General features: G+C 36.1%; 8 protein-coding genes across 9 annotated transcripts; 6 read left to right on the top strand and 2 right to left on the bottom strand.

Annotated features, from left to right (window-relative positions):
* The first annotated feature begins 84,205 nt into the window (after positions 1-84,205).
* LOC106139972 (protein O-mannosyl-transferase TMTC1) lies at positions 84,206-192,509 on the top strand. The gene is made up of 14 exons (XM_060944701.1): positions 84,206-84,865; positions 127,971-128,148; positions 179,660-179,733; positions 182,102-182,236; positions 183,270-183,446; positions 184,600-184,786; positions 186,166-186,287; positions 186,537-186,698; positions 187,697-187,810; positions 188,358-188,501; positions 189,084-189,283; positions 189,851-190,013; positions 190,503-190,629; positions 191,463-192,509. Exons 1-14 carry the CDS (start codon positions 84,567-84,569, stop codon positions 191,796-191,798), a joined length of 2,418 nt encoding a protein of 805 aa, XP_060800684.1. The 5' UTR covers positions 84,206-84,566; the 3' UTR covers positions 191,799-192,509.
* A 5,032-nt stretch (positions 192,510-197,541) lies between these two features.
* LOC106139976 (histidine-rich glycoprotein) lies at positions 197,542-205,728 on the top strand. 2 transcript variants are annotated; one of them, XM_013341490.2, is made up of 4 exons: positions 197,542-198,615; positions 199,228-199,447; positions 201,853-202,045; positions 204,017-205,728. In XM_013341490.2, exons 1-4 carry the CDS (start codon positions 197,755-197,757, stop codon positions 204,156-204,158), a joined length of 1,416 nt encoding a protein of 471 aa, XP_013196944.2. In that variant the 5' UTR covers positions 197,542-197,754; the 3' UTR covers positions 204,159-205,728. The 2 variants fall into 2 exon arrangements, with proteins under 2 accessions (XP_013196944.2, XP_060800795.1); XM_060944812.1 differs by having other exon boundaries at positions 197,543-198,165; positions 204,017-205,724.
* Positions 205,729-206,542: 814 nt separating this feature from the next.
* On the bottom strand, positions 206,543-210,083 carry LOC106139968 (uncharacterized). Its single transcript, XM_013341483.2, has 5 exons — positions 209,949-210,083; positions 209,149-209,320; positions 208,554-208,774; positions 207,464-207,594; positions 206,543-206,726 (listed from the first exon to the last, which is right to left on the bottom strand). Exons 1-5 carry the CDS (start codon positions 210,081-210,083, stop codon positions 206,543-206,545), a joined length of 843 nt encoding a protein of 280 aa, XP_013196937.1.
* A 620-nt stretch (positions 210,084-210,703) lies between these two features.
* On the top strand, positions 210,704-215,441 carry LOC106139969 (uncharacterized). The gene is made up of 5 exons (XM_013341484.2): positions 210,704-210,895; positions 212,747-212,924; positions 213,151-213,371; positions 213,727-213,857; positions 215,222-215,441. Exons 1-5 carry the CDS (start codon positions 210,758-210,760, stop codon positions 215,439-215,441), a joined length of 888 nt encoding a protein of 295 aa, XP_013196938.2. The 5' UTR covers positions 210,704-210,757.
* LOC132901828 (uncharacterized) lies at positions 211,425-212,390 on the top strand. Its single transcript, XM_060944588.1, has one exon. The coding sequence runs from the start codon at positions 211,425-211,427 to the stop codon at positions 212,388-212,390; it is 966 nt and encodes a 321-aa protein (XP_060800571.1).
* A 5,277-nt stretch (positions 215,442-220,718) lies between the features above and the next one.
* Positions 220,719-223,223, top strand: LOC106139970 (uncharacterized). The gene is made up of 4 exons (XM_013341485.2): positions 220,719-220,856; positions 221,896-222,106; positions 222,404-222,488; positions 223,118-223,223. The coding sequence occupies exons 1-4, from the start codon at positions 220,719-220,721 to the stop codon at positions 223,221-223,223; spliced, it is 540 nt and encodes a 179-aa protein (XP_013196939.1).
* A 1,472-nt stretch (positions 223,224-224,695) lies between these two features.
* LOC106139975 (uncharacterized) lies at positions 224,696-225,592 on the top strand. The gene is made up of 2 exons (XM_013341489.2): positions 224,696-224,896; positions 224,973-225,592. Exons 1-2 carry the CDS (start codon positions 224,833-224,835, stop codon positions 225,305-225,307), a joined length of 399 nt encoding a protein of 132 aa, XP_013196943.1. The 5' UTR covers positions 224,696-224,832; the 3' UTR covers positions 225,308-225,592.
* Positions 225,593-229,312: 3,720 nt separating this feature from the next.
* On the bottom strand, positions 229,313-234,309 carry LOC106139973 (protein ARV1). Its single transcript, XM_060944656.1, has 7 exons — positions 234,113-234,309; positions 233,645-233,764; positions 232,963-233,087; positions 232,354-232,481; positions 231,510-231,581; positions 230,551-230,718; positions 229,313-229,843 (listed from the first exon to the last, which is right to left on the bottom strand). Exons 1-7 carry the CDS (start codon positions 234,209-234,211, stop codon positions 229,731-229,733), a joined length of 825 nt encoding a protein of 274 aa, XP_060800639.1. The 5' UTR covers positions 234,212-234,309; the 3' UTR covers positions 229,313-229,730.
* Between the last annotated feature and the right edge of the window lie 54,049 nt (positions 234,310-288,358).

Raw genomic sequence — 288,358 nt, 5'->3', positions numbered from 1 at the left:
CTGAAATTCGTTAATTTGTAAAGCTCAATTTTTTGATATTTTATCCGTAATAATACACAAACTCGCGTTACTCATTGCCAGACACGTACTATGGTTGCAACCCCTTGCCAGACACCCCTAAACTATAATATTTTGTAACTCTACTTACGTCATTTTGTAAAATCTGAATTTAATACATATTTTTTGGGGAATTATTCAAACAAAGTTTCTGAAGTAGCCAGACAGTTTTGAAGGTTCTATTATCCTGCCAGACGCATTGGAGTGAGCAAAAGATGCAAGAGTGCGGAGTATATGTAGTAACTGGAGCGAGTGGGACAGAGTGTTCGGTTTCTTGCGACGATTCATTGCGCATCAGCTGTCGTTTATTTTAGGGATGTGACCTGATGAATCAATCCTCAAAAATTCTATATTTTTCCAAAATGTTTTTTTCACTGTAAGTATAAATCAAATTCATAAAAAACAAGACAAATGTTAGAATTAACGATCTTTTTATCAAATTCTTTTAACAAATCAGGTAGAAAACAAAACATTTATTTTCAAATCTTTTTTAATCAAAAACAATAAGATAATTTGACTTAAAGTTCCCAATGATTAATACCTTACCTTTTTAAAAACAACAATCTACCGGGATCCAAGCGGTTCCGCTCATCATTTGCTATGTTTCCAGCAACTGAAAACAGGCGCTCACAAGGAACGGATGATGCCACAATAGTCATATACGTCATGGCTATTGATGGTTTTTTAGCTCGTGCCAGTAATGTATAGGATCATATTTCAGGTCCACGACTGCCTGTGATAAATAATGTTTAAGTTCGTCATTTAAACCCTAAGTTTCCTGTGCAAGTGCATTATACATAGAAAGTTGCTTTTTGACAAGCAACTTGTGGAAATCCCATATTCCTTTATTCAAAGTAATAGATTAATTTCTGTTGTCTGTGGTTGCTAAGTATGTTTGGGATGTAAATTAAACAATTTTAAACCATAACGATATGTATGTTAAGCTTAAAATCGAGTTTTAAGTTGTCTCGGACGGTCGGCCCACATGTGCGCCACAGCAGATTACGGTGGTGGCGCATATAGGTTAAAGAATATGATTATAATTTATAAACGTAACAAGTTTATTGATGAGAAGTGAGGCGAAGGAGACTACACATACAGCCATCTTGCGAGGTTTTGAGTAATCAACCGGCAGCACTCTTGTAATACGGCCCTTCAATTAATTGTATGGTTTAAACCAAAACAGAAAAAATCGTATCTCGATTTTAGAATGTCTGAGATCGATTCACGAGATCGATTTAATGTATACGATCGATTAAAAAGATCGATTTTTTCGCTCCAAATAATCGATTTTTCGATTAATCGATCTTAGATCGCCATCCCTAGTTTATTTTGTATTGTTCAACGGACGGTTATATACGCATAGTAAACTGTCCCACTCGCTCCAGTTACTACATATACTCCGCACTCTTGCATCTTTTGCTCACTCCAATGCGTCTGGCAGGATAATAGAACCTTCAAAAATGTCTGGCTACTTCAGAAACTTTGTTTGAATAATTCCCCAAAAAATATGTATTAAATTCAGATTTTACAAAATGACGTAAGTAGAGTTACAAAATATTATAGTTTAGGGATGTCTGGCAAGGGGTTGCAACCATAGTACGTGTCTGGCAATGAGTAACGCGAGTTTGTGTATTATTACGGATAAAATATCAAAAAATTGAGCTTTACAAATTAACGAACTTCAGGTTGAAAAAAGTATACCTTTATTACCTGCTACCTGCCAAAGCAACCACTGCCTGAGTACCATAGGTGGGGATCGTTCCTACCTGTACTAGAGGCATATTTACAGAAACTTTCAGCTTTTACAAAATAAGGTATGTCTGGCGTTCACGGGCTCTTGGGCTATATCTATTATTTGGACAATTTGTGACAGTTTAAGATTTAGATCGAAGATTGCTACAACTTTAGTGCTATACAAAACTTAAATTCACTAAATTTAATAATGTTTTTAATTAATTAATTTTATATCACGTCTTTATTCCCTTAAGTTAGTCTTGAAAAGACAGAAATGCTTTCATAAACTCAATCGTATGTATTTCACACTAGAGGCCGCCCGCGACTCCGCCCGCATGGAAACTCTATCAATCCCGCGGGATCTCCAGATGAAAGTCTATATGTTATTCTGGGTCTTCAGCTACCTACATACCAAATTTCATCGTAATCGGTTCAGTAGTTTTTGCGTGAAAGAGTAACAAACATGCATACTGACATACTCACAAACTTTCGCATTTATAATACTCGTATTGGGTAGTGGGATTTTACTCATTTATTTACGTTACCAACATTCATGTTTTGTCCAGTCTAAATACGATGTCTATTAACTAAGTGGTCAATGTTAACACAGCAATCGCGTGACCAGAACAAGTTGTGCAAATTAATGAGAACTGACACTACGCACGGGTACTTGCGGGACACTGTCACGGTCAAGTGTTTGGTTTACACAAACTTTACGTATACATACATGCATACATATATATGGTCACGTCTATATCCCTTGCGGTATAGACATCTGCTTCTTCCATTCATCTCTTTCCTCTGTTATTTTTTTTACTTGTTGGTATTTTGTTACGTTAACTTTTATTCTATTATTATGTTATTTTTATTTCTTATTGTTATTTTCTTTTCAGCATAATTAATTAAATTGTTAAAAAATATTATTGGGGATGTTTCATAATTACTGAAGATTTTTCAATGACTAAATGTTTATGCTTGATTTATCGTAATCATGTATTGTCTATTAGCTAAACAGTCAATGGTACTAGAGCAAGATCCCAGAGCCGTAAGACACAACTTATTTTCTAAAGAATGGATCTTTCGATTCTCAGTAGTCTTTCATGTACTTTTAATACCTGCATGTTTGTGAGACTTGCCCGGTGACACCTGCGCAGGTACCAGGCGAGAAAGGTAACTAAAAATCACAGTTACTTAACTTAAATTTTTATGACTGATTTTTATATATATTTTATAGACTATTACTCTGAAGTCATATCAGAGAAGTCAGACGCTTTCCATGCGCCAAAACTTTTGTCAGACGCTTTAAAGCTCTATCAAAAAAAAATTAACTTAATTTATTTTTAAATGTCTGACTTTTATATATGTTATTCAGATAACTATTACAAAGTTGTATTAAATCAGTCAGACAGTTTGTAATGACCAAACACCCCTTAAACACAAGAATTACTCAGCCTCGAGTATGAGCACGATAGCACAATGCGCATGCGCGTCAGAGTAAAATATCTAATATTTGAAAAGTACTTACTGTTTTCAATTCATATTTTTGCATATCTATTCAAATACGATGAAATTTATAATTAAAATAATAATTAATCATTTTTAAAATAATATAATATATTGCATATAAATAGGGGAAAATGAATTTTTTTGTAGCAATAGCCTTTCAAAAAGAATGATTTTTATTTTATTTAAAAAAATATATCTATTATAATAATTTCAATAAAAAAATAATTAATTATGATTAATCAATTGAATAATTATTTTATTGTCTCTTTATCATCTTCATCATCAAAATAATCATTTGAATTTTCATCATTTATTAAATCTCTATACTGTCCACTCAAGTCATCGTCCTCATCATCAGTTAGATTGTCGTTGCTGGCAGAATTTTCCGTAAAAATAAAATCATAAACAATTAAAAAATAGTATAGTAATAGTAAACCTATAACATATAAATATAAGTGAAAGGCGACTAAGGGATAGGCTTACAAACTTGGGATTCTTTTTTAGGCGATGGGCGAGCAACCTATCACTATTTGAATCTCAATTCTATCATTAAGCCAAATAGCTGAACGTGGCCATTTAGTCTTTTCAAGACTGTTGGCTCTGTCTACCCCGCAAGAGATATAGACGTGACCATATGTATGTAGTCTACTTTAATTTCGACACCACCGCAACGGCTTCAATGGTCCAGTGGTTAGCGCGTGAGACTGTGAAGTTGGCGGTCCGAGTTCGAGTCCCAACAATAACAAGATATATATTAATTTTTATTAAAAATGTTTTTTTTTGTGTTTTTTGAGTATTTATTAAAAAAACTGAAAATCAAAATACTACATATAATCATACGGTAAAAATATTTTGTCTGTACATTTAATATTTTGACTGAAACAAATAGAGAATTTTTTTTTACATTTTTTGTCTGTCTATCTGTATCAGACTGTATGATTAAGATTCAACTCGAACTTTACGCGGACGACGTCGCGGGCAACAGCTAGTATGCAATATATTATATTATTTTAAAAATGATTAATTATTATTTTAATTATAAATTTCATCGTATTTGAATAGATATGCAAAAATATGAAATTGAAAACAGTAAGTACTTTTCAAATATTAGATATTTTACTCTGACGCGCATGCGCATTGTGCTATCGTGCTCATACTCGAGGCTGAGTAATTCTTGTGTTTAAGGGGTGTTTGGTCATTACAAACTGTCTGACTGATTTAATACAACTTTGTAATAGTTATCTGAATAACATATATAAAAGTCAGACATTTAAAAATAAATTAAGTTAATTTTTTTTTTGATAGAGCTTTAAAGCGTCTGACAAAAGTTTTGGCGCATGGAAAGCGTCTGACTTCTCTGATATGACTTCAGAGTAATAGTCTATAAAATATATATAAAAATCAGTCATAAAAATTTAAGTTAAGTAACTGTGATTTTTAGTTACCTTTCTCGCCTGGTACCTGCGCAGGTGTCACCGGGCAAGTCTCACAAACATGCAGGTATTAAAAGTACATGAAAGACTACTGAGAATCGAAAGATCCATTCTTTAGAAAATAAGTTGTGTCTTACGGCTCTGGGATCTTGGACTATACAGCTTAGCGTGACAATCGCGTGCTACAATCTAACTGTGCAAATTACCGTGACACCTGTTAACACGCTCTGCTGTCCCGCACAACGGTACATTTAGTTTTAAATCATTATAGAAAATAGATTATTATATGTGTTGTATATGTTGGAGTGCCGGCATTTTAGAAAAGAACCACTCCATATCTTTCCTATGGATGGCGTAAAAGGCGACTAAGAGATAAAATTGGGATTCCTCTTGTAGGCGATGAGCTAACAACCAGTCGCTATTTGAATCTCAATTTCATCATAAAGCCAGACAGCGAACGTGGCCTCTCAGTCTTTTCAACAATGTTGACTCTGTACACCTCGCGAGCGATATAGACGTGACTATATTTTGGTCATTCTCAACAGCTAAGGGTAGTGTGAACCTACTTACGAGTATTTCCTTATTGCTTGCCTATGACGGTACAAGGTCCCGGGTTCAAAATTCGGACGGGGCATAATGAAGAAATAATATTTTCTGATTCTGTGAATTTCGGATTCTAAACGTCATTATGTTTCTAAAACTTTCTGCACCTTTGGTGCGATAGCTTCTAAAAATAGCCATCAACTTTCTAACGGCAATAGCAGAAATGTAAGTCTTAGGTAATGTCATTCGCGCCTTAAAAAAAAATAGAAAAGATAAAAATATCTTTTACTTGTTATTCTCTACGTAATTGATTCAATTCTGCTTATTTCATAAAAGAAGACTTAACTATGATTAATAGCTATACTTCTTACGATCGCATCAAACAAGCGTTTTCCAATTAGAACTACTCGTTTAAGGATTCCGAGTAAACTTGTTCAGTATTTCATTATTTTCAGTCAGCTTTGTATTACCTGCTACTCATTAATTCATTCAAATAATCTTTAATATCCTTTGCGCGGTAGACAGAGCCAGCAGTCTTGGAAGACTGATAAGGCTACGTTTAGCTGTTAAGCTTTATGATATAATTGAAATTCAAATAGTGACAGGATGCTAGCTCATCGCCTAAAAGATGAATCCCAAGTTTGTAAGCCTATCCCTTATTCGTCTGTTACTACATCCATGGGGAAGAAATGGAGTTGTTCTATTCTTTTTTATATTTGTGCCGGGAATCATGTTTATCTTACGTGAGGTGATGATGATGATGATAATCACAGGGCTCGAAGACGGTTGGAATATTATGGCATTGAAATTTAGAGAGTGATCTTGAAATATTCCTTTAGCTGTGGAACATACATACATACATATGATCACGTCTATATCCCTAGCGGGGTAGACAGAGCCACCAGTCTTGAAAAGACTGATAGGCCACGCTCAGCTGTTTGGCTTAGTGATGGAATTGAGATTCAAATAGTGACAGGTTGCTAGCCCATCGCCTAAAAGAGGAATCCCAAGTTTATTAGCCTATCCCTTAGTCGCCTTTTACGACATCCGTGGGAAAGAGATGGAGTGGTCCTATTCTTTTTTGTAATGGTGCCGGGAACCACACGGCAGACTGCTGTGGAAACTATAATTTATTGTCGCCTTACTTTACCTGCACCGTTGTAAAGACAAGGACATCATTCTTGGAAATACTTTTTGGAATCTCAACTTTATTATACGAAACTAGCTATGCCCGCGACTTCGTCCGCGATGAATAGTTGTTTTGGGCATCTTGAAGCTCTCAAGGATGAATAATTTCCCCCGTTTTATTCACATTTTTCATTATTTCTTCGTTCCTAATAGTTGCAGCGTGATGTCACTTAGCCTTAAGCCTTCCTCGATAAATGGTCTATTCAACACAAAAAGAATTTTTCAATTCCAACCAGTAGTTCCTGAGATTAGCGCGTACAAACTAACAAACTCTTTATCTTTATTATATTAGTATAGATAGTATAGACTAGCTGTGCCCGCGACTTCGTCCGCGCAGAATAGTTATTTTGGGCATCATTGAAGCCCATCAAGGATGAATAATTTTCCCCGTTTTTTTTTCACATTTTCCATTATTTCTTCGCTCCTAATAGTTGCACGTAATGTCATTCAGCCTAAACAATTTTCAATTCGAACCAGTAGTTCCTGAGATTAGCGCGTTCAAACAAACAAACTCTTCAGCTGTATAATATTAGTATAGATGAGAGCCATTACATGTTAGAGTAAAGAGCATAGGTATATAAAGTTCCAATTTCCAATCAGCCACGCCATTTTGCCTGTCACTCGCCCCCACTCGCCCCCACTCGCCGGTGAGAGGCCCCGCGCAGAGTGCATTTAGGTGTACCCTCCCATTGTCCCCCAGAACGGATGATGACGACGATGACTGACATTCGTTTGTTGATTCATCTTTGTGTGGTAATGACCAGAGATCGGATATTCGGAAGCATTTTACCTACCTAAAGTTGGGGTGTTGGGTTGGTATGGAACGTACTTCTGTAAAAAAAAAAATCACGCTGTATAATTCTGGATTCCCGGTAGGTAGGTTAATTTTTTTAATAAATATGATCAACCATCACTTATGTTTATAAAGGTCATCATACCTTATATACGATAAGTTTAAATTTTTTGTTTAATAATAAAATATTTCCGGGATTCAAAATAATTCGAATCCCGGAAGCAAGAAGCCGCCTCCATACTTTCTTAGCCAAAATATTGGTTGAGGTAAATATGCATCCGATTATCCGATCTCTAGTAATGAGTCATGATTTGTGATGCGATGCTGGTGTACTGTATTTATGTGGTAACGGTTATACAATTTTGACGGCCTCTGTGGCGCAGCGGTAGTGCGCTTGTCTGTGACACCGGAGGTCCTGAGTTTGAATCCCGACCAGGGGATGATGAGAAACGAACTTTCTCTGATTGGCCTGGTTTTTGGATGTTTATCTTTATGAGTTTTTTTAAATTTATAAATTTAAAATGTATGTAGAATCTGTAAATATAATTATTTCATTTGCAGGTCATCAAAATAGGTGAAGCAGTTATTGAGCTATTCAAATTTTCGCAAAAAAAGTGTTCTTACTTGGCCTACCCTCGAATGTTTAGGGTAAGGTTAATCAAATCTCGTAGTGTAGTCATAAAAAAGAACGAGTACCTACCTATAACGGAGAAACAGTTGTATAATTTAATTTTCAGTTGCGACCAAAAGTAGGTATAATAACTTGATGTAAACTTAATCTATAATCGCTATTATAGCTTTCTATGAAAAGGATTTTCATAATCTTATCTGACGAAAATAGACAATGGATAGTCACGTAGGGCTCAACTCGCTAACCCTCCAATCAAAGCCCACGTAAAGGACTTAATTAAAAAACAATCATTTTCATCTCTGGAAAACATACTTTATTCATACTACAATCTGGGGCGTAATTTTAATAACAAAACAGCTGTAATCTCAACACGACGTGTCGCATGATCTCAAATTACACGAGCTTACATTGTAATTAATTGTTAACACCACATTCTGAAGTCGCCGCGTCAAAGGCTTAAGCGGGGTTGTACGAAGTAAGGTATCAATTTTAAATAGAGACTTAGCGTGGAATTATTAGTCAGTATCTCGCGTGAGACGGGTTATGTGTGCAATGGGATTTTAATTTAAAAGGTTCTTCTATGTTTTGGGATGAATGTTTTTACATACATATATAAATCACGCCTGTTTCCCGGAGGGGTAGGCAGAGGTTACAAATTTTCTACTTGCCACGAACCCTGCATACATCCTTCGCTTCATTCATAACTATCTTCATGCAGGCTCGTCGGTTTCGGGTACTCTTGACCTGACCTTTTGCTAGAACGTCTTCGATTTGATCAAGGTACGTTCGTCTAGGCCTTCCCACTCCAACAGTCCCATTCACACTTCCTTGAAAGTTTGTAAAAGTGAATAAACGGAAGAAAATACTTGACAATTATACATACATACATAAATATAATCACGTCAATATGTATGGGTAGACAGAGCCAATAGTTTTTAAAAATATTTATTGTATTGTATATGTTCTTTTACGACAAAAAGTCTATTGAAAATCTCGCTTCGATCCAACGGTAGACAGATACTACATCTTTTAACTTGTCACGACCCCTACATACTTGCATTCAAAGCTCTCTTAGTTCAAACCTGGTATATTCAGGATACCTTTTTAAGTACGTATATTTATATATTTTTTTATTTGATAAAAAAAATAATAGCCCTTACCTTAACCTTATTTGTACAAAGTTCTTCATCATTTTTTGAGTCTCACAGGTCATATAAAATGCTTGTGTTAAGCATAACGCCTTGCTTGGCTCGTTACAGAGCTAAGGGTGACGATTTATACCGTGAGAGCCCTCTGCGGCGCCCAAGTGTGGCTTGTTAGGAACTGCGCGAGAGTGTTCAACGCGACACGTAATTGCACGCGTGTTAAGTTTCAAGGAGCTTTGTATGTGGTGGTGAAGTTGGTTATATTTTACTAGACTTTCGCCCAAGACTCGCTCGCGTGGGAGTCTCTTTATTTCAGTTTCTGCGGGAATTTCGGGAAATCGTATCTTAGTGCACCTCAGGACCACTGCCTGCCTTTCAAATTCTAGACTCGGCTTTTAGTAATACACACAAGCGGTGAGTAATACACAACTAAAAGACGCGAATAGGATTTTGTTGGGAGTCAAGAAAGGGTGCGCTGTTAGAGAGCAAACGCGCTTCGAACATGATTCTGCGACGATAACCTGAAGGTTGGTAGAACTATGGGTGTTGGTGGAACAGATGTTCATAAAATCTTGCCTGTTCAAGCACTTTTGATATATATATATATATAAAGTCATAGTTATGTTTGTAATCTATTATATGTAAATATATTAAGTAACCTATTATTCATATTTATATTATTATTTCTTTTACAGTTGTCGCACCACCCGTACATCCATCTCAGTTTGGTCCAAAGGTTCGACTGGCAGAGAATGCCTTGTGGCATTAAGTTTACATGTTGTACATTTTACGTGCATATAAATTAAATAAATAAATAAGAGATTAATTACTGTATTACCTAGATGAACGTATCTTGATCAAATTAAGGACGTCCTGGTAAAGGGTCAGGTCAAAAGTACCCGAAACCGCCGAGCTTGCATGAAGAGAGTTATGAATGTGGATGAAGCGAAGGAAATATGCAAAGATCGTGGCAAGTGGAAAGAGGTAGCCTCTGCCTACCCCTCCGGGAAAGAGGCGTGATTTTATGTATGTATGTATTTGTTTGACTGTACGGATATCAGCTGACTAAAGATGGTTAAATATACTTTTTTTTTTTTTAAACACAGATTGAGTTAGCCTCGAAGTAAGTTCGAAACTTGTGTTACGAGATACTAACTCAACGGTACTATATTTTATAATAAATACTTATATAGATAAACATCCAAGACCCAAACCAATCAGAGAAAGTTCGTTTCTCATCATGCCCTGACCGGGATTCGAACCCGGGACCTCCGGTGTCACAGACAAGCGTATTACCGCTGCGCCACAGAGGCCGTCATACTATTTCTAAATACTGCAGATATTGAACGTGCACTTTCTTTCTTGCTCTGTGCTTTTAGCAGCATATGCTGAGTACTGCACAAAATATTAAGTACGTGAACACACGCAACCACTCGTCATCGAGTATCGGTAGTTCGGTACATATCGAGTTCGCGAATTCTAATTAATTAAGGGCACGTTAACAGAAATATTTAAAGTCAAACATGTATGCCAATAATTCAATTTTAGAGTGAGTTCAGAAAAATAACACCCGAATTCGACAAAATTTTTGTTACATACATAAAATCACGCCTCTTTCCCGGAAAAGTAGGCAGAGACTACATTTTCTATTATTCGCGCTATATAATTAACCCCTGCATACTTCTTATTCTACATTTACACTCATCATTTTCTTTATGCAAGCTCGTCGGCTTAGAGAAATCTTGACCTGGCTTGGTGGCTGAGGGCAATCTTGACCTGGCTTGTCGGCTTAGGGCAATCTTGACCTGGGTTGTCAGCTTACGGCAATCTTGACCTGGCTTGTTGGCTTAGGGATATGTTGACCTGGATTGTCGGCTTAAGGCAATCTTGACCAAGCTTGTCAGGGTAATCTTGACCTGGCTTGTCGGCTTAGGGCAATCTTGACCTGATTTGTCGGTTTTTGGCAAATTATATCTGGCCTTTGCCAGGTCGTCCTTAGGGTAAGTTTGCCTACCATCGCTTTCTAGTATTAAATTAATTAATTAACGAGTAACACACTGCAAATACGGTATTCAATAGTAAGTCCACTTAAATCCTAAATCATCTCTGATTTCAACACTAAGTTTGGACTATCTCCCAAACAGCGGAGTCCCAAAGCGGATTTACATATAAATAGCTGATGCAAATCTGCAAGAGTGCCCGTCCGTCTGTCTGTATTAGTTTAGACAAGCAGTTCCAAATGGATGTCGAGGGCCATTGTCCGTAAGAAGTAAACTTCGATTGGTCTAATGCAACTTTTTCAACAGATTTCGCAGCTATTCTTGAGTTTGAATTGAATAAGTCAATTAGAAGCCACTGTGGTTACATAAGGCCGTGTGGTTTCCGGCACTTTAGAATAGGACCAATACCTCTCTTTCGCGTGGTTGTTGTAAAAGGCGAGTAAGGGTTAGGCTTACAAACTTGGGATTCTTTTTTAATCGATGACCTAGCAACTGAATCTCAATTCTATCATTAAGCCAAACAGCTGAACGTGGCCGACCAGTCTTGCCAAGACTGTTGACTCTGTCTACCCCACAAGGGATATAGACGTCACCATATGTATGTACCTATGTATGTGTGCATGACCATATGTAATATAGATTAATTTATTAAAAGAGAATTTAATGAGCCTTAAGATTAAATCCAATGATCGTTGTATGATGGGTGCAGTGAAGGGTCATATTGTTAAAACAGTTTGAGAGATATAGTATCATATTTATATGGCATAGTATGCTGGCATTATAACGACATGCGCTGCTCTGTGCTCCGGTGTCTGGCGTGGAGGGCCCTCCACGCCAAAAGTTCTTTTCTCATCATGATTCGAACCCGGGACCTCCGGTGTCACAGATAAGCGTATTACCGCTGCGCCACAGAGGCCGTCAAATATACGTATATAGTCATAGTTATGTTTGTAATCTATTATGTTTAAGTGTATTAAGTAAACTATTATTCATATTTATATTATTATTTCTTTTACTACCCGTACATCCATCTCAGTTTGGTCCAAAGGTTCGACTGGCAGAGGATGCCTTGTGGCATTCAGTCCACCTGTTGTACATTTTACGAGCATAAAGTTTAAATAAATAAATAAGAGATTAATTCCTGTTATTATTACTATGTCACATATTTATGTGACATAGTATGCGGGCATTATAACGACATGCGCTGCTCTGTGCTCCGGTGTCTGGCGTGAAGGGCCCTCGAAGCCGCTGCAATCTTGTTACACAGAGTGCTATTGGACGTTCATAACAAGTATAATGTGAAAAAGTACCTGGTTGACCGAGCTTTGCTCGGTTTTTTGTTTTTGGTAGAACGTGTTTTAATATTAGTCAAGTTTTGCAAACATCTACTTTAGCAGGACGAGCGGAAACTGGATTATTTTTATAATGGTTTTTTTGAAATGATTCATCACTGTGTAAAGTTTGAGAAACACATGTGGGACTTGGGAACCGAGCTTTTCTCGAACCTAGGACCTTGATAAATCGATTCCTTGAGCCGAAAAGCCCCTAATCTGTAACTTTCATGAAAATCGTTGGAGCCGTTTCCGAGATCCTGTTTATATATATACAAGAACTGCTCGTTTAAATATATTAGATTATATTTTTGAAACAGAATTTACGGGTAAATGATATTCGAAAACACGGATATTTTGGAGATTAGATAATTATTCTAATGATGTTAACACAATAGGGTTTTGGCTGAAAATCAGTGCTGAACGTGTTCAGAGTATCACTGAGCTAGGATCCATTACGACATTCAAATATTGTAGTTTGTATGTGTGTATGTTTGTGTGCATTCTGTGATGTCACAACAAATTATATTTCTTTCTTTCTATTTCTTTCTGTGTGCCGTGTGGTTACCGGCACCAATAGAAAAAGAATAGGACCACTCCATCTCTTTCCCATGGATGTCGTAAAAGGCAACTAAGGGGTAGGCTTATAAACTTGGGATTCTTCTTTTAGGCGATGGGCTAGCAACCTGTCACTATTTTAATCTCAATTCTATCTTTAAACCAAGTAGCTGAACGTGGCCTATCAGTCTTTTCAAGACTGTTGGTTCTGTCTACCCCGCAAGGTATATAAAGGTGACTATATGTATGTATGATTCTACTAATAGGCTTCTTATGAGACTTAAGTTAATTCTTTTCAGTTTTCCCAAATATAATTTTCTATTTCTGCTAGGTATACTATTTTTACTTCAAACTCGTATTAAAATCTTGATTATAATTATATTATATACTAGAGGCCGCCCGCGACTTCGTCCGCATGGAAACCCTATCAATACCGCGGGAACTCTGGGATAAAAAGTAGCCTATGTGTTATTCTGGGTCTTCAGCTACCTACATACCAAATTTCATGGTAATCGGTTCAGTAGTTTTTGCGTGAAAGAGTAACAAACATCCATACAAACTTTCGCCTTTATAATGGTAGTAGGATGTATGAATTCTATTATATAATTACTATGGTTAAAGAATTATTTATATTCTCATAAACAAATTCAATTATAATGAGAACTTACAAATTAATGACGGACGCGTACATATTAGCTTTAGTACTTGACAAGGAAATCAAAAGAAAAATATAACTACGTCGTGTGGTTTAGCTTTTACGTGTTAATTATTAAGTATCAGAATTATTACTGTATTGAACACAAGTTTCTGAGTATGAAAGCTGAACTTTACGAAACTAAAATAAAAAGTAGTTTCTTGTAGGGATCCGGCGAGTACGACGGAGTTTAATAACTTAACTTTATGTGGTAGAAAAAGCTTTTTCTTGATCCAAATGATTCAAAGGCAAGGTGTATATTGGAAGAGCTGACAACAAACATCCATACCTAATCCATACATATAATAAAACTGTAACTGAACATTGTCTGTACATTGAAGATATTTAAGAAAAAATATTATAAGGGGTCTTTTTAGGGTCAAAAGAAGCCAAAACAATTTTTTTTTGAATTTTTGTCTGTCTGTCTGTCTGTCTGTCCGTCTGTCTGTCTGTATTTTTGTACGCGCATCACGCAAAATCTACCGAACGGATCTGAACGAAATTCGGCACATATATAGTTAGTAACCTGGATTAGAATATAGGCTACTTTTTATCCTGAAATTCTATCCCAAGGGGATGAAATAGGGGGTGCAAAATTGTATGGAACTTCGTTATTTTTGAATCGATATAAAAAGCTATAAATATTTAATTATCATATTTATTATGATTAAAATAAAAAAATAGCATTTTATTGATTAAATTCATTATGCTTTGTTTATTTATTTAGTTCCCGTGGTTTAGATATTTATTTTTTGCCCACCCGATACGAGATGGCGCCTCATGAGAATTTAAGAAATAACACAACTGTAGCCGCTGGCAAAATTTTTAATTAATTATATAATTAAAACTTCTTTTATTCATTGATTTAGTTTCGCCAGCACTTACCGTTTCACCACATCTTTGAGAAGAATTTTTTTTTATGTAGGTAGTTTGACGCGCCCCGCATCGGCGACGGTTGCCATGCTCCTCAAGATTAGCAGGAATAACACACATGTAGTAACGCCAGTACTTACCATTTCACCATTGATTTAGTTCCCGTGGTTTAGATATTAATTTTTTGAACATCCGATACGAGATGGCGCCACGAGAATTTAAGAAATAACGCGATTGTAGCCGCTGGCAAAATTAGATAGTACCGATGCTTGCAGCATCGGTACTTATTCGGTAGAGTTCCTTAATTCACTTTCGGCATCTGGACTGCCCGCGCATACAATTGCACTAAAAGTAGACATTCCATTTTGTAATGAGACTGCCTTAAAGTGGTGTCGCTTCATAACATTATAATAGAAGCTAAAATTCTTACTGGTTGTGCAGCTGGTGAAATTGTTTTTATACCGCGCATTCCCCTCATTCCCAACAACTTTCTATTTCAATTTAAGCGTGTACAGTTTCCAATGGCTATATGTTTCGCGATGACAATTAACAAATCACAAGGTCAAACACTTGGAGCAGCCGGAGTCGACCTCAGGACGATTTGCTTCTCACACGGACAGCTCTACGTCGCTTGCTCGCGGGTCACCAGCTGTGACAGTTAATTTGTGATGTCTCCAATGGGCAAGACAGCAAATGTTGTAAACAAAGAGATAGGTACTTTAACTTTCCATTATTATAATTTCCTTTTTTTGTCTTTAGAATTTATTCGTTTTTTAACAGCTGCGCTTCCGAGCTTTGCTTTTGTAAGAAAAATAAACTATGTTCTATTCCAGGCATTATTCTTCCCGTGTACGTAAGTTTCATCAAAATCCATCCAATAGAATTTGCGTGATTGAATAGCATCCTCAAATAAGCACTCACGTAGGTACATCAATTTTTTTGCATAATCTATACTAATATTATAAAGATGAAGAGTTTGTTTGTTTGAACGCGCTAATCTTAGGAACTACTGATTCGAAATGAAAAATTATTTTTGCGTTGAATAGACCATTTATCGAGGAAGGTTTTAGGCTATATAACATCACGCTCCAACTTTAACGAGAAAACAAAAAATGGACTATGTGAAAAAAACGGGGAAAATTATTCATCCTTGAGGGCTTCAATGATGCTCAAAATAACAATTTCACGCGGACGAAGTCGCGGGCACAGCTAGTAATAATATTAAAATAGCGAAAGTAAGTTAGTTTGTTGTAAAGTTAGTCTTATAGTGCCGTGTGGTTCCCGGCACCAATACAAAAAAGAATTAGGACCACTCCATCTCTTTCCCATGGATGTCGTAAAAGCCGACTAAGGGGTAGGCTTATAAACTTGGGATTCTTCTTTTAGGCGATGGGCTAGCAACCTGTCACTATTTGAATCTCAATCTTATCTTAAAGCCAAATAGCTGAACGTGGACTATCAGTCTTTACAAGACTGTAGGCTCTGTCTACCCCGCAAGGGATATAGACGTGATTATATGTATGTATGTATGTATGTTAGTCTTATATAATTACTAGAGGCCGCCCGCGACTTCGTCCGTGGAATTATTCCCGCGGGAACTCCAGGATAAAAAGTAGCCTATATGTTATTCTGGGTCTTCAGCTACCTACATACCAAATTTCGTCGTAATCGGTTCAGTTGTTTTTGCGTCAAAGAGTAACAAACATCCATACTGACATACTCATAAACTTTCGCATTTATAATACTAGAGGCCGCCCGCGACTTCGTCCGCATGGAAACCCTATCAATCCCGCGGGAACTCTGGGATAAAAAGTAGCCTATGTGTTATTCTGAGTCTTCAGCTACCTACATACCAAATTTCATGGTAATCGGTTCAGTAGTTTTTGCGTGAAAGAGTAACAAACATCCATACATCCATACAAACTTTCGCCTTTATAATAGTAGTAGGATTAGTATAGATTATGGTAGCCGCACTGAAACTTTTTTTCAAAACTTACATACATGCATAAAATCACGCCTTTTTCCCGGAGGGGTAGGCAGAGACTATACCTTTCCACTTGCCATGATCATCTGTTCTCTAAAGCATTTTAAAATTTCCCTGCATTCCTGATTAAATTCCAGGATATTAAAAAATAAACGAAAACCCTTATCCAGTCTAGCATTCACAAAGCGAGGCGACAGTTACAGCGAACACTCCCGAAATTTCTGAAAAATTCTCACACGCCATATTCCCGAAGCGGAGTAAAAAAAAAAAAACTAAATTGGGTGCGATGTCATTTTAAGCGGCGAATTAAATACTTTTATAACGTGGAGTGGCGTAACTTTTGATAGAAAAAGTTGCGGGTAGTCGTAAACACAATTAGGGTTGGCGCACTCGATTGGCCGGAAACTTCTGGAGAATTCCGCCGTTCTCTTTAGCGGCAACCCTGATACCTTTATTAATCAAAAACTCAATTAAATACCTCTTTGTGATAGCGCTCTTTGTATTTTTATTTATGTTTAAGAAAGTGTTTGAAGGCGCTGTTATAAGATTAGGCGATGCCCTAATTTACATTTTAGGGAAGCCGGAGTGAGATGATTTATGGGCACGATTAACTCGGTCCGCGGCGAGTTTCGAAACTCTAATGCATTTCCGTTCCGCGGCGAAGTTTCTAGATCTTTTTATATGAGATAGAGAGGCGAAGAAAATGTAATTGTGATTAGTTATGATGTGCTATGTCATCAGTTATGTAATCTACCGACATTCATGTTATTTTTAAAGACATCTACACTATAATCAGTATAGGCATTAACTAGGTTCTTATTCGGGAATTATGCTATTTAAACGTAGTTTAGAAAGTTCATTTTTCCTCTTGGCATAGCCCCGGTTGCATCCTCACCTATCTGGAGAGGAGCCCAGGGTATGCCTATGACCATGGATCCTGGATTGGGTGAGTCAGGTTTTTACACGAAGCGACACTCATCTGACCTCCGCAACTTTTGCAGGTAAACCTAACCCATATTTGATCCATGGTAACACCATCCAGTTTAGAAAGTTCATTTTTCATACTTAATTATTTCTCATAAATAGTTATTTCTCATACTTAGACAATTCTCATAAATAGCGGAATAAATAAATTATCATAGGATACAAATTTTAATATAGGACAGGACATAGCTATGTACAAAATACCAGAAATTTTTAATTTCGAATTTCAGTGTTTTTTTTTTTTACTTTGTGTTGGTATGTAAATCATTTGAATAGGTATTTATGTAACAATTGAACTAACACTTGCAACAAAATACTTTACATATTAAAAAATAAAGAAATATGTTCACCAAAATAGACATTGTAACAATTCAATCAAAATGTACAACAAAAATAAACAAAATATTTTGGCATATCACAGCTGAGCAGGCAACGCTAACGCTCAAAGCAAATTTTGATAATAAAAATCAAGTTACCAAGCTCACTGGGTGCGGTGCCCGCTAAATTGATCCCGGACTGAGCCCCGATTATTCCAAACTAAATTTTAGGACAGGTCAAGAGTTGCCCGTGAAAAAAGGAAGGTTCTTTTTAGTTATTTTTATATTACATACGTATGTAGCGGGAGCGATGCAAACTCGACCGCCACCAAAGGGAAAATCTTCCGCCAGGCTAGGTGTTATGCCTGTGGAACCGCGCGACAGACGATGTTGTGTCGGAGGTTTTATATATGCTCCAATCCATGAAATCTTTGAAATCGCCATTTAAATTCTTCGCTGCTATTGGTTGAGCGCGTCAATTTCTACGCGACGATTGACAGTAGTTGTTTGATTGGATGTTGTGACGAGTGGCGTAGAGATGTCGCCGCACATACATAAAACACGCCTGTTTCCGGGAGGGTTAGAGACTTCATATTCCCACTTGCCACGTTCCCTTCATATTTTTTCAGCTTAAGTTGGTTGGTTGGTTTCAGAATGCTAAAATACGATAAATAGAAATAGTCCTGATGTTTGAAAAAACAGATAGACAGACAAAATAATTTAAATACTTCGGTTTCTGTCTACTTTAGCGAACCCCTTTTTTTAACATACGGAATTAAACTTTCTAAAAGGTGTAAAAGGTAAGGGATAGGCTAAAGAACTTGGGATTCGTCTTATAGGCGATGGGCTAGACACCAGTCACTATTTAATCTCAATTTCATTATGAAGCCATACAGGCTAACGTGGCCTTTCGGTCTTTTTAAGACAGTCGACTATGTCTAGCCTGCAAGGGATATATGTATATGTATGTGATAATATATATATGTACGTATGAACCTTTCTACAAATTAATTATATGTATAGATTATGCTTTTACATACATACATATGGTCACGTCTATATCCCTTGCGGGGTAGACTGAGCCAACAGTCTTGAAAAGACTGAATGGCCACGTTCAGCTATTTGGCTTAATGATAGAATTGAGATTCAAATAGTGACAGGTTGCTAGCCCATCGCCTAGAAAAGCATCCTAAGTTTGTAAGCCTATCCCTTAGTCGCCTTTTACGACATCCATTGGGGAAGAGATGGAGTGGTTCTATTCTTTTTTGTATTGGTGCCGGGAACCACACGGCACGAATGCTTTTGAAAGGATTTTTTCAATTAATTGTGAACCCTGTTAAGGTAAGGTTCCTATGAAGGTATGTCGGTCAGATGGCCAGGGTATTAGAGGGAAAATTAAAAATTCCTCTAGCCAATATTCCTAAGAAGTTTTATCGGATCAGCTTTATAAAAGAAATAAGTATTTCTCCAAGGAATATGGAGTTCAATATTACTTTAAGATTATTATATTACCTTGTCCTTTGGCATTAATAAAAATATAATAAATATGTAAAGGCAAAGACTACATTTTTCAGACAAGCCTAAAGCAATTTTGGAAAATGATATGCTTTCATTAGAATAGATTTATTTTCAAAATTGGATACAAGGTATCACTTATTGACGTCACATAACTTAAATCTAATTATAACTGCTACCGCTTCCAAAGCGCATGTGTAGAAGAAGCGGCGGAACAAACTACACTGCAGCATTTTCATCAACGTCAATTTACAAATAAAGATCTCTTAAATCTAAATCGTGGACGAATGCACATTATCTACATTAAAAATATTAAAACATATAGTCACGTCCATATTAGTTGCGGGGTAGACAGAGCCGACAGTCTTGAAAATACTGAAAGGACACATTCTGCTGTATGGCTGAATGATAGAATAGAGATTCAAATAGTAATGCTTTAATTATAGGCGAATATTTTATTTTTCTATTTATAGGAAAATCTTCCTTTTCTGACAATGACAGACCGACAGACAATGTATAAATAAATATAAATAGGTATATACAGGATAAATTATACAGATAACCTCGAAGTAAGTTCGAAACTTGTGTAACGATGTGTATGTAAGTTAGAACCTACAGTCAAAACCGCTGGGACTAGACATATGAAATTTGTATGGTCCAGAAGCTACTAAAAGAATTAATTTTTCAGGATTTCAATTGACAGGATTTCACGCTTTAGGCGGGCCGAGCAGCATGCGTTCTTATATACATACATGGCCACGTCTATGTCCCTTGCGATGTAGACAGAACCAACAGTCTTGAAAAGACTGAATGGCCACGTTCAGCTATTTTGCTTAATGATAGAATTGAGATTCAAATAGTGACAGGTTGCTAGCACATCGCCTAAAAAATAATCCCAAGTTTGTACCCTATCCCTTAGTCGCCTTTTACGACATCCATGGGAAAGAGATTGGAGTGGTCCTATTATTTTTTGTATTGGTGCCGGGAACCACACGGCAATATGCCAATATTGCACAAACGTTTATTGCAAAATCGGTTCTTTTATATATATTTTGATCAATAAATTGATAACACGTGTGTCGTACTGATTTGATATCGTTCTCTGATCCTGCGTCGGGCCGCGTATTAACTGAACCCTTCATTTAAATCGAGTTTTACTCGTAATCAATTATCGGCCCGAGCCGTGCCTGAAAGGTTTTGCGGTCGGATTATGCGTGACGTGTGAAAAATTGTCCATTTGAACGGATTTCAAATATAGGTACCAATAAAACATTCTTCACTTGTGTTTTACTGGGTGCGATGCGTAGCATTGCATTTGTAAAACTACCTACATCTTATGGATGTTCAACGATGAGTGCCAGTGTACGTTCAAACCTACATATTATGGTTTTTGTTACACTGTAGCAGTTAAATGTATGTAATGTAAAAATATCTAAGTTTAATAATAATAAATAAATAAAAATAAATATAAAAAAGAATAGAACCACTCCATCTCTTTCCCATGGATGTCGTAAAAGGCGACTAAAGGATAGGCTTACAAACTTGGGATTCATTTCTTTTTAGGCAATGTGTTAGCAACCTATGTAAATAGCTGAACGTGGCCATTCATTCTTTTCAAGACTGTTGGCTATGTCTACCCCGCAAGGGATAAAGACGTGACCATATGTATGTATGTATGTTCAAATATGGGATCATTTTGTACGAATACTACTAGGATTCTGTTATTAGGCTGTAAGGTTAAGATTACAGATTTATATTTCGTTACGAAATTATGATAAGAAAGAGGAGCCTGCGGTATGTCGATCATGGTTATGACTCCTATTATAATTTATCTTCCCCCCCCCCCCCCCCTCCCCTTTCTTCCCCCTTCCTTTCATCGAACTCACAAACAAATTTAAATAAATAATAAATCATTATCAGTATACCGCGGATGGAATACGCGCGTATCGATTCGGAAACTTTATTAATTTACTTGTGAACGTCTATTTTGAAGCTGCCATTATGTATAATAGGTATATGTGGTTGTATGTCAGTATCACGGAGAACTTCGTAAAGACATGACATGACTCGTCGTGCACAAAGTTTGTTCCTATTACTTAACTCAATCGTGTTCTATTTATGTTACAATACTTTGTTACTTGAGCGATTCCCGTAGGTCATTTTTGGATTATGTTGTTTTGCGTTAAGTGTTGTTTTTGAAAGTTGACGTAAGTTTTAGTAAATTATTGCATTGCTTTGACTTTAATACGAGTAGTAGCAATCGTTTACTCCAAAATTTGTTATTACCTTGAAATAACTTTACTCTGTCTTTTTTCAGTACTTCTTAGTCCAAATTACGTATTTTAAGCTGCTACGTAATTTAAATTTCAATTTGACGGAATGAATTTTCCCTCACTGTCTCTGTTGGGGAAAAGAACAGATTTTGCGTTTTTAATTTTACCAAAATCGCCAACGCCATGTACATTTAGGCCTCCTGTATTTGCGCGGGTGAAATTTTATTTTCCCCGCGGAGAGGGCAAATCTTATTTTTTGTTTGGCCAGCCTGCGCACACGTTATGAAATTTTTCATTAAGCGCAGTGTCAACTAGCCGGGTTTAACGTCTCGTAACATCGTTAGCGGGGTTTTCATTAGCGACGCCCTATCTCGACAACGTAGTACATTGAATACAGAAGGCGATGTTGATTTTCTTCTATCCAAATTTTTATAATGTGAATCACATTTTAATGGGCTATTGTTATTTATTATTTTTATTTATTAATTTATGTAAATTAAGGAAAAAATAAGAATAGATCATAAACTGAAGAGAAATTTAGTACAAGGGCACTACTAATTTCCAGAGAAATTTCTTCTAGAAGGCCCACGATAGGAAAATGTTAATGTAAATACAGTAGGCAATGTTGCACGCACTCAAATTCGAATTATATGAGTATCGATTTAAATCCCTTTCAATGTGAAATTACATGCTATCGGACGGTCTTCATAGTAATCGTGTGACTCACGGCCTTTTCAAATTGTATATCTTTCGTTTTGCAACTTTAACACTTTCAAGACTTTCGTAAATATCACAGACATTATAAGATAATCAATCGTTGGTAATTGAAAAAAATAATGATTTAAAGGTTATGATTTGGTACAGATAAAGAAAACTATAATAATGTTAATGCTGTAATTATAATTTCAATCCTGTCCAATTAATTTATTTTGCCCTTGTTAATTGAAACTCTGTCCTTATAATATTAATCATTCCTCTCAACGCAGCTTTCTGATATGTCTTTTATACTGTGGCGCCCCTCTACCCCTGCACCGGACACTTTATCGTTATTATTTATCCCGCGCGGGGTATTGCTTTGTGTAATTTGGGCGTCACTACGTGAGTGTGATTACAATTTCTAACGAAGTACCAACTCCCAAAAAAATTCAACAGAATTTTAGGTTAACGCAGGAGATAGAATAATGAGAAAACAAAAGATTGATAACTAAAAAACATAATAAAAGATGTAACTAATCTTTTATCGAAGGCGGAGCTGAAGACAAAAGGTAATACCTATAGTTGTATGTATAAAAATAAATATATCCAAAAATAATTACATGATACTAATGAAATTTTGCAATATTACAACTCACATATAGCGTTCAAATCAACCCCTAAAATTGTAAACGGACATAATTTTCGAATGCCAACAATATAAATCAGCTGAATTAGCCAACAGTACTATGAGACTATGCAATTTTGTATTAATTACAATATCAAACGGAGCATAGCGAATAAACGCTAATCACAATTTTCGGAATACAATTAAGTGGGCAATTTTCAAAGCTCAATTATAATGTTGCATGTAAAAGCGATTACCTGGTTCATACTAGCTGGAACTCAGCAATTGAACACGGTGCAAGGCATTGAAATAATAAAATTTACATTTAAAATAAATCCTTTCCATCCTTTTTTTGTGCCGTGTGGTTCCCGGCACCAATAGAAAATAGAATATGACTCCTCCAAATCATTCCCGTAGATGTCGTAAAAGGCGACTAAGGGATAGGCTTATAATCTTAGGATTATTCTTTTAGGCGATGGGCTAGCACTAGCAACCTGTCACTATATGAATCTCAATTGTATCATTAAGCCAAACAGCTGAACGTGGCCTATCAGTCTTTTCAAGACAGTTGGTTCTGTCTTCCCAGCAAGGGATATAGACGTGATTATATGTATGTATTATTTTTTTTAGAGCTCTGGTGGTCGAATGGTTATGGCACCTAAAAAATCAAAAGCGTGACGCGCAGGTTCGAATCCTTATGTGGCTATAATGTACGAGTAGCTTCACGTCCTAATGAAAAAAAAACATCACGAGAAAACTTGCACATTCAGGCGCCTGGATGTGGAACCATGATCTAATATAACTTAATGCTTCCTCTGCAATGCAAAGTTTACGGAAGTCAGTCAAGACTTTTTTTTTAATAAATATATACGGGATATATTACACAGATCGAGATAGCCTTGAAGTAAGTTCGAGACTTGTGTTACGAGATACTAACTCAACGATACTATATTTTATAATAAATACTTATATAGATAAACATCCAAGACCCCGGCCAATCAGAAAAAGTCCTTTTTTCATCATATCCTGGCCGGGATTCGAACCCAGGACCTCCGGTGTCACAGACAAGCATACTACTGCTGCGCCACAGAGGCCGTCAAATGTTTTATGTGGGAACCTGACCCGATCCTGGACCGCTGACCGTGGTCTTCACTCCAAAGAATTAAGGATGAAACTGCGACTAAAACCATGAAGAAGAATTGATTGATTGGATTCTCTTATCGTTATTCTTAGTATTCCTTATTGATGTATTCAAACGGGACTTAATGCGAACATACATACCATTTTTTCCTGACGTTTCGACCGGGTTGAACCGACCATGATCATGCAAAAAATGGTTTTAAAGGTTGTAAAAATGGGTTCTTGTCAGCGCATGTCAACTGATTTAAAACAATAACATATAAATACGTCTATATCCCTTGCGGGGTGAACGGAGCCAACAGTCATGAAAAGACTGAAATGCCACGTTTAGCTGTTTGGCTTAATGATACAATTGAGATTCAAATAGTGACAAGTTGCTAGTTCATTGCTTGAAAGAGGAACTCCAAGTAAATAAACGTATCCTTTAGTGGCCTCTAGCGATATCCATGGGACAGAAATGTGTGCTCCGTATCTTTTTTCTTTTGGTGCCGGTAACTACACGGCACTGATTCAAAGACGATATCAGAAACAAACTTAAAAAAGAATGTATTTTTTTTAAAGTCGTCTCTAACATTGGAACCAGTATGTTAGACTGGCTTAATATAATCTGCCAGGGTTTCACAACTATTTCAAAGATCTACATAAAACACACGTCTTTACACCTCAAATCTGTACCCGACTTTTTTGAAAGGCCACAAAATACCTTCCGCATTATATCGGGGATATATGGCAAGAAAGAAATCTCCACGGAGTCGTAAACCGTTCCGTTTTACGAGCCCGGAGAGACCTGCTTAGCAATAATTACGTTCCTGTATTCAATCACTGGGCTTAGGATAAGCCGTTTCGGTGCAATGGTGCTTTGTGATATTATTTTTTATACTAGCTACCTGCCCCGGCTTGCTTTGGAGGCAAATATAATGACTAAGTATTACCTAGACGAATGTATCTTGGTCAAATTAAGGACGTCCTGGTAAAGGGTCAGGTCAAAAGCACCCGAAACCGCCGAGCTTGTATGAAGAGAGTTATGAATGTGGATGAAGCGAAGGAAGTATGCAAGGATCGTGGCAAGTGGAAAGAGGTAGTCTTTGCCTACCCTTCCGGGAAAGTGGCGTGATTTTATGTATGTATGTAAGTATTTGAAGAGTGTTGCGTGTTCAAACCATTAAGGTGTCTGATTGAAACGTGTGATGCAAATGCACAGTCTCAAATTCTTCCTTAGGGATGTACCACATCTAATACTCTTTTCTCATTATATTAGTTTGAGGGCTTACCCCTGCATTTATGATGAAAGAAAACTCGAAACCTGATTAAGTTCCCCTGCGAAAGTTGAGGAGAAATATCTTTGAATCACCTTATAAAGTAGCTTTCACATTAGATATGATTTTTTACGAGGCAAGCTGTCTCCGTTGCTACCTTGCTATACTAACACATTGATGTTACACGATAGAGAAGTTTCTTTTCAGTAAATAACTCAATATAAAGATCTGAGAGACCTTCGGCATTCCTTCGCAAATCCAATTTGCACGGCCACTGTTACCTTCAAAAAAGTCCAACACTGACATACTAACCTTAGTTATCAGCTGATATCCCATTGCCCATTCTGTGGTCACGCGCATGCGTCCCCCGCTGCGGGAGTGATACGGCTGTGAGCCTGCAGTACGTACTCCATCGTCAGCGAGGTTAGCAGCTCCCTGTTCCGACGGAGTTCGAAAAAATCGGAATTTTTAATTTCGTGTTTTGACAGTGGTTACGGTTAGTGGTGTGGACTTTGGGAGTTTTTGTGCCGTAAATCAGGTGAGTTGGAAGTTTCACTTTTAGTTTGTTTAAAATTTTTGAATGTTTGTTTGTTTGTTGTGTATTTTTTGTGGATTTTCGCGGCATACGAAACTATGTGTAATATTTTTTTGGGATTAATGGAAGAGGAATAAAATATTTTTTTTGACATTAAAAGATGAACGTGAGAGTCTTCTCCTTCGTTTTATGGGCAACGATTTTATACAGATTTTTTTTGTACAGTCAGCTCAGAAATTAATAAATGAGAATTTAATTCAAAAATGTATCTGAAATTACTTGTACAATTATAAACGTGTTCCATATGTAGTCTCGACAAGACTTGAACACCAGATTCGGCCGGATGACTTAATGATGGAATTGAGATTGATTGGAAGGAAGCGACTGATTTCTGGCCTATCATTTAGAGTTTTATAAAACTCAATCAAAAGGAAGACTCGTACATTTACCTATACATTCTAGAACCATTTATTTTGAAAATTATTTTTGCCCTAAATTATAATTTTATTCAACTAAATAAAAAAAGCAGTTTAAAAATATTTACTTTTGTTTCTTTATCATCGGATCCTAAGGCTCTATGGTTAAGAAATTCAATCTCTTTCGAGCCAAATATCAGTTTCTGTAAAGGAAAACTAATAAATCCAAGGTCGTCGTTTCAGCAAAATATCAGGTGTTGAAAGGGTAGGCTTTCGGTAAAGTAACAATATGGAGGCGGCACGCAACGGTAAACCTTTCGTGGGTTTTGGTTCAAGTCTCAATTATTTGATATTTGTGGAAATTCGCCTCATTAGGCACCAAATTAACGATAATATTAATTGGTGAGAATTAAATTCCCGTCGTTGTGAAGGCTGGTTGGTAAACATGCTAACCGTACGGTGTTCATGATGTGTACATTATAGAGAAAGGATTTCAAATTTTTGTGTTTAACGAATAAATTCCAAAACTTCTGCATTGATTTTTATGAAAATTTGTACAAGGAGAGATTATTTCCATGCCTTACGTTGTTAATATTAGCACAGTGTTGGACTAAGGCCTCCCCAGAAATGGTGGGATTTTACCCATAGTCATCATCACTGGGCTGGCGGGTCGGTGACTGATAATAACTCATCGTATAATAAACGTCAGCTTCTTTTCCTTAAAATACATACATACATATGGTCATGTCTATATCCCTTGTGGGGATGACAGAGCCAACAGTCTTGTAAAAACTGATCGTCCACGTTATGCTATTTGGCTTAATGAGAGAATTGAGATTCAAATAGTGACAGGTTGCTAGCCCATCGTCTAAAAAAGGAATCCCAAAATTTTAATGTTTGAATGTAAAATGTACACGCTCGTTTTCGTTTTAACTTTTTCACTCCTGAGTATTGCAATAAATTTCTTTTGACTTTCCACTTTTGTTCTATTAAATCCATCTTGATTTTATTGTTGTAATTTAAATCACATCATATTTTATCAATAAAAAAATAAATAAATTTATTAGGTAAAGGTTTTCTCTTTTTTGTATACAGTTTAGTATTAGTAAATAAAATAAAAAGTCACTTATCTATTCACCCCGTTGAAAAAGATAGTGTATTTTTGTAAACACACACACATGTTATTTTCTTCTGATAAAATAAAACCATTTAGTTCTTCATTAGCGAAATGTAATCCGCCATGTGCAGGGTAGATAAACTTCAACATATAATTGGTTTGACTTGAAACTACAAATTATAATTTTTTTATTTATTGCAAAGACAAGTATTACAAATCAATGTAGTTGATTAGAGCCTTCTTTTAAGCTTTACACCTCTGCCAGAAACCTCGCTATTTCCTTAGAACTTAAAAACTTGAATAAAAAAAAAACTTTATATATATTAATGAGAAAGCTTTAAGAGCTAATAATCTGTGTAGACTTAAAATCTCCGAGTACAGTCACCGGCTAATAAAAATCCTGCTTCATATTACGACCTCCAATTACGACCGAAGGATAAAGAAGAAAGGAATACTTCATTAAAAAGATAAAACAAATTCCGTCCACGATTTTCTCAAAACATTTTACACATCTAATCGAGTCAGCGTTCCTCCTAAACTCGATTACAAAGGCGTTTGACTCGGAAAAATTATTCTCAGTAAATTGTTGGCGATTATCAAAGACGCGTTACGATTAAGTTTTCTTGCTGTTAACTCAAACTTAGATTGCCTTCATAGAGTAATTTATGAAGGCCTTTTACGCTTTGGTATAAGAAAATTTATGCCACAACTTTGATAAAAAACATAATCAAAACTAGATAAAGTTCCGCTAGGGTTACGAAAGTCAGGCAGTTACTTCTTCCTAAAGTGGAATACTTAAAACCGGGACAAAAGCTATTTATTTTGTAAGCCTATCCTTTAGTCGCTTTTTACAACATCTATGGGAAGGAGATGAAGTGATTACCTATTATTTTTTCTATTGTTGACGGGAACCACACGGCACACGATTGTTTAGCCTACGAATAAGTTTTGGTCATCGAGCTACAAAACTTTCATCAATGAATGATACAATACATCGATTGAAAATAGCAGTCTGGTCAGTTGTGGCAATGAATGCTTTGTCGTCAATTCTGCTGAGCATCTGAGGGCGTATAATTAACAAAATAAATCGCAAAGGACGCAATTTAAAGACGTCCTGGTAAAGGGTCAGGTCAAAAGTACCCGAAACCGTCGAGCTTGCATGAAGAGAGTTATGAATGTGGATGAAGCGAAGGAAATATGCAGAGATCGTGGCAAGTGGAAATAGGTAGTCTCTGCCTACCCCTCTGGGAAAGAGGCGTGATTTTATGTAAATCGCAAACCGGAGCCAAATTCAACGCTCACTCTTCACTTGATCCCTGCGTCTTGGCCTGCCCTTTCCAAAGTTGATAATGATGAATAACACGAAGGAGGCACGTTTTAAAGTCGGTTCATAACCACGCACAATAATTGAGCTTATGTATGTAAATGAGGGTTTCACCAGGCATTACCCGGGACAGAAGGAATCCCGTTTGTTTGAGTGCTGGCGGCACACGATGCCTATTTTAATTGCTTCTGCCTGACACAATGCGAGTTAGTTACGTGGGTGTGATGTTACAGAGAATATACTATTGTTAATTTCTTACTTAGACGGCCTGTGTGGCGTAATGTAGTATCCTTAACTTTGTGACTTGGGATTCTTTTTTAGGCGATGGGCTAGCAACCTGTCACTAGTTGAATATCAATTCTATCGTTAAACCAAACAGCTGAACGTGGCCATTCAGTCTTTTCAAGACTGCTACCCCTACAGGCTCTGTCTACCCCGCAAGGGAAATCCCTTGCTGGGTAGACAGAGCCTGTAACGTCTATATAGACGTGACCATATGTATGTATGTATGTTGACTTTGTGGCGTAAGGTTCCAAAGTAGATATGGTCCTGTAGCGGGAGCGATGATTCGGCTCGACCTTCAACTAAGGGAAGATCTTCTAGGCTAGGTGTTATGCCTGGGGAACCGCGGCTCCGATGAGGTTGTGTCGCAGGTTATACATAGGTATATTGCTTTAATCCGTGAAAAATTTTGTTTGCGCGATTTAGTCTTTTCGCTGCTTTTGACTGATAGCGTCGCGAGATTTTGTTTTTGTGACTTGAGGCGAATAGATGGCATACAGTCCTATTAGAGTTCCTTCTCGAAGATTGCGCAAATAAGTTGAATGTGTTTCAAGTTTCATTCGAATAAACTATTATTCTATTCTATTCCAGGACTATTGTATAGAATGTACTACTATATAAATTAATAATTATTAATCAAGTGTATTTAATCTCTTACGTTATTTAATGGCTGTCTGACAGAAAATGTGCTCCTGAACACAGAGATAAGAAATTTGGTAAGAATATTCTTTGAATAGTGTTAGGGAGCACTAAAATACCATGAAATTTACACAGGAACTGTCTTTAAACAAGATTTTTCAAGAAACTTACGCTTAGCTACGAGTATCATCTAGGATATTAATAAAACAATGGACCATTAACGGTGAGATCTCACACAATTTGCGACCACAATTACAGGTACAAATTCCTAATAGACCGGCCAAGTTTAACATCCGAAGTTTGTATCAAGTCGTCGTCAAACGTAACAACCAGGCATTACACTAAACGACCGGACCGTTAAATAATTCGCAAGTGCTTCAACATTTAATGCGGGCCCGTCGATGTTCCGGCGACAATCCGATTAGACGGTTTGTGGCCCGATACAAATTAGGACTGTCGTCTGTTGCTGGGAAAAGATACGCTATTAAATTTACAAATATACATACATGCATAAATATGGTCACGTCTCTATCCCTTGCGGGGTAGACAGAGCCTTGAAAAGACTGAATGGCCGCGTTCAGCTATTTGGCTTAATAATAGAATTGAGATTCAAATAGTGACAAGTTGCTAGCCCATCGCCTGAAAAGAATGCAAGTTTGTAAGCCTATCTCTTAGTCGCCTTTTACGACATCCATGGGAAAGAGATGGAGTGGTCCTATTCTTTTTTGTATTGGTGCCGGGAACCACACGGCACTCAAAAACTAAAAACTCTCTGACCTTTTTCAAGATGGCATTCAGTTTTCTATCCACGTATTTATGTTTATGTTACGAAATTATTTCATGTATTTTCCGTTGGGGTTTTTCCTGAGATTCGAGAGCAGTCGAGAGGGTTTTAAGATTTTCATAAATTCTATTAAAAGGTTATGTCAATATTGCGGCAAGGTACCTATGGATAACAATTTCCCTTTAGGTATAAATTTTTCTTCCTCTAATCTTCTTCTTCTTAATCCCAGCTGCATCCTCACACTCTGGAGAGGAGCCTGGGGTATGCCTTTGACCATGGACCCTGGATTGGGTGAGTCAGGTTTTCACATGAAACGACTCCCATCTGACATCCGCAACCTTTGCAGGGGAACCTAACCCGTATTGGATCGATCATGGTTACATATGCATGCACTTTCCAATGTGCAGATTTCTCCACGACATTTTTCCTCACCGAAAAAGCTTGGACTAGTATTTAAACTAATTTATATAAATCGAAAATAGTAATTGGTACATGGTCGAAGCGGAATTGGTATTACTCTGTGCGTCACGCATTTTAACCGGGCATAAAGTATAATGTGTTATTAAAAAAACAAAAAGAGAGGAAATGTATCTTTCAGGTAAGCTCTCCTGCTTAAGAGATATTTTATTACCAGCTGTGCCCGTGACTTCGGCCGCGTGGTATAGTTATTTTAGGCATCATTGCAATGTGATGTTGTAAAGCCTAAAGCCATCCTCGATAAATGGTCTTTTCAACACAAAAAGAATTTTTCAATTCAAACTACAAGTTCCTGAGATTAGCGCGTTCAAACAAACAAACAAACTCATCAGATTTATAATATTAGTATAGATTATTGCATAATATTTCATTATTGACTATCTAACCACGTATTTTTTCAAACCATAATCTTTTAATTTGATACCATAGATTTATCACAAACTTCGTTTAGTTTGTTCATTTGGTTTCCATTTCCATTTGCTGGTGCAGCAACTCTTTCCACATTTCGCTTATCAAGTTTCTAAAATCTTTTTGGGTGGATTCAGGATCGGAAATAATGTTCTTATCATTAAATAACGCTTTTACAATTAAAAAGAACTACAATTTATTACAACAAAAACTGTCATTGCATGTGATCTGAGCATCGAAATAAATAGGCATCTAAAGATATTTTTTTTTAATTTTCATATTATTTTTAGCGATCACAACAAGAATTTTCATAAACAAAACATTATTTTTCTTCGCAATTTCGCCATATAATTATTACATTCATACATATAATCATATCTATATCTATCCCTTGCGGGGAAGACAGAGCCAACAGTCTTGAAAATACTGACAGGCCACGTTCAGCTGTTTGGCTTACTGATAGTATTGAGATTCAAATAGTGACAGGTTGCTTGTTCATTACCTTAAAGATCAACCCCAAGTATATAAGCCTATATATATATAAGCCTATCCCTTAGTGACTTTTAACGACATCCATGGGAAAGAGATGGAGTGGTCCTATTATTTTTTCTTTAGGTGCCGGGAACCACACGGCACTTATACATAATTATTATATGGAAATATCTTCGTTTTCATTGTTAAGTATTACGATTGGTTTTTTTGTTCGCGTATTTATTATGATTCCAATGATTAAGCCCGCGGTCCCGGGTTCCGACTTAGATTTCCCGCGGGACGCGCTGTCACTATCCCGTGTCGAGGCATTGTTAATCCTACAGTCTGATTTATTGAAATATTTCAATGTATCATTCTTATTAAGTAGTACCTATCTAATACCACAGATTAAGTTTAACATTCATGACGACTTTATCCCTTAGTCTTACTTAGTCAACATAGTCTCTATAGATGAGTGGAGTAATAGGCGATTGATTGATTTCAAATAGTAACAAGTTCCATCGCCTAAATGAAGAATTCGTGCCGTGTGGTTCCCGGCGCCAATAAAAATAAAGAATAGGACCACTCTCTATCTATCCCATTGATATTGTAAAAGGCCTCTTGGCTCTGTCTACTTCGTAAGGGTAAAAGACATGGTTAGATATATGTCTGAATTTTAAACGCGCGAAAGGAAAGTTTTTTTTTTATATTATGATCTAGTAAATTGAAACGTTATGTTACAATGTTTTCAGACAATAAAAAAAAAATAACGATGCCGCGAAATGTTAATAACAAAAGCTTTTTGTGTCTTGGCCTTTCCCAGCTCGTGTGTTCCCACGGGAATATTATTTTGTGTGCTCTGCATTCTTCGCGAAATTAATGAAAACACAGAAATGAAACTGCTACATAAACATTAATTACTCTTCAATAACGCATTGATTTATAATTTTATTTTTGTTAATTATATCGGTGTACCTACGAGTATTTTAATCTACGTGAAATAAAATAAAATATATTAATTTCATCATGCGTTAATTGATTGAATGAACAAGGCGTTTTGTCTTTCATCCCTTTCTAACTATGGTTAGCTTCCAGAGTTACATAAAATAGACATTGTCTTGTCAACGATCATGGTCGCTTCGTGTAATGACATTGACATTCCACCCATTAAATAATCTTCTTTCTAGGCCATGATGATTAAACCGGCTCTAAAGCCAGGAGGAAGAAGGAAAAGAATATGATCATTTTATATAAAAAGTTGATGAAATAAATGTTATTAAAATAAATTAAAAAAGTTCCTTGACGTTAACAGTGTTCGGGTTTTATTAGCCGTAAAATAATAGTATTCTTTCCTTCCTGTTATGTGAAATGTAATAACATTATGTAAAATCTCGTATCAAAGTACATTTTTTTGAAATTTCGACAATTTCCTGGCGTATATCTTGGTTGCATCTATCCTGGTTCTTTTTATAATCCAGCACCCGTGGCATGGTACTCGTGACGCCGTGTAAATCGCGCGATAAACTAAGTATATATAGCTGTTTCGCTTTTTATTATACCGTGAAACGGGACGGCGATAGTTTTTGGCGGGACAAAATGGCGTCGGATGTGCCATGCCACGGGAGCAGGAGTGGATCCGCTGTGTGTGAATAAGTTTGCTTACAATTTGGCTTTTTAGAAAAAATCTTAAACTGTTTAGTTTAGAATAATAATTACACTATCATTTTCTTCACTTTCAGACCAGCATGAAATATCTTTTTTTAAACAATTAATACTATTAAAAAATATCATCACAACAATTATAACAATTAAATGATTATATTTAAAATTATCATGTAATGAAAAGTATTCGGTGTCTAGAAGTTGACTGAAACTATATTATAGGCGACCGCTTCTAACATAGATCTTTCATGAAATCATCCTGCATTCTTAGAGGCGTAGACAGACTCTATATTTTACACTTAACCATTATCATTGCATATTTCATTCGTTTCATTCACATTCATAATGCAAACTCAGCGGCTTAAGATTCTCTTGACTTGACCATTTACTAGGTCATAGGGTATATGACTTAGCAAATGGTCAGACCTGACATAGAAATCATATACAATGCCTTCATACATGATTTAAAAGTAATAATATTATTTTCCACATGAATATTGTTTTAGTCAAAAATATAAAAAAAAATTGTATTGTACATAACAATTGTACTCATATTTACAAAAAGGTTTAAATTAAATACACATCATAATAGCTATTCTGATACGATTTCTGTCAAACCTTCATCATTCCAGTTTTGAATCTGTCAAAACTCATCTGGTAATTAGGCATACATTCCATTTATTGGGTAGTAACAGTGCGAGCGCGGGTTTGCTTGCATATTTGATGGGAGACGTGTACTCGGGTCGAATGAGGGCTGCCGTTGAATAAGATATGAGAAGTGCCCTTAGAGTATCGTTACGTAGCCGGAGGTATGACGTGTAACGATTCTGTGGAATAGAGTAATGTTTGCGTGTAAACTTGTTGGAATTTTTTTTTGTGTACAAATGATGTAGGTATACCTTTTTTCTGACTGATAAAAATATACACTATGCCGATTTTTAAGAACGACTATAATAGGCGAATTTTTTTAACGATATTTAAGAAGGGTTTAGGTATACACCCGATCCAGCAAGTAGTTGCCAGGGGATAGCGAGCTGCTCAACTTTGTGGGCGCTGTAGTATTCCAAATGCCCGGGGCTCTTTTATAGGGCCCTTTCATAGGGTTTTTATGGGGCTCTTTTATAGGGCTCTTTTATAGGGTTCTTTTATAGGGCTCTTTTATAGGGCTCTTTTATAGGGCTCTTTTATAGGGTTCTTTTATAGGGCTCTTTTATAGGGCTCTTTTATAGGGCTCTTTTATATGGCTCTTTTATAGGGCTCTTTTATAGGGCTCTTTTATAGGGCTCTTTTATAGGGCTCTTTTAAAGGGCTCCTTGGCTGTGAAGAGCGGCGCAGGACAAACCGAAGCGGCTACATCACATCATTTTACCAAACCACTCCGGTGGCCCGCCTCGTAATCTAAATCACCCTGACGAATTCCAAAAGGATACCATTCACCTTGATCTGAAAGAGACTAGAACCCGGGACTTCAGTTTTGTATGGCCACTACACTTCAGACTTTTAGGTACCACGTGATGAGAACAGCACACTACAAGCTATAAACTCGGTTATGATATCACCCTGCTTTGCGGTAAATTAATAGATGGTACGATACAGGGCTCCAAGTTTCATTTGTCATGGCCTTATTTTAATTTTGTTACCGGTCTAATAAGCTAATTAACGTAAAATTTGGGAATTTTAGGTATGTGTATTATTTAGGACGTTCTGGTGAAAGGTCGGGTAAAGAGCTACACTCGAAGCCGAGCTTGCATGAAGATAGTTATGAATGTGGATGAAGCGAAATAAGTATGCAAAGATCGTGGTATACATACATATAATCACGTCTATATCCCTTGCGGGGTAGACAGAGCCAACAATCTTGAAAAGACTGATAGGTCACGTTCAGCTGTTTGGCTTTATGATAGAATTGAGATTCAAATTGTGACAGGTTGCTAGCCCATCGCCTAAAAGAAGAATCCCAAGTTAATAAGCCTATCTCTGAGTCGCCTTTTACGATATCCATGGGAACGAGATGTAGTGGTGCTATGTTTTTTTAATTGGTGCCGGGATCCACACGGCACACGGAACGAATCGTGGCAAGTGGAAAGATTTATCTTAAGTGGTAATACGGATATACGGAATTCATACTCGTAGGTACATACGAGTAGATACTATGTTACATATAAATAGATAATAAATAATATACTCGTAGTTGCATATAATTATTATAACAATAATAATAAATAGGAAGTATGCAGAGATCGTGGCAAGTGGAAAGAAGTAGTCTCTGCCTACCCCTCCGGGAAAGAGGCGTGATTTTATGTATGTATGTAGTTGCATAGTAACACGTAACCCTTTCCTTATAGTTTTAAAGTAATTGCTTAAAACCGCTATGAGAAACCGTTCGTGTAGGCAATTTCTTACAAGACCTAAGGCCCAGTTAGCCGTCGCCCAACTTTGCGGTAACGTAGTTTGAATTAATAGATTTAACGGTTAGCTCGCTCTGACCTTATCGCACGTGGAATTGTCAAACAATTGAAACTTTAACTTAATTGGATTATAGTTACGGTTCTGAAGTTCAGATTTATACAGGGTGACATTTTAAACAACTGCATCCTTTTAAACATAGGCCATGCATCTGAGCCATTTGGGCCTATTTTTATTTAAATTAAACGTCATCATTTGCACATTTAAAAAACCCTCAAAACTATGTCACACGCTTTATTAAAGACCAATACTACAAAAAGAAATTAAAACTAAACATGTAAATTGACCTCTGAATCTTACGCGTCGCTTTTCCGCCTGCCGGGGTGATATGACGTATTTAGGATCGTGGATTTTGATACTTTTATTTTTTTCGTACTTTTTGAAATATGAACAGATATTTTTCTTTTAACGTTTTTAAATATCCTTTAGATGAGTACACTTAACAGTTAAATTTATGCAGTTGAATTAAAAGTCACCCTGTATATTACTAGCTGTTCCCGCGACTTGTTTGGTTATAGTTATTTTGGGCATCAATGAAGGCCTCAAGGATGAATAATTTTCCCCGATTTTTTCACATTCTCCTTTATTTCTTCGCTCCTAATAGTTGCAGCGTGATGTTATATAGCCTTAAGTCTACCTCGATAAATAGTCTATTCAACACAAAAAGAACTTTTCAATTCGAACCAGCAGTTCCTGAGATTAGCGTGCGAGATATACGAGTATGTAGATGTGATTACATGTATGTATGTATAATAAACTTTATATTCACGCCCAAAGTTACGCTTTATAAAGCCGAGTATAAACGAAATCGGTCAACATTCGATTGTTTCAGAAGACTATGCTGACTGTGGAATCCTCAGGCTGTGACAGTTAATGACATGCAACTGGTATAATTAAGCATTAATAACTATCCTACTACTATTATAAAGGCGAAAGTTTGTATGGATGTTTGTTACTCTTTCACACAAAAACTACTGAACCGATTACCATGAAATTTGGTATGTAGGTAGCTGAAGACCCAGAATAACACATAGGCTACTTTTTATCCCAGAGTTCCCGCGGGATTGATAGGGTTTCCGTGCGGACGAAGTCGCGGGCGGCCTCTAGTAAATTATAACGTGGAGACAGTTCACTCATCAATGCCGTTACTGTAAATACACTAATGAACATTGAAACGTGTACCATAACTGGGAATTCGTGTATTACGTCAATTTGCGTCATGTCAGCGTTGGGGCCTGAATTATTGAGCGGGTAATTAAATTCCGGATATTGTACTGTCTAAGGTATCTCGAAGTCAAAGTAGAGAAATCACAGAAGTTATCTGTGTTGGCTATTATTAGCTATTATAGTAGGGTGATATATAGAGAGATAATGATATTACATACATACATACATATATAAATATATACGGGACAAATTACATTGATTGAGTTAGCCTCGAAGTAAGTTCGAGACTTGTGTTACAAGATACTAACTCAACGATACTATATTTTATAATAAATACTTATATAGATAAACATCCAAGACCCAGGCCAATCGTAGAAAGTTCGTTTCTCATCATGCCCTGGCCGGGATTTGAATCCGGGACCCCCGGTGTCACAGACAAGCGCACTACCGCTGCGCCACAGAGGCCGTCAAGTGATCACGTCTTTATCCCTTACGGGGAAGATAGAGCCAACAGTTTTGAAAAGACTGATTAGCCACTTCCGTCTGTTAAGCTTAATGATAGAATCTAATTGATAGTCTGGCATGACGTGTTCTAATGTTTTCTACATATGACAAAAGGTGATGGTATTTACAAATGAAACCTTCTTCGTCCGAAACCAGACGGTATTTGACCGAAAAAAATATTTTATAAAAGAAATCATCAATGTAGGATAGTATTTGTTAACAACAGACAATGGAAAAAATATGTAGTCTCTGCCTACCCCTCCGGAAAGAGACGTACATATAGATGTTAACAACAGTCTTCCATAAAGAATACAGTTGGTCAGATCTGTAAATTCTTTAATTTGTAGCGTTATAATGTCCATTCATCTGCACTGCACTGTACAGTGTATTGTTTGATTTAGAATCAGTTCACTGATAATATTACATCTCAGTTGTATGTTTCCCCGTATGGGAAAACATATTATATGTGGTAGATGGACCTAAAGCTCCGCTTAAAGGTAATTGAAAATGGACGAAATGCTAGAAAAAAAAGTATTTAAATTTTTGCCATGTGACGTGAATTTGATGTTATGGGTATTTATTTAAAGAATACATACATATTATACATATATATGGTCACATCTATATCCCTTGCGGGGTAGACAGAGCCAACAGTCTTGAAAAGACTGAATAGCCACGTTCAGCTATTTGGCTTTATGATATAATTGAGATTCAAACAGTGACAGGTTGCTAGCCCATCGCCTAAAGAAGAATCGCAAGTTTATAGGCCTTTACATCTTAACCAAGTTAGTAACCATAGAGTTTAATATAATCTGTGGCGTGAACCACGAACTGTGGGACACTAACGTAATGCTTGTTGCGAGTTAGAGGGAAGTTAAGAGTTTGTTCGTGTACAGAGTAAGGCACTGTTAGCCCGCAAAACATTATAACGTTTGGTGAAACTATAATATTAACAATGACAAGAATTGATTTAGTAAATAAAGAATTCATTACAGGAATGCCATTAAGGAAAAGAAACAGTTTAAGTTATTACTACATACATACATAAAATCACGCCTATTTCCCGGAGGGATAGGCAGAGACTACCTCTTTCCACTTGCCACGATATCTGCATACTTCCTTCGCTTCATCCACATTCATAACTCTCTTCATGCAAGCTCGGCCGGCGGTTTCGGGTACTTTTGACCTGACCCTTTACCAGGACGTCCTTAATTTGATCAAGATACGTTCGTCTAGGTCTTCCCACTCCGACCTATATAATATTAAAAATGACAAGAATTGATGTAGTAAATAAAGAATTCATTACAGGAATGCCACTAAGGAAAAAAAAAACATTTTAAGTTATTTCTACGTACAAATATATACCACGTTTTTAATTTAAACGGTTAGGAAGAGCCTACATCTATACACTTGTCACAATCTCTGCATAATTTCCATAATCATTACTTCCTGATCATGGCAGGAGAAAATATGTAGTCTCTTCCTATCCCGCTAGGATAAATATGTGATGTCTTATTGTATGTAGTTATAACATTTTACTTCTGACGAAGAGCAATTTTAATCATAATCACTTATTCCTTGAATAATTCGTAGCATTGTCGTAATAACAAAGTGATTTATACATTCTCTCATTCCTCTGTGGCGCAGCGGTAGTACGCTTGTCTGTGACACCGGAGGTCCCGGGTTCGAATCCCGGTCAGGGCATGATGAGAAAAGAACTTTTTCTGATTGGCCTGGGTCTTCGATGTTTATACATACATACATATCATCACGTCTATATCCCTTACGGGGTAGACAGAGCCAACAGTCTTGAAAATAATGTTTATCTAAATAAGTATTTATTATAAAATATAGTATCGTTGAGTTAGTATCTCGTAACACAAGTCTCGAACTTACTTCGAGGCTAACTCAATCTGTGTAATTCGTCCCGTATATATTTATTTATTATTTATTTAAAAATCTCGTCGTCTAAAATTAATATTACTTACCTATATCAATAAAAAAAATGTCAAATGTCAATTAAATGTGTCAATGAATGTTCATAGGAATATTCCTATGAACATTCAATGACACTATATTTTAATTCGATGAAAAATTTAAATCATATCTTCATATTAGGAAAAATCTTCTTCTCTTCGGAATCTTCATTTAGTTTAGTAATATTAAGTCGATTTGGTTTGCGAGACAGGCTAATATTGCATTAATTATTTCAAAGAGGCTTTATGAAATTCCTATACTTCCTCTGTTTGACACCTAATAATTAATTATTTGAGAGCAAACTTCGTTGGTTTCAAGTTTATTAAACAAGTTTATACATAAAGTACATTATATGATACCACATCGGCATTAATTTTAAAGAAAATTCAAATTATCTGTAGCTATTTTTGTATGTAAGGAAATGCCCAACCGACACAGTATGATCTTTTTCCTCCTGACGTTAATAAATAAAAAATAATAAAATTAAATGCATTTATTTGAAATGAATAGGATTCTTACAGTCGACTTAAAATAAAACAATTTTTTAAATTACACAGATTGAGTTGGCCTCAAAGTAAGTTCGAAATATGTATGATTTGGTAAGTGAGGTTTTTACCTTTAGGTGAGTTTGTTACCGTCTTCTGCACTGACGCCTTGGAAGCGGCAGTAAACTTAGTTTTAAGTAATTCATTTGACGTCAACCAATGTTGTTAAACCATACGTTTTGACAATTATTAAGCGATATGAAGTATCCTATAATAATGAATAAAAATTTTGAATTTGAATTTGAATACCCATAGCCTGAATGTGCAGGTTTCGTTAGAACTTCGGCACTCAAACTAATATTATAACTCAGAAGAGTCATCGAACCTGTGCCTTTATTGTACACTCGTCGACGTCCGCAACTCCGTTTGCGTGTTATTGGAAATACGAAGGTTAAGGTTATTAAAATATTCAAATTTTAAATATTACAGAGTAGGTGGCCCCTTTGGCTTCTATATCACATGATCCGGATCTTCCATTTTTTTTTTCGCCAATATTAAAATGCTTATGAGGTTAAACAACTTTTGTCAAGACGTCATTTCGATATTTCCTTTAGTTCAGCTGAGTTGTTATGGTTCGATATCGGTTGTACCAGATTCCAAATAAATTATACTCTATATGTTGGCCAGGCATAAGAGCTTATACAACAAAAAAGTTTCATTCAAATCCGTTCAGCCGTTCCGGATATTAGCGTGTACAAAGAAACATACAAATAGACTTTATCTTTCAAATTCATGCTCAGTTACAAATTTTTTTATATCGTTATAAATTTTTTTTTTTTAAATATACTCAATGTATATACAAAAAATTTTTACCGTTTTATTATATGTATTGATGATTTTCACCGTCAGTCAGGTTATCGACTCGTCCAATCTAACAAGAACCTAACACAAGGCAGTCGCTCGGTGACCACAGATCATTGTAACATGATTCGAAACGACCGAGATAAAATAAGTACCTTTAGGTACATTACATGCGCATTTAAGACCTGTATCTATACTTATATTATAAAGCTGAAGAGTTTGTTTGTTTGAACGCGCTAATCTCAGGAAATACTGGTTCGAATTGAAAAAATATTTTTGTGTTGAATAGATTATTTATCGAGGAAGGCCTTGGGCTATATAACATCACGCTGCAACTATTAAGAGCGAAGAAATAATGGAGAATGTGAAAATAACGGGAAAAATTATTCACCCTTGAGGGCTTCAATGATGCCCAGCTCAGCGAGTTATTTTATAAAAACACAAGTAGTTTTAACAAGTCCTGAATTATTGGATCAATTCCATTTCCATCTTCGGGAAGCACCAGGAAAATCTACCTAGACTAGTTCTCGCCTAACTAGGATCGATGAGACCAATCTATTCCCCGCCACAATATCGGACTGGGCCATTTTGTTACACAAAATAGTCGATCTATCCTGAAGGAACGGTGGTCATATTACTTTTATTGTGGACTCGCAATCGATGACACGAAGTGCTATCAAAGTGCCGCTATTTATATACAAACATATATATAATCACGTCTATATCCCTTGCGCGGGTTCGACAGTGTTAAAAAGACTGATAGGCCATGTTCAGCTGGTAGAATTGAGATTCAAATAGTGACAGGTTGCAATTCTATCGCCTAAAAGAAGAGTCTCAAGTTTATAAGCCTATCCCTTAGTCGCCTTTTACGACATCCATGGGAAAGAGACGGAGAGGTCCTATTCTTTTTTCTAATGGTGCCGGGTACCGCACGGCATTTATATAGAGTCATCATTTGTTGAGTTTTATTATGGGTTAGTTTAAAATAGAGTAGATATAAAATTATATATCAACTAGAGGCCGCCCGCGTTTCGTCCGCATGGAAACCCTATCAATCCCGCGGGAACTCCGGGATAAAAATTAGCCTATATATCTTCAGCTAACTATATACCAAATTTTATCGTAATCGGTTCAGTAGTTTTTGCGTGAAAGAGTAACAAACATCCATACTGACATCCTGACATGCTCACAAACTTTCGCATTTATAATATTAGTAGGATCTACAGCTATGTTTGTCTTTTTTATATAGGTACTAGTTGATGTCCACTGTCCACACAAAGATTTTTTGTTTAGGTGACCATTTCTATATTTTGCATAGTTTAACTGATCAGAAAATACTTATCAGACTGAACAATTTTTTTCAGGCGTCATTTCTATATTTGTTACTATTTAGCTTGGACATCATGATTCTTCATTAGCTGTTCCAGTTTTCTAAATAATTCTCACATGAGCGGATAATGAAATGTTTCGTTTAAATGCCGTGTGGTTCCCGGCACCAATACAAAAAATAATAGGACCACTACATCTCTTTCCCACGGATGTCGTAAAAGGCGACTAAGGGATAGGCGTAAGCCTATCTATATTTAAAGTTTGTAAAAACTTGGGATTCTTTTTTAGGCGATGGGCTAGCAACCTGTCACTATTTGAATCTCAATTCTATCAATAAGCCAAATAGCTGAACGAGGCCAGTTTTTCAAGACTCTTGGCTCTGTCTACCCCGCAAGGGATATAGACGTGACCATATGTATGTACGTTTCGTTTAAATCTATGTCTACGGTTAAAGTACCGTATTTAAGATTCATTTAACTTTGTCACCAAACACCTATCTCTAATGAAACCCGTCCGTATTTAAAAGCATTCCAAATTTGGCAGGGCGTTCACCCGCGCCCGACAAAGGGCTCAGTTTTACCACAAACTATGTACGTATGTGCAAATACTTGGGATTCTTCTCAATAGGCGATTTGCTAGCAACCTGTCACTATTTGAATCTCAATTCCATCATTGTGTCATTCAACTGAGCTGAACGTTACCTTTCAGTCTTCTCAAGACTGTTGGCTCTGTCTAACCCGAAAGAGATATAGACTTGATTAAATGTATGTATGTGCCGGCATAAATAGAACAAATAATAGGACCATCTCTTTCCCATGGATGTCGTAAAAGGCGACTATGGTTTAGGTTAAAAAACTTGGGATTCTTCTTTTAGGCGGCTGGTTAGTAATCTATCACATCAAATGCATCTTAATTCTATCAGTAAACCAAGCAGCTGAACGTGGCCTATCATTCTTTCCAAGACTGATACTCTGTCTGCCTTGCAAAAGATATAGACGTGACCATATATATGTATGTCGTTATAAATCTGTTATAGTATGAATGAAGTGTAAACCAGGTCTATTAACGAGCGAAATTAGAAGCCCTAAATGAATACCAAATAGCAATCTTCGCATATCTAAAAGCCCAATCTTCAATATTCGTCGCCTCCATTTTGGCGGGCGTTCATCCGTGGCGGCATGGGTCCCGGCTTGACCACAAACTACATATGTGCAAATAAACGCTCTTCCACAGGATTTATCCCGTCTATAAAGCGGGGGTGTCGTACACCGCAATTCTTGCAGATAAAACATACAAATTCGAGACCTAAATCTTTGGTGTTAGCGTTGATAACTTATTGAATAGATATAATGAAATTATTGCATGTTGAGGGTATGATGTAGCAGAGTTTAAGAGAAATCCATGAATAAACTTAAGAGTTTATTCATGTATCTTAATAAAAGTACACAAGATATGGAATAGCCACGTTTAACTTAATTACACTAAATTTATATTTATAAAATGTAACTTTTTTTTTCTTTTTTTTTTTACAAATTACACGGAATGAGTTAGCCTCAACAGCAAACTGCCTCAATTCTATCATTAAGTCAGATAGCTAAACGTGGCCGCATAAAGTACATAGACGTGTCTATATACATGTATGTATGATTTATGAGGCATAAATTAATTCTTTGCAGTTTTCTCAAGTAAAATTTTCTATTTTTTCTATCTACATTATCTTTACCTCAAACTCGATTCTAAGAACATAAAACATACAAATTCCGTCTTAATGTTCCCAGTGCATTCCCAGGGGAAGCAACATGTGATGAAGTAAATTGAGGCGAGGCATAGAATTTTATAGTGACGGCGCGGGACAAAGTGGCGGGTTTATTACGTTTTAACTTCGCTTAGGATGGCTTCTCTCCTCTACATCCTTATGTTATCCCGCGGGGAATAAGGGAATTTCTGTTATTTTGAGATATATGTATATTTGCAGGGCCAAGTGTATATTTTGGCAGGGGAATTAAGACGTTGTGGTGAACGTATATTTTCGTTTTGACTTCATTATTGATTATTGTGCACGTGTCTTAATATTTTTGGGTGTACTGGCTCTAAAAAAAAAAGGTCAAGAAAGACTTCTTGACCTTTTTTTTTATTTATTTATTTAAAATTAATTGCACAAAATACAAATGTATAGCACAATTGGCGGACTTAATGCTAGAAGCATTATCTACAACTTTATTATTTCATTATTTTTTTGTTATTCAAGGAGAAATAATTTTCACGGATGACCACCCGGGCCTTCCGGGAAAGTGTGGTATTCTCCTGGCACCTATTGTGTCAGACTACCCACTAAAACCCCTCCCTGCGCCCGTCTTGCCATTTTGAGGCCATCATGGGTTCACAGGCCACCATAATGTCCTCTGCAGACACTCTTGACCTGACCTCTATCGGATGTGAAGAACGTCCCCGTTCCGATCAGAGTACGTTCATCGTTCATCTAAATCTTTTTTTTTTGTTATGGAACAAATTACAGAGATTAAGTTGGCCTCGAAGTAAGTTCGGGACTTGTGTTACGAGATACTAGCTCAACGATACTATATTTAAAAACAAAACTTAATAGTTGAACATCCAATACCCAGGCCAATCATAGAAAGTTCGATTCTCATCATGCTCTGGCCGGGATTCGAACCCGGGGGTTGCGACCGCGCCACAGAGGCAGTCAAAATCACTGTTTAGGCTAATGTGTCCTTAAAACAATTAAAGTACTAAGAATCACTTTACGTACTTTCAGTATTATATTTGGCGTAACATAACAACAAATTTCTTACCAGTAAATTTTCAGAAGCGAGAGAAGTCAAGACATTTAACTCCAAGTAGGTATTGAGTGAGCCAAACATTGTTGAGTAGAGCGTATTCAATCTCTTTGAATTTTGTATAATCCGATGTATATTATCCGGGGAGTTTGCATTGTGAGTTTTTAATATATCATTATTTGGAAGATATCTCCTTTTAATATCAGCCGGGTACTCAAGGCTTTTATATTTCAGCGTTATTACATATGGACTGAAATTACATATGTGATGTGAATGGAAAAAGTGGAATCCATGTTTTTATACTAATATCGTGAATGTGAAAATTTGTCTGTCTTGCTCTATTACGTTTTAACAGTTTGACTAACTAAATAGATTTTTATGAATATTTGCACGATTTTGGTTAATAATCTAAAGATCAAAAATCATAATGGTCATTTTTGTCTAACGACGACACGGCAAAGAAATCTCTTCGATCTCATTCTCATCGAGAAATTTCAATAATCAATTGTGATTATGTTAAACTATTGCATTAAAAGAACAAAATTAACTGTTTTGTAGCAACATTTGTGCATAAGGAATGACACTTTCTATTTTTTTTTTATTATCTATGAATAAAAAAAAATAAAAAAAACTTTCTGTTCATTTCCGGTTCATGTTGTTATATTAAAACACTAGCGACCCGCCCCGGCTTCGCACGGGTGCAAAATTATAAATGTTATTATACATAAAAACCTTCCTCTTGAATCACTCTACCTGTTACAAAAAACCGCATCAAATACCGTTGCGTAATTTTAAAGATTTAAGCATACAGACAAACAGACTAAAATAGCGACTTTGTTTTATACTATGTAGTGATATTCATTAATGAACAGTAATTATGACAAAATATGATGTCAAAAACCTATTTCACACGGCCTCGTTATAAATCTGTCATAGTATGAATAAAGTCTAAACCAGGTCCATTCACGAGCGAAATTAGAAGCCCTAAATTGATTATGCGCTCGTAAAACGGTAAATATTTGAATAGGGCGATCGCGTGCGAGTAATGACTTTCATAGAAAACATTGCAGCCGAACCAAAACTAAATTATGCCGACAAAGCTTTGTGTTTCCCTTGTAAATTAGTGTGATTTCCTATGGTAAAAGTATATCACTTCAATTCGATTGTGAAGTGATTTCACTACTTCAAATCCATCCATCCATATAATCACGTCTTTACCCTTTTTGCGGGATAGACAGAGCCCACAGAAGAACAATAATTTAATAAACAGTGTGTCAAATATCTTCATTTCTACTTTGTATTGAGAAGTCACAGTGTAGAAGGGAAAGGTGTAAATTGAAAATGATGTACCGCGTGCTCGGTAGCTGAAAATATTAACATTTCAACAAACTACAATGTCTAAGAATTGACATTGTAGAATATTTATAAATCAGATTTTAAAGAAGGCCAGTGTAGCTTACATACATATAATGGCGTCTATATTCCTTGCTGGTAATCAGACTTGACTATCTTGAAAATGCTGATAGGCCACGTTCGGCTGTTTGGCTTAATGATAGAATTGAGATTCAAATAGTGACATGTTGCTAGTCCATCGCCTAAAAGAAGACTCCCAAGTTTATAAGCCATTCCTTTAGTCGCCTTTTAAGACATCCACGGGATGAAGTCGTCCTACGTACCTTGCACATTTATTAATCACATTTTAAAGAAGATCAATGTAGCTTAACTGGTAATAATGAAAAATATGTGTGTCATCACTTGCATAAGTTTGCATAAGGAGGACTGACACGGGACTATAATTCCTTCCCCTTAAGAGCCCGTGGGGTTACTCGCATTATTTGTCAGAGTAATCCCGTTGACCTGCCTCATTACCCGGCTATACGTCTAAGTCACCCCGGCCTCTTGTATTGATTGATATCGCATACAAAACTGGTACATACTATATCTATATAATTGTAGCATTACCCATAGTTTCGATCGTATGTAATAGCTCAGTTCGCTCGCTAGTTCTACATTCATTCATGTATTTTAATGTAGACAATGTGCATTCGTCCATGATTTAGATTTAAGAGATCTATATTTGTATATTGACGTCCGATGAAAATGCTGCAGTGTAGTTTGTTCCGCCGCTTCTTCTACACGTGCGCTTTGGAAGCGGTAGTAGTTATAATTAGAGTTAAGTGATGTGACGTCAATAAGTGATACCTTGTATCCAATTTTGAAATTAAATCTATTCTATTCTATTCTCAAATTCGATGAAAAAGTGAATTCTGAGAATGAATTCACGCCCTGGGATTTCGGGAAACTCAAAAAGTGATTTTTTTTGAAACTCAGGATTTGAACTCGTTCATCACGCTTTTACTATTCGTGTTTGACCTTAAAAAAATAAATTACTTTGTTTATATTAGTTTGTTTTCCAATTTCAGGTAAGATTTCCCAGTTTCAGCGTTACAGAGTCATGGAGGTAAGTCGGGAGTTTTCATGAGTCGCCTGATGTATGTATATGGTTCTTAAGTGATAGATCAGACATTCTTGTCAACAGCATCCCAATTTGACGGAGGTGTAATGAGAGTGGATTCCGCCTCCGTAGTAAGCACGCGTGATGTCGTTAGGATTATATCGCTCAAAAAAACTATCGCTGCTCCGCTTTTTATTATGACGTGATAGCGATAGTTTTTCGCGCGATAAAAACGGCGTCGCGCGTGCCATGCGGCGGGCAAGTAACAAAGGTAAATTTTTGTTTTGACAAAATTCCACAAAAAGAATAGAATAGAATTGATTTATTTTCAAAATTGGATACAAGGTATCACTTGTTGATGTCACATCACTTAAATCTAATTATAACTACTACCGCTTCCAAAGCGTATGTGTAGAAGTAGCGGCGGAACAAACTACACTGCAGCATTTTTACCGGACGTCAGTTTACAAGTAAACATCACTTACATCTAAATCGTGGATGAACGCACATTGTCTACATTAAAAAACATGAATGAATGTAAAACTAATTATTTCAATACGAATATTTAGTTTTTTTTGTCAAAAACTCAATGATTGTTAATTCATCGCTGAATTCAGAAGCGGTTTGAAACTCAATGAATTAGCACCGCTGGATTCAAACATGAATATTTACTGCTCTGAGAGCCCGGACTTTAAGTTCTCCCGGAAATAGACTTCGCCGCAAAACGAGACTTTTGTTGATTATAACTCTTGCTCCCAAAGTTTTGCACAATGTTGTGCAAATTTTGGAATTATTTGGTAATGACGGGCGGCGTTTAATACAAAATGAAGCACGGTACAGCATTTTGAGGGGTTTGATAGAATGATGTGCCGTGTGGTTCCCGGCACCAAGCAAAGAAAGAATCGGACCACTCCATCTTTCTCCCACGGATGTGTTAAATGCGACTAAAGGATAGGCTTGTAAACTTGGGATTTTCTTTTTAGGCGATGGGCTAGCACCTGTCACCATTTCAATCTCAATTATATTATTGTTCCGAACAGCTGAACGTCTACCCCGCAAGGGATATAGACGTAATAAGGTCAGGTTTACCTGTAAAGGTTGCGGAGGTCAGATGAGAGTCACTTCGTGTAGGTATAAAGACGACAGCTTCGTGTAAAACCTGACTCACTTAATCCAGGATCCATGGTAAAAGGCATACCCCGGGCTCCTCTCTAGAGCGATAAGGATGCAACCGGGACTAAATCCAGGAAGACATACACACAAATCACCTCTTTCCCAGAGGAATAGGCAGAGAAAAAATCTCCTCATGCAAGGTCGGTCTGCCCTTTCAAAGGATTCCTACATGTGATTATATTCCTATATTTTTACTCGGTATTAAAGCACACAAATAAAACAAATAAACAAACTAGCTTATATATAACTTCTTAATAATTTTGCAAGGAAATAAGTCCCATTCAGTTGTAAATAAATAAATTACATGCGATTCCAATTTATCATAATAAAAGGGCTTTGATACGAAGAAACATTCGGAATCCCGCTAACTCGCGATTCTTAAGGAATATTCCCGTATTTTTTCTTTAGATATTACCTTAAATAAATGATGGATTGTTATATGATATTTTACATCGACTGAATTTCTGTACTGGAGTTAAGTATATTCACGATTTATATTTATAAGATCTACATTTGTAAATTGACGTCCGATGAAAATGCCGCAGTGTAGTTTGTTCCGCCGCTTCTTCTACACATGTGCTTTGGAAGCGGTAGTAGTTGTAATTAGATTTAAGTGATGTGACGTCGATTAGTGATACCTTGTATCCAATTTTGAAAATAAATCTACTCTATCCTATTGTTTCTTTTTCTACGTAAAAATTGGAGCATAAATTTTCTAGGGTTGATTTAAAGTAAATCTAATAAAGCTGTTTAATGTATTTAAATACAAACGTACAAACTTAAAGTCACATCTTTATCCCTTGCGGAGTAGACAGAGCCAACAGTCTCGAAAAGACTGAAGGGCACGTTCAGCTGCTTGGCTTACTGATAAAATTGAAATTCAAATAGTGACAGGTTGATAGCCTATCGACTAAAAGAAAAATCCCAAGTTCAGTTTTGGTTTGGTAACGTAATTACTCGCACGATTGTATTCAAAATTGTATACTCAATTCATTGTTCACAGCTAATTTTCTGTTAATTACAACTGAACGTGAATGGGCTTTAGGAATTGTCCCGTGATAATTCCCAAAGCCTATTGAATCATGCTCCTATTTACATCAAATTTTGTTTAACAAGAAGATTAAAGTTATTATTATTTATTAAATAACATATTGGATTGAACATGAAGCAAAATGTTTGTTTTAAACCAACCGTGTTCAACATTTATTTATGAATACATTATGAAATAGGAAATATTAATTTTAGTTGATGTTGTCTAGATAATTAATATGGTAGTAAAATTTGAACGAAACTTACAGTAATATTGTGACGTACATACATATATAAAAGAGGACATTGCCTGACTAACTGACTAACATATCCACGTAGAGTCTCGAAATTTTAATTTTTCCATGTAAGTGCCTTGTGTGGTCGAGGGGCGCACTATTAAAAAAGAATCTCCCGAAATTATCGAGACTTTCCTAACTTTAGTTGGAAATAGATGAACTTACTAATATGTATCTAAGATTTTCATAAAATGGCAACACAGGCTTTACATTTTAAAAAAAATACTAAAACAAAATGGAATGATAGATAGTAGAAAATTTCCGATGACATTTTGAAGTCTTAATACTCTATGGGTCCTGATAAATCTGATAAGTAATAATTTAAATTCAAATAGCGAATTTCAGCACCGTTCCCTTAAGTCGATCTCTCAGAAAAAGAAATATTTACTTTAGTTTGTAATCACGAAGTCCATTAAATTGCTTTTCCTTTTAAATCTAATGAAACATTTCAATCGTAGCTCTCTAATCCAATATTTTCCATTACAATCAAGCGCGATGGATTGTGAGACGAGCGATCTCAAAATATTATTCCGGACTTGTACCGGAGACCTTTGTGTTAGGGCGGATTTATGTTGGCAAGCGGTAGCGGAATATAAACTCCTATAGGAACACAACTCCGCCAATTCGAACACATGGTTCGGATTACAGATTGAGTTAGCCTTGATGTAAGTTGAAGACTTGTGTTACGAGATGCTTACTCAAGTATAGGAAAGGTAGGTATTTTTAATAATAAATACTTATATAGATAAACATTCAAGACCCAAAACAATCAGAGAAAGTTTGTTTCTCATCGGTTTTATCTTACTCCTTTTCGTCAAAATTCCAACTCTTACTTAATTCGTCTATCGGCGTTGCCCATAATGCTTTGTCCTCAGTGCATTCATAGCTATCGACTTAAAGTTATACATTAAGGAGATACGTATTTGCGAAACACACACTTGTTTCATTGTTTACTTAGACATTTACATATAAAGACTATAGAAATTTGAATAATGCACACACTCATATATTGTCACATAACATAATTGTGGTTTTAACGGATGTATATTCAATAGTCACATATTTAAAATTTATTTATTAATTATTACTAAATTATATACAGGAGCATTTAATACAGTGATTGTAGTACAAAGGTAATTTATATGTATTTTAATAGAAATCTCTAGAAGACTCATGAGAGGAGAAATGGATATTGGAGCAGTATTAACGTTGAACTGAATAATATTGCAGTGCTAGATGTTATTATATACCTACATTGCTAACTCGTTAGTAAAACAATTAATAGTTTGTTAATAAATAGCCGTGCCGTGTGGTTCCCGGCACCAACAGAAAAAAGAATAGAACTACTCCATCTCTTTCCCATGGATGTCGTAAAAGGCGACAAAGGGATCGGCTTACAAACTGGGATTGGGGAACTTGGGATTCTTCTTTTAAGCGATAGTCTAGCATCCTGTCACTATTTGAATCTCAATTCTAACATTAGGGCAAACAGCTGAACGTGGCTTTTCAGTCTTTTCAAAACTGTTGGCTCTATCTACCCCGCAAGGGATATAGACGTGATGATATGTATGTATGTATGTATGTTTTAATAGCATCAGAAGCTCGTTTTGGTTTCCCATAACCACAGTCTAAAACTGCGCTCAAGAGCGGTTTCTTGAGGACTCCACGGAATTGAGTAGAAACTTTAGTCCTCAAGCCAAGGGCTGGACAAACTCCAGCCCCGAAGAATGAACGCGCGACGCCATTTTGCGCAAAAATCTATCGCTGTTTCGCTTTTTATTGTGACGTGAAAAGGGGACAGCTATAGTTCGTCGCGCGATAAAAACAGCATCGCGCGTGCCATTCAGTTATCTGTTAAGCTGGAACTAATTACCTTTTTAGATTTTTTCTTATGACAACTGCCCAAAAATTTTACATTACGAACCTTATGTGTAGCAAAACAAAAAGTTCGTCTTTTTCTAAGGATTCAAAATTATTACTACCTACGATCCATAATTAAAATAATAAATCAAATCTCAAGTCTTTCATTAAGCCTAACAGTTGAACGTGGCCTGTCAGTCTTACAAGACTGCTTACTCGGTCTACCTCGCAAGGGATATAGACGTGATTATTTGAATAAAAAATAAATTAAATAGCCATTATAGCTAATTAAAACAAGATTTAGATTTTAATTTTGTATCAAAGTTTTTTTCTCGAAATGGTCCTAGATATATCACGTCGAGATCCGATGATTGGAACAAAAATGATATGCAGTCGGTTAATATGTGTCGTTTAAAAAAATCTATTAAATCATACTCAATTCCCCAGCTTGTTTAAAATGTAACTCAAATATCTTTCCAAAAATAACTAATTGAAAAGCAATTAAATACTGAGGTTTCCTTCGTTACCCATCGCAGTTATTTAATTAAGGTTCATTTGACTTAGTTATTATTTAATTTTCTTGTGTTAGTAAAATATATTTAGCACAGTTTTTAAGCACTAAAACGCTTGTGGAGATTCTGTGAAAAGTTTGTAATATCTATACTGCACTGAAAATTAAATACTTACTTGAGATTGTGAGATTGTGAAATTGAGATTCAAATAGTGGCAGGTTGCTAGCCCATCGCCTAAAAGAAGGATCCCAAGTTGTACCAAAAGTCAGAAGGATGAGGAGTGGTCCTATTCGAAAGTGCAAGGAACCGCACGGTTATTAAAATTTCTTTAGAATAGAATAGAAAACAATAGATTTATTTTCAAAATTGGATACAAGGTATCACTTGTTGACGTCACATCACTTAAATCTAATTATAACTACTACCGCTTCCAAAGCGCATCTGTAGAAGAAGCGGCGGAACAAACTACACTGCAACATTTTCACCGGATATCAATTTACAAATATAGATGTCTTACATATAAATCGTGGACGAATTCACATTGTTTACATAAAAAAACATGAATGAATGAAGAACTAATAAGAGGGGTAGACCTAGGCAACAAATATCCTATGCCACAATCCCTGCATTCTCGCTCAATCCACATTCATAACTCTTCATGCAAGCTCGTCGGTTACTTGACCGTTTCAACGAGTGCCCATTTCGGTAATTGAATTAAGCTATCATCTTGATAAATTCGAGAAATAATCTCGTCATAACTCATCGAGTGACTTATAAGGGTGTGGTCAGAATGGCGGAGGGACGAAGAATTCGACGCTTTAAGGCCGGATTATCATCAATGGCGGAGATTGCCCAGATTCATGGGTTAATGGGCTATATTATAATGGGTTGAGGAAGATTATGGAGTTTTTTTTTTGGTCTTGATATTATTTCCATTGATAAATCCATACTAACAATATGGACGCGAAAGTCATTTGCTTTTAATGCTGTGAGCCGAAGCCGCTAGGCCAATTTTAATGAAATTTTGTTTGAATGTAAAAACCGAGCTAATTTTTACAGGTTTTTCCCGCGGTAAAGAAGTCACGCGTAGAATTTTATGTAATAAAAAATAATACAACAATAAAGAGGTATCTACAAGTTGTACCAGTTAAATTTAAATCCGTTCAATATATTCCTGATTTCCATATTTCTGGCTCTTTTCATACTCGACAGTTTAAAACACAGTTTTTCGTTCGGAGATAAGGAATATACGAAAAAATACGTAATACATTTATAGGAAAAACCACGGTCGAATTGAGAACGTTATCGTTTTTTGAAGTCGGTTAAAAATATAGCTGAACGTGGCCTTCCAAGTTTTTTCGAGGATCTGGGCTCAGACTACCCCGTAAAGATTAAAGATCAACGAATTAAAATAGGATGTTACGTCAGACATTGTTTAAAAAAGCGTATTATTAAGAAATATCAGTTCATTGTAGTTCATACCCTAATTATTGATCTTAATTGTATTGTCGAACTACCATTATTAGTTACTAGCTGTGCCCGCGACTTCGTCCGCATAGAATAGTTATTATGGGCATCATTGAAGCCCTCAAGGATGAATAATTTTCTCCGTTTTTTTCACATATTCCATTATTTTTTTGCTCCTTATAGTTGCAGCGTGATGTTTTATAGCTTAAAGCCTTTCTCGATAAATGGTCTATTCAACGCAAAAAGAATTTTTCAAATCGAACCAGTATTTCCTGAGATCAGCGCGTTCAAACAAACAAACAAATTAACTCTTCCACTTTATAATATAAGTATAGATTATAGTTCAGTGATATAATCAAGCACAAACCAAGATCAGCTTTAATATTGGTCCTTATCGAGCCAAAAAACATGACGCGATGTTAAAGCTGATTAACCATCGGGTCATGTTTTTCCCGGAACGCTGTAAGTTTACCTCTCGCTCATCGCTCCCTCAGGACTCCTGGAACGCCACTATTCCCGACCATTGCAAATTGGTTGGTTAAACTTAACGGGCTAGACAGGATGATCAGAAAAGAGTTATAAATGTGAACGAAGAACGAAGACGTATGCAGCGATAGTTTCAAATCGAAAGTTGTAGTGCCGTGTGGTTCCCGGTACCAATACAAAAAAGAATAGGACCACTCCATCTATTTCCCATGGATGTCGTAAAAGGCGACTAAGGGATAGGCTTACAAACTTGAGATTCTTTTTTTTAGGCGATAGGCTAGCAACTTGTCACTATTCGAATCTCAATTCTATCTTAAAGCCAAATAGCTGAACGTGGCCTATCAGTCCGCTCAGGACTGTTGGCTCTGTCTACCCCGCAAGGGTTATAGACGTGATTATATATATGTATATGTACGAAAGTTGTAGTCTCTGCCTAACTACCATTAAACGGCCTTTGTGGCGCAGCGGTAGTACGCTTGTATGTGACACCGGAGGTCTCGGGTTCGAATCCCGGCCAGGGCATGATGAGAAAAGATCTTTTTCTGATTGGCCTGGGTCTTGGATGTTTATCTAAATAAGTACTTATTAAAAATATAGTATCATTGAGTTAGTATCTCGTAAAACAAGTCTAGAACTTACTTCGAGGCTAACTCAAACTGTGTTATTTGTCAAAAAAAAAAAACTATCTGGGAGAGAGGCGTGAATGTATGTATGTATGTTTTTTCCGGAACGCTGTAAGTTTACCTCCCGCTCATAGCTCCCTCAGGACTCCCGAAAACGCCACTATTCCCGACCACCGCAAATTGGTTGGGGAGATACGTCATGCTCGCCTTGATTAAATGTTCCGCCGCGTTAAATTATGTTATTTTTGCACGTTCTCGGTTTTAAGGGATGACTCGGGTTTTTTATAAGTGAGGCTATTAAATCTTGTTTTTGTTTTTCTAAACAATTAATATAAACTCGAGAACTGTTTATCTGAGTAACCTTAAGAGATGTAAGTTTGATTTTTAGAATACCTACTGTTTGTGGATGAAATGTTTGTTAAAGTATAGAATGTATAGAAGTAAGCGTAAGCGTTGATAGCGTCAGTGGTTGAATCGGTAAGGTTAGAATGCGTGATGCGCGGAAAGGCACAGGTTCAAATCCTACCTCAGCCATGTACCAATAACTCTTTTCAAAGTTATGCACATTACATACATACATACATATAATCACGTCTATATCCCTTGCGGGGTAGACAGAGCCAACAGTCTTGTAAAGACTGATAGGCCACGTACAGCTATTTTATACGGCTTTATGATAGAATTCAAAGTTATGCACATTAGTTTGAATACTAACCGATGCTCTTACGTTGAGGAAAGACATGGCGAGGAAACCTGCATATTCAGGCAACTGGATGTGCCTGAATTCTAATACGGGTTAAGATTACCTGTTAATGTTGCAGAGGTCAGATGGGAGTCGCTTCGTATCTTAAACCTGACTTACTCAATCCAGGATCCATGGTCAAAGGCATACCCCGGGCTCGTCTCCAGAGAGGCGAGGATGCAGCCGGAATAAAAGCTTAAGGACTAAATAAATTTTTTTTTGTGGTCCAATTTACTTTTGTTCTAAGGGATTGATACTTATTTTAAGCGGGGTAGACAGTGACAATAATACAAGACTTAAAGCTTCGCTCCTCCATGATGGCTATAAAATAAATCCATTGAACCAAAAGGGAAATATGAAGTGGCTTTATACATGAATAATCTTTAGTAAAACGTATTCAAAGAGAAAAGGGGTATGACATAGCATTAAGAGTATAATAGAACCTTACATTGGGTAGCACAATGAAGGACTTGGGACTAATTTATAAGCTGTAGTTATATCGAGCCTTCTTGGGCTTATAATAGGAACGGCCAATATGTGGATAGTAATATAGGCAGGAGATTCAGAGCTTGCCTGGAGATACAGCTTTATTTATATAATTCTATGTTTAGCCGGGGAATTTGCTTCCGTGAGAATTTCAGATTTGCCTTAAGTGCTGTGTTTATTTTCTTAGGAGAAACTTCCTTTATTTTAGAAGCTAATGGTTATGTAATTTATTGACAACTACAAAAAGTAAAAATCAAAAAACAAATCTACTTTTGTTATAAATGCTGCAGTGCAGTTTGTTACAGCTTCTTCTTCACTGGCGCTTTAGAAGCGGCAGTAAACTTAGATTTAATTAATTTATTTGACGTCAACCAATGTTGTGAAACCAATAGTTATGACATTAGGTGATGATGAAATGTTCTATAACAATGAATAAAATATTTATATTTGAATATTAGTATATATTTTTAAGAGCACCTAATGTTTACACAATAGTAGCGTAGGGCTTAATGTGGGCCATCTAAAAAAGTCTAACTTAAAAGTTAACTTACTTAAATAATAAAACTTTCTCACTCTCTTTGGAGGAAATCCCTGGCAGCAACGGAAAAAAACATTCAATAATAAAAAAAAGTGAAAATACAGCAATAAAACAAAGACAAAATAAAATCAACCAACATTTTTATCCAAATTTTATTCTGAATTCGAATTACAAATTATCATTCCTATTTCAAAAGTTGAAAACGCATTGGTTTTTACGGCAGGAATTGCCAATGCGTCATTGTGAATCCCCCAAATTGGCCAATTAGAGTGCTGGTCGATTTCATACGTCTATGATACCGTAATAAAGGCTGTAAACTTTAATGCCCGCATTACGGCGAATCGCGAGTGAATTATTTGTGATGTGACGGCGACGGGCTATTGTTTGATCTTGTTATTCTAGTTTTAGAATCGCTTTATTGAAACTTACCTTTATAAATACAAAAAAAGAAAACAAAAATTTTATTCGTTATTATAGGATATTTCAATATCACTTAATAATTGTCATAACATCTTGGTTTCGCAATATTGGTTGACGTCAAATAAATAACTTAAAACTAAGTTAATTGCCGCTTCCAAAGCGTCAGTGCAGAATAAGCGGTAACAAACTGCACTGCTGCATTTTCTTCAACAAAGTCCACATCACAATGTGAAAAAAATGATGAAAATTTTTAAACTTATCTTCACAATTATAAAATATATTATCAAAATCTCATTGAAGTAATTGGTCACGTTTTTGTAGGAGGTCTCACCGTAGTCACTTCTTATAATCACATTTCATATTCACTCTTCAATAGTGGTCATAGGCTTACTAAGTTTTTGATTGTCGGCCCCTTTTAGTTGAAAGGCAATAATGGAATTAAGATTGTAAGAGCTAGCCGCTAAAAACAAAAATCCCAAGTTTATACGTTTTGCTACTTGACTTAAAATGTACAATTTAACCAGGAGAGAAGCAGTAACTTACTATAATTTTTTTTATGAAGTTATTTTTACATTTTTATTACTTTTCATTTTAATCTAACAAAAATTATTTGTTCTGCGTTCAGTAGACTAAGTTGTTGGCACTAAACAAGACACCATTAGTTGCGACTAAACATCAATATCATTTCAGAATTGGCACCGGTCCTCGCCACTAGTGCTGTAGTAAATATCGATAAATTTAGAAGCGATAAAATACTTACATTACGTACTTGAAATAAAATATACGTACATATGTAAATGATGTCTTTATCCCATTTGGGGTAGATAGAGCCGGTCGATCTGAAAAGACTAAAACTAATATGCAAATGGTTAGCAATTAAAATTATAAATTGTTAAGATTTTAAACTAATCCGATTATTGCTGTAAAAATATTTAATTAACTGTTATTTGATTACATTATTTATTTGCTATTTTCAAAAAGTTAACAGCGAATGACAATAGCATTAACTTCACATAGGTTTAAAGCTACATAAAGTTGTAAATAAATAATAAAAATATTAACTTATTGACATGAGAGTTTTTAGACGACGTACTAAGTACCTACTTGTTAATGTGACAAAATCATTAAGTCACTTAGCTCATCGCCTAAAGTCTTTTGGCTACTGTCAGTCAGCCTTCCCGAAAAATGCAAGACATGCCTCTTAAGTGAAACATTCGGTTTATGTAATCGAATATGTCTATTCAATTTAGTCGCATATAGTTCACGTTGTCAGTTCTTAGAACTTGATCTACCTATGCTATAGACATAATCCCTCAGAGACTTGTTGCCTGGGGCTCGAGAGCTGCATGAATGAAAGCAAGTTGACTAAGCAAATATACATGTAATGCGTCGGATACGTATTTAGATTCTCTTATCAATAATTATGTACTTTTGTGTTACTGAATAACTGAACTGAAAGACATCGTGTAACCGGGGCTAAGAACTATTGACAGATACGTAGAAAAATTGTACTATTACCAATACTTAAAATACAATTGTTTTTCCCCCTCTTAATAGTACTATTATTTCTAGAAATTACAACATTAAAATAAGTATTACGTCACAGTTATCGATAAAATATGCATAAGCACGCGACACTATGCGGTGTGACCCAAATTACGTTCGCGCGGTATTTCACGGGAGTTCGCGACGGGCCGAGCGGGAAGATTCCCAGTATTTCGGAATTTAGTTGCTCGTGCAAACTTTTACATCATTGTAACTAAGTTTTTATTGGCAGAAGCAGATTTTGATATGTTTAAAAAAAAGCTGGGGAGGATTATTTAAAAAAAAAAATCGTAGGTGACTTTAATTTTTTTTAAGGATAGTTTTAGTTAGTTAGGTAACTTTTCATTTGCGAACAAGTGAATTGATTGTTTGTAGGAACCACAGAGTTGTTGAATTTATTGCCTGGTTTTAATAAAAATTGTGGCTTTTTATCACTTGAATCATGTTTTACATTAGTTTTAAACATTAAATATACTATAACACGATGTTTTAAAAAAGTAATTTTTGATCATATAATGGTACATTTAAACTTATGTGAAACAAAAATAAAAATTGAATTTAATAGCGGGTCAACTAAAGCACCCTTAGAGTTTAAGTACGACTTTCGTTTCATGAAACACACACGGGCTTTTCATGCGAAATGACGAATATTTTATCGATCGCACTAATTATGGCTTATCCATCATATCGATATATAAAATAGCAGCACTATAAAGATATTGAAACAAAATAATGACATCGTAAATATATATGTATCGTAAAAAAATAACGAGCAACCAAAATATCGCGATGGCAAAGGTTTATGTTATCTACAAAAATCGGCAAGTGTGTGCCGACCATGAGCAATACGAACTTCCATATTGCATTGCATTTGATCAAAGTCTCTATTTTTTCAAAATTTTTCTCAATAAAAAAGAAACATTATGATCAACCATTATTGGTGTTGACATTTTGCATTGTTAATTATATTTCTTCTGTTGTCATTAAGTATAGGACCCTTACTTTAAAACATATATATGTGAATCCTTATAAATTACATCACAAACAAGCGTAAGTCTCGGGAGCGTCCACACATCTCTGAAATGAATCCCATGGCCCGCCTGTGACCAATTGTTCTGTAGTAGGTAGATAAGCTTTTAACACAAAGCGTGATCTTCGCATAGGGTTTGCGCATGCGCAGTTTCCTCACGACATTTTTTGCTCACCGAAAAATTATCTGAATTTAATCTCTCCATCTCCAGATGAACGTGGCCTTTCAGACCTTTTTGAAGACCGTTGTCCGTTGAACGTCTATAACGTAAGGGGCATAGTCGTAATAAATGTATGTATATACTAGAGGCCGCCCGCGACTTCGTCCGCATGGAAACCCTAACAATCTCGCGAGAACTCCGGAATAAAAAGTAGCCTATATGTCATTCTGGGTCTTCAGCTACCTACATACCAAATTTCATCGTAATCGGTTCAGTAGTTATTGCGTGAAAGAGTAACAAACATCCATACTAACATCCTGACATACTCATAAACTTTCGCATTTATAATATGAGTAGGATGTTAAAAGCGTATGTATGTTAAAATTGGTGACACTATCAATGCCTAAACTGGGTAGGTCATACAATTAGGGGAAGAGGTAAATGGTCGAAAACCGTAATGCACTGGAACCCCAGAAGCCTATCAAGAAAAAGAGCTAGGCCCTACAAAAGGTGGGTGGATGAAATGAAAGAGGTTGCAAGTGCAACCTGGTCAGCAAAAGCATGTAACAGAGAGACTTGGAGGAGGTTGGAGGAGGCCTTGTTCATAGAACAGATGGACACACAACCTATAATTTATTGAATATCATGTAAAAACGAATAAAAGCTATTGTAATGTAATCTCAATTCTATCATTAAGCCAAATAGCTGAACGTGGCCATTCAGTCTTTTCCAGACTGTTGGCTCTGTTTACCCCGCAAGGGATATAGACGTGACCATATGTATTATTGCTTTTATGTTAAAAGCATCGGTTTATAAGTTAGTGGAGATCAAAATCGGTCATTTACCTGGTTTTTGAGAAACTTAAATAAAACTAAATAAAACTTATTAATGAAAACTAAAAGATAAAACTACAAATAAACCTAAATTTAAAACTAACATTTATTTACAAAAATGCAACTCTCAGCAGATCGGAGTCTTGAGGTAAAGTGTTCAGAAGGCTGGCAGTATTGCCACGTTGAATGGCAATGCTTATCTTTTGAGCGAAATAAAGACTAGCCTTCTTGTCACGAGTAACTTCGACGGCTCAAATAAGCATCGGTTAGAATCCTACTTATACTATTCCTTGTTATATGCAGAGATCGTGGCAAGTGGAAAGAGGAAGTATCTGCCTACCCCTCCGGGAAAGAGGCGTGATTTTATGTATGTATGTACTATTTCTTGTAGATAACGGAACCCTAAAAATAGGCTCTTATTGAAATCGATCTAGACCAAGTTGATTTACTGAAGGCATAAAAAAATTTAGGTTGGCGGGTGATTGGATTTTTTGCTTATAAATTGGTTGATTTAAAACGATTTGAGACAAACGAATGTAAACGTTAGTCTATCTAGTGTAATGAGTTTTCATCAAAATATCGATAAATATTTTACTAAACCCTTTTTTTTAATATGGCTTGATTAGATCTTCGAGGTCCAATGTATACGAGTAAAATAACATCGGTTACGGGTGTAACAATTTCTCAAAATCTATGTTTTTCAAATACTTTTTTAAGTTATTAGGTGCGCACGAAAATACTCAATAGATAGTTTTATGATTTACTGGAGGCCGCCCGCGACTTCGTCCGCGTGGAATCAATTCCACGGGAACTCCGGGATAAAAAGTAGCCTATATGTTATTCTGGGTCTTCAGCTACCTACATACCAAATTTCATCGTAATCAGTTAAGTAGTTATTGCGTGAAAGAGTAACAAACATCCATCCAGACATACTCACAACTTTCACATCTTTATATTTGTAGGTTTATTTTCACACCTACTTTTACTCGTAAACCGTTTCATTTTCAACTTTGATTATACTCCACTCATCTTTATTTTTACACGGTTATAACAATACGCTTTTCCAATGACCAGAATCATGAAATATGAGGATATAGAGATAACAATCGAACGCTAATTCCGGGAATCGAACCCCATATCTGCTGGTCCGATCTGCCCTCTAATTGTGTAATTCTGGACTTTATGGGCTTTCAATTTGTCAAATTGTGGCCTGTATCAGAAAAGTATAAAATTGGAACGAGCATATTTTTTAAATAGGCGATGGGCTAGCAACCTTTCACTATTTGAATCTCAATCCTATCTTAAAGCCAAATAGCTGAACGTGGCCTATCAGTCTTTACAAGACTGTAGGCTCTGTCTACCCCGCAAGGGATATAGACGTGATTATATGTATGTATCTTTTTTAAACACATAAATTCACCCCTCTTTCTCGGAAGGGTAGACAGAGATTAAATCTTTCCACTTGCCACTTTCCTTTTTTCTGACGTACACTTCTTTCGCTTCAGGGACATTCATAAGTTTATTCATGCAAATGAATGCGAATTAAGCGCCATCTATACGAGCGAATTTAATTTTTACCAAAATAAAAATAACCCGGCAGTGCCGTGTGGTTCCCGGCACCAGTACAAAAAAGAATAGGACCACTCCATCTCTTTCCCATGGATGTCGTAAAAGACACCTAAGGGATAGGCTTACAAACTTGGGATTCTTTTTTAGGCGATGGGCTAGCAACCTGTCACTATTTGAATCTCAATTCTATCATTAAGCCAAATAGCAGAGCGTGGCCTATCAGTCTTTTCAAGACTGTTGGCTCTGTCTACCCCACAAGGGATATAGACGTGACCATATGTATGTATGTATAAAAATAACCTCCAGACTCTTAATACGCAATATTTCAAAACATTAGTTCAGCAGATAAAGCGTGAATTAACCTTACCTACCTGATACTCTTGAGAATCTGATTAAAACAAAAAAATATAAGTTTGTTTAATCGTTTGTGACCTATTCACGCTTTATCTGCTGAACTAATGTTTTGAAATATTGCGTATTAAGAGTCTGGAGGTTATTTTTATACATACATTTTTAATATGAACTTTATAATATTTCACAAGAGGCCAATTCAATCCCTTTTTCTTAAGAGATCGAATGGACCTCTTGTAAAAGAGAAGTCTTGCCATGCAGATGATAAAACTCAAACAAGAAAAGACATTATTTAGTTAAGATCTATCTTCATAGTTCAAAATTTATACTGTAACAGAAGTTAATTACGTATTGTTAATTATCTTTTTCATTCACAAAAAAGCATAATTGTATAACTTCCTTATTTCCTAAACTTAGCTAAAACAGTAAATCACACAGAAATAACCTTTACAAGTGAATATACTATACAATCTGGAGTAATATAATACGCCTGACGTTTGATACCCGAAATCTTCTGTTGGTTTAGGATGTCAGTAAGCTAGATTACACACTTTGTGGATTAGTGAGGGCGGGTAGTTAGTTATATTAAACTAGAATATGCCCGCGACTCTGCATGTGTAGGAATTTCTGAAAATCCTACCTCTGTGCTTGACTTTATAGGGACACTTACATGCTAAAGTTCAAATCTCTACACCGAGCGATTTGGGTTATGAGTTGGTTGAGTCAGTCAGTTAATTTTTTTTTAATTCATATGATAACGTCTATATTTTCATTCATATGCTCACGTCTATATCCCTTGCGGGGTAGACAGAGCGAGCAGGCTTGAAAGCGAGTTATGAATGTGGATGAAGCGAAAGAAGTATGCAGAGATCGTGACAAGTGGAAAGATATAGTCTACTTTTAGTTTCGGGTGCATCCTCACCTTTCTGGAGAGGAACCCGGGATGTGCCTTTGACCATGGATCCTGGATTAGGTGAGTCAGGTTATTACACGAACGAATCCACTCTGACCTCCGCAACCTTTGCAGGTAAACATAACCCGTATTGGATCCATGGTTACACATTCAGTTGCCTTAATGAAAGGTTTCCTCACGATGTTTTCTCTTACTGTAAGACATCATCATTTTTATTAACACTTACATTAATTTTAATTAACCTTCCTATACCCGCGCGGTTGTCTGTGAGACCGACAGAATGATTTTTCGATTTTAAATAAAGAACGAATAATGCTAGTTTAATGAACTTTCTAGTACTTGCCTAATTTGATACAAACTTGAAATTAACGTGATGTGTGACCTTGAGTGGGGGCCACATTTGGGTGAACTGAGCATCATTCGGTGCCAGAGACCGGCGCGGGTACACGTGTTATTATTTTTGGTGAGTAATATTTTTTATTTTTCATGATTTTCGTAGATTTATTTTATAGTTTGCATATTTTTTGTAAAGAAGTTTACTCGTATACATTTTTACCTTAATTTTATTATGATATTTCAGAGTAATTATGCTATATATAGTCTGCTATATATATGGTCATAAAGGCAACTGTGCTTAGGTTTCGTACGTCCCAAAAAAGAATAAAAACGTTTCACTCTTGCCCATGTATCTATTGTATATGTATCCTGTATGCATGATGATGAAAAAATCAACGAAGTGACTGGTAAGCCTGAAATTACAAAACAAAGGGAGGCGTTGATACCATTGACAAAATGTGTGAAACCTATAATGTCGCTAAAAATACTAATAGGTGGCCTATGGTGGTTTTTATAGCTTGATGGATGTTGCATGAATTAATACATATATTATATTTTCACAAAATAATCCTAACAAAAAAAATTGAAAGAAGAATTTTTCTGGAAAAGCTGTTGTATGAACTCATTGACGCGCAGTTGAGGAGACGGGCGGGAACTACTTCTTTACCGAGAACGATACGACAAAGGTGTGCTGAAATCTGCAAACTAGACGGTCCAGAATCATCAGGTACCACTAACAACTTAGGCCAAGGTCGTTGTAGCTTTTGTAATTGGAAAAAAAACCGTAAAACGCGTTACAACTGCCTTACTTGCAAAAAATATTTTTGTTTGGAACACACGGTTATGGTTTGCTCTTATTGCTACAGTAATGAATCTCAAGAGTATTAGATTTTATTTTATTATTCCTAGTTCTGTTATCTAGAAGATTTACGAAGATCTTTATGTTATGTTGAAGAAGAATTTTAATTTTGGTTCATTTTATCTTAGTTTGTAAGAATAACTAATGTTTTTCAATGGCTGTTTCTGAAGACTGTGCAACAATAATAAATGCAAATAATTGTAAAAAAAATGGTTTAATTTATTAAACATATCCCTAACTTTAAATGCAATATAAGTTTCCAATAGGTTTTCCCAAAAAAATCAAAGTTATGGATTTTAAGGTTTCGGTCCGTTACACCGTGCGCGGGTACAGGTGTTACACTATTTAGCGCGGGTACAGGAAGGTTAAAAACGTCGACGAGTCACGTATTCATAGCTAAATACGCTACGGCGTAGACGTTCGTAGACTGTCTACGGCCGTAGGCTTGCTACGACAACATTTCATTTTACGCAAGTAGGAAACGTCATCTTAAAATCTTATTATTCGATGCCCGAACGACAGAAATAATGACATTAATCTCTCAAAGCCTTATTATCCCTTTTCGTCATAATCATATATTATATGGAAAAAAGAAACAAAAAAGAAAAGTTGTTCTCCATAATTCAGACATAGAATTAAGAGGGTATAGAAGTGCAGTCGATACAGGTTGAGTTATTATCAAGAACCTGTGTACCCCTCTAGAATAAATCTTCTCATTGTATTTGTCCACAATTTTATGTGCATAAAGTTTAAATTAATTAATAAATATATCCCTTGCGGGGAAGACAGAGCCAACAGTCTTGAAAAAACTGAAAGGCCACATTTAGCTGTTTGGCTTAATATTGTAATTAAGATTTAAAAAATGTCAGGTCAATCTTTCCCTTAGTCGTCTTTTACGACATCCATGGGGAAGATATGGAGTGAACTTATTGAAAGTGTGTGAAACCACGCGGCTTTCTATAATTCTGTATCTTCGTTATTTTAGTCGCCGCGGGAAGAAATAAATTTCATTAAGACTTCGACTGCGGCTGGTATCTTTGCCTATCTTTGTACAGACTCCGAATTAATTTCTTTTAATTACGACCCTCGTAATTAATATAGGCGTAATTCTTTATTTTTTCAAGACTTCAATTTGGTTTTGATTATACCCAGTAATTAGATTTGGAGCCGTTGTTTTTGTGGTATAAGGTTTGGTAATAACATAGTAATTCATTATTCAAGATCATTTTTTGCAAGCGTCTTTGTAATCCTACTAATATTATAAATGCGAAAGTTTGTATGTCAGGATGTCAGTATGGATGTTTGTTACTTTTTCACGCAAAAACTACTAAACCGATTACGATGAAATTTGGTAAGTAGTAAGCTGAAAACCCAGAATAACATATAAGCTACTTTTTATCCCGGCGTTCCTGCGGGATTGATAGGGTTTCCATGCGGACGAAGTTGCGGGCGGCCTCTAGTACCTAAATAATATAAACGCTTTTTAAAAAAAGTATTTTTAAAGACTTAATTTTTTTTTTTATTTAATAAACATGCCTGAGGTTCTGAAGTGCATAAGTTAGGTGTTTACACGATGTTACTCCTGTCTGATCATCGTAACCTTGGATCATGGTTACACATCAATTCCTGATCAATTTATATATAAAAACATCCGTTACTGACTAACTCACTGACCGACAAGACATAGCCAAATATAGGGGTTCGAAATTTAGCGTGTTTTTTAAGTGGTCAGTGGGTGCCTTCATAGAAGATTTTCCGAAACTCCGATAGCGGACGAAGTCACGGGCTTCCACTAGTTATAAAAATAACCACTGTTATTATCAAAACAATTTCAGCGCTTGTAAATATTGATACAATTGCCGTGTGGTTCCCGGCACGAATATAAAAAAGAATAGGACCACTCCATCTCTTTCCCATGGATGTCGTAAAAGGCGACTAAGGGGTAGGCTTATAAACTTGGGATTCTTCTTTTAGGCGATGGGCTAGCAACCTGTCAGTATTTGAATCTCAATTCCATCTTAAAGCAAAACAGCTGAACGTGGCCTATTAGTCTTTACAAGACTTTTGGCTCTGTCTACCCCGCAAGGGATATAGACGTGATTATATGTATGTATGTATGTAAATATATATGTACTATAATATACAAAGAAATAAAACTTATGAACATAAAACAACTTTACAAATATCACATGCATACTGATGCGCAAAAATTCTCAACAGGACCATTCACACATCTAAACATTTCACACAAATAAAACATGTAACTAAACGCTCGACACGCCGTGCTAGTTTTCTCACAACCAAAAGTCCGTACAAACTATGGTAAGCGAATGTTTATCTTTGAAGGAGCACAATTATTTAACAAACTATGCCAAGATATTAAAAAAATTGTTTAATTAAATTTATTTAAAACAAAGCTTTCTGAACACATTTATAAAAATATGTAATTAAGTACTTAATTTAAGTTAATGAACCAATGACTTGCGCAATTTCACCTCAATAGTCTTTTTTTGTGATAATATTCGTATATATACCCAGTGGCAGTGCAAACGATAAAACTTATTTTAAATATATTGTAGATTCTCAGCTAAGTAACTATGTATGTCTTATTGAGAAAAAATAAAGATCTTTGAACTTAAATATATATGTATGTATCGCCACATAAACGCGTTTCTTCACTTACATTTGTAACGAAAATAACGTGTTAGCCAAGTTATCCGATCCCCTGGGGCCCGCCGGGAATAAACCCGGGAATCCCCGACAAAAGCGTACGTTTATGAATCGAGAACGGAATTAAGTGGGTGTTATGGTTTTCGTAACGTTTTTAAGGCTCATTTTACGGTTATTCCGCGGAACAATATTTTTGTGTGGTTGAAATTTTTTTTATGCATAGTTTTGCTACTTAGAAATCATAATTTCTCGACCATTTACGAGTGAGATCTTATGTGACGCCTTTTACGACATCCATGGGAAAGAGATGGAATCGTCCTATTCTCTTTTGTATTGGTGCCGGGAGCCACACGGCATTTATGTCTCTAAATATCATTAAATATAAGTAACATTTAGTAATATGACGTTTCTTTTTCACAAAATTTCCTGATTTACTTATCACCTTTCCAACTGCGCATACTTCTTATAGTTTCAAATACAACATGCCATTTCTATTGTTTCATATCATTTGTAATTCTGTACTACACAAGTGTGGCTATAATAGGTGGTGATTTAGAGAGGGCCGAGGACATTTCTGTGTCTAATTGATCGAGTTGGGCATGGCCGGGGAATCGGAACTGATCATCATGCGGACATACACCTCGTAGGTATTACGTCATGCAATTATTGGATTAAGTCCGTGTAATTATCTAGGAATCACCCTGGACTGTCAGAGTTATTATGTAATTCTTATCGGTAGGTGTTGAAAGGAAACATACATACGTATAATTGCGATCATATCTTTTGCTGCGTTTTCTTTTTTGGATAGAGAGAGCCAACAGTCTTGAAAATACTGATAGAACACGTTCAGCTGTTTAGTTAAATGATAGAATTGAGATCCAAATAGTGACACGTTGAATAGACCATCGCCTTAAAGACGCCTGGACTTGTTTGATGTAAATTGTAAGTAGTAAGTCTGATAGTAAAACAGGCAACGAAAGATTTAACTTTAAATTTGATGTCGCCTATTGACCATAATTAATTTGACCTGGCTGCCTTGATATAAAATGCATTGACATTAGCTATTTCATATTCTGACTACCTATTTATACCTGACCTGTTTCTAAACATAGAACACCAATTGACTATTTGAGAATGGTTTGTTTGTTTTTAATATCTTTATTGCACAGAAATTTACACAGTTACAATACTTTGCGACATTTTTTTTTATCATCGATGTATAACATTTTTGTAATATCTTGTATATAAACCCATTGTAAGCTTTAACGTTGCATATTATTTATCACAATTTATTTTCCTATAAATCTTATACACATAAATTCTCATGTCACAATGTTCGTTCCCGTACTCCTTCGTATCGGCTTGACCGAATCTCATGAAATTTTGTGAGCACATTGAGTAGGTTTGAGAATCGGTCAACATCTATTTTTCATACCCCTCAGTGATAAGGGATGTCCACCCTTAACATTTTTATAACTAGAAATCACTTAAAAACTTATACGAAAAAACAACGTTTGCCGGGACAGCTAGTAGTACATAAGAATCATTGAACAGAAACAAAATTCGAAGCCTGCAAAAACAAAACAAAGCAGAATAGTGAAATAAATACTCAAAGCCAGTATCATTGACATCGAGAGCTCGTTGGAAGTGCATAAAATGTACTTTTGCAATTCAAACTTCTCATATCGGTTTACGGACGAATGCGCTGGCTACTGAGCGGGGGATGGCGTGAGCGACAAGCGGAAGCGTTTTTATCTTTGCAAAAGCATATATGTTTGTGCAAACTGACATGTACACACTTTATGTTTGAAACTAAAATAAATAAATAAATATATAGGTGACAAATTACACAGATAAAGGACAAAACTGACGAGAATACGTAATTTAGAAATAAGCACAGACGTTATTTAGAATTAAACTTTTTTTTTGTGTTATTAGGTATTCATTTTGTTAAGACTTCTTTGCGGGGGCTGTTTAAGGGTTATTATTAAGACTTATTTATTTTGAGAATAGGTACCAAATATAGCAAACTGAGAACTTTTATCACATTTACACAAAATTTTAACTACACTTATTAAAAACTAAAACTAAATAAATGAAACTAATCTTAATAGGTACTAATTATTAACTATGTTTAAAAATAACTTACTATGAAATACGCATTGAGGGAAAGAAACACAATTAACTTTTTAAATAAATTTCAAAAACTCGCATATCTTCCAACTTGCGCCAACGCAGTCTCGTATGACTTTCTGATACACTGAGCACCGCGCGAATATTTGTGTTAGCCTCATGTAAAACTACACCGCTTTACTGACCGAGTGTTCCGCCCCATTCCTTAGTCCGCTTTGACACAAAGGCGTGAATTTATCACACGAGTAATGTACAATCGACCGCAAAAGTGAAAACTTGTTTTTTGATATTCTTCTGGCTTTCATCACTCTATAGAGGAGCCCGGGGTATGCCTTTGACCATGGATCCTGGATTGGGTGAGTCAGGTTTTTACATGAAGCGACTCCCGCCCGTCTGACCTCCGCAACCTTTGCAGGAGGACCTAACCCGTATTGGATCGATCAAGGTTACACATTCATTTGCCTGAATGTGCAGGTTTCCTCACGATGTTTTCCCTCGCCGTAAAAGCATCGGTTAGTATTCAAACTAATGTCAATTTATTATGTTTATTATCAAAGAGATTAATTTCTTTGACTTGAACCTGGAACCCAAAGGCGTTTCTCATTCAACACTGGTTCTCAATGTCCCCGATTACACACTTCAATATGGAAGTTGAAGCAAGTACTTTTGTCGTCGAATGTACTGTAAATGTAGCACAAAGAATACGTATTCAGATAAGAATAACCTTTGAAATATTGCAATGAATATTCTACGGTTGCAAACTATTTTCTTGCAAGCCTTTCTTATTTGCCTCATTTTATTGCAGAAGATGTTGTTCCTATTGCAGTTTTCAATCTTGCATCAGTTTCTCATGAATTTTATGCAATGGTTTTGTAAAACTTTGCAAAATCTATATAGAAATAGACACTGAGAGTGACTTACTAATATACTAAAACCGCTGAGTCTAGAGATTTGAAATTCACCATGAACATTTTTATTATGATGGGATTTCTAGAGATTTCCACTTGTACGGAAATTAACTCCGCGTTGTGATAAGTGTGTAGCGGGAGCGATGATTCGGCTCGACCGCCACCAAAGGGAAGATCTTCCGCCAGGCTAGGTGTTATGCCTGGGGAACCGCGGCTCCGACGATGTTGTGTCGGAGGTTGTATATATAGCTCCAATCCATGAAATCTTTGAAATCGCGATTTGGGTTCTTCGCTGCTATTGGCTGAGCGCGTCGATTTCTTCGAGATGATTGACAGCTGTTGTGTGATTTGATGTTTGTGACGAATGGCGTAGAGATGTCGCCACAGTACTCCCCCCCAAGACCGGAGGTCTGAAGTCTTGATCTTGCTGTGCAATCTGTGCTTCAGTTGTAGCTTGCAAGTGCCAGTTGTCTTCCAGTGAGTCGGAAGTTGCTCGAAGTCCTAGTGAGTCAGGAGTGAGCCGTTGCGTTGCTCGTAGTCTGCGGTGAGTCGAGACAGTAGAGAGCGAAGTCGACTTGTTGGCGCCGGTAGAAGTCGTGCAGAGCTGCCACGCTGGAGAGAAGAGCGGCCGTCGAAGAGATCCAGGCGTGGGCTGCGGTCGATGCGTCGGTCGCTGAAGTCGATGAGAGTGAGTGCGGGTGGAGACAGGACCAGGAAGCTCGGTGAGTCGGCTGCGATGGACCTGCTGCGATACCCAGTTGCTGGCTTGCTGTGAGACTGCTTGCAGAGTGAGGAGTGATGCTGAGGATTGGAGTTAATGATGATGGAGAAGGTTGCTTCCAATCACGTTGGGGTCACCAATGTAGCGGGAGCGATGATTCGGCTCGACCGCCACCAAAGGGAAGATCTTCCGCCAGGCTAGGTGTTATGCCTGGGGAACCGCGGCTCCGACGATGTTGTGTCGGAGGTTGTATATATAGCTCCAATCCATGAAATCTTTGAAATCGCGATTTGGGTTCTTCGCTGCTATTGGCTGAGCGCGTCGATTTCTTCGAGATGATTGACAGCTGTTGTGTGATTTGATGTTTGTGACGAATGGCGTAGAGATGTCGCCACAAGTGTAAAGGTATGAGTTTCTTAATCCTTCTGTCGGCTTTTACGCTATTGGCTGCTCTGCTATCGTCATTATCTGAACAATTGTATTTAAATATATTTATATATATCTAGTGAAGTTTAGAAGGGAAAGATTATTGATTTGGTATAACAGTATATATGTACATACACATAATCACGTTTATATCCCTTGCGGGGTAGACAGACTTCAAGAAACTGAAAGGCCGCGTTAAGATGTATGGCTAAATGATGGAATTGAGATTCCAATAGTGACAGGTTGCTAGCCTATTACAAGAATCCCAAGTTAATTAGACTTTCCGTTTGTCGCCTTTTACGACATCCATGGGAAATATTATGCAGCGGTCCTATAACTGTACATATAAATAACAATATTATCAAATCACTTTCTAAATTCGCTTTTAGATCTATCTGCCAAACTATTCTAGTGTTCTAGCATGACCTTAATTAATTTGACCTGGCTGCCTAGATATAAAATGCATTGACATAAGCTATTTCATAGTATGACTACCTATTTATACCTGACCTGTTTCCAAACATAGAGCACCAATTGACTGTTTAAGAATGATTTGTTTGCTTGTAATATCTTTATTACACAGAAATGTACCGAGTTACAATATATATATACGGGACAAATTACACAGATTGAGTTAGCCTCGAAGTAAGTTCGAGACTTGTGTTACGAGATACTAACCCGACGATACTATATTTTTTAATAAATACTTATATAGATAAACATCTAAGACCCAAGCCATTCAGAAAAAGTTATTTTCTCATCAGACCCTTTAGCAGTGCATGCAGTTATAAAAAAATAATTCATATGCAATGGCACTTATCCCATAAAAGGATAAATCTCTACCAGTCTACCGGCAAACAATAAAGGAACTAGATAATTAAGTAAATAAGCGGCAAGTCGCTTTGTTATAAGCAAAAATAATATACTAACATAAATACAAATTATAAACATATACCTAACATACATAAGCTTAGATAATTTGTCTGGCGTTGTATTTGTCTTAATTTGAGACGTGTAAAACCCTGACTCACTTAATCCAGGATCCATGGTCAAAGGCACACCCCGGGCTCCTCTCCAGAGTGATGAGGATGCAACCGGGACTAAAGTCAGGAGGAAGAGAAAGAATTTGCCTGACGTTCGGTCTAGATATGGTTTTTTTTTTTAAAATAAATAACTATGTTTCAGTGTTGTTTAATTTTACAGAAAAGTTATTTTCCTATCATTTGCTTATTAAAAGTCGTAGATGTAGCGTTGAAGAAATTAACAACATTTCGTCGAACGGTATCGAAGTCTCCGCTAAATTACTAAAATTATCGTCTATATAATCACTACGTACCTAGTATAAAGCAAAGTCGCTTCCTACAACCCTGTATGTTTGTATGTATCCTTAGATATTTGAAAGTACACAACAAATTTTGATGCAGTTCTTTTTATTATTGTAGTGATTCATGAGGAAGGCTAATATGTACCCGTGCGAAGCCGGGGCGGGTCACTAGTTAACTATACTTAACACATACTCCAAATTAGTGAAGTGAACTTATCTTAATTAAGCATCCCATGAAAAAACACAGCTTTAATGTTTTCCTTTTATTCATTGTCTTTGCTTTTTTGTTTTTTTTTTACCTTCACATTTTACACAGATTTTTCCTTATCGCTAAATTAATTAAAACTCAATTGATTCAAAAAGTGCCTACGGAGTGAAGCGGATACGGTAGGTACAGGATAATTTGTAATAATAGAGATGTACCGAAAAGGGACAGGAATCGTCCGGGACACATTTATTCCGGGTCAAAAAAATGCGTCGCAGAACACGGGTTTTTGCCGAAACCCGGGTGTAAAGTGGGCTGAAGATATTTCGAATGTAATTTCTTTTTGTATACAATTTGTGACATTATCCTGTCTGATCTGATAATGGATATACCTAAATATACCCGTATGGTATGGTAATATTAAAAAAAAAAGTGTAAATCTTTACCAGCCCTGTGCATTGTTTTTGACGAGTAAAAAATTTAAAATTCGTGTCAGGACACATGACCTAATGTCACTGTCATCAGATTTCAGAATAGAAAAACTGTCAATGGGTTAACAGTTTCAATTCAATCACATTCCACAGACATAAACAACTCATTAATAAAGTTTTTAGGTTACATATTAATTTATATTAACTGATTGTGTATGATTGTGAGAGACTGGTGTCTGAGCTAAGTAACACTTGTATCTCAGTACACCGAATTCTCTCCACATGGTATTAAACCCTTCTTAGTTTTTTTTTTTATAAACAAAAAGGTTGAAAAAGTACCAATCTTTTTACGACCCAACATCGAATCATACCAACTGATGCGAGAAGCCATATTGGATATGTATCGCGAACGACAAGTGTCGCGTGTACTTGGCACGTGATCAATCAGGGCGGTAGACAGCGCGGATGTAATGCGACATCTTCACTTAACTTGGATGGCGGATTTCGAAATAAAAGTGTGTAAATTTGTTTAATTGACATATCGCATAAAATATGATAATAGAACATACATACATACACATACATACATATGGTCACGTCTATATTCCTTGCGGGGTAGACAGAACCAACCGTCTTGAAAAGACTGAATGGCCACGGTCAGCTATTGGGCTTAATGGTAGAATTGAGATTCAAATAGTGACAGGTTGCTAGTCCATCGCCTAAAAAAGAATCCCAAGTTTGTAAGCCTGTCCCTTAGATAATAGAACTAAATTTGATATTACCTATACGGATTATAATCGAAATTGTATGTGTTAGCTAAATTTTCCTTGCACAGATTGTAAGATCCGATCAAGGACAGAGATATAAACTTGGGATTATTCTTTCAGGCTAAGTAAAAATTAATACGTTGCGCTTGTAAATATTTCATTGTCATTAGTCTTAGATCGACTTAGTTGCAAAAAATATCGTTTACAAAATGTCCTCTAGTCATAAAACATTTTTCTCAATAAGTCCATCACGCGACATTTCGCGACAGGGACTTGCAATAGTAGTTCATTCTTTTCATTTAATTTTATTCAAAATTTCTAAGCCACCAATACAACAAATAATAAGACCACTCCATATCATTTCCAAGGATGTTGTAAAAGGCCACTAAGGGATAGGCTTACAAACTCGCGATTCTTTTTTAGGCGATAGGCTAGCAACCTGTAACTATCTGAATCTCAATTCTGTCAATAAGCCAAATAGCTGAATGTGGCCTGTTAGTCTTTTCAAGATTGTTGGCTCTGTCCACCCCACAAGGGATATAAACGTGACCGTATATATGTCATTCCATATCCAATCATATATGAATCTCCTCAGCTTGAGACATTAATTCTATATGTACCGGAAATGACACATGTCAGCAGTAGTCGGCGCCTGATCCGTCAAGCGGATTTGACAGCGCGGATCTAACGAGTATTGACATCTTTACTTATTGCATTAACATGTAGTAACTAGTGATTTTTCCCGCGAATTTGCTAGTGTGTAATTTTCTACATTTCTCTCTATGACCTATCAAATATGAATCTCCTCAGCTTGAGACATTAATTCTATATGTACCGGAAATGATACATGTCAGCGGTAGTCGGTGCCTGATCCATCAAGCGGATTTGACAGCGCGGATCTAACGAGTATTGACATCTTACTTATGGCATTAACATGTTGTAGCAGTAACTAGTGCTTTTTGTTTTTTTCTACATTTCCATCTACAACCAATGAAATCTCCTCAGCTTGACACATTAATTCGATATGTACCGTAAATAGGAATGTCAGTGGTAAGTAGTCGGCGCCTGATCCATCAAGCGGATTTGACAGCGCGGATCTAACGTATATTGACATCTTTACTTATTGCATTAACATGTAGTAACTAGTGCTGTTTCCCGCGAATTTGTTCCTGTGTAATTTTCTACATTTCTCTCTTTAACCTATCAAATATGAATCTCCTCAGCTTGAGACATTAATTCGATATGTACCGTAAATAGGAATGTCAGTGGTAAGTAGTCGGCGCCTGATCCATCAAGCGGATTTGACAGCGCGGATCTAACGTATATTGACATCTTTACTTATTGCATTAACATGTAGTAACTAGTGCTGTTTCCCGCGAATTTGTTCCTGTGTAATTTTCTACATTTCTCTCTTTAACCTATCAAATATGAATCTCCTCAGCTTGAGACATTAATTCGATATGTACCGGAAATAGGAATGTCAGTGGTAGTCGCCGCCTGATCCATCAAGCGGATTTGACAGCGCGGATCTAACGTTTATTGACATCTTTACTTATTGCATTAACAAGTAGTAACTAGTGCTTAGTCCCGCGAATTTGTTCTTGAGTAATTTTATACATTTCTCTCTATAACGTATCAAATATGAATCTCCTCAGCCTGAGACATTAATTCGATATGTACCAGAAATAGAAAATGTCAATGGTAGTCGGCGCCTGATCCATCAAGCGGATTTGACAGCGCGGATCTAACGTGTATTGACATCTTTACTTATTGCATTAACATGTAGTAACTAGTGCTTTTTCCCGCGAATTTGCTCGAGTGTAATTTTCTACATTAGTAGTAGGTCGGTGCCCGATCCATCAAGCGGATTTGATAGCGCGGATCTAACGTGTATCTTGACTTATTGCATTAACATGTTGTAGCTAGCTGTAAAATTGGCTAGCAACATTTCACAACGAGTATTTCAATCTCAATTCTATCATAAGGCCAAACAACTGGTGGCTTATCAGTATTTCAAGACTGTAGGCTCTGTCTACGTTGCAAGGGATATAGACGTGACGACTCATACGTTTTATTTCTTCATTCAGTTTGTCTTATTGCTTCGTTATATTGGCATTCGTGATTACAATAATTACATTCGGAGTCATTACATTATTTCGAATTCTGTATTCGCAATATATTTCACGTGTAATAACGTGGCCCACTCAGTCTTTATAACGGGAACTTAATGAAGACGGAATGCACACGGCATACCGTCTTTGTTCTATTTAATTCGTACACGATTTTATTTATTTTTATTTGAATTGAACTAGCTTTTATCCACAGCTTTGTCCGCCTGAGTTTAGCGCCATTTACAAAATAACGACGAATTAAAATAAAATGCCATCTAACAAAAAAGCGCCACCTACAAAGAATTCAGGTTTTTCGCAAATCTCATGGAAAATTCATTTTTCTATTTCTACCGAGATGAAAGGTCTGGACTCTTTATTACATACGTGAATTTTTCAACGAGATTAATTCAGCAGATAACCCGTGAAGAGGTTACAAATAAATAATCTTACTTTCGAATTCATAATATTAGTTGGAACTGGAATTGTAATAAGCGCATAAGTAAAATTTTATTTCTTATTTTTTCTTGCCAATTTCTAAGTTAAAAGTTTTCAAAAAATATATTAGTAGGCTTACTTTCCTTGACTATTTTACGTTACCTTCATAATTTCGCAAATTCCATGCAGTTTTTACACAAAAAAAAAAACGATTCGCTACTCATGTACCTAGTCATATCTTCGACCAATCATCTAAATGATTATTTAATTTATCCCAACACATTTCCTCCCAATGAACGTTACTCCGCACTCATTCCAAACCCAGGGCAGAGTTAGCAAGTAATATAAGAGACATATTTCACGGGCCGACCCCCGGGAGGACAAACTTCGCCCGTCCTTGCGGCGCAGAACGGGGATTTTTCCAAACTTTCCACATTATCTTGATAAGCGATATTTAAAAACAATTTGTGCCTCCGCGGAGTTGGGTGAAGGTGTGCTTGTTATATATTTGTTTGGTCAGGTCTAAAGTACCCGAAACCGACGAGCTTGCATGAAAAGAGTTATGAATTTGGATGAAGCGAAGGAAGTATGCAGAGATCGTGGCAAGTGGAAAGATGTAGTCTCTGCCTACCCCTCCGGGAATGAGGTGTGATTTTATGTATGTATGTATTTTTTTGACTGTACGGATATAAGCTGACTAAGACGGTATTACATCATATGGTAACCACACGGCACATAATAAAAAAACAAACACATGTTTTTTTCAATTCACCTTTACTAACACGACCTTCCACAGTCCGTATTCGCAAAATTTGAATGATTACATTCGTTATTACTATAATCCTTGCCATATCTATTAGTCCGGCACTCGCCCACAGAATTCGCTAATCAATCACACTGGATCCAATATTTGTCCGACCGATATTAATGGCGCGTTCACACGTATTACTGTGAGAAACTACTCATTTTGGTAGATGAATTACATTGAACTGTCTCTCTAAATCACACTAATATTTAATGTCAAAGTTTGTGAGTACTATACTTTAGTTAGATAATCTTTCTCGGAAAATTTACTGAACGGATTTAGATGCAATTTCACTTTACACGTACTTTGGTTAGGTTGGAAAAGTGTGGATCTATGTTTTGTAGCAATTTTTTTTGTAGTTTCTCTATTTCTCTTATTTGCAAATTCCTAGTTGCACCTTCCACCACAGTGCTTCAGGGCCTGGGGTCCGCTCTCCCACATTTATCTTTCAACTTTTTATCTTAATCACGATTCATCATCTTTTAACTTTTTTTAAATTTTTGTACTATATTTTTTAACTTAAGCATCTTAGAAACATTTTTTTGAAATTTTTGTACTATATTTTTTTACTTGAGCATCTTTAAACATTTTTTTGAAATTTTTGTACTACTATATTTTTTAATGAATTTAATACCTTATCAAGTACATAACAATCACTTGATGCCGCTAATCCTAAAATAATAATAACTATAGATATAATTTTTTCATCTTGGTTATTGTTCTAAGGTATTTTTGTTTAATCTTATACACGACGTTGATGATGATTTACATACATACATAAAATACCTCTTTCCACTTGCCACGATCTCTGCATACTTCCTTCGCTTCATCCCCATTCATAACTCTTTTCACACAAGCTCGGCGGTTTCGGGTACTTTTGATTTATTAACACATTTTTTTTATTTCAAATATAGGTATTGAAAGTTTATGAGTATGATGAGAATTCGAATTGCATTTTTATTACTTGGCACATAAATTAGGTGGATAACAATGTCTCTTCAGTTTTCAGACTATTATATCAACCATGCCGTGCCATGAGGTTCCCGGCACCAATACAAAAAGGAATAGGACCACTCCATCTCTTTCCCATGGATGTCGTAAAAGGCGACTAAGGGATAGGCTTACAAACTTGGGATTCTTTTTTAGGCGATGGGCTAGCAACCTGTCATAAGTTGAATCTCAATTCTATCGTTAAGCCAAATAGCTGAACGTGGCCATTCAGTCTTTTTAAGACTGTTGGCTCTGTCTACTCCGCAAGGGATATAGACGTGATTATATATATATTATGTATGTATGTATGTATATCAACCATCAGTTTGCTCCTATCAACGGGTACCACAATAGTATCAATGACATGTTAAACCAATCAATCATGCAGTGGTAATCCAATTCGTCCGGACCTCGATTAATGGCGCCCATGAATCGTGTTGTGAATGTCATCGTGAGATCAACTAGTGGCCGTTGTAGTTGTTAAACTGTTATAATTTTACATACATACATACAGTCACGTCTATATACCTTGCGGGGAAGACAGAGTCAACAGTCTTGAAAAACTTGTAATAATTTTATATATATACATACAGTCACGTCTATATCCCTTGCGGGGTAGACAGAGCCGACAGTCTTGAAAAACTGAAAGGCCGCGTCCAGCTATTTGGCTTAGTGATAGAATTGAGATTCAAACAGTGACAGGTTGCTAGCCCATCGCTTAAATGAAGAATCCCAAGTTTATAAGCTTGTCCCTTAATTCTACGAAATAATATAGAAGGATAGATAATTAATACAAACATAATAATCTACACGTTAATCCTCTTTGGGGTAGATAGAGCCAATTGTCTTGGAATAGTGTAAGACCACGTTTTTTTTTTAAACCAATTGAGATTCAAATAATGTAGGTACATACTATATATTGCGCATGGTATATTTTGCTACCTGGCCATCATGGAAGCTTGCACAAGATGAATGTGTGCATATTCCCTTGGTCGACTTTTACGATATCTAAAGGAAAGGATGCCGTGTGGTTCCTGGCACCAAGAAAAAAAAAGAATAGGACCACTCCATCCCTTTCACATGGATGTCGTTAAAGTCGACTAACGGATAGGTAGGCTGAACGTGGCCTATAAGTATTTTCAAAACTGTTGGCTCTGTCTACCCCGCAAGGGATATAGACGTGATTATATGTATGTATGAGAAAGGAATGGGCTGGGCCTTTTCTAATGTGTCGTAAAACCGCACGGCATAATTCAGTTGTTTAATCGATCGGAAACATTTTCCCGTGTGTTTCACGCTCATTATAAATGCTAATGATATTCTACCTTTATTCACCTCCTACGAAAGACTGAATTAAAGGCTCAATAGCTTAATGCCATTTCAGATTTGCGTAGTCTGGTCGGGCTTTGGAGCTCTTTACTGAATGAAGCTTAGCGATTTAATGGCTAATTTTAATCTCCATTCACAATTGAAATATTACTCAATTTATATTAAATGATCTGAAATTATGAATGTGGATGAAAAGAGATAAGATGTAAGAATTCTGGCAAGTGGAGAGATGTGGTCTCTGCCTACATACTCGTATGTGTATGTGACGTCAATAAGTGATACCTTGTATCCAATTTTCATATATATGGAACTAGGAAACAGCCGAGACTGGTGGCTCTGTCTAACCCACGAGGGATATACTATACATGACTATGTGTATTTATGTTAATAATGTTTATTTTACCAGACGTGATTATACAATTAATGATATTATCTCGTCTACATTTCAGATCTAGGTTTGGATGATTGTGAAGTTGACGTTATTGAAGAAAATGCTGCAGTGCAGTTTGTTAACGCTTCTTCTGCACTGACGCCTTGGAAGCGGCAATAAACGTAGTTTTAAGTAATATACGAGGTGTGTTCAAAAAGTATCGCGAATTTTGTGTTTTTTCAAAAATTATTTATTTATTCATGAATATTTATTTTGTCCCCTTCAAAGTAATCCCCATGAGATATTATACACTTGTGCCAACGGTTTTTCCAATCTTCGAAGCACTTCAAAAAATCATTTTTTTTTATCTTGTTCAGCTCCTCCTTCGATGCCGTCTTTATCTCGTCAAGCGTAGCGTAACGTCGTCCTTTCATGGGCCTCTTCAGTTTAGGGAACAAGAAAAAGTCACAGGGGGCCAGATCTGGGGAATACGGTGGCTGCGGCATCATTAGTGTGTTGTTTTTGGCCAAAAAGTCGCGCACAAGCAACGATGTGTTTTTGGTCGCAATTGAGCAATTTTGGTACGAATTTCGCGGCGACCCGTCTCATGCCCAAATCATTGATAAAAATCAAATGGCACGAGCCAATCGATATGTTTAGGTCCTCAGCAACTTCTCTAACGGTGATTCGACGATTGGCCAATACCATTTTCTCCACTTCATTAATTTTTTCGTCTGTTGTTGAAGTGCTCGGGCGTCCGGCACGCTCTTCGTCGTTCACATCTTCTCGGCCTTCTGAGAACATTTTGTACCACCGATAAACGTTGCTTCGGTCTAAGGTAGCTTCTCCGTATGCCACAGTCAACATTCGGAATGCATCCGCGCACTTAATTTCGTTTTTCACACAAAATTTGATACAGGTTCTTTGATCCATTTTTTTGAATAGGTAAAAATCGAAGACGATCCAAAACACGTGCAAGCAAAGCAGCTGTCAACAATTAAGTGAACATTCAAAATGAACGAGCTTGTCGGCATAAGTGAGAGACATGAGTACCAACATAACGCCACAAAAAAATCGAAATTCGAATATACGTAACCCGCGAAAATTCAAAATTCGCGATACTTTTTGAACACACCTCGTATTTGACGTCGACCAATTATTTAGTGAACATTTATAAATTTCAATGTACATACATACATAAAATCACGCCTCTTTCCCGGAGTGGTAGGCAGAGACTACCTCTTTCCACTTGCCACGATCTCTGCATATTGCCTTCGCTTCATCCACATTCATAACTCTCTTCATGCAAGCTCGGCGGTTTCGGGTACTTTTGACCTGACCCTTTACCAGGACGTCCTTAATTAATGTTTATGTTTTCAATGTATATTTATGTATTTATTTTTAAAGAGACGATGAAATAAGTAAACAGCGAGCATCTGTGGTCGAATTGGTAATATGCCCGGTTAAAATGCGTGATGCGTAGAAAGGCACAGGTTCAAATCCCATCTCGCCCATGTACCAATGACTATTATTAAGGTATGTAAATTAGTTTGAACACCAACTGATGCTCTTACGGTAAGGAAAAACATCGTAAGGAAACCTGCACATTCAGGCAACTGGATGTGTAACCATGGATCCAATACGGATTAGGTTTACCTGCAAAGGTTGCGGAGTTCAGATGGGAGTCGCTTCATGTGAAAACCTGACTCACCCAATCCAGGATCCATGGTCAAAGGCATACTGCGTGCTCCTCTCCAGAGCATTGAGGATGCAACCGGGACTAAAGAAAGGAGGAAGAACATAAAATAAGCAAACATTTCCTTTGGTGCCGTGTGGATCCCGACACTTATAAAAAAAGAATAGGACCACTCCATCTCGTTCCCATGGATGTCGCAAAGGGCGACTAAGATATAGGCTTATAAACTTGGGATTCATCTTTTAGGCGATGGGCTAGCAACCTGTCACTATTTGAATCTCAATTCTATCATTAAGCCAAAGAGCTGAACGTAGCTTATCAGTCTTTTCAAGACTGTTGGCTCTGTCTACTCCACAAGGGATATAGACGTGATTATATGTATGTATGTATTTCTTTTGGTGTCGGATGAACAAGAAAATCGCTACGCAGTAAAAAATGATGTTTTGTCTGTGTTTTTGCACTATCAATCAGCTTCCCCGGTGGAGGCCCTTTCGGCTATTACTCTTATTCCCAAAGAGTGACGGTTGTAGGCAATTAGCTAGTTTCCGGTACTGCTTTCTTGTAAAAAGTGGAGGAATTATGTGTGTATTTTTCCAAATAGGGAAAGGCTTACAAACTTGGGATGCTTTTTTTTAGGCGATGGGCTAGCAACCTGTCACTATTTGAATTTCAATTTTATCATGTAGCCCAATAGCTGAGAACGTGGCCTATCGGTCTATTCAAGACTGTTGGCTCTGTCTACCCCGCAAGGGATATAGACGTGACTATATACATATATGTTTTACCTTTTACAACATCCACGGGAAAGATATGGAGTGGTTCTATTCTTAAGTGCCGGGAACCACACGGATTATCATATTTTTTACCAATAAATAATTAATGTTAAATAATGAAGTGTTTGGTGAATCGAATCTTCAGTAAATAAATCTCCATTAATATTGGTTGAATATTAATTTGGCGTGGTCTTGCCAAATTGAAACGTAATTATGAATGATTCGAACTATTGCAATGTTCTTGTTCACTCCATAAAGCTTAGTGCATACTATCAACATGAACTTTGGTTTATTTGAGACGATGTTCTACTCATTTGATTCCTAATACATTTTATGATTAAGTATTACTTAAATGTAATAATTACACGGAATTAAAAATACTATGAACAGATGGACAGATTTTTAAGTATCATCAAAATCAAAAAAGAACAAATATGGAATTGAAATTTATTTATTTAAATAAATAAATTTCAAATATGGAATTAAAAAAAATATATTTAATGAGAGGAAAAGCGCATGTTACAATGTTGAATGAATATACGAGTAATTTAAAATAACTCACTGAACTTATACACTCTATGTATAAGTTCAGTGAGTTATTTAACAAAGTGCAGTTTCAATTTCTATCAAAACAAGTTCAATTTTAACAGAACAGTTACGTATAAAACGTTATTTCTTTTATTAATCATTGTACTATTGTGTTCTATAGCTTGTACACGCCTTACTATGAGTTATCGACGCTGTACATTTCGGCTCCATTGTAGTCGGGACTCGTCCGGAAATGCGGATTAGACCGCGCCTGTTAAATACCGACCACGTTACAAATTGCTAACCAATCCAGATATTAATCCTCCTTGTTGAATTATCCAAATATTATAAACATCTTATATTTGAATAGAAACAGCCTAGTTTTGTCATATTGGTGTTGATATGATCTGGTTTCTATTCCTTACGGGGAAGACGGAGCCAACAGTCATTTGCATAGGCTATGACCACGTTCAGTTGTATGGCATAACGATGGAATTGAGATTCAAATAGTGAAAGGTAGCTAGCCCATCGTCTAAAAGAAGAATCTCAAGTTTATTCGCTTGACTTGATAATCTGCACGAGAGAGAAACAGTTGGTATAATATATATTATATAGTACACAAACACACAACATATATATATATATATATATTGTTGTTATTGTTTGAAGTTGTTGGGTCATGGTTTTAAAGTAGAATAGAATAGATTTATTTTCAAAATTGGATACAAGGTATCAGGAGTGGGTGAGTCAGATGATTACACAAATTGACACAACTTATTTCCACTTATCCAATCTACCCTTTTATTACTGTGCGTAATAATTTAAATTGTGTTTTCTTTTATTCCAGATTTTCATACAATGTAATGACGAAAATGTTATTCACACATACTTCTATTTTTGTTACAGGCCCCGTTTACCGCGCACAACGTTTACGGAATCGGGAACGAGAAAAGAAAAGGTCGCAGCACTTTATACCCGGCTCCCCGCCATCGCTTACCCGGACCACTCATGAATATGACATCAGGCGGTCGGCGCTGACCCACGATGTTGATTTATGCCTCAGTGATCCATCACCCGGCCCGGATACCCGGACTTACAAACAGACCACTTTCCCCTGATAGAACAACCGATAAAGCCTTTTGCGAAACTCTTTCGATTGACTATGCATGAAGTTGACAAACGCGGGTAACGCGTTCTAATAAATACGTCGGTTACCGGTTTCGAAATTCAAATTCGGAAAAGTTTCAGTTATAAATAATAGATGGCGTTGTAGCTAAATAAAAATGAGACGAAGACCGTTACCTCCCGTACGTGAAGAGGTTCCAAATTCGAAATCTTGGAGGAGTGTGTGTGAAAATGAATGGGTGGTGTACACTCTAGTCGCGTGTGTTGGCGGTTTAAGTTACGCGAATAGTTTGAACGGGGAATTCGTCCATGATGATATTCCGGCAATAGTGTCGAATAGGGATGTGAACGGTGGTAATTCTGTGGTGCAAGTGTTTAAAAATGACTTTTGGGGGACGCCAATGTCCGACCCTGGAAGTCATAAGTCGTACAGGCCGCTTACTACGTTATCGTTCAGGTGAGTGATGTTATGATTTCTTATATACTTAATTAACTATTTTTCAATTCGCGGCAGACATATTTATTGTTGCATCTAACTAGTTTCATAAATTGACAGTGATATACAAATGAAAAACTGGATAAATTTACATTACCAATCAGTCTTTGCGCGACTGTTGGCTCTGTCTATCCCGTAAGGGATAAAGACGTGATTATATGTAATGAATGTATGTTAGAAATTTGTTTAACATTTTTATAAAATTCTGAAATTAAAGCTCATTACTAGTAAGTTTTAACAATGATGTTAAAAATTGACAAATGTATTACATTGAAATTATGCTGAATACTTTTTAAACTGAATCGGTTAAAAGCAAACTGTATAAAGATTTAATTGGTAAGTCCAAGACAGAGCTTTCTTTAAAATTACTTTAAAAATTACTCGGGTCATGAACTGTAGTCGTAAAAAAACACTTAGAGTGAAAGCGAATTCTACATTACTCGTTTTGAGTGCATTGTTTTAAGAAGAAATAATTAAGAATTAGAAAGAAATAGATATTACAAACAAACGGCCAAAGATATTGTGACTTTATATATAAATTGTAGTACGCTCCTAAGATATTTTATAAATTAACATTTCTTTTTTCTGAAAAACAAAGTGTACCTTCTCATCTGAATCGTCTAGATTACCTAACTATATATATATTCGCATTAGCAAAACCATTTCTTGCAACCGCGAAAAACATCAGTAAAATATCGTTTTTATCGCGCGAAAAACTATCGCTGTCTCGTTTCATATTATAATAAAAAGCGAAACAGCGATAGTTCCTACTACGGAAGCAGACATCTAAGATTATCCATATGTTAATATAAATACATAAAATCACGCCCCTTTCCCGGAGGGGTAGGCAGAGACTTCATTTTTCCACATGCCACGATCGCTTCATACTTCCTTCGCTTCATCTACATTTATAACTCTCTTCATGCAAGCTTGGCGGATTCGGGTACTCTTGTCCTTGTTAATATAAATAAACATTATATGGGCTATCAACCTATCTGAATAATAAGAATCTCAATTCCATCATTTAATGTAATCTTCTGCAGAAAAGATATCCATCAAGCAGAATGTGGTCTTTCAGTCTTTTTGAGATTGTTAGCTCTGTCCGCCTCGTAAGGGGTAAATACGGGGGAGTAGACATATATGTGTAGGTACATACATATAGTCATGACTATATCCCTTGCGGGATAGACAGAGCCAACAGTCTTGAAGACTGAAGACGTTCGGCTGTATGGCTTTATGATGGAATTGAAATTCAAATAGTGGCAGGAGGAAACGTCATCCATGGGCTAAGTATATAGTGATTGTATTCTAAAATGCCAGAAATCACACGACACACATTATATGTTCCAAGCCTCAATATTGATAATCCACACTACCATAATGTCGATAATGGATATTTTTTTATTCATCAACATGAACAGACGTAAACAAAAACGGGAAAATGATGAATGATGGATTTGGTTTTCCGAAAATCATATCATATTCGGGCGCCGTCCGTCCTTTTTGTCCAGTCACCGTCATTACGAGCTTCGAGTGCGGACATCCATCATTACATCCGTCTTGTTCTAAGGACAACGTGCCGATAAAATGTCTAATAATAACATAGTATTATTCACACTCATTATTTTTTAAAGATATTGGAAATCAATCTTCTTGAAATAGTGTAGTTTGTATGGCAGCTACCTTAATTTTTGCGTTTATGAATATGATTTCTACATAAAAGTTATTCCATATTTTGAAATTTTTAAATAAACTTTACCATCGTTCTTTGAATGAATATATAACATCATAATTAAAAAAGTGCCGTGTGGGTCCTAGGTTCGAGAAAAGCTCGGTTCCCAAGATATATAAATATTTTAAAAACCGCGTTTTAAGAAACTATATCAGCGCCATCTCTGGTAGACCGAGCAAAGCTCGGTCAACCGGGTACTTAATACTAATAGTATTAAATTTAACTATTTGAATGTCAATTCTATCATTAAGCCAAACAGCTGTATGTGGTCTGAGTATCAGTTTTTTCAAGACTGTTGGCTCTGTCTGCCCAGCAAGGAACCAAGTGTTCAACGTGTAAAATATATAAATATGTCTATATATGTCGGCCTCTGTGGTGCAGCAGTATATATATGCTTGTTTGTGACACCCCGGTGTGGGTTCGAATCCCGGTCGGGGCATGATGAGAAACGAACTTTGTGTGATTGGTCTTGGATGTTTATCTATCTAAGTATTTATTATTAAATATAGTATCGTTCAGTTAGTATCTCGTAACGCAAGTCTCGAACTTACATCGAGGCTAACTCAATCTGTGTAATTTGTCCCGTATATATTTATTTTATTTATTTACACACACAACTTGAAAAATAAAATTCCACGCGATGAAACCTTAGAATTTACTGCAATCGTTTTATTCTATTTGCGAATACATTGCACTTCGCATTTGCAAGATGAGCGCAGTCTCGAAAGACGTAGAAGACCATCTGTGTAAACGGCGGAGATCTCGCCAAATGAACACTCGTTTATTTAATGTCGGTTACATTTGTTGAGCGGACATTGTATTCAATGAATATATATAAAGTGTATACCTACATATTTATGAGTGCCGTGGGCATCAAATAGAAAAAAGAATAGGACAACTCCATCTCTTTTTCCATCAATGTCGTAAAGCGACTAAGGGATAGGCTTGTTAACTTGAGATTCTTCTTTTAGGTGATGGCTAGCAACCTGTGACTATTTGAATCTCAATTCTGTTATTAAGCCAAACAGCGGAACGTGGCCCAACAGTTATTTCTGACTATTGTCTTTGTCTACCCCACAAGGGATATAGACGTGATAAATTGTATGTTTGTATGTATGAATGTATAAAGTGTCGGAGAAGATTATGTGAATATAAGAAATCATTCGGTATATAAATAAAAAAAGCAATAACTTAAAAACAGGTCTAACACTATTATCAAATTTTCCAAGATTACTTTTCTTTATCAGGTATATGTAATGATTAATAAGCTTATCCCCTAGTCTTCTTTTACGACATCCATGGGAAATAAAAGAAATCGTCCTATTCTTTTTTTTATTGGTGCCGGGAACCACACGGCAAACTTTTCAAAATATTCGAACCCGCGACCATAAAAAGATCGTGGTGATATAAATATCTTCAGACTACTTAGTAAATAGAGTCAGTTTTGATTTAATAATCACAAGGATGACTCATGATCAATTTTATATTCAAAGTAGGAACATTTCTTTTCATCATCAAAGTGAATTATCAAAGAATTTGATTACGCAAAAGAGCCTTATCAATTTGCGATAGAAGACAATTTAAATAAGATTCAGATGTTTTTTCAGAAGCTCGTTTATTGAACGGACTGAGATAACAAGCTGTTCTATAAAAAGTCAAGAATGAATTATGTACGTAACTTGAGTAGGATTACCAAAGGGAAATGATAATAGGATGTCATTCACATACATTTAGATCATACCTTGTTCCAAAGGTAAGGTAAATAAGTAGATATGGCAAATTAACATGGTTGACTGAAGGTAATTTTTGTGGGGTTTTATCTGACTCCAATCTTATTCGGTATTTTTGTTTTATTTTATTTTATATATTTAGATGACCAAAAGCAACATTTATGATCATAAGCTTTTAAAATATACATTTAAGAGCCAATTGAAAAAAAAACATTGAATTTTATTCAATATTTGATAAGCATTTAGTCTTGGATCTCACCTGAGTGAGTGAAGATGAAGGTGATGATGTTACATGCATATCCAAGAGATACTCATTTATTGTACTTTTGAATGTCGGGAATATAGACGCAGGCAGTATATCTACAACTTAGCCATTCTAAACAAAAATGAGCTTTTGAAACGTTTAGTTCCACTATTTGGTATCAGCTCTCGTGTGTTTTGTGCCAAATGGGAATTGCCTTTTTATAATTGATTTTAATATTTCAAACTTTATAACCATTCCCTCGGAATGCTTAATCTAGGTTGCATTTCTTCAGTCATTTTGTTTCTAATAGAAAAATTTTACTTTGGAGCTAGCTCAATCTGTGTATTTTTTTTCTGTACATAAATTATTTGTTTTAATTTAAACGTGTTTTATACTTTCTGTGATCTATAACGTACATTTACCGCGTCGACTGCGATCTTTATCATTATGATGAACCGACGTAATGATTTATAAAGATCATTACACTGATAATCATCATACGTAATTATTATGAGAACATCAAAGCTTTGTCATTATATTGGGGCTTTAAATAATGGTTACTTTGAAAAAGCCAATATTAAGCCATTCGGTTAAATGTAATACGTATTTTTTCTAGTCTTTTCGAAACTGTCTATCCCATAAAGGTACTGGACGTGAATTATGACTCAGCCGGTTGGAACGGGTGTTTAACAGGATTTATATTACACATATAATCACGACTATATCCCTTGCAGGGTAGACCGAACTAACAGTCTTGAAAAGACTGATAGGCAATGTTCAGCTGTTTAGCTTTATGATAGAATTGAGATTCAAATAGTGACAGGTTGCCAGCCCATCAGCTTGAAAAGAATCCCAAGTTTGTAAGCCTATCCCTTAGTCACCTTTCACGACATCCATGGGAAAGAGATGGAGTGGTCCTATTCTTTTTTGTAATGGTGCCGGGAACCACACGGCACGGCTGTTTAACAGGATTAATATTACACATTCATACATATTATCATGACTAAGTCCCTTGCAGGGTAGACAAAGCCAACAGTCTAAAAAAGACTGATATGCCACGTTTAGCTGTTTGGCTTAGTGATAGAAACGTGTTTTAAATAGTGACACGTTGCTAGCTCATCGCCTACAAGAGGAATCCCAACTAAATAAACCTTTTCCGTGAGTTCTATTCAGCGTTAAATCCAGTGATTACAAAAACGCAACCTTATATAACGAAATCGGTTAATATTTACCGTTATACGTCTGCGCTCCAGAATAAGGATTTTGTAAGTGTATTGTGACCATAGTTGAAGTGTTAATTTTATTATATATAATTTAATTTTAACCGCACTATCTAACAAAGAAATGGGATCCTAAAACTTGACAAACTGGAACAAAAGAGGGAACAAAAGACGACTTACACGGCAATTGCCATCAATTCAACACGAAAAGTGTGAATAGGCCGCAAACTAGTGCGGAAGTAGCCCGCAGGAGCCGAGACAATGGGTGTCGGAAAACTCGCAGACGTAATGAACGACCAAGGGATGAGTGGCTGGAAACGCCTGTGTAAATTAAAAGCTCTGATGGATGGCCGAGCAAGGGTGTTTATGAAATTTGATTGTTTCGCGACTGCATAAGTTTGATAAAGTCAATTGACAAAATTATAAAAAGAGTTTTATTTATTTTTGTGATAAAAAAAAGACTTATAAATAAAAATTTTATTGAAGTGACTGTAAAACTCAATCAATGGTAAGACTTATAATGTAGGTATGTAGGCTCTATCTACTCCGCGAGGGACAAACACGTGTCATGTGTATGTACCAATTTTATTTTATCTTCTAATATAACATAACGAATGACAGTAATCCTTGTGTTATGTATGAGTCCTCAAATGACCGTGGATATTTTCCCAGCGATCCCATACTGAGAGCTACGAATAAAATGGATGAAGTTTCATATTATAAATAAATAAATAATAAATATATACCTACGGGACAAATTACACAGATTGAGTCAGCCTCGAAGTAAGTTCGAAACTTGTGTTACGAGATAGTGACTCAACGATACTATTTTTTATAATAAATACTTCGATAAATAAACATCCAACACCCAGACTAACCAGAGAATTGGTTTTTAATTCGTTTCTCATCATGCCCTGACCGGGATTTGAACCCGGGACCTCCGGTGTCACAGACAAGCGTATTACCGCTGCGCCACAGAGGCCGTATATTTTAGAAAAAATTGTTTTTGTTATCATTATTTGTGAAATCTAAAACACATCTATCAATTTTATAATCTCACTAGCCGCCCGCCACGGCTTCACTCGTTACATATTATACTTTTCTCTTGGTAATTTGTCATAGTCGCTGTAAAGGTGATAGTCTGAGGGAAATACTTAATACATATTTAACTTAGTAGGGTGGACTAGGGGTGATTACAGAGAATTCCTTGTGGGTCGACTTAGTAATACATACATAAAATAACGTCTATATCCCTTGCGGAGTAACTGAAGATTTTACAAACAAACACTACAAACAAATAATCAAAGTTACGAACTTTGCCTGTAGGTATATAATATAGCGACCCGCCCCGGCTTCGCACGAGTAGAATTTATACATATAAACCTTCCTCCTGAATCACTCTATCTATTAAAAAAACAGTATTAAAATCCGTAGTTTTAAAGATATAAGCATACATACAGACATATCTACAGACAGACGCGGGAAGCGACATTGATTTATACTGTGTAGTGATCAGTATAGATAAATACAAAGCAGTATAATTACATCTGGATAACTATGATTTTAAGGGGAATGTAAGTTTTAGACAACATAGATAAATTTCTTGTTTGAAATATTCTTTTGATTTTCTCAGTATCAAAATATGTACACAATCAAATAAAGATAAATAATATTGCAGATACTTCTTAGAGTATTTTCCTTCATACATACATATAATCACATCTATGTCCCTTACTGGGTAGACAGAACCAACAGTATTGAAAGACCGATAAGCCGCGTTCAGCTGTTTAGCTTGATGATAGACTTAAGATTCAAATAGTGACAGGTTGCTAGCCCGTCGCCTAAAAGAAGAATCCTATGTAAAAAAGCCTATTCCTTAGTCACCATTTACGATTTCCTTCAAATTAATAATATTTTTAAATCTCAAATTGATACGAATGTGTCTATGAAGCTTTAAACGGAACGCTCCATTACGTTTCTAGCTCCTTCATCCTCCGTTCATAATCCACCGTCAGTCGCAACATATGTATAAGTACCACGATACACAGAAACAAGAAATATTGAATCGGCCCCGGATACTTCCATTATTAAGTTCCAAAATGTAGGGTTAGGGTTGAACACGGCCTGAAAACAAAAGACGCCGCTGACGTTCAAAGTGAATAGTATAAATGTAGAAAAGCAGACCCTGCCCCGAGCCACTAGGTTGGATAGTTCTGTCGTTCGCTGTCGTACTGAGCAGACGTATACAACTATTTTACAAAAATATATTGAAAAGTGTTATTCAATTTTAATACTCAAGCTATAATAATTAGGACACGAAGCCGCGCAACGCCCACACCCGCCCGCCTGCGTCCCGTGGAACAGGTACGGTTGTTATTTTCTAACTCGCTCGCACAACGCGTTTTATCGCTGCACCGTTGGTTGGCGACAAGGCAAAAAAAATGAGCGTCCAGAGATCACCAATCGGAGGTTCGTCATCACAACCGGATTTATCTAAGATAAGTGACTCGAGTTCTGATTTATCATCTGTCACATATAGGAAACGAAAAGCACCGTATAATAATGAGTGCTCCTGTCCTGACACTCTAAGAGATATGAGAAATGAAATATCACGTATCAGTTCTTTATTAGAAAAATATGTTGGGTCCAACGAGCAGATCTTGAAAACAATGCAAGAGAATATTTCCGACATAAAGGAGCAGATAGCTGACCTAAAATCATCAAACGAGCGATCGCTTAACGCAATGCAAATCAAAATGGAATCCCTGGAATCAGATATAAACATGCTGAAAGTTGCTTCGACGACTACTCCGCTCAGTGTGGAAAATAAGCTTTCTCTCGGTGAGGAAGTCATACAGGAGATGCAGAACCGCAAGAATAGAGAGAAAAATATTGTCCTTTTCGGCGTACCTGAACAAATTTCGTCAACCACGGAGGAAAGTCTAATAAAGGATGAAGCTGTTGTCCTTAGCACTATCTCCATGATAAGTTCAGACATACCAAAACCATCCAAAGTTTTTAGGATCGGCAAACCGCGCCCAGGGAAAAACCGCAGTATTAAAGTATGTTTTGAAACACCAGAACCTGCAAAACAACTGCTCCGCAACAGAAGTAAACTCAGAGATGGAGTTAAAATGTTTTCGGATCAAACACCATCGCAACAAAATTACATGAAAAATCTTAAAGAAGAGCTTAGGCGACGTCAAGATAAAGGCGAGACGGATCTTACTATCAAATATATTAATGGAACTCCATCAATTCTAAAAAACTCAAAAAACTTCAATCGTTGAGCACAACAAGCTGCACCCACACCGAGAGTATCAATACATACGAACTGCTAGATAATTATCAGAATTTTCCTAACAATAAATCACGCTTTTCTTTCCTATATCTTAACGCCCGAAGTATAAGAACTGAAGGAAAATTTGACGAGCTCAAATGTATGCTTCGAGCAATACCAAACAAAGTTCATATCATTCTAATAACTGAGACTTGGATTCGCAATGAGGAGGAAGCACTACGATTTCAACTACCAAATTATTTTCACTATTATAACTACAGAACAGATTATGAAGGAGGAGGAGTATCCGCATATGTCCATAATAATCTGAAACATAATTTATCCGAGTCATTATATATTGGAGGCAACAATTACTTGTGGATACAACTAGAGAATTACGGACTAGAAGTAGGAGTGGTCTACAACCCAGGAGACACAAACTTCAAACAATTTCTTCAGGTGTATGAATCACAATTAGAACATCGAAAAAGAGCAATTGTCTTCGGCGATTACAATATTGATTTACTCACGAAAGATTCTAAGACCAGACAATACAATCAACTTCTGAAACAAACAGGATACTCAATTCTTAATAAAATTAACAAAAAATATTATACCAGGCCGGGAGCAACCAAAAACTCTCTTTTGGACCATGTGAGCACAAATCTGAAGAAAGATAGCTTTCATGTGATAACTGTAGACTCGTCTCTTTCTGACCACAGACAATTATACGTGGAAATAAAAAAGATAAAACCACCACCAAAAGTATACAATAGATATGAAGCTATAGATTATAAGAAACTATATGAATCCGTAGAAAGGTTTGTATCACAGAAACCTAATATTAATTTCACAAGTCTAGAAAAACAAATTAATAAGTGTACGGAAGAGAGTAAAATATTTAAGACCAAAATCATTAACGAACCTCAAAAAGACTGGATAAACAGGAATATAATAGAGGTAATCACTGAAAGAAACATGATATGGGCAGAATTAAACAACAATCCAGACAATGAAGACCTAAGAGAAAAGTTTGACAGAAAGAAAAATGAAGTAAAAAACCTAATCCGAGATGTTAAGAAGTCGTTCTACTCTAAGGAATTTAAAAATTACATTGGACAGCCAAAGAAAATGTGGAATCTACTAAATGCTCTAACTAACAACAAAATGAAACAAAAACGCGCTCCTTCAAAACTCTCTGTCGGCTCCAGCCAAATAACAGACCTCAATGAGATATGTAACGTATTTAATAATTTTTTTGCTACTATTGGATCATATCTCGCGAATGAAATTCCAAAAAAATTCCATGACAATTACACTCATGCACTACCAAAAAGAACTACTTCTTATCAACAAATGAATAACTTCGAACCTTGTACCGAGGAAGAAATTCTTGAAATTATCAACAATCTTGATCATAATACCAGTACAGGTTTAGATGGCATTAGTACCAAAACAATTAAATGTATAAAAAATTTAATAATAAGTCAATTATCTGAATGTATTAACAAACTTTTACAAAAGGGGTTATTTCCAGACTCCCTTAAAATTGCAAAAATTACACCTATCTACAAATCAGGACCCAAAACGGAACCCGGTAACTATCGACCAATTTCAGTTTTGCCGATAATATCAAAAATTCTGGAAAAGGTTTTGCATACACGCCTTCAGAACTACTTGGACTCTAATAATTTCTTCTTTGACCGTCAGTACGGATTTAGACCTAAAAGTAACACAACAACAGCAGCAATTGATCTTATAACTAAAATTAAAAATAATATAGATAAAAAAAATATTGTACTAGGAGTTTTCATCGACTTAAAAAAGGCTTTCGACACTGTCAGTCATAAACTACTTTTAAAAAAGCTAGAAGCTGCGGGAATCTCTGATAAAGCTCTTAAAATGTTTGAGTCCTACCTCACAAATAGAGTGCAGGTAGTAAAATTAGATGGTAAATTCCAAAGCGACCCACAATCCATATCCTGTGGGATTCCACAAGGATCAATTTTAGGGCCACTGCTCTTCTTAGTCTATATCAATAATATGAAGGATTTAGACTTGAAGGGCCATATCACACTCTATGCCGACGATACATGTCTTTTTTATTTTGGCTCATCAATTCACAATTTAGTTTCTCAAGCTCAAAACGATCTCGAAACTCTCTATAGTTGGTTTCAATATAACTTGCTAACAATAAATATTCCTAAAACTAATTATATACTTTTTAAAGCAAAAAATAAACCAGTTCCTAATCACATACCATTAACATTGAATAATACACCTCTGCAAGAGAAAACCCATGAAAAATATCTCGGCCTTCACATTGACACATATCTAACATGGAAAGTCCACATAAAAAAGATAAAAACTAAATTAATATCATTATTGGCCTGTCTCAGGAATAGCGTTCGCTTTATTCCATACGACTTGCGTCTAACAGTCTATAATGCATTAGTAAAACCGCATTTAATATACCTTATTGAAATTTGGGGAAGTGCTGCTAAAACCATTTTACGCGAATTACAAATTGTACAAAATAAAATAATAAAAACATTATTCAGTTACAATTTTCGAACTCCATCTGCAGATATATTTAGCAAAACTAAATTAATGAGCATAAAACAATTATATGTTTATAACATTTGCATATTTATCCGCAAAACGGTAAATAAAACGGTCCGTACCGACCTACAATTCATAAAGCAGAAAAAGGTTGCGCGCATCTGCACTCGACGCGCGAGCTTCATTGTTGTTCCAAGGTCGCGCACTAAGCATGGATCGACAGCGATAACAGTTGAAGGAGCGCGTCTTTTTAATAAACTACCCTCTCTTATAAAATCTATCGATTCACTCGCCGTATTTAAAAAAAAACTTGCCAAACATATAGCCACAAATGTCCCTATTAAAGTGTAAAACTAGTTTGGGTGCGAGCTGTTGTGCTTGGTAACTTAGTGGTGGGTTTGTGGTTGTGGTTTGTTGTTGTTTTATTTAATTATTTTTTAATTATTTTTTTTTTTGATCTAACTTTTAAATATGTATGCTTTTGTTTTATTATGTGGCCTTTCAGGGCAGCGAACGAGCATCTGTAATGTTATTGTAAATAGTAATTTGGGTTCTCATGTAAGTGACGTCTTGTTTTAATGAGAATAAATGTCTTTAAACCTAACTGGGAATGCGCAGAGATGACAGACAGAGCGTAATACATACATATCTAATCATTATGCTATACAGCTGAACGTGGTCTTTTCAAAATGCCTTGTCTTCTGTGTGTAGTATGTATATACATACATATAATCACGCCTATATTCCTTGCGGGGTAGACGGAGCCAACAGTCTTGAAATGACTGATAGGCCTCGTTCAGCTGTTTCTCTTAATGATGGAATTGAGATAAAAATAGTGACAGGTTGCTGGCCCATCGCCTAAAAGAAGAATCCCAAGTAATTATATAAGCCTATCCCTTAGCCGCCTTTTACGACATCCATGGGAACGAGATGGAGTGGTTCTATTCCTTTTTTATTTGGTGCCGGGAACCACACGGCAGTATAGTGTAGTATGTAGGTATGCGTTATACCGTATCGTTATGAGAGACTAAATGAGTACAATTGAAAGCCATACAGCTGATATGGCTTTTCAGTTTTTCGAGACTGTTGAGTCTGTCGACCCAGGATTTAGACGTGACTTTATAATCTATACTAATATTATAAAGCTAAAGAGTTTGTTTGTTTGAACGCGCTAATCTCAGGAACTACTGGTTCGAATTAAAAAATTATTTCTGTGATGAATAGACCATTTATCGAGGAAGGCTTTTAGGCTACATCACGCTACAACTATAAGGAACGAAGAAATAATGGCAAATGTGAAAAGAAAGCGGGGGAAATTATTCACATTTGAGGGCTTTCATGCCCAAAATAACTGTTCCACGCGGACGGAGTCGCGGGCAAAGCTAGTACATACATAATATCTTATCATTATGCTTTAAAGCTCAACGTGGTCTTTTTAAAATGCCTTGTCTTCTGTGTGTAATGTTGCGACGTGAAAGAAGATGTAGTTACAGAATAGAAAAAGGTATGCTAAGATGGTTTGGTCATGTGGAGAGGATGAATGAAAGCAGGTGGACTAAGCAGATATACAAGGAGAGCGTGGAGGGAAAGGTCGGAGTGGGTAGGTCTAGACGAACGTATCATGATGATAATAAGGACGTCCTGGCAAAGGGTCAGGTCAAGAGTGCCCGAAACCGCCGAGCTTGCATGAAGGGAGTTATGAATGTGGATGAAGCGAAGGGAAGTATGCAGAGATCGTGGCAAGTGGAAAGATGTAGTCTCTGCTTTCGGAAAAGAGGCGTGATTTTATGTATGTACTAGAGGCCGCCCGCGACTTCGTCCGCATGGAAACCCTATCAATCCCGCGGGAACTCTGGGATAAATAGTAGCCTATGTGTTATTCTGGGTCTTCAGCTACCTACATACCAAATTTCATGGTAATCGGTTCAGTAGTTTTTGCGTGAAAGAGTAACAAACATCCATACATCCATACAAACTTTCGCCTTCATAATTTCGCCTTTATAATAGTAGTAGGATGTGTGAGTTAGAATAGCAACCCTATTGGAAGAGAGATCGCGTGCAATGCCTTATTACTGCATTGCGATATCCGCCGGCATAATTTGAGTTGGCGTACAAATCTTTTGGCGGAACACGCTAAAAGGCGTTTACACATCAAAGCGTGTTATTAAAAGTAATCATTTCTAATAATTGGAATTCTTAGCTTTGTGAAATACTGTTATTAAAATCATATTTATCGTGATACAATTATGTGAGAGTTATGTGCATACATACGTTTAATCACGTCTATATCCCCTCCGGGATAGACAGAGTGAAAAGTCTTGATAAAAAACTGAAAGGTCACGTTCAGCTTTATGGCTTAATGATGGATTGAGATTCGAAAAGTGACAGGTTGCTAGCCCATCGCCTAAAAGAAGAAAGCAAAGTTTAATAACCGTTCCTTTTGTTGCTTTTTACGACAATCGCGAGTCTTTCCCATCAATGCCGTACAAAAGATGGAGTGACTTATGATTAAAAATTGCCTAATATTTAAATGCCTTAGTCCATATGTCAACGCCCGACAAAATATTAAACTTTGTTATTGGCTCATAATTCGAATAATACACAAAATTCGAATAAGATTAATAATCAATTTTGTGTAATGGAGCTCTCTAATATTATTGTAGGGAGGATATTGAAGGGCATTCAAGTGAAATAACTTGATCTTATTAAGGAATTCGGGAGCGTCTTTTGCGCAAGAAAACAAAATCCGAAAATTGTTTACACATTCCTGGAATAACTGGAATTATTATAATGGGAATGATCTTTATATCATAAAACTGGCTTTCGCCCGCGACTTCATTATTTATCGCAAGTAAGTGCCGTGTGGTTCCCGGCACCAATACAAAAAAGAAAAGGACCACTCCATCTCTTCCCCATGGATGTCGTAAAAGGCGACTAAGGGATAGGCTTACCAACTTGGGATTCTTTTTTAGGCGATGAGCGAGCAACCTATCACTATTTGAATCTCAATTCTATCATTAAGCCAAATAGCTGAACGTGGCCATTCAGTCTTTTCAAGACTGTTGGCTCTGTCTACCCCGCAAGGGAAATAGATGTGACCATATGTATGTATGTATGTATGTCAAATTCCATTTAATCCATTCAATGCTTTGTGTTGGAAGATAAGTCAGTCACCTTTTTCTTAATATAAACAGAATCTGTTTATTAATTCCTAGAATTAAACAAGCCAGAGGGTCGTATCCATTCAAAGTAGACTAAATAAAAAAAACTCAAGATCTCATTAAGATAATTCCTGGAATATAGAAGTGTCATACTGTTACTATTTTTAAGAGATTCTAAGGTTCCGTAGTAACAATAATGAAAGATATTTTTAGTAAATTGGGCCGTAATCAAAGTAGGTATCCGATTTTGAACTACGGAATTTTTATACTTAACAAATATTTGTTTACTATCAAGTAAGGGATAGGCTTATAAACTTGGGATTCTTTTTTAGGCGATGGGCTAGCAACTTGTCACTATTAGAATCTCAATTCAATCATAAAGCCGAATAGCTGAACGTGGCTGTGGCACTGTCTACCCAACAAGGGATATAGACGTGACCATATGTATGTATGTATCAAGCAAGTAGAACAATGACCGGTGTAACTTAATTTCTAACCTAAAAAAAAATTTTACCGCGTTTTTAAAAGAATCCACAGAAATGACATCAAACAGGTTGTAAATACCAAAAAGAAAAAGATCCTTGTGGCAAATAAAATGCCTCAGTATTTCCGGCAATTATTCCACGTAAAATATGATCGGCCACCGCTCCTGCTGCGAACAATTTTTCACTTCCATTTTTCCATTTTTTTTTTTTGTTTGTTTTGTTTATAAACACGACTCGGCGCCATGTTTTTCCCTTTTCAAACAAAATGTGTCGCTCTGAGAATGCGGTTTTGAACAACAAACGTCGGTTTTTGTGGAATTAAAAAAAAACAGGGTTTTTCTTTATTTGTTTATGGGCCGTGGGTGTGCGAAATAAGCTTTAGTGATATACAAAATTTTACAAGAAAAAGAACTTTGAATGATTGGTCAAGATAAAGAAATACTACCAGTTGCATTTAAAGATAAATAATTCATTCATACATAAATATGGTCACGTCTATATCCCTTGCGGGGCAGACAGAGCCAATAGTCTTCAAAAGACTGAATGGCCACGTTCAGCTATTTGGCTTAATGATAGAATTGAGATTCAAATAGTGACAGGTGGCTAGCCCATCGCCTAAAAAAGAGTCCCAAGTTTGTAAGCCTATCCCTTAGTCGCCTTTTACGACATCCATGGGAAAGAGATGGAGTGGTCCTATTATTTTTTGTATTGGTGCCGGGAATCACACGGCACAGCATAATACATTCATAACATACATATAAGCCTTGTGGCTCCCGGCACCAATAAAAAGAAGAATACGACCCGGAGTCGTCCATCTCGTTCCCATGGATGTCGTAAAAAGCGACTTAAAGACACTTGGAATTCTTATTGTAGGCGATAGGCTAGCATCCCGTCATTATTTGACTCTCAATCTTTCATTATCATGCAGCCGTTCAGTCTTTGTGAGATCGTAGCTCTGTCTTCCCCGTTAGGTATAAAGACGTGATTATATTTATGTGTATGTATACATGAGCCAAAGCTAGTGATAAAGCTACATTGTACCGATAAAGAAGAAGATTCTTCTTTTTTACTGCGATGGGCTAGCAACCTGTCACCACTTTAATCTTAATTCAATCATCAAGTCAAGCCAATAGCTGAACATGGCCTATCAGTCTTTTCAAAACTGTTGGCTCTGTCTACCCCGTTAGGTATATAGACGTGACTGTAAGCAATAAAGAGCTCCTGCGACGAAGCAACAATATATCACTGTTAACTCTGACAGATTATATTCATTACAGCTAAACCAGCTTAAAGGTAAAATATTCTTAAGATAATAGACTTTATGAAGCTTATCGGCGAATAAGTCGAGCCTTGAACAAAAGGAAGAATGAACTCATTAGTGAAGTTAACCTGACGTCTCTTAGCTTTTGTAACGTTGAGGCAAGATTACATTAGATTGTTATTGGACTTAAAAAAGAGATAATAACTCACATGTATCACTTACGGTGTGAAAGATCACACTGAGCTGGATATAAGTTTTGACAATTATTAAGCGATATGAAGTTTCCTATAATAATGAATAAAAATTTGGATTTTTTTTAAGTTTTGAATTAAAGAGTTGAAAAAATTACATGATATTAATGTTGTCCATCATATGTACAATTAATTACCAAATTTTTGATATATTAAATTATTTTCACAGTTTCAAGTGAAAAATGTTTACACCCGTCTTACGTTGTATGCGTTTATGTGTCTTGCTTATATGCGTACAGTCAAAAAAAATGTAAATAACATACATACATACATACATAAAATCACGCCTCTTTCCCGGAGGGGTAGGCAGAGACTACCTCTTTCCACTTGCCACGATCTCTGCATACTTCTTTCGCTTCGTCCACATTCATAACTCTCTTCATACAAGCTCGGCGGATTCGGGTACTTTTGACCTGACCCTTTAACAGGACGTCCTTAATTTGATCAAGATACGTTCGTCTAGGTCTTCCCACTCCGACCTTTCCCTCCACACTCTCCTTGTATATCTGCTTAGTCAACCTGCTTTCATTCATCCTCTCCACATGACCGAACCATCTTAACATACCCTTTTCTATTCCTGTAACTACATCTTCTTTCACATCACAACATTCCCTTATCACGCTGTTCCTTATCCTGTCACTCAATTTCACACCCATCATACTCCTTAACGCTCTCATTTCCACTGCATTTATTCTGCTTTCATGCTTCTTTTGCCATACCCAACTTTCACTCCCATACATTAATGTCGGGACCAACACGCCCCTGTGCACAGCCAGTCGAGCCTTTTTGGATAGTTTCTGACTGCTCATAAAGGCATGCAAAGCTCCATTCACCATGTTCCCCGCGTTCACTCTCCTTTCAATATCACTATCATACTTGCCATCTGATGTAAACTTTGATCCTAGATATACAAACTCTTTCACTTGCTCCACTTTTTCTCCTCCAATCAAAAAATGTAAATAATTAAACTAAAAATTCAATAATAAATCAATAAAAAATTATGCATTTATAGTATCATATAAAAAGAAACTTAAAAACGCCAGATATATAGATACATAATAATATTTTTTATTAGTCGTAGTCATTATATAAATTTTTACTACAGTGTGAGTGTGTGTGTGTATTAAATTAATAATGAATTTGTAGCGGAAAGTAATTTCAATATTTGATTTTAATGTAATTATTTATTCTAACTAATTTTGTCTAAAATTTACCGTATTTAGCAAATAAATAATTCATGATTTAGTATTAAATTTCTATTAATATCTGTTTTTGGTTTGATAAAAAAAAAACAAATTTACAAAAACAATTAATAAAAAACTGATACTAAAAAGTTGATATATACTTCAGATTACAGGCCTTTTCTTATGACCCCATAAACACACCAAAAATTGCCGTACCTCCCTTAAAAAAGGACGCATTCTTCATCCAAGATAAGAAAAAAAAAACCAAAAAAAATATATTTAATTTCCTTTAAAAATTACAGCCATAAACGTGTGTGAGGTGTCGCGAGCGTGACACCCGATTTCCCTCAGGAAATAGAATTTTCAGCCGGCTGACAGGCGGGCCGATACGTGATAACGTGTATCAGTATTGATTGCTTTAACTATTCAAAGATTGAGCTGGTGGCACGCGAGTTTACATACATACATATGTAACGTCTTTATTTCTTACAGGGTAGACACACAGGTAGGTGTGCTGCGTGGTTCCCGGCACCAATACAAAAAAGAATAGGGCCACTCCATCTCTTTCCCATGGATGACGTAAAAGGCGTCTAAGGGATAGGCTTACAAAACTTGGGATTCTTTTTTAGGCGATGGGCTAGCAACCTGTCACTATTTAAATCTCAATTCTATCATTAAGCCAAATAGCTGAACGTGGCCATTCAATCTTTCAAGACTGTTGGCTCTGTCGATCCCGCTAGGGATATAGACGTGACCATATGTATGTATGTAGCACACAGCCAATAGTCTCAAATAAACTGAAAGGCCACATTCAGCTCAATAGCTTAATGGTGGGATTGAGATTCAAAACAGGTTGCTAGCCCATCGCCTGGAATTATCATTTAAGAAAAAGAATATCTCTAGTGTTAAAAATATGTGAGTGTGTTGTAGGAATAAAAATTAAGTGAACTCACGTGATATAATAATCATAAAATACGTGATATAATAAACGAAGGTAAAACTCTGAATATTTTATCAAAAAAGGAACATGGTGGCAGCATTTAAACTGCATACTATTAATAACCATAATATTCATACAGTATTTGGCAAACCATCGAATTTTTAAAAATCCTCTTACAGTTAAAAACTGCACATTTATCTTTCACAAAGTGTGGGATGAAAAACACGAAAATAGTAACTCAGATGCGGGATAGTCAATATCGAAATTTTCGTGCGTGGCTGAATGCAGGAGCCAGGCTTTCACGCCGGGAACCAAAACCTCTGCCACCTGCCACGGGGTGAAACGGCACATGTTCGGGCCGTAACGATAGCGGATTTTTGGTATCTGCAAATTTATTTTATATATATATTATATTATATTATTTGAATCTCAATTCTATCTCAAAGCCAAATAGCTGAACGTGGCCTATCAGTCTTTACAAGACTGTTGGCTCTGTCTACCGCGCAAAGGATATAGACGTGATTATATATATGTACATATATATGTATGTAATTTCTTATGTAATAGTTTCGTGGCTCCAAAAGCTGTCGGGACGCCACAGAATGCCTGCGCTCGCACGTAAATAAGTTGGAGTTCGCCCAACTTCCCGCTTCGCCCGCTACACTTTATTTATTTAGACTCCGATATACTTTCGGCTGCTCCGAGTTTTATTCACACTGTATATTATGTTACGTAATGTTTAGCGTGGAACTTAGATGTCGTAGACATTTTGAAAAATTGAATCCGACTGGGTTAAGAAATACAAAAGAAATAAATATAAAATAAATTTTAAAACAAACTTCTAAAAATAAACACAAACCAAACAAACTACAAATAAACACAAATTACAAAAAAATCATGATTGTTCATATGATACTTTAGATATAATGTTTTTCTTTTTGTGAAAATAAATATTAAGCTGTATTGTCTGATCCAAGTTCTTGACCTCTTTCGTAAAACGTTTTTAATTTCTTTTTCTGTCCAATGTATTTGAAATACTTGTGTTATTTTCTTTTCAATAAAAAAATATACTTTTACTTGCCACTAACTTTGTTAATATGTGATTTATTAATGGAATTTGATTGATTTAATAAATAATATGTTAAAAAAACCTGTTGAAAGAAATAATTTTAATATTACAATAATGTGCCGTGCAGTTCCCGGCACCAATAGAAAAAAGAATAGGACTATTCCATTTCTTTCCCACGGATGTCCTAAAAGGCGATTAAGGGATTGGTTTATAAACTTGAGATTCTTCTTTTAGGCGATGGGCTAGCAACCTGTCACTATTTTAATCTCAATTCTATCAATAAGCCAAACAGCTGAACGTGGCCTTTCAGTTTTTTCAAGACCGTTGGCTCTGTCTACCTCGCAAGGGATATAGACGAGATGATATGTTTATATGTTACAATAATATTAATAGTACAATTTATATAAATTATTATAATCGTAAACTACGGCTAACAATGGTATAAAGCTTTCTATCAAGTGCTATAATACGATTTTTTATCGTCAATGTTAGCAGCCCATTACACGCTCAACACATCGTGAAATCACCAAAACTCCCTACAACTAAACGTCAGATTTCGCAATAGCCAAATCTTACAAAGTTAAATGGGCCGTATGTCCCCGAAACAGCATCTTATTCCCGCTATTCCCACATTCCCGCCCTCGAAATTGACGCAACACTTGAGCGGGTGACAAATGACGCGTGCTCCGTGTCAAACGTGTCATTATCAGAATTACTTAACGCAAACAAGTGTGAGGCTTTGTGTTATGAGGCCGATGTCATACTCTGTCATAAGCAGTTACTGACTAACAGTTTATGAACAAAGTAAATAACGCAGATAATGTAAAACTAGAAGATAATGTTTATATTATAATATTAGTAAATTATGATTAAGAATAAAGAACAAAGAAATTCGATTTATAGGTTAAATAAAATTAAAATACTAAAAGATCTTTTTCATTACTTTGATTACCTAGTATTTTTTGTCTGATTCGTAATACCTATGTTGAATAGCAGACTCTTAGAACATCGATGCGACTTGTGTTGATTTAAATTTATTTAAATGAATCTTCAATAGTCTAAACTAGCTCATCAGAAACATGAAAAAGAACAAATATTCCACCAAAGGTGACCAGAACTATTCATGAGTTGTAACTGATTGCAAACTTACGCATTATACTATTCGAATTAAAACTACCCACTAGCGGGTTACGTGTGCGTTTAATACTCTTACCTGTATTATTTATAAATAGTATTCACGAGTTAATGTCAAATTCCAATTAATCAAATTAATAACCTCGTTGCCATGCCTAAAATTGAGGCATCAATTTTTATACTAAACACGAGAGTGCTCATTCAATCCCCACTTTTAATTAAACGTATTAATCAAGCGTCCGCAAGGCCCCGCTTTTCCCGCGTCACCCCACTTGCCCTGTGCGCCCCGGTTCGCGCGTCAATGACATGACGGGTCGACTTTGCTACATATGGAGTGGTATTTATTATATTTTTTATTTTATTCTGTGTAATAGGAAGTGCCGTGTGGTTCCCGGCACCAATACAAAAAAGAATAGGACCACTCCATCTCTTTCCCATGGATGTCGTAAAAAGCGATAAGGGATAGGCTTACAAATTTGGGGATTCTTTTTTTAGGGCGATGGGCTAGCAATCTGTCACTATTTGGATCTCAATACTATCAATACGCCAAATAGCTGAACGTGGCCTATCAGTCTTTTCAGGACTGTTGGCTCTGTCTACCCCACAAGGGATTTAGACGTGACCATATGTATGTATGTATGAAATAGGATAGAGCTAATTTGAGCGAGCACAAATTTAAGGGGGAGGAATAACGTCTTGTGGACCCCTACACTTTAAGTTAACTCGATGTGTAATATGTCACAAGCTGCGTAAAGATTGTCGATGGTATGAAGACAGCTTGATAAAGTTATTAACTTATTTTTTACTGCAAAATTGTGTGGTAAAAAAAAGAAATATAGTTGGACCCTGGGCACCTTTTCAGAGAGGTGAGAAAACCGCGATTCGCCCGGCGTATGACGAAAAACATATTATGCTAACATTAATATTCATTTCAGATCAAACGTTCTTATCAGGCACGAAGCCAGTCGATATGCGTGCAATGACGAAATTAATATCACTCAGACATTGAACCGATTTACAAGATGGAGTCAACATTTATATTGCGGTGTATTTGCCCAAGGCCGTATAAATAATTCCTACATGAAAGCTCTGATAAATATTGCTTGAAATTCGGAAAAGTAGAAAATATTAAATATCCTCTTTTGGAGAATACGTGATATAGAATTCTGTGTGAACTGATTTCGGCAGTTCTTCTATAGAGACGTCTTTCTTTGATCTTTTGACGTCGCTCACGTAAGTACCCAAGTTGGGAGTTCTTTCTTTGTCAGTCAGTATATTAGTAAGGTACTTTGAAAGCAGAAATTGAGTATATTATTAGATAAATTTGAGTCTGGGTATTTTTGTGATGATAAGACTAGGTAAACGTTTTGTATTAGTATCAAATACATATTATAGTGACGTCCCCCTATTTTCTTTGTGTGTTTGAATGTGCTAATCACGGAAAGTTGAGGACGACTTTAGGTCTTATTTGAAATGTTGGAATGAGGGTTTTCTGACGAAGATTTATAACTATAAGTGTTATCCAGACGAACCCAGGGCGGACCGTTAGTTATAAAAAAAAATCTTTTTGTGCGCCTCTGTGGCGCAGCGGTAGTACGCTTGTCTGTGACACCGGAGGACCCGGGTTCGAATCCCGGCCAGGACATGATGAGAAAAGAACTTTTTCTGATTGTCCGGGGTCTTGGATGTTTATCTATATAAGTATTTATTATAAAATATAGTATCGTTGAGTTAGTATCTCGTAACACAAGTCTCGAACTTACTTCGAGGCTAACTCAATCTGTGTAATTTGTCCCGTATATATTTATTTATTTAATCGACTAGAATTTGCCCAATGGTTCTCTTTCTTGTGAACAAGTAGTCCTTAATAACAAATCTTATGCAACCAGTACTTTATAAAGTCTTTATGTGGATTATTTGGTAGCCATTGCGCGGAAATTCTTTTAATCATCCTTATTAGAGTTTTAGAGAATTAACATGCCAATATATAGGTTTTAGTAGTACAAAAGGTACTAAGAGACAGGCTTATATACTTGGGATACCTCTTTTAAGCGATGTGCTAGCAACCTGTCACTATTTGACTCTCAATTTTATCATTAAATCAATCAGCTGAACGTGGCCTTCCTGTCTTCGGATCGCCGTTGGCTCTGTCTACCCCGCAATGGATATAAACGTGATTATTTTACGTTAACTTTTCAGTTTTGATGGTAAAAATAAATCGAGCCTTACATCATCAGATTACAATCGCTATTTCAGCCGCACGGTCGGAGTTTATTTCGTCGAAAATTCCAACGTGACTGATGATAACGGCAGTTGAATTCCTGGGAACTGCTGGATTGTAGGAAGCCGGTATTCTCTCCAATACGATTGGTGGAGTACCAATCGCATTCTCTTTTGTTTAGGTTATAGAATAGAATAGATTTATTTTCAAAATTGGATAAATGGTATCACTTATTGTATTCCCATCACTTAAATCTAATTATAACTACTACCTTACCAAAGCGCATGTGTAGAATAAGCGGCGGAACAAACTACACTGCAGCATTTTCATCGGACGTCAATATACAAATATAGATCTCTTAAATCTAAATCATGGACGAATGCACATTGTCTACATATACATATATGTATACGTCTACGGTTCCCGGCACCAATACAAAAAAGAATAGGACCACTCCATCTCTTTCCCATGGATGTCGTAAAAGGCGACTAAGGAATAGGCCTACAAACTTAAGATTCTTTATTAGGCGATGGGCTAGCAATCTGTCACTATTTGAATCTCAATTCTATCATTAAGCCAAATAGCTGAATGTGGCCATTCGGTCTTTTCAAGACTGTTGGCTCTGTCTACCCCGCAAGGGATATAGACGTGACCATATGTATGTGGGATTACTCAGTTAGATTTAGTAAAACAAATATTTTATTTCAGTTTTTATAATAGACTTTTCCATATTACAAACTTCAATCACTAATTCACCCTTGACATTTAACGTCATTTTTTCCTTCTAAAATAAAAAATGCCAGTGCTAGCAATAACTAAAAATAACGAATAACTTAAATAAATAAACGTTCACAACCCACTATGTATGTATGTATGTATGTAATTCATTTTCGTTCATTTCCACCACCATCATGTGATAAAGTAAAAAAAAAACGTGGGCACTCGATGGAATTTAAAACAAGTCTCATCTCTGTGTAACTGGAGAATGCGGTACCTGTTACAATTCTCTGGAACAAAGGACCAAAGGCCGTCAAGTATGCAGAAACGCGCTGGGATGTCATCCGGGATAACAATGTTTAAAATATGCCAGGAGTTTTAGGGTTAAATATGTTGATAACCCTGAAAGGGTTAAACCATCTGAACAGTACCAAATTCAAATTCAACATTTTTATTAATTATTATAGGATACTTCAAATCGCTTAATAATTGTCAAATCTTTTGGTTTCACAACATTGGTTGACGTCAAATAAATTACTTAAAACAAAGTTTACTGCCGCTTCCAAGGCAGTGCAGAAGAAGCGGTAACAAACTGCACTGCAGCATTTCCTTCAACAACATCAACTTTACAAATATCCAAATTAGAATGTGGACGAGAGATCTTTTTTGTTAAGTCTTCTTGTAGTAAAATGTAAGATTAATGCGCGCGTAAACCATCTGAATAATTGAAAGCAAAACCAAGTTTTATGATACGACCAACTTTTTTTCCATTTTGAACAAATTACACACATTAAGTTAGCCTCGATGTAAGTTTGAAACTTGTGTTACGAGATACTAACTCAACGATGATATAGTTTTTTAATAAATATTTATAAACATATAACACCCAAGACCCAGGCCAATTAGATTGCCACAGAATTGCACTGGCCGGAATTCGAACCCGGAACCTCTGTTATCACAGACAAGCGCACTATCCCTGCGCCACAGAGTAACTAATGCCTAGACGAAATAACAAACAAAACATATAAAAACAAACATATTTTATGAAAGGATGATATGACAAATTCAGTAAAACACCAAAGTTACAAAAACCATAATGTTACCGAAGTAATAATATATTTTGACGGGATCCTGCGTCATCGAGGTTAATTGGCGGCCGTCGATCAGGCCTTGGCGGAGTATTTCAGTGTCAAACTCCAATTATATTCCCAACTTTACATTACTTTACAGCTTATACTTATAGGGTATATAGGTAGGGTCCTATATAAAAAGCCGGGCTTCTATCAGTCTTTGTTGTTGATAGGTTTTTCATCTTTTAGCAATAAAGCATATATTTATATAACAGAATACATAAGCTACCTATGTATAAACCTAGCTAAATTGTACGCTTCATTCTATGAAGTTTCATTTGAAAATCATTGATTGTTTCGCTTTTTAAATAACTTCAAAATTACAAGAAAACTCTAGACTGCATAAAGTTTTGAGATATGTCCAAAAATATATCGATTATTTAATAGATATTATCAATCAATCAAAAGATCGAGACGAGAGTAATTTTCTATTCTGTTTTTTCTATTCTGTTAGAATAGAACAGACTAGATTAATTTCATTATTTTTAATTGCCTACAAGGTATCACTTATTGACGTCACATAACTTAAATCTAGTTTTATCTACTACTGCTTCCAAAGCGCATGTGTTGAAGAAGCGGTGGAACAAACTACATTGCAGCATTTTCACCGGACGTCAATTTACAAATATAGATCTCTTAAATCTAAATCGTGGACGAATGCTCATTGTTTACATTGAAATTTAAAAAAATCACAACATTTTACGAATTACACTACCCTTTAAATATACTCGTACATCAAAAGAATCCATTTAAAAGTTTCGAAACATAAAGTAACATTCCCAAACCTACATCAATAATTTAGTCATTATAATATGAACCTAACTTATTCTAAAATCCTAGACAAATATTAATACAGACCCATTTGTTCTAGCTAGTCTCTGGAGCATGTCAAATTGAAATTCATTGTATTTTCAGTAAGACATAAATCCTACAACTAATAGGATTTTAGAACTGAAATTTAATACAATATCACATAAAAGCTCTTTGTAACAGATTGTCGTCTACAGCCAATTACGAATGCCCTTGATCGTCTTTTGCGATCTTCACGGATGGCCAAGCATATTGTAAGTTTATATGATTTTGCTGTAATATTGTTCGAGTTTGTTAGAAATATATCGTACCTACTATATATCTATATTAATATTATAAAGCTGAAGAGTTGGTTTGATTGTTTGTTTGAACGCGCTAATCTCAGGAAGTACTGGTTCGAATTGAAAAATTATAATTAAAATTGCGTTGAATAGACCTTTTATCGAGAAAGGCTTTAGACTAAATAACATCACACTGCAACTATAAGGAGCAAAGAAATAATGGAAAATGTGAAAAAAAACGGGGAAAATTATTATAATTTGTAGGTATATGTATTAGATTTTTTGAATGTATGTATATTAGTAAAATTTTTTGAATATTTGATGCCTAACAGCTGAACGTAGCCTGTCAGTCTTTTAAGACTGCTGGCCCTGTCCACCCCGCAAGGAATATGGACGTGATTATTTGGATGATGAATTAGTGCAAATGGCCTGGCCTGGACACTGCAATTTCGGCGGATGCAGATGAATAGCCGATATGATAAATGATGCTAAGGAATAGAGGAATTATGATAATAATCCTTTGATATATAGCTGTTGTGCACTTAATTGAGTGTTTGTAATACTTTGTTCACAGAATATGATCTGAATGTGTAATAAGACATCCGGCAGATTGAGGTCAAATGCAATAAATAGAATTTACCATAAAAAAAATTTAAGTAAAAATTATGATTTGCAGATTTGGTCAGTTCTGTGAAATACATATAATCATGTTTCTATCCCTTGCGGGATAGACAGAGAAAGGCCACGTTCAGCTGTTTGGTTTAATAATAGAATTAAGATTCATATAGTGACAGGTTGCTAGCCCATCGCCTAAAAGAAGAACCCCAGATTTATAAGCCTATTTCTTAGTCACCTTTTACGACATCCATGTGAAAGAAATGGCGTGGTCCTATTCTTTTTCTATTGGTGCCGGAAACCACACGGCACTAGAACAGCTTTAGAGCTGAAGACAGAAATCTAATAAAGTTTTTAACAAATAAAACAGCTACAGGTGGACTTTCAGTCTTTTCCAGACTGCCGGCTCTGTCAACCCCGTAATGACAAAGACGTGATTGTATGTTCATCCTACTACTATTATAAAGGCGAAAGTTTGTATGGATGTATGGATGTTTGTTACTCTTTCACGCAAAAACTACTGAACCGATTACCATGAAATTTGGTATGTAGGTAGCTGAAGACCCAGAATAACACATAGGCTACTTTTTATCCCAGAGTTCCCGCGGGATTGATAGGGTTTCCATGCGGACGAAGTCGTGGGCGGCCTCTAGTATTTATATACTTATATAAATAAGAGTCAAATCTGTTTTTTTTTTTTTTCAATTACATCAATCATCCTTGTCACTCAAACCGTTCCAACCCAAATAATCCTCACGTACGTTTGACCGACACTATAATGCCGAGGGACTACAAAACATATTCAGAGGGCACACTTATTGTAACAAAGGGCCAAATCTATTTAAACCCTCAAATAGCGCATGAAAATTTCAACAGGAAGGATTAATGGAGTCGGCGTAATCATTATTTAGGTTCTTTGGACGGACATAGATCGGGATAGATAGCGCGAGTGTATATGGATCTTGTATGCGATATTGTGAGCCAAGTTTATAAACCTATCTCTTAGTTGCCTTTTACGACATCCATGGAAAAGAGATGTGGTCCTATTCTTTTTTCTGTTGGTGCCGGGAACCACACGGCTGACAGATTGGAAGACCGCCGACCGATCGGTGCCGTGTGTTTAAAAGGAGGCTAAGGGATAGACTTATAAACTTAGGATTCTTTTTTTCGGCGATGGGCTAGCAACCTGTCACTATTTGAATCTCAATACTATCATTAAACCAAACAGCTGAAAGTAGCCTATCAGTCTTTTCAAGACTGATGGCTCTGTATACCCCGCAAGGGGTGAAATATGCACGTGATTATATGTATGTGTAATATGTATGTATATAATATGTAAGTTTATACATACATATTACACATACATATTACATAGACATTTACATAGGTACACATACACCAATGTGTATCTATTTCTATCCATGTCAGTGGTTCCTGCCTTTATCCTGATTATGAAAAGGGTATTAAAAATGGACGCTACCGGGTGAAATATTGTGTGAGGTTTTGTTCGTGTAATTTTGCGGTATTTCACTAGCAAGATGGTACTTCATTTTTGGTGTTATTTTTTGAGGGAACTTTGTATGTTTTTACTAAGAGAGGGGAAAAGATGGGTCACAATTGTTATTACAGGGAGATTTATCATTTTAGTAAAAAATTATTTCTTTTTTGTAAGATTGACGTTAACTGCTACTGGGCTTTCTTTTTCAAGTACAGTACAATACAAATTATCTTTATTGCCCATAAAAAATACATATGTAGTAGAAACATACTTTATGAATATGTTGAGCAAAGGCGGACTTATCGCCAGTACCGTAGATTTATAGACAAAGAAAAATTCCTTTGTGCCTCTTAAAAATATAATATTCAAATCCACTTTTTACATGCTCACACTTTTTACAGACGATAAAGATATATGGAATTTGGCAAATTAATAGGTACGGTAGTAACAAAAAGTATGTCACAGGTAGCCTTTAACAAATACATATAGTGACAAGCCCATCGTCTTTAATTTTAATAATACTGTAACTCTTTCATACTACCAGATTTTTTTTTAATTGCGTAAAAAACGACTTTCCGCAGTCGTTCACAGTAGGAGATTAAAAATATTTTATTCATTACTCTTAGAGCTGTCTCAGTGAAACTATGCCAATATTCCCGGTTCTTCCAAACGATGACGTGGCTGCAATGATCGAGACCATTAATCATAAAGCGGGGAACAGACAGGAACTAAACCACGAACAAAATGTTGCCATCAAACTATCCAACTTTAATCTTGTGCGGAGTTATGTATAGTCCCAAGAAACAAGATGGCGGATGTCGATATTTGTTACTTTTACGTAATAGCACGAGATTATTAATAGTAGTCTTGTGTGTAGAATAACTATCAAGTTACTGCTGCTGATTTTGTACAGATACCTAATCGAAATATTGAATCGTTAAATTAAGTTGGCTCTGTCTACCCGGCAAGGGATATAGACGGGATAATGTGAATATGTAAATTAAGTTAATGTCAAACATATTACGCACAGCATTTTTCATTGATCCTAACGTGCGAATTCGCGGACAATTAAATTTTCAATTAAAATATAACCATTTCCGTTTATGAACTACTCACAGAAGAACAAACAGATGGAGAAAGAAGTGTACTTACATAAAATTTTTACTTACATAAAAAGCCAACAATTTTGAAATGACTGATCAGCCTCGTTAAGGTGTTTGGCACTGAGATAGCATTGAGATTCAAATAGTGACAGGTTGCTAGCCTATGACCTTAAAGAATTATCCCAAGACTATTCCTTAGTCGACTTTTACGGCATCCATTGGAAAGAGGTGGAGTTGTCTTATTCTTGTATTTATTTCTAGAAGTGTGATCGAGTGTTAAACTTTATATATAAAATCAGTTTGCAGGCAGGACTAAAACAAAGGAAAACTCATACATTAATAATGAAAATTAATGTCGTGCAAATAGTCGTTTTGTTATATGCGTAAGGAGCGATTTACCCAAATAATTAGTACCTAAAGCTGGACTTTGTATTTATTAATTTAGCAATATTACCAGGCTAGTGATTCGGCCCGAGAGAGAAATATAACAGCCTGAACCCCAATTACGAGGGAATAACTATTACTGGAACGACTACAAGTATTTGCCAATAAAAGAAAACGAGTTTTTGAAATGAGCATAACGATTCCTTACTAATCCATGTTTACATACTGATAAATAAATATGTACGAAACCGCCGAGCTTGCATGAAGAGAGTTATGCATGTGGATGAAGCGAAGGAAGTATGCAGAGATCGTGGCAAGTGGAAAGAGGTAGTCTCTGCCTACCCCTCCGGGAAAGAGGCGTTATTTTATGTATATATGTATGTATATACAGGAAAAATTACTAAAAACTCAATGCTATCATTAAGCCAAACAGCTGAACGTGGCCTATCAGTCTTTAAAAGACTGTTGGCTCTGTCTACCCCGCAAGGTATATAGACGTGATTATATGTATATAAGTAATTAGCTTCATGATGTGTTCTAATCAATGTGAACATTTAAAACGGGGAGTGGTGATAGAATTCCAAGGAATGACTCCCATCTGACCTCCGTGACCCTGTTAAGAAGCGAATCTAACTCAACTTTGATCACGGCACGAACATCTCAACATTATTATGCCTTAAGCTTATTACTCGAGAAATAATCAAAGTTGTGAAACTCGTTGAAAGTTGTAGCGATTTCACTTTGCTTTGATATTAGTGTTTAAGGCGCTATTAAGTTTTGGATCTTGAAAACTAGATGAAAACAAAACGAATTTTTAATCTGTATATTCGTAACATCAAAATCGATCACTTTTTAATTCAAAATTAACAAACTGTCTACGCCATAGCTCAAAAACTACATATATGGAACGAACCTGATGCCGCCAACAAGGAAAAATGAAGTACCGTGTGGTTCCCGGCAATTTATAATAGGACTATTTTATCTCTTTGCCATTGATGCCCACAATCTCGTAAATACTTTGAGGTCGCATTCAGCTGTATGGCTTAATGATGGAATAAAGATTGATATAGTGACAGGTTCCTAGCCAATCACTTAAAAGAAGAATCCCAATTTTATCTACAGGAAAGAGATAAAGTGGCCCTATTTTTTTTCTATTTGTACCGAGAACCACACGGCACTTATAAATTACTGCTGAAAATAATATAATAATTGATATATACAATAGTAATTTGAAAGCTTTGGATCCTTTTAGCTAACTTTACCAAACGCAACGGTTCAAAATTAAAAAGAAACGTTGCTTCAAAGATGCTTTTCTTAATTAAAATCATGCTGAAAATAACAACTTTATGTTCTTAATTTGTCACGATTTTTAGTTTATAGGTAGGTACAGACAATACACTTAATTTCTTAGTGAAGTGAGAAATCCGCCAATTATAGAGCGGCGAAGGTGGCAGGTTCGTTGGATAAGCGGATTAGCGCCAAGCCCGCGATATTTCGGATTTCGCTCGATTTTCAAAATATCGAGATATAGCAATTCTTTGCGTATCATTTAAAATTATGCGTTTTAGATTTAAACAAACATATAAGGAGGGTGTGGAGGAAAGGGTCTGAGAGGGAAGGCATACGTATCTTGATCAAATTAATAACGTCCTGGCAAAATGTCAGGTCAAGATTACCCGTAACCGCTGACCTTGCGTGAAGAGAGTTATGAATATAGATGAAGCGAAAGAAGTATGAAGAGATAATAGCAAGTGGAAGGATGTACACTCTGCCTACCCCTCCGGGAAACAAGCGAGATTTTATGTATGTATGATTTTTTAACTAGCTTTTGCTTCCTTACATTTTTGATTCGATGGTCCGTTGATATTTAGTACCTTTAGGACCCGATAGATTAACTTGTTATTTTTTTTACAAATTAAATTAAAAAAAAATCTTGCAGAAAAAATTTAAGATGTAAATATTCATACAAATTTTTTTTTTTGCAAATTTCCCTTTCTAGATTAATATAAAAAGAAATACTCCTTCACAGATGTTTTTTTCTTTAATTATCTATTGTTTGCAAATTTTACTGAAATCCAGTCAATAACTTTGGCTGTGCGTCAACTGTTCTTACCTTTACTACAAAATAAGGAAAATTTAGTACAAGAAAACATTAAATTTTCCACACTAACTTCAATATATTAAATTTAATTGCCATTACCTAATTTCGCCTAAAAGAAGAGCGTATACTTTTGTCTCTAATTCATCACTGGCTATAAACAAACTGTATATAAACGGGCGGAGAAAAAAAACAGAAGTGTATTGTTCCTTTGTCGTTATTTCAAGAATTGGGAGCGATGTAATTTGCTTGGAACGGCGAGAGCAAGTCTGCCAGATATAAATAATTCATTTTATAACAGAGCCTTTGCACATTTAGCTGGTATGATATTCATACTAATAAAAATGAAAGAAATGTTTACTGCTCATGTTAAAGCGTTTGTGTATTTTGTTTTACGACTTTTATTTCATGTTTTAGTATTGAATATTTACCTGCATGTGAAAAAAGTATCAACTATATATATTTTTTACTTACAGCTTAAAAATACTAGCTTATAAACCTACTGCTGTATGAATGATTTATTTTTAAGTTTAATACAATTTGATTTGAGCGTTGGTGGCCGAATCGGTAAGGTGCCCGGTTAAAACGCGTGATGCGCAGAAAGGCACAGGTTCGAATCCCTCCTCGGCCATGTACCAATGACTATTATCGAAGTTATGTACATTAGTTAGAATACTAACCGAAATTCTTACGGTAAGGGAAAACATCGTAAGAAAACCTGCACATTCAGGCAACTGGATGTGTAACCATGATCGATCCAATACGGGTTAGGATTCCCTGCAAATGTTGTGGTGGTAAAGAATATATAATGATATGGACGTCCTGGTAAAGGGTCAGGTCAAGAGTACCCGAAACCGCCGAGCTTGCATGAAGAGAGTTATGAATGTAGTTTAGACGGCCTCTGTGGCGTATTACGCTTGTCTGTGACACCGGGGGTCTCGGGTTCAAATCCCGGCCACGGCATGATGAGAAAAGACCTTTTTCTGATTGGCCTGGGTCTTGGATGTTTATCTATATAAGTATTTATTATAAAATATAGTATCGTTGAGTTAGTATCTCGTAACACAAGTCTCGAACTTACTTCGAGGCTAATTCAATCAGTGTAATTTGTCCGGTATATATTTATTTATTTAATGTGGATGAATCGAAGGAAGTATGCAGAGATCGTGGCAAGTGGAAAGAGGTAGTCTCTGCCTACCCCTCCGGGAAAGAGGCGTGGTTTTATGTATGTATGTATGTATGTTGTGGTGATCACTTACTCGACTAATGGATAGGCTTATGAAATTAAGATTTCTCAGTAGCCGATGGGCTAGCAACCTCACTATTTGTATCTTAATTCCATCATAAACCCATACAGCTAAACGTGGTTTTTCAATCATTCAGACACTGTTGGCGCTGTCTACCCCGCAAGGGATATAGACGTGACTGTATGTATGATATGTACGTATGCATAAAAACACCAGCGGGTATTCATAGCTCAATGTTCTTAATATATTTTCTTTGTAATATCCTTCTACATTTTTGTATATAACCCCGGGAAGGATTCAATATGACATAGTAGTGGCCGCGTGTACCCTCTAATGCTCCCGAGGGAGTATTTACTTCCGGAAAGGATTTCCAGGCGGCCCTTTGTACTTAAACATTTAGTTGTATATAGTTAATGTGATAGAACCGAACGAAAAAATATATATCCTACTACTATTATAAAGGCAAAAGTTTGTATGGATGTATGGATGTTTGTTACTCTTTCACGCAAAAACTACTGAACCGATTACCATGAAATTTGGTATATAGGTAGCTGAAGACCCAGAATAACACATAGGCTACTTTTTATCCCAGAGTTCCCGCGGGATTGATAGGGTTTCCATGCGGACGAAGTCGCGGGCGGCCTCTAGTGTGAAATAATCTCGAGTTCAAAGTGTGAGTTAGACTTGTGTTTTGGTTCCGTGCGAAAATGTTGATCGTGAAATAAAAATTTGCCTTTTTTACCATGTAAACTGTAAACCTGTAATAATAGTCAAATTTGTGATTGTTTTAAAGCATCGTTGAAAAAAGAATAGGTATATTTTATTTTGTACAAGCCAACATACATTCAAACATACTTCACGTCTGCACCCTTGCGGGGTAGACAAAGCCAACAGTCTTGAAAATACTGATAAGCCTCGTTCAGCCGTTTGGCTTACCTAATGATAGAATAGACATTCAAACAGAGACAGGTTGCTAGCCCATCTTCTAAAATCCAAACCCAAGTTTATAAGCATCCCTTAGTCGCCTTTTACAACATCCGTGGGATCGATATGGAGTGGCCCTATTCTTTTTTTTATCTAAAGTTTTAAGAAAAGTGATTATTATTATTACCTTTACTAAGTTTTATATAAGATCACATATACTAACTTTAATATCGCGCGAACACTATTTAATCCCAGGGGTGCTATTCGCACTTAAGTTTCTTTGAATCTCTCGAGTGTGCGACAAAACTTGTCGAATCTTCTCGAAGACTCATAATACAACTCGAATTGGGTGAGTTCTTGATTTCAACTCGACAAAGTTTGTTTTGGCATAGTTTGAACGATGTGGGGATATGATCATTGTATGTACCTATTCTCAAAGTCGTAAAAAATATTTAAGCTGATAGAAATGGCTTCAAGTTAGTTGAGCTCAATTAGTTGTGTTTTGTTTTTGCGGGCTACCAAAACATCTGGTACATAGGAATCTCTTTGATAGGTATGTAACATTTCCCTATTCATCATCACTTACCATTAGGTGAGATGGAAGACAAACGCTAATCCAAAATTGAATAAAAAAAATACAGAAAAGATTTTAAATGAACTTTAGATTTTTTTACGCGAAAAGCAACCTACACGCGGGCAACAGCTAGTAATATTATAAACGCAAAAGAAAGTATTTGTGGTTTAGTGTTTGTTCTTTATTCACGCAAAATCTTCTCCACTATTTTTGATGAAATATGACGCACGGGTAGAATATAAATTCCAATAATATAATATTAAAATCGCTTTTTTTATCACGAAATTCCCACAAGAGCGAAGGCCCGGGGCGCGGCTAGTCTCTCATATTGTACGGCTAACGATTGCTTACGTTTCATTCCACTAATATCCCAGAATAGACCCCCGCCGCACACAAATAAATTTTTATGCCCCCAATTCCTGTTCTGTTCAACATTTTACTGCTATTTCGGTTCGTATGAGAATTTGTTGCGCTCTGGGCGCGATATGTTTCGTCTAAACGTAATGGATGTTTGCCTGAATGTCGCACGTGTGTTTTTTGTAACATTATTATGTTGGAATTGTGGTTTGAATACCATTGTAGTGACTTTTTTTTTCGATATAATAGGAATATGTTTTTTGTATGAATCACGAATAAAAAGGGGCTTCGCTCCCGTGTAAATTTCGAAAGAGAAAGTACTCTTTATTTTAATGGATTTTTTTTGTAAACGATAATTTATATGCCGTGTGATTCCCGATACCAAAAAAAGAATAGGACCACTCTATCCGTTTCCCATGGATGTCATAAAAAGCGATTAAGGGATAGGCCTTAATCGCTTTTTACGACATCCATGGGATCCATACGACTTATAAACTTGCGATTCTTTTTCAGGCAAGGCTACCAACCTGTCACTACTTGAATCTCAATTCTGTCATTAGGCCAAACAGCTGAACATGGCCTTTCAGTCTTGTCGAGACTGTTGGCTCTGTCTACCCCGGAAGGAATAAAGATAGAATGTAAACTGTATGGATGTTTGTATGTACTTAACAAAAGAAAGTAGCAAGAAAAATATTCGCACCGCATTTACAAGTAAATCTTTTCTCGTGCCTTATACTCGTTAAAGGAGTACAATTTACTATTGGCCCGTGCCATTTGTTCCGATTACGGGCGGGTCTGGGTGAAAAATAAGATATCGCGGAAATAGTACGAGTGTGTGGTGAACATTTTTTTTTACTATATATTTTTTTTTTATAAACAGAAATATTGCAAAGTGTCTTTCTTTTTCTAAATTTGAAATACTTTTTAAATTTAAACAAATAAACTAAACTAATACGTTTATAATATAATAAATAATTAAGAAAATGAAGTGTGTTCTATAGGATTATTTGGTGGTAATTTTGTAGTAACGAAATAAGTACATAAATGAAATAATCTAATAATCTCTTTCGCAGGTAGGTAGGAAGTATTTTAATGATTTTCGTATTTTTTTTAAATATAGGTATTTGTAAGTAAGATAAAAATAAAAAGACAATTTCCATTGCAAAAACATTGTTTCGGTTTAAAAAAAAAAAAAATTCCTTACGCTTTAAACTTTTGGGAGTAGTCGTTTGAAGTTGACATTTTTTAAGAAAATAATTATAATTTTATAAAAAAAATATATTATTTGATAAATCAAAAAAATGTCTAATGATAAATCTAAATTTTACACCGAAACAACTGTTTCAAAATTATAAACAAAAAAAATACAATATTTTTTACAAAACGTGTTCTTCACAAAGATGTCGCAAGCTTGGTATATACAGCGTGGTCACAAAGATACATCGTTTCTCTACAGCCTTTGTGTGTAGTGATGTGCCCGCGGCGCCATGACAGCAATAGTGCTGGGACACTGACACACGTCATCTCTTCGTCCCACGCTGTCTTTTGTCTTTTGTACGAGTCTTTCATGTTGATGTTTGTGGAATTCAAAAGAGATATTGTGTGTATAAAATTATGGTTAATTTCTTATATATGTATAAAATTCTCGTGTCACAATGTTCGTTCCCGTACTCCTCCGAAACGGCTACACCGATTCTCATGAAATTTTTCTGAACATATTGAGCAGGTCTGAGAATCGGTCAACATCTATTTTTTAAACACCTTATCGATAAAAGAGTTGTTCACCCTTAACATTTTTTTAACTAGAAATAAAAAAATATATATTTATATGGAAAAACAACGACTACATTATAATTTAAATGTTCATACATACGTACAATGACGCCTCTTTCCCGGAAGAGTAGGTAGAGACTACGTTTCATTTTGTCATGATCCTCGCATATTTTATGTAGGGAGTGTTAATGCCAGTTTCTTCACAATATGTTCCCTTAATACTCCGTGACTAAAAGATACATACATACAATCACGTCTTAATCCCCAGCGGGGTAGACAGAGCCAACTGTCTCAGCTAACAGATACGCGTTAATAAAATGGATGAAATGCAAACTCGTCGGCTTCGGATACTCTAATCCTTTGCCAGGACTTTTTTTATGTCATAATTTATGATATTACTACCTTTTACACGCAGCTTTACTTTTATTTTGAAAGTGGCGCTATATCAACGCGAATAAATCAAGCACTGATATAGCACCACTTTCAAAATTAAACAGGTTTATACCGGGTACCATAGTTTTTACCGCGATGAAAAGTAAGCTATATCCCTCTCCAAATTATTTAATTAGACATGCAAAATTTCAACAAGATTAGTTCAGTAGATAACGCTTAAAGAACAAACAAACTTACTATCGGATAAATAAATAAAAATCAATTCATTATTCTTTAGAATCGTCTTTGATAAAAATTTGAAGTGCATCGCTGTGCCCTGTCCGCCCGCCGCGCCGTCCACTCTTGCGTCTTACAAGTGAACATTTATTTTTATTGACATCCGTATATTATATTTTGCGAGGAAACAATTTCTCGGTAGTCCTGCAAAGCATTTTCATTCCAATGAGAATTGTTTTTATTTTGTTGTTTGTTGCTAAAGTGACTTCGTAATTGTATGTTTCTTTTTATACGTTTCCGTTTTATTTATTTTAGTGCCGTGCGGTTCTCGGCACCAAATAAAAAAGAATAGGACCACTCCATCTTGTTCCCATGGATGTCGTTAAAGGCGACTAAGGGATAGGCTTATAAACTCTGGTTTCGCCTTTTAGGCGATGGGCTAGCAACCTGTCACTATTTGAATCTCAATTTTATCATTGAGCCAGGCAGCTGAATGTGGTCTATCGGTCTTTGTTTCCGTTGGCTCTGTCTACCCCGCAAAGGATATAGACGTGATTATATGTAGGTATGTATGTTATTTATTTCAATATCAATTTCATCGTTACGCCATACAGCTGAACATAGATTTTTAGTATTTTCCAGATTGATGTCTCTGACTATCCTATCCTAAAGACTATGAGAGTACTAAGAGGCTACCAGATGTATGTTTAACAGTTTCATGTTTTATTTTGTCAATCAAATATTCAAAAATGAATAAAAAAGGTGAGTACCAAGCCAACTGAGAAGAATATCCTACTAATATTATAAATGCGACAGTTTGTAAGTATGTCAAGATATCAGTATGGATGTTTGTTATCATTTCACGCAAAAACAACTGAACCGATTACGATGAAATTTGGTATGTAGGTAGCTGAAGACCCAGAATAACATATAGGTTACTTTTTATCCCGGAGTTCCCGCGGGATTGGTAGGGTTTCCATGCGGACGAAGTCGCGGGCGGCCTCTAGTAGGATATAATTGAATCGGGTTGATAAAGAAAATGCGAGCTGAGTCTTCTAGAGTCAGTTTTTTTGTCAGTGCTTATAACAAATGGATCTCTCGGGCACAGTGTTAAATTAATTACTATCTCGGCGTAAAGGGTTGAAACACAAAACATGGAAAATACAGAAATAGTATCCCTTAAAATCTTTCTAGCTACTTTTTAATTTCGCGAGTGACTATTTCTATAATGAACGATTATTTTCGAAAGTCTTGTACATTAGTTTGAATACTAACCGATGCTCTTGCGGTGAGGGAACACACTGTGAGGAAACCTGCACATTCAGGTATCGATCCAATATGGGTTAAGTATACCTACAAAAGTTGCGGAGGTCAGATGGGAGTCTCTTCGTGTAAAAAAACTAAAAAATGTGTAAGGCATAGGCCCCGGGCTCTTTTCCAGAGTGGTGAGGATGCAACCGATTTTTTAATTTTGCGAGGAATAGATAATGTTGGACATAGTTTTGTCTGTTCTAATCAAACTATTTAGAAGAATTCAGAAGGGTACAAGACTCTTAATTTCAGGGAAAAACATCTGCCATGCAATTTGTATTGCATTTGCAAGTCAGCGAATAAATATAATTTGATAACATATCTTTATTTATTAGAAACTTTATGCAGGTAAAATTTGTAATAGGTAGACTTAATGCCAGAACGCATTCAAGGCATTTTTTAATAAAAAAAACTACTGATCATCTCATTGAAGTTAATGGACAAGATAGAATGAAATACAAAAAAATACTTATGCCTTATATTGTTCAAATAATGATTCTGAAATAAAGATACTCTGTTCTCGACCTTTTTTAATTTATGTACTACAACTACCAGGGTGATTCATCGATGTACAGAAACTAATTTACTTTTTGCTAGAGATATATAATTTATCTCTTTTTGCATTACATTTTGTGTTCGGATTTCGGACAAAATTTAATTTGAATATAATTAACGCGACGGGCTAGCAACCTGTCACTGTCTCAATCTGTCAAATTCCAATTTTATGATTCAGCGTCCAGCTTAAAGTGGCCTTGGAGTTTAATAACCATTTCACTACCACTGACTCTGGCTACCCCGTAAGGCATAAAGGCATGATTTGCGTGTTAAATGATTCTTCTTTAGCACAGTTTCAGGAAATCCTCTACACTGTTTAAGGATTCCTTTTAATAAATATATCGCTAATTCCAGTTACAAACATACATGAAGTCACATCAATATTCCTCGCGGGGTAGACAGAGCCAACAGTCTTAAAAGACTGACGACAGACGGTTCCTATCGTTTCTTTCTTATAAAATTTTTACCTTTGACATAAATACATCCATATAATCACGCCTTTTTCCCAGAGGGGTAGGCACATACTACTTCTTTCCACTTACCACCATCTCTGCATACTTCTTTTACTTCATCCACATTCATATCTCTCTTCATGCAAGCTCGTCGGTTCCAACTTTTGACCTGACCTTTTGTGAGGACGTCCTTAATTTGATCAAGTCCATTATTTAACCTTTAGTATTAAAATATTTAAAAGTAACATTTGAAAAACCTTTGGCAAGTGCCTTCAAGAGAAGGTCATTGAACTTAACCTCATTTCAGTCAGTTTTCAAATGTCATTGAGAACTCGAGTTTGTTCTTCAGTGTTAACGCCCACGATTCTTTTGACTGTATGAAATTATATCGAAAAAAAAATTATGACCATGACCCTCGATATTAAGAAGCATAGAAATTAATATAAAGGATATTTGTTTTATGTCCAGAAATAAAACATCGAAATCTACATATAATTACGTCTATATCCCTTGTGGTCTTGAAAGACTGATAGGCCACGTTCAGCTGTTTAGCTGATAGAAAAAAGATTCAAATAGTAGTGGAGTGGTCCTATTCTTTTTTGTATTGGTGCCGGGAACCACACGGCACATATACAACCATAGGGCAAGTTCATTCACTGTTATAAGCAGTAAGCTTAAACAATTTCTGAGCCAAGCCTGCGACGCCCAACACGTGCTTGGCAAGCACACCACCTATATATATCCTATCCTATCCTATGTATATCCTAATATACAAACAGAGCCAAGCGAGCGAGCCAACTTGCTATTTATTGGAGCCCCATTGTCTCATTGGTAACGTTGCCGTCTCTGAATCGTAAAGACTTGGATTTGTGAAAGTTGAAATAATTTTATGAATAAATAAATAAATAAAAAAAAAACTGAGCGTGGCCATTCAGTCTTCTCAAGACTATGGCTCTGTCTACCCCGCAAGGGATATAGACGTGACCATATGTATGTATGTATGTATGAAATAGTTTTTTTATGGCATTATCTTCATGACGGCCTCTGTGGCGCAGCGGTAGTACGCTTGTCTATGACACCGGAGCTCCACGATATAGATTTAAGAAATCTATATTTGTCAATTGACGTCCGTTGAAAATGCTGCAGTGTAGTTTGTTCCACCGCTTCTTCTACACATAAGCTTTGGCAGCGGTTATAGTTATAATAAGATTAAAGTGATGTGACGTCATTTAGTGGTACCTTGTATCCAATTTTGAAAATAAATCTATTCTATTCTAAAGCTCAGTACAGCGTTTGTGCCTTACACATCTAATTATCTCCAAAGGATATTAACTGAGTCCAATTATGGAACTCCAGGCACTGAGCCAAATCAACCGTGCTTGCCGCGTTCACTCGTAATTAGTTCATTAGGAATTTACTACAAATAAATAATATTATTTCACTACCGCCCTAGGTGGAACTTGGTTTGAGGAAATCCAGAGTAGAATTACATGTATCCTAATATCTATATACATATAATCACGTCTATATCCCTGGCGGGGTAGTCAGAGCCAGTCTTGAAAAGACTGTTAGGACACGTTCAGCTGTTTGGCTTAATGATGTTATTTTGATTCAAAGTGTCAGGTTGCTAGCTACTGAAAAGAAGAATCTCAAGTTAATAAGTTTCATTACTACATACATACATATAATCACGTCAAAATCCCTTGCGGGGTAGACAGAGCCAACAGTCTCGAAAAGACTGATACGCTACATTGAGCTATTTGGCATTAAGATAGCCCTTCGCCTAAAAGAAGAATCCCAAGTTTATGAGCCTACCCCTCAGTCGCCTTTTACGACAACCATGGAAGCGAGATGGAGTGGTCCTATTCTTCTTCTATTGGTGCCGGGAACCACACGGTACTAAATTACATTACTTGTATAAAAAATAGACATAGTAATTAACTTTTTTTGGTCAAAGCTCGTAAATATGGAATGGCTATTGTTAGAAAAAATACTCTACGTTTCTATCTCTTATCTTGACAAGTTCTTTTTACCTTCAGTTCCTGGTCTATTGATTCCATTATACATAGCAAAGCGAAGTCGTGGCAAGATTTTTCAGTCTTCATTTATCTTTATTTTGTATCTGAAGTTTGGTTCTAGTTTCTATGTAAGGTTATAAGGTACCTATATAAGGCTTGATATAACGCTTGTTACCACGATCCAATTGGTAGATGAGTCAGTAAATTATATTGTAATTATTGAAAATCTAAATACCATCAAAAACGTTAGAAGTTGTGAGATCCATGTAATACCAAGTCGGTAAATCTATTTAGTCTCTACTTAAAGGTCCTTCTGCCTTACGTTATTACATAAGTATTGATGCCAATATATAAAATATTTAACGTTTTAAACAAATAGATCGACTCGAAGCTACGAATGTAGATGAAGCTAAATAAGTGTTCGTGGCAAATGGAAAGATGTGGCCTCTGCCTACCCCTCCGGGAAAGAGGTGTGATTTATGTATGTTATATGTGTATGTATGAATTCAGATCTCCACTTACTCCAGCACTGCAGTGTAATAGCACGTCATGTTAATCCTACTCGTTGGTCTCCCGAGGCCAGACATTGCTTGTTTGAGACGCGACGTCCTCAAACGTTCACAACGGTATTAAGATCGAGGTGAATACGTATTTGTGCCTACAAGTGTACTGTTTCATGTACTAGACGATGGATACATATATGGATTATACATATAGTCACGTCTATATCCCTTGCGGGGTTGATAGAGCTGACAGTTTTGAAAAGACTAAAAGGTTGTATGGCTTTTTGATGGAATTGAGATTCAAATAGTGACAGGTTGCTAGCCCATAGTCTACAAAAAGAATACCTACCAAGTTTATAAGTCTATATCTTAGTCGCTTTTTACGATATCCATGCGAAAGATTTAGAGTAGTTCTATTCTAAAATGCCGCATTTTTACCCAAATATTAGACAAAGATATAAACCTATTGAGAATCTACATATTTTTTTTCGAAAACGAGTAATATTTTAAACTGTGTAAAAGTCTCTCTTGTTTTGCAGACTCTCTTAAAGCGAGACAATGCAGGCTTGTTTCAGACGCGACATCCTCAAACGTTTAGAGCGGTATTTAGGTCGCGGTGAATGTATTTGTGCCTCCAAGTGTTTCAATGCAAGATGGCAGAGATGTATTGTGCGGTAACTTACCGTGGATAAATCTTTTGTTAAATGTGACGTCGTATGGTTCTTCCTTCCTCTTCCCCACGGATGTCGTAAAAGGCGACTAAGGGATTGGATTATAAACTTGGGATTCTTCTTTTAGGCGATGGGTTAACAACCTGTCACTATTTGAATCTTCATTCTATCAAAAAGCTGAACGTGGTCTTGAGTCTTTCCAAGGCTGTTGGCTCTGTCCACCCCGTAAAGGATATAGACGTGATGATATGTATATATGTACGTGACGTCGTGACGCCGTGGGCTCTCCTGAGCCCCTCTTCACAGCCCGGGCGCTTACCGAGATGAGTAGCTCGCTATCATTATGAGGCTTGATTTCGTGTCAATAATTTTCAAATTATTTATTTTAGACAAAAAATAGTCTTCATTTCAGATAAATTATTAATTAAAAGAAAGATTTCTTCTAGAATTGTAATCAACAGGAAATGTGAAGGTCTTTTTAATGTTCTTTTTAATTTAAGGGCCTTTTCATTCATAAAAAAAAACTAATAAAAACTCTAGTCTCATTTTAACAAAAACAAAAGATTTATACTACTTAACAAGTTAAATAAAGTCGATATCTATTTAAATTTTATTTGCGCCATTTGGTTCTCAACACTTAAGAATTAATTTTAAAAGTGTGGAGTGGACCACTCCATTTATAAATAATACAGGTATAAAACGCGCACGTAAATGTACCATTATTTTAGCTCGGACGTTTCGAATCATGTTACAATGTTACAAAAATGCAACAAAAATGCAACCATATTTTGCCATTTCATCACATCTATAAACCACGAAGGTTATAGATGTGATGACATATGTATGTGTGTATAAATATCTACTACCGCTGCAAGATGAAATAAAGAAAAGCAAAAAGTATCTATATTATAAATTAAACAAAATCTGGTATAAAATTACATTTTTTTTTTGTTCCCTTTAAGATTGAACTACGTCCTCTGCGGATTTTCTCCGTGGTGGTGGCACGCTTGCAATGTCGCGTTGCACGCAACATGTTGCGCGCTAGTGGCCCGCACAGGCGCGCTAGTCGCGCGGCTACAGCGCCCATTTGCAGCGCTAGCAGCACTGTTGTTTGCCGTACACCCTATACATACTGAAGCGGTGAGTTTTGGACTTAGTTTTATTTTATTGGTAAATAGGTATTAAATTTGATGTGAATTAGAAATGTGCGCGTGGACGGAAACATTGTTACTTGTTATTTTGGATTTTTTAATGAGGCATGTAGTTTCCAGAATAGAAAAAAGGCGAGGACCACTCCATTTCTTTCTCATGGAAGTCTTAAAGGGCTACTAAGGCATAGGATTATAAACTTGGGATTCTCTTAGGTACCAATCTGTAACCATTTGTTCACAATTCTACTATTAAGCAAAACAACTAAACGTGGCCCAACATTCTTTTCAAGACTGTTGGTCTACCCCGCACGAGACATAGTATGTATGTTTATTATGTTTATTTTGAGTGCACGTTACTAGCTTGCAAAACTTTTTATCTTAATTAAGCAACTAACGAACTCACAATGAGCCAAAATCAAAAGTAACAATATTTTCGTTCGGGCGAGCATTTCTAAAAGCGACAGGACATGAATTATTCAATTCTGTTATGTCAGTGACACAGATGTAGATTTAGCTAGATGCTGCTAGCAACCTGCCTTTTTATGAAAGAATTTTTTTATATAATTAAATATTGTATACGAGTAATAGATGGACTTAATGCCGTAAATCTCAATTAGGTATATTTTAAAACTATTCAAGTTTGTTTGTCGAGTATTGTGACTGTTATTATAAATACATATAATAAATCTGTAGAAAGGTCAATTCTGTACATTGAAAATATTGAAAAAATAAATAGCAGGGGGTGTTACTGGATCGATACCAAAAACAAAAATGTGATTAAAAAAATTTTTGTCTGTCTGTCTGTATGTTCAGGCATCACGTGAAAACTAACGGTTCGATTTTGATGAAACTTGGTATAATTATACCTTATTATCCTGGGCGTAAAATAGGATACTTTTTATCCCGAAAAAATACGAAGAAAAAAAAAATCTTAATTTTTCAGTTTATACATAGACGTTGTTCTGTAGAACCGCGAACACACGTTGCGTTACCCGCAGTGGATTTAGCGCCGTAACCTGTAGCGCCTAAAGTCGGCTTTGGCTTGAACCGTTTGCTGCACAAGCGGGCCGCTACTAATTACTATGAAAAAAATACTACATAGCTACATTAATTCCCATCAAGCTGAAAATGAGTATAATTATTTAAAACACAATCAAAAGCATTATTTCAAAATTCCCCATGATTCCGGTTTAAGGAAAAAAATTTACTCACGGTCAAAGGTAAAAACTGGGTGTATCGAAATTTTCTTTAAAACGTTAAGTTTTTCAAATCGGAAAATTACCTCAGACATAAATTGTAGATCATAAAGTTATCTATAAAAAAGGTATCAGTAATTTTTTTCAGCAAAGCTACCGTTTCTGTGATATAACGATGCAAAAAGTTGCAAGCGTCATAATATGCACACGTTTCCACGCCACCTCTGAGGTAGTGTACTATTAGCGCGTTTTTTTTTAACATTTGTATTATTAAACTTGAAAAAGTCTGAAATAGGTTAGAATAAACACGTGTTTTCACTACGCAGTGGCACTCAAGACTAAATTTCGCATTTATTATTTAAAAAAATAGAATAACTGTAAGTGAAGAAAATCATCTTAGGACAATAATAGAGATTACAATTATCAAATTCAATGCAATAATCAAATTAAAACTAAAACTACTTATGAAAAGAAAGAAAAAAGATGACTACAACCTAAAATTTAATTTATAAATTGTACAGTCCTTGCATAGCATCAACATGCGGGAATGTGCCCAGAAGGCTGGCAGCATTGCCAATTCGAATGGCAATGCTGATTCTCTGAGCCAGATAATTTCCAGCCCTCCGGTCAAGAGATACCTCAATTAGCTTTTTTGACAATTGTCGGAAAAGCTGATGGGCAGATAGGCCCCCCGGTCCCAGAGTTTCTACCCCAAAAGGTTCAAAAGTATAGATATTACCGATAACTACATACATACATACATAAAATCACGCCTCTTTCCCGGAGGGGTAGGCAGAAACTACCTCTTTCCACTTGCCACGATCCCTGCATACTTCCTTTGCTTCATCTACATTCATAACTCTCTTCATGCAAGCTCGGCGGTTTCGGGTACTTTTGACCTGACCGTTTACCAGGACGTCCTTAATTTGATCAAGATATGTTCGTCTAGGTCTTCCCACCCCGACCTTTCCCTCCACACTCTCCATTTATATCTACTTAGTCAACCTGTTTTCATTCATCCTCTCCACATGACCGAACCATCTCAACATACCCTTTTCTATTCCTGTAACTACATCTTCTTTCACATCACAACATTCCCTTATCACACTGTTCCTTATCCGGTCACTCAATTTCACACCCAACATACTCCTTAACGCTCTCATTTCCACTGCATTTATTCTGCTTTCGTGCTTCTTTTGCCATACCCAACTTTCACTCCCATACATTAATGTCGGGACCAACACGCTCCTGTGCACAGCCAGTCGAGCCTTTTTGGATAGTTTCTGACTGCTCATAAAGGCATGCAAAGCTCCATTCACCATGTTCCCCGCGTTCACTCTCCTTTCAATATCACGGATTGTATCATTTAGGGCGGCATGGCGCCCTAAACGGCCGGCACTCCTAGGGCATGAGAGGCCGTGGTGTCCATAGCCGACAACGGTATCCCCGCAAGGACAACTATTACTAAAGACTTACGGTATTTCATGTATTGAGCATTCTGAGATAAAGCAGGTATACGACCCTAGCCACGTACACAATTAAACAGAGAGACAGATGTTGTCTCAAGGTTTCACTACAGTATAAATGAAGGGACTGGGTTTCATTATACTTATGTATATTTTATATTTTGAATTCAAGTTAAAATTACCGACAGAACAATATTTTTAATTATATTACTGCTACATAGAGTATATACGAGACGTGCTTATGCATATTATGACGCTTGCAACTTTTTGCATGGTAATATCTCAGAAACGGTAGCTTTATTGAAAAAAAATATTGATTCCTTTTTATAGATATCTTTATGATCTACAATCTATGTCTGAGGTAATTTTCCTATAAAACTTACCGTTTTGAAGAAAATCGTGAAAATCCCATTTTCTTACCTTTGACCTTGGGTAATTTTTTTCCTTAAACCGGAATCATGGGGAATTTTGAAATAATGCTTTTGATTGTGTTTTAAACAATTATACTCATTTTCAGCTTGATGGGAATTAATGTAGCTTCATTCCTATTTTTTTGGTCTAAATTGACCGGACTGAAAATAAAATGGAGAAATAAACCATCTACGCGAAGACCGACATCCGCGCGGACGGAGTCGCGGGGGAAAGCTAGTTATAAATACAACTTGACGGTTAGAGAAAGCGGGAAATCGGACAAAAAAATATTGAATCGAGTCTATTGTTATTTTTGTGCCATCGAGAAGTACAATCAATGGTAAATGAACAAGACTCCTGGTCCTACAAAGTAAAATCACGTTTTTTCTGTTTGTACCTACATACAGTGGCAGGGTCTATATCGATCTATGTCTGTGTCCGGGACTGTAACAAATGCAGAGTGCTTACTATGCTTCTGATGTTTTCCTTGGTGACGTCAGTGTTACGTATTTATTAACTTAACTAGCATTCACCCGGGACTTTTTTCTTGCTCCGTTGAAAATGAAACCTTAGCTTGTGGTGTTTAAGGTAAAATGTCGCAGGTAAGAGGGAAGAGATATAATTTAAGTTCCATGTAATAACCTTTATTAGCGGACTAGTTTAACAATATTCAAGAATGCGTGTGTTTAGCTAAATAAATAGTTTATAATTTTTAAGATAATCGATGTTTCTATTCTCCTCAACTATTGTATTGAAGGAGGTGACTAAAGGAAAAGAAATAACAACAACTAGTGCAGGCAGGCAGCTGGCTCTAATTTTACATAGTCACATCATATACAAACATATATATATATCTTTACGTCTAATCTCTTGCGGGGTAGACAGAGCCAACAGTCTTGAAGAGACTGAGAAAACGTCCAGCTCGAAGACTTTACACGAAGCGACTAACCTCCGCAACTTTTGTGTTTACCTAACTTAGTTGTACTAAATGAATACGCCTATTTCTTTAGTCCTTTTACGACATTCATGAAACTAAAAGAGAGGAGACCATTCCAACTTTTAGTATCAATATGCCGGGAACCACACGGCACTATGACAACAGATTATGTTCGCTATCGTTACAAAGAGAGTTACGACCCATGTAATACTCTCCGAAAACTGATTGAATCTTCGGCTTCTCATATACATTTTATGGCGAGCTCCAAAGGGATCTATAAAAATATTTTATTATTCCCCAAGCTGACATAGTGCGGTGCACTTTTGTTGCTTGTGATTTTTTGTGGATCATCCAAAAGAGTTTAAAATAGAGAATTCCTTAAATTAATCTTTGATATCTCTGTTCGTCTGTGTACTTAAAATAATAATAATAAAAAAGCAATTGAAACATTTGTATACAACGATGCCGCGTGGTATCCGGCATCTAAGGATCGAGCAGCTCTCTTTGTCTTTCTCATGATTGTCGTAAAAGGCGACTAAGGGATAGGCTTATAAACTTGGGATTCTTCTTTTAGACGATGGGCTAGCAACCTCTCTCAATTTGAATCTCAATATTATCATAATTTTCAATTTAATTAATTAAAAATTACAACTACTTAGTTCATGAAAAAAAGTTCACTAAATCGCATTCAAAAAGTTCACTAAATCACATCAAAAAAAGTTAATTAAATCGCATCAAAAACATTTCAAAGTTCAAAACATCTAACATTATGTAAAACACTGAATGGTCGGTTAAAAGGCACAAAAAGCAGTCGGTCATTACAAAAATTAATTCGTAGAAGAAGCACCTCGTTCTCTGCGGCTTGGAAAAGGTTATTTATGATCCTTTGCCTTTTATTTTTCATTTCCCTTTTGTTTTTAATTAATTGTGAAACGGAATGAGCGGCATTCATGTTTATGAACCAGTTATTTCTTGTTTTTTATCATTTAATTGGAGCTTTTGGTTGGTAGTTTAGTTAGTAGTTTGTAAATTGAATATAAGTTGATTCTTAGAAAAGAGATTTTATCTTTGTTGAAGCACTCGTTGAAAAAGTAGTTGAATACTATGCAAATAAACTATTGATGAATTGAAACTGCATTCTGATTTGAAGTTTATAAAATTAACATAATACTGTACAGAAAATCAAATTGGTCTTATGTTTATAACCATGTTGAGTTATAAATGAACTCAAATTTTTTTTTGTAAGTTGTTCACTTACAAAAATGTTGCAAACCTTTGTAAACAAAGTAGAAATAGGTTGATAATAATATTTATTTTAAATTATACTTAACAATCGTAAATCCATACTTATATTAACTTCATTGCAAAGGTGAACATGTGCTTGTTAGTTCGTCTTTCACATTAAAACTAACTGAACCGATCTTCATGAAATTTTTATTACATATAGCTATCGACATATTATGACATGACATGCTTTTCTAGCTTTCTTGCTAGAGTCGCAGGTGGAAGCTACTATACGTGTTTACTTACTACTACTATACGTTTTTTTTAAAGAAATCGACAATAGTAATAAATGAATTTGATATAGATGCATGCTGTATTAAGGAAAATTAGTGCTTTGAAGCGTGCATCCTATAATTGAAAGAAAGTTTTGAGTTCTTTTCCCGGGCGGTGACATTTAGTTACCTAGGTTATTATTACGCCGTACGAAATAAAGACATAATAAATGTATTTAAATATAAAAGCACAATCAAATTGACAAATTTGGCTCACAATCACTTACTTAACATCTAAAATTCAGGTATATACGTACATTAATAAAAGAACATCTCGCTCCCAAAACATCTGGCCTGCGAGCGAAATATCTATTTAGAAAAAAAAATCAATCTAGACTGAGGACGATAGGCTTAGATATACTAAAAGCACTTTTACTTAAGTTGTGTTAACTATTGTTGCTACTTTTCCGAATAGGTTTGCGCTTAATTCAAAATAACGTGTTAACTAATAAGTCAGTATACTAAAGTACCTTCAAGATATCTCATTAGAATCTGCATCCCGCCAACAGGCGAGATTGCATCCATAACTTATGTTAGTTACACTACCAGCATATTAATGAGCTGTTTTGGTTACTGCTTGCTAAGGAGTTTCTCTTCATATTCGGGTATCAGTTATATTGAATCAATATTTAATACAGTTGGGTATTTGCTAAGTTAAACTGATGTTTGAGAGTTTGTTTGTGTTAAATGATAATAATCTGGAACCTATATAAATCACAACACGCAAATGAGCCTAATTATTTATTTGATTTACTGAGATTAATTGAAAAAGTATTAATTATAAAGAAAAACCCTAAAAAAAATAAAAGCCCTCATTCATCGACATAGAGAAAAAGGCGGACTGTATTATGTTTAACATAATATGTATGTACGTAAAATATTCTGATTTCTATCTTTCTTAACTTAAAAATCAGTTTTTGAATATAAATAGGAAGTATGATATTATTTTAATACGTAAGTGAACATACTACCTACTCCATACCGCACCAATATTCATATCTCCTCTCACGGGTCTACTGGAAGAGATATCTATTGAAAAATGTAGCACCGTTGTACTAGAATTACATATACATATTATGGTCACATCCATATCCATTGCGGGGCAGACAAAGCCTTTAGTCTTGAAAAGACTGAATGGCCACGTTCAGCTATTTGGCTTAATGATAGAATTGAGATTCAAATAGTGACAGGTTGCTAGTCCAACGCCTAAAAACGAAAACCAAGTTTGTAAGCTTATCCCTTAGTCGCCTTTTCCGAAATCCATGAGGAAGAGATGGAGTGGTCCTATTCTTTATCTATTGGTTCCGGAAACCACACGGCAGAAATTGGCATAATGTAGGTACGTCGAGTAGGATATTCCAATTTGAAAAAAAAATATTGATATTTCCTCAGGCATTTGACAGGTTGTTAGTCCAACGACTAAAAAAGAATCCCAAATTTGTAAGCCTATCCCTTAGTCGCCTTTAACGACATCCATGGGAAAGAGATGGATTGGTCCTATTCTTTTTTGTATTGGTGCCGGGAACCAAGAATTACTGTATTAAATGCTCATGTATATATGTAATTTTATGAACATAAATAAAATAAATGGAATATAGCAACAGCTACATATGTGACGTCAGGCCGCGTGCCGCTAAATTATTCGGCCCGAAGCCATTTGGAGGCAAACTTCTGCTTACGAATTTCAAATATTTAAAGTACACTCACGTCTTGAGCATTTAACGCCAAAATCAGGTTGCGCCGGAACTCGGAAACGTCAAGAGTTAAAAGACATTAAAAGTGTGTTTACTTGTACCTTGTAAGTACAGTCACGGAAATAAGTGTTGAGGAAAATATCAATATTTTTTTTTTTCAAATTGGAATATACTCGACGTACCTACATTATGCCAATTTCTGCCGTGTGGTTTCCGGCACCAATGGATAAAGAATAGGACCACACCATCTCTTCCTCATGGATTTCGGAAAAGGCGACTAAGGTATAGGTTTATAAACTTGGGATTCTTTTTTAGGCGATGTGCTATCAACCTGTCACTATTTGAATCTCAATTCTATCATTAAGCCAAACAGCTGAAGGTGGCCTTACAGTGTTTTCAAGGCTGTTTGTTGACTCAGTCTACCCCGCAAAGGATATAGACATGAGTGTATGTACGTACAATATATTGTACTTAAAATCTTAATCGGATCAGTAGTTTTTGCGTGAAAGAGTAACAAACATCCATACTGACATACAAACTATCGCATTTATAAATATTAGTAGGATATTTCTGCGGATACAAGGTGCTATTCACGTGCCCAAAGTGGAAAACATAAATTTATATATATTCATGACAAAGTATCCGTAAGAACGCCAACCACATTTTTCCAATACAATCCTTGGTTCCCAAGTCACGTGCCATTCCCGCGGGACAAATCGGTACATGCACGTAACACTGTTGCGAAGATCTTCTGCAATGCACTGCGTTGGAATACTTGAGTCTGTTTATAAATTCTAAGTCTGTTTCATTTCTAAGTAATCCTATCTCAACTAATATTTTAATGCGAAAGGAAGTTTATTTTTTTGTTAGTTTGTTACCTATTCACGGGTTATCTACTGAATTAATCTTAGATCACGTATGTATATATAATTTTCTACCTATATAAAGCTGTCCCGGCAAAAGTTGTTTTGCCATAGTAAATTTTTTAAAATAATTTCTAGTTAAAAAAATGTTAAGGGTGGACAATCCTTATCACTAAGAGATATGAAAAATAGATGTTGGCCGATTCTCAGATCTACTCAATATGCTCACTAAATTTCATAAGAATCGATAAGCGGTTTCGGAGGAGTACGGGAACGATGAACGGTGGCGTTTAATTCAATGCTTCTTGTAGGTAGTGGTAATTTCGTAGCTTTTTTGTTAGATGACGTTAAATTTAAATTCATTCAGTTATTATAAATTTTTATTTTTAAGTTATATTTTATACCTTTTTATGTTAGCACAAGTAATAAAAGTCGTCAAATTCCGTAATATTTATCGTAAGCATTCCCTTTTGAATAAAAAAATACAACCAAAATACTCGTAGTTTTTCAAAAGATTTATGACTGTTTTTCTAAACTAGTAAGTAATGTTAGTTAGGTCTCGTACTCGTAATGTTAGAACTGTAATTTCTAATAAAAAAGCTGTTTACGATTATAAAGTAAGGAGAGTTAATTTGTAATTTGGATAACAACAACCGCATCTTAATTAAGATGAATTTGCATACAGCCAGGACGGCACTGAGTTAGAGAGAGACAGAAAATATACGAGCAAGATGGAAATAACTAACGCTGTAGTAGATAATTGAAGTACTAATATTATTAATGAAATACAGTTTTTATTCTTAGTCGCTTCCTACAACATCATTTTGTGATATCTACGAATATATTATTTTTTGTAAAAGGATTCAAAATCATAAAATTATTGATAACAACATAAATATATCTATCTCTAAATATATATCACGTCTATATACCTTGCGAGGTAGACAGTCTTTAAAAATACTGAAAAGCAACGTTCAGCTGTTTGGCTTAATGATAGAATTGAATTGAGAATCAAATATGTAGTAACAAATTGCTAGCCTATCGCCTAAAAGAAGAATCTCAAGTTTATGGCCAAGCCTATCACTTAGTCACTTTTAACTACTTACATGGGAAGGCGAAAGAGTGGTCCTATTCTTGTTTTATTGGTGCCCGGAACCACACGGCGTTGATAGCAATATGAATAAAAATAATTTAATTCAGGTAAAGACCCAAATCTCAAGTAATTGATAAATTATTTTGTAACATATTAATCTAAAACAATTAAATATCCTCCTTTTAAAATTCCTCTCCTCACAGCCAAAAAGTGGTATGCAAAAACAAACTGAAATACCCTTTGACTGGACAAAAAATTTACATAATGGTAAAATACTTTTGTACAAAGAAAGAATCCGGATGTTTCTGTAAAAAGTAAAGCATCAAATTCTCTATTTGTGAAGGTTTTAGAGTTCCTCTGAACGGCTCGAGTCTGCCAAGCAAAAGGTATTTGATGGAATATATACATGATGAAGCTTTCTGAAGATACTAAGCTTCGTAGTGGACTGTATTCTAATTACAAACAATCTTTAAGCGAAGTACCTAAATTGCTTTTTTTTTAAATTTACTTATTAGAACCTTTTTTCTTCAGCTATTACATAAAGAACAAATAGGTGGTTGAAAAGTTAAAAATTATTGTTCTCCTAAAAATAGATAGTAAAATTTGGTAAAGAGTTTTAATACTACAAATAATCACAGCTCACACTGAGTAGGTAAAGCCGGTAGAGGGTAGGCGGTCAAATCGGTAAGATGCCTGGTTAAAATGCGTGATGCGTAGAAAGGCACAGGTTCAAATCCCACCTCGGCCATGTACCAATGACTTTTTTTTCAAAGTTATGTACATTAGTTTGATTACTGACTGGTCAAACAGGCATTTAAAATGAAACACAAACTCATTGGATAGTAGGTAGGCTTGAAAACAAATGAAATTAAAAAAAAGGAACAAAAAAACGGCGCCAAACCATATTTTAAGTTCGTGTTTATTTTTTAGTTCAACTTATTGTTATTATTATTTATAATCTTTTAACTTGAATAGTTTGTTCATCAGTGCATATTGTCAAAGTGTAAATAAGTATACTTAAGAGTGTTGCGATATTACAGTTGCAATTTCCATAGCTTATTCTGCAGTTTTATTCACGACGCGTACAAATCATTTTCTTTACTTATATTTCAAGAAATGCGTATGTATATTTTGTGAGTTCATTAAACACTGATCGATGCTCTTACGGTAAAGGAAAACAATGAGAGGAAATCTGCACATTCAGGCAACTGGATGTGTAACCATGGATCCAATACGGGTTAGGTTTACCTGCAAAGGTTGCGAAGGTCAGATAGAGTCGCTTTGTGTAAAAATCTGACACCCAATCCAGGATCTGAAGGCATAGCCCAGGCTCCTGAGAGAGGTGAAGATACAACCGGGACTAAAGCCAGGTGGAAGAAGATTGAGCAAACCCAGCTAATACAGCTAGTCAATACAATTGACCGACACAAACGTATAAATATTCACAAATCATGTATCGTCATTTGCGTAGTTTCACCAAATATTGAACAACTAACTTATCACATTAATAATGAGTAAACATAACAGCAACTGTGACTGAAATTTTGCGCCACCCACTTGTGTACACAAAAACTAACTCGCGCTTCGGAGACTTTCACTCAGTGTCACAGACATAGACTTAGCTAGAACCCGCAACTATAATGCACAGACAAAAACAGAGTGGTATTTCTGTTTCGGTCTAAAAGTTTGACTGGTAGAAAATGCCTTATGGTTGCCCGTCTGTTGTTAGAGTTTTAATAAACAAATACATATGATTTTAGTATGTATAAATCATATATACTCGTATGGTCATTTTCATCACCCATTAGCGTTGCAAAATGGTGTCTAATAGATTTTAGAAAATAGTTATAGTAATAGTTCTAAAAATATGATGATGCTGTATTGAACTGAATCAAATGAAATTTTTAGAGAAATAGTATCGAAATCAGAGATAAAATCCCATATTAAAACTAACATAGTTGGTAAATTTCACTAATGTCTTTACAGTTTAGAACTAAAACTTACCTCGCTTATATACAGATGGGTGAAGTAGCGGTATCTAGCCAGATCTATCTCTGTGCCCAGCACACATATTTGTTTAATTATTAACTTGTGTACACACAGACACAACCGTTATTACTGTCGCAAAAACCTTTACAATTCCGTTGAATCTCATTGGCCCTTTTCAATTAGCTCCAAATGGATCTATTATTTGAATAGAGAACAAATATGTTTATCATAAGGTTTTTTTTGGCATCAATTATAAGATGTTCAAATTTTTAATTTTTTTAACTGGTAATACCAATTACATTTAAATCTCAACAAAAGAGCAACACGTAATTTTATTCATTGATTTTGAAAAGGAATACAATTTGTTGTATGCTGTGAAATTTTTAAACAGTTTGAAAGTTATACACAATATACATGAAAGAAGTGAGATTCAAATAGTGACAGGTTGCTAGCCCCATCGCCTAAAAGAAGTATCCCAAGTTTATAAGCCTATCCCTTAGTCGCCTTTTGCGACATTTATGGAAATGAGATGGAGTGGTCCTATTCTTTTTGTATTAGTGCCGGAAACCACACGGCACAGTGACCATAGAATGAAAATAATACATATTTTGCTTAATAACATTTTTAACGATTTATAATATTTACTTGCTATAAGATTAACTTTACTACATTATACATAGTTACACGGTACACTATTATATATTTTGTTATATCTATCAGCTTATACATCAATGGGAGTACATTCGCAGCCAATCACAAGCTCGTTTGTTCAACGGTATTTTAATTATGCTCTGTTTGAATTTGGAATGAATGTCGCGCGTTAATCAAGGTCGTGCTTTTGTAAATAACGGCTTTGCTCACACTGATGAATTTTCTAAAGACTCCATACCAATATAGGTTTGTATATTCTGAAAATATTATATAGCGTACTACTTTCATACATACATAGGTATATTTTGTAATTAGACTTAAATTAAGTAAAAATATTAAAACAATAAAGGTTGTATCGAAATAAGCGACAGAAAAATAAGTATTTTCACGTATTGCAAGGTCTAAAAGTTCTTGTGTTTAAAATATTCATATCGTCTAAGTAAATCAAATTTAAACACACGTGGAAAAGCTAATTTCACCACAAACAAACAAACTTTACATCAACACGATGTCATGTTTCAAATACATTCACCGGTTACAGTTTAATTTTACAATTTCCGTGTGATATTTAATTTTAATCGTCAAAGTATTCAAAGCTGCCGGGAACACCGCAAAAAGTTCCAACATATAATTATAGAATTCCCTGTAAAGCCGTTTTATTAACTGCGTAAAACTACCTATTCCCGCTGGGAACTAGGGACGCGCCGAAATGGCGGCATTCACGGTTGCTACGCTAATAACAGTTTTTAACATTAGCAGTTAAACATTAATTTGCGGTAACGATCCCTCGTTAACAGCTTTATGTAAATACTAGAAGTGGCGATTAAACGCGCGGGTTTTTTCTCATAATATGAGAGAGATTTTATAACTTTTTATATGAGAGGACATTACCTGTAATTGTATAGGGTAAAGTATTTTAATATAATGGACTTAAAAAGTTATTGAAATTATAAGAAAAAAATGTTTGAAAATGATCGTGTTTTACATGTAGTTTACTTATTCTTTTAGTAACCATATAAATATGTATATGACATTTTCTGATAGACAGAGCCACATGTCTCGGGTGAGACTGAAAGGTACTGAACCTTTCAGTACGTTTTACTATTTTTATGAAATCAAAACGTTCATATCAGTAACATACATACATAAAATCACGCCTCTGTCCCGGTGGGATAGGCAGAGACTACATCTTTCCACTTGCTACGATCTCTGCATAGTTCCTTCGCTTCATCCACATTCATAACTCTCTTCATGCAAGCTCTGCGATTTCGGGTACTCTTGACCTGACCCTTTGCCAGGACGTTCTTAATTTGATCAAGATACGTTCGTCAGTTTCATCTAGTTTTATAAATCTTTTGTTATGAGCCAGTGAATTATTGTGAGCAGGTAAATCGCGTTAACGAGTTTAGCTGGCTTCCGCAACGAATAAATAACGTTAGATAGCGTCACAGCTCCCAAATAAATAGGCGGAAAATTGAGGTACAGTAGAATGCAAATTCAGGCGCAAATATTGTCTTTGTTAAATTGTTTTGTCGAATATGATGAATTTATTTATCGATAAACACTGGTTAATTTAAAAGCAAGTAAAAAATAATAATAAAAAGTTACGACAGACTTGCCGGAGAAAGATCAGTTATTAAATAATAGGTACCCGAAACCAACAAGCTTGCGCGAAAAGAGTTTTACATGTGGATGAACCGAAAAAAATATGCAAGGAGTGGCGAAGGGAATAATGAAGTCTCTGTCTACCTTTCTGGAAAAAGCTCGATTTGAATTTATATAGATAACACTGTCCCAAAAAAATACATTAATAAAAATATATGACAATAGAAAGCATCTTACCAAATGTATGATAAAATTGTAACAAAAATATTCGTACGTTTACAAAAATATCATGTTATTATAATGATCGAATTTATCGAAGATTCTCGAAAGAGTTTTATCTTATATCAATTTCGCGGAAAAGCGTTATGAAAACAACTGTTGTATTCGCAATATCGAAAAAATACACAATGCGTAATACACGGAGTGGAAAACGCGCGCTTACAAAGCAAACGAAATGATTTGCTTGGTGGTATGGTCACGGAGTAGAAATTAATACAGAGTCAAGTTCATAGCATAACTGTTATATCTAATAATTAATTTTGTTAGTCTCATTAATGTAATATTGTTTGAACACTTTCATAATTTTTACATAATTGTAAATATCTCAAAAATTACTCAATCGATTTTAATGACCCACGTATTTAAATTTCTATTTACTGATCCCACATATATAAATATTTTAATATCAGTAAAATCAGACCGATTTCTTTACCTCGCTGGAGAGGAGCCCAGAATATGACTTTGACCGTGGATCTTGGATTGGGTGAGTCAGGTTTTTACACGAAGCGACACCCATCGTTCCTCCGCAAGTTTTGTAGATAAACCTAATCCGTATTGCATTTATAGGTACTTACACAGTTGTGTGAATGTACAAGTTTCCTCTCGATGTTTTCCTTTACCGTAAGAGCATCGGTCAAACTAATGTACATAACTTTAAAAAGAATCATTAATATATTGCCAAGGTGGGATTTGAACCTGTGCCTTTCTGCGCATCACACATTTAAACCGGACTCCTTACTGACTCGACCACCGACGCCGACGCTCTAGTTTTGAAGTTAGCGCCTTGGACTATAGCGTACATTTCCTCCATTCTACATTGATAGAACGCAAATATTGATATTTTTCTGATAAAACAAGATACGTTTGGCCAGGAGCATTCTGTCAGCGATTCCTAACTCGTGTCCTATTGGGGATTTGAGCTGAGACACGGATTTTGGTCATCTCACGATATTTAGCTACAATCTATCGAATATTTTTCCTTCAAGTCATATTTCTATCGATAAAGTTAAGCTTCTGATGATATTTTGTAAATTATGTATTACAAATCATTTCACACGTTGTAATATCTCGAAATTCTCGTGGGATGAAAATAAAAGTATTTTTTCGTTTTACACAGACTTTTAAATTCCTTGCAGTATTTTCAAGACTTTGACTCTGTCTATCCCATAAAACATAAATATGTATATACGTCTTCATATGTATGAGGTATATATATTTATATACTCATGTATACTCATATATATATACTCATGTTTTACTACACACTACACTTATAAAAGCACACTTTTACCTAAAACATAACAACCTTTTTCACACTACATATAAACCGACTAACTAACTAGGAGTCTTTTGCAGCACAAACTAATCCTATCAACGGTTACAGCACTGATACGCGGGTTTTACTAAATTAGTTACGTCAAACATTAGGGCCGACGAGGGTGCCAGTTAATTGCTCAAATTGAATTAAACTTATAAAATCACATCGGCTCTCTGATAATGTACTAGTAATATGTACATAATTATTAGGTTCTTTTGTAAACAAAAGTTTTCCATATAATAAGACATTACAACGTGTGATAAAGTGCCGTGTGGTTCCCGGCACCAATAAAAAAAAGAATAGGACCACTCCGTCTCATTCCTATGGATGTCGTAAAAGGTGACTAAGAGATAGGCTTATAAACTTGGGATTCTCCTTTTAGGCGATGGGCTAGCAACCTGTCACTATTTGAATCTCAATTCTATCATTAAGCCAAACAGCTGAACGTGGCTAATCAGTCTTTTCAAGACTGTTGGCTCTGTCTACCCCGCAAGGGATATAGACGCGATTATATGTATGTAATAAGACATATTGGCTAATTTTCACATGTATCTAAGTTTTGTTGTGTTTTGTAGTAAATAACGTTAGCGTTTTGGTGAAAAAATTAATACCAATGACTATTTTCGTATTTAGTTATGTACATAAGTTAGAATACTAACCAATGCTCTAATGGTGAGGAAAAACATCGATAGGAAACCTGAACATTCAGGCAACTGGATGTGTAACCATGATAGATCCAATACGGGTTAGGTCTACCTGCAAAGGTTGCGGAGATCAGATGGAAGTCGCTTCGTGTAATAACTTGACTCACCCAATCTAGGATCCATGGTCGATGGCATACCCTCACTACTCTGGAGAGGACTCCAGAGTAGTGAGGATGCAACCGGGAGAAAGAAGATTACAATATACTTTCTCTTTTGATGTATTTGTTTAAAAAATATTTGCACGAAAAAAAAATGTACGAAAGACGGACTTAATGCCGTTTGGCATTCTCTACCAGTATATTATTTCTAATTCCGAATGCAATAAATCGAATGTCTTACTTAGTGTAAGCATTATTCAATCTCACTTCCTGCTAACAGTCGCAAATCTTACTACGGAAGTGGTCAGGGTTGCCAACTACAAGAGAATAATTGTCTTAATCGCAAATCAAAGTATTGCCCTTGTTTGTCCCAAGCAAATCCGACCGGAAGCCGGCGGGCGACGGAAGTTGGGCAAGCTTCGAATAAGGTCAATAAAGCTTGAAATGAAACTCAATAATCGATTTTAGACTAGATTTTTAGATACTAATTCAGTATACCTCTATTAAAACTATAATACCATATGTTCTTCTACAGACTGATAGACAGACAGACAACAAAAACATAAATTCAGAAGATAACGCGAGAGAAAAAAAAAGACAAAATAATAGGGCCACTTTACCATGGATGTCGTTAAAAACGACTAAGGGATAGGATTATAAATTTAGGATTCTTCTTTTAGGCGATGAACTAGCAACCTGTCACTATTTGAATCTCAATTCTATCATAATCATCAATCATCTTTTCAAAACTATTGGCCCTGTCTACCCCGCAAGGGATATACACATTATTATATGTATGTACAATATAAGTCGGGATTAATTTATATTATTAATGACCACGTCATCGTACCAGGCAGTCACCTTTTGTCATCTCATAATACATCAGAGTACATTACTCAGATATAATACCGCTGAGGGTCGAAATCTCCCAAGAATCAAATTACATTAGCGGCAGCTCCAAAAGAAACAATTAGTTGTATGATGAAAGAAATCCATTTACAGAGTTCATTGTTTGTTGTTTCTTTGTCTGTCTGTTTGTCTGCGGAGGGCAACTCCTGAAAGGGGTCCTCGTGATATAAGAATGACAGCTTTTTTTTATCTAATATAAGAGAGATTTGATGATAATTCGCAAAAGAATTAAAAATACGACTGAAAGACGCGAACCGTGAAGTAAGCCTTTGCTGGGGAAGTTGAAAACAATTGAGGCATCTTGTTCTTCATCAGATTAATGGCAGACTCGGAAGTTCTTAAATAAGAACAGTGACTGCAAAGGAAATGGAGATATCTCTTATAAATCTATACTAATATTATAAAGCTGAAGTTTTTGTTTGTTTGAACGCGCTTATCTTAGGAACTGCTGGTTCGAATTGAATAATTATTTTGTGTTGAATAGACCATTTATCGAGGAAGGCTTTAGGCTATTTAATATCACGCTTCAAAAAGTGAGTGTGTGACTGTATTTCTATACTATTAAGCCCGTCAAAATGCTGACTCTAAACGGTTATAGTTTCTTAACGATAAAGCTACTCGTGCCGCGGACCTCACGGAATACTGCCAAATATTGACAGGGGAAAATTGACAAGGGCTCATTTCAAACGCAGGGATACGTTGATAACACGAATAAGGGCACCGCTTCATAGTAGTATTCATAAATAGTCTGGATATGTACATTGTAAAATTCAATAAGGGGAAAGTATATAAAGTTGGAAGTCTTCATAGCAACCTGTTACTATCTAAATCTATACTAATATTATAAAGCTGAAGAGTTTGTTTGTTTGTTTTAACGCGCTAATCTCAAGAAGTACTGGTTCGAATTGAAATATGCTTTTTGCGTTTAATAGACTATTTATCGAGAAAGACTTTAGGCTATACAACATCACGCTACAGCTTTTAGGAGCAAAGAAATAATGGAAAATGTGAAAAAAAAACGGGGAAAATTATTCATCCTTGAGGGCTTCATTGATGCCCAAAATAACTATTCCACGCGGACGAAGTCGCGGGCACAGCAAGTCTCAATATAAACTATTCAGTTCAAAGTAGCTTTGAAGTCTCGAAAAGACTGTCAGCTCTGTCTACCCCGTTAGGAATGAGGACGTTGGATGTTACATCAGAGCATGGTATGTGAGTAGTAGCTTTAGGTATTTTGATGCTGTAATTATGTATTGCTTAGCTCCTATTTAAAAATGTATGCCGTGTGGTTACCGGCACTTTAGAAAAGAACCACTCCATCTCTTTCCTATAGATTTCGTAAAAGGCGACTAAGGGATAGGTTAATAATCTTAAGATTCTTCTTTATAGGCGATGGGCTAGCAACTACACAATTTTAATCTCAATTCCATCATTACAGCTGAACGTGTCCTTCTAGTCTTTTCGAAGACGGTTGGCTCTGTTGTCTCCGTAAACGATAAAGACGTGATCAAATGTATGTATATATTTTGATGCACAAGTTGTTGATAAATTGCCTCCTACGATATTAACAAGCACTCGACAATTATTGTTTTTTTTTTACTATACACGATATATACTATATATTCTATATACGATAATTCTACTTTTCACACAAAACATAGGTCTATCCTAGCGTAAAATTGATTCAAAAAAAGTTTTAAGCATAAAAAAAATATATTTCAACTTAAAAGACAAAAGTTTCAATAACGAAATTCCCTCTCTGAATGCAGCTTTCAACCTCAGAGTCGCCTTCAATTCAAATATATTTCAAGTCGTTACTCAAGTACGTCGCGCACTTCCGGAAGCTCCTGTCCGCATTTCCGGCGGTAAAAGCTCTCTGCAAATAACGGGTTCGAATCCCGGCACTTAGGTGTTTTCTGTCCGGGAGTGACGCTACCTTTAAATGTAGTTTCCAAATGTATAGATAAGATAGAGGTTCGTTATCGCGAGTTATTTTCCTTATTTTTCACCTTTTTCGCTAAGTATGTTTGATTATATTTTGTGTATTAGGGCTTTATTTAGCTGAACGTGGCCTTTGAGCGTCTTCAAGATTGTTGGCTCTGTCTCGCCTGGAAGGGATAAAGACGTGATTAAAGATGCTATAAGATTACTTATAGTATCGAATCGTCTTCCTATATATATACCTCTCTGAAAACTTCCCTGGATTTGCGAGTCAGGTTTTAAAACGAAGCGACGAAGGATCATGGTAAAAGTTGCAATAGATGAATATGCTTATTCCCTTAGTCGTCATTTACTACATTGACATGGTTCAAAGATGAAGTGGTCCTATTATTTATTAGTGTCAGAACACACCTTAAACAGTAATAAAAATATATTAGTATAAATAAATAAATAAAATATATACGGGACAAATGACACATATTGAGTTAGCCTCGAAGTAAGTTCGAGACTTGTGTTACGAGATACTAACTCAACGATACTATATTTTATAATAAATACTTAGATAGATAAACATCCAAGACCCAAACCAATCAGAGAAAGTTCGTTTCTCATCATGTCCTGACCGGGATTCGAACCCGGGACCTCCGGTGTCACAGACAAGCGTATTACCGCTGCGCCACAGAGGCCGTCATATACCGGCCGGCCGTCGTATGGTCATATTAAATGCGTTAAATTAAACGGGAGAGGTCTATAAGGATCGTAGCTAAAGAAATTCCATAGTCTCTGCCTACCGCAATGGGAAACAGGCGTGATGGTATGTATGTATGTATGTGTATATTAAATGCGATAGTAATAAATATTAAAGCTGAGTTGAGAGTCACTTAAGGGGAAGGCGTTACATTATGAACTTGAGATTTTTCTTTTAGGTCTGTCAGTTCGAGTTTTTGAACATTTATACCTAATAAATTTATTTGAACTCTGGGATAGCGGAAAAACAATTATGTAGGTCGCTGGATTTTTGGTAGAGTGAATATTGTGAAAGGAAGAAACGGGAAGCGGGAATGTAAACGCACAACACGTACCTTAATTTCTTGTATTTTGTTATCTTGGGCCCTGGCCAGGGTTCTTCTTGTTTCAAAGATGCGCACTTTTTCTATTTTTATTATATGAGCGGAGCGGTCAATTTGCGGCCATATTTTTTCTTCAATCACTAGTTTTCAAATTTAAATTGAAATGTTCTATGGCTCCATTCGTAAGCCGTCGAGTGTTTTCGAGCTCCGAAGTAACCACATATGCTGTCACGGTCGTATTGTGCGGAATGAAAAGGGATAGGAACAGTAAAATAAAGCGGCGCGTTCATCCTCCGGCGCCTTGAGAAACATCGCTTTCTCAAAAGAAAAATAAAAGGAAATCACTCATAGAGTAGCGTAAATAGTAGTGGATTTTAATATTAACTAAAGCGGAAAAAATAATATAATAACATTCATAAAATAAGAAATTATTAAGAAAATGCGGTATTGTTATTGCGATGGCAATGGACTTAATTTAACGATTGGTCTTTTAAGAAAACCATTTTGAGTTTTAACTAAAGCTACTCTCACAGTACCGTCTGCACCTGGATAAGTCTTTTCAATGATTCCCATTGGCCATCGTAATGGGGGAACATTATCTTCATGTATCAACACTACAGTACCAATTTTGACGTTCGTTACATCTTTCAACCATTTCTGACGAACCTGTAAATTATTCAAGTACTCTAAATGCCATCTTTTCCAATATGAGCGAATCATTTGATCGAGTAGCGATTTACGTGTAACTAGCGGCGTAGAAGAAACAGGTGCGAGTGGCAAGTACTGTAGTGGAGAAGCCATAATAAAGTGCGCGGGAGTTAAAGGCTCAAGATGCGGTTCTTCCTGTAGTACGCAGAGTGGTCGTGAATTCATTATTGTTTCAATCTGTGTTAATACTGTTAAAAGCTCTTCATATGTAAGTAATTGATTGCCAATAATGCGGTACAAATGAGTCTTCAAACTTTTTATATTTGACTCCCAAATTCCTCCAAAATGCGGAGCGCGGGGAGGAGACATATGCCATTCTATGCGGTGATTTACAAGCTCGCTCGAGAGTAAATCATTATAATCTGAAGAAAGTAAAAAGTGATAAAGTTCATTCAAATGAGACTTAGCGCCAACGAAATTAGTTCCATTATCGGAATATAGATGAGAAACTGGACCCCTACGGGATATAAATCTCTTAAACGCAGAAAGAAATGTAATAGAAGATAAATCTGAGGCAAGTTCAATATGAACTGCTTTCGTCACTAAACAAATAAATAGGCAAATATATGCCTTTTGACTTCGCTGACCACGACGTCTACAAATAGTGATGTTAATAGGCCCAGCGTAATCCACGCCAGTATGAACGAAAGCTTTTGTCTCTTGAACACGAAATGCGGGTAAATTCGCCATCTTAGGAGTTGGATGCGAAGGAGAATTTTTAAAACAAAAATTACAATTATGTACTCGTTGCCGTATAACAGATCGAGATGATATTATCCAATATTTTTGGCGAATCAAAGAGCTAAGAAGAGCGGCACCAGTATGACAATGTACACGGTGAAAATAGTCTATAATCAAGTAAGTAACATGATCATGTTTAGGAAGTAAAATAGGATGTTTCGCTTCGAACGGTAAGTTTGAATTAGTTAATCGACCTCCTATTCTGATTAATTTATCTTCCGATATAAATAAGTCTAATTTATTAAGCGGGGCAGAAGGAATATTACCCTTTTTCAAATCATTTATGACATTTGTAAAATGAGCGATTTGAACTGATCGAAGCAAATAGTTTTCAGCGGTAATTATATGAGAGGTCTCTAACCTTTTAGAGCGGGGCAATAATCTTACAAAGCGTAAAATACATACAATTATTCTTAACAGTTTATTCCATGAAGAAACTTTGCACGATAGAGAGCAAAGAGGAGACAATTCTACACCATGAGAAGCGGTTGCGACAAGCGTTTTACTGTTAAATTCTGGCAAGTCTTCACATTTTTCAGGCTGAAAAGATTCTATTGGCCACTGAGGTACAGGCGTAATTAACCATTCAGGACCGTTCCACCATAACTTGTGCGTAAGTAATTGTTCAGGTAATAAACCTCTCGACAGACAGTCTGCGGGATTCTGAACTCCGGCGACGTGGTAGAAGTTTTTAGACTCTAGATTCTCGTGACATTTAGCTACACGATTGCTGACAAAAATATTCCACCGATGTGGAGATGAATGAATCCACGAAAGAGCTATTTTTGAGTCTGAAAAAGCATAAACATTATGTATAGGCGTGCGCGCTGAATAAGTATCGTAGACTAATTTGGTTAGTTTAGACATTATGACGGCAGCACAGAGCTCCAAGCGGGCAAGTGAAACTACTTTGACTGGCGCAACCTTTGACTTTGCACAAACCAAGCGGACACATATGTTACCAGTAGGATCGGTAACATGTAAGAAAACAACACAGCCATACGCTTTCATACTAGCGTCAGCGAAAGCAACTATATTAACCTTAGAACCCTGAGCTACAGCCAGATGGCGCGGAATTTTTAAATTAGCAAGGAGATTAGGTCCAGTGTGTAAAATATCATTGAGAGATACACCATTATGACATTGAGCACTCGCGTCCAAAACAATCCTGACTTTAGTAGTCTGTTTGTCCAATCTGACAACTGGGTGGTGAGGAATTATATAACCTCCATCAGACTCGTCCGATGGTAACACTGGATCTAAGTATTTGTTATTTATGTAATCCATGATAGCGGCGTTATAGCTCACACGTAAATCTGTGTCGCTAAGTCTGCGTTCCAGTGCCAATAAACGGCGATGAGCAACAGTGTACGAGTTCCCTAAGCTACTGGGATCCTTAGCAAATGGTAACACGGTGCAATAGCGACCAGACGAGTCGCGAGAGACTGTAGAAGCGTAAATTTGTTCACATTCTTCATCAGTGCGACTAAGAAATTTATTCACAGGAACTTCCTCTAATTCCCAGAATTTAGAAAGAGAGGCATCTATACCTTTTTCAAAAGAAGTAAGAAATGTAACGGAAGATGAAGATGGAATTGCGGTTATATCGCCAATGACTGACGACGCGGTATTAGCAGCGGCGTCACCCATGAAAACAAATCCAAAAACAGTTTCAATAGCGGGCGGAGCTGGCGGTGCAATGACTTTTCCACTAAGAAGTAAGAATGGGAATAACTTTGCTCCTAGGACAATTTCGATTTCACCAGGAATATGCCAGAATGGATCTGCAAGCGGTATGTTTACCAGATGCCTAACAATAGATGTGTCAATATAATCTATAGGAAGACGATCGGTAATACAATCTATGACTAATGCGGTTAAGTTAAAAGTTTGTTTATTATTTTTCGCAGAAATCGTAAAATTAGCATACCCTATAACAGGCCGGGAAGTCAAACCAACACCCTTTAAAGTCGAATTTGACAGCGGAATAATTTTCAAATTAAGTTTTTTGCAACAGTTTAGAGTAATCAAATTGTTCTGTGAAGCATTATCAATAAGACATCGAACAGTTTCTTTTATATTCTTATCATTATTATACGCGTAAATACTGGCGGTAGAAAGAAGCACTTCAGTACGGTTATGACAAGATAATGTGGTACAGGGAAGAACATTTGTTACGTCAGGTGAGCGAGCGCAAAGCGATACGTGCTCGCGATCTTTGCTAATAACGGGCATCGATGCCGCGGAGGTGGAGGCGCAATTCTCTGTACCAGTTGTAGCCGAAACAGCGCTGCCTTGTATGGTTGTTCTATTGAACGAATCTCGAAATGACGCAGAAGGTGAGTTTTTATTTGAGGATGAATCTAAATGTAACAAAGAATGATGACTTTTTCCACATTGTCTACATTTATACTTCGAATTACATTTTGACACGGAATGTGTCAAGCTAAGGCAGTTTACACACCCTACTTTCGATTTAATAAATTCAAGGCGATTTTTCGGTGACAAAGATTTAAATGCGGGGCAAGTATAAAGCTGAAAGTGTTCAGACGTATTACACATTGAACATACAGAGCGGTTGTCGATATTATTATTATTGCGGGTTACGAACGAATGGACTGTATGGCGGGAGCGGTTTGAATTATTAATAGTAGCATTGTTATTTTGATTAATGCGGTTGAATGAATTATTATTATTAGTAGTGCGATCTAATATTTTTACTTGACTTTTAATGAATTCAACTAAATCTGAATAACTCGGAATCATTTTATCTCTAGCAGTCATTTCAAACGCCTGAGCGGTACTTGAATCTAATTTGCGGAATGCTAAATTAAATAAAATAAAATCATAAGTATCTTCAATTTTTAATTGATTTAGTGCAGCGGCGGCAGCGTCAAATGTATCTATGAAATTATTTAATGCGACCGAGTTATTTGAAGCGGCTTTAATATTAAGCAACGTAGAAACATAATACGAACCTAGGGCTCTCTTATCCTGATATTTCTTTGTCAAACTGTCCCAAATGGACTTATAGTTTTCGCCAGAAGGAATCACGCCTGCTATAATTTTTAATGCATTTCCGGTGAGCCTTCCAACTAAATATTGAATTCTATGTGAATCTGTTAAATCTGGATTACAATGTATATTAGCTTTAAAAGATTCATAGAAAACGGGCCAATTTTCAATTTTTCCGTCAAAGCTAGGAATATTAAGCGGAGCTAGTTTGAAGGGAGCCTTATTCGTTGTTTGCGGAACTGCACTCGAAGAAACGGATTTACCTTTTAGATTTACACGGAACCTTACAACACGAGCATAAATATCTTCAAATGATGAAAGTGACTTATAATTTGGTTGGAATTTGGGATCTAATTCCATGTGTAATAGGTTAATTTCATCCAAAGTTTGCATGAAATCATTACGCAATATGTCTACAGTTTGACTATCGGACATAAAAGTCTCAATCGAGCGCAATTCGGTAGTAGATGGAGACAAATGTTTGCCTACCTCGTATAATTTAGTAAGACGTTCAAAGCGAACCTTATTTTTCTCTTGTAACAACTTGAGTTTAGATTCCATGGTAAAAGATGGCGGATAGAGGTATTTTACGAAATAAAACACTTAATACCAAAATCTTATTTAAAATAAGCGGTGAGCGGTGTGAGAGTACTCTGAGCGGACGTTTTTATTTAATTGTGTAGGTAGATTCTACACAGAAGCCGGCCGAATGTCGGCGCAATGCGGTTATGATTATCTACAGAAAATCGCGGTTTTAAACAAATCTCGTCAATAACAATATGCATGAAGCGGGTTTTATCCGGCTCGAAGGACCACAAAATGGGATAGCGGAAAAACAATTATGTAGGTCGCTGGATTTTTGGTAGAGTGAATATTGTGAAAGGAAGAAACGGGAAGCGGGAATGTAAACGCACAACACGTACCTTAATTTCTTGTATTTTGTTATCTTGGGCCCTGGCCAGGGTTCTTCTTGTTTCAAAGATGCGCACTTTTTCTATTTTTATTATATGAGCGGAGCGGTCAATTTGCGGCCATATTTTTTCTTCAATCACTAGTTTTCAAATTTAAATTGAAATGTTCTATGGCTCCATTCGTAAGCCGTCGAGTGTTTTCGAGCTCCGAAGTAACCACATATGCTGTCACGGTCGTATTGTGCGGAATGAAAAGGGATAGGAACAGTAAAATAAAGCGGCGCGTTCAAACTCACTTACCTGACTGAAAAGAATAATAAATGTTAATCAATCAAAAGAAGAACGATCTTGATTCATTTATTAATTGCAAGATTCTAATACTGATTCGTACAGTAATTATAATGCTTGGCTACATCTTAATATAGTACTTATGCTATAATTAAACTTTGTTATCAAATAAAAAGTTTAGGTTACAAATTCTATTTCAACTGAATAGATACAGTGTTAAAACCACACGGTAGAGAGTACAGTGTAATTCGCAGTCCTATTTCGGTGACACTTCTGTTCATTTAAATATTCCAAACCCATTGTAACTCTTTTGTAGGTATACTCGGAGTGAAATAATATTTGTAAAAAATTTATAACATTTTTACCAACAGCCTAAAGTTCTGTATAATTCGTTTCATTTTTTTCGTTGATTCTACCTTTTTGCGTTTAATACATATTTGCTAAGTGAAAATATAATACCTTAGTTTCGAATTATTTTCAAATATGTTACTTTATTTAGTAAGTTATTACGGTTATTGTCAGGTAAATTGAAATACTAAAAAATGTAATAAAATGGATTCAACAGAGTTTCACATTGCAGTAAGGTAAATTTAGTTGTGAAATTAAAATTTATCAACAATTTTTTTTAATATTTCATAATTCATATAAAAAAAAACAACTTGCTTTCATTAAATTCTCATTAAAATTGAAATTATGGATTGAAATTTTGATTAATTTCTTAATGTCTTTATTATGTCTAACATGTCATATCATAGACAATCAACTATGTTCAATAGTTGATTGTCTGTGGAAAGACAAAGCTATACTTTCTGAAATTCCCACAGGAGACACGCTTTGGGCAAAAGGTAGTTACAAATCAAATCCAACATCTTTATTGTGAAATACAAAAATACCGATCCTCAATCTCGACAACTATGAAATCCTATCTCCGATAATAACAAGTTCGCTGAACTATTTCGCACACGACTGTACATGGTAAGTTCCGAGCGGGCCGGAGTTTAGTTCCGGAGTCTCGCACGTGCCAAACTGCCGGCGCCGGAACGACTCACTTTTGTTGCTCCAGTTCTCCAAAACACCATTTTCGGTCTATCTCTAGAAAGTTCTAGAGTGTGTATAGTTAGTTACGATATGAAGAAGTGGTACAGATTTTATTTATTTATTTTTTATTGTCACAATTACAATTTTTAAAGTACAATAGGCGGACTTAATGCTAATAGCATTATCTAACAGTCTACCATTGGGTTAAGCAGAGAAGCTTAATGTGGGTGATAATAATAATGTATAATAAACATACTTAGTATACCATTTATACTATAAACCTATACTTAATATATGTATGTATATATACCTATAAACCACACTACACATACATACATATATATACCCTCAAACTGGCAAGAGGGGACATGGAGAGGTTACAGTAAAAAGGCTGACACATTAGGTGTCAGGAGACCCTCGCTCTCCAGGGTAAAGAAAGGATTTCTATAACAAAAAAAGCTCCAATACGCTCTTATTTTAATGCTTTTAATCTTCTCTCATGCTTCTTATCTCTCTCAAGATGGATCCAAAGACTACTTTGTCATCTCGACCAAACTTTTGAAACACTCGTTTCATCTCTTCAACACATTTTCTTTTCCTTTTACGATGCTACCTCCCTGGCTAAATTGTCATCTGATTCTAGTCGCGAATAATTAACAGTCAAACTATCTCTGAATCAACAAGCATTACTTGGCCTCAATTTCAATATAACCTAACTATAAAATTACTTCCATACACGACAGTTCTGTGTAAGTTAGCAAGCGGACTGAGTTTCGCCAAAATTCTGATTATACGAGTTAATGCCGAACTTAGTATTGGGAACGATTCTCTTTTGTGTGGATTCTGAGAAATGCTACCTTTGGTATTCATACTCCCGTTTAACTCTTGGCGGTTTTTCGTTCCTTTGAAATTTACCGTGTACTTCTGAATAATTCTGAGTTGAGACAATTGTTGCCAACTCCTAGTATTCCGGGATTGACTTGGAGACGGATCAAATAAAAAATAATCCTAGGGTGATGCAAAATTTCTCGATAACAAGTATCTACCCTAGAAATAGCATGTTGATAAATTTAGTTAGGACTCTTACCCTTACCCATTTTATTACTCACTAATCTATTCTAATATTATAAAGCTGAGGAGTTTGTTTGTTTGGACGCGCTAATCTAAGGAACTACGGGTTCGAATTGTATTACATCTAGCTGCAACTATTAGGAGCGAAGAAATACCTAATGGAAAATGTGAAAAATTCAATTATGCCCGAAATAACTTTTCCACGTGGACGGAGTCACGGGCACAGCTAGTTACTTTATGCCTACAATGTTATTTAATGCTATCATTATCTGAAAAACCAATGACAGCGACCTTGCCAGAAGAGAATAATGAAAGGATCGTGTAAAGATGTAGCCTCTGCCTATCCCTCCCAGAAATACGCATAATTTTATGTATGTAAATAAACAAAGCGACAATAATTCCAGTATTAAATGAACCAACAAAAAGCCTATTTATTTTTTTAATGGCCGAAAATGGCTGCCGTCCGGATTACAGCAATAAACGGGACATTCACATTTAAATAGAATTTATTATCTTGTGACTCATGACACCTATTCGTGGGTTAATGTTATCCGTAGAAATTATATAAAATACTAGCTGTGCCCGCGACTTCGTCCGCGTGGAATAGTTATTTTGGGCATCATTGAAGCCCTCAAGGGTGAATAATTTTCCCCGTTTTTTTTTTCACATTTTCCATTATTTCTTTGCTCCTTATAGTTGCAGCGTGATGTTTTATAGCCTATAACCTTCCTCGATAAATGGCCTAAACACAAAAATATTTTTTCAATTCGAACCACTAGTTCCTGAGATTAGCGCGTTCAAACAAACAATAAAAAAATCAGCTATATAATATTAGTATAGATATAATATAAATGATATGTATATTACCTAAATTTGGCTTTGATCTTGAGTCGTGTATCCTGGAATTTCAATCGAACTAGATAATTTTGATTTTGCAATTTCTATATCTACAATTTAATCTATTACTTATGTACTTCATGTTTTGAGAGCTTTACTCGACGAAAATCTGTCATGAACAATAATATATAAATAACTGTAGGAGTACACAAAAAAATAGAAATTCGTCTCGCTGGTTGTAGAATAAAAAAAACTCAACATTGCATACATAACTAAACAAGAATCGAAAAAACCTTGTTTTTACGTCTTTATTCCTTGAGGGGCAGACAGAGCCAACAGTCATGAAAATACCGAAAGGAAACGTTCAGCTGTAGAGCTTTATAAAAGAATTGAGATTCAAATAGTGACAGGTAGCCCATCGCCTACAATATGAATCCCAAGTTTATTAGCCTATCCCTTTGTCATCTTTTACGACATCCATGAGAAAGAGTGGTCCTATTCTTTAGTAGCCTCCACACAGCAAATAGAAAAAAATATAAAAGTATAAAAAAGCACGAAAATCTAGCAGAAGTCACTTAACCAGCTTCGCGACAAAAAACGTCAGGATAACAGTATTATACGTGTACTACACAACCAATACACGTCAAGCGTTCGTGTCAGAATGTGACGTGCAGTTGATATTAGTTCCATTCGCTCGCAGTATGTGATGTCACAGAACACGAAGTAGTCGGCGAGTTATGTTCATTTCTTTATTGTGTTAATACGCTATTAATGACGTTGAACCACAATTTAAATTGCAGACATACATACATATAATCACGTCTATATCCCTTGCGGGGTAGACAGAGCCAACAGTCTAGACTGACAGGCCAGGCCATGTTCAGCTGTTTGGCTTAATGATAGGATTGAGATTCAAATAGTGACAGGTTCCTAGCCTGTCGCCTAAAAGAAGAATACAAAGTTTATAATCCTATCCCTCAGTCGCCTTTTACGACATCCATGGGAAAGAGATGGAGTGGTCCTATTACACACAATCTAGATTGTTAAGTAGTAAACTATGCCCGCGGGTTTGTTCCCGTGGGAATTTTGGTAAATCCCCTCTCAGTGCACCCCCAGGGCACGTACCAATATACAAGATCTTTCACTTAATATTATCAGCTAGTCAGTTTATCTTTTGTAGATTCTGATTTAAATAATGATATTTGAAATCGGTAAATTGTTTTTTTTTTTCTATATAAAAAAAGAGCTGTAATTACCGAGTTCCTTTTAAGGCGGTCTATTCTGCGCGGATCATCACGACGCATTCATACATACATACATATGGTCACGTCTATATCCCTTGCGGGGTAGACAGAGCTAACAGTCTTGAAAAGACTGAATGGCCACGTTCGGCTATTTGGCTTAATGATAGAATTGAGATTCAAATAGTGACAGGTTGCTAGCCCATCGCCCAAAAAAGAATCCCAATTTTGTAAGCCTATCCCTTAGTCGCCTTTTACGACATCCATGGGAAAAACATGGAGTGGTCCTATTCTTTTTCGTAGTGGTGCCGGGAACCACACGGCACGCATTTATTGAAACCTAATTAAGCGTAAGTACTCAACATTTAATTGGCAAATTTATAAGGCAGAATACACAATGTGCCTACAAGGATTTCCTTCGCACGTTGACTGACACCAAAATATGTTGAGGCGCCCTCCATAAATGTTGGTGGCTTGGTCGTAAATGTCTTCTTGTAAAATTCGGCGCCGTTGGGACAAGGCGTGAGACGTGACATGAGATAATGGCGCTCTTCCTGGTTTTTTGTATTTTAGAAAATGATTGCCGTGTGGTTCCCGGCACCAATACAAAAAAGAATAGGACCACTCCATCTCGTTCCCATGGATGTCGTAAAAGGCGACTGAGGGATAGGCTTACAAACTTGGGATTCTTTTTTAGGCGATGGGCTGGCAACCTGTCACTATTTGAATCTCAATTCTATCATTAAGCCAAATAGCTGAACGTGGCCATTCAGTCTTTTCAAGCCTGTTGGCTCTGTCTACCCCGCAAGGGATATAGACGTGACCATATGTATGTATGTATGTTAAATATATTCTTTTGGATGTGACGCGGCTGACTGACGCGGTGGGTGAGAACCGCAGATTAGTGATGCTCGTATATTCCTATTTCGCTGCAGTATTTTGTTTTATTGCGTGCACCGTGATTGTAAACGACGGTTACGGGATACGTGACACGAGGGCTGAATGTATTACAACATAACGTATTTTTATGCCGTGTGGTTCCCGGCACCAAAACAAAAAAGAATACGACCACTCCATCTCTTTCCTTTCTTCTAAGGATGTCGTAAAAGGCGACTAAGGGATAGGCTTACAAACTTGGGATTTATTACTCAATTCTGTCAAAAAGACAAATAGCTGAACGTGGCCTTCAGTCTTTTCAAGACTGTTGGCTTTGTCTACTCCGCAAGGGATATAAACGTGATGATATGTATGTATGTAATGGAGTAGCGTCGCAAATAATGTCAAATTAAATACATTCCCTTAGATGTGACGCGGCTGACTGACGCGGTGGGTGAGAACCGCAGATTCTGATGCTCGTATATTCCTATTTCGCTGCGGTATTTTGTTTTATTGCGTGTGCACCGTGATTGTAAACGACAAAAGAAGTTTTAGTTTTTAGTAACTGCGTACTTACCTATTAAATATAAAATTCATTTTTAATTATATATCTTACAAGAGGCCGCCCGCGACTTCGTCCGCACGGAAACCCTATCAATCCCGCGGGATCTTCGGGATAAAAAGTAGCCTATATGTTATTCTGGGTCTTCGGCTACCTACATACCAAATTTCATCGTAATCGGTTCAGTAGTTTTTGCGTGAAAGAGTAACAAACATCCATACTGATATACTCACACACATTCGCATTTATAATATTAGTAGGATGATCGAAGCTTTTACCTTTAAATTATCTTTTCTGTCTGTTTTTGTTTCTGCGAAGAATCATTTGATCATTGTGATTATTAAAAAAGAAATAACAGAAAAACAAAACAACAAAAAAAATTACAGAGAAAAGAGATCCATTTAAGTCCACAGAAATGATTTTTTAAGTTAGATTAAATTTAAGAAGTAGAAGAGATTATACATACCTATACTACATATTTTTTAGTCTACGTAATATAAAATGTACTGAAACCTAGTCCAAAGAACAAAATAACTACAGAGCTTAATCTATTTAGACATTCCGTTCCAATTAACGCAATCAGCGATGTTCAAACTCACAAATCAAATTAATCTGAACTCGTAACTCTTGTTGATTCTAGCGCTATTTATAAACATCTATCAAGACAGAGGGGGGATTCAGTAAATACTTTCACTGGAGGTATTATATTGTAATTATAGTCTATTAAGATCTAAGTGGTTCTACGAATCTTATATCTCCAAATTTATCAAGAATGAATGAAAACTGGTTGAGTAAGTAAATATACAAGAGAGTGAATGGAAAGGTTGGAGTGAGGAGACTTGGGTTAATGTTATCTGATCGAAAAGGGGACATACTGACCTACCTACATGCTTGACCGGCCAGGTCAAGAGTAAGACTAGGATTGTGGCAAGTTGAATGATGTAGTCTATGCTTACCTCTCCGGGAAAGGAGTATGATTTTATGAATGTATATAGCTACATATTTTGGTTACTGTTAATGGAAAAATTTGTCAATGTCAAATATAGTAGTCGTAACACAAGGTTTGAACTTACATCGAGGCTTAAATCTGTGTAATTTGTCTTGCATAAAATAAATGTCAGGCATCAGATGCTCTGCACATCATAACAATAAAACAAGATGGCAGACACTTAATACTCGTAGCGAAATTTAAGTAGAAAAATGGTATGAGTTAAATTAATCAATAAGTAAGTAAAGTGTAGAATTTTGGATTGATCTTTTTTAATAGGACTTCTGAATTTTTTCATGTACTAAATAATATTAGGACACCTAGTCTTAAGATTTAAAAATTACAAACAGAACAATGAGCTTACAATCTGATAAATGACCAAGTCAATAAAATCTTGAAAAATATTTTAACATTCTGATAATTATATAATCAATTAATTATGCATGTTTCCTTACAAATTTCCGCTTGCCACGATCACGCATACTTCATTTGCTTCATCCACATTCATCAATCTTCTCATGCAAACGTCGTTTTCATCGTAGCAATAGCTGCTACTATTCTAAATTTGTGATAAAAAATCAAGTTTCCTAAGTAAACGCGTAAAAATCCATACTGCGGCGTTCCTGGAATCGCGTTATAAAATTTAAATTCCTTCTGTGTAGTTTAAACATTACCTATTCAAGAATTCTCCGTATGCAGCGGGAAAAATGTACATTGTAATATTGTTCCACACTAGCGAAGCCAGCGGCGCTCTCTCAAATACATTTCGATTTCCAAACGATATAAATGCATTAATTTTGTACTGTGCAGTTCCTAGCACTTTGAAATAGGAGTGTTCCATCTATTTACCATGAATTTGTTAAAAGCTACCCAAGCTTAAGAACTGCTAGATTAAGAATGGCATAATATTAAGAATGGAATAACACTATTTATTCTTACTCCTGGCTTTAGTTCTAGTTGCATCCTCATCACTCTGGACTTAGTCTAGCAGCTCGCGGTATGCTTTTGACCATGGATCCTGGATTGGGTGAGTCAAGTTTTTACACAAAGCGACTCCTGTCTGAATTCATATTTCTGTGAAGGTTGCGAAGAACCTAAGAACCTGACCCGTATTAGAATCGATCATGGTTACACATCTAATTGCCTGAATGTACAGGTTTCCTGACGATGTTTTCCCTCACCGTGAGAGCATCGGTTAGTATTTAAACTAATGTACATAACTTCGAAAAAAGTCATTTGTACATGACCGAGGTAAGATTTGAACCTGTGCCCTTCTGCGCATCTGCATTTAACCAGACACCTTACCGATTCGACCACCGACTCTCTGGCATATCACTATGTACATACATACATACATAAAATCACGCCTCTTTCCCGGAGGGGTAGGCAGAGACTACCTCTTTCCACTTGCCACGATCTCTGCATACTTCCTTCGCATCATCCACATTCATAACTCTCTTCATGCAAGCTCGGAGGTTTCGGGTACTTTTGACCTGACCCTTTACCAGGACGTCTTTAATTTGATCAAGATACGTTCGGCTAGGTCTTCCCACTCCGACCTTTCCCTCCACACTCTCCTTGTATATCACTATGTAGGGATTACAAAAGAGAATTTCTTTAGTCATAGCGTTATTCCTCAATTAACGCTGTAACAGTGACAGCCTGCAAGAATGGCGCAGCTCATCAATAATGCAAAGATTGACCCAGATAGGAGCGTATTCAATTTTGATTTACACTGAAAACCGGGCTGAACAAACAATGACGGTCACAAAGCCAGCCCCAAAACTACGAACAATGAATGGTTTCAGCCATTTAATGGTTTCCTTTCAACTCACGAGGGTCCTAATTGTGTCTTTGGACGGCCTCCACGAGCACAAGACGGGCTAAAGTTTAGGATTTACTACATCTGCTAACTTTCGCCTGCTGTTTATTTTATGTATTTTCTTTGTCGTACGAGTAAGTTCTTGATAGACCAATCGTTGAAACCACACGGCAACAACAGCACCGATAGAAAAAGGAAAAGACCACTCCATCTCTTTCCCATGGATGTCGTAAAAGGCGACTATAGGATATATAGCAACCTGTCACTATTTGAATCTCAGTTATATAATTAAGCCAATCAGCTGAACGTAGCCTTTCAGTCTTTAGATGACTGCTGACTCTGTCTACCCCGTTAGGGATATAGACGTGATTATATGTTGTATAACATGTTTGTACGAGATTTTTCTTTCACGCCGATTGAGCCACGGTCGAAATTGAGTATATTTAAATTATATTGATATTCTGTACTTCCAACCACCCATCTATTGTATAACGATTCAAATTGTACGCAAATGTTAACGCCGCAGTTTTAGTTAAACCCTGTTTATTGTCTAAACAACGCTTGTCTGACTAATGGGTCTCGAGTTGCGTTAATTAGAATAAATACGACGCCAATCGATATGGATTCCGTAAATGACGTTAACTTGTTACAGAGACACTCGTCTTTTGTTACTTGTGTGTAATACATACATACATACATACATACATAAAAAAGCCACTTTCCCGGAGGGGTAGGCAGAGACTAAGTATGCCTTATAAACTAACTTTTATGGTTTTAGCAAATGGTGCATGCAAGTTTGTCTTTGCCTTGTGGTTCCCGAAAGTAAAAGAAAAATATGGAACACTCCAGTTAACACTGTTTATTATATAATACTATTCTTTTTTTTATCTATTGGTGCCGGGGACAACACGGCACATACCTTAATACATCACTACATAGTATAAAACAAAGTCGCTATTTTAGTCTGTTTGTCTGTATGCTTAATCTTTAAAATTACGCAACGGATTTTGATGCGGTTTTTTGTAACAGGTAGAGTGATTCAAGAGGAAGGTTTTTATGTATAATAACATTTATAATTTTGCACCCGTGCGAAGCCGGGGCGGGTCGCTAGTACATATATAAAATCACACCTCTTACGGACGCGACTACGGTAAACTACATTCCCAATTTTAAATCCAGAGGTTTGAGAGCTGTTTAAAAAAAATGGATAAAATTAAAAGTAAGTAAAATCTCTCTCTGACAGAAAATTGACGTTGATTTATAGTTTATCTTAAATTCAAGAACGCAAGATTCTTTTTTAATACACGCTGGTTTTAAAATTAAAGTTTAAAAATGTAAAAGGACGCCTCTTCCTAAAACAAAGTTTCCTAACAAAAAGTCTAAAAGGCTCGTCATTTCCGTGACACGTTTCAAAGACGTACTATTGAAGTGAAGTTTCGGAGTTGCGAGACGCTACACAAGTGTCTCAAACTTTCACAAAAGACGACCCTCGTTTTATAGAAATCCTTGTGTAAAACAGGTACAGATTGAACTTATTAAGAACTAACTTAAAATTTTCATTTGGTTACAGTGAGATTTTTTTTAAAGTAACATCTGTAACCTTTCTCTTCAAGTTTAACCTTTTCGCATTTAAAACATTCCTAAAGTAAATTCAATTCGCAAAAAGTTATTAGTATAAATATTAAGCCCGCAGTAAGACTTAAAAATCAATTTTGTGTACGTGTGAATTTTGGGATTGCCTCTCTTAGTGATTACATACATACATAAAATCACGCCTCTTTCCCGGAGGGGTAGGCAGAGACTACCTCTTTCCACTTGCCACATTCATAATTCTCTTCATGCAAGCTCGGCTGTTTAAGGTATTTTGACCTGACCCTTTACCAGGACGTCCTTAATTTGATCAAGATACGTTCGTCTTGGTCTTCCCACTCCGACCCTCCACACTCCTTGTATATCTGCTTAGTCAACCTGTCCTGCTTTCATTCATCCTCTCCACATGACCAAACCTTTTCTACCCTTTTCTATAGGAATAGAAAAGGGTATGTTAAGATGGTTTGGTTTGGTTAAAATGTAATCACTAAGGATACAGTGTTATAGGAGTAACACTGTATCCTTAGTGATTACATTTAAAAAAAAAAGATCTTAGGAAATAAATGCCAAATTTCAGTTGTAGTACCAGTACCCAGTAGTTGTTTATTTTAGTAAATATATTATAGCGTATAGAGTAGATTTCAAATATAAACGAAGTTATAGTGGACTCGCTAGCTACCATCTCTTTTTCACAAACCCATTTATTTTCATAAACCTATCTCTGCAGCTACTAGATTGAACAATTACATACAGCAGCACAATCAATATAAAACAGATTTGCCGTGTGGGCTATTTGCAAATCCTAGTTACCAACCAATCACAGATGTCAATCAAATCTCCAATCGTGTACGGGGCAAATGGAAAACTGCATTCGGACCAATTGAAACCATTTCGGTGATAAATTGAGTTCCTTTTGGTCCTGTTGATTTGTCTCTACTATTATTTTTTAGTTTTTTTTTATCATTTTATTAAGCTTCCCACCAATCGAGATACATGTTAATTCCTAGATAATTTAGTGGTGGGTAGTTGAGTGACGAATTCAAGGATAGCTGATACTGTAAACATTTAAAATCGTAAACTCTGACTTAGTCAATATATTATATCACATATATATCTTTTTTACAGCAGATGGAACCTTTGTCACAAGATTCCAAGGCCACTTTACGCATAATTTTCTAGTTTATTTTCCTTTCTCTCATGAAAAAATTGTACAGTAATAATAATAATAAAGGTTTTTGATTCATGTCATAAATTTTCAAAAAGCTCACCTCGCTTTACATTAAGGAAATAAAATATATGTATATTTTCAAATAGCTATTAAAAACCACAATGGATTTTTCATTCTTGTGAAAAAATTACAAAAATAGAAACAGGATACAATGAGAAAACCAATTATTCGTGAAATTTGTGTAAAGCGTGAATTCGTAAATAGATATTTCTGAAGACACAAAAGGAAGCCATCAATATGTAGGTGTAGATGCGTCTCGTTCGAGTTTTATTCGAAAAGGTTTCGATGGCAGACTCTTTGTTCGCACGAAATCAATGGAGATTAATCAAATTCGAATATTGATGCTTTTCAGGCGCGGCCTTTATGCCGGTGTCAGGGAGAACGGCACATTTTGTGCTCATTTTAATTTCGATTCGAATATTTGAATCTTTTTTTTAGTCTTTAGTATTTCTTATTGTCTTGGGTATAAAAGATTTCTATTGGTATGGTCTTTTCAGTATGTAACGCTGTGAAGCGATGAGGGACAAGGTTATATGGAAGAATCTATACTAATATTATAAAGCTGAAGAGTTTGTTTGTTTGAACGCTCTAATCTCAGGAACTACTGGTTTGAATTGAAAAAATATTTTTGGGTTGGATAGACCATTTATCGGGGAAGGCTTTAGGCTATATGATATCACGCTGCAACTATAAGGAGCAAAGAAATAATGCAATATGTAAAAAAAACGGGGAAAAGTATTAATCCTTTAGGGCATCAATGATGCCCAAAATAACTATTCCACGCGGACGAAGTCGCAGGCACAGCTAGTCCAACATATAGCTGGTCGAACTTATGAAGATAAGGATAAAATGAAATTAATTTTAAATAATATCTTAAGACCGATATGAATGGTGGAGTTATACAATAGAACTCATCTTAGACTAGTTCTAATCGGATCGGGCCACATCTACACTAATCGCGCCTCTAGCTATAAGGAGTGCTAAGTAGGACAAATTGTTCCTGTAATCCCGGAAAAAGAGTTGTTTTCTTAGGATTTGCTATAAACGGTAAAGAGCACTGTGAATTCTGCTATTCTCAGTGACCACAGACCATTGTCACACGATTCGAAATGTCCGAGATAAACTACAGTTACGTTACGTGGCGCGTTAAATACCTGTAGTTTTTTAAATAATTACGATTACTTTCTCCGGAGGATATATGTAATCTTACTCACTTATTACGTCACTAAATATTAAAAAAAAAAATATATATACGGGACAAATTACACAGATAGAGTTAGAGATACTAACTCAACGATACTATATTTTATAATAAATACTTATATAAATGAACATCCAAGACCCAGGCCAATCAGAGAAAGTTCGGTTCTCATCATTACTGGCCGGGATTCGAACCCGGGACATCCGATGACTCTGACAAGCGCACTACCGCTGCGCCACAGAGGCCGTCGAAATGAATCCATTCTTCAGTTTAATAATAGGTAACGTAAAACACTTAAGGTAATAGGTAACGTTCACTTAGAGTTTAAATTAAGTTGACGATAAAAAGTGAATTGTCGATTATTTAAAATTTCGTTGAACATCTAACACACCACCCCATGTTAATTTGACGCTGGAAACACCTACTTAGTCAAAACGAAACTCTTATTTCGCCTAACGACGACCATTATGCACGTTGTAATTTACAATGCCTTGCCTTGATATAGATTATATCTTCTAGAAGAGATACCAAGATATGTTACAGACACAATCATGTTATACCCGTGGTTCTAATATTTTGATGTCATTAGCTAACTCGGCTTTGGCAATGTTTTCTTTAAAAAGTGCTCGAATTAGGATTATGGTAACTGTATTTATTATTTAAAAAATATAAGTTTTACTTACTCGCCGCAATTCTGCATCTATTTGCAGGGGGTTTTCTATGAAAGTTTTTCTGAAAATAAATATAAATAATACAAACAAAAACACATTTCTCTTGTTCTTAAAAATTGAACTTCATAAACCCATTTATCGCAAGATTACTCTACGCACTCCAATTGTTCTACTTAATTTTTTCTTCTATATATCTTTTATATTATTGATCTATTTTATTGTCATTCATTGATATTGGTCAATAAAAAAATCTCAAATCTCCTGTCCATTTACGTATTAAAACTAAATCTCATGCATATTTAATTGCTCGATCATGTTCGATTAAACCTTGTTCAGATCATCCATCGAAGAATTGATCTTTTTATATATTCCTCTGTTCATTTTACGCATTAGAATAAGTTTTACTGTCTCATCTAGTATATCTAATTCGGCGTTCGTGTAGCCCTCATGTCGCGCGCTACAAAAGTGGAAAGTACCGGGTAAGTGCTGAAGTTTGTTTGTAAACATCAGCTCTGGTGAAGGAGGCGGCAACTTTGCTAAGCGCTCGCTAGTTTCATTGATATTTCATTTACATGCGTTTTGTAATTCACTTTCGTTTTGTAAACCTAATTGAAGATTTTGAGAGGGCTGGTTATTATCATCATCATCTTTCGATTGCGTTCTGGATAGGATAAAAACTAACTTAACTAAATTTGACTAAAGGTACGTATTAGGTACTTTTTTTGGAAATTCCTACGGGAAGCCTTGTGAGAAAACTAGTGTAGAATAGCATAGAATAGATTTATTTTCAAAATTGGATAAAATGTATCACTTATTGACGGCACATCACTTTAATCTGATTATAACTTTCCACAGCGCATGTGTAGAAGAAGCGGCGGAACAAACTACACTGCAGCATTTTCATCGGACGTCAATTTACAAATATACATAGATCTCTTAAAACTACATCGTGGACGAATGCAAATTGTCTACATTAAAAAACATGAATGAATGTAGAACTAATGTTTAATTTTGATAATAATCTACTCGAATAGACGATGAGCGATAGAATTACTGTAACCATACACGGCCGTTACCCAATTAACATTTCCGAATATTTGTTCATTCATAATCATTATCATAACAAAGTTTATTACTGCCGTGATAAATAATTATTCGTTAATTAAAATAAACACAACCACCATAATGATGTCGGTTATTTAAAAATAAATGAACACAACCAGAGAGACCACGGCGTAAATTAATGTAAATTCAGTTTCTGTAGCGCAAACAGTTTTGTGTGTTTTTCATTAAAATAGTTTCGAAATAATGTAAGTAATTAACAAATTTGTGGTTAGACAGTGTATATTTTTTTTATTATTTGTAATATTTAAAGATTACAATGAATTTTCGAAGCGTAAGTGTCTTAAAATTTTCACTTGTCACGATACATAAGTACTTTTTTCGTAAGTCTGTGCCTTTTTTCATGTAGACTCGTCGCTTTAAGGTACTCGAGCGTTAAGAATTATGGTTCTAGGATTGTTGTGATGTGACATACGATAATAAGTAGTGAACATATACTTACCTACCTTCTTATATATACATACATACATACATATGGTCACGTCTATATCCCTTGCGAGGTAGACAAAGTCAACAGTCTTGAAAAGACTGAATGGCACTATGAATGACTAGGGAATGACGTTCAGCTATTTGGCTTAATGATAGAATTGAGATTCAAATAGTGACAGGTTGCTAGCCCATCGCCTAAAAAAGGAATCCCAAGTTTGTAAGCCTATTCCTTAGTCGCCTTTTACGACATCCATGGGAAAGAGATGGAGTGGTCCTATTTTTTTTATATTGGTGCCGGGAACCACACGGCTTATATTTATATTAGGTAAGAATATGTTGAACGTGGTACGCGTGAGTTTCTGCTATAAAAGACTTTCATTTGTTACTTTTTATTTACCATTGAATTTGTCAAAAGTACTTCCGTGGAATGGAATCGATAAGGATTTATTTTTTGCCTAAAACGTCGGGTATGGCTGGTAAAAGCAAAGTTATGTCACCTTTGAGAGCAAGATAATTCATCAAACGAACAAATGTTTACCATTTTTCAAAGATTTTCCCTTTGATAATTATTCAAAAGGCACTTTAGCCGGTTTTAATACAAAGGACGATGTCAATTTTACAAGGAAAATATTTTAGGAAGATTTGCGGTAATTGGTAACTGAAATATAATGTCTCTTTTATATATGAAAGCGGATTTATAAGTTACTTTAGATAGATTTTTTATTAAAACAGCTTCTAGCGTCTTTCAGATGAAACGTTAACTATCAAATCCATCCTATATATGTATAGAGTGATCAGCTCATGAAATACGTGAGCCTTTAGCTTTCTTTCGGCATTAGTTTGAGTAACGCCTTGGGTACCTAAGTCTATGACCACAATCCGATTTGGGTAAGTAAAATTTTTACAAAAAACGACTTCCATCTGACCTCCGCAATCTTTGCACGGGAACATAACCCATAGAACCTGTTAGAGCTTTAGTACATATACATACAAACATATGGTCACGTCTATATCCCTTGCGGGGTAGACCGAGCCAATAGTCTTGAAAAGACTGAATGGCCACGTTCAGCTATTTGGCTTAATGACAGGATTGAGATTCAAATAGTGACAGGTTGCTAGCCCATCGCCAAAAAAAAGAATCCCAAGTTTGTAAGCCTAACCCTCAGTCGCCTTTTACAACATCTATGGGAAAGAGATGGAGTGGTCCTATTCTTTTTTGTATTGGTGCCGGGAACCACACGGCACAGAGCTTAAGTTTGCAAATAAACTAAGACAGAGACAGCGATAGTTTTTAACGCGATAACATGGGCGTCGCGCGCGCAACGATGGCTGGTCATACTTTTGTACTGGCGACTTCATCCGCCTGACTATCAATGCTCGAAATGCAAGACTCACGTGTGTATAATGATTCGTTTTTGTTAATTGCTGTATTGCACCCACTCCGGGGCCAAAGCGAACATGCTAATTCTGTTTGATGTAGTTTTGCTTGCAGTGATCTTAGGGTTGTCACACGTTAAAGTTTTATGTACTTATTTGGGAATGTTTTTAAATAAGTATAAGTGGACCGTTTTCTAACTAACTTACATTCAAACATAAATCACGTTTCTTTCCAGGACGGGTAGACAGAGACCACATTGTTTCCACTTGCCACGATCCCTGCATACTTGTTTCGCTTCATCCACATTCGTAACTCTCTTTATGCAATCCTAGAACTTGGAACTTGATATTACACTTGAAGGCGATGGGCTAGCAACCGTCACTATTTTGATATTATTAAATAACGTCTATATCCCTTGCGAGGTAGACAGAGCCAACAGTCTTGAAAAGACTGGATAGGCCACGTTCAGCTGTATGGGCTAAATGATAGAATTGAGATTCAAATAGTGAAAGGTTAGACATAGACCTTGACCTACTATCAACGAAAAATTCAAGAAAGTCTATTCTGTTATTTTTATTACACCATACGATTCTGGAGAAGAGCCCGGGAGCCATTGATCATGGATCCTGGATTGGCTGAGTCAGGTTTTTTACACGAAACGACTTCCATCTGACCTCCGCAACTTTTGCAGGTATACCTAACGCATATTAGGTTCATGGTTACACATCCAGTTGCCTAAATGTGCAGGTTTCTTCACGATGTTTTCTCTCATCGTGGCAAGTGGAAAGATGTAGTCTCTGCCTACCCCTCCGGGAAAGAGGCGTGATTTTGTGTATGTATGTATGTATACTGGACAGCCCTAAGCGATCTGCAAACTGCCGCTTGACACAAGTTGACACGAGTCGGACGGCGAACGCTAATTATATTAATGAGCTGCCTGCCATTGGGCTATACCTTGTTTGCGATTATGGTAACACGACTGACAGTTGCTATTGAAATATATATATATATATATACGGGACAAATTACACAGATTGAGTTAGCCTCGAAGTAAGTTCGAGACTTGTGTTACGAGATGCTAACTCAACGATTCTGTAGGTATTTTATAATAAATACTTATATAGATAAAAATCCAAGACCCAGGCCAATCAGAAAAAGTTCGTTTGTCATCATGCCCTGGCCGGGATTCGAACCCGGGACCTCCGGTGTCACAGACAAGCGTACTACCGTTGCGCCACAGAGGCCGTCAATCCTACTAAAATAAACTAAAATCCTACTAATATTATAAATGCGATAGTTTGTATGTCAGGATGTCAGTATGGATGTTTGTTATTCTTCCACACAAAAACTACTGAACCGATTACGATGAAATTTGGTATGTAGGTAGCTGAAGACCCAGAATAACATATAGGCTACTTTTCATCCCGGTGTTCCTGCGGCAATGATTCCACGCGGACGAAGTCGCGAGCGGCCTCTAGTTGAGAATAATTGAGCAAGCCACGATAAGCTCGCAAGGTTAGTGTGCATTGCTAGTAAACTTAAATGTTTTATCTGAAAATAAACATTTCTTTCTTTTTTTCTTTCTTTCCTTCTTTCATCTATAAGCCGGACATTATAAAAATACATACATACGTATAATCAAGTCTTTATTTTTTCTCTGGGTGAAGGTTACCTGGAAGAGATCGCTTTGAGTGATAAGGTCACATTTTGCTGCTATGTTTTTAAATACATGATTGTGAATTTGCTGTAGTTTATTTTGGTGCAATAAAGAGTTATTGTATTGTAAAGCCCTTGCTGGTAGACAGAGCTAACTTGAAAATACTGAAAATCCACATCCAGCCGTATGGAATTGAGATTCAAATAGTGACAGGTTGCGAACCTTTCGCCTAAAAGAAGAATCCCAAGTTTATAAGCCTATCCCCTAGTCGCCTAGACATCCATGGGAACGAGACGGAGTGGTCGAATTCTATTTTTGTGTACCAAAATTCCAAAATATCTTGTTTACTCCATCTAAAGGTACTTAATTTTATCTAAAACACGGATTCCGCGAGTTCATACTTTTAGCCAAGGAGTTCCATATTAAAATAAGCGAAGTTCCAAGCCGTTGAGGAGGTCGTGGGAGGCAGTCAAACGGAGTCGTGACTCGCGTTCAAATCCGCCGAAAAGTGAGCGCCCATTTATTTTGATTACCGTGGAAAATTCACCACGCTTCACAATTTGCTGTAAAGACCGGTCTGAGTGGAAAAACCGTTTAGATTTATATTAACACTAGCCAACTGCCCGCGGTTTTACTGCTGTGTGAATTTCCGAATACATACATATATACATATGGTCACGTCTATATCCCTTGTTGGGAAGACAGAGCCAACAGTCTTGAAAAGACTGAATGGCCACGTTCAGCTATTTGGCTTGATGATTGAATTGAGATTCAAATAGTGACAGGTTGCTAGCCCATCGCCTAAGAGAAGAATCCCAAGCTTGTGAGTCAATCCCTAAGTCGCTTTTTACGACATCCATGGGAAAGAGATGGAGTGGTCCTATTCTTTTTTTCATTGGTGCCGGAAACCACACGGATATCCGAAATCCGAACCACACGGATTCTGATTATCTATAAATCAATAAATATGTACGGGAGAGATTACGCAGATTGAGTTAGCCTCGAAGTACGTTCAAGACTTGTGTTACGAGACACTATATTCATAATATATACTGATAAAGATAAACATCTTGGACCCAGGACAATCAGACCCGGATTCGAACCCGGGACCTCCGGTGGCACAGACAGCTTTACCACTAAGCCACATCTCTTCCTACTGGCGTTAACCCTGGGGTGATATTTAGGATGCCTCTTCAATCAAGTATAAATAAAATATCTTATTTATTTTTAAGTAAGTAGCTCTTGACTTATTTCTGTTTAAGACTAATCCGCTTTAGTAATTTTGGATGTTCTACGTTATTTTGTCATTTAGTCTAATTTTCATATATATCGTCCTCTCTTATAGCATTTACCGATAGATTATCCTTTGGTTGATGCGTTTCTGTGCCAGAAACCACGCCCTTTATAATACTAGCATTAAAAGTTTATGCCTCTAGGGCGAAGACCGTGATAAAATGTCAATACAACTCGTAAACAACTTTTAGTGTTCCATTTTTTTTTCATTGTATTATATAAGTTATATAGTAGAGAATTAACCTATTCTTATCAATACATCCATTGCACAATTTACATTATCATTTTTAAGATAAACGAGTTAGTTTTTTTTATGAATTTTGTTCTGTCCTTTACCATAAAATTTCGAGCGAGATTTATGCCCCATCGTCCTGACATGTCCATCCAATGCTGTTATCAAATCATAGAAGTTTTTTGTAGCTGTATTTTGTACTGATTTTGTGATAAGGAATAGAAATTCATCGGCTAAATTGTTGTCGCACATACATACATACATATAATCACGTCTATATCCCTTGCGGCGTTGACATAGTCTCGAAAAGACTTATAGGCCACGTTCGGCTGTTTGGCTTAATAAAAGAATTAAGATTCTAATAGTGACAGGTTACTAGCCCACCGCCTACAAAAAGAATCCAAATTTTTAAACCTATCTCATGGGACTCTGTGGCGCAGCGGTAGTGCGCTTATCTTTGACACCGGAGGTCCCGGGTTCGAATCTCGGCCAGGACATGATGAGAAACAAACTTTCTCTGATTGACCTGGGTCTGGATGTTTATCTATATGTATAAGTATTTATATAAGTATTTATTTATTATAAAATATAGTATCGTTGAGTTAGAATCTCGTAACACAAGTTTCGAACCTTCTTCGAGGCTAACTCAATCTATGTAATTTGTCCCGTATATATTTATTTATTTTATTTATTATTTTCCTATTAGTGCCGTTGAACCCAAAATGTCTCATAAGCGTGTTTAAAGTTATTTATATGACAGACTAGCTTTTGCCCGCGGTTTTCCCGCGTCAATAGAGCCGAAATAGATTTTGTGGTATTGACGTGAAAGACGGACAAACAAACAAACTTTCACAATTATAATAATCATGTAACCGCAGTGAGCGATAGAAGACTTAAATAAGGTTAACTATAAAATTTTAGATGAAACACTAATGTTCAACTGTTTATTTCTTCAATGCGAAACAATGTAGCCGTTTAAGGAAAATATATCTTAAAAGTACTTTCATACGATCCCATCACAATCTGCTTAAATAATTTCGTGAATGTGAAACCGGGTAGTTAACTTGATGTAAAGTATGATCAACACAGAATATTAAATGCGCTAATCTTCGAAATGAACGAGGAAAAATCTGGAACGGTGAAAAAATATAAAAATCTGTTTTATGATTTTGCGAATTAGATTATACCTACCTACTAAAGAAGAACATATTACAAGCAAACGCTGACTTTTACACTGAACAATGTGATCTAATCTTTTAAAGAAAATGGTGGATAATTTGATCATGATCTTTAGGTATTGCTTTATGTATAAAATTTGTATGTTTTCATAAATGCATAATGCCGTGTGGTTCCCGGCACCAATAGAAAAAGGAATAGGACCACTCCATCCCGTTCCCATGGATTTCGTAAAAGGCGACTAAAGGATAGGCTTATAAACTTGGGTTTCTTTTTTTTAGGCGATGGGCTACCAAACTGTCAGTATTTCAATCTCAATTCTATCATTAATCCAAACTTATCAATCCTTAGTCGCCTTTTACGTCATCTACGGTAAAACAATAGAGTGGTTCCTATTCTACATAATGTGCCGGGAACCACACGACACGTTGATAATTCGAGTAGTAGTTAACTTGAGCGTTCGAAGACCGTCGCTCCCATTTTGTTCCACATCCGTGTGGAAGGAACTGTTTCCTAACAGAATAAATCTCCGCGCTCAGTTCGGTCATTTCTTAAGTCAGTCAGTAATAAAAATCCGCAATACAAACTTAGATTGAGTTCGCTATCTCTCAGTCTCGAGTAAGTTAAATTGCAGACGGGTTGCGTTCAAACTGAATGTATTTCTTTACAAGACTTCAAATAGATTGAGATTAAACTGATGTTAGATATAGAAAAGACGGGTTAAAGAATTAGAAGAAGGGTAAATTCTTCTGTACAAAATTCTTTCATTCAAAGCGTAATGTTTGGAGATGTTACAATTATTGATGCTCGACTTGTCATTGCTTTTGTTCTACAATTGCATTGTATGAAATTAAAAAAATGGACATGGTGCACTTTCATTTATTAACTACAAGGCGCAGGTAAATTAAGAATTCAAGCTTAAAAAAATATTTGCTAGTAGTCAGAAGAAAAAGTAATTATTAGTAAGTAAGTATCAATATCAATTCTATTAGTACTAACCTATGAATATTTATATATACATACATAAAATAACGCCTTTTATGGGAGGTTTAGGCGGAGACTACTTACATATTTCCACTATTTATTTCCACTTTCAATTAAGGACGTCCTGGAAAAAGGTCAGGCCAAGAGTACCTACCCAAAACCGCCGCTTACATGAAGAGAGTTATGAATGTGGATGAAGCGAAAGAAGTATGCAGAGATCGTGGCAAGTGGAGAGATGAATATTTATGGCTGCAAATATCCGTACAATGGCGGTTGTTGACGAAGGATGGTCAGGCCAGGTAAAACACACGCGTCAGATTTATTTATATGATTAATATTTTGTTTCACACAGACAATATTGATTAAACAGGTAATTAAAAATAACGCAGAGAAAACATTTCATTTAGGCGCGCTTGGTTCTCTGCGCGCGGACCAAGTTTCCAAATTTAAAATTGGCGCGAGCGTGCGTTACCACAGACAAACTCGAATATTTTTTCCAAAACAAACATATGATATGGGCGCCTCGTACATGTAACATATAAAATGGCGGAACAACTAAAATGTAAAACTTTAAATATGAATAAAATGACCCTACCTGTATATACAAATAAAAACCTTAATTCTATCAAATTTCTATCAGATTCTCGTCAAAACAGTATTTTTGAAGTCAATGCCAGTTTCCCGATAACAGTCCCGTAATCCAGGATAACAGCGGGATATCTCCGGGCCATTGAGGGAGCGCCACGGGATTTAAACAGATACGTTGTGGTGTACGGTTAACAAAATAGAAGGGTAGTTAGATGATGTTGTTATAAGATGTTAGTTTAACGACGTGGATCTAGTCATTATAATAAGTGATATCTTGCATTCTATTTCAAAAATATATCTATTGTGCAGTACAAAAACAAATGAGTGACTTTAGTCTAAAGATCTCTAGTTTAGTCCTAACAGTCGAACATCTTGCTAACATGATGCAAATGAGTACCTAGGCGATTGTTGGTTGCCGGTTAATAACTTGGAAAGACATAAACACATACATACCAACATACATACCTATAATCACGTCTATATTTTTACTTCTTCATTATTTAGGTAACATTTGCCAATCAAAATTATTTTTGTACATTCTTAGTACCTTACTTCAATGATTTTTAGACGGATAAATAGTTTTTATATATTTTTATTGGTTGCTACAAAACAAACACACATTAGAAACAAAAAAATTACAATTAAGTAAGTGCTTGAAAATTATTTTTCCACGGAAAATTTTGGTGAATTTTTACTTTACAATTACTTTGTCAATTTTTACCTAGTAAGCAAAAGTAGTACTAAAATTACATTCATTTTAATGTAGATTTATTTTACCTAAATACAGAATTAAAGTTCCTATTTTAAAATGAATGTTCCTGATATCACAACGTATCAATGATATAGGTAACGTTGGGTAACGAAATTCAGGCTAAAATCAATTTCGCTTCATGCCACCGCAGAGCCATCGACCTTCAAGCGTAATTTTATCAAATTAATATAAATTCAATGTGGCCCGAGCGTCACTAAGTTATGTAATAAATTAAGGTATACTTATTACGTAGATATATATAATAGAGATAGATGTAATAGAGAGTAATGCGAGAAATATATTATCAAATGAATTTAGTTAAATACTAACTTTTTGAGAGTTCAAGAGTACCCGAAACCGCCGAGCTTGTCTCAAGAGAGTTATGAATGTGGATGAAGCGAAGAAAGTATGCAGAGATCGTGGCAATTGGAAAGATGTAGTCTCTGCCTACCCCTGTAGGAAAAGGGCGTGATTTTATGTATGTATCAATTGACTTTGGTGTTGTACCATTCGCAAATAAAAAAAAAATATAGTCGGTGGGAAAGAGGCGTGATTTTATGTATGTACCTTTTTAAGGTTATATAGTAATGTATGTGTTTTATTTTTGAACCAACTTCAAAGTAATCAATTAAATTCTTTTTGAAATGATAACACTTTATTTATATACAGGATGGTCAGTAAACTAACATAAAAGTCAAATTATTAAAAAAAATATTTAATTACATATCTAATTTTCATTTCATAAACAATAACACATTATTCCAAAGCAATGCCATTGTAAAAGTAGTCAATACTCACTTCAAATTAATTAACACGCCATTGTTATTAATTTCTGATTCTCTGTGGCAGTAATTAATAAGTGGAACTGTTTTACATTGATGAAATTACCAATATTGTGTATTTACATAGCTTTTGAAGCGGGAGTGCCGTTTGATTCCCGGCACCAATACAAAAAAGAATAGGACCACTCCATCTCTTTCCCATGGATGTCGTAAAAGGCGACTAAGGGATAGGCTTACCACCTTTTTTTAGGCAGTGGGCTAGCAACCTGAGCCAAATAGCTGAACGTGGCCATTCAGTCTTTTCGACTGTTGGCTCTGTCTACCCCGCAAGGGATATAGACGTGGCCATATGTACGTATGTATATATGTTTGAAGCTGAATGGGATGATATTGTGGTAAATGCAATAAAGCTCAGAAAGGGTGATTGTTAGGATTCGAACCTTGTACATCACGCTTTTTATTCCGGCATCTTTAACGTTCGACCAGCGACGCTCTAAAGCGTACGTGTAACAAACTAACTAAGAATTTAACCGTGAAAGCAAAGTAACAAAATAACAAACAAAACCTTGCATAAAATAATATAACAATAAAGCGTTTTAGCTTAACAAATAACCATTAACATTGATTAGGGTTAATTGTGTATTAATTAAATATTAAAACGGCAATGGTCTGGAGACGATTCCCTTTGTAAACTGTTATGTGTGGCGCAAGTTACAAGAGATAAGCGATTTTCAAGACTTTATTTTTATAGGCTTATAAACTAGGAATTCTTCTTTTAGGCGGCGGGCTAGCAACCTGTTACTATATATGAATCTCAATTCTATTATTAAGCAAGATAGCTGAACGTGGCCTATCAGTATTTGCCAGACCGTTGGCTCTGTCTACTCCGCAAGTGATATAGACGTGATTATATGTATGTATCTTATATATATAGATACTCCCTGTTTTAAGTCTTGAAAATATATGAATGTGTGCATTTTAAGTTTTAAATATCCTGCAGTACATAAATAAAAGTATTATTTGTAACTTTATATCTCACTATAAAACGAGCAAATAAACTGATTAGTTCATCATGTCATCAAAACCTCACTTTAATTCGTAGAGTATTTGCTACATAATAACAAACAATATTTTATTTAACAAGGCTTGATTGACGTTAATCTAAGTAATTATATAACCAAAAAGAAAATATTTTCATGGTCGCTTTTTTTGTTATTTTTCTAAAAACATCGTCTTATGATGCCCACTTTATAAATTTGTGATGATGTGAAACTTAGAATTTAAAAACGTGTTCCCTCATCCACATTTCAATTCTAAGTATGGATAATTGAGAAGTTGACTTTACTGAAGAAAATGCTACAGTGCAGTTTTTTACCGCTTCTTCTGCACTGAGATTTAGTTCTAAGTAGTTTATTTGATGTCACCCTATGTTGTGAAACAAAAAGATATGACAATTATATATAAGTGATGTTTGAAAAATCCCACTAAAATAAAAAATTAAAGTTGCTGTCTTCTATGAGTTGAAACAGCTCTCATTGTACCTATCTCTAACAGTTGAACACCTATTTTAAGATACGCGCAGAATATGGCCGCATTTCCTTATCCACAAAATTTATTCCTTGTCCCGCTATCTTCTCCAAATTCTCCAAAACGGTGGGCCATACTGACGATTATAGTCTCCTAATGGCCACTTAAGGCGAATATCTCTTTAGGAAGGAATAAACGCAATCCTAATGCAGTTTAAGCCCCTTAATTGCGGACACAAACGTATTGTACTGATAAATGATTATGGCTTTGATTTTCTTAAACATGTTAGCGATACAATTTGACTTAGTTTATGCATACATACATATAATCACGTCTTTATCCCTTGCGGGGTAGACAGAGCCAACTGTCTTGAAAATACCGATAGGCCACGTTCAGCTGTTTGGCTTACTGATAGAATTTAGATTCATATAAAGCGACAGGTTGCTAGCCCATCGCCTAAAAAAAATCCCAAGTTTATCAGCATACCTATCCCTTAGTCGCCGTTTACGACATCCATGGGAAAGGGATGGAGTGGTCCTATTGTTTTTCTATTGGTGCCGGGAACCGCACGGCACACTTAGTTTATGGGAGGTAAATATCCACTGATTTATCTACCTACAAGTGGTCATGATGATAGTATATTGTATTATATATCCTATTTATTTAATAACTAGCTGTGCCCGCAACTTCGTCCGCGTAGAATAGTTATTTTGGGCATCATTGAAGCCCTCAAGGATAAATAATTTTCCCCGTTTTCACATTTTCCATTATTTCTTTGCTCCTTATAGTTACAGTGTAATGTTATTATAGCCTAAAGCCTTCCTCGATAAATGGTCTATTTAACACAATAAGAATTTTACAATACGAACCAGTAGTTCTTGAGATTAGCGCGTTCAAACAAACAAACTCTTCAGCTTTATAAATATAAAAGTAAAAAGTAAAAAGTAATAGATTTATTTGAGCCTACAAAAATTATAAAAGCAAAATCACAAGACTATGTCTCCTTGTTCCAGGTGTCAGGCGTGGTCGGCCGAGCGGACGTATTAGCTTGCCTCTTCTTTTTGTGCTCATTGCTTCTTTATCATGGGTAAGTTGGTATTTTTTATAATAATTTAAGAGCGTCTGACCTGGTGGTAATCAAGATGAGGCTTAAGGTGGCGCATGTAAACTCAAATAATGCCTACTTATTCACTCTTGCCTTGATAATCCTCAAGTTGTATTATATATGCCGTGTGGTTCCCGGCACCAATATAAAAAAGAATAGGACCACGCCATCTCTTTCCCACGGATGTTGTAAAAGGCGACTAAGGGATAGGCTTATAAATTTGGGATTCCTCTTTTAGGCGATGGGCTAACAACCTGTCACTATTCGAATCTCAATTATATCATTAAGCCAAACAGTTGAACGTGGCCTATCAGTCTTTTGAAGACTGTTGGCTCTAACTACCCCGGAAGGGATATGGACGTGATTGTGTGTATGTATGTGTATGATACTCTAATTTTGGGGTTTGTAGTGCAAAAATAAACACATCAACAACTTAGTCCCAAGTTGGGGTCGCATAGTTATAGAACCATTTCTCGAGTGGTCCAAACTTCCCGCATTGTTGCGTTTGGGCAATGTGATTCATGTGGTTTGCGAAGCATTTGAGAACTTCCAAATGTACCTTTACCCACTTCAAAAGAAAGGGTGTATGTGTGTACAGAGGGTATCGTATGACCAGTAGTGGAAATGAAGAGAATTCGCGACTGACTATTTGGAATTGTGGAGCGTATACAAAATGGCTTCATGGTGGAATTGAGATAAAAATAATGATAGTTTGCTAGTCCATCTCCATCCATCCATCCATCTAGAAGAATCCTAAATTTATCAGTCTACCCCTTAGTCGCTTTTTACGACAACCATGCGAAAGATATAGAGTAATTGTATGCTAAACACATGGCAAAAAATGCGTTAAAAATTAACAAACATAAACACATACGCATTTATAAATAACTAGAGGCCGCCCGCGACTTCGTCCGCATGGAAACCCTATCAATTCCGCGGGAACTCCGGGATAAAAAGTAGCCTATATGTTATTCTGGGTCTTCAGCTACCTACATACAAAATTTCATCGTAATCGGTTTTGCGTGTAAGAGTAACAAACATCCATACTGCCATCCTGACATAGGTACTCACAAACTTTCGCATTTATAATATTAGTAGGATTGAAACTGTGTAATCAACAAGAAATGCACGAAAAAATACATTACATATAATCACGTCTATATCCCTTGCGGGGTAGGCAGAGCCAACAGTCTTGAAGACTGATAGGCTACGTTCAGCTATTTGGCTTTAAGATAGAATTGAGATTCAAATAGTGACAAATTGCTAGCCCTAAAAGAAGAATCCCAAGTTTATAAGCCTACCCCTTAGTCGCCTTTTACGACATCCATGGGAGAAAGATGGAGTGGTCCTATTCTTTTTTTCAATTGGTGCCGGGAACCACACGGCACACGAAAAAATATTAGATAAATAATATATCTCAATACATTACATTGCATATTTTACGCCGTACCTACCAAGCAATTTCGCGCCGGATCCACCTAATTTTATTTCGCTGGATTAGATACCGTAATAATTATTTAGTTTATGAGGTTTCCGAAGTAATAACAACTGCCACGGGCGGGCAAAACGTAATTGTTAATTTAAAAACTTTATGATTCACAAGTCTTCGTTACCTATCAAGTTTTCAAGGCAAAATAGATATTTTTTTACAAGTCAAAATGGAATTTCAACAATAAAATCACTGAATAATCTAGCTAAACTACTGTCTACACCGTTAGAGTTAACAGACGTGATGTGCGTGAATGTCTTGTTTTATTATGATGTATACCTGTGATTTTTCGATTCTTAACAGACACTGGCCAATAATCGGAGACGGTAGAAAATTTGAAAATTTTTAGAATGGAATAAAAGCGCGCGAACTTTATATATACAGATAATTATTATATCACGCAACATATTTTTTTTATCACTAAGTATTACATTTATGTATTTACTAACTTTTGCCCGTGACTTGGTCCGCGTTGTTTCTTTTTTCGCAATGACAATCGGTTCAGTGGTTTAGGCGTGATAGCGCAACGGACACACAGACATTCGCATTTATAAAATTAGTACGGAAATAAGGGTAGAAGTTATTAAGTCTTATACTTATTAGTTCTTGATGACAAAGAGTAAAAGTTAAATAAAAAGAATATATTCGTATTTAAAACACCAAAACAATAAAAAGACTAAACAAAAACAAACAAGAATATATAAAAAAAAAAGAAATGCAGTATGATGCTCCCGAAAGGGTACCCCCTTATTGACGTATATAAAGCATAATTATCATTGAGTTACTTAGTAATAAAATATCTACTTTTGTGGTGGTCCAATCCGTAGGTATGTTATTTATCCTCCTTCTATCAAATTCCAGGTCATCAGGCCGCCACCGCGTATGGGCCAGCGTGGTTTTGGCGGCTCTCAGTATGCTGGCCAAGGAGACTGGGCTGACTGTGCTGTTATTTAATATAGCCTTTGACTTGTACCGCTGTTGGAGTCCAATATCAAGGTAATTTTATTTATAAATATCATTTTTCTCCCTTTGTAGTTCCCGGCACTTGAGAATAGGACCACACATATGGACGTCGTAAAAGACAACTAAAAGGAAATGGTAATAAACTTAGGATTCTTCTTTTAGGCGATGGGCTAGCAACCTGTCACTATTTGAATCTCAATTCTATCATGAAGTCAAACAGCTGAACATGGCCTATCAGTCTTTTCAAGACTTTTGGCTCTGTCTACTTCGCAAGGGAGATAGACGTGATTATATGTGTGTGTAGGTATGTGATTCTTCTTGTCGACTGTAAGCGAAATATCATATCTACTAAAATTAACTTTTTTGTACATCGATGATTCAAATGACCTGATGACCTTAATTATAATGTCAACTATCAAAGTGCTGTGTGGTTCCCGGCACCAATACAAAAAAGAATAGGACCACTCCATCTCTTTCCCATGGATGTCGTAAAAGGCGACTAAGGGATAGGCTTATAAACTTGGGATTCTTCTTTTAGGCGATGGGCTAGCAACCTGTCACTATTTGAATCTCAATTCTATCATTAAGCCAAACAGCTGAACGTGGCCTATTAGTCTTTTCAAGCCTTTGGCTCTGTCTACTTCGCAAGGCTAGATGTGATTATATGTGTGTGTATGTGATTCTTCTTGTCGACTGTAACCGAAATATCATATACATATATTAACTTTTTAGTACATCGATGATTCAAATGACCTGATGACTTTAATTATAATGTCAACAATCAAAGTGCCGTGTGGTTCCCGGCACCAATACAAAAAAGAATAGGACCACTCCATCTCTTTCCCATGGATGTCGTAAAAGGCGACTAAGGGATAGGCTTATAAACTTGGGATTCTTCTTTTAGGCGAAAGGCTAGCAACCTGTCACTATTTGAATCTCAATTCTATCATTAAGCCAAATAGCTGAACGTGGCCATTTAGTCTTCAAGACTTTAAGCTCTGTCTACGCCGCAAGGGAGATAAACGTGACCATGTGTATGTATCAACTATCAACATCGTGCTTCCAGATTATCGTCAGTCATAAGATGTCGCTGGAGAGGCGACGGCGTGTGGGGCCGAGTAGCGCGCGTGCTAGCGGCGCTGGTCGTGTTAGTCGGCGTCAGACTAGCGCTGCTCCAGGGATCGCTGCCAGCCTTCTCGCCACAGGACAACCCGCCTGCCTTTCACTCTTCATTTATTGTGAGGTAAAGACTCGGAAAACTTGCGAATCATGACCAAAAAGTTTTTGTAAAATCTCTTTAACTTCAAAACCCCTAGACCATTACTATAATACTGAACTAATACTAAGTTCGCGAATTATGATCAAAATCTTAAATAAAATCTCGTTTATTTTAAGACCCCTGGACCAATACTATAATACTGGACTAATATCATGTTCTATGCTTAACCCAATGGTAGACTGTTAGATAATGCTATTAGCATTAATTACGCCTATTGTACTTTACAAATTGCAATTGTCACAATAAATCTATACTACTATTATAAAGCTGAAGAGTTTGTTTGTTTGTTTGAACGCGCTAATATCAGGAACTACTAGTTAAAATTGAAAAATTCTTTTTGCATTGAATATATCATTTATTGAGGAAGGCTGCAACTTTAAGGAGAAAAGAAATAATGGAAAATGTGAAAAAAAACGGGGAAAATTATTCATCCTTGAGAGCTTCAATGATGCCCTAAATAACTATTCCACGCGGACGAAGTTGCGGGCACAGCTAGTAATAATTAAAACCCTATGTCAACTTTCTACGAACCATTGACATAAAATGAACAACCAGTTGTCAGTCAGATTGTCTATACATACATACATATAATCACGTCTATATCCCTTGCGGGGTAGACAGAGCCTACAGTCTTGTAAAGACTGATAGGCCACGTTCATCTATTTGGCTTTAAGATAGGATTGAGATTAAAATAGTGACAGGTTGCTAGCCCATCGCCTAAAAGAAGAATCCCAAGTTTATAAGCCTACCCCTTAGTCGGCTTTTACGTGCATCCATGGGAAAGAGATGGAGTGGTCCTATTCTTTTTTGTATTGGTGCCGGGAACCACACGGCACATTGTCTATTGACGGCCTCTGTGGCGCAGCGGTAATACGCTTGTCTGTGACACCGGAGGTCCCGGGTTCGAATCCCGGCGAGGGCATGATGAGAAAAGAACTTTTTCTGATTGGCCTGGGTCTTGGATGTTTATCTATATAAGTATTTATTATAAAATATAGTATCGTTGAGTTAGTATCTCGTAACACAAGTCTCGAACTTACTTCGAGGCTAACTCAATCTGTGTAATTTGTCCCGTACCTATATATTTATTTATTGAAATCTGGAAATGTCTTACCAGGTTGCTGACCTTCTGTTACCTGGCCGCGTTCAACTGGTGGCTGCTCCTGTGCCCGTGCTGGCTGAGCCACGACTGGCAGATGGGCTCCGTGCCGCTGGTCGCCGCCTGGGACCCTCGGAACCTGATGACTTGCGCCGCCATCTTGGCTTTGGTGGCGCTGTCGTATCGGTGTCTCGTGGATTTGGAGGTGAGAACATACATACTGCACGCACGAAAAAATATGACTCATGCGGCGTTACCTCGCTCTGAGGCGTTCCATGTAAGGCTTGAAGTGCAAGCGAGAGCGCGGAACGAGCGACAAAGAGGCACAATCGGCCTTCGCGTTCGGCAGCGTATACCGCCTTCTCTATATACATACATACAAATCTATTAAACAAATGAAATTAAAATTTTCTTTTGAAGAATGCTACCATTCCATCAGTATTTTTTTAAGACGTTGTCACGTTCAACTATCGTCAGTAAACCGACTTTACAGACAACCGACTTCTTTTTTTCATTTTTGTGTCCTGTTTACGAAGTTTCTTTATTGTGTCCAGTATTTACAGAGTTTGATAAACTGATAATTTGATAAGAAAGAAGGAAGGAAGCTGTTGACTTCAGCTTCAGGCTTCAGATTGTATGTTTTATACTGAATGTAAACAGATGAGACTTTGCAAAAATTTCTATCATTTTCCTTGGATAAACTGTGGCATCCGCTTCGGGCGGTTTTACTTAATATTACTTAGGTTTTCAGAGCAAGTCACTATTTGGATCTCAATTCTATCATAAAGCCAAATAGCTGAACGTGGCCGATCGGTCTTTTCAAGACTGTTGGCTCTGTCTACCCCGCAAGGGATATAGACGTGACCATATGTATGTATGTTTTCAAACAAGAAAGAATAGTCATATCTTACCACCTCCCATGGTTCTTGCGTTTGCGCTGTTAGAGAAACAGCGCACTCTTTCTCGACAAAATATTATTAGTGTCTTTTAGTAGTGTGTCACTCACCCCCTATTCTTGGGGGCTGACGATACACGGTACGCCTCGCCTAGCCTCTCCATTACCGAATGGTCGCCCCGATCTGTGAACCTGAAGTCTGCCGAATTTGATAAAATCCTTAACACCATCCTAGTTTATTAGATTTCTTTTGTTGCTTGGCAAGAATGAATACACATTATTATAGTTTGCGCGTCCCAACTCAGAAGGAAAAGGAAAAGATAAGGATATTTTCCTTCCAAATAAACCATTGTAACTCAAAACAATTTTCTGCCTCTCCTGCTCTTTACATTTGAGGCGAACTTTTACTTAGTTATTTATTTATTTACGCCAAAAATACAACGGTAGTAGTTCACCTCTTACAGTATTTGGCAAGGAATTCTTATAAGTATAACAAAATAAAATCATTTCAACTAAAATGACAAATAATAAGTATAAAATAATAAGAAACAAAGAAGTAACTTACAGAAACAAACAAGTTGAAGTACATTCACCTTTCTCACAAAATAACAAAGCCGTAAGATCTTGGGTTATCTGTATGTTTTAACTTCGCACACAAAGATGCAAAAAACCCAAATTTTCTATTTCAGCTCCAACGCCACACGCCGGTGGTGGTGGGGCTGCTGTTGTTGGTGATACCATACCTGCCAGCTTCCAACTTGCTGGTCACCGTGGGGTTCGTCGTGGCTGAAAGAGTTCTTTATATACCCAGGTAATATACCGATGTTAATGACGGATGGTGCCGTGTGGTTCAGCACTTAATAGGGAAAGATTGCTATTAATATAAGTGATATTAATAGCAATCTTTCCCATGGGTGTCGTAAAAGGTGACAAAGGAAGTAGGTAAGGTAGAAAAGTTTATTGTTGCTGGACTGAGTGATTCCAGATCACTCCGACATGCGACAGTCATTGACTCTTTGATATATCTTTAAATTAAAGTAGTATTTCCTTATAATTTCAGTATCGGCTCAGTGATCCTCACAGCGTACGGCATGGAACTGTTGTGGCGGCGAGCGAATTCAAGATGGCTGCTGTTTTTGGTCGCAGCAACTTCGGTAGCCTCAGGAGTGGCCAGGACTCATCTGAGGAACCGCGATTGGAGGACCAGGGAGACTTTGCTAAGGTCAGTCGGGCTGTATATAATGAGGAACATGATGACGATGGAAAAACAACGTAAAATACTAGCATCATCAATCAAGATAGTTTTACATGCTCCGGTAATAGTTTCTTTTAATTTAATTACCTTGGGTGATATTAGGGATGGCATACGAAAGACGTGATGGCAGTGAGTGGAACGAAAATGGACATACATCAATGATGAAAAAAAATATGAATGAACAATATGTGCTGTATCATCGGGAATAATTAATGAAACTTTTTGTACTACACAACTTATTGTAATTAAATGTACAATAAAGCAATTAAATATTATGGAAAAACGTACTCTCATACAAGAGGTAAAAAATAAGGAAGAATGCTTTTTTAATGTTGAATGTTACGGTGCATAAACAAACAAAAGAGTAATCCTATATTTATGGATACATCACAATAGGAAAGTCCTAAAAGAATAAAAGATCACGATAAGTTTCCTTGCGGCTATACAGGGTGACATTTAAAACAACTGCATCCTTTTAAACATAGACTATACCCATGCTTCTGAGCCGTTTGAGCCTATTTTTATTTAAATTAAACGTCATCATTTTTACATTTAAATAACCCTCAAAAACTACATCACACGCTTTAATACAGACCAATACTACAAAAAGTAATTAAAACTAAACAAGTAAATAAATGTCTGTAAAATAAATTATTTTTCTAGTATCAAGATCAAGTAAAGTACAGAGTTGTCGAGATCGCTCAGCTGAATGAATTGTGTCGTTGACCTCTGAATCTTACGCGTCGCTTTTCCGGCCGGGGTGATATGACGTATTTAGGATCGTGGATTTTGATACTTTTATTTTTTTCGTACTTTCTGAAATATGAACCGATAATTTTCTTTTAACGTTTTTAAATATCCTTTAGATGAGTACACTTAACAGTTAAATTTATGCAGTTGAATTAAAAGTCACCCTGTATACCAAATACCTTTTTATATTAATAATTATTTATATTCTCTTTCAGAGCGGACTTAGCAGTACTCCCTCACAACGCTAAACTCCACTACAACTTCGCCAATTTCCTCAAAGACATCGAACAACAAGAAAATGCCATCAAACATTACAAAGAAGCATTGAAGTAAGTAATTCTTTTAAAAGATTTTTTTATGATATTTGGCTTTTTAATAAAATTTCTATGATTATGCTGGTATTCTATATTCCCATTTTCAATTGTAGTCAGTTGTCATTATCGAATATCTTACAGGATGGACAGAGCTTATAGTCAACAGACTCAAAGGTCACTAACTGGACAGAATTGAGATTCCAAGATAGTGGTAGGTTGCTGGCCCGTCCAAGACGAAATTATTTCCTTAATTGACTTTTATATAAAAATCATCCAATTGGTTTTTATTAGTCCGTCCGGTGTCCAGCACTTTGGAATAGGACCATTCCTTATCTTTCCCATGAATCTCGTAAAAGACGCCTAAGGGTTAGACTTATAAACTTGTGATTCCTCTTGGAAACGATGGGCTAGCAACCTGTCACTCAATTCCATCATAAAGTCATACAGCTGAACGTGACCTATCAGTCTTTTTAAGACCGTTGGCTCTGTCTACCCCGGAAGGAATATAGACGTCACTATTTGTATATATGTGTATGTTAGCAAGGCATATCTTTTATTCTAGATTATGGCCAAGCTACGCCAGCGCTCACAATAATCTAGGAACACTAGTTTCCGGCTGGAGTCGAGCTGAACATCACTTTCTCCAGGCGCTGAAGTATAACCGGGACCATGTGAATGCTCATTACAACCTTGCTAAATTGTACAGGTATGTTTACGCGAAGAGATAAGCTCTGAGACAATGTTCATATTATTCAGAGGATTTAAGACGAAATGTCACAAAAATCAATGATGTGTTAGGAGAATATAATATTTTAGACCTTTCGAACTTGATTTGGTGATAGTGAATACCTAAACTTATAGGAACCAAAAAATATAATTGAAAATCTTCTCATTATTAAAACTACAAATGACTTAGCTATATTAAGCATTAATTTTACTAGTCGTTCTATATTTTTTTCAGCCAATCATGCTACTTTTGATTAACTTTTTGATGATATTAGTGGTACAAATAGTATAGTAGTGCTCTTACGGTGAGGGAAGACATCGTGAGGAAACCTGCTCGTTCAGGCAACTGGATGTGAAATCATGATCAATCCAATACGGGCTAGGTTTACCTCAAAGGTTGCGGAGGTCAGATGGGAGTCGCTTCGTGAAAAACCTGACTCACTCAATCTAGGATCCATGGTCAAAGACATACCCCGGGACCCTCTCCAGAGTGGTGAGGATGCAACCGGGCCTAAAGCCAGGAGGAAGAAGAAGTAAAAAAAATTGAAATTATTATTTTCAGAAAAAAGAACCGCAACGCAGAATCTCTAAAGATGCTGGAGAGATGTATCACATTGGAGCCGAGATTCATCCAGGCTTACTTAGAGATTCTGCACCTCACTGACGGAGAGGAGAAGAGGGTGATATTAGACAAACTTGTGGAACTAGAGCCGGGGAATTGGGAACATTACCTTTTGTACGGGAACTGGTACAAAGAAAGAGGTAAGTAAAAGCAAAGTTGTGGATATTTGGAATCGAGGTAATTGAAGTTTGACTTGTGGTAGGTATTAGATTAACCTGTGGAGACTGAGAACTGGGAACATTATCCGCTGTATGGGAATTGGCTTCTTCTAAATTTGAAGTCGAGGTTCATCAGAGCTTACCTAGGGATTCTACACTTTATTAATAGAGGAGATAAGAGAGTAACATTAGGTGTCTATTGTATGGGAAATATTTGAAGGACAGAGTTTAGTGGATTCTATATTACCTACCCATATCTTCTTTTAACGCTTACACAACTGAAACTGCTGAACAGATTTCTTGCAATTGGGCAGACTAATATGATAATTCGAAGGAATAAAATTAGATTCAAGCTAGATATAAAATAATTGCTCATCAAATTTATGCTTCTAACCGAAGTGTTGAAAAAAAATGAAAATAAAAAAAAATATTTATTAAGTAACTTACTTGTTATTAAGAATGATATTATCACACGTAATATGAAAGGTTTATTGTATAACTGCACTAAACTTATTGATGTAACTATTTAATCAATTTTATTTCCTACAGGATTACTCCCATTATCCTTAAGGTACTACACCACAGCCATGCAGCTGTCTTTCAGCGGTACCTCACAGAACCACGAGCGAGGCAAGATTTTGTCCACACGAGCCGCTTGTCTTGCTCATCGGAGTAATGGACAGACTGCCAGGGTGGTGCAATTAGTTACCAGGTAAGGTCTTGGAAATACTGAAAACAACAATGTCAAATTTAAAAAAAAGCAGAATAAAATTGAGCGACCGGATAAGCAACAATGTTTTATGGAATGTTGTGATGTGAAAGAAGGTGTAGCTACAGGAATAGAAAAGGGAATGCTTGAATTTAAATTTAAAAGCGAAAAACATTTATAAAGATGTTGGTGTGATTAAGTGATAAAGTGATACCATGTAGTTTATTACAAAATCAATATTTTATGTTTTATTCAGTAAACAGGCCTATTTTCACGTCATTTTACATGTCAACAAATTAAATTAAAATTATATCTTGTATATAAATATTTGTCTAAAAGCTAGATTATAGTACCTACTGAAGCACTTAACCATCTCGAGGCTAGCGTCCCTTTCAAAGAACAGAAAGGAACGCTGTACAAAACGGACATAGAATTCCTTTAAAGAATAGAACCCCAATTTTGAAAATGAATGAATATCAATGGTTTGTTAAGATGGCAAGCGTCCGGCGGCGGGCAGCCGCAGTGGGCGCGCGCGCGCGCGGCGCGGGCGTGGCGCCTGCGCACCGAGCTGGCGGGCCGCGCCGCGCTCTACGCCCGGCCGCACGCGCACCACGCGCAGGTATGACTTACTTGACTTAAGGTCCTATGACCCCTAGCTGGGGCAGAGGGCATCCACAGTGCATCGCAGGTATGACTTAAGGTCCTATGACCCCTAGCTGGGGCAGAGGGCATCCACAGTGCGTCGCAGGTATGACTTTAGGTCCTATGACCCCTAGCTGGGGCAGAGGGCATCCACAGGGCGTCGCAGGTATGACTTACTTGACTTAAGGTCCTATGACCCCTAGCTGGGGCAGTGCGTCGCCATCCCGGTATACCGCCAGTTTAATGCTATTATAGCATCATCTATACTATAGCATCATCAGGTTGCTTCCCAGCTAATACAGTTGTGTCCTCCCCAGTAATGCTAAACGGACCCAGGGTGCCTTCCAAATTTTCTCTCTCTGTTTTGATCCGGTTTTCGGCGTACTCAGTTTTCAGTCCATTAGCTCGTATATATATATGTATATCATCCTTCATGTTGTTCGCCAGAATTTATTCAACCTGCCAATTTTTTTTCAGTTATAGCTTATAATGTCAAATGTGGCGAAATTAATTATATATAGTATCTTTAGCTGATGGTGATGATTACTGGTTTGGGACGATATAAGTTAATACATTTTAGGTTTATTACTATCAGCAAGTTTATGTGGATATATATCTTAATATACACAAACCAATGACTTTTCTTTATATTTTACTGTCCGGGCCTACTTGAAGAAAATTCTTTAGAAATAATTAGTTCTCACAAAATTTATCTTTTGTCTTTGGTATATTTAGTCCGAATTCCATGGTACACTCCCATATTTACTTCTACTGTTAACAATGATTAATTATTTTACGCTATACTTTCAGACAACGTCAACGTGTCTCCACCACAGCAAATTAGAAATATCATCCAGCGTCTACGTCAACGGCAATCAAGACGCGAAATCCGACACAAGGACACTAGTGGCGAAAACTGACGTGCCCCGTGACAAAGACACCGTTGTAGCTAGTGTTAACAAAAACCATTGTGAAAACAAAGATTTGAAAAAAAGTGTATCAATCTCCGCTCAATACAAACCGACACACAATAAATCAGATATAGGACATAAGCAGAAGAGTTGTCCTCTGCACAATAAAAAGAAAATTAAAGAACCTGAGACGTTTACGCCATTCGTTTCTGACCATTTGATAAAGACTTATTAGGATAAGATTATAATTTTAAGGCTAAATTTTGGCATAACAATATCGCTGTTGATTTTAAATTTTATAAATAACAATGACCTATTGAAAATAAGAAAGGGTTCTTCAAAAATACGTGAAACTGTCCCAACATTTGCACGAAAATTTTGGCAATTGTCACTATTTCCTTGATGTGAACTGTAATTTCATTGCTTCATGTTTCTTTTCACTAAAATCGATCTCGACTATGATTGACAAACAATATAATTATTGTTGACTGCAATATTGGTCAACTGTTATTATTTTCTAATGAAAGGAAAGTATGTACAGTATAGTTAGTTGCTAAACAAATTTGTGCCATAATAAGACTGCATGCATTGTTCAGTTTGTTATATGTCATGATAATAATATATACGAGTAATTATGTAATTGTTGTTAATTTGTTATAATCACGACCACTTCTAATTCAGTTATCATATAATACTGTTATTGTATTACGAAGAAGTTTTTGTTTAAATTGATTTACTTCCTGAGCGTTTTTACATAAAATCTGTTGGGAGATTAATGATATAGTGTTTTCTATACTTAATCATGTCTTAACGCATTTTCTTCGTTAAATTATTTCGACAAATATGAATAATGTCAATCTCAGCTTAAATTTGATGTTTAAAACTTGGTTTCAATCGTAGAGTTTTCCTCCTGGCTTAAGTCCCGGTTGCATCCTCACCACTCTGGAAAGGAGCCCGGGATAGGTATGCCTTTGACCATGGATCATGAATTGGGTGAGTCAGGTTTTTACACGAAGCGTGGTCTTAATCTTAGAGTATCGACTTAATTTTAAATAATTAAAAAATTTCAATTAACTGTCTACACAAATCAAGAACTTACTCAATCAAAACTTACTACGAGCGAAGCCTATCTTAATGAAAAAATTGCGTTTCATTGAGCTCTCAACATCAGAAAACAATGCATGCGGTAATTACTCAAATATATCGTTTGACCTGAATATATAATCAAATAATGTAAATAATTGTAAATCAAAATAAATACTGTAATATATAAACGAGGCATCGTAATATATAAGTAAAATGGTAAATAAGATTTCTCATGTAAATATAATAATTCTGCTGAAATATAAAATTTGACGAAAAAGCTGACATGTCTTTATTGTTTCAGAAAACAGGTTTTTATTATATAAAAAGAAATAAGTAAATACAAATTGCACAGTTTAAAAAATATACATAATTGAAAAGATTAATTAACAATAATTGCAATTTCTTAGCGCGAAGTTGAAGTTGATTGATATAATCGTATGTTCTAATCGGAATAATATTCTAATTTCTATGATGATTTTTGACTTCACTTTGCATACATTTTTTTATACGGTTAACTTATTGTTTTCTTAACCGAACGAGTCAATATTAAGAATTTCCATCGCGTAGATGTAACATTTGTTTACGACACACAAATAAAATAATTGAAAGACATTTTGTTTTATTTTTCAATTAAATTCTTTACACAATTTTATTACGACACCCAAATTACATTCTTTGTTTGTTCAATGATAGAAAAAGTTAACCAGATTTTACAGTACTTACCTGTTACTGTGGTTGAGTTGCTAAGTGAACCAAAGTTAACTTATCGATAACAACAATTATTTGTTCTTAATTATAAGGTATAACCTAGAACACTACAACTATAGTTATAATGTAAATATAGCTATAGTGTTCTTGTCGAATAAATATTATTATTTATTTAAAAAAAATCTATATATTTGCTGTGTGGTTCCCTACACTTAAGAATAGGACCACTACATTCCTTTCCTATTGATGTCATAAAATACGACTAAGGTAGGTATAGGCTAATAAACTTGGGATTCTTTGAGGCGATGGGCTAACTACCTGTTACTATTTGAATCTCAATTCCATCTTTAAGTTGTAAAGCTGAACGGCCTTTCGGTCTTCAGGAGACCGTCGGTTCTGTCTAACCCGTAAGGGATGAAGACGTGATTAGTATGACCTAAGTATGAGCATAACGGACGGCTTTTTCAGGATTTAGTTATTGTAGGTTAATTTTAGGTTAGTATGTACGCAACCCACCTTAAAACCTTTGTTACCGTAATTGTAAAAATATAAATAATGTGGTAAGGAAAACACAATTTTCTCACCTGAAGTAAATTTGACGATTCGTAAGTATTTGGTAACAGATATGCATATTTTAAGATACCTGAAGACATTTGCCTCAAAAAATTGATGCAGGTAGGTTAGGTACCAACCCAATAACCGCTTAGGTTATTGGTTATCATTATTTTTTTTTAGCATTTTAGTGTATTTTTAAACTAACTAAAAAGCTAATAAATCTTGGTTTTTATTTTCTTCGTTTATTTTCCCTTAGTCTCTAAGATATCTATGCTATCCTAAAAAAATTGGTGAGAAAGTAATGCACATGTTTACTAACCTGACTCTGTGGTAGGTATATTAGCGTTGAAAGTGCAAGGAATCTGTTTTACCAAAATATTGACGTGCATGCAAACTTTATTGCTTGTCTTTACAAGTATGAGATTTTACTTTTTCGACATCCATGGGAAAGATATGGAGTGGCCCTATTCCTTTTTATACTGGTGCCGGGTACCACACGGCACCAATATAAAAAAAAGGTTAGAATATGCCAAAAAATATTAAGCAAACTCACGACTGGAGTCACTAGAGTTTGAAGTATCGCAATCTGATGAAATTCTTCTGTTCCTTCATGACTTCTTAGGAGTACGAGTCATGACTCTGTCATTTTCAACAATACAAGTCGATGATGGATTAATGTTATTGAGAATCAGTTAGGAAGCGATCGTGCGGAAAACGCGCGGCCCTATTCTGTAATTTTGGTCAGCTAGTCGACAAAGTGAAATTGGATCTCGGTAAATAATTTTATAGAAGGTGATTAAAGGACAAAAATTGTTGACAATAACTGCTTTCTGTCGAGTTAACAGCCATTCATATTCCAATTATTACACAGAAAAAAAACCTTATGACACATGCTAGGTTTAGTTTTAAATGTTAACTTTGAAGTAAGAAGCGGAAATTTTAACCCTACACCTTGCAATTTTTGAGTCGAGCCATTAAGTTGAGTAAAATAAATCGATCTGAGCGTACTTCTCTGGCAATAAAGAGTCTTCTTCACGGAAAGTGTGACCAGAACAAAAGCCAAGACCAAAATGACTTACATCACGTATTCATTTGTTCACAAGAGAAGTAACTAGTGTCTCAGCATTTTTTTATTTATAAATTGTGGTTGGCGATGTTGAATTTTCATTTACATATAGTTATTAAATACAGTACAAAAGTGTTTAAAATTGTTGGTTGACACCTAAATAAAAAAAAACTCCGCTCTGACGTTTTCTGATACAGATTCAGAATAAGCCCCGAATCAAGTACGTAGTATGACAACAATTGAATCTATTTAATCACCTATTGCTTCACAATCATGATATTGGTCAAGGAGAGAGGTTACGGAATGTTTGATGACATTATTATAGCTGAGGTCAGAGAGGAAAAGTGTAGCAAATTGTCAAGAACCCCTTGACACACTGACTTGATCGTCATAATTTTAGTATTAGAGAGTCAGGAAGCTTCTTTTTTCCCATGAGCCGGTTACAGCCTCACTTCTTTGGAGAGGATAATACCAGGTGCCCCTATGAGCCTGATCCTGGGCGAGTGAGTCAAGTTTTGTCACGAAGCGAATTTCCCTTGGCTTTTAAAGCTATTTGACGGCCTCTGTGGCGCAGCGGTAGTACGCTTGTCTGTGACACCGGAGGTCCCGGGTTCAAATCCCGGTCAGGACATGATGAGAAAAGAACTTTTTCTGATTGGCCTGGGTCTTGGATGTTTATCTATATAAGTATTTGTTATAAAATATAATATCGTTGAGTTAGTATCTCGTAACACAAGTTTCGAACTTACTTCGAGGCTAATTCAACCAGTGTAATTTATCCCGTATATATTTATTTATTTATTTTGGCTACCCATTCTCAATGTGCAGGTTTCCTCACGATATAGGTTACTTCATAAATTTTTCTGCCCTATGACAGTTACTTTCTACCCCATAAAGATAGTAGTATATCTTAATTTGTTTTAATTCATAATAGGATTAGGCATTTGTCTTTGATTTCACCTGATGGTAACTGACGATGAAGACATTACATGACATCTAAGAGGTAGCCATTTATGTTCTTAACATCCTACTAATATTATAAATGCGAAAGTTTGGGAGTATGTCAGGATGTCAGTATGGATGTTTGTTACATACACTTTCAGGTAAAAACTACTAAACCGATTACGATGAAATTTGGTATGTAGGTAGCTAAAGACCCAGAATAACATATAGTAGGCTACTTTTTATCCCGGAGTTCCCGCGGGATTGACAGGGTTTCCATGCAGACGAAGTCGCGGGCGGCCTCTAGTGTTAAATAATGCTTTTGAAAGTTTGCGGACAGTAAAGGTAAGTAAAGGTTCTATTTGCTGAAAAAGTGGCTTTGCACACTCTCCAAACTGGATCCTACAAAACACAGATAGACAAGACAATAGGATAGAATAGAATACATTTATATTCAAAATTGGATACATGGTATCACTTATTGACGTCACATCACTTAAATCTAATTATAACTACTACCGCTTCCAAAGCGCATGTGTAGAAGAACAAACAACAAAAGATGACTGAAAGACAAAACAACAATATTTCCACTTTGACTGGTTGAAAGCTTTTTGTACATTCAAACATACATGCATATAGGCACGTCTGTATCCCTTGCGGGGTAGACAGAGCCAACAGTCATGAAAGGACTGAAAGGCCTTTCAACCTTTCATGACTCGTTCAGCTGTATAGCTTTATAATGGAGTTGAGATTCAAATAGTGACAGGTTGCTAGCTCATCGCCTACATGAAGAATTCCAAGCTTATAATTATATAGCCTTTGTTTGTTATCGAATGGAAAATCCTTGTAACGGACAAACCCCCCAACTTTCAACCCCGGGACTCCTGACACCTAATGTACCAGCCTACCCACTAAGACACCTCCGTGCGCCCTTCTTGCAAATTTTTATGCCATCATGGGATTGCAGGCATTTCCCCACGATGCCTTCTATGTATGTAGACACCTATGTAGTTTAAGTTAGCAAGTGCGTCAAAGCATAATTAAGTTTATTTACTTAGGTATGCGTTGTAAGAAATATTTATAAAAGACAATGCAGTGGTTGCATTCTATCTTATCTTGTTTGTGTGTTGATGTCCTTATATTATTTACGGTACAGTAGTGATGACGTTCATAAACTGTTTATTTAAAAGAGTTATTTACAAATGATGCAAGTAACCAACAAAATAAGATAACTACAATTGTGTTCATAATAATGTCCCTTAAATCTATTTCTTCGTTCCTCATGAAATAGACACAGCGAATAGTCTTAAAACTCAAAATTCAAATTTAGGTGCATAACTTCTTAATCGAAGTACTAAAAACTAAATATAGATAGGAACAGATGTAGGTAGTTAAAAAAAATATCGATTATCGCACTCTGAAACAGATTCGGTAGTACCTGTTCAGCGAATCGATTGCGTGATATTGCACAACCGGATCTCACGGTCGCAGACGATTTGTAAAAGTATCAATTCAATAATTCACGGCCGAAGTTTTCTCTGTTCGGAAAAATAGCGAAAATAATTGACGGGAAAATAATTTGAGACGGCGGTTTTGAACGCTTTCTAGACCGCGCTTAGCCCTGCGCGGGCGCAGTGGCCGACAGTACGCGAACTCGCGCGCTCGTCCGTCTCGGCAAACACTAATGTTGATATAGCGAACGATATAAAACACGACACAACGGTGACGAACTGTCAGACGCTTGGAACTCGAGTTGGTACCCGCTATTGCAAGATCCTTTAGTGAAAGGTTTATAAGTTACAAAAAACGAGTCGATCGGTACAGTTCGGGCGAGATGCGGCCAGCGGTGATCTGGCTTTCGCTATTGGCAATCGCGGTTGCCGAAATAGCTGAAGAACCTTGGGTGGAAGAGGAAGTTGAGGAACCTTACAATGAGGAAGTTGAAACGCACGAAAGGAGAAGGCGCGAGGCGTATGTTGAAGAACCTTATGAGGAACACGTTAGAGTTAAACGGAGGTGTTATGATGAAGTGATCCCTGAGCCGCGTTATAGGGTACGGCGGTCAGAAGAATACGTGAGAGTTCCTCGGCAAGTTCATCAATATGAAGTACACGAATTCACGGAAGACGACGCGTACCCGTCTTCAGTGCCTTACGAAGAAATGCTCGCTGCGAGTGCAGAGCATTATCATAGGGTTTACGCCGCGCCCGGTGCGCCGGCGTCCGCTCGGTATCAAAGTCCTGAAGTGAGTCAACCAGTGGGACATTTTGTGCCTGTGGGACAGCCTATTCAGTATGTTGCTCCTCCAAATGTGCCTTCATCCAAACCCGTTCAATACGCGGCACCGCCAGTATCACCCGTGGCGGCGCAACCTGTTCCATTCTCCCCTTCAAGTGTGCCTGTGTCTCAACCCATTAAGTTTGTCGCTCCTAATGTCAATGTCGCATCTAACCCTGTGAATGATCATGTCCAGTTTGTGGCGCCCCCCGTGCTTGCTTCTGTGTCTCCTATAGCCGCCGAGGCGCCGGTTCTTGGCCCTGTGCCGGTGCAATCTGTACCTGTGCCGCAGACGAAGAAGCTGGCTGGTGATCAGTATGGCTCGGCGGCTAATCATCATCATGGACATAAACATAGTGTTTCTCAAGGTGGAGGTCATAAAAATCATGCAGGTCATCATGCTGATCGGGGTGGAAAGGTAATATGTGTTGCTAATTGTTAAATGTCTTTGTGCTTTTGTATACAACTCAGAAAGCTACAAATAATAAAAATCATGATGTGGATTAATACGAGTTAGTCTAGATTTTTAATTGCCTTGTGATGTTAACTGAAATGTGCAATGAAAGGTCTCGTGTAATCAAGTTGGAATAATATAAGAATATAAAGAAACCTTAACTTGGCCTAATGTTATTATTATAGCACATTTTTATTGTTCATTGTTTTTCTTTTGCACATAAGTTTTCATTAATTTACTTTAGAATTTGTATATGTTTCTTCACATCCGTTTTTTATTTCTAGATACATCTATGTATACTTATTAAGAATTCCTCACAATGTTTACTGCTGAAGCAATCGTTTGTAAAATTATTTCATACCTATAACTTACATCATAATTTTTTCTATTTTCATTCAATTATCCTGAAATTATACTAAAAAGCTTACCTTACAATTATAATCCTAATATAACGTAAGTAAATTGAAAAAAGAAAAGAATATCTTATTTTATTATCTTAGATGAGCTTCCATTAAAAAGTTGATAAAATTGTAAAAAACAATTGCAAAAAGAGCTAATTACTGGCAAATTTTTCAGAGCTCCAAAGGTTACAAATCTGATCATCACTCGGACAAAGGCGCCAAAGGTCACAAGACCGACGAGATCCATCGCAAGGAGTATGAAGAAGCAGCCGGTAAGAAGCATAAGCATCACGACAAGGCTGGTCACCAAGGAAGCCATGAAGAGGAGGCCCATGGCCATAGAGGCGCACACTTTGGAGAGAAGAAAGGGCATAAGAAAGGACATAAAACCAAGGGTAAGTTATTTATTCATTGCTCTTTTAATACACAATTGTACTGGATTAAAATTACACACAGGATGCGACGTTAAGTCAAACAATAGTTGGATAGTTTGCGGACCGTAGAAATGTATAAATCTTTTCATGCTAGGTATTTATTTAGGTTTAAATTAAAAGCGAGAAAAACAGTGATTTATAGGATCCTGTTAATGAAAATCATAAATTTGGAAGAATCCGTTATAGTAGTTCAACCTCCGGGAGTGCTAATTGTAATTATTGCATACAAATGTTGGCGACTGACAACAAGGTATTAACATATCTCCACAATTCAAACAAGCATGCAAGTAAACATGGTCTTCATTGTCATTCTATTTGTATTGCAACTGCAAATATGCAACATGCAAATATGTACGGAGGTACCTGGAATAAAGCCACAAGTCACAAGTTCGATCCCCGATCAGTCTTCTTCTTCCTCCTAGGGTTAGTCCCGGTTACATCCTCACCGTTCTGGAAAGGAACCGGGATCCATCCATGACTAAAGATCCTGGATTGGGTGAGTCAGGTTTTTATACGGAGCGACTCCCGTCTGACTTTCAAAACCTTAGTAGGGAAACCTAACACAAATGGGATTATAGTTACACATTCAGCTAGGAACAATGGGCCAAGGTCTTGGCTAAATATAGTATCGTTGTTTTAGTATCCCATGTCACAAATTCGAACTAGGTAATTAGGTATTTTGGGGCCAATCAATCTTCCCTGTACGTTGAGTTAGTATCCCGTATCACAAATTCGAACTTAGGTACTTCGAGGCCAGTCAATCGTCCTTATATGATTAAAGAATATCCCCCATTGTAACCAATTAGTTAAAATTAAACTCGCTTCACGCTAAAATTACAACTAAACAACAAAAAACGAAACAAAAATGGTGTTGACTTCGGAAACGTTCCGTTATAACTTATTGAATTTCATGGTGTTTACCGGATAATGGCTAAAAAAACTGTTGTAGGGGTCAAACGGAACGCAAATAAAACTTATGTAATATCGAGCGCTTTCTAACCGCTAATATTGCTTCTAGAATTGTCATGTACGTGTTGTGGGATTTTGTAATCGCCATTCTATCTACTTAGTTTATTTGTTCAACTATTTCAGATGGAAAAAATCCATTTGTTACAACGTTTTAGGTGCCTTTATTAAATAGCTGGTGTTATTTCGGTGCCGTGCCGTGTGGTTCCCGGCACCAATAAAGAATAGGACCACTCCATTTCGTTCAAATGACACATGCTATACATGGTTATGGATGGTCTAGCAACCTGTCACTATTTGAATCTCAATTCAATAGAATTGTTGTTGATTAAGCCAAACAGCTGTATTGTTGGCTCTGTCTATCCCGCAAGGGAGACGTGATTAGATGTATGTATGTAATTTCGATATAAACAATCAATATGTTGGTATATAATACTTATATACTTCTTTAAGCCGCGTGATTTCCACCATATAGAAGATAGAATTACATACATACTCAGTCACATCTTGTTAATGTGCAAGGCAAAAACATTATCCGATCAAAACTATTAAATTCATATTTGTCTCAAATAGATGATCATTAAAATTAAGCCGTAACTTCATGAAATGTAATAGGTATTACTATCCTAGTACCTGTCTTATTACAGACAGGGAGTTAGCAATCAAGAATCTTTAAAATTTTCCGCAATAAAATTACCAAATTTTGGAAAATATTTATGCTTCATAGTACACGAAGAGTTAGTTAAAATTGCAAACGATGCAGATGTAAAACCAAAATAATCTTGTTTGTATATCTGTATGCCACATGTCCAAAACACGTAACGGGTAGGGTAATAAAAACAAACATTTTAAAATTCTTTGAACTTATCGTGGGAATATTGTCGAATTTACTTTTAACAATCGCCCGCGACTGCATCTACGTGAACTGAATTCGTTAATTACTTAGGTATTAAAATAATAAGTGCGAATAAAACTTTTATGGTTTCAAAACAGTTATGTACTTTTATCAGAAAAGCTATCTACTCCTACATTAGAAAAATAATTTCTTTCGGGTATTCAAGTAAAGTAGTAAGCCACATTCTTTCGCTTAATTATCATACATACATACATAGATAACCAAGTCTTGTAAAGACTGAAAGGCCGCGTTCAGCTTTATAGCTAAAAGATGGTAATGAGATTCAAATAGTGACAGGTTGCTTGCCCATCGCCTAAAAGAAGAATCCAAAGTTTACACTGCGATGTTTACCACATCGAAAACTTACTTCTGCAATTTTCATAAGAATTTTCATGTTCTCTTAGAGGATACACTAACAAAGCCCCATTCCCTACATTTTAAAGCCAATCCCAAAGAAATCATTACAAATAATAATGGAATAAACCCAAATTCCCCAAATTTCCAGGGTACCACAACAAATACCACAAGGACGAGTTCCACAAAGAGCATAAGTTCTACGATGACTTCCACAAGAGCGGGGAACACCACAGATACGGCAAGTTCAACGCGAAACACGCCAGCAACGAGAGCGGGAAAAAGAAGGCTCATCATGTGAACGCGGGCCATGACTTCGTGGAGAGAGGCAAGAAGGGATACAGGTAATTTCTACAGACTTTCGTAATTTCGAGAATTTAGTAGGAAATACCACAGATATGGGTAGTTCAAAGCAAAAGACCCGAGCAACGACAACGAAAAGAAGGAAGCTATCCATGTGAACGCGGGTCATGACTCCGTGGAGAGAGGAAAGAAGGGATACAGGTAATTTCCACAAAGACTTTTGAAATTTCGAGAATTTGGTCGAAAATATCACAGATACGGGTAGTTCAAAGCAAAAGACGCCAACAACGAGAGCGGGAAGAAGAAGGCTCAGTATGTGAACGTGGGTGATGCTTTCGCGGAGAGAGGCAAGAAGGGATACAGGTAATTTCTACAAAGACTTTCGAAATTTCGAGAATTTGGTTGGAAATAAAACAAATGAGGGTAGTTCAAAGCAAAAGACGACAGCGAAAAGAAGGAGGCTCACTATGTGAACGCGGCCATGACTTCGTGGAGAGAGGAAAGAAGGGATACAGGTAATTTCTACAAAGACTTTCGAAATTTCGAGAATTTGGTAGGAAATAAAACAGATGCGTGTAGTTCAAAGCGAAAGACCCGAGCAACGACAACGAAAAGAAGGAGGCTCACCATGAGAACGCGGCCATGACTTCGTGGAGAGAGGCAAGAAGGGATACAGGTAATTTCTACAAAGACTTTCGAAATTTCGAGAATTTGGTAGGAAATACCACAGATATGGGTAGTTCAAAGCAAAAGACGCGAGTAACGAGAGTGGAAAGAAGAAGGCTCAGCATGTGAACGTGGGTGATGCTTTCGTGGAGAGAGGCAAGAAGGGATACAGGTAATTTTTACAATGACTTTAGAATTTTCGAGAATTTGGTAGGAAATACCACATATACGGGTAGTTCAAAGCAAAAGACGCGAGAAACGAGAGTGGAAAGGAGAAGGCTAACCGTGTGAACGTGGGTGATGCTTTCGCGGAGAGAGGTAAGAAGGGATACAGGTAATCAATGTATTTGTAATTGCAACATATACCAGAATCGAGTAGTAGACCTGTGTTCACCACACGGCACTTCATTGATGTATAAACCAAATGTCATAAAATTCACATTCTGCATGATGATGTGAAAGGCATTAGCCCGTTGATGAATATTAGTTTTGACTTCATGTTGTATTATACATACACACAATGTTACAATTTTAGATCTTGGCCCTCAAAACTGTTTAGTGTCGTCATTTGTATATTCTTAGTTAAGATATAAATAAACACAGACGTTAGCAGAGTTGAACAAATTCATTTCATGTGACTTATATATACATACATACATAAATCACGCCTCTTTCCTGAAGGGGTAGGCAGAGACCACATCTTTCCACTTGCCACGATCCCTGCATACTTCTTTCGCTTAATCCACATTTATAACTCTCTTCATGCAAGCTCGTCGGATTCGAGTACTCTTGACCTGACCTTTTGCTAGAACCAATCCGATTTGATCTTGATGTGACTTATGTAATTCAAAATTTAATATAGATGTAGTTTCATATCTCTTTCTATCTATAAAGATAGAAGGAGATGCATGAAGAAGGTTAACCATTTAGGAATAGAATTACTTTAAGCAAGAAAGCGAGTAAGGAAAAGATATCAATTAATATTTTTTTTGTATGTACGTTTGTCATGCGAAAACTTTCGAACTGTTTACATTTTGATAAAATTGAAAATAAATTTAGGATATGTCAATGTACCTAATTTTTAAATCCGCGCGGCATCAAATCGCTTAGTAGTTTTAAGTTCCTGGTCTAAGTGCGTGGCGAACGACTAAAAATACATACATATAATCACATCTTCATCCCTTACAGGGTAGCTAGAGCCAGAGTAGAACAGTCCAAATAGGCTACGTAACATACATTCATAAAATCCCGCCTCCTTCCAGACAACATCTTTCCACTTGCCACGATATACTTCTTACGCGTGACTCAATAAAATGGTAGTAATAGTGTTTTTATTCTCTTTTCAGCAACAAGGGTCACCTGGACGAAGACCACACCGGCTACAAAGGAGGTCAGGGTCACGAGGAACACAAAGCCCACCACTCACAGCACGGCAAGAAGGGGGGCAACGAGGGCGGCTCTCGTTGGGGGTATGAGAAGAAGAACTGATTATGAACCCAATTTGGTTATCATTATAGAATTGGGACGAATAAGTCTTTATTCTGAATTCTACGATTTTGTAAGAGTTTCAGTCCTTTTAAATTTTGACCGAGTTTAACGAACAATGCCAATTCAATCTTGGTTGCTGTAGCAGTAACTAGATTCAATGCGAGAGTTTCAAAGAGCGTTTTATACTTTTAAAATAGAAATGCATGCATGACAGGCATATTTTGTTATTTTTTTTTTGGAGACACTATATCAGGGGATATTAAATATTATTTTATAGGTATTATTCTATTGAATAGGTATCTAGAATTTGATTTATAGTTCTCATTAATAAAAGTAAGCTAACACTTGCATGGACAAAAAACGAGCAACAAAGCTCATTGCAGGTTTTCCTCGGAAAAGTTTTTCATAAAAAATAACAAAATGAGGCCGGTCAAAAATAAATTCAGTCGAAATTAGACGGAACTTTTGCACAGAAATCTATTATAGTTGAAATTAATCACATTTTACGATCAAGTAGAATTATGAATTGCAGTGCTATGAATCAATATGCCATAGAATAAATAATTAGGATGATAATAAAGGATTTTTAGTTCCAATTATATAAATCACTAACAAACACCAATATACAAGAACGTCACAATTAATTACATCTGTAGCTAAAATTTTGTTTTGTTACCTATTCTTATTAATTACATTCCAAATAGGTATTTAAGGAATTAAAGCCGAGTATTTAAATAATCAGGTAAGTAGAAGTTGTCAGGATTTTACCGAACTCATGATAATGTAATAAATCTTAATTAATGTTATGTCACATAAATAATCCATATCAATGGGTGTTACATACAAAGTAGATATGTAGGTTATAACAATTTCATGTTTCTTTTCATATTGCCAACTTTCATAATTATATTTTGTCTTCCATTAAAACACTTGAAAAATACCTTTTTATTTTGGTAAATTATTAGATAGATACATTTTTTTCTAACAATCATTAGTAGATTTTCTCTTCAAATTCATATCTAGGTTAATGACGTATCTAGGCAACAAACAAACCCAATAAGTCGTCCTACTCCCAACCAAACCATTGGTATTACCACTTTTTTCCACTTCACAAAAAGCCAATTCAATACCGTTGCAGTAGTATCTAATGCAATAAATTAACCAGTAAAAAACTTATTGATACTCTCTGTTGTGCAAGCAAGTCCAATCGGACGGTGACCGATTGGGTTAAGCAAACATGTGGGTTTTTTTTCTCTTTTTTTTTGTCTATTCGTTATCGTTTTTTCCTTAATAGGTACTTAGATGATTTTCTTATTTTGGGTTCATAACCATATAAAACTAAGAAATCAATGAATTTACATTTTATTTGCCGAATATTTTAAATTCTAAGTACGTCCTCGCAATAGAAAAAAATTGTTTTTCTTTTTTTTTGTAAATAATGATCTACCTTACCGAGTATACATTTATATGGTCAAGTTACCAGATAAGTTAGTTTTGTAAATAGGTTTTATTTTAGTGAATGAATATCTTATTACTAGGTATTTTTAAGTCTGTTAATTTTATATTTTTTGCAATATTTTACGTTTTTGTGATACTACAACTAAATTGATCATATTTGTATAAAATATATTCCGTTTCAAAGTAACAAACAATTTTTATTGTATTTTTTTAGTTTGAAGTGTTATTCTATAAATTAACGATTATTCATTTTAATTTTTTTTTATATTTTCCTTTCAGTTTTGTAGGTACTTTTTTTTACTATCTAGAAGTATTCTCAGATTGTTAGTCATTTTTAAATAAAAAAAAAATTGTTTTTGTAATGTGTTTTATTCAATAATTTAAACCACGTTTATTACAAAAAATACTTCATCTATAAGTTTATTAATTTCATCTTTTTTCTTTTTAACAAAACCAAATATTTGTATGCAATATAAATAAAATTTTTGGAAGCAATATACCTACACAATATTCATATCAACTTTGGTTGAAATAAGACCCCTTTGTTGTAGAATAAATTTGCATCTTACTTACGGGAAAACTACTCATATACATATTAGCGATATATATACAGGGTGACTTTTAATTCAACTGCATAAATTTAACTGTTAAGTGTACTCATCTAAAGGATATTTAAAAACATTTCTTTACATGTTTAGTTTTAATTTCTTTTTATAGTATTGGTCTGTATTAAAGCGTGTGACGTAGTTTTTGAGGGTTTTTTAAATGTGAAAATGATGATGTTTAATTTAAATAAAAATAGGCTCAAACGGCTCAGATGCATGGGTATAGTCTATGTTTAAAAGGATGCAGTTGTTTTAAATGTCACCCTGTATATTAGTTGTTTTGTTATATGTGATATATATATATATATATACGTCTATATATCACATAAGTTGCGGCTTGCACGGCACAATTGCTCCAATTTTGGGATCGAAGTACTTGACATAGATGGCGACAGTGTGATGAGGGCTGCGGGGGAAGAACACCCGCTGGCCAAAGTCGTCCACAAAGTCGGTGTAGCTCATCTCCCATTCCCGTTTCATGCCGCATTTCTCGCAGATTCTTGCACTGAAATAAAACAATTTATTTACTTTATTGTCTTTACCTTGCTTTTTACTTTTAATTCCTAAAGCTTTTTAAGGAACTAAAGTTCTGTTAATAACACTGTGAAATATACGGCTTTAAAACATAATTTGAGAACTTATGATTTGTACCGTTGTAGCGGGAGCGTATATTCGACTCGACCGCCACCAAAGGGAAGAAGGCTAGGTGTGTGCCTGGGGAACCGCGGCTCCAACGATGTTGTGTCGGAGGTTGTATATTTGCTCCACTCCGTGAAATCCTTGCTTGTGTGTTTTTTCACTGTTTTTGACTGATAGCGTCGCGTGATTTTATTTTTTATTGTTGTGACGTGTGGCGTAGGAAGTCGCCACACAGTTATACAAGAAACTAGCTTTTAACCGCAGATTCGCCCGCGTGAATTTAGAAATGTACAAAAAGCTATGAATTTATATTTAACACCATCTATAAAAACAAACGACGAAATTAGCACTACGTACAAAAAGCATCGAATCAAACGCCACTTACAAAAAGCGACGAATTTAGCGCCACTTACAAATGAATACAGTGTTTTTTTTTTTTTTTTGCAAATCCCCGATTGTAACATACATACGTACCTACATAAAATCACGCCTCTTTCCCGGAGGGGTAGGCAGAGACTACCTCTTTCCACTTGCCACGATCTCTGCACACTTCCTTCGCTTCATCCCGATTGTGAAACTGTGTAAAATCTGATTTATACGCACGTATACTGGCTGACTGCAACAACTTGCACCAATGGGTATCTGAGCTCATACGCATTGTCTATGGCAGTCTTCAATAACAGGGTGCCCACCCCCTGGGCAGTCACTTCGGATGCCGTGACTAGAACTTCCACCTGACATGATCAGAACTTGGGTTAGCTAAAACTAACTCGAGGTTTCCACGGGAATAAAGACAGCACATACATACATACATATAATCACGTCTATATCCCTTGCGGGGTAGACAGAGCCAACAGTCTAGACTGAAAGGCCACGACCAGCTGTTTGGCTTAATGATAAAATTGAGGTTCATATAGTGATAGGTTGCTAGCCCATCGCCTATAAGAAGAATCAAGTTTATAAGCCTATCCCTTAATGGCCTTTTACGACATCCAAGGGAATGAGACGGAGTGGTCCTATTCTTTCTTTATTGGTACCGGGAACCACACGGCACGTCAACTAGGACATCACTGCTGTAAATTAATTATTTAAACCTGTTCACTGATTTAATATTTAAATCATCAGAATTACTTTTATATTATATTGAGCGGATACATAAGATTCAAGTGTTATCACAATCATAAACAACTTCCTCTGGAACATTTATCCCGCTAAAATTATCTTTCACAACATCTCTTTTTCTACTTTTTAAAAATAGTCTATATGTCTTTCCAACCCTTTAGAGCGACAGGATATTATGAAATTAAGACATAATTTGATTTTGCTACTAGATTTGCACTTCGTAATACCAGTGGCAAAAAAAAAAACATACATACATACATATGATCACGTCTTTATCCCTTTCGGGGTAGACAGAGCCAACAGTCTTGAAAAGACTGATAGGCCACGTTCAGCTGTTTGGCTTAATGATAGAATTGAGATTCAAATAGTGACGGGTCGCTAGCCCATCGCCTAAAAGAAGAATCCCAAGTTTATAAGCATATCCCTTAGTCGCCTTTTACGACATCCATGGGAACGAGATGGAGTGGTCCTATTCTTTTTTTTACTGGTGCCGGGAACCACACGGCACACACACACACACACAAAAAATACCTTAAATTCTAACGCCTACAGCTAATTATATTTGACTCACATCATAAATGAAGTTTATGTTGTACTTGGTGAAAAGATTCGGACTCCTGATGCAATGGGCACAGAAGTACATGCGGTGGCGCTCTGGCCTCGATGCGGTGTAATGAGCCCACTCCTCCAGCTCGTCAGCAGCCCATGGAAATAGTTTGTTGGCTATTAGAACTCCTATCATCTTCCTCTCACCGGTTCTTGGGATTTTCTCGTAGGCTATGAACCTATCACCTGGAATAAAGAGTTATTTAAATGAATATTTTTTAATAAGCTTTAAAATATATATCAATTAAGAAAGTAAATATGGTAAAAGAATAATTTATCTCATTTCAGTTGAAGTAAGTAGGAGCAGTGTCATTAGATAAAGCATGTTACATGAGTTTTGAACCAATAGCTAAGATATAGATATAAGATATAGGAAAGAAAGGTAGCACAGTGACCTTTTTATTCATAGTGAATTCTAATCCGTCTAAATATATCGTAAATCCGTAGAATTTTGAAAGATCCGAAGGATGTAAAACCTTAGGAATATACTATCTTAATTAGATAAAGACATCCATAGAAATTGGAATTGAAACTGATAGGAAGTGTAAACATTCCAATACCTGAATGGGAATACTTGTCGGTGAGGACATCTATGTACGGACAGTTGAGGTCCATCCACAGTCCCACGACGCTGGGCTCCCTGGGCCAGAAGTGGTTGTAGAGGAAGGACCTGATAAACTTGGCGTGGCATCGATTCCCCCGCTCGATTGTCACATTGCGAATGTCGAAACACTGGGAAGAGAAACAATGTGATAAGACCACATAGTGCCGACCCTGAGTCAGGAATGAATAAGAGCTAAAGAGAAAGAGAGGTTCTCCTGTATTTAGCGTTACCTTTTCCTAATATCAAATCACTTGTTATTCATTTATTCTTCTAGCATTTGTCTCGGCTATTTTATTTTCAGAGAAAATCCTATAATCACGGTTTCCCAGAAGTAAAGTCAGGTAAACGAACCGCTTCTGACTGACCTCAGAGAGTATATTAACACCAATTCAACACGCCTGGACCATAGTTGTTGCAGTGGGTGAAATTGCCACACACAGAAAAAAATGGGTCCTATTCTAAAGTATCAGACACCATAATGCACAAACAATTTAATCCTTATACAAAAATTTATTACGCAAGTATTTGCAAAAAAAAGGTGCTTATAAAGCTCAAAGACCTTTTCATTAAATAATTAAAAATCTGAAACTAGAAGGCGATAGGTCAGCAGCTATACAAACTGTTTCCCAGTTTGCCATCATTAAGTCATCCAGCTGAATGTGGCTTTCAGTCTTTCGTAAGTCGTTTAACCCGTAAATATTACAGACGAGTTATATGTATGTAAGTACCCACTTATGTGTCTGCTAGTTTACTTACTGGCCTCTTCTCTGGTGGGAATGCGCAGACGTCGCAGGGAGAGGGCCTCCTGCAACGCACCGGCTGTCGCGTGTTCACCCCAAATTGGCTCAGCAGATTTCTAGACAAAATACTACTTGATAACGCCTTAATCATTGTTCCTCCTGCTCTGGTCACATCCTGAACTGATTCACTTTTAATTTCTTTTGCTTGTTTTAATATATTTTTTTTAGTTTTATTGTTAGAGCATGTTTTTTCGATTTTTTTATGTGTTTTGATTTTTTCTAAAAGTTTTAAGACAACTACTGTCATGTTGTCATAGAGGTATTTGAAGAAGTTTAATATCGTTCGATACATCATCTAAAACTATTGACGAAAAATTTGAAAACGATGATAATCGCCTTCTTATCACACGAAGGTGCTCATCATTTACAAAAGACATTTTATCAAAAACATTATTGATGTATAATATAGTCTTGTGGTTCGTGCCTCAGTAGAGAAACACTGTAGGAGATTAAAAATTTTGAGTTACTTAATATACATTTCATTTCAATGTCGCAAATAATTGTAGGTGTAATCTACAAATAAATTTACTGAAAAGGACAAATAAGTCTTTGTGACGTATGCATAATCCATGTAAAACAGGCACGCTATGAAATTAACAAATAAAAAATAAATCAAATGTCATAGCAGGCGTCATTAAGTCACCATTATTATATTTTTGGATTTTTAGAAATTTAATAAAATCATTCACAAAACAGTCAACATGATTCGGAGAACTAAATTTTATGTGTGAATAAATATTGCCCCTCAATTCTTCGGTGCCCATTATGTCCTTGGTGACCAATTTCTTAAAGTGTTTCTCTGGAGGTGGTTTCAGAAAGCCGGTCCTCAATATCTTAGCCCATCAGCTCAGAAGAAACTACTCAGATACTCCTAAAGCGGATCCAGATTCCAAGCAAGTGACGGTACAAAATGTAAATTATCCCTGTCCATAAAAGTATCTTGGAATATAGGTTCAAGGTTTTAAGGTAGTGGTAGTGAAGCTGCAACTATTGTTGCCAAATTATATATGTCTTAGTTTAAATATTTATACTTTACCATTCATTTAAATTCTAAATAATCAAACATTTACTTATTTTGATACCTTATTTAAATATGAACCTGCTATTGTGAGAGTTGATTTGTGTTTCTACTTAATATTCACTTACAGTATTTCATCGCTTCTGCTTTTTTTATAAAATCCAGACAATAATTAGAATTCTTCAGTTAAAATAAAAATATCATAACCTGATAGCAATTTCACGTGCTAAGGAAGTCGGTTAAAAATGAATTTCATTAAAAACAAAATCAATAGATTTGGGCGAAGACTGGCGATCAGGAGATCTCAAGGTAGGTAATTCAGATTACGTATCTGATTTTACTTACTTATAATTCAAAAATTAAAATATTAATAGATCTAAATTTCTTATTTTAGCTAATAGAGTCAGCTTCGACATGGATAATATTGAAATTTCCACCGTAGATATTTACCATCCTCTTACTCCTCCCCAAAACTTGAAAAGACAAGCGCTAGTTATCAAGCATCACGACCGTTATTCAAATTCATTAGATGATGTTGTCTTGGAAATAATGGGTGCCGATCCGTCCATAGCAACAGTTTATGGTAAACCTATTCAAAACGATCTCGCTGTTCGTTTTGAATTTATAGCCACTTCTGGCCTAGAAAATGATCACAGAAAGGAATTGCTACGTGCTCATCTACCTCCTGTTAATTGCAAATTGATAGATGCACCGTCTTTAAATCCAGAAATAAAAGCAGCAATCACAGATAATTTTGTGAAACGAGATAAAGCTATATATAATAAACAAAAACAAATAGCCAGTGCTATTGCTTGCTTGAGTGAAGCAATCACTCTCCTTTTATCAAAAGATAATAAAGATCCTGTCGTTCTTTCGTTATTAATGGATACGGGACGAATTCTTTGTGATTCTCAGCATAACGATTCAATTACTAGACGTAATACCCTTTTATCTATATTGAAAGGAGAATTGAAAGAACAAATTATGGGTACAAAAATTGATACTATGCTTTTTGGGAAAGAACTAGCGCGTACTTTAAGAACAGCAAAAGAAATAAAAAAGTCTGGAGATGACTTAAAGGGTCAAATTCTTAACGCCAATCCAAATGCAAAAAAACTAGGAAATTCCAAAAAGAATTCTCATAACAAGGGTTCGGGTCAAATCGCTCAGGTTCAACGCTCAAAAGCTCCCATTACTGATTACATTGTAGTGGAGAATAATGATGATAATATTAAAGGGAATAACAGTAAAAATAAGCCGAAAGAGTCACTTCGTCCTTCGAATCAAAGCCACAAAGTAGACTGTTGGCAGCAGGATAGATTCTGCAGATCACCGAGAGAGTCTCGTCCGAGTACTAGTTCCAGTCAACAACGTGGATGAAAACACGGTAAAAATATTTTTAGATAAGTTTTGATAGTACAATTTTGATATATGGAAAATAAATTATACATATCATACTGATTTTATAGTTTTATTTTTGATCCATATCAATAATCGCCTAATCAGCATGTATTTTGCAGACCAAACACGGTCTTTTTTCTTTTTTGGAACTTTCTTGTATTTTTGCGTAGATATAAGTTTCTGTTGAGATTTCCTTCCCTTCAAATAGTCTCCTGACTTATTTATAGCTTTTGGTGTACTTAAAGTTTTAAGTTTTGCCGCTTGTGTTACTTCATTTTCTCGCTAAATAAAATTAATAATTTTGAAAACGTGAATTTTAATGTGGGTATTTTCAGGTGCAGGGCGCCGAGAGTGAGGAGCGAGTTCGGGTTCGTCGCGCACGCGCATCTGATGTCCCGCGCGTGCTGCGTTTCGTCCGGGAACATGCCCGAACAGCATGGCCGGGCCTGGCGGCGCCACCTAGCGGGTCGCACCTGATACTGGCTGACTATGTTGCCAGGGCCCTCGCTCAAGGTCTGTCCGGTTTTCTTTGTAAGTACCGTTGTGTTTAGGACTGGATGTTCAGTCAGAAACTTCTGGAGTCATTTCATATTATATTTGAAAGTTGATCTCGCTTTAACTGTATAGGTTCGTTACAGTGGTATCGCTCGTTTTCTGCTTAATTCACTCATTGCCATTCAGGGCCATATTTAATAATCTATGGTATTAGACGACTTTTTATAACAAATTCCACCATCAGGGCACTCCATGCTGGCTGAGCAGCAAGAGGCTCGTCGTGGGTGGGGCACCGTCCGAGGGTTAGCTCTGGGGACTTCCATCTGCCCCTGGGACGCGGCAATGCTGGAGCGATGGGCGCGGTGCGTGCGCTGCACCAGATCACGGCGACTCATGCATTTCACCGCACATTGCCTGCGCGCACCCGCTTTGCATGATAAATATAATGTGCATAAAATTCTACAGGTAATATTATAATGTTTAATATTTTAATGTTATTGGAACTCTTTCCCCGTTTGGTTTTTTGCATAAACACATCCTGTGGGATACGACCCAGATCTGTTGCTACTATTTCTTTTTTATCTTATTATATGTACTTAGTTGTATTCTGTTATGTATATAATAAATAAGTAAATGTCAATTATTCTTTCTATTTTTCTTTACAAATCGTTTTACTATCATAAATAACTTGTTACTTACTACTTTCCAAACTTGGGAATACTTTGCATCATTATCAATTAAGACATAAACATTCTGGTATTGCATTTTAGTATAAAGAAGATTGCTGTAAACTTTTTCAAACTTGATTATTTAATTACAGATATCCTTGATAGTGCCGTTGGACGCTCCAAAGAGATCTGAGATCATCAATGTGCTCGCTAAGAATGCCATTCAGCGCGGAAGAGACGTGGGTTTCCAGGTCATCAGGTTCGACACCTGCGACAGTATCATGTTAGTGATATATCATACTCATTTCAAAATCATAAATTCAAAAGTCTGTCTATACTTTTGTCTATCTTTCTATCTGTTGCGCTTTCACGCCTTAACTGCTGGGTCTTTTAAAAATGGCAGTCATTACACAGGGTCAACCACACTTACTGTACTTTGATTTGGGAATTGTCACGGGACCAATGTCCCGAGCAAAACCTAGTCAAGCAGGTAAAATTACCATACTAACGGCAATTGCACCACTAAATCACCCAATCAATATAAACTTAATCATTATTCAAATTAAATCTGTTTGAAATAAAATTGAAACTTAGTCATTGAACTAGGTATGTATAATCACAATAGCTGTAGCGAGAGCGATGATTCGGCTCGACCGCCACCAAAGGGAAGATCTTCCGCCAGGCTAGGTGTTATGCCTGGGGAACCGCGGCTCCAACGGTGTTGTGTCGGAGGTTGTATATATAGCTCCAATCCGTGAAATCTCTGAAATCGCGATTTAGGTTCTTCGCTGCTATTGGCTGAGCACGTCGATTTCTTCGAGATGATTGACAGTTGTTGTGTGATTTGATGTTGTGACGAGTGGCGTAGAGATGTCGCCACAATACTCCCCCCCAAGACCGGAGGTCTGAAGTCTTGATCTTGCTGTGCAATCTGTGCTTCAGTAGCTTGCAAGTGCCAGTTGTCTTCCAGTGAGTCGGAAGTTGCTCGAAGTCTGCGGTGAGTCGAGACAGTAGAGAGCGAAGTCGACTTGTTGGCGCCGGTAGATATCGTGCAGAGCTGCCACGCTGGAGAGAAGAGCGGCCGTCGAAGAGATCCAGGCGTGGGCTGCGGTAGATGCGTCGGTCGCTGAAGTCGATGAGATTGAGTGCGGGTGGAGACAGGACCAGGAAGCTCGTTGCGTTGGCTGCGATGGACCTGCTGCGATACCCCAGTTGCTGGCTTGCTGTGAGACTGCTTGCAGAGTGAGGAGTGATGCTGAGGATTGGAGTTGATGATAAGAAGGTTGCTTCCAATCACGTCGGGGTCACCAATGTAGCGAGAGCGATGATTCGGCTCGACCGCCACCAAAGGGAAGATCTTCCGCCAGGCTAGGTGTTATGCCTGGGGAACCGCGGCTCCAACGGTGTTGTGTCGGAGGTTGTATATATAGCTCCAATCCGTGAAATCTCTGAAATCGCGATTTAGGTTCTTCGCTGCTATTGGCTGAGCACGTCGATTTCTTCGAGATGATTGACAGTTGTTGTGTGATTTGATGTTGTGACGAGTGGCGTAGAGATGTCGCCACATAGCCAACAATTTTTAAAACAAAATTAGAACTGAAAATATTAGTGTTCTAGTGTAAATTCAGTGTAAATATAATTTTTCAGAGCACAATCGTTGGAGCAAATGGATCTGAAGAAAGAATGGCAGTTTGCGTACGACATTTATCCTGATTCTATAAAAGAAATGACTGATAAACCCCAGAAAACTGAATCCAATACTATGGAAGGCAGTACTGATGGACCTCCAAAAAATGAAAAGCAAATGTCTAATTTTATTGCAGTTTACACCTCACACACTCAAGCATCGAAAGCTGATCAAACTTGATACAATACAAACAAGACAGTGAACAGCAACATAATTTTGACGACTTAGTGACGGCTGCTAAGAAAAATAAAATAAAAAATTAAAAGTTGCAGTTTTATTTCATAAATATGAAGGAGAATCTAATCACGCGAAAGGCTTACAAACTAGAGTTTCTTTCATTATACGATACATGTGCTACTAATCTGTCGTACCTATAGATATATAATATAGGTATATTTAAAACAAAACATAACTATGAAAGACAAAGCGGGCATTAACTATATAGGTTTTTATGTAAAAGTGTCTAAAAGTGTCGATAGTATAGCGGGGCGAGATTGAGAAGTAAAAGCCAACTACGGGATAACAACTTTACTTCGGTAACTTATAAAAAGAAATAACAAAACTCGCTCGCTAATAAGAGGTGCATACCGCACCGGTCCGCGCGTTGTTTAAAGACTGACTTGTTCAATGAGGCGCACGGGCGGTCCTCTGCGCGGGCGCTGGGAACGGCGTGGTATGGACGAGGGGGGCGGAGAGTGACGCGATGTCTCCCCGGAAGGGCCTACAATGTTGCCCGCTATATCCTCCCCCTCCAAGTTACATGGTCGACCCGACTGTGACTTGGCTAGTCTACCGCGATGGCGCTGATGCGCAATAACAGGAGATTTACCCACGTAACGCGTTAAGGCGCTGGCATCTCCGGTATCAATGTGGTGAACAGCAAACTGAGTGGGTCCTCCCCCTGGAGTGAAAATGTCCTCATTGACATTCAGAAGGTTGGACAGCTGCTGTCGTTCGTCCTTACCTAAGTGGAATCCTTCATCGTCGCGAAGATCCACAGACGAGCAATGTAAAGGTTTGTATGACCTACCACCATTAGGTTCAAAGACGATGGGCTGAGAGACCCTATCGTGGTTCATAAACCATATACCGCGAGAAAAATCTAATACCATGCCAGCGTCCTGAATAAAATTCATTCCCAACAAACTTTCAGTAGCATTGGGCAACATTATAAACATAACATCTAAAGAGACATCGCGTACCCTAACCCTAACTTGCGTACGTTCAACAATTTGCGCAACTGCCCGCCCGTCCGCGTATTTAAGCTCAGTAAATACATTTTCAAACTTATGGCCATACTTAACTAAATGAGCTCTAAGACTAACACTGCCTATACAATGTTTAGCACCTGTGTCTATAAGCACTTTACCACGTTCACCATAAAGAGCTATGGCAGATTTTTAGGTCAAGGTTTTAAAAGCGTCTATATATGTCGGCTATACCAAAAATCATAAAATATTTTTCAATAAATTATCAAAATATCAATACCATTTCACAACTAGCTAGATAAAAGAGTGATAATTAAAAATAGCTATTATGATACCTATTTGATTTTCTATAGAACTCGCCATTTGTTGTTGTCACAGTGTTGACAGCCTTAAAAATGTTTTTTGTGTGTATTACAATACATCAATATTATTTTTCTTGATTGAATGATTTAACAGATTTTCAATATAAACAAGTCTATTGTTTTTGCTTTTTATAAATTCATATTAGATAGCTTTGCAATGAAATGCAGCCATAATAAAGCCTCCTTGACCGTTGATGGACAGGAAGCTAGCTAAAAGGCTGCCAATCAGAGCTGTCAAAAAAAAATGACATTTCTTTTCATTCTTTCCGATTTGAGTTTTCATTTCACACATCTCACTCGCTTGCGCCCGCGTTTCGTTGTGTTCTGTGTATTTTCGTAGCTTGGCATGCTAATATTATATACTTACCTAAATATCATTTGTAGTCACTGATACGAATGGTACCTAACCATAAGTGCTGTAGCTTAACATGCGTAATTGTGAATAATATGCCTTACTCAGTTTCCGTAGTAAAGTATTTGATACAACATAAACTAATATTAAGGTTGATGGTGACATAACCTACAAAACTTCAAAACAGTATATTTCAAAAACCTGAAGTCATACGGCTATATAGTTTTTTTCACCAAGATCCAGAAAATAAGCTCTATTAGGCAAGATATATTTCATTCGTAGACGCTAACTTTAGACATGACCTAAAATGATGTATGGGAAGCTGCCATAGCTCTTTCTATTTCTAACAAAGGTCGCACTCGCGAATCTATATTAACACTATTTGCAGAAACAGATTGAAACGAAGTTGATACGGACGGAACAGGTTTTGTCTTTTTACAAGTCGAGCAGTTGGATCGGATCACGCCAGGCGCACCGCACCCGAAACACGTGATAGTTGAGACGCGTGGTTCTCCATCAGTGCCAAGTTTCTGTTTGGCTAACTTTTTACAGGCATATTTCAGATGACCATACTTTTTACAGTAATTACAGTGTGGCCGAGATTTATTCTTATAAGATATTGTCGACTGCGAAGCCGTCGGAGAAATGGGTAGAGTAGTAGGCTTTGCCGTCAAACATAACGGTTTAACATCGCTGGTCGATGTTCGGCTTTCATCCAAAATATCTTCGACACGACGGGCCATAGTAATAAGCTCAGCGAAGGTAGAAAATTCCAAACGCGAAACCTTTTCACGAATACGTCGATGTAGCAAACCGTACGTCATATCCAATTGCACGGTCATCGACAGGGAATGAAGTGGTAACTGTGACATTAATGCCCTGATGTGGCATATGAAAAGGTCTGTAGCTTCGTTACTACGCTGTTCCCTTTCAAATATTTTTCTATAAACTTTGTGTGGGGGCAACCTTGGTCCAAACGTTTGTTTGAGTGCTTCGATGGCGGCAGACCAGGTTGGGGTATGATCCTTCACACCCTGCCACCATGTCGCAGCCAACCCGGTGAGTAACATAGGCAAGCCACGCAAGGCGTTTTCGTCGCTTACTCCAACACAATCTTTATAGACCTCTATGGCGTCTACAAAAGATTCCACGTTGCTAGACTTCTCGCCGTCGAATCGTGCTGTGCATTTTGCGAAATTACCATGTAAGGAACTACTTACAGTTGGTGGGCCATTTACCCTTTCCATTAAAAATCTCAGCTGCTCGGTTGTTATCATGATCGGAGCAAGCGGAGGCAATGGAACAGCCTCTGGCGCAGGTGCAGGTTGTTGTACAGCCTCCGGAGTGGGCGGCGGCGACGCCACCACATTAGCTTGGGCCGCGCCCGCCGACGAACTCTCTGCGCGAGATCTCGTAAGCACCATGGTAACACGATGAAGCAATACGTGTATGTCGAAATAAGAGTTCACGAAAGTCCAGACGCACTATCACAACGTTTACCAGTCTTTATAAATAATGTCCAACACACACAATAGTTGTATAAAAAGTCTTAAAAAAAGTCAGGCCGCGTAAAAAGTCGTAACTATTGTAGTACCTACACATGTATCGCGAGACAAAACAGTAACACTGTCGCGATAACGGTTTTTTTTTTTTTTTTTTTTTTTTTGGGTACACTAAAACTTTTTGGTAAGTTTTTGTTCACTGCAGGTAGGTAAAGTCTCAACACAAAAGAGTATTTAGGTACGTTAACTGTTCACGTACCCAAACAACGGTTCTTTTTTTATGGTACACGAAACTATTTTTGGTAAGTTTTTGTATTATTAAAACGGTATTTAGGTTCGTAAACTGTCCACTATCGTGGGAACAAACAGACACGCTGTCACGATAGGTACACAAAACAGTTTAGATACAAAACCTAAATAAATTATGCTGTTCGCGGAATATAACAGACACTTCTGTCGCGAAACTATGTCCAGCTTTTGAGTCTTCGTGACTACGTGACAAACGGCGTTTTTCCGTCGTAGAACACAACAACACACGCGAATAACTAAAAGAGCACACGGCCCACACGTTGGAGCGCCAATATAGCGGGGCGAGATTGAGAAGTAAAAGCCAACTACGGGATAACAACTTTACTTCGGTAACTTATAAAAAGAAATAACAAAACTCGCTCGCTAATAAGAGGTGCATACCGCACCGGTCCGCGCGTTGTTTAAAGACTGACTTGTTCAATGAGGCGCACGGGCGGTCCTCTGCGCGGGCGCTGGGAACGGCGTGGTATGGACGAGGGGGGCGCAGGGTGACGCGATGTCTCCCCGGAAGGGCCTACAATGTTGCCCGCTATAATAGTTATTTTGTCCGACAATGGGTCTGTTCTACAGTTCCATTCAAAGACACGATAAAATTGTCTCAGTTTTATCACACTATGGTAAGATTCCCAATGAAACTATTGAGTTGAACAAGCATTCAAAGCTTCAAATTATAAAAAGTATAGATATCCGTCATAAACTTGGGATTCTTTTTTAGGCGATGGGCTAGCAACCTGTCAATATTTGAATCTCAATTCTATCATTAAGCCAAATAGCTGAACGTGGCCATTCAGTCTTTTCAAGACTGTTGGCTCTGTCTACCCCGCAAGGGATATAGACGTGACCATATTATGTATGTAAATATCCATGCATTATTCAGTTCAACTCATTCATAAGTCGATGGTAAACTTTTTGGTCCCGCTAAAATCAGCATTGTATTACGGACACAGGTCACGTACAAACTGTAGCAATTGTACGTAATGAATAGGTAAATTGAAGTGCAATTTCTCTTAATGTTAACACCGTAAGTTGTAATACCTTTGTCGACAAATTAAAAATCGGTGTTAATTTCAGCAATAATGTTAATTAAACCAACGTCTCCATGGTAATTACTTTCACAAAATATTTTCAAAGGTACCATAAGATTAACGTACATAAGTACTTGTACTTGAATGCAAATCTCGTTTTTGTAGGAATATCAGGATAGTTCAACTTAACACTCACCTACTGGTAGGCTATTTTAGAATTTAATTAAATTCTGTTTTTGAAATTCTACAAGAGATATACAGATATATAGAATTCATTAAGTCTACAAGAGAGGAGCCTCTGTCAAAAATCAGCAAAGCTACAGAAAATAAATTGTACCAAGATAAAACAAACACCTATGAATTTTCCCTTTCTATAATGAAATTATTATATTTTAATGGTTAGAGATTCAGCCTTCACTCCTTATTTTCCTTGGAGAAATCAATGGTAATCGGAAATGCAGTAAACAAAACCAATTAACATCTGACAACTCTCACAAAACCACACGAAGAAGTTTGCCAAGGGTCAGTCAACAGTGAGACATTGTGAAAGATCGTCTCGGTCGCAATCCGCAGTTATATAAATCAGAAACTCTGGATTTTTGTTGAGTCGCACCGAAAGAGCCAAGCTTTGTTTTTGTCTGGCCAAAAATCACGAAGCATTCCGTAATTAATACGCGTGACTTATTACAAGGTGTCAAAATGTCTAGGCTCTTGCCATTAGTTCTGGGTTGTCTGCATCTGGTGATGGGAGGTCCGGCTGTGACGCTGCAGGACTTGGAAGTGGCAGATGATACTGTATCCGTCGGCTCTTATATACGGGAAGTGAGGGCAGCCGCGGTAAGTTGGCTTCATTTATATCGATTGTAGTGTCATCAATTACGAAATTGTTAAGGAGTTTTTGTGGTACAATTCTTCAATTTTTGTCATGTTTTACATACTTAACGTAGAAAGTATGTAAAAGTAATTTACAATTGATATTAATTAAAATTACTAAAATAAATATAGACGTACCTAAACTTACTTTAACAAATAAAGGCAAAATTTCCAACAGTGTAAAGGCATAATTTGAATTTGTGTGCGCCATCTTAGAACTCATTTTGCTTACCATCAGACTGATAGAAGTAGAGCTCAAAGACACTATTCCCATTATAAAATAGAGCAAAAAAAATATTATAAAAGCATAATCCACTTTAAAATAACTAAAAATTAATATTGTACCTATTGTGGAACCTGACCGTAAGCCTCGTCACGCTGATCAGTCACAGAACTGATCATGCAAGACTGCCAATGAAAAGTGAAATTAATTTGAGTTCTAATTTCTTTACGCAAATTATTAGGTAGATACCTACCTATACCAAATCAGTTTTCAAATTTCATCAGTGATAATTACAAAATGACGTTAATTACTTATTCAAAATTAAAGAAACAGTTCAATAATTTCTCCAGTAGACTCGAATCAAGATTCTTCTCCAACCTGGCCTTAGTTTCTGTTCTAACCTGATCTCAATATAGCTGAGTCCCGGGTGCACCTTTTGACCAGACTTTCCCAATGTCAGGTTTTTACACGTCGACATCTGTTACCTTTGCACGGGAAACTAACCCATTTGAATTATGGTTAATGCTACTGAAAATAAATTCCCTTATTCGCCTTTTACGACATTTATGGGAAAGTGATTCTATTGTAAAGCATTACAAAACAAAAACAATATAATTTACATTTTCTGCAATCTGTTCTGAAGTTCTTTGTCGAAGGTACTGTACATATTTTTTATGTTGTTGATAGTACGATTAATAAACTCATATGTTTGAAAATACCTACGTGTGTGTCAAAAAAAGTATCGTCTATAATAATCATCCCTAAACCGCATCTCCACAGCCTGATGACTGGCACAAATCATACGAGAACGAAGGTGATGGTGAAATCGGTTACTCTCGAAAGAAGTCTGGAGGCGGCAAAAAGGGCTACCAACACTTCGACTCCTTCCACAAAAAGGCAGGCGACAACTACGAATTTGAGAAGCAGGATTCCTACGGTCTCGATCAGAAAGAGCAAGATGGCGCTTACAGCAATCGCGATGAGAGGAAAGGTGACCTCAGGAGACCCCCAAAGATAATTAGGCGACCGTTCAAATTTATCAGGCGTTTGATCAATTGGATCTTTTGAATTTATACATTTGGCCTTTGTTTGATGCAATAAATATGAATGATGAGTAATGCTTTTGATTGCTTCAAATCTGATTTTTTAACGCTTAGGTAGGTTCGTGTGATAGTAATTTAATGAGATATCAGAAAGAACCTGTTTGATTTCGATATAGAAAAATAAATGCTTCACCAACATTAAAATTTTGTTTTCCCATGAAATACAATTTATATTTTTCTTACAGTTGAGCAAAAAAGACGACGACCTGAAGATGTTGAAATAATTGGTCACGATGAAGATAAAGCAGAAATTGAACATGAAGACTTAAAGTAAGTAGATACTAAAAGGAATGTCAATATTCCCTTGTCATCAAAACTGTTTGCCATCTCTAGACTTAAACCATCCAGCCGGATGGTCGAACGTGGCCTTCGAGTCCTGTCGAGACTTTTGACTCTGTCTACTCGTTCAGAGATAAGGTCGTGATGTGTGGATATCATAGTCATTTTCATGGCGTTAATGCCATTTGCGTCCTCTCCCCAGAGAGGAAGCCCGAAATTTGAATTCCAAAATGATTGGCTATAAAAGGCAAATGCGAACAGTTATCTGGTCATCCTGAAGACAATATAAGCATGTTTATTCCGTCGTCTCAAGAAATAAATATTGTGGTGCTCCTTCTAATGGCACAATATTTTTACATTATCTTCTTAGGATGTCGACTCTGGCAGATCATTTTTGCGAGGACCAGTATATCTCACCGATATAGCATCATTAGAGGCATTATACAATTTGTTATGTGTGCTGGTAGTAGGATATGCAGGAATACCTTTACGTGCGCCATCGTCTGAGAAGAGACGCTACAAAGACCAACCATATCTATGCTATAGCCACACCTATTATATGCTAGCAGTTATGCTATATTATGCTAGCTGTTTAACTCTCGATTTTTATTTCTTTACAGAGAGGGCGCTCCTGATGGCAACGGTGGAATAGAAGCTCATGGACATGACCCCAGGGACTACGTTCTTCCAGAAAAATACACGTACGGTTCAGAAGAAGAAGACTAAGTGGATTTTAATATAATAATAGATTTAGTGTTACTTGTATTGTATGTACTTAATTTTTGACTGATATTGTTAATTATTCTTGTACACTCGTTTTGTAGGTGTAATCCTACTATAAAATAAAAATTTGTTGGTTTTACTAGCCTCTTTTTTTATTACTCCCCTGTTATAACTTTACACATTAAAGGTACATTTTTATTATGGTAAGTAGATCCTATTCAATTAACCAATGTGAGTAACAGATAAATAGGTATATATGTAACTAGCTGTCCCGGAAAACGTTGTTTTGCCATATAATTTCTAGTTAAAAAAAAAGTGGACAGCTCTTATCACTAAGGGGTATGAAAAATAGATGTTGGCCGATTCGCAGACCTACCTACTCAACATGCTTACAAAATTTCATGAAAATCGGTCAAGCCGTTTCGAAGGAGTACGGGAACGAACATTGTAACACGAGAATTTTATATATAAGAAGACAGAAAAGATTGCGATGTAAATTTGTTTTACCACACATAAAACAAAAGTTGTATCGGAAATATTACTATTTTACTTACAATTTATACCTGATTTACGACACATTGCCGAAATAAGGGTTTAGGCAATAACAAAACTTAAATTAAAATTTAAGTAAGTAAAGGTTTAGGAGTTTGGGCTAAAGATCAACCGGTCGAAGACTAAGGTGATGATTGTGGACCGTGTCAATAACAACCAGCCAGAAGTCACTAGTATTGCGGGTTGTGAGGTTGTTCATTCATACATATATCTGGGAGCGTTGATCACCAACAATGGAGGATGCGACGAGGAGATAAAGAGACGCATGGCCATGTCAAGATCTGCCATGGATAGGATGAGGAAGATCTGGAAGAGCCGGAAAATCACAAAAGCGACCAAAGTACGGCTTGTACGTGCATTGATCTTCCCAATTTTCCTTTACGCAGCGGAAACGTGGACCCTACGAGACACTGAGAGAAAACGCATAGATGCCCTGGAGATGTGGTGCTGGAGAAGAATGCTTATAGTAGTATGGACAGACTTTCGCACCAACCAGTCCATTCTCCAGGAACTCAGAATCAAGCGTCCCTTATCTTCCTTAGTGCAGGCTCGAATTCTCACTTTCTTCGGGCACGTGTCGCGTCGTAACGAGGCATCCATTGAACGACTGGTGGTGCAGGGGCGAGTTGAGGGTACTCGACCTCGAGGCAGGTCCCCCATGAGGTGGACAGATCAAATAAAATCAGCACTAGGTGACCCTCTCTGTGAATGCTCCAGAAAGGCAGCGATGCGCGACGAGTGGCGAAGGATTGTAAAGCGAGCCACTAACCCTTCTGTACGACCACGACCACTCTGACAAGAGTGTAACGCATAAGAAGAAGAAGTAAAGTAAAACTAAACGCAATACGCTCTAACATTTGATTATAACGAAACGCAACGTAGCTTGACATGACATGACATTTGACAGATCACCACCACTGACAAGTCAAATTGTTTTCTTCCTTGCGATTGCGACTCGTGGAAGTGAAGATTCATTGTCCGCATAAAAACAAAAAGATTTTGTTCCCCAATACGATAATATTTTGTGATGTGATAATATTTAAGCCTAGGATTTGCAGACATGAGACTAAGAACATTTGATGTAGCTGCGCTAATCCTAAACCTCGTACATTTCGCTTACACTGGTAAGTAGCCGACAATTATTTAATTGAATCAATTTATTGTGGCGGTGTTATGCGAGAACTTTATTCTTTTTAACAGAGCACATCCTGTCCTGCAATGTGACCTCTATAGATCCATGCCCTGGGGACAATCAGCAGTGCAATCAGGTTACAGGGCGCTGTGAGTGTGTAAAGGGGTTTACCATGACAGACGAGGATTGCAAACCTGAAAGTGCCTCTCCGCCGAGCCATGCCACGGCGGCAGCTCTCGTGACACTGTTCACGTTAGCACTGATAGCAGGAGGCCTTGTATTAGTCATAAGAAAGTACAACTTAGTAGACTATGTGCGGCAAAAGATCAACCAGAGAAGAAACAACCATGTCATGTATGAAGATGTGATGATTGGGCAAGATGACCCGCCCCTGAGCCCGTGAAGATGCCTTCATAGTTAACAAATGTCCTGTTTTGTAGTTGTACACAAATTGTATTGTTTACACATACAATAATTAAGGTATTTGTAGTGAGATAAAATTTCATTATTTATTATTATGGTAGCTACTGTGAGATGTAAATATTGTCATTAATTTAAGTTTGGTTTATAGTTACAACTCGAAACAGGGGAACAACTGAGTATTTTGTATTTATTCCTGTAGGTAGTATAATTGTTGTATATTATATCTAAGTTCAAGTCAAATGGTTAATATAGACATAATTTTGTATATTGTTTATTGGATCTCCTAACGTAAACATCCCAACCACAATTGTTTGGATGTTTTTCCTCCTGCGTGTAACTATTGTATGACCTATACTTTTCCTAATAACCTTAACCTGAAGCATGTGCCTATTGAAATAGAATTATTGATAATATCATATTGTTGGTTAGCATTATCAATGCAAGGCCAACAAGAGTCATTAGTATGTATGCAAAATCTCAATTTCATGGAAGTGAATTAATTGGAATTACGTGTATGATATCATCAAAATAACGAAATTGATTTATCCAAAGTTCTTAACAGGAAAACTAGTTCTTTTTTTCTAATAACAATTGAATCTGGTATAAATATTTTTTGCATGAGATAAAAACTTACAAACCAGTTTTGATATTAAGCTATTTTTGTATCGAATACATATTTAGTCACAAAACAGATTATGTTATTTCCTGAGATATACTACTTGCTTCGTTATATAGAAATCGGTGGTTTAAACAATTTTGAAGGCCTTATACATCTTTATTTTTGTAACTTTTTTGATCATCACATAATACTTAATCAAACCAACTTACAATTGGCTAATATACTTTCAACTGCAAAATAAAGTAGTTATACCATTAGTTTTGTTGGATAACAATTATATGATGCGGGACACATATTAAACCTACTATAAAATAAAGATTTCTGACAAGTTTTAGTTCCAATTTACTTACAATTAATCTCTATACAAATGGGAAAATTAAAATCAAGGTGATAAGATTTGGTCAAATGGAGCAGAGGTATTATATATTGGTGCAAGGCAATTGAAGTATTAGATCTCCCTTGAAAAAGATCTCTCGTTAAATTGATTATGCCTTCGGGATAAAGTTTGTAAAAAATAATATGGTAACACTGTTTCGATAGTCCCAGTGAAATAATATTTTCGTAGCTGCGCACAAATTATCAAAAAATATTCCACATAAAAACCGTTCAACACTATCAATACAATTAATTTACAGGCATGACCCCCCTCTTTTTTGTTGAAGATAATGACGCACAAATTTAAGCAATTTTATATAGTTAAAAGGCACTGTTTATTATTTTATTGGCACATTTACCTGGCTAAAAATATATATATCTTTTTCTAAGTATGTGTACTGAAAGATAATACTTTTTTATATTTTACAGCAACCTTTACATGTTCCTTATCTGCGTATTTTTTTGCAAATTGTTAACTAGTTTACATAATACCTAGCGGCTAATAAAACCAAGTTTTTATGGTATTAATGGAGCTTATTATGTGGTTATATTTAATTTTATTTTTTGTAATTACTATTTATATTTCTATTAGTTGTGGAGTTTAAAAAAAAATGCTCTGAAACGATTCTGTTATTGAATATTTTTCTACGTCCATCCACGTGATCTTCTTATCAACTTCATCCATCAACTGTTTCATTGTTTACGTTTACTAGTGATAAGATATAAGTACATAATAAAAGATAGCCTTTAATGTATATCTAATAATGATGTATTCAAATGTGTATGTTATGTGCCTACAAGATATTACGGACCTTAACTGCATCAGACATTTCCTGTTAGCGCATTATAATTTGTAGGGTAAATGAAGAGGATTCTATTTTTTCGGGCAACTTATTAACTGTAGCTTTTTAGCCTAACAGCCACTTCATCAATTGAGACACTGTGTTGTATAATTCACATTTTGCGAATATTGTAATTATCAATTTAACGCCAAGGCTTATGGGCAAAAGGTCTCTTTCGCAAAATGACCCCTGGTCCTTCCCAATATAACCAAGGAACATTCATCTATCATCTAACACGGTTCCAATTCACACTCTTCTTTTATATTTGCTTAGTAAATTTACTTTCATTCATCCTTTCTATATGATCAAACCATCTAAGCACTCCCTTATCTATCACTTATAAGTCTTCATTCATATCTCAGCATTCTATAACACTGTTCTTCATACTATCAATTAAATTACACTGATCACACAACTTAACGCTGTCATTTTTATAAATTAAAAAACGCTGATTGACTAGGCAAATTGCTATTATATTATTATATTACCAGAAAAACTGGGAATTGTTTAAAGCAGTATAGTAAGGGAATCTCATTAGCAACATTTTATCTTGCCGATCGTTTGAGAGATAGCTATAAAATTTTTAGATAGAAAGAATTGTGGGGAAGCACTCGGGAAATATTTTCCTTGGCAACTCTGCTAGCACAACTGATGCAGTGTAGGGTCTAAGCTAGCTTTCCACTATTGCTTACGAAAACTTGTGATTAAGGTCCATCAGCAAATAGGTAACCAGTTAAAAAATTTGCCTGTCGTCTTTGGTAGCTGGAACCAGAGGAATTAGTACGAGTTTTAATCGACCAAACGAGTCGAGCAAGCGAAAGCGTATTTGTATGTGGTTTAATCAGCGCCATCTAGTGGTAACGCGATGGCACTAATGCAATTCCATACAAATTCGCGTTTACCCGCTACTCTAGTTCGATCGAGTAAAACTGGCACTAACCCCATACAACAAACTATTACAGACTTGTTTACTAGCTCATATTACAGGATGTGAGTAATCGAATGATTTTAAACGTATCTTCCTCTCTCCATAAAGGTGTATTCATAGCTCTTTGTGGTGGAAAGTTAGACCTATTTTAATCGTTAGATAATTTTATAATTGAATTTTGTGATTATTTGCTTATGCTCAATTAAGCCAAAGACTGAACTATTATTTACCCAAATTATATGTTGAAGATATGTTTGTATATTTAGCATTGTTTTGTAACTTCATATTCACTTAAAAAACAGTAAGTATATTAAATAACTACATTTTCAGATGTATTGTGAATTTGAAAAGGACGCCTCTAGGCAGCTACAATATCTATGGGGTGCCACAGATAGTACCTATAGATAGAAGAAAGGAAGCTTATTATAAAAATCTATTTTTATTTTAACTGGTACATACAATTTTTTTTATCTCGAACTGAAAACCGGACTATTTAATTTTAGCCGTGCTGTTTTAAAAAGGTGATAATGAAAATTGAAGCTAATAATTTTTTGGTGCATTCTGCATTGAACTTATTTTTGACCAAATGCTTACCATGTAGAACACAACGTTTATGTTTAAAGTTTCAAATTATAGGAACCTACATTATACACTATTTATATTGCAATGTATGAACAGTGTATGTATACACACATAATTTATTTATTTATTTATAATAGTATTAACTATAATTATAAAATGCGTACACACAGCTTCACAAGCATACAAAATAATATAGTGAATATGAAGTTAAACATGTACTAACAGTTCTGATCTTTGAATTTTTGTCAAAATTTCATTAAGAATTTACACTTATTTGGACTCGTTTACAGTGGTAGAAAAAAATCTCTTAGTGTTGCATGTTTCTAAGTCTTAATTAAGAGCTGAACAGATTTAATGCTCTTATTTTGGAGTCTTGTTTGGCTCCTTCTCATGAGCCTTTTAAAATCTGCAACCCTATTTTCCCATTTTGAGGAGTCCACGTTGAAATGATGGTAGCTAGTATTTATCAATGTTTATTTTTGTATTTTAAATATATTTCCACTTGTATTGTCTGCAAGTAATAATTTGAATAAATAATTATGTTTTGATTTGTTTTTTTTAATTACCTCTAAATTCTAGTAAATATTTCAATATATATTTTTCTTATTTTGGACATTTCTTTGTAATTAAACAAAAAGGATCAGGCAACAAAATAATTTTAATTAATAACATTTTTTGGTATAAAAAATACTTCACAACAACTGATACAAATGTGAAAAAATCCTTACTTATACTTTATTTTAATGGCTTTAACCCCCTGAATTTTTAATTATTTTTTTTATTCTTATTCCTTATGTGGTCAACAGTCCAAAGAGTACTCCATTTTATCGTCGAGGGGAAAGCACTTTAGTTAAAATTAAGTACAGTTCTACTCGTATATATTAAAAACTGTTTCATAAATGATCACTTCTTTTCAACCTGTCTTAAGTCGGCATCACTTCATCATTGTACCATTGAAGTTGACAATCATGTGGCTTCAACACTTAACGGTTATTCACGAGAGTTTGTTCAGTCATAGTCACTGTCCACCCCGTAAGCAATGAAGACGTATTCGCGGTCACAGTATACAGTCCCTGAGGGCGGGCGTGACGTACAAGCTGGCGAGGAAGCGCGCGAGGCTGGCGGCCGCCACCGCGCTCAGCGTGGCGAGCGTTGAGCGCTCGTATATAACTGCAATTGTAACAGCGACGTTGTTTTAACATACATACATATGCTCACGTCTATATCCCTTGCGGGGTAGACAGAGCCAACAGTCTTGGAAAGACTGAATGGCCACGTTCAGCTATTTGGCTTAACGATAGAATTGAGATTCTAATTATGACAGGTTGCTAGCCCATCCCCTAAAAAGGAATCCCAAGTTAGTAAGCCTCTCCCTTAGTCGCCTTTTACGACATCCATGGGAAAGAGATGGAGTGGTCCTATTATTTTTTGTATTGGTGCCGGGAACCACACGGCAACGTTGTTTTAATTCAGTTTTAATTAATGATACAAGAACAAAAGAAACAATAAAAGGACCACCCCCAACTCTTTCCACTGGATGTCAGAAAAGCGACTAAGGGATAAGTTTATAAAACTTGAGATTAATTTTTAAGGCGACGAGCTAGCAACCTGTCACTATTTCAATCTCAAATATATCTAAGCCAAACCGCTGAACGTGGCCTATCAGTCTATCAAGACTGTTGACTATCTACCCCGGAAGGGATATAGTCGTGACTATATGTATGTATGCATATTTTAAAATAAGGACTACACTCTCGTAATATCCCAAAGGTAAATTGGTTGACTGTGCATTAAATTTTAACTATTGTAAATAGTCTTATTAAAAGTGTGTGCAATAAAATTAATTATATGGTGCAATAAAATAAATAATTACCTACCTGTGAAAACGTTAAAAAACACCATGAAACTGTATCCGAATACCAGTAGATAGTGTATCGTCTTAGTTTCTTGTGAGGTCTCAGTATTACCCCACACTAGCATTGGCAGAGTGAATAGAATACTCATGTTGGCGAGAGAAAATCCTTTCACTACTCGGAGGAACGATACTGTAAACAATAAATTGAATGTTTGTTATGAAACATACATTCATATGGTCACGTCTATATCCCTTGTGGGGTAGACAGAGCCAACAGTCTTGAACTTGAAGACAGAATGGCCACGTTCAGCTATTTGGCTTAATGATAGAATCGAGATTCAAATAGTGACAGGTTGCTAGCCCATCGCCTAAAATGAATCCTAAGTTTGTAAGCCTATCCCTTAGTCGCCTTTTACAACATCCATGGGAAAGAGATGAAGTGGTCCTATACGTTTTTGTATTGGTGGAATACATACATACATAAAATCACGCCTCTTTCCACTTGTCACGATCCCTGCATAATTCTTTCGCTTCATCATGATCGAAAAATTCCATTAATATCCTTTCAATGGTAATTTCGGGAAATTCTGTCTTAATACATTGGAAATGTTAACCACTGCACGACCATAGAGATGTGTAGATTTGCAAATTGTAAAGACGCTTATTACATATAGCTGTACCCGCGACTTCGTTCGCGTGGAATAGTTATTTCGGGCATCATTGAAGCCCTCAAGGATGAATAATTTTGCCCGTTTTTTTTTCAATTTTCCATTATTTCTTCGCTCCTAATAGTTACAGCGTGATGGTATATAGCCTAAAGCCTTCCTCCATAAATGGTCTATTCAACACAAAAAGACTTTTTCAAGTCGAACCAATTCCCTGATTTCCTGAGATTAGCGCATTCAAACAAACAAACAAACTCTTCAGCTTTATAATATTAGTTTAGATTTTAATGCTATGTAGGCATTAACAGATACAAACCTTCGTAACGCGATGACAAAGGTTTCGTCAATTTCATCAGACCATGAAGAATCATCATAAACATGACTATTCCTGAAAATTAGTATAAAAACAATCGGTTAATGTTCTTCTTCTTAGTTATACATACATACATAAATCGCACGACTTTTCCTGGGGGGTAGGCAGACACTACATCTTTCCACTTACCACTATCCCTGCATAATTCTTTCGTTTTCATCTACATAATTATTACTCTCCAACATGGCTTTTTAATAAAGAGAACGGAAAAAGTACACAAATAAAAGCTAGCCCCTAGTAAGTTCAAGACTTATGGTATACAAACACATTAACACTATATTCATTTAATTTATTTAATACTAGCTGTGCCCGCGACTTCGTCCGCGTGGAATAGTTATTTTGGGCATCATTGAAGCCCTCAAGGAGGAATAATTTTCCCTGTTTTTTTTTCACATTTTCCATTATTTCTTCGCTCCTAAAAGTTGCAGCATGATGATAAATAGCCTAAAGCCTTTCTCGATAAATGGTCTATTAAACACAAAAAGAAATTTTCAATTTGAACCAGTAGTTCCTGAGATTAGCGCGTTCAAACAAACAAACTCTTCAGCTTTACGATATTAGTATAGATATTTCGCCGTTCATTTGCCTGTGTCAGCAACAGTACTTTACTGAAGAAGTAGCTTTTTTCAAGTTGCGGGACAGAATAATAAACAGGCAAAAATCTCTTCATTTAAAATATATGTATGGAAAAATGTCCAGTCTCTGTCAAGCTTTTTGGCGCAGTAGGAGGACACCCCGCAAGTGATATAGACGTGATTATATCTATGTATGTATGTAACAAACATACCACTAAAAGTAGAAATGAACTGGACATAAAAATCCTTCTCCATTATGAAGAGATCATTGTCATTGCTCCTGTCTTGTTGCTCCCACGCCCAACACTGGTCTTTCAAGATTTCCGGCACTGCCGTGTGGCTGAAAATTGGGAAATAAAATATTTAAACATATCCAAACATAAATGAAACAAATTAATACAACTATCTAATATAGTTGCCTACCCCTCTGGGAAAGTCTATATCGGTTCAGTCATATGGTCACGTCTATTCCCTTGCGGAGTAGACAGAGCCAACAGTCTTGAAAAGACTGAATGGCCACATTTGGCTGTTTGGAAAAATGATAGAATTGAGATTTAAATAGTGACTGAGGTTGCTAGCCCATCGCTTAAAAGAAGAATCCCAAGTTAATCTCTTAGTCGTCTTTTACGTCATCCATGGGATGAGATGGAGTGGACCTATTCTTTATTCTACTACTGCTAGGAACCACACGGTACCAGTATATCACAGATCTTTTTTAGCTTTCTTGTTTCAATGTTTTATATTATTTTATACATATATTTATATCATTTGCTATGTCAACATCCATCGTTAGAGTAACAAGTAAATCGACATACAAAAACGTGTTGTTATAGGATCCATTCCGCATGCCGCACAATGAGTCTACAGCAATATTGAACAGGCTGTCTCGTCTCCACAACCCGTACGTTTCCACCATGACGAGGATTATAAACAGCTTCCAATATGACTGAAAAACACATATTTAGATAATTAGTATCCCATTTAGTTTTGCTATAGGCTATACGTACATAAAATCAAGCCTCTTTCCTGGAGGGAGACAAAGACTACATCTTTTCAATATTTTGTGATCCCTGCATACTCTTTCGCATTATCCACATTCTTATCACTTTTTATGCAAGCTACTCTTGACCTGACCTTTAGCCAGGATAGGCCTGATACATTCACCCAAAGAAAAACTTGGCAATCATTTCAAGTGTTAATTGTATGGTGATTTAGTGTACTTTGTTAACATAGAGAGTGTTTCTGCATTTCAAGAAGCATATTCAAATGTATTGTTTACAATTTTTTGTTTTTGACAAGCTTATTATTAACATATTCATTCATTCATATAATCACGTCTATATCCATTGCAGGGTAGACAGAGCCAGCAGTCTTGAAAGGCTATGTTCAGCTGTTAGGTTTATTGATAGAATTGAAATTCAAATAGTGACAGGTTGCTAGCTCATCAGCTACATGAAGATTTATTTCTAGGAATTTTGAGCAAAAATAATTCTACTTTCTTACCTTAAATTCTGTATTATACAGTACATGCCACTGTGCTTCTTTGGTTATTAAAACTATATCTATCATAACAATAACTGGATCATATTCTATGTATTTATCTACTATTCCTTTGCATTTATCCTGAAAAAGTTAAATTCATAATGTATTAGTGAAACTGAAAGTACAGGTTTATGCTGGGTATGTGAAGAAATAAAACGATTACACGAGGGGCTTAGTACATTTACATAGTTATTACATGTATGATTTGTCAGTTTATACTACGAATAGTAACTAGGATTAGCAGGAGTGGATAAGTTTAATAAGTTTGTTTGAGCTTAAGAGAATTACGTGTTTTTAAGAATTACCACAAAACGTAAATATAAAACGAAGAGACTATTGGTATATGGACTGTTCGAAAAAACTATTGTAGATAACATAAATGTTCATATAATTTTCCAGGAAATGATAATGTTTGTCCAAAACACTTACACATTTGGTAAGTTTCAAAAGTGTAGGTCCGTATGTTTTGTATAAAGCACTGTGCGGTTTGCCACAATTTACACATCTGTATTGCTTATTTTCTGTCATGATTTTCAATATTACACTGTTTTTCTTTAATAAAAATTATTACGATTAACTTAGCCACTACATAGTCACACGATAACAAACGATTTGAAACGAAGAGAAAGGAAACGTCAAAACAAAACAATTATCTGTCAAAGTCACGAGCGAATGAGATGTCAAAACGCTTTAAATATTTTCTTTTAGGTACCTACTTACATTTTTCGTAGTACCTAGCTATAAGGCCTTTGTCAGCTTAAATTTTGGACGACTTTTTGCATTTTTATATTTTTGGGTAAGACGTGGTATTCTACTTCATTACAATGGAGACCCGCACGTGTTATTTTGCTTTAAATTAAAAAAAAAAAACTTTTCGCTACCGTATAAAATCTGCTTTGTAGTAGGTATGTAGAAATAAGGTACACTAGCGCCACTTCAGTTGCCGACCCTAGATGTTAACGGCCGGCTCTGTCCCAGGACGCGAAAATCTGTTCACAATGTTAGGTAATATATTCTCCTTTTAATTTTTGCGTGTTATCCCCGGTCACACGTTACACTATTTGTTCAGTCTTCGTACAAATTGTAATGATGGGGCGCTTTTGATCACATTCTTTAATCTATACATAGGTATGTATAATAAAAAAGTTACTGACCATGTCTGCACCAGCAGAAGGCTGTTTGAAAATACACACCTAGTCCGTCAACCTCTTTGCAATAAATAAATAGGTTAGTACTGGCCACCTATAAAATATTATGAGAAAAAGAATACATCGCGGGATCGTTCGTTTTTTGTAACTTTTAGTTTAGAATCTTATAATAACCTAATGATCATCCGAGTTCTCTAATTTAATGTATATTTATGTTAATGAGTCCTTATATTAATGTACAAGTTCAGTGATGTATCAACCTTATGTGCAGTTTTTCTCCATTTATTTCAAGTTTCAACCCACACTCAACATTTCAGTATTAAACAAGGCAAAAATATGATTTTAAGAATTGCTGTCTGTCTGTTTGTAAGCACAAAACACGAAAACTTTAACTTTGATTTTAATGCTGTTTTACAGATGTCTTAAGCTCGGTCCAACTTCAATACTTCAATACTGGTATATAAAATTTCCTCCTCCCATCTTATGGGTAATAAAGGTGGACAACTTCTTCAGTGAACTTTTACGGCGAACGAAGTCGCGGACAATAGGTGGTTATTGTATGTTAGGTTTTTTAATACACCAAGCTATTCCCGTCAGCCTTTGCAGCCTCTCATATATTTTGATTTTAGATAGATACTTAGATAGATTTTAAATATTTGAGAGATATTTGTTATAATAGCATATGGAGTATGTCAGCTGTTGTAATATCTCATATTATAAATATTATAACTGGGGACTTAGCATTTATATTCAATAATTGTGTTGACAAAGGGAATATGCCAAATTTAATGAAGTATAGTTAATTAATTCCGCTATTCAAGAAAGGTGAAAAATCCGAGCCTGGTAATTATAGACCAATCTCAATTTTACCAATTTTGAGCAAGGTGTTCGAGAGAATCATGCTTAATCAAATGCAGCTTTACTTTAAGTGTAATAAATTATTTCATAGTCAGCAATACCGCTTTGCCCGTCACCTACATGAAGAATCCCAGTAAATCTTAATCTTAATAAATCCCATAAAATACTTAGGTACATACCTATCTCTAAAAAAACATCTGCCAATTAATATAACAACACAACGATTGAACAAACGTTTCCCGGTAAAAATATACATTTCCAAGAAAATTATTCATTGGAAACCATACAATTTCACTATAATAAGCTCCATTCAAGTGAAACAATTCAATAGAAATAGCAGTCCATGCATATTCTAGTGAGAATATTGTAAAAATCAGCACAGCGCTGGCGGGTCGTGCAATGAAAGCATTGAATTGTATTTCCACTCGAGATTCCAAGTAGAAATTCAATTGAGCTCGTGGTTATCTTAGATTCATAAAAAATATATACCTATTTATTCTTAGTTCTCTTTCATTTATAAGTAAGTCAATGAGAAATTATGCGCAAGTTTATTCCAACTAATATTATGAATGCAAAAGTAAGTATATCTATTTGTTTTGTTTGTTGGCATTTCTTCTTCCCTTAGTTGCCTTTTACGACATCCATTGGAAAGAGATAGAGTGGTTCTTTTCTTTTTTATATTTGTGCCGAGAACCAGACTTCTTGCATGACTGCTGGCTCTGTCTTCTTGGCAAGGGATATAGACGTAATTATATGAATTAATGAAGGACATAGGGTATTATATATTTTATCCCGACAAAAATGTTATTCCCGTGGGATTTGCTAAAAAACCTGTATTCTTTGTAGGTGGCGCTAAATTCGCGCGGGCGGCAGCACTCGTGTCATGAATCTTTACTTAACAGACCTTGTGACAATATCACTGTCAATGTCAAGAGTCCTGTATATTTATCTCGCTTCATCCGCATTCATGTCTCCCTTCATGCAAGAACGTTGGTTAAAAAATCATTTGACCATACAGTTCGCTAGGACCATGACATGTCTACAATTTGATCAAGATACTTTCGTCAACGAACCAGAAGACCACTTTAACGTTCTGGAATAAAATAAATAAACAAAACAGACCTCAGAACGCCATGACTGTCACCGTTGACATTTAATTATAAAAGAGCTGTACAGTATTGTAGCTAGGACAATGCGGCTGGAATCTTTCTTTGAAAGGCAACGCTCAAGATATCGCAGACAGAAGCTATTGAAAGCCTATTGTGGTGAACGTGGTATTGAAACAATTGTTTGAACTGAATTCAATATTATATTAAAATTGATGATTTGGCAATGGTTTTCAATGCCTACATACATACATACGTATAATCACGTCTATATCCTTTGCGGGGTAGACAGAGCCAACTGTCTTGAAAAGACTGATAGGCCACGTTCAGCTTTTTGGCTTTAAGATAGAATTGAGATTCAAATAGTGATAAGTTGCTAGCTAGTCCATCGCCTAAAAGAAGAATCCCAAGTTCATAAGCCTACCCCTTATTCGCATTTTACGACATCCATGGAAAAGAGATGGAGTCGTCCTATTCTTTTTCCTATTGTTGCCGGGAACCACACGGCACACGGTTTTAAATGGCAAGCAGAGAAAAAAGCTGCCTGAAAGAAATTCTTCTTGAGAATAAAATAGATATATTTTCAAAATTGGATATAAGGTGTCACATATTGACATTACATAACTTAGGTAAATATAATATATCACTTCCAAAGCGCATGTATAGAATAGAAGAAGTTTCAGAACAAACTACCCCGCAGCATTTTCACCGGATGTCAAAGTACAAATATAGATCTCTTAAATCTAAATCGTGGACGAATGCACATCATCTACATTAAAAAATGTGAACAAGTTTAAAATTATGTTAAATAGTATTATAAGATATGTACTTAAGAAATAAATATATACGGGACAAATTACACAGATTGAGTTAGCCTCGAAGTAAGTTCAAAACTTGTGTTACGAGATACTAACTCAACGATACTATATTTTATAAAAAATATTTAGATAGATAAACATCCAAGACCCAGACCAATTAGAGAAAGTTCGTTTCTCACCATGCCCTGACTGGTATTCGAACCCGGGACCTCCGGTGTCACAGACAAGCGTATTAGGTACCGCTGCGCCACAGATGCCGTCGAACACTTACTCACTTAGTGTACAAATTATGTCAATACCATTATTTTAAAGGGACAGGCTTTTATGTCGAGTATTGTTTGGATATAAGATTAGGAGACTTTTCGGGTATCTACCTACTTTAGAACTCTGAAAGACATCTCTCCAAATTCCCACCAGTATTTATTTTTACGCGGACGAAACTCCAGATTCTTTTTCATACATGACCACTTCACAGAATACTTTTATATCGTTCAGAAATCGCAAATCCATCCAATTTTCCGGCGGTTCCAAGTAAATCCGATATTCACCGCTCAAAGGCACAGCTAATGCATTGGTCACTGGCTGCACTTTTCGTGGCGAGTGGTCAATAGGCGAGAGGTCCTGGTCCAGGATATACTCGTAAATGGATTCTGGTGCTTATTGAACTTTAAAAGTAAGGAAGTGAATGCTTTATTGTCCACTAAAGGAGTACATAACAAATATAAAACAGTAGTACAGTACAAAGGCGGGCTTATCCCTAAGTGGGATCTCTTCCAGGCAACCTGACAATAAGAGGATCGCATACTATACATATGTGGGAGATGTTTTGTTTTTTGTTTTTATTTAAATCCTTTTTGTTAGCTAACCTCTTTCTTATTTTTACGTTGGTAACATTAAGAGATAGAATAGTGAGTCTGTGGTACAAGAAAATAATATGATTTTTTTTATACACTTGATTTTCTTGTGCTCCTCCCCCCCACAAGAAAATAACATGATAGGTACAAGAAAATGAGGTTTTTATTTAAATAAAAGTTAACACATACAATTCCTAAATATTTGTAATAATGTGATGGGTATGCTTGTTTCTTGTCACAAATGTTAGGAGTAACGCGTACGCCACTTTTAAAAACCCTGTTCTAAATGAAACATATCTTTTGTCCTCCACAGTTTGTCCATGAAATCTGAAGATTGCACCGCCGACGTCGGCGCGGCCGGCTCGCAATTTGTCAGTCTGCCCTCGCTTTCCTATTATGTGTTACAAACAACAATGACACAAAGACAAACTTTGCGCCGGGCCAAAATGTACTACTGAGTTATTTTGATACATATGTATAATCACGTTGTTATCACATGCGGGGTAGAAAGAGCTAACAGTCTCGAAAAGACTGAAAAGCCACGTTTAGCTTTACGGCTTAGTGATGGAATTTAAATTCAAATTGTGATAGGTTGCTAGCCCATCGCCTACAAGGAGAATCCTTAGTTTATTAGCAATTCCCTTAGTCCTCTTTTACGACATCCACGGATAAGAGATGGAGTGGTCCTATTCTATTAAAGTGAACGGGAAAAACACTGCATTTTTATTTGTGTCTGTTCTATTTTATTTTTTTTGGTATCTCTGTAGTAAGATAAGACGACGATTCGGCTCGACCACCACTGAAGAAAAGATTTTCCGCCAGGCTAGGTATGATGCCTGGGGAACCGCGGCTCCGACGATGTTGTATCGGAGGTTGTATACGCTCCAATCCGTAAAAACTTTGCTTGCGCGATTTAGACTCTTCGCTGTCATTGGCTGAAAGCGTCACATGATAAGTTGTTTTGACTTGTGTCGTAGAGATGCCGCCAAACCTCAATCACTGCATCACCAACCACCCATGGCTTCAAATCAAACATCCGATTACACAAGCCAAATATGTACATGGGAGGGCGCACTAAGTAGCCCCGTGTAATTAAACGTCATCATTTTCACATTTTAAAAGCCCTCAAAACATACGTCTCACGCTTTATTAAAGACCAATACTACAAAAAGAAATAAAAACTTCACATGTAAATAAAGGTCTGAAAAATAAATTATTTTTCTAGTATCAAGGTCAAGTAAAGTACAGAGTTGTCGAGATCGCTCAGCTGAATGAATTGTGTCGTTGAATCTTACGCGTCGCTTTTCCTCTGGCCGGGGTGATATGACGTATTTAGGATCGTGGATTTTGATACTTTTATTTTTTTCGTACTTTCTGAAATATGAACCGATATTTTTCTTTTAACGTTTTTAAATATCCTTTAGATGAGTACACTTAACAGTTAAATTTATGCAGTTGAATTAAAAGTCACCCTGTATAGATAAACATCCAAGACAAGGGCCATGATGGCCAGGTGTATGAAATTACAAATAAAGATTTACTTTCAAAGAAGTAAAATAAACACTCAGAAAAGTGTAAGCCTACAAATAAATACTATTACTGTAAGTGAAATATTTGGCTTGGCAGAACGATACCTCTCTACTTGTTTAGGGGTTTATTTTCTGTCAATATTTAAGGTTGCTGAGAAATATATGGCTTTCCATTGAACTAGGTAAACAGGGTGACACAGGGTTGGGATTTGGGCGGATTATACGAATACGATAACACTGAAGTGTGGTCACCCTTATTTTGGGGTACCGATCCACTTACCTATTTCCTTCGTAATTATTGTGAGATTTTGAATTATTTTTTTTTTGGAATTTTAATTATTATAATATTATGCCGTGTGGTTCCTGGTACCAATAATAAAAGAATGGGCTAACTCTACCTTTTCACATGAATGTCGTAAAATGCGATTAAAAGATGGGCTTATAAACTTAGGATTCTTCTTTAAGGCGGTGGGCTATCAATCTGTCACTATTTGAATCACACTTCTATCATTAAGCCAAACAGCTGATCGTGGCCTTTCAGACTATTGGCTCTCTCTACCCCGCAAGGGATATAGGCGTGATTGTATATAAGTGTGTAAATATTTATTAGATAATGAATGTTTATTATTTAATGACCTTTTACCACATGGCAAAACTTAAATAACAACGAACTGGAAAATAAGCAGAGAAATATGGAAATCTACAAACTTAGAAGCAAAACATTAACATTTTTCACGTCAATCATAATGCGAAATTTAAGTTTACAAACCAAACTTCAAGCCAAAAGTAATATTCTACAAAGAACTCATTGCAAGAGACATCTACTGAAACAAGAGTATGAGCTACTAACTACCAGGACCGGATTAAGGCAATGAGAACTATTAAAATTTAAAATGTTTGTATACCAGTGTCTGTAAATTTATTTTCATCTAATTTAGTTAGTGCCGTGTGGTTCCCGACACCAATACAAAAAAGAATAGGACCACTGTCTATACTCATTATCACACTATCTCTTTCCCATGGATGTCGTAAGAGGCGACTAAGGGATAGGCTAACAAACTTGGGATTCTTTTTTAGGGCGATGGGCTAGCAACCTGTCACTAGTTGAATCTCAATTCTATTGTTAAGCCAAATAGCTGAACGTGGCCATTCAGTCTTTTGAAGACTGTTGGCTCTGTCTAGCTCGCAAGACATATAGACGTGACCATATGTATGTATGTAATTTAGTTATAGTCCGTTCGATTGTCCGACACGACAAGACATATTGCAACCACAAAGAAAGGAACAAAAAGTTTAATGTTATCTTATTTTATTATATCTAAAATCTTTCTTATATTTCAAATGTGCCGTGTATGCACTTGAGATTCCTCTTTTAGGCGATGGGCTAGCAACCTGTCATTTTTGGAATCTCAATTCTATCATTAAGCCTAACAGCTGAACGTTGCCTTTCAGTCTTTCAAGACTGCGGGCTCTGTCTACTCCGCAAGGGATATAGACGTGACTTTGTATGTGTGTGTATTAATTATAAAAATTAAATGCAAAAATCAACTTTATTTTTGGAATAATTTACAAATACATTCAATTTAACATTGTAAGTGAGATCTTAGTAAAATCCAGCCCTGTATCCCAGCTACTTCGTTTACATTTCCCCTTCTTCAAATATTAAACAGTCGAGTCTTAGTCGAGTTGTTTTTGCCTCTTATGCACCGAGCACTCTTGAGCGTTTTAATTTTAATACCTTAGTTTCGGAAAGTTACCAGCTCTGCTTGGTATACTCCTTTATTAGTTAGTGTACTGTTTTCTGTAGTTTCATCGTCTAAGTGTGAGTGTCGTCGGAGTAAATAGGTCTTTCTTTGTACTAATGTAAGAAAATGGTGTAGAATCAAATTCGGTCTACCAAGTGGTAAATCTAGATCTAGGTCATGTGTCGTCCTGGAATATCTATCCGCTGAAAAATTCGTCAATGCTGTTACGGTGAGGGAAAACCTTCACTTATATTGTTAACATTATTATAAATTATTATAAATGAAATAAATATATACCTACGGGACAAATTGTGTTAGCCTCGAAGTAAGTTTGAGACTTGTGTTACGAGATACTAACTCAACGATACTATATTTTATAATAAATACTTTTACATAGATAAACATCCAAGACCCAGGCCGATCAGAAAAAGTTATTTATCTCATCATGCCGGGATTCGAACCAGAAACCTCCGATGTCACAGACAAGCGTACTACCGATTATGAGAAGATTCTCAGAAGTAGAAATGAACGTTAAGTATTTTGCACATTAAATTTGTATCGCTTTACAAGTTACCGTTCACAGCAACTTTATCAAGCACGAAGCAGTTCAAGATTCCAGCAGGCTACATTCCAGGAATATTGGAATACTCTGGAACACGACAATATTGCGACTAAACAATTTGGCGGCCATTCCCGATGGCTGTAACGTAAAACTCAATCGACCGACGATGTGAAAACATGAGGGTTGTAAAAATAATTTTGCTTAGTGGATTTTGTTTGTATGAATTGCTACCTTGCGAAGTTATAATTTTTTTTTATACATTCAGTCAGAAAAGTATCGGGAATGGATTATTTATTTATGGTTCCAAATTCAAATTTTTGTTTTTTTTTGTTGTTGTTAGATTGGCACAACTGTTTTCCATTTTGGCGCGGAGTTTGAGTTGCATTTGTTGTTTACATTAAATACAGTGCTATTTTTAGTTATATCATATCTAGTGTGTATTGCTAATTTCATAATGGATAAAAACATCGAACAAAGAGTTTGTCTTAAATTTTGCATTGCCAATGGAATATCGTGTTCGGAGTCACTGAAAATGTTACAGAAGGCTTACGGTGAATCGACTTTATCAAAAACTCGTGCTTATGAGTGGTACAAAGCGTTCAAAAGCGGTCGAGATGTGATGGAAGATTTGCCTCGCTCTGGTAGGCCATCAACGTCTGCAACTGAAGTTAACATCGCAAAAGTGAAGGAAATAGTGACTGAAAATCCTCATTCAACTTTGAGAGAGATAGCCACCGAACTTTCTGTATCTCACGAGTCGATCCGTACCATTTTAACTAATAATTTGGGTATGAAACATGTTGCCGCTCGGCTAGTCCCAAAAGACCTGAATTTTTTTCAAAAACTCAATCGCATGAGAGTCGCTGAGGACATGCTAGAACGAGTCAATTCCGACCCAACATTCATGAAACGCATTGTTACTGGTGACGAGACGTGGGTTTACGAGTTTGACATGCAAACTAGTCAACAAGCTTCGGAGTGGCGCCTTCCAACTGAACCGAAACCGAAAAAACCACGCCAAAGTCGTTCAAAAGTCAAAGTCATGTTGACTGTTTTCTTTGACTATCGCGGTGTTGTGCACTCGGAATTCTTGCCGGAAGGTCAAACGGTAAATAAGGAATATTATTTGAGTGTTATGCGGCGTTTAAGAGAGCAAATCCGACGAAAAAGGCCAGATTTGTGGAAAGAAAATTCTTGGATTTTGCACCATGATAATGCACCTTCGCACAAGGCCATCATTGTGAACGAATTTTTAACCAAACACTCAACAAATACCATCGAGCAACCACCATATTCACCAGATATGGCTCCAGCCGACTTTTTTCTTTTTCCTAAACTCAAATTACCACTTCGTGGCACCCGTTTTCAATCGGTAGAAGACATAAAAGAGAATTCGCGGCGAGAACTGACCTCAATTCCGGAAACAGCGTTTAAAAAATGTTTTGATGATTGGATTATTCGTTGGCGTAAGTGTATCGTTTCTAAAGGAGCATATTTTGAAGGTGATAAAATAAATTTGGATGAATAACAAACAGTTTGTGTATTATTGATCTTTTCCTGCTACTTTCTTGACAGAGTAGTATTTATTAACAAAAATATGCATAATAGCTTATGAAAATTTTGTGCCGTGTGAATCCCGGCACCAATAGAAAAAAGAATTGGATCACTAATCTCAATTTCCATAGATGTTGTAAAAGGTAACTACGGGATAGGCTTATAAACTTGGATTTTTTTGTATCTGAAGTTTTATAAAGATAAAACAAATTCAGAATTAGATGTCACCTAGTAAAACATACTTTGAAGGTCGGTTACCATTTGATGAAGCCCTTAGTCGCCCTTTACCGGGTACACGTGATGTAAAATGTTTTATAATGTCATAAAAAACCCCTTGTGCCTAAGGTCTTGTTGCTTGATTCCACTTGAACCTTGCTTTATTTTTTAAAGTTTATACATGGAAATATATAGTTAAAATGCGCGAAAGTTCATTCTTCGTTACCTTTTTCCATTTTTCGGCGGCACAAATAGTGGGATTTGCGATAAGCAACTCATTAACCGCCATAAAAAAAAAGATGGTACTCAGTTCGATATTTGTATGTTTGTATGTTTTTCCGCGTTTATCTCGCGTTTCGCTGAACTGATTTTGATGCTGTTTTCAGGAAAATGGAAGTGAAAAGGACTGACTTCAGTATGCTAACAAAATCAGCATCCATGGAGAGGAACCTGAGGTGCACTATAAGTGAGTCAGATTTTTTTTTAACACATCATTAATCAATATATCTTGGCAACATATTTAATATTCAAATTCCTTTAACTCCAAAAACAAAGCGCCAAAAGGCACAAGCCTAGACTTGTTTATGCTCGCAATTGAGGCGGATATTAAGAAGGTTGCTTTGTCATAATCTCTGTCGTTACCCTCAAATCACCTCACCCCTCTTAATGGGGAGGTTATGAAGTTCTTAATTATCGGGTGCTCAGGGAACTGACGTGGCTATCAGCGCGGGTAAAGGAATTTAATATTCTCTTAAATACTATAATAAGGCGAAAATTAAGGGGAGACAGAACCTTAATAGTGATACATACCTACATATAACCACGGGGTAGACACGGCCAACAGTGTCTCATAGACTGAAATATCACGTTCAGCTAAATGGCTTGCTGATGGTATTGAGATTCAAATAGTGACAGGTTGATAAGGATCCAAAAGTCCAATTCCTTACGATCCAAACAGATCTCGCCCGTTTTATATACACTCATCGGCCTCTTTACTTTATTATTTAGATAATTTATAAATAAATCTTCGAAAACATCGTTTTTGAATAGAGCTAAGGTTCTTATAAAATACGAAAGAATCCGGGGAAATAAAGCTTGTAAAATACTTTACTTTTCCACCTAAATGCATACATTGGCCAGCTGGCCTTTTTATATATTTTTTATGCAATAATTTTTTTTAATATTATAAATAAATAAGTACATAAAATCAAGCCTCTGTCAAGCAAAGTAAGGAGTGGAAGGTACTACATCTTTTATTTCTATCGCTTCATCCACATTCATTATTTCTTCACGCTCTTCATCTCCTTCTTGTCTCCACATAATATTACCAGCAAAATATAATATAAATATCATCCGTCTGCCTATTAAATATTTATGACGCGAAACGTGAAATTATTTCCGACCTGATCCCAATAAATCCAGAGGCTCTGAATTGTCCGCCATAGCTATAAATCTATCAGTCATATTGTGCGTGGGATAAATAAAAAAAGGAGAGATGAAACATGGCCCGCCCTCCTCGCACGCACTTGATTTTTCTGCACAGAAGACAATTTATTTAAAAGGGGTGTAAAATATGGCCGGCATAAATGCTGATTTTGTGAGCCATAGGCAAAATTTTAAATAATTTTGCGAGAGAATGAATTATATTTATTTTTTACTCCGAAAAACCATAATTGGATTACATAAGCGCTTTTTGCCATGATTCTGGGTTAGAAAAATCAGGTTTTTACACGAAGCTATCCCCGTCTGATCTCCACAACCTTTACCGCGTAACTATATTGATGATTGTATATATTGTTGAAGTCTATTAGATATGTTTAAAATCATCAAAAAAATTTTTTACCGCGATTCCTATGAGTTACGTTCCTCTGGAGATCGGACGGGAGTCGCTCGTGTAAAAACTTGACATAACCAGTCGGATTATGGTCAAAAGGCTCAGACTCCAAACATGAAGATGAAGAAACTGTAAAATAGCCGAGTAGAGATTTTTTTTTTAAAGTAACCTTACATAATGGATATCTTTCATCTTACCTCAAATTACCATGACTTTTTCATGCAAATGAAATTAACCCATATATCTCAAAGGTGCAAAGGAAACTTGTCGACCATCGCGAGGAAAGGGAAGCACATAAATCAGCGGCGGGATTCGAACCCGGGCCCCTCGACAATTAACCACAGGACGCGTTGAGCCAGCACCTCATTTTTCCTATATTTATGTTTGGGACCTCTTATATTATTACTCGTAAATCTTAACTTGGTTAGGTTGTACGTTTCTGCGGGTTTCTATTGTTTTTCTGTAGAATCGCGAATGGTTAACAACATACTTACATAGCCACGGCATTGTCCTTTATAGGGGTAGACAGAGCCAGCAGTCTTGCAAAAATGGAAAGGCCACGTTCTGCTGTAGGGCAATTAGATTTGTGTTAATGCAGTGATTTCATTTTTCATCGCAACGCAAAATTTGATTTTCCTAAAATTTTATTATCGACTAGCTGTGCCCGCAACTTCGTCCGCGTGGAATAGTTATTTTGAGCATCATTGAAGCCCTCAAGGATGAATAATTTTTTCCGTTTTTTTCACATTTCCCATTATTTATTTGCTTCTTATAGTTGCAGCGTGATGTTATATACACTAAAGCCTTCCTCGATAAATGATCTATTCAACGTAAAAAATAATTTTTCAATTCGAAGCAGTAGTTCCTGAGATGAGCGCTTTCAAACAAGCAAACAAACTCTTTAGCTTTATATTAGTAGGTATAGATTAAGTTTTGCCATAATTAAACCATACCATGAAAAGGTACTGTTCATACAAAGTTACTTTTGTATATGTGTATTAATTACAAAGTGAGTTTAACAAAATGTGTGCCCAAATTACTTATACTTGACTGAAGTTCAAAACGGTTAACACGGTTAAAGTTAACTCTTTGTTGTCGAAAACAAAACCATACCATAATTCATACTTCACGCGTGAAATGGCGGCTTTGGGTTCGTCATGGGCATTTGGGCTTTGAAAGGTATCATTATTCTATTATTTTAGTCTCATTATTTCCGCACACTTAGTGGTTGGACCGATAAGTCCCTTCTTTTCATTATTATTTTATTTACCCATATCTTTAGGTTCTTCATTCAAGGCTAGCACCATCTAGGTAGTGGCGAGGTACCTCCTTCTAAAACCTAATGCGGAAGGCCTCTTTGGTTAGCGACTAACCTTACCTAGGTACCTTCAAACTGCCTAGTTATACGGTCGTCTAACCTTGAATAATGTCATATTTTTCCTCCATTTCCCTAGCTCCCATACTTCTTTTTTTTTGGTTACGCTCCCCGCATCTAGTTACGTGTGATTGCATCTCGTTCCCATTGATGTCGTAAATGTCGACTAAAGGATGTGCTTAAAAACTTCTTAATTTAGGCGATGGACTAGCAACCGTAGTAGTAGTAGTAGAAGTCAGTATTTGAATCTTAATTCTTTTCAGTCTTTTCAAGACTGTTGGTTCTGTCTACCCCGCAAGGGATAAAGATGTGATTCTATGTATTTATATAGGTAATTAAGGAGAGAGATAATGGGTATTTTTTCAGTGACTAGTCACTACTTATTTTGTTAGTCCTACTACTATTATAAAGGCGAAAGTTTGTATGGATGTATGGATGTTTATTACTCTTTCACGCAAAAACTACTAAACCGATTACCATGAAATTTGGTATGTAGGTAGCTGAAGACCCAGAATAACACATAGGCTACTTTTTATCCCAGAGTTCCCGCGGGATTAATAGGGTTTCCATGCGGACGAAGTCGCGGGCGGCCTCTAGTTTTATTATATTTTCTAGTCGATTAGACGAACTCTCTTCAGAAAATAAGTTGCAATTTTTCCGTTTTTTATATATACGAGTATAATTATGTTCATGTTACGTATATTTCCAATTAAGATATTGCATATACAATAATTCTGTGGTCCCACAATCGCTATCAACCAAACCTAAGGCCCCAAATATACATATAAGTATAAATATATACTCGTATGCGCAATGTTTACCCGAACACTCGTGACATAGTACATTCGACCCGCCTTTCGCTCATTCCCAAATTGAATTTGTTGCGTAAACGGAATAAACAAACACACGTAATGCGGATCTTATCAGCGCCGGGGGAGTCCCCGAGATAATAAGCTGTTAGATATTTGGGCACATTGTTTGTATGGAAGAGATAACAGTAGTTTTCTCGGGACGAGCGGATTTGTGGAAGTCTTTTAAAAAAAACTATTTATTTAACACTCGCGTTTATTAGAAACTGGATATAGAACTTAAGGATAAAGAACTTTTCGCATTCATACATATATACATATGGTCACGTCTATATCCCTTGCGGGGTAGACAGAGCCAACAGTCTTGCAAAGACTATATGGGCACGTTCAGCTATTTGGCTTAATGATAGAATTGAGATTCAAATAGTGACAGGTTGCTAACCCATCGCCTAAAAAAGAATATCAAGTTTGTAAGCCTATCCCTTAGTCGCCTTTTACGACATCCATGGGAAAGAGATGGAGTGGTCCTATTCTTTTTTTTCGAATGGTGCCCGAAACCACACGGCAATTATCGCGAGGAATTATTATCCTTGGGCATCCACTCGGTCCGTCCACGAGGTGAAGTACTGAGTCAAGCCTGGAGAGGAGGTCCAGGGGCAAAATGCTGAGTGTGCAACCTTAGCGCCTAGGAAGGCACTAAGCCTAACAATTTAGGGATGAAACAGAGCGAAGGGCTTGTTGTTTTTTTTTAAAGCTTTTGACTTTGACATGCTTAGGGATTTTGGAAAAGATCTAGGATGTCTGTGAATGTCTACAGCTTCGTCTGCTTAAAATAAAAATTAAGGTATGCAAAAGGATGAAATTGTCAATAACTTTATGAATATTTCAATAGAATTCCAAGTAAGGGAACTTTATGCAATAATTTTTCAATATCTGTACCTACCCATGTAAAAAAAAAAACTGAAAATGTAAGAAAAATACTATTGTTATTATTAAAAGTTATGTTGGCATTATGAATTTTTAATGTCAGAAAAGAACATGAATTAATAAACTAACATGAATATTTCATATCATCTATTTCAGCTTCGAGAACCTATTACATTTTACCTGTAAGCCTATTTCCTAAAACCTCATAAAAATTAATAGTCTGTCCACTCGATTGGCGTTCCTATCGGCTGAAAAAAGATATAAGGCCCTCTTAACATGGTATGTGAACTTTCACTATACAGAATTATCGAAATATTGAACAATCAATTTTGATAGGAATTGGATTTTATGAAAAATATTTCGGCAATGGCAACTATATATCGTTTTGTAAAATTTTTTATCAAATTGTACGACGTTAGAAATAAAATTTGTGATGGACTTCCAGATGTTACAAAGCTGGAGTGGAGTAAAAAAAAACGTGTGAGCGAAAAACATCTAAATTTTCGGTAAAATTTGAAAGATCTTCTTCTTTAAGAAAACTTAAACTTGCCGTTTGATTCCCGCACAATAGAAAAAAGAATAGGACCACTTTTTCTCATTTTCCATTGATGTCGTAAAAGGCGACTAAGGGATAGGCTTATAAACTTGGGAATCTTATTTTATCCGCACCCCATCACGTCTCGTTCCCGGCGGGAGCGGTATGCGGTCTGCTGAAAGCCGCTTTGCGACGATGAATGTAAGAGGAGGAATGAAGGATAAGATTGAGGAAGTATGCCAGATGATGGATGAAAGACGTTTGGATGTGTTGTGCGTGAATGAAACGAAGCGGAAAGGATGCGACGCGACGCAGCACGGCCCTTACACGGCGTATTGGTCTGGAATTTCCAGTACCAGCCGAGGCTGTCAAGGGGTCGGTCTAATTCTTTCTGCACGAATGGCTGAGTGCGTGAATGAGTATGAGTGTGTCAGCCCTCGTCTTCTATGGATTAGGCTGAAAGTTGGAATCACTCGGATCTTCGTTCTAGGTGTTTATGCACCTTGGGATGTGGGTTCGAGGGGTACAACATCAGCAAAAAGCGAAAACGAGGAGTTCTGGAATAGTGTAAGAGAAGTATTGAAAGTTACCAAGCCAAATGAGAAGATTATTATGTTAGGTGATTTTAATGGATGGGTGGGTGTAAAGCGTGATGGATATGAAAAGGTGCTTGGTGCGTTTGGTGACGAAAAGGTGAATGATAATGGAAGAAGTGTATTAGAAATTTGTCTAGAGTGGGATCTTTTTGTGTCGAACTCAATGTTTCAACATAAAGAGATCCACACCTACACAAGAGTGGAAGGTATTTTAAAAAGTATGATAGACTTTGTGATTGTAGATGAAAGATTGAAGAACAAAGTGCTGGATACCCGTGCATATCGCGGTGCTGGCATTGACTCGGACCATTTACTGGTGATATCCCGGATAAGGGGTATCTTCAATCGCTGGCGGCACAGGGTAAGGGAGCAAACCAGCGCTTTGGAAAGAGTAAAAGTAGAAAATTTGCAAGATATGGATGTAGGTAAGAAGTATATTAATAGACTGAAGGATGAATTTGAAGATTTAGATGAAATGAGCGATATTGAAGATGGATGGAAGGAATTTAAAGAAAGAATTGTGAAAGTAGCTGTTGAAGTGTGTGGTGTAAGTAGAAGAAGGAAAGGAAAAAATCACAAAAATGCGTGGATGAGTAAAGATGTGCAAGAACTTGTGCGATTAAAGAAGAAAGCATGGCTGGATTTGTTAGCAGCAAAAGCTAACTTAAGAATGCAAGAGGTTATAGATGAAGATGTGAATGAAGCACGTAAGGAATATAAGAAAATGAAAGATTTGGTTAAGAAAGCTGTGATTAGAAAGAAAGAAGAGTATAAAGAGGATTTTGATAAAAGGCTATCAGAAGACTTTCAGTCAAATCTGAAAGTATTCTGGAAATCCGTAAGGTCAGCCCGAGGAAATACTATAACCAGAGAGCTGACTAGGATCAGATGCCAGGATGGTAGCGTTGTGAAAGGAGAAGAATGTGTACTAAAGATATGGAAGGACTATTTTGAAAGTTTATTTGAAAAAAAGGAAGGAAATAAGAAAGATTTCTGCTATAGCGAAGAAAAAGAGAATGAGATGGAAGGCGAAATTGAAATGTTCGAAATTGTGGAAGCACTTAAGAGTATGAAAGCGGGAAAGGCTGCTGGGTGTGATAGAGTGTCGGTCGAGATGCTTAAAGCAGGAAAAGGCGTAGTAGCTAGTCAGTTGTACTGCCTTTTCAATTTGTGTTGGAGAAGCGGCCGAGTACCAAAAGATTGGTGTAAGGCTGTTATCGTGCCACTTTACAAAGGAAAAGGGTCACAGCTGGACTGCAAAAATTATCGTGGTATAAGCCTGCTTAGCGTCGTCGGCAAATTGTATGCTAAGGTATTGATTAATAGAGTCAGGAATGAAACTGATGACAAAATATGGGATGCTCAAGCGGGATTTCGAAAGGGAATGGGATGTACTGATCAGGTCTTTTCCTTGCGGTGCATAGCCGAAAAGTTTTTGGCCAAGAGTCAAAAAGTCTATTGCACATTCGTAGATCTGGAAAAGGCCTATGACAGAGTTGAGAGGAATGAATTGTGGTCAGCACTTTCTATGCATGGGGTGAGCAGTCTCTTAATACGAGCACTGAAATCCTTATATGAGGATTCGAGTGCTTGTGTCAGGATAAACGGAGCGCACACTGAGTGGTTTAAGATTGAGAAAGGCGTTAGGCAAGGATGTGTTGCGTCACCGTGGCTGTTCAACCTATTTATGGATAGCTGTTTGACAGATTTGAAAGAGTCTAAAAGTGGATTAAGGATGAATGAGTTACTCGTCAAATGTCTGCTCTATGCCGACGATCAGGTTATACTGGCGTCATCAGCGGAGGAGTTACAGGAGATGGTAAACTGTATGCATGAAGCTTTAAAAGAGAAAGGAATGAAAGTGAACGTAAGTAAAACTAAAACACTGGTTTTTGAAATGGAGAAAGAAATGACAGCATGTAATATTTTGATTGGAGGAGAAAAAGTGGAGCAAGTGAAAGAGTTTGTATATCTAGGATCAAAGTTTACATCAGATGGCAAGTATGATAGTGATATTGAAAGGAGAGTGAACGCGGGGAACATGGTGAATGGAGCTTTGCATGCCTTTATGAGCAGTCAGAAACTATCCAAAAAGGCTCGACTGGCTGTGCACAGGGGCGTGTTGGTCCCGACATTAATGTATGGGAGTGAAAGTTGGGTATGGCAAAAGAAGCATGAAAGCAGAATAAATGCAGTGGAAATGAGAGCGTTAAGGAGTATGATGGGTGTGAAATTGAGTGACAGGATAAGGAACAGCGTGATAAGGGAATGTTGTGATTTGAAAGAAGATGTAGTTACAGGAATAGAAAAGGGTATGTTAAGATGGTTCGGTCATGTGGAGAGGATGAATGAAAGCAGGTTGACTAAGCAGATATACAAGGAGAGTGTGGAGGGAAAGGTCGGAGTGGGAAGACCTAGACGAACGTATCTTGATCAAATTAAGGACGTCCTGGTAAAGGGTCAGGTCAAAAGTACCCGAAACCGCCGAGCTTGTATGAAGAGAGTTATGAATGTGGACGAAGCGAAAGAAGTATGCAGAGATCGTGGCAAGTGGAAAGAGGTAGTCTCTGCCTACCCCTCCGGGAAAGAGGCGTGATTTTATGTATGTATGTATGTGTGTATCTTATTTTAAGCGACGGGTTAGCAACCTGTCACTTTATAAATCACGTCTATATCCCTTTTGGGGTAGACAGAGATATATATAAATAAACTTCAAAATACTTCATAACCGTTTCATATAATCATCGGAATTCCTCTTGGAATAGTTTTGCACCTGTAAAAGTAGAACTATAATGCCCTTCGACAGCGGACCCGACCTCAAAGTTAGTAATTCCGGTCCTTACCTCGTTAATTATTCGGGCCCTAGCTCGTATATAGTAAACAGTTAGTGTTGCAGAACTATCGATAGATAGGCTATCGATACTTGCATATATACCTACATATAGTCACGTCTATATCCGTTACGGGGTAGACAGAGCCAATAGTTTATAATTGAGATCCAAATAGTGACAGGTTGCAAGCCCATCGCCTAAAAAAGAATCGCAATTTTATAAGCCTATCCCTTTGTCGCCTTTTACGACATCCATGGGAAAGAGATGGAGTGGTCTTATTTTTTTTGTATTGGTGCCGGGAACCACACGGCATCGATACTTGACTTGCGGAAATTGATGGATGGTATTCTTCCTCCTGGCTTTAGTGCCTCACCACTTTGGGAGAGGAGCTCGGGGTATGCCTTTGACCATGGATCCTAGATTGGGTGAGTCAGGTTCTTACACGAAGCAACTCCCATCTGACCTCCGCAACCTTTGCAGGTAAACCTTACATGGATCATGGTTACACATCCAGTTGCCTGAATGTGCAGGTTTCCTCACGATGGCTTCCCTCACCATAAGAGCATCGGTTAGTATTCTAACTGTAAAATTGATGGATGGTATAGCTCGTTCCAAAAAGCTCATTGATCTTTTATAATACCAAATTTTGTCACTTGGGTTTTTATGTCAGTTACTTCCGTACTATGTTATATTATAAATACGAAAGAGACTCTGTCTGTCTGTAACGCTTTCACGCTTAAACTACTGAACCGCTTTGATGAAATTTGGTACAGAGATAGAGTTGACCCTGATGAAGAATAAAGGCTACTTTTAATTGCAAAAAAAGGGAAAAGACCACGCTGACAAACTCAGAGACAAAATCTACTATTCTGTATCTACTATCGATAGGCTGATCGAATTATTGACTCTCGATAGACAAATTATCGATAGGTTGGCAACTCTATTCGTATCTATAGTAAACAGTGGTCGATTGTCTGCGTGATATATCGGAGGTCTTCGGCGAGGCTAATTGTGATGTATAAGTTTTACGTAAGCAAATTTTGGGTCAATTTTGTGTTAAGTTTTAGGGTCTTGATATCGGCCTTTGAGAGGTACGTATCTAAAATTTGCGGCCAAAATAGCAATTCCGGTAATTTTACAGTTATGTGTGGCTCCCAACACTTAAGAATGGGACCAGTCCATGTCATTTCTATAAATGTTGTAAAAGGCGACTAAGGGCAAGGCTTATAAGCTTGTTCTTTTTATTCTTGTTGCAAGCGATGGGCTACCAACCTGTCACTATTTTCATATTTAATTTCATCTCTAAGTCTTACAGCTAAACATGGTATTTTGGCTCTGTCTACCCCGCAAGGGTATATCCCTTGATAGACGTGATGCGTAACGGAAATGTAAACTGTGACAAAAAACGCACTGCCCAAACCGCTGGGTCTAGAAATTTGGCATGAACCTAAATGATAAATATGGATCCAGAAATTTTCACGGGAACGACAGTAAACGGGGTTTTCCTATTACGCGATTGAAGCTGCGGGCGTGGTCTAGTTAAATGTCAAAAGTATAATTATTTATTGACCTAATGATAAACGTGTAAATAGTAAAAAGATGACAACCGAGATACTTAAAATTCTGTTGAACCTAAACTGTTCTTAACTGCTGAATACCGGTTTGGTGGTTGGCGATCTATGATAATATCACTTATAAATATTATGTAGTATGATAAAGCTACTAAAAATAGATGACAATTAAATCAAATTAATCTAACTATACTTATAAAAAAGGCTAAACTTAATTTTCTAACTACCAAAACCCAATAGAAAGCAAACTTAGAAAGGTGCATACTTACCTGTTATTTGATATAATACCCGCCTTTAATCGAAGTCGGATAAATAATATCAATTTCAAAAATCTTCAAGGCGTCACCAAATCTTTATAGGCGCATAGCCGCTCAAAAACTGATCCTTTGAAGTAAACAAAGAAAAACGGAACATAATCGAATCCCACCGTATTCCGTGCAATCGGGACCGAACGGATATCGGATACGGCACGGATACGGCGCGGATACGGCGCGGATATTACGCGGAAATTACGCTGGGCCGCGACGATTCCAAAGCTTATTTGCCCATATATGCGGGAAATTAATAAACCTGACTTTCGTGCAGATTCTGACTAAATATATGTAAAATTTTTATTTAATTTTTTTTTTACACTCTAAATTTGTTTTGAAACTGGCACCTAAATTGGAGATCCTAGTAGCGTAAATACAGGTAAGTAATATACCCCTTGATAGGACAAACTCCAGGTTGATGTCTCAGCTTAGAAAAAATATACTTAAATGCGAGTATGTAACTTATTTGTGTGACTTCGTTCCGCCTTGGTCTCCTCTGCGCCTCTGAGCCTTCTCCTTTGGTCTACTCCGGTGCTTACCATGTTGCTCGTTATCCTCAGGTGGTTATTTGCTGAATCTTGTGTAAAGATGTCCACGCTCTCTTAAAACTATTGCAATAAATGTCGGCCTTATCCTAAACGTATAAATTTTTAAATTGTTTCTCGATACCTTTACCTGCATAGTTTTATTGAACCGTCACATTTACTTTGATATTATGAATGTGATTCTGTGCATATACATTAAATAAGTAACAATTTTGTGCCATATCTGAAGTGATAAAAAAAGAAGTTTCATTTCGTAGTCACAAATATCTTGAAGCCCAGAGTGTGCAATGCTAAGTTATACTAAATGCTAAGCTAACTGCGATGTAAGCCGGTAAATTACCTGCATTTCTCAAGTTAATTCTTGATGTTTAGTGGCTGATAAGCGCAAGTTACGGAGATTCACGGGAGCATTTAGTATTTAGTGCAATAATTTAGGTAGAAAGGAACGTAAAGTGTTATTTGTTGGCCTGATAAAACTGTGTGGTTACTGTTAATGACTGGTCGATTAGGGGTGTAAAGTTCTATTTGAAAAAAAGTCATTATGTAACTTGAATAAGCCTCTAAATGCCTTATTTATGCTACTAAATATTCTACTTTTTCACCTAAAAGAGACATCAATGGGAAAATGTGACCTAAACTATAAAAAAGATGAAATGCAAAAGCCTAAATTTCATCGAATAGTCTTGATATCTTTGATATTGTAATTACTTTATTCATTATCATTATCCTCAGAACGTAAAATTTTGAACAATTATTTAAGAAAGTTATCTCAGAAACATAAAAAGAAGAGAGTCTTGTGTTTATCTAGTCAATGTTTAATACCAAAAGGGGTTTATGTATTTCTCACTCCTTGTCTTAATTATGGTTTAATTTCTTATCAATCAACTATAGTTAAAGAATGTTTACAAATTGTGAACTAAAAAAAATGTCATTTCTAATCTAAACCTATTATTAAAAACACACAAAAAAGAAATTAAAATTCCCAAAACGTTAGTATTCTTAATACAAGCTTTTCAATCTCGTAAAATACTTTCGAGAATATTCTTTTGAACTGATACTCGCAGACACTTCAGGTTTCAGTCGTAAATTTATGTTTCTTGAAACTTGTCTGCAAAGCCAAACTTTCCACTGTGGGTATAAACTATCAAAGCTCGCGAATCAAATAACTCATGTTTGTTCTGTCAACTCGCTATTGATATTGAAAAGTTAGACTTTCGGAATTCAAAATGCTTTATTTGTAAGCTATTTGGAAATATAAATAATGAGAAATGTATTTCTAGAAAGTATGTGAAAGAATAACTTATAATTGTTTTGCAAGAAAATTATACTTATTCGTAAATGTAAATACGGGTTTTAAATTTGAGCTGAGGCCTTTGGAGAATGATAGCTATTTCTTTCCCGTGGAATAGAGATGTATGTATGTCTGTTTGTAAATTTACGGTTATATATTTTCACTGATTGTCTTAATAAAACTTCATACTTGTTTTCAGAATGATTCATTTAAATAAAAGCTGAATATCAACTGTAATAAGTTGAACGACCTCTTCTGACAAGGTCAGCTGAAAAAAACGACCGAAAAAATTCGTCTGAAAAATTCTCTTATCATTTTCAACGTTGCGACTCATTTAGGACTCCTAAGTTTGCAATTTAGGTCTCTATAAAATGTGAGGTTTTGTAAAAACTCTTAAAATACCGATAAGTATATTAAATTGGTATTGGGAATTGCAATGTAAGGATACGTACACCATTATGCTAGTTTTTATAATCAGTAAAAACTATAACTATAACAGAAACTTGAACTATATGAACCATTTGATATATTTTTCTCACTTCTCGTTAGTCAAAAGCGCACTTCAATAGTAAGATAGTCGGCTTACAACAGCCCCTTTAAACTGTATTATCTGTCACTGAACGCTGCAAAACGGTGGAGTGTCTATGTGAAGTGCATTACAAACAAGGGGCGACAATGCAACGGATTACCGCAGGGATGTGTGTTGGGACCGGTGTAAATGATAGATAAATAGTAACATTGCGATAAATGAATTTACCACTGGCTTATTTTGTATATCATGAACCGTATATACAAGCAAAGCTTTCAGTTTATGTTTTCGCTTGAATGTAAACTGTAGTCTGGGCTCTTCCGAATCCGTTTAGTAGATAATCAAAATATTATACCTTTATACATTGCTTCTTCTTCTGATTTTTTGTGCGTTAGTACGATGAGTGAGTCTGCCTTAGCTTTATTGACAATAATATTATATTTGTTTTAAACACTGATTTAAAAAATATGAATAACCTCTCTACAGTTTTAACACGTCAACAGTATATTATTTCTTTTATTATGTATACCTATGCGTCATGTTACTTTTGATACAAAGTAAATTTAATCCGATCTCCCATTAGCGAGATTGGATATTTTAAACACTAAAATATTCAGAACTGTGGCACTAAAATCTGTTTCTACATCGAGACTAGCACCTACGCAGTAAAATCTTTACAGGCGCATAAAGCTAAGCTTTCTGAAATGATGGTTTGTTAAGGTACTGGTTGTAGTGTGTAAGCTAAGCTAAACACATAATATATCAAAGAACCCGACTGATGTAATCGCAAGATAAGTTGATGATATCTGGGTTTTTTTATCGTTGATTATTTTCAGTAAAAGTTAAAGCAGGCAATATGAGACATCCAACGGGACTTCCGCAGTAGTAATCAAATATGAAAAATAAAAGATCTGATAGGTTTATTAAGACATTAAAATAAAATTACTCAAAACTGCCATGTATTGAACTGTCTCCATTCCAAATGTCCAATCAATCAGTTCAGAGGTGAAGATTTAAAAGGAAAAGAATTAAGAAGAAAGTAAAGATATTACTTATCGACGTCTTAATTATTTTATATTATTAAACACCTTAGCTTTTAGTGTGACAATTGCCTTACTCTCTCGAATGACGGCATTACGAGGGACCCGTGTCTGATTATTACACGACCTCGTCATAAAAGATGTGCGATTTCATCCGGAAATTGGTCTCCATGTCCTATTTCGTGGGATTTGGAAGGCCAATATGGCTGTAGGGAAAATGGTTTTATTTTGATGTATTGGGCATTGCTTATAAAAATGAAGAAAACTTTATTAGAATACCTTCAGAAAGTATATTTTTTATCAAAGTATACATGCGGTTAGTACGGAAATTATTATTTTTTTATCTTTTTATTTATTAATTCTTTATTGTATAGTACGATACAGTTTATTAACCTACTAGAGAACGCCCGTGGCTAAATTACCATATTTCCCGTTCCCCTTCTTAAATAAATAAATCCTGACTGAAATACACCTTGTAGTACAAATGTGTAAGTGCAAGAAGCTACACATTTCAACAGCAACAGCCCAAATTTTAAGTCTGCCACAGTAGTTTGGTCTGTGCGTTTATAAGTCAGTCAGTCATTCACTACGTTTATATATTTAAATCTGTCAAATAATACAAAAATCACATCTTTACTTGACTTAATGACATAAGCAAAGGTCAGCAACTGGTAGGAACTGATAGGAATCGAAGCTACACCCCAAAAACACAATGAAATCCTATCAATACGATATTGTGATAAATGGCCGGGCTAGGTGACAGGGCGCAATTTATTCGACACATTCGTGGACTAAGTGACCCGGGAGTCAACCCTTTTTGTGCCTTGTTGTGTACCCCTGAATATTCAAGGTGTGTCAGTTTTGGAAAATTTATATTTTTATTAAGGTGAGCGAAAACAGCGTATGGAAGAAAATTCAGGCCACTGGATATGACACCATGGTCGATCCAATACAAGTAAGGTTCCCCTGCAAAGGTTGTCGTCTTTTACGACATCCATGGGAAAGAGATGGAGTGGTCCTATTTTTTTGTATTGGTGCCGGGAACCACACGGCACTATAACAATATAAGATTACACAATCGGAAATAAGTGAAAAGTAAATCAAAATAATGTACATAGTTCAGAAAAGAGTCATTGATCCATTATTGCAGTAGAATTGAAACCTGTGCATCACGCTTTATTACAGCAACGTGGGTTTCCGATCCGGAATGACATTGACGTCCGATGAAAATGCTGCAGTGTAGTTTGTTCCGCCGCTTCTTCTACACATGCGCTTTGGAAGCGGTAGTAGTTATAATTAGATTTAAGTGATGTGACGTCAATAAGTGATACCTTGTATCCAATTTTGAAAATAAATCTATTCTATTCTATTCTAGAATTTTATTAACACTTAGACTCTCACTGCCGACCAACGAACGAATTCGGTAAAGTTCCCCGGCTATCAGGGCCTAAAGGTCAGGTGATAGTTATGTAAGGGTGTAGAGTCGGAGGTTGTATACATACATATGTAAATATGGTCACGTCTATGTCCCTTGCGGGGTAGACACAGCCAACAGTCTTGACAAGACTGAATGGCCACGTTCAGCTTTTTGACTTAATGATAGAATTGAGATTCAAATAGTGACAGGTTGCTAGCCCATCGCCTAAAAAAGAATCCCAAGTTTGTAAGCCTATCCCTTAGGAGGTTGTATTTATGCTACAATCCGTGAATATTTGTTTGCGCGATTTAGATTCTTCGCCGCTATTGGCGGAGCGCGTCAATTTCTACGCCTTCGATGTCGCCACAGTTAGGAACTTCATAAATTTACTTAACGTTCCCGAATAAATGCAGAAAGCTTGCCCAAGGAAAAAATATAACCAAGCCAAACGCTAAGTGGATAACAATAACTTTTATAATAAATAAATATATACGGGACAAATTACACAGATTGAGTTTGCCTCAAAGTAAGTATGAAACTTGCGTTACGAGATACTAACCCAACAATATTATATTTTATAAAAATATTTTTATATATATAAAGATCTAAGAAGACTTGTTTGCCACTAGTTCGCTATTTATTCAGTGCTTCAGAAAGTTTGGTAACAAATCAAGCTTTTTACATACAAACTTTTATCTATCACCGTGAACCACTTAACTTCGCTCATCCTCTTAAGACTTAATCCGCTCACCTGTGGCTTGAAGAGCTTCAAAAACATATTTAAAGTTCATATTTTATGTATCAAGTTCGGTTTATTAAAATTTGGGAGCCGTTCATAAAAGTGCCATTTTATGTAGGGCTCGGAACTCTCGGCTTCAACAAATTTACATTTATATTGCCGTAAGTACGTATTTCTTCCGTTTAAGCCGGAGCGACAGAGGTGCCTGATATGAAATAAGTTTTAGAGCTTTCATACTATGTAATGTGACATTTATAAGTTAATGTATTTTTATTTGTACATATATTTACTACGTTAGGAATGGTGAAGGCGAATAATCTCGAAAGACTCTGAGGCCATGTTCAGGCAAATGTTTGAATGATGCAATAGCGTTCCGATCAAGGAGTTTAAAGTAATATCATCTTCTTGGTTCCGATAACGACAGTGTTTCTAGCACATTAAGTACTTAAAAGAATCATCAATCACTGATGACCTCATAATGATTTTAAGAACAATCAATAAATGATTATTGTGCTTACTTAAAATATAAATAACAATATCTTTGCAAACATCACGATTCAAGAGAAACATCTGGGAGGAATCTTAAAAATTTAGACAGCAAATGTCAAAGGACCTCATTTGGTAGGACAAATGTTTACTCTGTCGAATTTCCCCTTAGGTATCTAGTTAAAAAAGTTTAAGTAAAAATATTTGGCTTGCTCGTATATTAGCTGGAAGTTACTTCGGAATATACTGACCTCGCATTTAGGTTATTCCATCAGCGAGGCCGCGCCGCTTTGGCGATTTTAAAATAATTGGCGGTCGTAACTGCATCAACCTGGGAGACAAGGCTTGTTGTCCACTGCAAGATATATTTTGTTGCGGGATTTTTACATGTTACAGGATATGTTCTTCAGACTGTTTCTATCAGATAGTGCATGTAGGGATTCTAGCAACACACGCCTTCTAGGTCTTGAACTTTCCTTGTCCATCTTTTTCCAGCAATCTCGACTAGATAATGCGAAATCACATACGCCACACTAAAAGTTCATATAAAACCCGTTATGTACAGGAATAAGCAAAAAAGTGACTCATCTAAAAAAGACAAAAAAAGGCAAATGAACTTGAGATTCCTCTTGTAGGCGATGGGCTGGCAACCTGTCACTATTTGAATCTAATGAAGCCATACAGCTGAACGTGGCCTTTCAGTCTTTTTAAGAACAGTCTCAAAGATGCTAATAGTACAATCGAACCACGCAGGGGATATAAACGTGTAACTATGTGTGTGTGTGTATGTGATGTGTATGACTCATCTGAAAAATCTTGCTCGATCCAAACCTACCATCTTTTGACCGGTTTATTCTGGTCAATAATTGTTTTATAACTTTTGAAACAGAAAAGAAATTGTGTTAGAAATCGCAAAGGCAGGTGAGAACCGGCAATAGAGCGGGAACCGATTCGCCTGAGCTGTAGTAATTACCGCGGGCGCTGAGGAAATAACCTCGTAAGTCGCGAACAACGATCTAAAGATAATAAGCTTACGGAAAAAGAAATAAGGAAATATTCGATTTGGCCTATGTTTTATTTGTAAACTTTTTATTGCACAAAAAAAAAATATATATAATGTAGCTAGCGATAACTCAGATAATATATGTATATCATATGAGGTATATTCTAATCTGCAGTAGTTTAATTAATTTTAATGTTTTTGATTGTTCCCCTAAATTCATTTTTTTTTATTATATTTATATTTTCTTCTTAAAACTCCACAACGATTAAAATGATGCCCTGTTATGTTCCCTTTGTAGTCGGTTTTTATCATCAGTTCTGGGTCAATATGCAAAATTTCAGCTCAATCGAATAACGGAAAGTGAATCAAATTAAACTTGAAAGATTTGTTAACATACAAGTCAAACTAAATAAAAGCTTTTAATAATTCTTTGTAACTAGTTTCAATGGGACGGTTCATAGAAACGCAATTTGTTGCTGGCAATTAGTAGTGGAATAAAAACGAGCTTTGTTGCTGTTGAAATATCAAGATGTACTTTCTCTTTTAACTCCCTGCAACATCCATTTGTTACCAACTTTCTTTACATCCATTATTCGTTCGTGAAGTGTACTCGTTATTCTCATTTTTCTTTGAGTCTTAAGCACTGGAAGGTCTGCTATGTCAAGATTTTGTAAGACTCAGATTTTCTGCTATTATTTTTGATATATATACGGGACATATATATATAAATATAATATATATATTTAAAACATACATATAATCACGTGTATCCCTTGCGGAGTAGACAAAGCCCAGAGTCTTGAAAAGACTTAAAGGCTACGTTTAGCTGAATGGCTAAATTATGGAATTGAAATTCAAAATAGAGGTTGCTAGTACATGGCCTACAAGAAGAATCCCAAGTTAATAAGTAAATAAATAAATAAATATATACGGGACAAATTACACTGATTGAGTTAGCCTCGAAGTAAGTTCGAAACTTGTGTTACGAGATACTTACTCAACGATACTATATTTTATAATAAATACTTATATAGATAAACATCCAAGACCCAGGACAATCAGAAAAAGATCTTTTCTCATCATGCCTTGACCGGGATTCGAACCCGGGACCTCCGGTGTCACAGACAAGCGTACTGCCGCTGAGCCACAGAAGCCGTCCAAATAAGCCTTTCCCTTAGTCCGTTTTACGACATCCATGTCCATAGCAATACATTCTACAAAACTATCGGGCATAAATCGAAGTTTCCGACATTTATCTCTTAGTATGTATAGCGTGCTGTGTGTGGCTACACTATGCATCACCCATCGCTATTTCCTTTACGTATTTCGGTCCAATAAAGCCAATTTAGTGGTCGAATGCGGCCCCACTTCCAACTCTATTTAATTATTATGCTGGATCTTAATTTTTCCCATTTGGCTTAAGTTCTGTATATATTGGATCCGATAGGTTTTTGGTCAGTAGGTATTTGAAAGCATTTCAAATGAAGATTCTTAAAGTCTTCATTTGCTTAGTTTCATTATTGTCAATATTGTCTGATGATAGCTACTTTTGTCTTTAAAACAGTATAATGCAGAAACTGATGAACTTGAGAACTTTAACTTGGCTAGAAAGAACTTATTTGTCACGTTGAGAAAGTGATTTCTGCAAGAATATTGTAGCTTGAAGAGAAGTGAAAAATCATGGTAATAGTCAATTGTTAATATTTGTACCAGATTTGTAAAAGTTATGATGTCCCATTTTATTCATGGCACTTTGGAGTTAACTGATACTAACACAAGTACCCGCGCAACCAGTTTGTTTGTTTGTAATATCTTTATTGCATAGAAATTTACACAGTAACAAGAAAATAGTACAAAGTTATAAAATAAACAAATCACTAGCAATGGCGGACTTATCCCATAAAGGGATCTCTTCCAGTCAACCGGCAAAACAATAAAGGAACTAAATAATTCAGTAAAAAGCGGCAAGTCACTGTGTTTCTACTATTTTACCAACCCGCTCAACTCAACACCAGTTCTACTATCTTACCAACCCGCCTTGAAAATTTGTCCCGAAGTGTTTTATTACTTACGATGCTTCTTTGATATTCACTTCACAAGAAAATAAAGTGTTCTTACTCTTCCGTAAACCATACGACCAACATTTTTATTCAGTGAACATAATCCAACGGGTGTACCAAGGCTACACGGTAGAACATTTTAAAGTGAAGTTAGTAGAATTGTTCCAAGCTTTCCACCGATAAGAAGCCGCTCGGAATAAAATCACAATATTTTACAGACTCTGCTGCCGTAATCTTCCATTCAGTGTTTTGAGAGCTTGTCACACGAACACATCTATACTTTCTAGAAAATAAACATTTGTGTCCTGTGTGTATTATTGATTGTAAGAAATAAACTCACACTGAACGAGTGATTATAACAAAATTTGAAGAAAAGTAAAATTTCTCAAAAGTTACCTGACTTCAAATCCACGGAATTCTAGCTACTTTATCAATGCAAATTTTACTTACGAGTACAACTGAGTCGATCATTGCAATGATGTGATCACTATCCGTGATCGAGTGACTTTAGAGGAGCATAGGTTTATGTTTCAATAGGGAGAAACTTAAGTATAACGGAGCGAATCTCGTGGATCGAACTCCGTAGCTATTACAGGAACCACTCATATTACCTCATGGTCACTCATCCAGTTGCCTGACGGTTCGTGTTCTCACGATGTTTTATCTTACCGTAAGAGCATCAAATTCTCGAAGGGTTAAAGGCCGATGGGGCCAAAAAGTTTTCAAATGGAGATCACGTACTGGAAATTGAACCCCCGCGAGATGGACCAATGTTCTGGTGAAATTAGCGGGGAAATGTTCGATGCAGGTCGCCTCTTATAGAGTGAGGTGAAAGTCATTGTGGGGGGCCTATGTTCAACATTGGAAGTTCTACGCCTGAAATGGTGATGATGAAGAACATCAATCAGCAATCAAACTTCCACATAAATTTCTAGCATTCACATATTTATTTACTGAAAACATTATAAAAAAAAACTTTCCAAATCTTTCCGATTTGTCTGCTAAAGCTCTTAAATCAGGACGAATGGATTTATGCAGAATCTTCGGAAGCACTTTCCACCTCCCCGGCGGAGCGAACAGCGGAGAATTGCTAACTAGCTGCAGCGGGTTTTGTTTGTCTTTCACTTAAACTTTGCTGTTTTGAAAACTACTTTACATTTTAAAAGATATCATATATGTGGACAAAATCGTTGTATGCTTGCTTCTGAAAGCCGTGGATGAAGCGAAGTACATAGTGGTAAGCGGAAAACGGTAGTCTCTGCCTATCAGGTACATTATTACACGAAGCTAACTCTGCCGCGCAATTTAAGAACGCAGTAAAGAACACGAGAACAGTTTCGAGAAAAACGCGGTCAAAGTTTTAAACTTATTTTAGGCTACCTAAAATATGTTATGCAAAAATTTTTAAAAATAACTATACTGACTTAAAGAGCATAACTCGAAGATTATCTTGATAGTGGCGTTTGGTGTTTAAATTATTATATAGTGCATAAAATTTAATTAAAACTGTTTATGTTATGGCTTAATTATTTTTTTCATAAGACATTATTTTCATGAATGCAGTAAAATTGATCCTTACGGCATTTATGCTAAAATTCTTTTATTTACAGCACATAGGTTACGTGAATTAATGTTATTTTACATTTTGCAACACAATATATGCGCCGTAACTTTATAATATACTGCATTTATGATAATAAAAAACATGAAAGGAAATGACTTATCACAGATTATATAGCGCAGTAATATTGCATTTACATTGCATTTATCTTAAGTCAGTAACGCTTTCATTTTGAACTATACCAAAATAAAAAATAAAATGAATTAAAGATCTTCTTGGTCATTAAAAAAATATCTCCGTTTGCGTAACATAATAAAATTATAACTAATAATTAAGTATAAAATGGCACCCATTTCGAGGTTCGTAAGGTAACAATCAGTTCAAAAACTTATAAAATAAATAAAAAACCTTCTTGGTCATCAAAAAAATATCTCCACTTGCTTAACAGAATAAAATTATAACTAATAATTAAGTATAAAATGGCACCCATTTTGAGATTCGTAAGGTAACAATCAGTTCAAAAACTTATAAAATAAATTAAAAACCTTCCTGGAACATGTCCATTTGCTTAATAAATAAAATTAATAATTCGATAAGTACGAAATAATAACCTCTGAGGTTCAAAAGTTTGATAATAATGTAAATGTTTCATTATAAGTTTTATTTAACAATTACTAATCATATTGAGAAAAATAAATCTATATTTAATTTAATCTATTAAATCTCATATAAGTAATTTTTTTTATGTACTTGAGAGAGATGATTTAACATTTTGAGCATTTTGTTTTCGATGTGTTAGAAATAAGTACATTTATATTGGCAACACTGAAGTCTATGATTGACTATTTCTAAGTTATTGTTTGTCTTTGGTCTTTCCCTTCTCTCCCCAAGACGCAACATGGCGTAATGTGCTCTTACTTTATTTTGTAGTAGGTAACAGTAAAATAATAAAGAATGTAAGGAACTACGACTTTTATTCAGAAAATATAACATGGTAGCAGAAAGTAGTTTAAAAGTTTTGTTGAAAAGTAGTTTAAAAGTTTTGTTGAAAAGTGATTAAAAGTTTCGAAAAACGACAAACAAAATGGCAACCAAAAATAGTGATATAAACATTCCAATCTTCGACGGTACAGATTATAGCAATTGGAAAATACGAATATTAAAATTTCTGCAGTTCAAAAAGTGCAAGGATGTTGTAATGAGAGCGAAAATTGCAACCGACAAGGATGATTGGGACGACAGAGATGTCCAAGCAACAAACTATATTTATAGTGCAATAACCAACAAACAGTTGGAATATATAAGTGAACTTGATTCAGCCTACGAAATAATACAGAAATTCGACGAAATGTATCTGAAGAAATCAACAGCGTTGCAAATAGTATGTCGACATAACCTTGAAAGTGTCAAATTGAAAAATTATTCTGAAGTGTCGCTATTTTTCGATTACTTTGAAAAAGCTGTAAATGAGCTAAAACAAGCAGGTGCAACGGTATCAGAAACAGAAAAACTAAATTATATGTTAAAAGCACTACCAGCAAGTCTCAGTTACATAGGTGATTTAATTGATGTCCTGCCAGCGGGTGAAAGAACAGTTGACTATCTCAAAAGTAAAATAAAATTGAAAAGTACGGAAAATATGAGTGAAACGCCAAATAATACATCAAATGTTTTTAAAGTAGACACAAAGCCATCATATAATTGTTATAACTGTGGAAAACCTGGCCACCTGAAAAGATACTGTAAATCTAGAAATGTAAACAGTGGTCGTGGGCATAGTTTTTCAAATAATAGAGGACGTGGTTTCACTAATAATAGAGGACGTGGTTTCACTAATTATAGAGGACGTGGTCTCTATAATAACAGAGGACAAGGTTCAGGAAATGATCACCAAAATAATCAAAATAGTCAAGGTAACAGTTTTCATACTACTATTGTAAATAATACCTACACAATGGAGGAGAATGATAAGTCAAAGAAAGGTCAAATAAATTGGTTACTAGACAGTGGATGCACAGACCATATTATTAATACTGATGAATACTTTAATTGCTGCGAGATATTAAATAAACCTGTTAAAGTTAAAATTGGTGATGGAACAATATTAGAAGCTACAAAAATTGGTAATATTAAAACTTATTTCTTAGTCTATGGACAAAAATCTGAAGTGACTCTGACAAATGTTTTTTATGTAAAAGAAATGAAGGCAAATCTATTGAGTTATTCCAAAATTACTGACAAACATTCAATCTGTTCAAGTGGGAGATTGTCAAAAATTTATAACAATTATGGAAAGGTTATGGCGATTGCAATTAAGGATGAGAGACTGTATAAGATGACAAGTTACATGTACGAAGAAATATTGCAAGCAAATATGAGTATAAAGGAAAAACTACATCGCACTATGGGCCATATTAATTTTAAAAATTTGGAATTAATGTGTAAAAAAGAGTCATTAGAAGGATTACCTAAAAGTATTGGATATGAATATTTAAAATGTGCTATATGTATAGAAAATAAAATGCATAATTTACCTTTTAACAATAATAGGAGAAGAGCAGAAGATATTTTACAGATTGTTCATACTGATTTAAATGGCCCACACCAAACAACAGGAAACCATGGAGAAAAATATTTCTTAAGTTTTATAGATGATTATAGCAAGCTTGTTAAAGTTTATTGTATACGCACAAAAGACGAGGTGTATGACTGTTTGGTCCAGTATGTAAATGAAGTAGAAAATTTAACTGACAAGAGAATAAAGGAACTGCGATGTGATAATGGTAAAGAATATATAAACACTAGAGTTTTTCAGTTTGCAAAACAAAAAGGAATAATAATAAAGCCTTGTCCAGCTTATGTACACGAATTAAATGGCACAGCGGAACGCTACCATCGTTCTCTGATGGACATGGGAAGGTGTCTCTTAACAGAAGCTAAAGTAGACAGAAAATATTGGCCAGAAATAATTAAAACTGCAGCATATTTGAAGAATAGGACTTTGACAAATAACTTTGAGAGAAAAACACCATATGAAATATTTTTCAAAACAAAGCCTACAGTTAAGTACTTAAAAATGTATGGAAGCAAAGTGTTTGTACGAATACCAGAAGAGAGAAGGAAATCTAAATGGGACAAGAAGGCAGAAGCAGGAATTCTACTAGGATATTGTGAAAATGGATATAGAGTATTGATTAATGACAAGGTAATAGTAGCAAGACATTGTGACATTATAGAAGAAGATGTAACATTATGTGGATTTGAATATGAGAGTGAAAATAAGTCAGAAGGTGAAAATAATAGAGAAGATAATATAACAGAATACTCAGATGAAACTAATTTACAGAAAATGAAAAGTGATAATGAAATTGAAGATACAGAACATAATATTGTAGAGAAACGGAAGAGACAACCACCACTACGATTTGATGAAGAATATGGATACTATTGTATAACTGCTAACTACTGTGATGCTATGATTCCAGAAACATTTCAGGAGGCGGTTACCTGCAAGGATTCAAGTAAGTGGAAGGCAGCTATGGATCAAGAGATGGAGAGTTTAGTGAATAATAAGACATGGATACTAGTTGATAAGCCACCAAAGGATAAAAAGGTATTAGAAGTGAAATGGGTCTACAAGAAGAAAAGCGAAGGTAAATACAAAGCAAGGTTAGTAGTAAGAGGTTTCCAACAGACTGATTGTATTGATGATACTTATTCCCCTGTAGCAAAGATGCCTACCTTAAAGTTATTATTGTCATATTGTTGTCAAAATTCTTTAGAGATTAATCAGATGGATGTAGAGACAGCTTTTCTTAATGGTCGAGTTATATCAGAAGTTTATGTAAAACAGCCTGTAGGGTATGAAACTGACACTGATAAAGTTTACTTGTTATACAAATCTTTGTATGGACTGAAGGAAAGTCCACGGGCGTGGTATGAATGTTTTAATAAATTTATTACAAGTCTTGATTTTAAGAGATCTAAATATGATTTTTGTTTGTATTATAAAAGGCATAAGGATTTAGTTGTTTATATTTTACTCTTTGTGGATGATCTTTTGATATGTTGTAGAGACAAACAAATTATTGCTGACATTAAAAGTAAATTATCAGAAAAATTTAAAATGAAAGATATGGGCAAAGTAAAAACTTATATAGGTATAGAAATTGAGTATAACTATGAGCAGGGTAATATTTTAACGTTGAGTCAAGAACATTATATAGAATCATTAGCTAAAAGATATAAGATTGAAAATACAAAGTTGTATAAAACACCTATGGAAATAAACTTAAAGTTAGAAAAGGCAGAATTAAATGAAGATTTAAAGTATAGAAATTTGATTGGAGCTTTGTTATATATTAGTTCAGGAACAAGGTCAGATATTTCTTTCTGTGTTAACTATCTTAGTCGATTTCAAAATTGTTGTAATGAGACTCATTATAAGTATGCTCTTAGAGTGTTGAAATATTTGTATATAACTAGAAATTTCAAATTAAAGTATTACAAAAACAATGATGCTGATATATTAGATTGCTTTGTTGATTCAGATTGGGCAGGAGACATAATTGATAGAAAATCTACCACGGGTTATGTTATAAGATTTTATGGAAATGTTATCATGTGGAAATCTAAGAAACAGAATTGTATAACAAAATCCTCAACTTTTGCTGAGTATATAGCTCTTTCTGAAGCTGTTACAGAGATTAAATTTTTGATATGTTTGGTAAATGAAATATTCACAAAAATTTGTAAACCTATAAAAATATATGAAGATAACTCTGGAGCTGTAGCTATAGCTAAATATGGAAATTTTACTAAAAATTCTAAACATATAGAGGTACAATATCATTTTATTCATGAAAGTGTAAAAGATAATATTATTGAAGTTGTTAAAATAGAGTCTGAAAATAATTGTGCTGATTTGTTAACAAAGTCTTTGGGAAATATTAAATTTTGTAAATTTAGACAAATGTTAAATATAGCTATTTAAAAGGATGTGTAGAAAAGTTTTAAGAGGAGCTGAATGTTATAATAAGTGAAAGAGAAGATAGTTATATAAACATATTAGTATTAAGAAGTTTAAAATTTATGTTAATTTTTGTTGCTAGTTGCAATATAAATGTAAGGAGGCGTGTTAGAAATAAGTACATTTATATTGGCAACACTGAAGTCTATGATTGACTATTTCTAAGTTATTGTTTGTCTTTGGTCTTTCCCTTCTCTCCCCAAGACGCAACATGGCGTAATGTGCTCTTACTTTATTTTGTAGTAGGTAACAGTAAAATAATAAAGAATGTAAGGAACTACGACTTTTATTCAGAAAATATAACACGATGCATTATTTCAAATTCAATTCAAATTCAAAATTTTTATTCATTACTATAGGAAAATTGTCAAAACGTATGGTTTAACAACATTGGTTGACGTCAAATAAATTACTTAAAAACTAAGTTTACTGCCGCTTCCAAGGCGTCAGTGCAGAAGAAGCGGTAACAAACTGCACTGCAGCATTTTCTTCAACAACGTCAACTTCACAATATTAATTAAACTTAGAATAGAATGTGGACGAGAGAATACATTGTTCATATTTATATATTTATGAGATTTAATATTGAAAAAAGAAAATATATATATAATATATATATATATATATTATGGATTGCCAATTTTAAAAAGATTTATGTACAGAGTGTACTGAATTTTCATTTAAGTTCAAATCAAACTACAATTCATTACGAGGTTCCTGTGCCAAGCTCAAGCCAGATGTTTTTATCATTAAGGTAATCATCAGTCCTATAATAAGCCTTCTCACAAAGTACTTTCTTTACATACTCTTTGAATTTTCGGTTGGGCATATCAAGAACAGACTCCGGCAACCTATTATAAAATGGTATACAGTTCCCCATAAATTATTTACTGACTTTGCTAAGCCTATGAAACGGCATGACTAATTTATGTTTATTACGTAAATTTCTATCACTTGTGGCACTAACTTTTTGAAAAAAAGAGGTATTTTTCCTAACATACATTATAAGATCAAAAATGTACTGGGACGCTACTGTCTGTAGGTTTTTTTCTTAAAGAGTTGTCTTAACGAGTCTCTTGGTCCTAAACCGTAACTTGCGCGAACGGCCCTTTTCACTTAATAGTAGACGTATATTGCTGAAGCATTAATGCAGTAAGTGATCTTAAGACATTAAACTAAATATCGTTCTAGTGATAAACAAATACATGAACGTACAATAAATGCCGTAATTGTCAGTTGCCGCGTTCATGACTTGTTAAACCTAAAAACAATTCCGACGAGCTTTTCGATAAACGCAGTATAATTGTAGTTGCTGCATGAATATTATGTGAGAGTCATTTGCTTTTACCATGGCAACATATAAAAAATGACGTTATTGGTAAATACTGCACTATTGTTGTGTTGCTAATACCATTATGAAATGTTTCTACATAATACTAAATAAGTAAGTGTTTTTACTGCAGTTATATTATGAAAGTGAAATTAAAATCTGCTCATTACTGCATTTATGTTATAACGTATTTCCGTTTCTAAACGAGATAGAAGAAAACGGGTCTTTGATTCTTGTAGATCGCAATGTCAGCATCTCCTACATATAGGACAACCATAAACGTAGTAAGTGGTACTTACTGCGTTCTTAAATTGCGCGGCAGAACTGTGAAAACCAACCCAAGATCTTCACGTTTTATTTTTTCAATATCTTTTATCTCTTCAATATCAAGGGAAAAAGATGGAGAGTTCTTATTTTTAAAATGTGGACAATCACACGACACAGACTTTTGTTTGCTCAACATGTGCCCGATCAATCGCCTTTTACTTTAAGTTTTTTAACGAATAAAGTTCAGAAAAGTTTTTTTATAGGAAAAAATATAAATATTTCCACGTAAAATAAACCGCAGTAAAACTATCTTTTATTAAAATCCATCAAATTTATTTATCGATGCGTAAAAATGAGTTTTCAAGTCAATGGCTTTGTAAAGATTTAAACGGGGATTCAATTAAACTGAAATGGAGTGTAAAATTATTATGGACCGTAATTTTTATAGCTTGATTTGTTAAATCCAGATTTATGTCCTTCGCGATAGGACATTACGGATAATTTAAAGGCACTTCTCCGATGCGACGAAATTATAAAGTCATAAAACATAAGCCTATGAAAATTCAGAATCGACTTGAGATCTCTATAAGTATATCCAATGGACTAATATTTACATGATATGACACAGACAGAAGAAAACTAAGACATATCTTTGTCTTATCAACCCCAGTTAATAAACTTATAGATTCTCCTCAGAAAGAATACAATCATGTTCATGTTACCTACAGCACAGTTTATTTAGTTGTATGACAATCTACAGAGTTGCTAAAATAATAAAAATAAAGTAATAGTTATTAAACGTAACTATAAAAGAATGTCTAGATTATTCATTCATTGGGCTGCTTTCGCATCAAGAGAAGAAACGTTTACAGTTTCTTCAGGGAATTTTCATCACAGTGTTACTGCCAACATCCAAAGTTGGTCACTACACCTTGGTCTGACCGTTCAGAACTGAGTAGGGCTGATATCAGTTGGTTTTTTTATTTAAATATTTTATTAAAAAGCGAGATTTGTTGATTTAAATTTAAATTTTTATTTTATTAATGAATGATTTAATTTTAATTTAAAAAAAAAAAAATGATCTGACTGAATTATTGTACGTCTTGTAAAGACAGGTCACAGTGACACGAACAGACTGTATCATCTTTTCTACCTGTGTTTCTGCAATAAAGAGATTTGTATTTGTACATAAGTATATTTAAACTCGTTTTTTAAATGTCACCTTTATATGAATACCAGGATAAATTATTCAGCGTGCGTAAAAGATAAATATAGCAATTGAAGTGCACTCTAATTATTCATTTGTACTTCGCGAAATATAAATTTATAGAGCTGTTTATATTTTCAATAAATCTGTCGAAAATTATTCCCCAAATGCTGGTTTGTGAATGCGTCATTTAATTACCATTAATTTATTTTCAATATCGCCAAAATAACATTGTATGTAAATAAAACAAACGGGTCTACACTAACAGGGTGATTTGACATTACAGAATTATTTGTTTGTTTATTTGTAATATCTTTATCGCACATATATGTACAGAGTTACAAGAAATAGTACATAGTTATAAAATTAAGAAATCACTTGCAATGGCGTGGCGGACTTATCCCATGAAGGGATTTGATTAAGTTAAATTTTCATTTTTAGATGTTACGTTAAGTGTCTATGTTTATATTTCACGGATATTAGGAAAATTGATAAAAATAATAACAAACAAATATTTAGTTACGAATCATTTTTGTTCTAATAAGTGAAAGTGCATATTTCCTTAACGGTTTATTTTCTTTTTTTTATCAAACAAGTAAGCATAAAATAAATATTAAAGCATAAACATTCCACCATAAAGCCAAACAGCTGAACGTGGCCTTTCTGTCTTATCAAGGCTGTTGACTCTGTCTACGCCGCAAGGGATATAAACGTGATTATGTATGCAAGTAAGCATACAATCGTGGAAATAAGACATAAAACGATAAATCCAAACACACCACACCCTGTTTTCGCCGAGAGCAACCATCCAATCGATTCAATTTAAATAAACGATTTCCCATTGATAACATTGACGCTGAGCTGGATAATCGGGAATGCCAGGGATTATTCGGGAATATTATAATAGTGAAGCTGGCTTTTGTTATTATCTAAAGCAGACCCGCTCAAACAATAGATACAGTTCATATAAGAAGTTCATTTGTATTCAGTCGGTGAAGCAATGTCCAGTCTAGATAAACTGAGAATATGAAAATCTATACTAATATTATAAAGCTGAAGAGTTTGTTTGTTTGTTTGAACGCGCTAATCTTTTCGGTTTGAATTGAAAAATTATTTTTGTGTTGAATAGCCCATTTCTCGAGGAAGTCTTTAGGTTATAAAACATCACGCTGCAACTATTATGAGCGAAGAAATAATGGAAAATGTGAAAAAATATTCATCCTTGAGGGTTTCAATGTTGCCCAAAATAACTATGCAAAAATTTCTATGCAATAAAGATATTACAAACAAACTATTCCACGCGGACGAAGTCGCGGGCACAGCTAGTGGTAAATAATAATTTTACTGTAAAATTATCTTGAAACCACTTATTTAGATAGGTTATTCGATTTTGCAGTGCATGCGGCAGACCACTGCAGCGAAACTGACTTTCCGGTGAAATAACTGCTGAGTTTAATAATAAAACTAGCTGTAGCCGGCGACTTCATTCGCTGTAAAAGTTTACTTTAAAAAGGTGACCAGTCATTTCAAGACTGTTGGCTCTATCTACCCTGCAAGGAATATAGACGTGACCATATGTATGTATGTATTAACAAACTGTTTGTTCGGTTCATAACGTTTTTCAGCGGTGGAAGACTGTTTAATCGGGTGCCTCTTCGATTCTGGATTGCCTCTTTCCTAAGTTAGATACATTTTAGGTACTTACATCAAATTAAAAATAAAAAAACTTGACCGGCCAGTCCGTTTTAATTACATTAACATCTCTTTTTTGGCGGGACAAACAGAATTTTGATGTAATTGTTGCACTAGGAAGTCAACAGTGGTTTCTTTAGTCGCCTTTTACTAATTCCCCAGAAACAGATGCAAGAACTACATTATATTCGTTCAATTACATACGGCCGTTATCACAAGTAGTTACGAATTAAACCGATTCATGAATATTGTATTAGGAAGATGTAGTTATACGCTAAAATTGGAGAGCCCTCAATAAAGACCGCCATTATCGTTTCCGACTATTGATATTTCATCTAATGAAGACTTATTTAACTCATTAACTTAGATATCTGATAACGGAATATTTACTTACCCATCGAAGGTTTCAAGGTGAATCAGTTTATCATTTTTAGGGTTCCGCAACTAAAAGGTAAAATCAGGACCCAATTACTTAGCCTTCGCTGTCTATTACCAGGCTGAATTTTATGAACTGTGCTGGTTAGAAAGCTGGAATTTACACTAATTATGTATTTCCGTTGCCGCTATGACCACGATTATTACAAAATAAATACATTATTAACCTTCCCTTACCTTGTGGCATTAAGTCCACCTGTGGTACATTTTGCGTGCATAAAGTTTAAATAAATAAAAATGTGATGATGGTACGGAACTTTGAGTGCGCGAGTCCGCTTCGCACTTAGCCGGCTTTTTTTCCAACTAAATAATTTACTAATATAATTATTATTAATAGATAATTATAATGATATACTAATAGATATACTAATATATAAATACCTTGTTCTTTTATGTATTACTGATTTTGATGACAGTGACAGACAGACAGACAGTGATGTATATCGTGAGAAAATATAGAAGGCAACTGAATGTGTACGCATGGTACCTTGTGTTTTCTGCTGATAAATTCGCGAAGAAAGGAAGGCTGCGTGGTCGCGGTGCCTAGTAATGGCCACATACACATCTCGTCTGTATTCTTTACGAGGTAAACAGAGCAAAAATTGGAAGGCGCCATATATGACTGCTGTCGCCTCAAGAGGAATTCTAAAATGTGATTGCAACATAACTCACTTGCCTCTTTAAATTAAAACAAAAATGAATTTGAAGTATTTTTCAAATTTAATCGTATCCGAAACATAACTTTCTTCAAACAAAATTAGTCTGAATTCTTTCCAGCTTCTTACACTAAGTTGTTTCAAACCGAATGAAGAATTCACAAGTTGAAGTATGCCAGAGATTCGTTCGTTCTTTGTTTCGATGTTTTTAAACCTCCCTCGGCTAATCGCCAGCGAAGTCGGACAGACGGAAAATTATGTGACAGTTTGTTTAGCAAAGAATTAAAAAGTTAAGAAAAGTATCACTGCGATTTATTTGAATTTTTTGAGAAAAATTTATATAACTCACCAAATGAAGAAATTTTTTAATTCAACCAACGACATTCTGGATGTTAACTTTAGTCTCAGATGCGTCCTTAACTTTCCGACAGAGGCAAAAGAATACGAAATTCAGTATTTTCTTAAAAATAATTCCGATAGAGGCAAAAAAAATAAAAAATTAAGTATTTTCTAAAAAAAATATGTTGTTGGATGATGATTGATAAAAATACAAATATTATTGTATGTAATTACATTTTTCAATTAAATTATATTAATTCGCATTAACAATACATTACATTGCATTCGATAAATCGCTTAAAAACTAGTCAATTAAATTATTATCTATATTTCAAAAAATATAACTCAACAAAGTGCTCTTTTAATGTTCGTTCGCGATAGTATTTAAGTTGTTTGGTAGAGTAGCTACCCACCATCATTAGAAAGGTCTTCACAAGTCTATTACAATATGTCTATTACTCCAAAATAATATAAGTTTTGATATCAACAAATAAATAAATAAATATTACAAAAATTGAGTTGGCCTTTGAAATAAACGTAACTTTATTTTGTAATAAATACTTTTATAGTTATGTATTACTAGATCCGCGACTTCGTCCGCATGGAAACCCTATCAATCCCGCGGGAACTCCGGGATAAAAAGTAGCCTATATATTATTCTGGGTCTTCAGTAACCAACATAAATTTCATCGTCATCGGTTCAGTAGTTTTTGCGTGAACGAATAACAAACATTCATACTGACATAGTCACAAACTTTCATTTATAATTAATTCTTCAATCATTAGGAGCAGTCATATCATACAAGATACCTCATCACATTTTATTTATTTCTTGTCACAAATTTGTATATTCTATCACTCCGTGTTATTACAGATTTGGCATCAGATATCTAATGAGCCGTACACATTAATCCCGGATCGCGTACGGTCCGGACCGGCTGGCAGGCCACGTGTGTCCGTTCGTACAGTCAACAGCAAATCAACTTGCCCAAATGCATTGTGATATCGCCTCTATTACCGCGACTTAAAGTTCCGTGCAGAGTAACTTGACACGTTGACTGTACTTGATTGATGGCGGCGTCAATCACGGCTCCTAACGACATCTCTAACGAGCGGAGTCTGGTCCAAGTTTCATGGTTTTGTTAAGAATCCATACGATGGCAGATGTAGCATCTGTATGATGATGAAAAAAAGATGATAGTACGATCATCTTTTTTCTCTCATTATTCATACCAGTAAGTATAGAATACGATCACTTGATATGTTGACAAAATGGTCGCATGCTTATCTGATAAATGAATTCACTTTTATTAATATTATGTTTATATCGCTTGCGAAGCAGACAGAACCAACAGTCTTGAAAAGTCTGAAAGGCCACGTTCAGCTGTTTGGATTAATGATAGAATTGAGATTCAAATAGTAACAGGTTGCTAGTCCATTGTCTACATGAAAAGTCAATTGTCTAAAAGAAAAAAAGTTATTAGCCTATCCCTTAGTGGCCATACACGATGTCCCTGGGAAAGAGAGTATGTTTTTTAAATCTGCTGAAAACAAACCAACATCTGCGACATTCCATTACGTTCTAAGTACCAAATAATAGATGGACAAAAATTTAAAACAATCATTTTAAGTCGATTAGTCTTGCAACATCTGTTCTGGTAATTTTAGTATCATTCCAACGGTCTCAAGGAAACGATTCTTTTGATAAATCACTTTTAATCCGTACAAAAACAGGATTATGCCAATTCCGGTACGACTGGAAGAGTTCCTTAATGGAATTAGTTCGACTCAGTTACTCGGTTGAAGACGCGATGAATCTGAAGATACATTTTATTGTTTTTATATACTTTGCGGGGTGACAAAGCCAACAGTCTTGAAAATACTGATAGATTTAATGATAGAATTGACATTCAAATAGTGACAGGTTGCTAGCCCATCGCCTAAAAATGAATCCCAAGTTTGTAAGCCTATCTCTTAGTCGCCTTTTACGACATCCATGGGAAAGAGATGGAGTGGTCCTATTCTATTTTGTATTGGTGCCAGGAACCACACTTCTATTGTCTCAGCTTGATAATGAAAACTCCACCTTATCTCCATTCCCAATCACTTACAACCTTTTGATAACGCATCTACCTACGTTTTGTCAATAAATGGGGTCCATTTGAACCCCACGGTTAATTACTATGATACTATTCCCTTGGATATGTAGGGATTTCAAATGTCGCCCCTCGAATTATATGGCACCGGTTTATTTGGTATTGTAAACTGTTATCTTGTTTCAATTAGTTTTAGCGATTTGGTATTACTGTTTTGAGTGAAACTAGTGTAGCTTTGGAAATTAATTCAATTTACGTTATTTGCTTGAAACAATACATCTTTATTGGCCTTTATAATAAGAATGATTCAAAGTTTTCGCTGCGAAGTTTGTTGAGTCGCTGCGTGTAAAAATTGGACTTATTTATCCAATCTAGGATTGTATTCATTGGCACATTCCAAGCTCCAAACCCGAAAGGTGAGGATGTATCAGGACTAATTGTAGGAGGATGAAGAGTAAAGTTTTGTTAAAATTTTTGTAACTATACATACGTGAACCCTGATCTAAAGGCGATATGACAATGAAAATATCAACCTATCAATTTATCAAACTCATTTATGTATAACAGCTGCCAAATGAAACAACGCACAACATTAAACAAACTTAATTATAATTAAAAACTCTGAACCCAATTTATAACGAACATGGAAGCCACAACATATGTACACACATACATACAACAATTGCAACAGTCACGTCTATATCCCTTGCGGTGTAGACAGAGCCAACAGTCTTGAAAAGACTGATAAGCCACGTTCAGCTGTTTAGCTTGATGATAGAATTGGGATTCAAATAGTGACAGGTTGCTAGCCCATCGCCTAATAGAATAATCCCTTTTAAAAGCCTATTCCTTAGTCGCCTTTTACGACATCCATAGGAAAGATATACAGTGGTCCTATTCTTTTTTTTATTAGTGCCGGGAACCACACGGAAGCCACAAAACGTATCAAATTAAAAGAAAGACACTTAACAAATTTCGTACAAACTAATTTTGGTGGGATATTACTTTTGCAAGTCTCTAAACGTATTTCTGTTTGGCCAATTAGATCCTGCGGGGGCAACATTCGTATTCTTGAGACAAAGGGAAACAGACAAACAAAACTTTCGAGTAATTAATGCGAGAAGCGGCCTCTTATAGCAATAGAATTAATCCGCGGATCGCGTCGCTTGCCAAGCTTGGCATTTGTCTGAAACTGAATTTTGAAAGTTGCTAAATGTGTTTTCCAGTAAGTTGTTTAGCCAGATGCTACAACACAGATTTAAGATTGAACTGTTAAAGTAGAGTTAGGTTAGAAGATTGGGTGGCAATTTTCCAGGTCACCAAATTCCGTTTGTCAACGAACTTCTTTTTACGTTTGTCAAAATTGACGGCCTCTGTGGCGCAGCGGCAGCACCGAAGGTCCCGGGTTCGAATCCCGCCTAAGGCATGATGGGAAAAAAACTTTTTCTGATTGGCCTGGGTCTTGGATGTTTATCTATATAAGTATTTATTATAAAATATAGTATCGTTGAGTTCGTATCTCGTAACACAAGTCTCGCGCTTACTTCGAGGCTAAGTCAATCTGTGTAATTTGACCCGTATAAAATAAAATCATTATTATATCACAATTTATATCACTTAACAATTGTCATATCTTTTGGCTTCACAACATTGGTTGACGTCAAGTAAACTACTTAAAACTAAGTTTAGTGCCGCTTCCAAAGCATCAGTGCAGAAGAAACAGTTACAAACTGCACTGCAGCATTTTCCTCAATAACGTCAACCACACAACTATCCAAACTTAGAATAGAAATGTAGACGAGAGAATACATTGTTCAGATTAATTGACTTATATGAAATTTTAATAATAAAAATGCCTGGTTATATATTACCTACTCAGAAAACGTGGTAAAATACTTAATCTATTTACTTGATATATTTATTAGATATGATTCCTTACCTACATGATTGGGTGAACTTGTACGACCTTATTATTTATATTTCACCATAAATGAAACAGTTTTAAATAACCACTAAAACTATTAAATTGTCCTGGAAAAATACTGATTATAGTTATTTAAAGATTCGTTTCGTTTTTCGTTTTTTTCTTTTTCGAGACTTGTTTAATTTATTATTATGACTTATTTAAAGATATAAATGTTTACATTTTTTTTTAAATATCTTATAAACAGAATAAGAAAAATAACAAAGCAGGGACAAACATAACAGGCGTAATAATTTACTAAGAAGTACTGCAGGCAGCGGAAATAATTCTCAACTCCAGACTCCATTCATTATTCTGTGTCTGAATACGGTGGAAAATAGAAAACTAACCGCTTTATTATGTTTTATGTCAGATATATATTATAACATACATACATACATATAATCACGTCTATATCCCTTGCGGGGTAGACAGAGCCAACAGTCTTGTAAAGACTGATAGGCCACGTTCAGCTGTTTGGCTTTAAGATAGAATTGAGATTCAAATAGTGACAGGTTGCTAGCCCATCGCCTAAAAGAAGAATCCCAAGTTTGTAAGCCTACCCCTTAGTCGCCTTTTAAGACATCCATGGGAAAGAGATGGAGTGGTCCTATTCTTTTTTGTATTGGTACCGGGAACCACACGGCACGACATATATATTATTTTAAGTCTTTATGCCTTATTAGCGACCCGCCCCGGCTTCAGAGCGTTGGTGGTCAAATTTGTAACGCGCGTGATGCGCAGAAAGGCACAGGTTCGGATCCCATCACGGCCATGTACCAATGACTTTTTTCGAAATTATGTAAATTAGTTTGAATGTTAACCGACGCTCTTACGCTGAGGAGAAACATCGTGAGGAAACCTGCACATTCAGGAAACTGGATGTGTAACCATGATCGATCCAATACGGGTTTACCTGCAAAGGTTGCGAAGGGTCGATGGGAGTCGCTTCCTGTAAAAACCTGACTCACCCAACCCAGGATCCATGGTCAAAGGCTGACCCTGGGCTCGTCTCCAGAGTGGTGAGAATGCCAAGACTAAAGTCAGGAGGAAGAAGTCAAGTACAAAACAAAGATAATGCGATTCATTGTACTTTTTCTTTTGTTGTTGAGATAAGAACTTAATTTTAAGTAGAATTGAACACTTAAGTACTTAAGATTTATGTAGTTCACAGACGTTACTTACATCGTCTTTATTTCCATTATTCGATACTAAATTGCCTACAGGCTTTTATCTCGATTGCTTAGGAAAGTATATTTCATGGATTGACATGATAATGGATATGTTTGTGAATAGTTTTTTTTTTAACTTTCGTCTAAATAGAGAAGTGATTTAAGCTATTTTTTCTGTATTCATTGACTAATTAATAATAATTTCGATTAAGATTCTGGTATTGCGACTGCTATACGAAGAATTAAAGCTTGTCAGTTTTTTTTTATTATCGACGTAAACATATGATTTGAGCAACTTGGTCAAATAATAAATCATTTGTTTCAGCAGTGCCGTGTGATTTGCACTTCAGAATTGAATCACTACTTATATATGTTTCCCATGGATATCATAAATGGCGACCAAGGGATTGGCTTATAAACTTGGGATTCCTCTTGTAAGCGATATGCTAGCAATCTGTCACTTATTGGATCTCAATTCCATCATAAAACCGTAAGCTGAACGAAGCCTTTCATTCTTTTCAAGACTGTTGGCTCTGTCTACCCCGCAAGAAAAATATACGAATATACTGGGAATAACGGAAAGGGGGTTATCATATCGTGTACCACGTGAGACTTTAGTCAATTTTTTTCTATTTCAGAAGCTACTTATCATAAATGAAAAGAGAGGTTAATACTAACTTGTTCATTTTATTTGTTTGGAATGATTGATACATTTGACAGGCATTTCGTATCGTCTATTCTCTTTACCTCCAGGACCCTCGAACCTGCCAAATTTAATTGCCATCTCTAACTTTATCCGAAAAACGCTATGTATTTTTACTGAGGAGGTCGCCAAATTTATTAAAGCCATACATTATTTATGAGAATGGTAAAATTCTCATTAGTTCCCGTAATTTATAAATTTATTCACAATTTGTCGATATAAAATTTTTGTTTGTGACTTGGGCAAATTTGAACCAATTTTTTGAATGGGAATGAGACGGAGTGGTCCTATTATTTTTTTATAGGTGCCGGATACCACACGGCAAGTTTGGAGTTAGTCGACCAAGGAAAATCTTGATCCGAACTTTCATTAAAAAATCACCGTCTTAATCGATATACATACATACATACATATAATCACGCCTATATCCCTTGCGGGGTAGACAGAGCCAACAGTTTTTCAAAGATAGGCCACGTTCAGCTGTCGATCATAATATACTAGATAATCGATATACCTTATATATATTGGTTATATAGAAAATGTAAAAAAAATATCCCATCTCCTGAACAACAATATCACTGATTTCAATCATAAATTATCCTACGAATCCAATCACACAAGCTTTGATATTTGATATATCTAACATGCAAAATTAATCAATGTTTTAATTGAGCTATACATTTTAAAAGGATACACTTTCGGGTGTAATTAATTCGTGAACACGCTCAAATGCGAGTCCAGCACAATTCAAAGATCCGTCTCGGACAAACATGGATGCGGTGTTAATTCATTTCGTTTTAAATTAACACGTGGTTTGCGGGTTGGGTCAAATGCTAACAAATATTTGAAATAATCTTAAAAGATCAAACATTGGAATACATACAAACATACGATCACGTCTTTATCCCTTACGGGGTAGACAGAGCTAACAGTCTTGAAAATACTGATAGGCCACGTTCAGCTTTTTGGCTTAATGATAGAATTGAGATTCAAATAGTGACGGGTTGCTAGCCCATCGCCTAAAAGAAGAATACCAAGTTTATAAGCCTATACCTTAGTCGCCTTTTACGACATCCATGGGAACGAGACGGAGTGGTCCTATTCTTTTTTTTATTGGTGCCGGGAACCACACGGCACATACATATGCACATAAACTCATGCCTTTTTCCTGGAAGGTTAGGCAGAGACTACATCTTCATCATCGTCTTCATCGTAATAAAAAATTAGTAAGGACGTTATTGTAGTGTACATCGCTCATCAAAAGGTTTGGTGGTTGAATGGTTTAGGTGTTCGAATAAAAAGCGCAATGCACTTGGAGGCAGTAGTTCAAATCCTCTTTTCTGAATTTTGTACATACGACCCAGGAGATACATGGGTCCCTTAGTCGCCTTTTACGACATCCATAGGGAAGAGATGGAGTGGTACTGTTATAATGCGCGATAAGTAACTATGAAACCTAGCAAAGCCTTCAGCAAAATCTAGTAAGACAATAATTATGTTTCAGTTGTAAACAACAACAAAAGGATAGGACCATTGCAATTGTTGCCAACTAAAATTGAGTGGCTCTAACTTAAACGAGTTTTAAAATGAGAATTGTTTCTGACGGCTCGCCGTTTGTCTATCTGCAGGTGTATCACTTTGTCTGCAAACTTTACCTTTTGCAGAGGTTCATTGAAATACGTAATTCGAAGTACAGTTATGAGTAATTTTATATTTTTAAATAATATCTTCAGTAACAATAACAGTTTTTAAACTTTAGCGTTGCATTATAGTCTTGTTTTATTATTATATAGTATTGTTTTTATTGACGGCCTCTGTGGCGCAGCGGCAGTACGCTTGTCTGTGGCACCGGAGGTCCCGGGTTTGAATCCCGGCCAGGGCATGATGAGAAAAGAACTTTTTCTGATTGGCCTGGGTCTTGGATGTTTATCTATATAAATGTTTATTATAAAATATAGTATCGTTGGGTTAGCATCTCGTAACACAAGTCTCGAACTTACTTCGAGGCTAACTCAATCAGTGTAATTTTTCTCGTATATATTTATTTATAAATAATACAAAATTAACGACGCGCGATTGTGACAACGCATCATTGTATCATTATTTGAAACGTCCGAGATAAAATAAAGGTACGTTATTTGTTCGTTTAATACCTGCATTAATTCTTCTTCCTTCTGGTTTTAGTCCCGGCATACTCATCACTCTGGCGAGGAGCCCGGGGTATGCCTTTGACCATGGATCCTGGATTGGGTGAGTCATGTTTTTCCACGAAGCTACTCCCATCTGACTTCCGCAACCTTTGCAGGTAAATCTAACCCGTATTAGATCCATGTTTACACATCCAGTATCCTGAATGTGCAGGTTTCCTTACTATGTTTCCCCTTACCGTAAGAGCATCGGTAAGTATTCAAACTAATAATAATTTTCTAGAATAGTCATTGGTACATGGCCGAGGTGGGATTCGAAGCTGTGCCTTTCTGCGCAGCACACATTTTAACCGGGCACCTTACCCATTCCACCACCGACGCTCTAGACTGGTTCCGACTAGACTATTTTTCCTATCTTCCTCATAATATATTCAAGATTTGATTGACACAGTTGCAGTGATAACAATTTCACTGTATTCTTTTTTCCTCGACAATGTTGTGTTCTAGAGAGCATTCGCGGCTATATCATGTTTATACATCAGTCAGTCAGTGTATGTGATATTGAGATAAATCTCTGTATTTTCTTTACAATAATACGAGTATATATAGAAAAATAAATGATATAGTGAAGAATATAACACTTGTTCATTAATTAGGTAGGTGTTAGATGTTCAATGTGACAGATATACTTCGGAGCCTAGGATCTACTTTCGATATTGATATTAAATCTAGATAAATCGCATCTGATTCATAAAAAATACAATACAATAATTCTTTATTTCACCACAAAAAATTATAGCAAATCCACATCTATGTTTTAAGTAATTATTTCCTTAAAAAGATATCTTTTTTCATAAAAATTATTAGCTTTCGCCCGCGTTTTCACCCACGTGTTAAGTAATCCTTGTATAAATGTTCTTTTCTGTTTTTCTTTTATATACATATATACAAAATTTCTTAAAAATCGGTTACCTAGTAATTTTTGTGAAGAGATAACAAACTTCCTTTCGTATTTATAAACTAAATAACATAGGTAATTTAGGCGGACGACGCAACGTGCAAACGTTAGTAATTTATAAATTACCTTGTTAAATTGTGCTCAGGTTTAAATACATACAAGTAAATTAAGGGAAAGGGTTTGTTTGTGCTGACATAGGGATAGGATTAGGGATATATTTAAATGTTTGTTTTGGTGGCACGGAATTAGTGAGCAAACAAAATGGCTGCCTTTTAAAAGGGCTGAAGTAAGGACGTCGGTACTTTCAGTTTTCGGGGAAACGTACTACGTTAATTATAAAAAGAGTATGATCGCGCAACTAAGTGTCCTTTCATGTGTCGTAAGAGAACGATTATGGGACAAAACTATACAAATAAGTGTTGAAAGCACCAACGACTGTCGAAGACTTTCAATGTGGCTGTAGCATATCTGTTTTTATAAAAAAAAAGATTTAACTTACGATTGATTTTATTCAGTATTTGTTATACCACGTTTTATAGTGACTGACGTTTCATGTCAAGTCACACGGGAACGCTGTCGAACGGGATAAAAAGTATTTTATGTCCGTCTCCTGGCTCTAAGCTACCTCCCTACGATTTTTCAGCCAAATCTGTTCTGCCGTTCTTGAGTTATAAGTGGTGTAACTAACACGACTTTCTTTTATATATATAGATATTTTTACATTTACATTTACTAAAATTTATAAATATAAGAGGGTATATCTCGTACCAACCACCAATACTAAGCATAGAAAACAAATAATTTAATAGTATTTATTTTCATGTAAACAAAGTATGAGTTGTTTACATGAAAACAAAATAAATACTATTGCCAGATTTTTAACATTTAATCATGATTTATGTATCTTCTTTTACAATATTATCACATCTATATCACTTGCGGGGTAACAGAGTCCACAGTCTGAAAAGACTGAAAGGCTACATGTAAGTGACAGATTACTTACCCATCGCCTACAAAAAGAATTCCAATTTTTCCAAGAAATCCATTCTAAATTTTATCAGCCTTTCCCTTAGTCGTCTTTACCAAATCCATGGGAAATATAATATGGAGTGGTCCTTTGCTGAAGTGCAGGAAACCACACTGCTTTACAATATTAGTTTTCTCAATAAATAAATAAGCCAAGTAGTATCCATTACAATTATAACAGTTTTACAAAAGCAGCGATCCAGAACATTGTAAGACCCATAACTCTTGCGCAATAAAACTGACATAAAACTCAGATGAAGTGGAATTGCCATATCTCAATCCAACGACCATTTGAGAATCACTTTGTATTATTGCTGTGTAAAATTAAATTTAACTAGCTGTTGCCCGCGAATTCGTCCATGTTTTCGAGTTGAATCTACAACAATGCAAACTCATACCTTGAGTTCATTCAAGTGACTATAACTTTTTTAAATAAACCGATTTTGATAAAACAAAATGTAAATATTTTGATGGGTTAAAACAAAGCAATTGGTGGAGGTTGTAATTAAATCGGTTTAGTACTTTGGGAGATAAGCGTGATCAAACAGTCAGATACAGTAAGACACACAAAAAATGTCAAAAGAAATATACTCTATCCATTTCAATCAAAATACTAAATGTACTGGAATGGAGACCCAGAACTGGTCGCCGAAATGTGGGTAAACCACCTATCAGATGGACGGACGATCTGGTCAAGATTGCTGGAAGGAGGTGGATGGGAGAAGCACAAAACCGTGGAGAATGGCGTGCATTACTAGAGGACTATCCAACTGTGGATGAATATTGGCTGAAGAAGAAGAAGACTAAATGTACAGACAAAATATTTTTACTGTTTAATTATATGTATAGATAATTTGAGTGCGTTTGACTTCAATCTGCCTGGTGGTAAGCAAGATGAGGCCTGAGGTGGTGCACGCTAGCTCAAATAATTCCTATTCATAAACTTAGTTGTGAAATTCTGCGCTAGTAAATAAAGTGAAAATACTTGGCCGCGGAATAAAAACGTAACAAAGATTATAGACATGAAAATCAGTGTACAATTCTAAATCGCACATGATTTAAGAAACCACATTTTATTGAATGACCAGCTCAGTGGGACTTCTACGACTCTATTGGGGAAAAGAGGGAATATTGGAACGGTCGCACCCTTCAAATATATGGTTATTCGGCCCCGACACAACGATTTGGCTTGAAAAAAGAGTCGGCGTAGGACGGGAGCTTGTGCCATTTTTTTTAATGTAAAGAATTGAATTTAAGTAAAAATGTAGCACCACTCCTATGAAGTTCCTACACTCATCACTAGATGGCGCTGTACCAAGTTAGATCGCGCTATGGTTTGCCTCACGGCCGAATTCAAGACCTCCGGAGAGATTTTGTATTGTGAACCATTAGGGCCTAGGTACTCCTTTGTGTATACACAGTGCCTTCTGGGCATCCACTTGTGGGTCCCGCACAGGACTGTAACTACCTGGGAAATAAGGGAATTTTGGGGATTTGTGGATTGTGGAATATTGGATTACTTCGGGCGTCCACCTAGTGGGTCCCACACAAGTGATTTAATGTTTCATGGTCTATAGTTCACCAAAAACAGTTTGATTATTTGGAGCACTGCGCTGTCACATAGTGGGAGCACTGCGGCGACACTTAATCAAACTTAGTTAGCTCGTTTCGTTATACTTCTTAGTCCTTTGCAATAAAACCTTTGTAATTTCCATCGCACGTATTTTCTTTGTCGCCTCACACTTTCCTTACAAAGTGGCGACCAACGCGGGCACAACTCCTGAGCGACAACCAAGATACGTGAC

The sequence above is a fragment of the Amyelois transitella genome, chromosome 6, assembly GCF_032362555.1.
Source record: "Amyelois transitella isolate CPQ chromosome 6, ilAmyTran1.1, whole genome shotgun sequence".
Classification (NCBI taxonomy): domain Eukaryota; kingdom Metazoa; phylum Arthropoda; class Insecta; order Lepidoptera; family Pyralidae; genus Amyelois; species Amyelois transitella.
This window is presented reverse-complemented; position numbering and strand designations above follow the sequence as displayed.

Bases quoted from the DNA above. Each gene is read 5' to 3' on its own strand.
- LOC106139972 (XM_060944701.1), top strand. From the start codon at position 84,567: ATGAGACGAAGACCGTTACCTCCCGTACGTGAAGAGGTTCCAAATTCG. The intron at 186,699-187,696 runs GTCAGTCGGGCT...ATTCTCTTTCAG, and splicing joins ACCAGGGAGACTTTGCTAAG to AGCGGACTTAGCAGTACTCC. The intron at 190,014-190,502 runs GTAAGGTCTTGG...TGGTTTGTTAAG, and splicing joins GTGGTGCAATTAGTTACCAG to ATGGCAAGCGTCCGGCGGCG.
- LOC106139976 (XM_013341490.2), top strand. From the start codon at position 197,755: ATGCGGCCAGCGGTGATCTGGCTTTCGCTATTGGCAATCGCGGTTGCC. The intron at 198,616-199,227 runs GTAATATGTGTT...CAAATTTTTCAG, and splicing joins ATGCTGATCGGGGTGGAAAG to AGCTCCAAAGGTTACAAATC. The intron at 202,046-204,016 runs GTAATTTCTACA...TTCTCTTTTCAG, and splicing joins AGAGGCAAGAAGGGATACAG to CAACAAGGGTCACCTGGACG.
- LOC106139968 (XM_013341483.2), bottom strand. From the start codon at position 210,083: ATGATTAAGGCGTTATCAAGTAGTATTTTGTCTAGAAATCTGCTGAGC. The intron at 209,321-209,948 runs GTAAGTAAACTA...TTCTCTTCCCAG, and splicing joins TCCCACCAGAGAAGAGGCCA to TGTTTCGACATTCGCAATGT. The intron at 208,775-209,148 runs GTATTGGAATGT...TCTTTATTCCAG, and splicing joins CGACAAGTATTCCCATTCAG to GTGATAGGTTCATAGCCTAC.
- LOC106139969 (XM_013341484.2), top strand. From the start codon at position 210,758: ATGTCCTTGGTGACCAATTTCTTAAAGTGTTTCTCTGGAGGTGGTTTC. The intron at 210,896-212,746 runs GTACAAAATGTA...GGGTATTTTCAG, and splicing joins CAGATTCCAAGCAAGTGACG to GTGCAGGGCGCCGAGAGTGA. The intron at 213,372-213,726 runs GTAATATTATAA...ATTTAATTACAG, and splicing joins ATGTGCATAAAATTCTACAG to ATATCCTTGATAGTGCCGTT.
- LOC132901828 (XM_060944588.1), top strand. From the start codon at position 211,425: ATGGATAATATTGAAATTTCCACCGTAGATATTTACCATCCTCTTACT.
- LOC106139970 (XM_013341485.2), top strand. From the start codon at position 220,719: ATGTCTAGGCTCTTGCCATTAGTTCTGGGTTGTCTGCATCTGGTGATG. The intron at 222,107-222,403 runs GTGACCTCAGGA...TTTTTCTTACAG, and splicing joins CAATCGCGATGAGAGGAAAG to TTGAGCAAAAAAGACGACGA. The intron at 222,489-223,117 runs GTAAGTAGATAC...ATTTCTTTACAG, and splicing joins ATTGAACATGAAGACTTAAA to AGAGGGCGCTCCTGATGGCA.
- LOC106139975 (XM_013341489.2), top strand. From the start codon at position 224,833: ATGAGACTAAGAACATTTGATGTAGCTGCGCTAATCCTAAACCTCGTA. The intron at 224,897-224,972 runs GTAAGTAGCCGA...TCTTTTTAACAG, and splicing joins CGTACATTTCGCTTACACTG to AGCACATCCTGTCCTGCAAT.
- LOC106139973 (XM_060944656.1), bottom strand. From the start codon at position 234,211: ATGACAGAAAATAAGCAATACAGATGTGTAAATTGTGGCAAACCGCAC. The intron at 233,765-234,112 runs GTAAGTGTTTTG...TAACTTTTTCAG, and splicing joins TTTTGAAACTTACCAAATGT to GATAAATGCAAAGGAATAGT. The intron at 233,088-233,644 runs GTAAGAAAGTAG...TGTGTTTTTCAG, and splicing joins TGTATAATACAGAATTTAAG to TCATATTGGAAGCTGTTTAT.